General features: G+C 42.8%; 1 protein-coding gene and 1 long non-coding RNA gene across 5 annotated transcripts in view; both read right to left on the minus strand.

The window, feature by feature from the left end:
* Window positions 1-28832: 28832 nt before the first annotated feature.
* cdk8 (cyclin-dependent kinase 8) lies at window positions 28833-225108 on the minus strand. 4 transcript variants are annotated; one of them, XM_041199694.1, is made up of 13 exons: window positions 224696-225107; window positions 126649-126724; window positions 102046-102156; window positions 99857-99997; window positions 68624-68681; window positions 58512-58643; window positions 57545-57688; window positions 53282-53351; window positions 47778-47850; window positions 34049-34146; window positions 32573-32651; window positions 32020-32175; window positions 28833-30877 (listed from the first exon to the last, which is right to left on the minus strand). In XM_041199694.1, the coding sequence occupies exons 1-13, from the start codon at window positions 224821-224823 to the stop codon at window positions 30752-30754; spliced, it is 1392 nt and encodes a 463-aa protein (XP_041055628.1). In that variant the 5' UTR covers window positions 224824-225107; the 3' UTR covers window positions 28833-30751. The 4 variants fall into 4 exon arrangements, with proteins under 4 accessions (XP_041055628.1, XP_041055627.1, XP_041055630.1 ...); XM_041199693.1 differs by having other exon boundaries at window positions 32020-32178; window positions 224696-225106; XM_041199696.1 differs by having other exon boundaries at window positions 32020-32178; window positions 126687-126724; window positions 224696-225100.
* A 48787-nt stretch (window positions 225109-273895) lies between these two features.
* Window positions 273896-288358, minus strand: part of LOC121284340 — a 17247-nt gene continuing 2784 nt past the window's right edge. Inside the window, exon 3 of the long non-coding RNA XR_005944465.1 lies at window positions 273896-274016. This is a non-coding gene — a long non-coding RNA (uncharacterized LOC121284340). The remainder of the gene's footprint in view (window positions 274017-288358) is intronic.

Below are 288358 nucleotides of genomic sequence, written 5' to 3' on the forward strand. Positions count from 1 at the left end.
TGGCCTGCCCCTTATTCTGAGACTGTGTTCCCTGGCTCTAGACACAGAAATAAAATATATTTACATATGTGCATAGTATATACAGATTGTGAACACCAATGCCACCTTTGTGATCTCAAAATTTCTTAAATTTGCTAACCCTACCACTACATCAAGGTGTGTCCCCAACATCCGCAGCGAAGGTTGAAGCAGCCAGGTGACTGCTGCAAGCTGTTGCCTGTGTTGACTTTGGTGGGCAGCCTCTGGAGGGTAGAGGTCTGGAGCACCCCAGCCTGCTTTGGGTCTCCTACTGTGGGGCAAATATACCCCACAACCTGAACAGCTGGAGTTGGTGGGGGCTCAGGCAGAGGGAACTTGGAGCAGCTGGACAGCCCAGGAGAGTCCTGGGTGGATTGCCCCTGCTCCTCCACTGTGTAGGTGCCCAAGGGCCCCTCCCTGACTCCTGAGGGATAGGGGCTCCAGGAGGGTGTTTGAGGTGCCACATCCCCCTTCTGCCTAGCCACTTGCTGGAATGTTCTCATGGCTGAAGCAATGGTATGCTGGTCCTCACACATATCCAGCTGAAACTGCTGAACCCAAGTCTCCATGGCAGTTGTCACCCTTCCAACGGTGACTTTGTTGTGCTGGCATTTCAGAGCCAAGACATCAGACTGAACACAGATGGACTCTTCCATCCTCCGTTCTAATTTAGTGATGGTCTCTGACAATCCTGCTTGATGTGCCTCTGTCCATCTTTGGAACTCCAACATTTCTCTGAGGCCTGATTCCAGAGGCTCGTTATTGGATTCAGGCTCAGCAAGAGCCTGGCGTCCAGCAGTTCTATGAGTGTCAGTGATCTTGGCTGTCACTGCCTCCACCTGCTGTGGACCAGAATCTGTGTTGTGCTCACCAGATGGTAACCCAAAGCCTGCTCTAAAAATACGCCCCACCGAGGTTTATGTCTCTGTGTTGGTGGAGAGTGCAGGTGATCACAATGATGGTTCAACATCTAGTGGGCCCTCAGGATCCTCATCCAAGGTGGTCTGAGGGCTGAGGCTGATGGGCTGGCTGATGATGTACTTACTCCTTTTCTTGCTGGTGGCTGTAAAAGAGAGAAGAGATAATTAGCATTTGGCTGGATAATCACCCGCATTAAAGAGCAGCCACAATTTTCGTGGATGCGGCCTCACTGGTTTGTTAGGGGATGCTGAGTTCACCTTCGGCACAGGCACTTTCTGCTGCCTGCTCTTCAAATGGGATGAGTAGCCTGAGCTCTGGCATTACCCCATCTTGTCTGGGATCTCTCCCTGTTGTTGGGCAATCTTTTCCTGCATAAAGACAGATGGATAAAGACAGTGAGCAGGATGGATGGCAAAGTAGATGATAAGGATACCTACCTTCTGTATGTGTTGAGTGGACCTTTGTAAGGGTTGAAGATGTGACTTGTACAGTATGTGACAAGATATGAAGATGTCAAAGTGTGCGTGAGAGAATCAGTGATGATGTCCCTTGTGTTGGTAATGTTTGAGGATCCCAGTGGACTGTAACCCTGTGAATGCCTGATGGCCTTATGAGAGTGTGAGTTGAGATTGAGAAGAAGCTTGACTTACCCTGGCAGAACAGATGAGATCATTCATCCTCTTCCTGCACTGGATAGCAGTCCAATTCTGGAGACCGTTGGCATTGACCGCGCTGGTGACCCCGTCCTAAGTCTTGGTAGTGTGGTTGGTGGACCTCCAGGAGCAATAAAGGATCCCTGCCGTTCCTCGACTGCCTGGAGGAGTGTTGCCAGTGCCTTGTCATTAAACTTGGGCGCACAGTGTTTGTCTCTTTTAGGGGCGATCACTCACCATTGACAAGTCCTCGGCTGCAGACAGTGAATGTGTGCACAAGTGCAATTTCATCTGGCATCCAGAAATATAAGCCAATGAGGTAATGACAGGGTAGACAAATCCCAGCCCTCCCCGCAATGTGATATGGTGTGCTGCACATTTATGCATATATAATGAGCTAAAAAGTGGATGATCCAGCATGGCAGCCCCCCCACACCAGCAAGTGGGAACCTTTCCCACCCGCCTGATCCTGACATGGAAAATTCTGCCCTATGTGTCTGACCTCACATGGGAAAATACAAAAAAATCTCCCAGAAATACTAGGGAATCAAGGCTCTAGTGAAAATGAAGAGCTGAAAGAAATTAGTATTAATAAAGAGGTAAAATTAATTGGATTAAAGATTGATAAATCCCTTGAATCAGATGAGCTGTATCCAAAGAAGTGGCTACAGAGATAATGAATGCATTGTGGTTATCTTTCAAAATTTTATAAATTCTGGAAAGGTTCCTGTAGACTGTAACCCCACTATTTCAAAAGTGAGGGAGAGAGAGAAAACTAAGGACTAAAGCCCTGTTAGTTTGACATCAGTAGTAGGGAAAATCTTCCAATTTATTATAAAGGGTATGATAACTGGTCACTTGGAAAATAACATGATTGAGCAGAAATAACATGGATTGACAAACCTGTTGGAGTTTTTTGAGGATGTTGCAGCATAGATAAAGGGGAACCAGTGGATGTGGTGCATTTGGATTTTCAGAAGGCTTTCAAAAAAGTCCCACACAGGTTAGTAAACAAAATTAGAGCAGATGGGATTGGGACGAATATATTGCTATGGATTGAGAATTGGTTAACAGCCAGAAAACAAATAGTAGGAATAAACAGGTCATTCTCAGGATGGCAGGTTGATACTAGTGTGGTACTAAAAACAAAAAATTGCAGATGCTGGAAATCCAAAACAAAAACAGAATTACCTGGAGAAACTCAGCAGGTCTGGCAGCATCGGCAGAGAAGAAAAGACTTGACATTTCGAGTTCTCATGACCCTTCAACAGAACTGAGTGAATATTAGGAGAGGGGTGAAAGCCCAACACAAACTGGAGGAACAGCACCTCATCTTTTGACTAGGCACTTTACAGCCTTCCGGACTGAATATTGAATTCAACAACTTTAGATCTTGAACTCCCTCCTTCATCCCCACCCCCTTTCCGTTTCTTCCCCTTTCCTTTTGTTTTTTCCAATAACTTATATTGATTTTTCTTTTCCCACCTATTTCCATTTTTTAAAAATCTATATCTTTTACGCCCTGCTAGTCTTTCCACCCCATCCCCACTGGAGCTGTACCTTGAGTGTCCTGCCATCCATTCTTAATTAGCACATTCGTTTAGATAATATCACCACCTTCAACACCTCTTTGTTCTTCTGTCTGTGACATCTTTTGATTATGTGCTCCTATCACTGCTTGCTTGTCCCTACAACCACCCGCCCCCCCCCCCACTCCTCTCCCCCCACCTTAAACCAGCTTATATTTCACCCCTCTCAGAATATTCACTCAGTTCTGTTGAAGGGTCATGAGGACTCCAAACGTCAACTTTTCTTCTCCGCCGTTGCTGCCAGACCTGCTGAGTTTTTCCAGGTAATTCTATTGTTGCTAGTGTGGTACTACTTGGGCCTCAGCCAGTGGCAGATTTACCGTGAAACAAGCGGTGCCCTTGGCGTGGACCCCCCCACCCCCCCCCCCCCTCAACGACAGGGAGCCTCGAAAATGAAGCTGCGCACAAACATTGAGTTTAGCCCGATTAACAGATTGAAAAGATGACACACTGCAGACACTACCAAAAAATCCATTGCTTCACAAGCACCTTGAGTCCCACGATACAAAACGTGAAAAAAGTTGTCAAGTGTCAAGAGTGACTCATTCCTGGATTCTCAACTAGTGTAAAGCGTTAAAAACAAAAAAACTGCGGATGCTGGAAATCCAAAACAAAAACAGAATTACCTGGAAAAACTCAGCAGGTCTGGCAGCATCGGCGGAGAAGAAAAGAGTTGACGTTTCGAGTCCTCATGACCCTTCATCTTCAAGAGCGATGACCGCGGTTTTGTTTCAAAAAAAGAGACAACGCTTTACACTGGCAGCATCGGCGGAGAAGAAAAGAGTTGACGTCATGAGGACTCGAAACGTCAACTCTTTTCTTCTCCGCCGATGCTGCCAGTGTAAAGCGTTGTCTCTTTTTTTGAAACAAAACCGCGGTCATCGCTCTTGAAGATGAAGACTTATGTATGAAAAGCAATTCTTTCATATTCTAAAAGTTGTACCGAGTGGATGATTTGGGCGAAATTCGTTGTCACTTAATTCAATCTTTTTGCTTTAATTCTCCTTTTGCAAAAAACATCATATATCGATTTCCAGCGAAGGATTTCAAAGTATTTTAAATACGAGCGGTGCCAGTTCCGCTCGAAGATGAGTTTTAGTCTGATGCCTGTCTGCTCCCTGCGCCTGATCGTCTGGACAGACTGCCCGTCCACTCTTGAATCTGGAAACCGCCAGCTCTTCAGGTCCTATTCGTTTTCGTTTGTCATTGTAGTTAGTAATTAGCTTTATAATATAGAAGTTTGCCTTTATTTGTTTAACACGAATATTTTAAGACTTATCGCTTTTTGAAGTACTACCTAAACTTTGTATAAAGAATGAGCTTAAACTGGCAAGGATGGAGTGACTTGTTATTTGGTTGTTTAACCCTTTCAGATCCGTACAGCTTTTCCCAGCCAGTACAGTAGAAGTTAAAGTGAGCGGTGCTGGGTGGCACCATAATGAGGTGATGAAAAGAATTAACGATCGATTGACCTAAATCACACCTTAGTGTTAAAGGCGGCGGTACCAGACTGTAGGCTCATAATGCCAATATGTTTGCCGATTCATTTCCGCAATAGATCAACAATTATTTAATTGCATCTCTCGGTGTCTTAATAACGATCGATAACCCACATGTTCTATTTCAAACATTTCCCAAACTAGTACAAGAAACTATAACATTCTCATTGTTCAGGAAGAATTACGCTAGTCCCTACGTGTCGCCAGATGGTAATGGTGTTCATGGAGATTTTAACGAAATGATGTATCTGTTCAGAGGAGGAATTGAGGACGTCGCTACACATGGTGAGCTATTCGCTCCCCCCCCCCCCACCCCCCACCGCCCCCATTCCACTCGCGCCAACTAGTCAATAGGCTGGAACATTATGGGATGGACTTTAGTTTTATTCTCAGCCGGTGTAAATCTGACTGATGAGCTGAGTGTCCCTGTTTAAAATCCCGCAGGTCTCAGATTCGTGTATTTAACAGAAAGATATATTCCTGAGAACTTGACCTTGCTGTCAGTATGCGCCTGTCTTTTGTCAACCTACTGTTGAAGGGTCATGAGGACTGGAAACGTCAACGCTTTTCTTCTCCGCCGATGCTGCCAGACCTGCTGAGTTTTTCCAGGTAATTCTGTTTTTGTTACAGTGACCAAATCGAGTCAGAATATAAAACAGATATTCCCTGAGTGACTAACTAGCTGAATGCGAGCTTTCTTATCTATCTTGTTTCAAAGAGTTTCTGTTGGAGGAAGAGCACAGTGAGCGAACTCGAACCGAATACATGGCAGGAGTTGACATTAAAGTTTCAAATGGAAACATTATCTTAGACAGAGTGTCACTTCATAAAATTATTTCGCTTTGAAAAGTAGAACATTGTTGTGGGCACCAGGTCCAGGTGTTTTAATAGAACTTAAAATAATTCATTTTAATGTAACTACAATTTGTATTCTAAAAACAAACGTGTTTGAGTTCATTTAATAAATATATTTGACGCAAGGTACAGTTCAAGAACCCAATCTTTCGTTTTGCAGCGTGCTCAGTTTTATCGAAAACTTTGCTGAATCACATATGAATAGTCAGTAAATTAACGTAAATAACCCCTACACTTGAGATCGGAGCCAACTGTTGGGAAAGTCAACATCAGAGAGAAGAGAGCGTTTGTACCAACAGGTGTGCATGTCAACCTGTTCACAAAGTGCACACTCAGCCACCCAAAGCCCAAAAAGGGGCCAGAAAATGAAGCCGCGTAGAGGGCCCCGCTAACTCGAAATCTGCCACTGGCCCCACCTGTTCACAATCAATATCAGTGATTTGGATGTGGGGACCAAATGTAATATTTCCAAATTTGCTGATGATGCAAAACTAGCTGGGAATCAAGGGGATTTGGGCAAAAACATAGCAAATAGAATATAATGTGAATAAGTGTGAAGTTTTCCACTTTGGTAGAAAAACAGAAAGGCAGAGTATTTCTTAAATGTTGAGAAGCTGGGAAGTATTGATGTCCAAAGGGTGTCCTTGTTCATGAGTCACTAAAGGTTAGCGTGCACATGCAGCAAGCAATTATGAAGGTAAATGGTATGTTGACCTAAATAGCCAAGTGGTTATGGTACTGGGTTTATAACCCCAAGATCAAGAGTTCAAATCTCACAATGGCAAACTATGAAACAATGTAACTTCATCTGAAACAGATGGAAACAGGTTTACTCAAAAGAGTATCAAGAGTTCAAATCTCACAATGGCAAACTATGAAACAATGTAACTTCATCTGAAACAGATGGAAACAGGTTTAAAGCTTGGCCTAAATAGCCAAGTGGTTATGGTACTGGGTTTGTAACCCCCAGATCAAGAGTTCAAATCTCACAATGGCAAACTATGGAACAATGTGACTTCATCTGAAACAGATGGAAACAGGTTTGTACTCGAAAGAGTATCAAGAGTTCAAATCTCACAATGGCAAACTATGAAACAATGTAACTTCATCTGAAACAGAGGGAAACAGGTTTACTCAAAAGAGTATCAAGAGTTCAAATCTCACAATGGCAAACTATGAAATAATGTAAAACAAAAACAGAATTACCTGGAAAAACTCAGCAGGTCTGGCAGCATCGGCGGAGAAGAAAAGAGTTGACGTTTCAAGTCCTCATGACCCTTCGACAGAACTTGCGTTCGAGTCCAAGAAAGAGTTGAAATATAAGCTGGTTTAAGGTGTGTGTGTGTGGGGGGGGCGGAGAGATAGAGAGACAAAGAGGTGGGGGGGCGGGGGTGTGGTTGTAGGGACAAACAAGCAGTGATAGAAGCAGCTCATCAAAAGATGTCAACGACAATAGAACACATAGGTGTTAAAATTAAAGTTGGTGATATTATCTAAACGAATGTGCTAATTAAGAATGGATGGTAGGGCGCTCAAGGTATAGCTCTAGTGGGTTTTTTTTTTATTTATATAATGGAAATGGGTGGGAAAAGGAAAATCTTTATAATTTATTGGGAAAAAAAAAGGGAAGGGGGAAACAGAAAGGGGGTGGGGATGGGGGAGGGAGCTTACGACCTGAAGTTGTTGAATTCAATATTCAGTCCGGAAGGCTGTAAAGTCCCTAGTCGGAAGATGAGGTGTTGTTCCTCCAGTTTGCGTTGGGCTTCACTGGAACAATGCAGCAAGCCAAGGACAGACATGTGGGCAAGAGAGCAGGGTGGAGTGTTGAAATGGCAAGCGACAGGGAGGTTTGGGTCATTCTTGCGGACAGACCGCAGGTGTTCTGCAAAGCGGTCGCCCAGTTTACGTTTGGTCTCTCCAATGTAGAGGAGACCACATTGGGAGCAACGAATGCAGTAGACTAAGTTGGGGGAAATGCAAGTGAAATGCTGCTTCACTTGAAAGGAGTGTTTGGGTCCTTGGACGGTGAGGAGAGAGGAAGTGAAGGGGCAGGTGTTGCATCTTTTGCGTGGGCATGGAGTGGTGCCATAGGAGGGGGTTGAGGAGTAGGGGGTGATGGAGGAGTGGACCAGGGTGTCCCGGAGGGAGCGATCCCTATGGAATGCCGATAAGGGGGGTGAAGGGAAGATGTGTTTGGTGGTGGCATCATGCTGGAGTTGGCGGAAATGGCGGAGGATGATCCTTTGAATGCGGAGGCTGGTGGGGTGATAAGTGAGGACAAGGGGGACCCTATCATGTTTCTGGGAGGGAGGAGAAGGCGTGAGGGCGGATGCGCGGGAGATGGGCCGGACACGGTTGAGGGCCCTGTCAACGACCGTGGGTGGAAAACCTCGGTTAACGAAGAAGGAGGACATGTCAGAGGAACTGTTTTTGAATGTAGCATCATCGGAACAGATGCGACGGAGGCGAAGGAACTGAGAGAATGGGATGGAGTCCTTACAGGAAGCGGGGTGTGAGGAGCTGTAGTCGAGATAGCTGTGGGAGTCGGTGGGTTTGTAATGGATATTGGTGGACAGTCTATCACCAGAGATTGAGACAGAGAGGTCAAGGAAGGGAAGGGAAGTGTCAGAGATGGACCACGTGAAAATGATGGAGGGGTGGAGATTGGAAGCAAAATTAATAAATTTTTCCAAGTCCTGACAAGAGCATGAAGCGGCACCGAAGTAATCATCGATGTACCGGAGAAAGAGTTGTGGAAGGGGGCCGGACAAGGACTGCAACAAGGAATGTTCCACATACCCCATAAAGAGACAGGCATAGCTGGGGCCCATGCAGGTACCCATAGCCACACCTTTTATTTGGAGGAAGTGAGAGGAGTTGAAGGAGAAATTGTTCAGTGTGAGAACAAGTTCAGCCAGACGGAGGAGAGTAGTGGTGGATGGGGATTGTTCGGGCCTCTGTTCGAGGAAGAAGCTAAGGGCCCTCAGACCATCCTGGTGGGGGATGGAGGTGTAGAGGGATTGGACGTCCATGGTGAAGAGGAAGCGGTTGGGGCCAGGGAACTGGAAATCGTTGATGTGACGTAAGGTGTCAGAGGAATCACGGATGTAGGTGGGAAGGGACTGGACAAGGGGAGAGAGAAGGGAGTCAAGATAACGAGAAATGAGTTCTGTGGGGCAGGAACAAGCTGAGACGATCGGTCTACCGGGGCAGTTCTGTTTGTGGATTTTGAGTAGGAGATAGAAGCGGGCCGTCCGAGGTTGGGAGACTATCAGGTTGGAAGCTGTGGGAGGGAGATCCCCAGAGGAGATGAGGTCAGTGACAGTCCTGGAAACAATGGCTTGATGTTCAGTGGTGGGGTCATGGTCCAGGGAGAGGTAGGAGGAAGTGTCTGCGAGTTGACGCTCAGCCTCCGCGAGGTAGAGGTCAGTGCGCCAGACAACAACAGCACCACCCTTGTCAGCGGGTTTGATGACAATGTCAGGGTTGGACCTGAGAGAATGGAGTGCAGTAAGTTCAGAGAGAGACAGGTTAGAATGGGTGAGAGGAGCAGAGAAATTGAGACGACTAATGTCGCGCCGACAGTTCTCAATGAAAAGATCAAGAGAAGGTAAGAATCCAGAGGGAGGGGTCCAGGTGGAGGGAGAATATTGGAGATGGGTAAAAGGATCCGTTGAACTGGGAGAGGACTCCTGCCCAAAGAAGTGAGCCCGGAGACGAAGACGGCGGAAGAAGAGTTCAGCATCATGCCGAGCCCGAAATTCATTGAGGTGAGGGCGTAAGGGTATGAAACTAAGTCCTTTGCTGAGCACTGAACGTTCAGCATCGGAGAGGGGAAGGTCAAGGGGTATAGTGAATACACGGCTGGGGTTGGGATTGGAAGAAAGGGTGGGGACGGAGGAACAGGCAGGGGTGGAGGGTCCTAGATGGGTGTTGGTGTCAATGAGTTGTTGCAGCTTGCGTTCCTTAGCACTTGAGAGAAAGAGAAAAAGTTTCTTGTTGAGGCGTCGGATGAGCCGAAGGATAAAATGAAACTGGGGGCACGCGCAGCTTTGAAAAAGGGTACAGCGGTGCTGCGGGAGGGAGAGGTCGAGTGTGTTCATATGGCGGCGCATGGCACTGAGTGTGGATTTCAGAATGTGACGGGAACAGCAGTCCGAGAAACGTTTTATGTCCCGGAGATACCTGTAATCCTGGGTGGGTTCGAAATATGAGGGGTGGAATTTCAGTTGAAATCCACGTGGGGTAAGTCGGAGACGGAGACAGTCACTGAGAAAGGAGATATGGCTGTGAAAGCGGGTTTTAGTAAACACCTTGTCAAACACTAGGAGGGAAATGGAAAGCAAGGAAGGTGAGCAAGACAACAGAGAGATACGGAAATCTTGTCGCAGAGAGGAACAGAACTTCTTCAAGGAGGTAGGCATTTCTTGAAGAGCAGTGGCAGTCAATTAAACACAGAGATAAAAACAAAAAAACTGCGGATGCTGGAAATCCAAAACAAAAACAGAATTACCTGGAAAAACTCAGCAGGTCTGGCAGCATCGGCGGAGAAGAAAAGAGTTGACGTTTCGAGTCCTCATGACCCTTCGACAGAACTTGCGTTCGAGTCCAAGAAAGAGTTGAAATATAAGCTGGTTTAAGGTGTGTGTGTGGGGGGCGGAGAGATAGAGAGACAAAGAGGTGGAGCGGGGGGGCGGGGGTGTGGTTGTAGGGACAAACAAGCAGTGATAGAAGCAGCTCATCAAAAGATGTCAACGACAATAGTACAATAGAACACATAGGTGTTAAAATTAAAGTTGGTGATATTATCTAAACGAATGTGCTAATTAAGAATGGATGGTAGGGCGCTCAAGGTATAGCTCTAGTGGGGTTTTTTTTTCTTTTTTTTTATTTATATAATGGAAATAGGTGGGAAAAGGAAAATGTTTATAATTTATTGGGAAAAAAAAAGGGAAGGGGGAAACAGAAAGGGGGTGGGGATGGGGGAGGGAGCTTACGACCTAAAGTTGTTGAATTCAATATTCAGTCCGGAAGGCTGTAAAGTCCCTAGTCGGAAGATGAGGTGTTGTTCCTCCAGTTTGCGTTGGGCTTCACTGGAACAATGCAGCAAGCCAAGGACAGACATGTGGGCAAGAGAGCAGGGTGGAGTGTTGAAATGGCAAGCAACAGGGAGGTTTGGGTCATTCTTGCGGACAGACCGCAGGTGTTCTGCAAAGCGGTCGCCCAGTTTACGTTTGGTCTCTCCAATGTAGAGGAGACCACATTGGGAGCAACGAATGCAGTAGACTAAGTTGGGGGAAATGCAAGTGAAATGCTGCTTCACTTGAAAGGAGTGTTTGGGTCCTTGGACGGTGAGGAGAGAGGAAGTGAAGGGGCAGGTGTTGCATCTTTTGCGTGGGCATGGAGTGGTGCCATAGGAGGGGGTTGAGGATTAGGGGGTGATGGAGGAGTGGACCAGGGTGTCCCGGAGGGAGCGATCCCTACGGAATGCCGATAAGGGGGGTGAAGGGAAGATGTGTTTGGTGGTGGCATCATGCTGGAGTTGGCGGAAATGGCGGAGGATGATCCTTTGAATGCGGAGGCTGGTGGGGTGATAAGTGAGGACAAGGGGGACCCTATCATGTTTCTGGGAGGGAGGAGAAGGCGTGAGGGCGGATGCGCGGGAGATGGGCCGGACACGGTTGAGGGCCCTGTCAACGACCGTGGGTGGAAAACCTCGGTTAAGGAAGAAGGAGGACATGTCAGAGGAACTGTTTTTGAATGTAGAATCATCGGAACAGATGCGACGGAGGGCCCATCTCCCGCGCATCCGCCCTCACGCCTTCTCCTCCCTCCCAGAAACATGATAGGGTCCCCCTTGTCCTCACTTATCACCCCACCAGCCTCCGCATTCAAAGGATCATCCTCCGCCATTTCCGCCAACTCCAGCATGATGCCACCACCAAACACATCTTCCCTTCACCCCCCTTATCGGCATTCCGTAGGGATCGCTCCCTCCGGGACACCCTGGTCCACTCCTCCATCACCCCCTACTCCTCAACCCCCTCCTATGGCACCACTCCATGCCCACGCAAAAGATGCAACACCTGCCCCTTCACTTCCTCTCTCCTCACCGTCCAAGGACCCAAACACTCCTTTCAAGTGAAGCAGCATTTCACTTGCATTTCCCCCAACTTAGTCTACTGCATTCGTTGCTCCCAATGTGGTCTCCTCTACATTGGAGAGACCAAACGTAAACTGGGCGACCGCTTTGCAGAACACCTGCGGTCTGTCCGCAAGAATGATCCAAACCTCCCTGTCGCTTGCCATTTCAACACTCCACCCTGCTCTCTTGCCCACATGTCTGTCCTTGGCTTGCTGCATTGTTCCAGTGAAGCCCAACGCAAACTGGAGGAACAACACCTCATCTTCCGACTAGGGACTTTACAGCCTTCCGGACTGAATATTGAATTCAACAACTTTAGGTCGTAAGCTCCCTCCCCCATCCCCACCCCCTTTCTGTTTCCCCCTTCCCTTTTTTTTTCCCAATAAATTATAAAGATTTTCCTTTTCCCACCTATTTCCATTATATAAATAAAAAAAAAACCCCACTAGAGCTATACCTTGAGCGCCCTACCATCCATTCTTAATTAGCACATTCGTTTAGATAATATCACCAACTTTAATTTTAACACCTATGTGTTCTATTGTACTATTGTCGTTGACATCTTTTGATGAGCTGCTTCTATCACTGCTTGTTTGTCCCTACAACCACACCCCCGCCCCCCCGCTCCACCTCTTTGTCTCTCTATCTCTCCGCCCCCCACACACACACCTTAAACCAGCTTATATTTCAACTCTTTCTTGGACTCGAACGCAAGTTCTGTCGAAGGGTCATGAGGACTCGAAACGTCAACTCTTTTCTTCTCCGCCGATGCTGCCAGACCTGCTGAGTTTTTCCAGGTAATTCTGTTTTTGTTTTGGATTTCCAGCATCCGCAGTTTTTTTGTTTTTATCTCTATGAAATAATGTAACTTCATCTGAAACAGATGGAAACGTGTTTGTACTCAAAAGAGTTACATCACAAGGGGATTTGAATACAGAAGTAAAGATGTCTTGCTGTAATTGTATAGACCTTTGGTGAGACCGCATTTGGAATATTGTGTATAGTTTTGGTCTCCTTAACTAAGAAAGGATGTATTTGCCATAGGGGGAGTGCAACAGAGATTCACCCGACTAATCCCTGGGATGACGGGATTGTTTTATGAAGAGAGATTAAGGAAACTGGGCCTGTATTCTCTACGTTTCAAAGAATGAGAGGTGATCTCATTGAAACGTACAAAATTCTTATGGGGCTCGACAGAGTAGATCTGGGTAGGATGTTTCCCCTGGCTGGCAAGTCTAGAGCCAAGGAACACAGTCTCAGAATAAGGACAGGCCATTTAAGACTGATATGAGGAGGAATTTCTTCACTTAGAGGGTGGTGAATCTTTGGAATTCTGTACATCAGATGGCTGTGGAGGCTCAGTCATTGAACATGTTCAAAACAGAGATCGATAGATTTCTGGATACTAATGACATCAAGGGATATGGGGATAGTGGGAAAATGATGTAAGCGGTAGATGATCAACCAAGATCTGTTTGAATGGTGGAGTAGACTCAATGTGCTGAATCGCCTACTCCTGCTCCTATTTCCTATCTTCCTATGATTCCACCAGGCAATGTATTCCAGAAAATAACAGCTCACCAAATAAAATAAAAACTATCCTCATCACCTCTCCCTGGTATTTTTAGCAAACTCTAGTGTGTTTTATCTTGTTCATTCTCATGAATTTTGAAAACTTTTCTGAACAAAACTGAGGTCCATTATCAGGCACAATTTCCTCTGGGAACCCATAAGCCACAAACAAACTACTCAAAAAATTTAGAGTTTTGCTGGGTGTTGTTCGATTCATCAGAAACTCTTCAACCCACTTCGAATGGCTATCTATCACAATGATTAGCTTTTATCCTTCAAATTCTGCAAAATCCACGTGCAGTCTCTGCCACATTCTAGCTGGATATTTCCATGGCTGCAAATATATCAATGGCAGTTTCTTTTCTCCTGCTTGATGTACTCTATACTATTTCACTGTGTTGCCTATGTCCTTTTCTAACCCTGGCCGCCAAAGAAATCTCCTCACTAGACTCTTTGTCAACTCATCTTAAGTATTGATCATAAAGATCACATAGCAACTGCAATCTGTACCTTTCAGGAAATAAAGCTCTGGCTTCCCACAGAACTCAAGGTATATCAACTAGCAACTGATTATTATACATTTAAAAATAGCTTGATTTCTACATCTATGTTGGCCATCCATTTGCAATATAGCTGTACACCATTGCCAGTGTGGGGTCCTTACAAGTTGTTCAACTGTTGTGACTGGTAACTCATCTATGTGTGAAAAGAAAATTATATCTTCCCTGTTGGGCTCCAGCTCTTATGGGGATGATAATCTACACATCGCATCTGCATTACAATAATGTTGCACTTATAAAGCAGACAAAAATCAAAGCCCATCTCTGCATTCAGGCTGCAGCTAAAGTGGGCACTGGACACTTTGGATTCAAAATAGCCATAAGTGATGCATGATCAATTTTGATCATGAAACTATGACCATACAAGAATTTATGAAATATTCTTACTCCAAAAATCAGAGACAATGCTTCACGTTCTATGTGAGCATAATTTCGCTCACTGGTACGAGGGTGCATGAGGCAAATGGAATTGGTCTCTCCTTACCACTATCTAACACATGAGACATCACAGCACCTATTCCATTTGGAGAGGCATCATGTGCTAGTTTAATTTTTTTGGATACAGCATAATGTAGCAGAGCAACGTCTACCAGTTGATTTTTTACACAAGTTGGATGCTTTGTCGTACTCCTTTGTCTAATTCCACAGTACCCCCTGCACAAGAGTTCATTCAATGGGTACAGTCCTGTTGCCAAATTTGGTGTGAATTTACTGTAATAACTCACTAGACCCAAAAAAGATCTGAGCTGAGATATATTCTAAAGGTATGGCACATTTCTTATTGCTTGAACTTTACTCAAGGTAGGACGTAACTCATTTTTGTCTACTCTGTGACCTAAGTACTCTACTGAGTTTTGAAACATTTCACATTTGTGAAAATGCAACTTGTCTGTGGAGTTGGAAGATGTGGGCATGGTTTTTAATGAATACATGAGTCTGTATTCACAAAAAAGAGAGAACACAATTGTAATTGAGGAGGAGTGTGAAACATTGGACAGGACAAACCTTATTGGTGGAAATATTCCACTGTTTAGGATCCTTGAAAGTGGATAAATCACCAAGCCTGGATGAAATGTATCCCAGGCTGCTAAAGAGATAACATACTCTGATATTCATTTTTCAATCCTCTCTGGCTACAGCTGTGGTGCTGGAGGACTGCTAATGCTTTATCGTTGATAAAAAGGGAGAAAGAGATAGCCTGAGTCATTACAAGCCAGTCAGCTTAACCTCGGTGCTGAGCAAGATATTGGAAAAAAATTCTTAAAACATAAGTTGTCATTTAGAAAGGCACAGATTAATCAAGGATAGTAGTTGAGGGTAGTATATTTGATGAGGACTACCTGAATTTTAGCAAGACTCTTGACACATGTCAGACTGGCCAGGAAATTAAAAGTTCATGAGATCCAAAGGAAAGTGGCAAATTGGGTCCAAAATTGGTTCAATGGCAGGAAGTACAAGGCTTTGGCCAATATGTGTTTTTGTGAATAGGGTTCTCCACAGGTAGTACTGGGTCCCTTGCTATTCATGGTATATTTCAATGATTTAGAATTAAATGTGGGAGGCATGATTAGGAAACTTGCAGATGATACAACAATTTGCCATGCAGTTGATCGTGAGGAAGGAAGCTTTAGATTGCAGGAAGTTATCATTGGACTGGTCAGGTGGTTAGAAAAATTACAAATGGAATTCAACCTGGAGAAGTGCGAGGTATTGTATTTGGCTAGGACGAACAAGGCAAGGGAATGCACAATAAATGGTATGGTTCTGAGAAGAATAGAGGAAAAGAGAGACCTTGGAGTACATATCCACAGATCCCTGAAGGTAGCAGGACAGTTAGATAAGGTGTTCAAGAAGGGATATGGGATATTTTCCTTTGTTGGCAAAACCTATAGCATAAGAGCAGCAAGATATGCCACAAGTATATAAAACACTAGTTAGATCAAAGCTAGATTACTGCATACAGTTCTGGTCACTATTATAGGAAGAATGTGATTGGATTGGTGAGGATAAAAAGGAGATTTACAAGGATGTTGCCAGGAATGGAGAATTTTAGCTATGAGGAAAAATCAAATAGGCTGAAGTTCTGGGGCTTTCTTCTTTGGAACAGATGTGGCTGAGGGAAATTTTAATTGAGATGTGTAATATTATGAGGGGGCTAAATAAAGTGGATAGGAAGGATTTATTTCCATTAGCAGAGAGGTCAATGACCAGGGGCACAGATTTAAAGTAGGATTAAAGAAGGGTTAGAGGGGAGTTAATTCTTTCACCTAGATGGTGGTGGTGGTCTGGAACTCACTACCTGAAGAGGTGGTAGAGGCAGAAACCCTCATCACATTAAAAAATACTTGGGTATGTGCTTGAGGTGCCGTAACCCAAAGGGCTACAGACCAAGAACTGGAAGGTGGGAAGAATAGTTCCCAAGACTGGGAATGGAATATTCAAGGATATTCAACATTTAGGAAGGACAGGCAAAAAAGAAAAGGAAGTGGTGTTGCACTGATAATAGGGGATGGATCAGTACATTAGTAAGGGAAGATCATAGATCAGAAGAACAAAACGTGGACTCTGTTTAGGTGGAGCTAAGAAACAGCAAGGGACAGCAAACATTGGTAGTTGTTGTTTCTAGGCCACCAAACAGTCGTGGCAGTGTGCAGCATGGTATTAATCAAGAGATTAGAGAAGCCAGTAGCATTGGTAATACAGTAATCACGGGTGACTGCAATCTGCATATAGACCAAGTAAACCTAATGAGCACTAATGCTGTGGAGGACAAGTTTCTGAAGTGTGTTATGGGTGGGTTTTCTAGGGGAGCATGTTGAGGAACCAACTAGAGAGAACAGGCTATTTTAAATCTAGTATTATGAAATGAAAAGGGGCTAATTAATAATCACTTTGTTTAAAATAACCGTTAGGTTACTATAATATGATAGAATTTTACATTAGTTAGAAAGTGAGGTAGTTCAATCTGAAGCCAGGGTGTTAACTTTGAACAAAGGAAATTATGAAGACATGAGAGCCATGAGGTGGATTGGGAAATTCATTAAAAGGTATGATAGTAAATAGGCAATGGATGGTCTGTAAAGAATTATTACATAGTTTACAGCAACTATACATTCCTTCAAGACACAAAAACCCAAAAAGAAAAGTCAGTCAACTGTGGCTAACAAAGGAAGTTAAGGATTTTATAAGATTAAAAGGAAAGGCCTATAAAGTGCCAGAAATAGTAATAAATCTGAGGATTGCAACCATTTTAAAATTTTGCAAAGGAGGATCAAGAAACTGATTAAGGGAAATTAGAATATGAATGTTAACTAGCAAAAACAAAAATGGACTGTAAAAGCTTCTATTGGTATGTAAAAAGGAAACATTTGGCGAACACAAATGTGGGTCCATTAAAGGCAGAGTCAGAAGAATAAAGAAATGGCAGAGAAGCTAAGTGATTACTTGGTATCTGCCTTCACTGAGGAAGCTGCAAGAAATCTCCTAGAATTAGAGATCCAAGGGGCTAGGGAGGATGAGGAGTTGAAAGAAATTAGTATTAGTAAGAATGTTGTGTTGGAGAAATTAATGGGACTGAAGGTTGGTAAGTCCCTGGGACCTGATACTCTACATCCCAGAGTGTTGAAAGAGGTAGCTATGGAGATAGTAGATGATGTGGAAAAATGTGAGGTTACCCACTTTGGTAGGAGGAACAGATGTGTAGAGTATTTTTTAAATGGTAAGAGCTTAGAAGGTGTAGATGTACAAAGGGACCTGGGTGTCCCCATCAATAAGTCACTGAAAGCTAATAAACAAGTGCAGCAAGCAATTAGGAAGGCTAATGATATGTTAGCCTTTATCACAAGAGAATTTGAGTACAGGAGTAGCGAAGTCTTACTTTAATTATGTAGAACCTTGGTTAGACCGCACCTTGAGTACTGTGTGCAATTTTGGTTCCCTTACCTTTGGAAGGGTATTATTGCCAGAGAGCAAGCGCAGCAAAGGTTCACCAGACTTGTTCCAGGGATGGCAGGACTGTCCTATGAAGAGAGATTGGGAAACTGGGCCTTTATTCTCCAGAGTTTCGAAAACCGAGAGGCAGTCTTAATGAAACCTACAAAATAATTAAAGGGATAGACAGGGTAGACACAGGTAAGATGTTTCCCCTGGTTGGGGAATTCAGAACCAGGAGACACAACTTCAAACTAAGGGGGAAGCCACTTAAGACCAAGATGAGGAGGAACTTTTCCACTTAGAGGGTTGTAAATCTTTGGAATTCTCTACCGCAGAGGGTTGTGGAAGCTCAGTCATTGAGTATGTTTAATGCAGAGATTGACAGATTTCTAAACACCAATGACATAGGGATAGTGTGGGAAAAAGGCATTGATGTGGATGATCAGCCACGATCATATTGAATGGTGGAGCAGGATCGACAGGCTGAATGGCCTACTCCTGACCCTATGTTTCTAATTAGACTGGAAAACTTTTTCAGCTGTCATCGACACAGCCTCCTTTTGTGTCATAAATTTTTCTTTATTTCTATGTCAGATGTGGAAAAAGCTGCTACAACCAAGCTCAGATCGTTCAAAAAATAAATCACGGTCTGATGGTGGTTGTGAGCTTCTCCTTGAACTGTTGAAGTTCTTGCCATGATGAAGCTCCTCTAATGGTGTAATGTAGGGAATTCCAGCGATGATGCAGGACAATGGGATGAGTTTTGAATTGCTTTAACAAAGTGGCAGCATAAAACGCTGTCCTTTTATTCTATAAGATATTGTTGTTCCACCAAGACAGTTCCAACTTTGGAAAACATCTCAAAAACCTCAATTTCGAGTATAAACATCTCTATATTGTTCCTCAAACATTGATGTTCAGGTGCAGATAAATGAAGAGAGAATGTCAGCTGTAAAATGTTGGAGTTTTCTGTATCCCATCCGTCTCATTTTTCTTTGCATATTTTCCCTGATCCGGGAGACTATGCAATAAGCTATTGCCGCATCTTTGTTGGCCACTGCAAAGCGCATCACTTATGGAGAGCTGTCATTGCACCTTCTCACTTGGAAGAATTAGAATCTCCCCTCAGCACAATAATGAAAATTTGAAGATGTGAATCTGCATGTTACCATTCCAATGCATCATTTAGTGGAGTACATCTTTAAATAATAATCAATTTAAAATCAGTATAAATATACTTCAGTGCTCAAAAAAGCTCAGACAGACAATTTTGTACTGTATCATAAATCAATTTGAAGTTTAAAAAAATTGGCAGGTCATAAACAACTGCAGAGCTATAATGTTTTGCCTTCTTACTCCTTTTATCTTGTTTTCCTTCCTATCCAGAAAATCATGGCCATTGAAACAATAATGCAAAATTAATAAATTATTAATAAAATCACAAGTTTTGGTAATGCTCAGAAGGCTTTTCCAGGAAATTTGAAGCATTTCTTTTTGACAGACACTGTGTCAAAAGATCATACTGCTTGCTAACTACAAGAAAGTACAACACCAACAATTATTCTATTTGTTCATGGGAAATGGGCATCGCTGGCAAGGCCAGCATAGATTGTCCATCCCTAACTGCCATTGAGGAGCTGGTAGTGAATCACTTTCTTGAACTGCTGCAGTCCTTGTGACATAGGTACTTCCACAATGCTGTTATGGAGTTTGAGGATATTAGCCCAGTGACAGTGATATATTTCCAAGTCAGGATGGTGTGTGACTTGCAGGAGGTGGTGTTCCCATCTGTTGTATTTGTTCTTTTAGGTTAGTAGAGCTTGCAGTTTGGAAGGTGCTGTCAAAGGAGCCTTGGCAAGTGGAAAATAGTATGACTAAAATCAAATTGAATTTAAAAAGAAATCAGGGATCAATTTATTACAAACTGAAAGGTAGTCTAAGAGAAGATATAAATTCATTTCCAGGATTCAATGGGCCTCAGCACACAGTAGGCTAGTTCAAGAACACACAATCCTGAAATTGAAGTCAGAACCAGACACCTGAAACTCTTCAGAGGCTCCTAAAATTGAAGGTTTTTGGATATTAAGCTTTAACCTAATGAAAATGAAAAAATATCATGCTAATTTTTCTAAATGTTTGATTATTTCAGCAGCTTCTAGAAGTGATACTCTGCTGCAGGTAGGATTTTGGTCCATCATTACAAGTATGATTGGTCATTTTCCTCAAACAACAAAGTAACGCATTTTAACTGGATTGCTGTAGGGTTTCAAATGACATTTTAAAATAACAAAAACGTGAATACACTACCTATTATCTTGGCAAAAAAAACAACATAGCTAACTGGTTCTGTATTTTGGTTACAAGCAGCATGGGTTCACTCTATGACTACGGTACCTCTCAAGGAGAGGAACAGAAGCACAGATGCACACACGAAAGGTAACTTCTTCCCATAAATTTAATTGGCAGCTGTGAAGATTAGAGTTATCACTCTGATGAAAATACTAACCCTTTGATATCCCCATCGGCAGTGCTATCAAGTGGCACTCACTCAGCAATAACCTGCTCACTGATGCTCAGTTTGGGTTCTGCCAGGGTCACTCAGCTCCTGACCTCATTATAGTCTTGGTTCAAACTTGGACAAAAGATCTGAACTCCAAATGTGAGGCTAGAGTGACTGCCCTTGACATCAAGGAGCATTTAACAAAGTGTGGCTGAAAGGAGCCCGAGCAAAACTGGAGTTAATGTGAATCAGGGTGAAACCTCTCCACTGGTTGGAGTCATACTTTGCACAAAGGAAGGTGGTTGTGGTTGTTGGAGTTTGATCATCTCAGTCCTAGGCCCAACCATCTTCAGCTGCTTCACCAATGACCTTCCTTCCATCATAAAGTCAGAAGTGGGGATGTTCACTGATGATTGCACACATTTCAGCACTATTCACAACTCTTCAGATACTGAAGCAGTCCATGTCCATATGCAGAGACACCTGCATTTCACCCATTATCCAATGACACCCACATCCTGTGAACAAATAAACAAATGGGATCCTAGGGCTTTTCTTTTCTTCGTAGGATGTGAACATCGCTGGCAAGGACAACATTTGTTGCTCGTCCCTAACTGTCCTCAAGAAGATAACGCTGAGTCACTTTCTTGAACCACTGAAGTTCATCTGATATAGATACACCTACAGTGCTGTCAGGAAGAATGTTCCAGGATTTTGACCCAGCAAAGTGAATGAACAGCAATATAGTTCTAGGTCAGGATGGTGTGTGGCTTGGAGGGAACTTGCAAGTGGTGGTGTTCCCATATGTCTGCTGTCCGTGTTCTGGGTGTTAGAAGTTGTGGGTTTGGAAGGTGTTGTCGAAGGAGCCTTGGTGAGTTGCTGTAGAGCACCATGTATATAGTACACACTCCTGTCACTATGCGTCAGTGGTGGAGATAGCGAATGTTTAAGGTGATGGATGGGGTGCCAATCAAGCAGGCTGCTTTGTTCTGGACAGTGTCAAACTTCTTGAGTGTTGTTGGAGCTGCACTCATCCAGGCAAGTGGAGAGTATTCCAGCACACTCCTGACTTGTGCCTTCTAGATGGTGGACAGGCTTTGTGGAGTCAGTAGGTAAGTTAACCACCACAGGATTCCTAGCCTCTGACCTGCTCTTGTAGCCACAGTGTTTACATGGCTAGTCCAGTTCAGTTTCTGGTCAATGGTAACCCACAGGATGTTGATAATGGGGCATGGTTGGATTCTCCCTTGTTGAAGATGGTCATTGCCTGGCACTTGTATGATATGAATGTTACTTGCCACTTGTCAGTCCAAGCTGAATATTGTCCAGGTCTTGCCGCATGTGGACACTGACTGCTTCAGTATCTGAAGAGTTGCGAATGGTGCTGAACATTGTGCAATCATAAGCAGACATCCTCATCTCTGATCTTATGATGGAGGGAAGGTGATTGATGAAGCAGCTAAAGATTGTTCGACCCAGGACACAGCCCTAAGGAATCCTGCAGCAGTGTCCGAGGACTGGGATGACTGACCTCCAACAACCACAGCCTTTGTGCTAGGTATGACTCAAGCCAGTGGAGAGACCCGCCCCGCCCCCCAGATTCCCACTGACTCCAGTTTTGGTAGGGCTCCTTGATGCTACTCTCGGTTAAATGTTGCCTTGATGTCAAGGGCAGTCACTCCTACCTCACCAAGTTGAGCTCTTTTGTCCATGTTTCGATGAAGGCTGTAATGAGGTCAGGAGCTGAGTGGCCTTGGCAGAACCCAAACTGAGTATCAGTGAGCAGATTATTGCAGAGTAAATGCCACTTGATAACACTGTCACAGCACTTTCCATCACTCTGCTAATGATCGAGAATGGACTAATGGGGCAGTAATAGACCAGGTTGCATTTTTCCTGCTTCTTATGGACAGGACATACCTGGGCAATTTTCCACATTGCCGGTTAGATGCCAGTGTTGTAGCTGTAGTGGAATACCTTGGCTATGGGCGCGGCGAATTCTGGAGCACAAGTCTCCAGAACTATTGCTGGAATGTTGTCAGGGCTCATTGCCTTTGCAGTATCCAGTGCCTTTAGCTATTTCTTGATATCACATGAAGCAAATCAAAGTGGCTAAAGACTGCCATCCGTGATGCTTGGAACTGCAGGAGGTGGCCAAGATGGATCATCCACTCAGACATCAGGCTGAAGGTGGTTTCAAACGCTTTTGCCTTGACTTTTGCCCTGATGTGCTGGGCCCTCCCATGATTGAGGATGGAGATACTTGTGGAGCCTCCTCCTTCAATTAGTTATTTAATTGTCCACCACTATTCACAACTGGCTGTGGCAGGAATGCGGAGCTTAGATCTGATCCGTTGGTGATAGAATCATTTATCTCTATCTATTGCATGTTTCTTACATTGTTTGGCATGCAATTAATATTACAAGTCAGGATTCCATATTTGATGAGCTTTTAATTTTTAAGCCAAACTAATTATTACAGAAACACTGTAAAGTAATTTTTTAAAAAATCCATGTAGGCCAAACTGAAGGATCCTGAAAAACCAAAGATGGCTGGAGGTTAGACAGATAATAAACTGTGCCCACAGAACTAGAGTATACAAAGATTACACTGAATAATTGAATGCCATTTTCTCCAGATTATGAATTGTCCATCAAAGTTACTTAATGCCCTGAAGACCAGCTGTTTTGAATAGCACTAATTATTTGTGCCTCAGTAATCGTGATTACAATATCCAGTCCCTCTGCGTAGGAAATATTGGGCAGAAGGTGGAGCCTTGATAGCAGTACTATGCTGGTGATGTGACAATGGCATATTCAAGGTATATATTTGTTAGCAATGACAGGAAGACCTATGTATTTATAATCCACATTTCAAATAGTTAATTGTGATTGAACTTAGTCAGGGGGAGGGCACTCTGAGGTCAGCAAAGAAACAGTGCATAATTGAGAATAGAATTCTCAATAAAATTTAAAATTTGGAATAGCTAGTTCAAATAACTTCGTAATAAATGAGGTTTTATGAAAGATATCAGTTCTATAAGTAGTTATATTTAACAGGAATTATATCAAGTTCTAGTTCTGCAGTCAGAGAAGGTTTGATTAGAATGTAGGTCCGATATGTTGATGCTGCTTCAAACTCTGAAGATGTGGATTTGTCCAAATTTTACCTGTGCTATTATGAGGTGATCAGTGAGTGCCAACTATTCTCTGTAGTGAAGGAAAACTGGATAAGTTACACTGATTCCTCCAGTTGCTGGTTACAGTATTGGCAGATATGAGAGCAGTTGTGTATTTGCCTGTTCTGGCTTGGAATATGAACATCTCTTATTCAGGAGATGAAGTAGAGAAAAAAAACTCAAACATACAATCACAAAGTTTTAACATACCTGTATCTGAAAAATAATTTTGCCTATGGTTAGAACTGTTAGAGATGCTATGACATTTAATTCTCTTCCTAATTATAAGCAGACCAGTTTATCAACTATAGATATTATTAAAGTAGAGCCAAATACAAGTATGAAAGGCAGATGCCTATAAGAATAAATAAGTGAGATATAAAGGGTGATACCAGAAAATAGGATTGGCTTAAAGGCCAGGAATAGTCACAATCTAATGCATTTAAGCAGCTATTTATAAAGATGATCACGTGGATATCGCAGGTATGGTAGAATTGAAAAGTTTAGATACATTTGTCTGTTACATGTGGGTTATTGTGGCTAGCTGAAGTTCTTTAACGTAGCAAAATGTAAAACAAACTGCTTAAATTATATAAAATTGAGTTAATTAAAATATATTTCTGATTACTTTCTACGTAAAGTCCCAAATCAAACTTTTCCTAACCTATGGCAGAAGCCTATCCAGATATTTTAGTCAAATCCCATTTGTTAGGAAATTGAATGCCATTTCTGAAACGCGGTTTTTTTGATTTCCAAAGTTGGCTTCTTAAACTGCTGATGCAAATGAAGAAAAAATGTTCCATCTTAAATCACGATTCTGCTTTCTTACTGAAACCTTTTGTCCTATGACACATGAATCAAATCTGGAAATCGAGCCAACCACCTTGCTTATCTATGCATGGTGTACATCAATTAATTGGCTACACTAATTTCATCCATGCTTAAGGAAGGTATTTGTTTAATCTTAATCTGTACTCTATACTGTTCTTGCTGCACTTTCACTTGCTGATACATAGGAAAATTACCGAAAATCATCAGAAAAGGTTAATCATAAATTAGGACTCTTAACAGACCAGAGCTACACATTCAATGCACTACCACCAAAACTTGAATTTCTTTATTTGAATTATCTTAGATCCCAAAGATCCTTTGCATATAGCAACGATGCTATACATAACAACTCTGCAGTGTAAACCAGTCATGCTGGGAAAGCCTGATAATAAGATGATTCATTCTTATGCATCCATCAATACTAATATTATTTCATTCTCAGCCTCTTAACTTCTTTCTGCCTTTAAACAAGGAAAGAAGTATTTCAAGTTCTCAGAATGATACAGTATAAATCACTCAATAATAATACAAGCTATGTTACAAAGTAAGCCTTTGTGGTAATTGTTCATTTATTAATTTTCAACATTACCTAGCGTCATTTAGGTTAATAAATCCATGAAAAAAGTAAACAAAGCACTGGGGTTCATTTCTAGATGGATAGAATTGTAAAGCAGAGAAGGTCGGTCATAATTTGCACAGAATCTTGCAAAACTATGAGCACTGGTCTCTAAATTATAGAAAGGATATATAGGCACCGGAGAAGGTACAAAAGAGATTTACTAGAATATCAGAATTGAGAGGTTTAACCTATCAGGCAAGATTGAATAGGTTAGAGCTCTTTTCTCTAAGGACCGAGGGGTGATATGATAGAAGTAATGAAGTTTTCAATTGCGGGTGAGACCAGAACATGGTATATATAATATGCATATATACCAAATAAAAGTCTCTACACATGACAAGAGTAGTGATGCAAATAATATATATGCACTTAAAGGATAAATACACGAGGAAGGATATGTTGATGGGGTTAGATGAAAGGTAGGAGGAGTCTTCTGTGGAGCATAAACACTGTTTTTGTGCTGTAAATACTTTGGTCCAGATTTTGCCTCAATATTAATGGTTGGCTGAAAGCCAAGACTCTCATAAAAGGTTTTAATTTGTTGATACAGCTGAGGAGAAGGGGAACCTTGCCTGATTGACAGCTTTATGTTACAAAAAACAATTTTTGTGATTTTTTTTCTCAATGGCTCAATGTTTATTTGCACAAGATAAAGTGGTGTCAAGTGCTCATTACAGCATTACCTTAAAGATCTGGTTGATTTACACCTTTATAGAGTTGTAGCAACAGCAGCTCTTTTAGGAGAACTTTAAAAGGGATCAAATTTGTGGTAAATCAGAGTAGAGACAAGTAGAGACAAGGCAAGAGATAAAGGTATTAATATAAGGAAGGATAAACAGACTGACAGGAAAGGACAGAGAGTACAAATCCAAGAGTAAATCAGAAGATATGGCTCGAGGTTACAAAAATCATAAAAAGGTCAAAAGTAAAGGCTCTGTGTCTGAATTCAGGTAGCATTTGAAACAAAACAGATGAACTAATAGTACTTATTTATTTCTATTTGCGCTGATAGCCATTACAGAGACATGGCTGTAGGATGACATATATTGGGACCTGAATATTGAAGAGTATATGACATTTAGGAAGGACAGGAAGCTAGGAAAAAGGTGGATGGGTGGCTTTGTCAATTAATGATGGTATTAGCACAATAGAAAGGGCTGACCTAAGTTCAGGAAACCAGTATCAGTGCTGGGGCCTCAACTTTTAACAATTTTTATATCACAGAATCACACAGAAGTGGGCCTACGGCCCATCGAGTCTGCACCAACACATGAGAAACACCTGACCTTCCTATCTAACCCCATTTACCAGCATTTGGCCCATGGCCTTGTATGTTAAAAATAAGGGGCCCCACATTTGGGACAGCGATGAGGAGAAATTATTTCTCTCAGAGGCTCATTTTGTTGGAACTCTTTCTCGAAAGGCGGTAAAAGCAGAGTCTTTGAATATTTTTAAAGCAGAGTTAGATAGATTATTGATAAGCAAAGGGGTGAAAGGCTATTGGGGGTGGGTGGGAATGTGGAATTGAGGTTACATTCAGATCAGCCACGATCTTATCGAATGGCAGAGCAGACTCGAGGGGCCAAGTGGCTTACTCCTGCTCCTAATTCTATTGTTGATAAGAAAATTATGAATGGGTGGTTTAAGCAGCTTCACACATGCCATCGTTACTGTAGGATTCATTGGCTCTATGCAAAGTGTGTACTGAGTGAATGAGCATAGAAGTACCATGAATTGGCATGGAGGGTATGAGGGGCCACTGGGTAGGTGGGTGGCATGAAGGTGGAATACAGAGTGGGGTGGGGGTGGGGGGGGGTTGGTGTGAGGGGTGACAGCTAGAGAGCCCATAATATAAACAAACAACTGAGAAAATGTACCAGAGAACTGAGGCAGCTCTTAACAGCCTGCTTCAGCACTCGGCCACCCCTGTAGCCACCTCCAATCTGCTTCCCCCCCCCCCGCCCTTTCCCTGGCAGGGCATCTTCCACAGGGGTGGCTCTACCAATTTCCAGACCTGAAGGTGAGAATCCAGGCCTTTGTAATCCCAAGTGCTAAAGGATTGCTCCTTCAAAATCTGACAGTTCCAATTAAGAATCGAACATGCAACTTCAAACTAAATGCTCCAAAATATTAATGGAGAAGTTATAATTCAGGGCTGTATTGTGTGTTTGTATGTCAGAGTGGAGAGTGGCTGCCGTAGTACTTATTTATATAAAAAAAAGGACACAGATAATCTAGTTAATTACAGGTGAGTTAGCTGAGCAATTTCCAGAAAAGTAATCACATATTTAGATGAATACATTAATTCTTATAAACTGACCAATATCTCTTATCGGTAGAAAGTATTTATAAGATGGAAATGAATACTCATACCACTCAAATTCTGATTAATATAATTAAATCTCCAAGACTTTGACCCCTAAAAACTCTACTTGATTAAAGCATTTTCTTTTCCCTTTAATCAACTGAGGTTATAGGAGGCTGTTAATCAAATGGTACTTCTGAATGCATCCAAACAGCTTTCTTGCACTAACATAGCACCTACTCTATTGGATTTGTTTTAAGCCAGCATAGTATTTGTCCATAAGGATGAAAAAATATCCTGTCTTATAATAACCCTGCATATCCAAAATAGATATGCATCATTTGAGCCAAAAGAAAGGGAATAAAAGCCGAATTCAGGCTAGCAATTTTATAAATTTTCACCAGGCGTTTTTAGTCAAAGAGATTAAAGGAAAAATTGGGCCAATTTATTAAAAAAACTGGTATATTTCAGAGATGAAATCTTCCGTGAAAATTATTAGGGATGAGCAATAAATGCTGACCTAGCCAGCGCTGTCCACATCCTGTGAAAGAATGAAAAACATTATTGACTTCAAGCTACAATGGTGGCCTGATGCCATTTCAAAAAAAATTTGTAACATGTTCATCTTTATTTCCATAATTTAAGGTTAAAAATAATGATGATATTTATTTTTGTTTTAGTGCTGCCATATTTGAGGCTCACCACCACCTTCTCAAGGGCAATTAGGGATGGACAACAAATTCTGGCCTAGCCAACGATGCCCACATCTGTGAAAGAATAAATAAATCATGACAGCAGCTTTGTCTGATTGCTGTATTCCTTCTTGACGTTAACTTTTTCACAGAATTAATTAATTAGCCATGAAATATATCTGTGCACTTGTTCCCTTCAAAACATATTCAAATATGAAACTGCATTGACTTGTAATCAAGGAATCAGATAGCACAGAAGTAGGCCACTCATCCCCTCATGCCTGTGCCGGCTCTCTAAACAAGTTATCAAATGAGTCCCACTCCCCTACTTTTTTCCCATAGCTCTAAATGTTTCCTTTTCAAGCATACATCCAATTATCTTTCGAAAGTTACGAATGAATCTGCCTTCATCACCTTTCAGACAACACATTCAAGATCATAACAATGTGCTGCATAAATAAAATTCTCATCTCGCCCCGGTCCTTTGTTATTTATACACCAATTCAAATTGCAAACAGCATGAAATTATATAATGAAGTAGGTGAATTCAGTCTAGTACTCAAGTACAATTAAACTTTGAACTGACTTTGGAAACTCCTGCGACCAGACAAAACAATATCTCTTTCAGAATCCAATTAGTAGTGGCTACACACATTTTGCAGACAGAAGCCTTGAAAACCTCAGGTGACTAGAAACAACAATATTGATTCCAGAATCTTATTAGGTGGTGGCTATTAAAAGTTTCTGTCTCACACAGGCCTTCATTGAACTGATATTCAGAACGTTTTTGCGTCTGTATGTGTGAAATTTGACAAGCTTCAATGCCAGTCTTGAACTAGCTTCAATGGAGCATCTGATCCATTATCCCTGTCCAAAAACTGATGTGTGTATGTAAAGTTCACACTTTACAAGTGGGTGAGGTGGCAAGACGAGAGGAAAAAATGTAAACAAAAATGAAAAATGTAATTGATATTATTTTATTCTGTGCATTTTATTTTACAAATATTTAAAATATTGTTTTATTCCCACTTCCATGCTGTCTTCAGTCCACAGATACCATCAATGCTGCTCCTTGACTGACCCCTAAGAGGTATTCTAAGACTGAAACTTTAAGGTTTGTGATAAATGGGCTTTCTTTATTTCATCAATTACATTTCAATCAATATCCCTTCAAAATTTTTTTTGGTATTGTGGCATGAGTGAGTTACCAATGAATAAAATTGCAGAAAATGTGTATATTTTGCTTCAGATTTGGCACATAAAAGTTGCCTGGCTATATAATTATGCTGGAAATTTCAACTTAGAATAACAAAAGTAAAGCATGCTTAGACAAGTTACTTTTAAGCATTTGACAACAATTAATGCAGTGCCCAAGCAAGCTTTCCTTTGCTGTAGTTTCTTTACCGGCCAGAAGAGGGTGTCAGGAACCAGTCTGTGCATTGGAACCGAAGTTTAAAGATGACACTGCCCAACAAGTGAAAGCTTTAGGAAAACTATGACTGCAGAAATATTTGCTCTAGGCAAGCATGTGTTAAAGTGACCACTGCATAGATTGCAAGCTTTTATAGAATTAGGAAAACAATTAGGCATGGAAACTAAATAAAAGAGACTACACAGAACAATTAATTCAGAAAAGATTGCTTATGGCTCCAGCTATCCATGTAGCAAACTGGAATCCACTCAGCAAACTGGAATCAATGATATTTTCACTCAACACATCGTCATCCCAATACTTGATAAAATTTAACCGTAGTAAAGTTAATACTATAAGTTTTCAAAATTTATTGTCAGAATACTTGCTTCGTTCATGTAAAATGGTACAGTACACATGTTACATTTCTAAATGAATTCGAAGGCTCTCCTACATCTCACATTCATCTTAAGGGCACTCAATAAAAGCACATACATTTTCATTTAAAAAAAAACTCGATTCAACAAAAAGGAAAATCCACTACACAATGTCAACTTTGCAAATTCATGACAAAATATCTGAGCTGAAGCTGCAAACATGGAGACACATCACATGCTTTTTGTTTGCCACCCCCAAAGCATGCTCACAAAATCAGCTACACCAACAGAAAGAAATAAACACTGCCCAAAGTAAATGTCCTTTGAAAGGCTGGATAAAGATCATAGATACAATACTCAGTACAGTTCATCTACTGCTGGTAAAATTAAACGTAGCAGCTGTTATAAGTCAAGTCAATTGTAAAGAATGGGATGGGGTTGCCTTAAGGTGTTTGAACATAATGGATATAAAGTTCAAACTGCCCAGCTGGAGTCTTTGGGAGGTTACAATCAGTTGATAAATTATGAAGCTCACATACAATAAAATCTTGTGCTGCAAATACATTTGACATAAAACACTGAGACATTAAGTAACCTACCACAAAATGCACCTAAACTTGAAATTTGTACCAAATAATGTATAGTCCGCATCATGGATACCTTCACCATTAAACATAACTTCTTCAAGTACCAGATTAGAAGATATTTTCTTGCTATTAGTAAAACATTGTTACACAGCAAGAACATTCATCACCAAAAATTATAAATGGTTGCTCTAGCACATTCACAGCTTCAACTGCTACAATCTGTAACCATAAAGGGGGGGAAAAAAGAATAATTGGTCTGAAGAAGTAGGTCAAGTAAACTATGGAAGCAGCATGTCAATGAACACAAACTGTGCTAGAGCTTTCTTTTCAAGTCTAACCCAAGTACTTTACATTATGGAGACACTGCTCCATCTGTGGAAAGAGAAGAACTTGGCTAATGTGGTTATACAGTACATTCTTGGGAACTGAGCCAGACCCAGGCTGCCAGCCATATGCTCAGTCTGTAGTCTCAGCGAGTGCATTAAGCTTGGGAAATAGCTACAGGTCAGTACCGGTGTGCTTGGTGTGAGTACTGTGGAGGCTGCTGGGAGGTAGTTGAATATCCCATGCTGCTTTGTGGTTGTGATGTGCTTGGTCCAGGATTCTGATAGGCAGCATGTGGGTTGGAACGCTTTAAAAGAAAACAAAATGACAAAATATTTCCTTTCATTTCTTACTGAAAAGTAATTTAAAAATCTAGAATTATAGTTAACTATATTCTGTTTTGAAAGCCGTTTTAAGCTGTAATCTTAAATGAACATGAACATTATGGGCAGAATTTAATAGTGATGGCACAATGCCCATCTACCAGCTGAAGAGCTGGTGGCAACCTGCCGTGGCTATTTCGGGCCCACCGACTCAATTTAATGCCAATCAGGCAGTTACTTGGTTGGGGACAGGGTTCTCTGTGTCTTCAGGGCAGATATCCAGCCTTCAGGAGCTGCTGACCAAACAGAGTTTGGCAGCACTCCAGGACCAGCAGTGACACAGGGAGCTTTGGCCTCTGCCAGTACTGCAGTAGGGCCTCAGAGCAGGTTCATTGCTGGAGCTGTGGAGCAAAAGGTAGGTGAGACGGGATTGCCAGGGCCAGTGAGGAGGGTAAAGGGGGGGGGGGGGGGGTGTCAGTTTAAAGGACAGGAGAGGTCTTCTTACAGGAACAGCCCTTGCCATCAGCAGATCTCCCCCTTGTGCACAAGCAGTCCAAGTAAGAGGGATTTCTTCCCCACAGCACTCCCCCGCAATGCCACAGGCATGCTCACCAAGGTTTAGCTGGCAGCATGCCAACATGACGTGGCCTTTGCCCACTGGAGGTAGAGCTTAAGCGGTCATTAAATAGCCACTTAGGGCCTCACTTGGCCTATGGGTGGGAAGGCCAACCTCGACCCTTCCTGCCCTGGACTTAATTGGTGGGAAGTCAGGAAGGCAACAGGGTCTCTGCCCCGCACCTTTCGCCCCATTATATGCTCCCCCACTTTCAAGCCTGCTCCTGTAAGGAGCACTGAATTCTGCCCAATATCTCTTTCCTGAATTTCAGTGTTTCGTGCTCACTCCAGACTTGTTCGATACGAGAAGCCAATATAAACCATTTATAATATCAATGTATGTTTTACAATAAAATGTGGTTAATACAACATTCCTCTACAGTGATCAAGTTGCCTTTAAGAAAGTCAGTTTATCTACTGTTTAAGTAGAAAATAGATTTTAGGGGAAAAAATGACCCCAACCACCTCTAACTTCTAAAAAGCATGTTACCCTTAATGATGAGCTCTGTACCTGATAATCTGAGGTCATGATAAGTCCACCTGAGGTAGTGGTCGGGGGAACAACTCTGACTTTCTTGAGGGGTGGTCCTTGTGTGTGACTGTTGTCTTGGTTCCCTGGATGGCCACCTCCATTAGTGTGATTATTGCCTTGCTGTTGCTGTTGGTTCTTCTCAATTTATCAAAAAAGAAGACAGAGGGGAAAATCTGAACCAGCATATTCCAACATCTAGGATCATGACTGAACTTGGTGTACAAAAATTTACAATTTAAATAAATATTTTTATAGAAGCTTGTTTCTGCACCAAAAATAAGCTCTTTCTTGATGCAGCAATTAGCATAAGTGACAGACTACAGATGCAGTTGAATAAAAACAGAGCAGTCAACTAATTTAAGCACAATGTCTCATGCTAAAATACTATCTTGCCATCTGCTATCATGATGCAATTTTATCCAACACGTTGAACTACAAAACTGATTATATAACTGCCTAACTTTTGTTTAATTTCAGGCAGTCCATTATAATATACAGCAACTTTTCTACATGCTCTGTTCTTTACAATTACCTTGTCTCCTTTATCATCAGGCTCATCTTCTGTAAGAAATTCTCGTTTTGGATAAGGAATCTGACAACCGGCAAAAACACTGCAAAATTTAAAAAGAATATACTGAAAACTAAAATCCTACCCAGCTGCATATCTCATTCTCGATGATACTTTTGTAGTACAGAACTCAAGTATTGCTGAAAAAGAGAGACATGTCTAAGCTTTTTGCTTTGCACTCATTAGGACACTCGCAATAATACCAATATAGGGGGACAACAATAATTTATACTGTATGTGAAGATATTGCTGATTGGTTGGCAAGTGGCATTGCTATGGAGAAAGCACCACCAATGGTGACTGACAGTTAACTGTCAAACATTGTTTGAAATTTAAACCAGGCAGCTTGACACTGAGGAATGAGTCAGCAAATTGTTGTCACTTATTTTGTTTAGCTGAAACAGGCGCAATGTACGTACATGTTCTTTCTGTCTGCGAAGAACAAGGCCCATGAATTTTGAAATATCAGGATAATGAGGTACACCATACACTCTTCATGTCTGAAAGTGTCATCGTTTGGCCCATTTGCGAGTTCACACAATACACAGCGAATAATGATCTGATCAGGATAGCCACTGTCCCGCATGATAGATTTAAAACACTCGATTTTTGCATCAAGCTTCCAAGGTGAGTGATTTCATTCAATGACATTAGTATCACTGACTCCCCAATTATCAACAACCTGGGGTTTCCACTGACCTGAAAATGAACTGGACTAGTCATATAAATACTGTGGCTACAAGTTCAGGTCAGAGGAATCCTGCAGCAAGCAACTCATTTCCTGACTCCCCAAAGCTTGCCCACCATTTACAAGGCACGAGTCAGGAATGTGATGATACACTCTCCACTTGCTTGGATGTGTACAGCTTCAACAACACTCATAAAGCTTGACACAATCCAGGATAAGGCAGCCCACTTGTTTGGCACCCTATCCACAAACATTTACACCCTCCACCACTGATGTACAGCGGCAGCAATGTGTACCATCTAAACGATGCACTGCAGAAATTCATCGAGGCTTCTTAGACAGCACCACGACTGCTACCATCTAGAAGGACAAGGGCAACAGACACATGGGAACACCTCCAACTGGAAGTTCCCATCCAAGCCACTCACCATCCTGTCTTGGAAACATATTGCCGTTCCTTCACTGTCGCTGGGACAAAATCCTGGAACTCACTCCCAAACAGCACTGTGGGTGTACCTACACCACATGGACTGTAGTGGTTCAAGAAGGCAACTTATCACCACCCTCAAGGGCAGTTAGGGATGGGCAATAAATGCTTGCCAGCGATGCCCACATCCCATGAATGAATAAAAAAGATGGCTAGGACCCCATTGTTGATAAGGCCAAACTTATCAAATTTAGCTATACAAACCCCAAAATGTGCTGTTGAAAGCATTCTGGAATAGTCTTTGTAACAAAAGGAGTCAACATACTCTGATGTAGGGAGTGGGTCTTCAAGGAAGTAGGGATCCTGCATAGCCTGTTCGGAGGTAATTCTCTTGGTTGGGTCCATTGTGAGTAACTTCTGAAGCTGAAATTGAACGGGGATTGAAAAAGAAGATGGTTAATTGTGATGATAATCACCAATACTAACTGACGGCTATGGCACCAATTTGAATATAACGTCCCTCTATCAGTACAACAAGCCTAAACTGGGAATCATATAACCATGAAAACAGGTGTTATGCTCACAATCTTTTTCCAATATTCATGAGGAAATATGCGGCTGTAATGCAATAGAATCTAATAAAGGAATTGATAGCCAAAGACTTAATAATTACATGGGAACACTACACCATAAACAACTGAGATTAAACATGCCATGATTAATCCAAAAACACTAATTGTATAATGAGGCACTGACACATGCAGAAGAGGTAGAATTTTGTAGGAGTGCTTTCAAATAACCAATCAGATGTCAAACAGGGTTTGAATTTAAAGCCATGATGTTGGTACAGGCATAGGACACTGACAAGATTAACATCCATGTACTAGGTTATGTTTTGAAATGCATATCATATCCAAACATCATGAGGTTTTCATTGTTATGGGTGTTAAGTCAGAACTTTCGGGAATGGGAGAGCTTTGCAAAAACATTTTAATGTTTTTTTGCTCAATACTTCTTTTAATATAAAATTATTATTACAAATCTCAAGCGTCTCTGACTAGCAAACTATTTATTTACTAAGGTTGAAACTATTTAAAATCCAGATTTAAATAATTTTTGCAATAGGGAAAGGGATTTCAAATTAGAAATGGACATGTCCAGTTGCAAGAACTATTACCACTGAAAGGACTAAATGAGTCTTATGTACTTTAATTTCTACGATTCTATTCTGCTCATGAGTGCAAAATATATTTAAATATTTTCAACTCAAAAGTATCTAGAAATATTACAGATCCTGTCACATGCTGTGATATGATGTGATATTAGAGAGGAATGTGATATTACAGAGGGTGCACAAAATACTGTGAGGGACAGGTAACACTAGTATAGAGAATAGTAAGTTAATAGGTAGTGTTGGGTCAAGGGAGAAAGTAGCAACATTTAAATCAGGGTTACTATGCATGTATGTGAATGCACAAAATATAGTAAATAACATTGGGGAGTCACATGGCAAATTGCCATGTGGAAATATGATGATGTGGCGATAACAGAGCCCTGGCTCAAGGAAGGGCAGAACTGAGTGTTAAATATTCCCAGGTATCAGGTATTCAGAAGAGATAGGAAAGGAAGCGGGGTGGCGGCATTGGTTAAGGAGCGCGTTGCAGTGCTGGAGAAAGAGGATGTCCTAGGGGGTTCAAAGGCCCCTCAATCAATTTGGCTCGAACTAAGGAACAAAAAGGGTCCAATTACATTTCTCAGTGTAGTCTCTAGACCATCAAATAGCGAGAAGAACATAGAAGAACAAATCTGCAGGGAAATTACAGGGAGATGCAGACATCATAGAGTCTAATGGGGGACTTTAATTACCTGAATGTAGCCTGGGACGGTGGTAGCGTAAAGGGCAGAGAGGGGCAAAAGTTCTGAGGTTGTGTTCAGGAGAATTTTCTACAGCAGTATGGTCTCCAATCCAACAAGAAAAGATGCACTGTTAGACCTAAATCTTGGAAATGAGGTGGGCCAAGGAGATCAAGTGTCAGTGGGGGAACATTTAGGAGACAGTGATCATTATATTGTACATTTTAAGGTGATGATAGAAAAGGATGACAGGCAATCCAGAGAATAATTAACTGGACAAGGGCCGACTTTGAATGGAGTTAGGCCAGATAGAATGGAACGAAAGATTGGCAGGAGAAATGATAACTGAAGGACGGGTTACCTTCAAAAAAGAATTGGTTCAGGCACAATCAAGGTATATTCCATTGAAAGGGAAAGGTAGGGCAAACAAATCCAGACCTCCCTAGATGAAAAAGGAGATTGAAATTAAGATAAAGAAGAAAAAGTGCACTTATGACAGATGTCAGGTGGAAAATACAATTGAGAACCAAGAGGAATACAGAAGGTTCAGAGGGTAGGTGAAAAAGCATATTAGAGAAGCAAAGAGGGATTATAAGAAAAGACTGGCAGCCAAAATAAAGGGGAATCCCAAAATCTTCTATGGACATACAAATAGTAAAAGGGTGGTAAAAGAAGTAGGGCCAATTAGGGTCCAAAAGAGAATTTACACATGGACAAGGGGCCATGGCTGAGGTATTAAATGAATACTTTGCATCCGTCTTTACCAAAGAGGTAGATGCTACCCAGGCCATGGTGACAGACGAGGAAACTCTGTCACTAGAGGGGTTCAAAATTGATAAGGAGAAAGTGTTAAATAGACTGTAGGTACATAAAGTTGACAAGGCACCGGGACCAGATGAAATGCATCCAAGGATATTGGAGGAAGTGATAGTAAAAATTGCAGGGGCACCAGCCATAATCTTTCAGTCTTCCCTAGACTTGGGGGTAGTGCCAGAGGAGTGGAGAATTGCAAACATTATGCCCTTGTTCAAAAAAGGCAGTCAGGATAAGCCCAGCAATTACAGACCAGTCAATTTAACTTCGGTGGTGGGCAAGGTTCCAGAAACAATTAATTGGGATAGCATTAGTAGTCACATGGAAAACTATGAGTTTATGAGGAAGAGCCAGCATGGATTTCTAAAGAGGAAACCGTGTTTAACTAACTTGGAGTTTTTTGAAGAGGTAGTAGAAAAGGTCGATGAGGATAATGCTGTTGATGTGGTGTATATGGACTTTCAAAAGGCATTTGACACAGTGCCACACAACAGACCTGTGAGAAAAGTTATTGATCATGGAATAAAAGGGACAGTAGCAAAGTGGATACAATATTAGCTGAAAAGTAGGAAGCAGAGAATAATGGTCAATGGATATTTTTCAGGCTGGAGGAAGGTTTGTAGTGGAATTCCCCAGGGGTCAGTATTGGGACCCTTGCTTTCCCTGATATATGTTAATGATCTAGATCTTGGTGTGTAACAGACAATTTCAAAGTTTGCGGATGTTATGAAGCTTGGGAGTGTTGTGAACTGTAAGGACAGTGTGGAACTTCAAAAGGACATAGACAAGTTGGTGGAGTGGGCAGATAGGTGGCAGACAAAGTTCAATGTGGAGAAGTGTGAGGTGATGTATTTTGGTAGGAAGAACATGGATAGACAACATAAAATAAGGGGTAAAATTTTGAAGTGGATGCAGGAGCAGAAAGACTTGGGTGTATATGTGCATAGATCATTGAAGGCGGCAGGATAGGTGGAGAGAGCAATTAATAAAGCACATAGTATCCTGGGCATTATTAATAGGGACATAGACTACAAGAGTAGCGAGGTTAGCTGAATTTACAAAAGAGACCTGTTAGACCTCAGCTGGACTATTGTGTACAGTTCTGGGCACGTTATCGGAAGGATGTGAACACATTAGAGAGAGTGCAGAAGAGGTTTACAAGAATGGTTCCAGAATTGAGAAATTTCAGCTATGAGGATAGATTGGAGAGGTTGAGACTGTTCTCCTTGGAAAGGAGAAGGCTAAGAGGAGGTTTGATGGAGATGTTCAAAATCATGAATCACAGGATCACAGAATCACACAGTGCAGAAGAGGCCCTTCAACCCATCGAGTCTGCACCGACATGTGAGAAACACCTGACACCTGACCTGCCTACCTAATCCCATTTACCAGCACTTGGCCCATAGCCTTGAATGTTATGACGTGCAAAGTGCTCATCCAGGTACTTTTTAAAGGATGTGAGGCAACCAGCCTTCACCATCCTCCTAGGCAGCACATTCCAGATTGTCACCACCCTCTGGGTAAAAACGTTTTTCCTCTCATCCCCCCTAAACCTCCTGCCCCTCACCTTGAACTTATGACCCCTCGTGACTGACCCTTCAACTAAGGGGAACAGCTGCTCCGTATCCACCCTGTCCATGCCCCTCATAATCTTGTACACCTCGATCAGGTCGCCCCTCAGTCTTCTCTGCTCCAACGAAAACAACCCAAGTCTATCCAACCTCTCTTCGTAACTTAAATATTTCATCCCAGGCAACATCCTGGTGAGTCTCCTCTGCACCTCCTTAAGTGCAATCACATCCTTTCTATAATGTGGCGACCAGAAATGCACAGTACTCCAGCTGTGGCCTCACCAAGGTTCTATATAACTTCAACATGACCTCCCTACTTTGTAATCAATGCCTCGATTGATAAAGGCAAGTGTCCCATATGTCTTTTTCACCACCCCACGAACATGCCCCTCCGCCTTCAGAGATCTATGGACACACATGCCAAGGTCCCTTTGTTCCTCAGAACTTCCTCGTGTCATGCTGTTCATTGAATATTTCCTTGTCAAATTACTCCTTCTGAAGTGTAACACCTCACACTTTTCAGATTAAATTCCATCTGCCACTTATCTGCCCATTTGACCATCCCGTCTATATCTTCCTGTAGCCCAAAACACTCAACCCCACTCTTAACCACTCGGCCAATTTTTGTGTCATCCACAAACTTACTAATCCTACCTCCCACATAGTCATCTATATCGTTTATATAAATGACGAATAATAGGAGACCCAGGACAAATCCTGTGGTACACCACTGGACACTGGCTTCCAGGCACTAAAGCATCCTTCTGTCATCACTCTCTATCTCCGATTATTAAGCCAATTTTGAATCCACCTGATCAAATTACCCTGTATCTCAAGTGCATTTGCCTTCTTTATAAGTCTCCCATGTGGGACCTTGTCAAATTCTTTGCTGAAATCCATATAAGCTACATCAACTGCACTACCCTCATCCACACACCTGGTCACCTCCTCAAAAAATTCAATCAAATTTGTTAGGCATGACCTCCCTCTGACAAAGCCATACTGACTATCCCTGATCAAACCTTGCCTCTCCAAATGGAGATAGATTCTCTCCTTTAGAATTTTCTCCAATAGTTTCCCTACCACTGATGTGAGAGTCACTGGCCTGTAGTTCCCTGGCTTATCTCTACAGCCCTTCTTAAATAGCGGAACCACATTAGCTGTTCTCCAGTCCTCTGGCACCTCCCCCGTGGCCAAAGAGGAATTAAAAATTTGGGTCAGAGCCCCTGTGATCTCCTCCCTTGCCTCCCTCAGCAGTCTGGGACACAAATCATCCAGACCTGGAGATCTGTCCACTTTTAATCCTGCCAACACCTCCAATACCTTGTCACTCCCTATATCAATTTGCTCAAGAACCTCACAGTCTCTCTCCCCGAGTTCGATACCTTCATCCTCGTTCTCTTGGGTGAAGACGGATGTGAAGTATTCGTTCAATACTCTACCAATGTCCTCTGGCTCCATCCATAGATTGCGTCTTTGGTCCCCAATGGGCCCTACCTGGTTATCCTCTTCCCATTGATATATTTATAGAATATCTTGGGATTTTCCCTACTTTTACCAGCCAGAGCTTTTTCATATCCCCTCTTGCTCTCCTAACTGCTTTCTTAAGCTCCATCCTGCACTTTCTGTACTCCAATAACGTCTTCGCTGATTTGCTTCCCTTGTACCTGCTAAAAGCCTCTCCTTTCCTTCTCATCGTATCCTGAATATCTCTGGACATCCATGGTTCTCTGGGCTTGTTACTCCTTCCTATCACCCTGGAGGGAACATGTTGAGCCTGTAACCTCCTAATTTACTTTTTGAATGCCCCCTACTGCTCCTCTGTAGATTTCCCCACAAGTTGCTGTTCCCAGTCAACATTGGCCAAATCCTGCCTTATTTTACTAAAATCCACTCTCCCCCAATCCAAAACATTTTTTTGCAACTTGTCTATTTCTTTGTCCATAACAAGCTTAAATTGTACCATGTCGTGGTCGCTATCACTAAAATGCTTCCCCACCACCACCTCAGCCACCTGTCCGGCTTCATTCCCCAGAATTAGGTCCAGCACTGTGCCGTCCCTTGTTGGACCCTCTACATATTGATCTAAAAAGTTCTCCTGTACACATTTCAAGAAATCCACTCCATTAAAGCCCTTAACGCTATGTCTATCCCAATTAATGTTGGGAAAGTTGAAATCAACTAATATGATTACCTTGTTGTTATTGTTTTTACCTCTGCAAATTGTGCACATATTTGCTCCTCAATTTCCCACTGACTATCTGGGGGTCTATAATAAACACCAAACAATGTGGTTGCCCTTTTTATTCCTAAGCTCTACCCACAAAGCTTCATTCGATGCCCTCTCCAAGATATCATCTCTCCTTACTGCAGTAACTGACTCCTTAACTAATAAAGCAATGCCTCCTCCTCTTTTACCCCCTCCCCTGTCTCACCTGAAGATTATATATGCCGGAATGTTGAGCTGCCAATCCTGCCCCTCCCTCAACTACGTCTCAGTGATGGCTACTATATCACAATTCCACATGTCAATCCTCATCCTTAACTCATCCGTTTTACCTGTAATACTCCTGGCATTAAAGTAGAGGCCATCCAGCCTTGTATTACTTCCTTGAAGCTTATTGCAGCTGTACTCCCTCTGACTTGATTGTTTTACTGTATTATGTGTCCATATTCTGCTAACATTCTGTGTCCCCTCCCCCGCCGAATTAGTTTAAACTCCTCCCAACAGCACTAGCAAACCCACCGGCAAGGATGTTAGTCCCGCTCTGGTTCAGATATAGCTGTCCCACTTGTACAGGTTCCACCTTCCCCAGAAACGGTCCCAGTGATCCAGGAAACTAAAACCCTCCCTCCTGCACCAACTCTTAAACCACGTATTCATCTGCATTATGCTCCTATTACTGAGCTCGCTAGCACATGGCACTGGGAGTAATCCAGAGATTACAACCTGAGAGGTCTTACTTTTCAGTCTACTGCCCAACTCTCTGAATTCTTGATGCAAGTCCTCCTCTCTTTCTACTGAGGTCATTGGTACCAACATGTACCATGGCCTCTGCCTTATCACCCTCCCCCTTCAGGATGTCCTGCAGCCGTTCAGTGATATCCCGGATCCTGGCACCAGGGAGGAAACACACCATCCTGGATTCACAACGACGGCCACCTAGCTGTTTCCCTGACTACAGAAACCCCTATTACTATTGGTCTTCCTCCTCTCCTGTACAGACAGGCTGCTTGTGGTGCCAGAAGCTTGGCTCTGTCTGCACTCCCTGGAGGAACCAGCACCATCATCAGCCTCCAAAATGGAATACCGATTTGTGAGTGGGACCCCAGGGGACTCCTGAACTACCTGCCTGTTTCTCTTGGACTGTTTGGTGGTCACCCATTCCCTTCCTTCCTCAAGTCCCTTCAGGTGTGATTACCTCTCTAAACATGCTATCCACGATGCTGTCAGACTCGTGGATGCTCCACAATATCCCTAGCCGCCGTTCCAGCTCTGAAACCCGAGCTTCCAGGAGCTGCAGCTGGATGTACCTCCTGCACACATGCTGGTCCTGGGCACTAGAAATGTTCCCAGCTTCCCACATGGAGCACAAGGAGCACACCACGGCTTTGAGCTCTCCTGCCATGACTTATCCCTTTAAATTAAACCTTTTAAATCAATTACTCCAGGGCCCTTCTTTCCTGATCCTCGTTACTATAGAATATTCAAACTATAAGCCACAAAAAGACCTTAAAGTATAAGCAATAAAAGTAGTAAATACTTAACATAAAACCTACCCACTACTTACCAGTCATTCCTTTCCCCTGTAGCCTCTACTGCTGCAGCAGGGCAAGACAACTCTCTGAAGATTTAAGAAGTTGGATAGCAAAGAAAAAATGCAAATTGTGCCTCTTCCCCTATGCAACAAATTCCCACTGTGCATCAAATTGCCAATACCCACACTCACTCTGGCTGTGTCTCACTCAGGATGAGGTCTCTCCCCTGTTCATGTGCAAGCATGAAGGGGCTGGACAGAATAGACAGGGAGAAGCTGTTCCCACTCATAAAAGGATCAAGAATGAGACGGCACAGACTTAAAGTGATTTGCAAAAGAAGCAAATGTGATGTGAGAAAAAACTTTCTCACACAACGAGTGGTTCGGGTCTGGAATGCATTGCCTGGAAGTATGGTGGAGGTAAGTTCAATTGAGGCATTCAAGAGGGCATCAGATGATTATTTGAATAGAAACAATGTGCAAGGGTACAGGGAAAAGGCAGAGCAATGGGACTAGGTCATAATGCTCATTTGGAGAGCTGGTGTAGACACGATGGGCTGAATGGCCTCCTTTTATGCCATTAAAATGCTGTGATTCTGTGTCTCCTGTTCTTGCCTTCACAGATATACATTAATAAAAGTTTTTGTTTGAGTTCAGGCAGAACTACTTTTATCTTCAGCATCAAAAAATTTCTACACTAAACAGACAGCCAAATTGCACTGCAATGCTATGAAAACTAATCTTAAGTTCATTATGGCATTTATAGTACATTAAGAACATGGCTCAACATAAATTCAACCATGGGGAGTTATAAGATGTAATTTTAACCATTCGACTACACCACAATGCATGTTCAAGTGTCTGTGATTCTCTTCATTATTAGTACTGTATCTTAGAGTTTTTTTTCCTTTTCTATACATTAGATTTTGTTTTTGCTTTAGTCTAACAGATCTAGAGGATAAACATTTCCATTTCTATTAAATAGAGCCTGCAGAGTTCATTTTCTGACCTTGCTTTCCAATTTATTTCTATTCTTACTGATTTTCATCTTTTCCTTATCTCACATGGCACCTCTCCAAGTTTGTCTGAGGTTGTGCTGCATCTTGACTTATTCAACTCCTCTTTGATGTAGAATGTACACTCCTTTCCAATGTTTTGCAAGATTTTAGAAGCGCAAAACTGATGTTCTCCCTGGCTTGAGTAGACCTTCCATTCTTAATCACCATATTTACAGACTGACTGGGACAATAGCAAGCTTTTAACTTTGTACAGGATAGTTGTATATTGAATTAGTTATTTAATACTAGTTACGTTACTGGACCATTAATGAGTTCAAATTCTACCAAGACAGTTGTGGAATTGACATTGCTAACTTTTAATTCCAGAGTTATTTAATTATCAGTAATATGATCAACCTGCTAGATTGTCATAGAATCCAACTGGTTCTCCAACATCCTTTAGAGGAAGATATCTATCATCACAGTCTGGCCTGCATGTGACTCCAGGCCCACAGCAATGTGGTTGACTCTTAACTGTCCTCAGAAATGGCCAAGCGAGCCATTCAGTTGCATCAAAGCTGCTACAATAATGTTAATAAGAATAATACCAGACAGAACACTCAGCAGTGGAGATGACAAAGGCAGACCCAGCCAGTCAACCTTGCAAAGCCCTCTTCACTAATGCCTGGGGACCTGTGCCAAAAGTGGGAGAGCTGTCCCAAAGACTAGTCAAACCACAGCTTAACATATTCATACTCATCAAGTCATACCTTACAATCAATATCCCAGGCACCTCCATCACCACCCTTGGTCATGTCCTGTCCCACTGGCAGGACAAACCCAGCAGAGGTGGGAGCACAGTGGCATTCAGTCAGGCAGAATGACTCCATGAAGCCTTATGGCATCAGGTGACACATAAGTAAGGAAACCTCCTGCTGATTACCACCTACTGGCCTCCTCCAACTGATGAATGAGGACTCTTCCACGTTGGACATAAGTTGAAAGAAAAACTGAAGGTATCAAGGGCAGAGAATTTAATCTGGGTGGGGGACTTCAATGTCCATTACCAAGAGTGGCTTAGTATCATCCTTTCTGACTGAGTTAGCCAAGTCTTGAATGACATATCTGTAAAATTGGAGCTGCAGCAGATAATGAGAAACAATAGGGAAAAACCTACTTGACCTTGTCCACACCAATCCACCTGTCACTGATGTATCTATTCATGTTAGTGTTGGTAGAAGTGACCATCCTGTGTAGTCCCTGTGTAGTCAATGTCCTATCTTCACACTGAGGACGCCCTCCATCATGTTGTGGCACTATGAACGTGCTAAATGGGATAGATTCAGAACAGATCTAACAGCTCAAAACGGGACACCCTATGGGCTCTGTGGGCCAGCAGCAGCAGAACTTATTCCACCACAATCTGTAATTTCATGAACTGGCATATCCCTTACTCAACACAAAAATAGAATTACCTGGAAAAACTCAGCAGGTCTGGCAGCATGGTGGAGAAGAAAAGAATTGACGTTTCAAGTCCTCGTGACCCTTCAACAGAACTGAGTGAATATTAGGAGAGGGGTGAAATATAAGCTGGTTTAAGGTGAGGGGGCGGGGAAGGTGTGGTTGTAGGGACAAGCAAGCAGTGATAGGAACAGATAATCAAAAGATGTCACAGACAGAAGAACAAAGAGGTGTTGAAGGTGGTGATATTATCTAAACGAGTGTGCTAATTAAGAATGAATGGCAGGACACTCAAGGTACAGTTCTAGTGGGGGTGAGGTGGAAAGATTAACGGGGCATAAAAGATATAGATTTAAAAATAATGGAAATAGGTGGGAAAAGAAAAATTTATATGAATTATTGGAAAAAACAAAAGGAAGGGGGAAGAAACGGAAAGGGGGTGGGGATGGAGGAGGGAGTTCAAGATCTAAAGTTGTTGAATTCAATATTCAGTCTGGAAGGCTGTAAAGTGCCTAGTCAGAAGATGAGGTGCTGTTCCTCCAGTTCCTCCATCCCCACCCCCTTTCCATTTCTTCCCCCTTCCTTTTGTTTTTTCCAATAATTTATATAGATTTTTCTTTTCCCACCTATTTCCATTATTTTTAAATCTATATCTTTTATGCCCTGTTAATCTTTCCACCCCACCCCCACTAGAGCTGTACCTTGAGTGTCCTGCCAGCCATTCTTAATTAGCACATTCGTTTAGATAATATCACCACCTTCAACACCTCTTTGTTCTTCTGTCTGTGACATCTTTTGATTATGTGCTCCTATCACTGCTTGCTTGTCCCTACAACCACACGTCCTTCCCCCCCAAATTCTCTTCCCCCACCCCCACCACCACCTCCCCCCCAACCTCAAACCAGCTTATATTTCACTCCTCTCCTAACATTCACTCAGTTCTGTTGAAGGGTCATGAGGACTCGAAACGTCAACTCTTTTCTTCTCCGTCGATGCTGCCAGACCTGCTGAGTTTTTCCAGGTAATTCTGTTTTTGTTTTGGATTTCCAGATCCGCAGTTTTTTGTTTTTATCTTTATGTTTATATCCCTTACTCTACCATTACCATCAAGCCAAGGGACCAACCGTTATTCAGTGAGGGGTATAGAGGACAGCATGCTAGGAGTACCACCATGCATACCTAAAAATGAGATCCCAGCTTGTTGAATGAAGCTAGGGCTAAATGCATGCTAATCAACAGAAACAGCAGGGTACGGAGAGAGCTAAGCAATCCCACAACTAATGGATCCAATCAAAACTCTGCTGTCCTGCCACACACAGTTGTGTAAGGTAGTGGGCAATTGAGCAAATAAGAGGAGGAAAGTCCATCAGTGAAGATGGCGTAGGCACGGCAGTTGGTGCAGAAAGTGGTGACTGGCAGCCCCAAGCTCGCCCTGGTTGCTGTTAATTACTCTAAACCATGTCTGGCTACCTTCTGGAAATATGTTTGGGTGGAGCTGACTCCTCCAACTCCTGGAGAAATCCCAGTGGCTGTTGAAAGCTTCAAGGGTCTTGTGGCATCATTTAAGGCTGGGAGTTACAAACAAATAACTGTAAAGGATGCCCTGAGGCACACACTTGCAGCCATAGAAATTGTGACATGGTTTTACATTGGCGAAGCCATTGGCCGAAGAAGCCTGAAAAGGACATAACGTCTGAACTCTACCCTGTCAACACAGCATTCCATTGTAAATGAATGAATAATATTTCAAATTAAATTATTAGGACTTTAAAATAAATGCCTATCCTCAATGATAATGGATCCAAGCACGTCTGAAGGTTCAAGAGTTTGCAACCTCTTCAGCCAGAAGTGCCAAGTCGATGACCCATCATGGTCTCCTCCTAAGGTTCCACAGCTGAGCTTACTCAACTCAAAGGCTTTGGGCCCTGAAGACATCCATGCTATACTGAAGACTTGTGCATTGGAACTATCTGCATCCCAAGCCAAGTGTCCCAGTACAGCTACAACACTGGCATCTACCCAACAAAGTGCAAAATTGCCCAGGTATGTCCAGACCATGGAAAGCAGGGCAAACCCAATCTAGCCATCAGTTCACTGTCAATAGTCAGTGAAGTTATGAAAAGTGTCATCAACAGTGCTTTCAAAGTGGCATTTACTCAGCAATAACCAGGTCACCAGTGGGTTCTGCCAGGACCACTCTGCTCCAGTCCTCAAGACAGTGCTGGTTCAAACATGGATACAAGAGCTGAATTCCTAAGGCGAGGTGAGAATGTCAAATGTTGCCTTATGTCAAGGGCAGTCAGAGTGTGGTTCTAGTAAAGTTGATATCGGTGGGAAGCTCTCCACTGGTTGGAGTTATACCCACACAAAGGAAGACTAATATTGGCTATGGAGACCAATCATCTCAGTCCTTGGATATCACTGCACGAGTTCTTGAGGGTAATGTCCTAGGCCCAACCAACTTCAGCTGCTTCATCAATGACCTTCCCTACATATAATGTCAGAAATGAGGATGTTTGCTGTTGATTGCAGAGTCGTCAGTTCCATTTTCATCTCCTAGATACTGAATCAATTCATCTCCGCATGGAACAAGATCTAGACAACATTCAAGCTCAAGCAAGTGATAAGTGGCAAGTGACATTTGAGTCATACACATGCCTGGCAAAGACCATCTGCAAAAAGAGAGAATCTAGCCATCTTTTGATTACATTCAAAAGATTACCATCACTGAATCTTCCACATCAACATCCTGGGGATCATCACTGACCAGGAATTTAAATGTTGTGATTGCAAGAACAGGCCATAGACTGACTATACTGGCATCACCTCATTTCCCAAAGCCTTTCCACTTTCTACAAGGCACAAGTCATGAGTGTGATAGAATACTCTCCACCTACCTAGATGAGTGCAGCTCCAACAACACTCGAGAAGCTGGACACCACTGAGGATAAAGTAGGCCACTTAATTGGCACCCTATCCAGCACCTTAAATATCCACTCTCTCCACCACCAATGTACAGTGGCAGCATTGTATACTATTTACAAGATGCACCACAAGAACTCACCAAGGCTTCTTCAACAGCATCTTTCAAACCCTTGACCTCCACCATCTGGATGGATAAGGGTGAGAATATCAGAAAAGTATGGAAACACCACCGCCCTCAAGTTTCCCTCCAAGTCAAACATCATCCTGACTTGGAAATATATATCGCCATTCCTTCATCGTTGCTCCATCAAAATCCTGGAACTCCTTACCTTGCAGCACTGTGGGATGCACCTACACGTCACAAACTGTATGTAGCGATTCAAGAAGCGGTTCAACACCAGCTTCTCAAGGGCAACAAGGGTGAGAAATAAATGCTGGCCTTGCCAGTGATGCCCACATCCTATGATTTAAAAAATTTGGATGCACTATAAATGCTGTTTGGTAATGTTTGCTCATGGCAATTTTTACAAATATTTCCAAATTAATCAGGCATTTGAGTAACTTGATTGCTGGCAAGTGTTTTTTGATTTGTGAAGGTTTAATTAATAATTTGGATTTGCTTCTAAAGCTATGCATACAAACAACAGACAAATAATATCAAGGCTGAGACTTACCAAATGGAAAGCTTTGCTATCTGGTTTTACTTTATGTTTCTCCATATACTTGATAAGGCTGCAGTTGGTATAACTGGAAGAAATAAATTCCAAGCTGTTACCACTTTGAAATGCTCGGTTTCTTGTAAAAGGGGCAAAAATCTTCATTTCAACAAATTTTAATTCCAATTTACTATATATAGACAAATACAAGTGAAATACTGCTGACTGTTCAACCTATCTAATTAGCAAACAATTCCCCTCTGAACCATCTCTGACAACCTAGCTGGAATTAGTAAAGAAATTCATAAGCACTTCAATCAAGAAATTTGGTCACAAGCAATAATTTACCTACATAACGGGGAGTTTATTTTAACTTAATCTGAATATCAAAAAAACTGCAGTTTGTTCCATTTTTTTATGCATATATTCTATTCCCTAGTCAATGAGGCAGTAATGAGGGGGTATAATTTCAATTTTAGAGGGGGAGGGGATTAGAAAAAAATTTGAAAAATTATTCTTAAAAAGTGGACCGGAAAATCATTGCTGAAGTAGATTTCATAATTCTTTTTAAAAACAATAAGTTGTTTGAAAGAGAGAAACATTAAAACTGATGGAGAGTAGCAGGAAGTGGTATTAAGTTAGACCCTTATGTTAAAAAAATACTGTTGCAGACTTGATGGACTGAATGGTCTGTTTCGATGCTGTAACATTCTGTGATACGATCTTGCCGACAATGACTCTTCTGCTAGCAGTTACCGTGCCTTGAGACTGCAACCATGTCTCCCTTCAGACAATGATGTTTCTTAATACTTCCATCTCCATCAGTAGGAATAAATATCAATATATGGTCTCCCACACTCCATTTGCCCTGAGTGTACCCGTTCTTTTGATAGGTGGTAGTATCACAGGAGACAACATCACTTCTCAAAAGAATGGACATGCAACAAAGAAATTAACAGAGAAATTTCCAAGATTTGACCACATGAAATATTGTCTGCAGTAGCTGAATAACAAGGCAACTTTCAAGTACAAATGTATTAGGGATGGGCAATAACTGCTGGCCTATCCCATGAATGAATAAAAAAAAATTAAGCCAAAGAAACACAGAAGAATAGAAGTAGATGGCTCTCCTAAGGGATTGGCAAGTGTGTCCAGGAAGTAGCTGAGCCATATGAACTGTGAAGTATTAGACATGAATAATGTCCACTTGGCAAAGTACTGAACAGTGATCGGCACTGCTAAGATTGTATCCCAGCAAGCATTTAATGTCTTCAATGGAAAAGGTGGAAGTACAGAAAATTGGGAAGAAAAATTTGAGAAAGAGAAAAGGGGCTATATTACTTAATTAAGAGGTCAGCCTGGAACACAACAGTGCCAAGGTACTCATTATCTCAGATTAACAATGTAACATCTTACTCACTACCTTGTGAATGATGTCAAGAAATTGCAATGCATATCAGCCTTTTGGCCAATGCATATGACCATAGTAGAATCTACTTCAACTTTTCTCAGGAATTTCTAATTAAGAACATGATAATTTAAATAAAATCTAAAGACTGTCTGGTGACATTATACTTTATAATGAATTTACCAAATGAAGCCTTGAGTCCATTCACCTAACATGCAATGGCTTTGAACATCAGCTTAGTGGTAAAAATGGAGAGCTTTTCTCGGTTTATATGTCCTTTCTGTGTAATATATTAACAAGTATCAGGACACAAACATTAATACCAAAGATACCATCCTCAAAACAACTTCTGATATCACATGCTCAGAAGCTTGTTTTCTGGCTACACCTGAAGCTTATAAGATGCCAGTCAGGATTTGGTTACTAACAGTCATTGTATCTGAGGGAAAACAATGTTAGTAAAGTTTAACATGCATCACTAGACAATTAATCAACATCACAGTATATTCAGAACAAACTTAATTTAAACAGCACTCAAATGGTTTTCACCAGGCCTTTTGTGCGTGCATATATGTGTCTTTACAATCCACTATGTAAGCAGATTGACTTCTCAAAAGGCGAGCCTGCATTTCAAAGAATGCAACTAGTTTTGGACAAAATTCTCTAGTTAATTGCAAGGTTCAAATTCCATTGGCAAAAACACCTATATAATTGCAAGTATGGTGACACCGGTGAAGATTAAGGTGATTAACTACCTGAATAATCCACCCATTTGTTAACTAAAATATCTGCAAAGACTCAAAGAAACTCAAATAATTGGCTTGCCTTTATAATTATTAAACGACTGATGTAAAATTACTCTGCTGCATGATCTGACTTCAACAAACTGGGTGTATTTGCTGCTCTGAAAAGATTATGTAGAAAATTCCACAGAGAGCTCTCTTGATTTCCCACCGCAACTTGAATGGAACCCTCAAAAATTATATAAATGGCTAAAAACTGCTGTTAAAACATTTTTGTGGGGTTTTCACTGACCTCCTAATGGACTTATGCAAGAGACTGGCAGTAGCCCCAAGGACTTTCAGGACTGAATTCTTGAAAATTTCAATTACTACCTGTTATCAAATAAATCCCTCTCTGCAAAAACTACTAGCAATTCAACGTGCAGGTAGGAGGGAAAACCTGAAATTCTCAGCTAGGCAAACGTACAAAATAGTATTCCCTAGTTGCAGGCTGGGCCCCTTTCCCTCAGGTGCTAATGGAAGAATGTTAAAATAATTCAACAGTCTGTTTTCCAATGGCAAAACAGCTAGACCTGATAGCACACAATAGTGGGACAACTGTTAAACTGATTTCTGCTACTCATTTGTGAATACATCTGTTGAGATTTAATCCTAATTTTAAAAATGGCTTTGGCATACAGCCTTCAGAGATTCTTCTTCAGGCAATGATGATTTCCAGAATTTGTTCTCTACATAGAGTTCAAAGTGAGAATCCATGTTAGATGTTGCAAAGAGGGCCCCCTTTCTGTTGTTAGTAAGAAAATGTATAGCTTGTTGTACCTGTTGGGATTTGTACTGAGCTCACTAAATGCTTCTGTATGTTCAGAACAGCCATTTCCACATGTCAGGATTTCAGATTACACTATCATGGAGGATCCTGGCATAATATATAGGTCTCAGAGTTAAGTCACAAAATTGGTAGGTGTCAATTAGATTTCAGACTCAGCTTCTGGACCAGTATCCTGGAGACAATGAAAGGTAGTTTGATATTCCATAATTATTTACACACTTTCCTATCTGTTCATGTAAACTCAGCAGAAGTCATTGCCAAATTAGGCTGATGGAGTCTGCTCTTGAGGGTGGTGGTTACTTTTGACTAAAAGCTGAGATTGCCTATTAAGAAGTAGAGATAACTGTTAACATAGAAGACCACTGGAAGATTGGAATTGTTAAATTAACAATCTCTCTTAGAAAGGTCATTAAACTGATGTGAGAAATGGAAAAGGTTTACACTGCTACATTTTTGGCTTTGATTTAGAGAATTCAAGTTGATTTATATCAGGTATATATAATTTATTTACCAAACCTGCCCCATCAATCAGTGGGTTTACTGGGCTGTATATAAATTGGATACAGATGCGACCAATCTGATTGGTCAGCAGCACTGCAATTCCAACAGCACCAGAAGCAAGTAGAGGTCACTGGTAGGACTATAAGCAGTCCACGAGGAAGAGCAATGGACCCCCAATTTCAGATAGGTCAGGGATTTTGGCCAGCGCAGGGGGGAGAGATAAAGGTGGAGTCTGATCTTGATGGATGGGGGTATCCCTGCCCCCAATAGAAAGTCCTCAAAAGGAGATACCCTGCCTTCCTATCCAACAGCAGCCCGCAGAGTAAAGGCTGCCGGGCTGCTCATCTTGCCCCCGCCTTCACCAGCCAGATAAAAATTGTGACAGAGGTGGAATGAGGCCCTTAAGTGGCCATTACTTGGTCACCTAAGGGACTCAACAGGCCTCAGGGTGGGCAGACTGCCTGATGGCTTGTCCATCTATTGTAATACGGTAAACAGGTCAAGGGTTAGGGGGAAGGCAGCAGGTAAGCCACCCTTATTATTTTACAAGCCCGCTACCCCCAGCAGCCTTCAAATACGCTGGCCAGGGGCCATAAAATTCACCCCATTGTCATGGACAAGTGGAGATCAATAAAGGAAAACCAGCATGGATTTGGAGTTTTTTGATGAGGTAACAGAGTAGGTTGATGAGGGTAATGCAGTTCTCGTGGTGTACATGGACTTCCAAAAGGTGTTTGATAAAGTGCTACATAAAAAGGTATCAGAATGGTTCCAGGGATGAAGGATTTCAGTTGTGTAGGTTGACTAGAGAACCTGGGGCTGTTGCCCTTACAAGAGGCAATGGTAGGAGATTAGACAGAGGTGTTCAAAATCATGAGGAGGCAGCAAAGTCAAATCCCAAGGAATCAAAGGGACAGAGGTATAATGGATACAAAGTTGGCTGAGTGACAGGAAACAGAGTAGTGATGAACTGCTGCTTTTTGGACTAAAGGTATACAGTGGTGTTCCTGTAAGTTCAGTACCAGGATCACTACTTTTTAAAATTTATTTTAATGAGCTAGTATTGGTTGTGCATGGCACAATTTCAAAATTTGCGATTACACAAAACTTACTAGAATTGTGAAATGTGAGGATGATAGTGATAGACTTCAAGAGGACACAGGCAGATTGGTAGAATGGGTGGACATATGCAATTTAATGCACAGTAGCGTGAAGTGATATGTTTTGGTAGGAAGAACAAGGAGAGGCAATATAAAATAAAGGTTGCAATTCAAAAAAGGGGTGCAGGAGTAGAGAGACCTGGGGGTGTGTGTGTACAAATTGTTGAAGGTGGCAAGGTAGGTTGAGAAAGTGGTGAAAAAGGCATATGGGATCCTGGGCTTTATAAATAGAGGCATAGAGAACAAAAACAAGGAAATTATGGTGAACCTTTACAAAACACTGGTTTGGCCTCAACTGGAGTAATGTTTCAATTTCTGGGCACCACACTTTAGGAAGGACGTGAAGGCGTTAGAGCAGGTGCAGAAAAAAGATATGAGAATGGTTCCAGGGATGAGGGACTCAGTTGTGTAGACAGACGAGAGAACCTGTTGCCCTTACAGAAGGCAAGATTAGGTGTTCAAAATCATGAGGGGTCTAGACAGGCTAGACAGGGAGAAACTGTTCCTACTGATGAGAACCAGAGGACAGCAATTTAAAATAAATGGCAAAAGGACAAATGGCAACATAAGAAAAACATTTTTTTATGCAGTGTGTAGGATCTGGAATGCACTGCATGAGCTTGGCGAAGGCAGATTATATTGTGGCTTTCAAAAGGAAATTGGACAATTAACAAAACAAAACAAATTTAAAAGACTATGAAGATAGGACAGGGGAATGGGACTTGTCAAGTTGCTCTTGAGAATCAGCACGGATATGAAAGTCCAAATGGCCTCCTTCTGTGCTGTAACCATTCTAACTATTCTAAAACAGTACATTGCTTTGTAGTGACTGCTTTTTGCATATAAATTAACTATAGAAGGCAAATTAAGAATAAACTCACGTATTTCTTCTGAAATCTTTCATCAACGTTGAATGTTCTGGCATCTTTTTAATGTCTTCCCAATCTTTATCTGGCAACAAATAATTAAATAAAATGCATGTTCTTTAATGACCTCAATATGTTTTGAGTTTGTAATTCAATCCAACCAGCCCATTAGGTGTTTATGCTCCACTTGAGCCTCTCCCCATCTTTTCTCATCTAAAACCTACTATTGTAACCATCTATTCTCTTCTTCCCACATATGCTTGTCTAGCTTTCCCTTAAATGCACTGCTATTCACTTCAACCACTAACTGTGGTAGCCAGTTCCACATTTTTGCCATTCTAAGTGAAGCAGTTTCTCCTGAATTCTCTATTAGATTTCTTGGAGACTATCTTATATTGATGACCCCTGGTTATGCTGTTTCCTACAAGAGGAACTATTCCTCTCTGTATTCACTCTATCAAAACCTTTCTGAGGACCTCTATTAGGTACTTCTCAGCCTTTATTTTCAGAGAAAACCAAAAGAGACCCAAACCGCCAATCCTTTCCTGAAGCACATACCAACACATTTCTGACATCATCCTTATAAATCTCCTCATCACACCCTCTCCATTGCCTCTATATCCTTTCTATAATATAGCGACTAGAACTGGACACAGTATTTAAGTGTAGTCTAACAAAGGTTCATTACAGGTTTAGCGTAACTTCCCTACTTTTCAATTCCATCCTTCTAGAAACAAAGCCTTGTATATGGTTTGCTTTTTATACGGCCTTGCTAACCTGTGGTGCAACTGTTAAAGATTAATGTAATTGTACTCCGAGATCCCTTCGTTTCTGTGCCCCATGAAGTTGCATTTTCCACATAATAAACAACCTCCTACCAACAATTATAAACAACCTCCTTCTTCCAAAATAAGCATAGTCTCATATTTATCTCTGTTGAACTTCATTTGCCAATTATTAGTGCATTCTGTAAGTCATTAATGTCCTCCTTTAATTTGTTGCAGTCCCCCTCAATACTGACTATCCCCTTCAATTTGATGTCATCTTCAAACTGAGAAATTGTATTTTTGATTCCAAATTCACTTAGCAATTGTAGCCGAGGAACAGAAAATATTCAAATTCTTTTAATGTGACCTAAATATGAACTGTAATACCACTGTATTTACACACAGGAGTACACAGGAACCTCTTTTTAGCACATTCATCTTGCTTTTGTGTTCATTACAACCCTATTAAAAAATGAACTTCAAATTCAGTGTCTGTTAGTCCTGAAGGGCAACTTGAAATAACACCAAGTTTAAATATGGTGAATAAAATTTACTGGTCTCCTAATCAAAGTAACCCATACAATGCTACTGAAGCTAAAACAAAATGGATTTCTGTTGCCAGAGTTTGTTGGAACTTGGTCTCTATAATGGCACAAAAACAAGGCAATTCAAAACTTAGTGCAAAACCCAAACGAATGTCTTCTTGCTCTGAAGCAGTATTTCCTGCACCACATATGCGCTCCTTAGACTAAGGCATTAAATGCGCCCTATAAAATGCCTCTTTTTTTAAATGAAATCAACCAAAGGTCAAAATAATTTTGGCTAATTGACTAACAATGTGTGGAAAATTAGGAAATTAACATTAAGTTTACTAAACATGTGTTCTGAGCTCACTGTGTAATTCTTGCTACTACACAGCAATATACAGCGGGCATAAGAGGTTAAACTTTCCATATCTACAATCTGCCATGTTCTAAATATCAAGTGGGAAACAAGGTTCTTAACAATGAAGTACAGCACTTGAGTAATCTAGGTTGTACTTCTGCCTTAAACCAGTAACAGACAATATACAACCACATGCCTGATGTACACAGCACCATTTCAGGATAAACAGCAACCACAGATGTGTGAATCAAGCTGTTTCCAGAAACCTAATTCAAGTTGAGTTGCTGCAGACCAGTTTTAAAATCTGACATCAGCACCATTTATTGTGCACTTATATTGCAAGCCCGTTTTCATTCCACAATATGGAGAGTCTGCTGGCAATCTAGATTTGCCCTATTTAATTGCAAGGAGGAATTTAGAGTATAAGTGGCAGCAGCGAAGCAACTGTGAATATTCAAGATATTCTTTTGCAGCTCCTGTTCCTGGTTTTTGGCACTACTCAATATACAAGTCTGTACAGGTTTTGTGGGCCTATACAGGTAGACTGAGAGGTTAATTTGCCCACAACCGAAACAAAAAAGCTGCATCCAGTCCCACCAGCAGCAGCCATTCAGCTCTCCCACCCAAGATCTTTTGTCTCCAGCAGTACAGAAAGAAAACAGCTTTATGAGTAGATATCCATGCTACCAAAGGCGCAATCACTAGCCTTTTTAAGTATTAAGCTGCTGCAAAAGGCAGGGCATTATATAATAACAAGGAAGAAAGGCTTCAGCAGAACATATTCCTTCACATTTAAATTTTTTTTAAAAGAATTTTTCTCCGGCACAATAGGAGATCCTTCATTCAACTAACCCTTCAATCACCTAATTTTTATTCTACTTCTCAGATTAAACACAGCTATTTCAAATCTTCACTCACACCTGGTAACACTGCAGTAATGTGTGTTACTTCTTGCACATGTCCTGTTGCAATTTTGTGCAGAAGCAAGGGATTGGCATTCTGGACAAGTCTGGATGCCAATCAAAAGCCATTGAGGTGGTTTGGATGCTGCTACATTGCTATCCAACTGACCCAAGGCCAGAAGTCCCTCGATGACCCTCATGGGCTTTCCCAATACCCTTTTTCATTGTAACATTGAAAATTAGCCAATAAATTAAAGACATTCACATTCCAATATTTTAATATCGATGGGGAAAATACATTGCACTGAAAATATTGTCAGGGATTTCCGAATCTAAAAACTTCCTTACGATTCAAAATAGTTGCAAAATTCAGTTTCAAATATTTAGTAATGTGTAAGACTGCAGCTCTAAAGGAGTTAAATGTTGTTTATGCTACATTATATAATGAAGAGGTAAAACATTCTACAACTTTGAAGTATAGAGAATCAATTCCCTTGAGGCATCTGGGAGAGAAAGTAGTTAACCCACACCAGCTGTTCTCCTTCAAACACACGTTTGGCCTGTTTGTGGACAGTGCTCATTTCTAGTTGCATTGTCAAAAGCCAGGAATTTCCAAAGACAGATATCGCAGCACTATAACAAGTGTTTCTCTCGGTCTCCAGTAACTCCCTAAATCCCAGGATACTGTATACAATTTATCCACCTTGAAAGGTCCACCTTGAAAGGATAAAATATTAAATCCCCCATGCTGGGATTTGAGTCTCAGATCTCTATTCCCGAGCCCAGCAATTAATTAAATATCAAAAACTACCTAGTAGGCAACAGTAACCTACTATCCAACTCTTTCCACAAAAGTTCTCTATCTACCACCTTCAGTGCATTTATGTGAAGACTTTTGGACATGTTCTTCAGGTTCTTGTCCACCACTTAACTAAAGCAAGCAGAAGGTGGCCATTTATACTTAACAATTTAATGAAACATTTTATTACTTTTAAATGCCTTCATACTGAAAGAGAAATGTTCAGATTGTTAAAGCAAATTCATACTGTCTGACAGAGTTAAAACCAACTTCTGAGCCAGCTATTGAACTAAAGTAGGCCAGTTTAGAAAAATTGAAAAGCTGTTAAACATTGAATTTTTGAAGATATTCAGTGTAGGGAGCTATTTAATTCTTTGCTGCTGGGTTTAGCCAACAAAAATGCTCCAAAGCCTATATATTTATAGATTTTAATAAGCTACTACTTTTAAAATCTACAGCTAACATTCTATTATATCAAATATTCACGGTGGAGACAGTGGCATAATGGTAAGGTCACTGGGCTAGTAATCCAGAGACCCAGAATGCTCTGGGGACGTGGGTTCAAATCCCAGCATGATAGCTGGTGGAATTTAAATCCAATTAATAAACCTGGAATATAAAGCTTGCCACGATTGTTTTAAAAACCCATCTAATTCACTAATGTCCACAATCTACCTACATGTGGTTGATCTTAGCTGCCCTCTTAAATGGCCTAGCAAGCCATTCAATTTAAGAGCATTTACCAGAGGGGCAAACAAATGACGCTCACACCCCATGAAAGAAGGAAGAAAAAAAAGTATACAAAATTTCGAATATCCAACAATTCTGTATATGCAGCACTAATGTTGATGTGTAGAAATAAATAAATAACATGAAAACTGCTTAAATTCACCTGAGATCAGTTCGGTCAAGATTCCAAACTCACCTGCTGGAAATCCCATTACATTGAATATCCTATCCAGCTGGTCATGGTGATAAGGATTACTAGTCTTGATATCCTCTTGGCGACAATGAAAAATAGGCTCAGATGTTAGCAGCTCAGCAAATATGCAGCCAATAGCCCAAATATCTAATAAATTAGAAAAAGAGAAGACCAGTAAATCAAATGGACACAACAACTGGAGCTTTTCAACTTATCATTCCACTTTCCCTTTTTACTTGACCATTTAGAGACATTATCCTGACTTTCATATATATAACAACTGAATTTCACAGGCTGCTAAATAAATGAAACAAGCTTCATTCTGAAACAATATGGGTTATTCTGAATTTTAAACCAGACTTGCCTCATAGCTACAGTATTTATACAACTGAACTATGAAGTTGTAAATACAAACTGTGAAATACAAATTGTGAATTGTAACTTGGAAAATTTTCTTCGTAATTACAAAATTCAGAATTATTAGCCATCTATTTTTTTTTTAATACAAACAACTTTGCCTTAATTTAACTTGGATACACTTCAGCAGATTATTAAACTGTTGCTAAGGCTTAGTGGGCATTCCTTACAAATGAAAAAATAAAATAATTAAATTTTTTAAAAGTTCCATATTTTAAGATGCCATTATCAATATAAGTTAAATGAAAAAAGCTTAAGATTTCACTATGCAAATGAATGATGTACTTTTTTTGGTCATTCAACAAAGATAAGCTTTGCCACTTGAATTAAATTTCACAAGAAAACAGCACTCTGCTGTTCATTTTTGTTGCATTTAGAAATGTGTGTGCATATTTTCATTACAAATTGTGTTTCCTAATTTTCCAGTGTATATTACTTAGATAGCATTAAACCTTAAAACTGGATTCCTAATATCATAAATATTCATTTGCTTCTTCTCCTGAGCAAGGGGAATGCTGTCTATTAATGTTTTCCAATTTATTTCAGCACTCACCAATGGCTTTGGTATAATGCCTTGCCCCAAGTAGCAACTCTGGTGCTCGATACCAGAATGTTACTACTACTGGATCCAGGTCTGCTAAAGGCTTCAGAGGCGAATTAAACAATCGAGCAAAACCCATATCCGCTGTGTGAAAAGTATTGAAAAATATACACTGTTGAAACAGTTAAAATGAACAATGGTATAAAAGCACATAGCAAAAGTGTTTTTTTTTAATATGGTGATGAGTTTAACCTGAGGGTCACCACACCTCAGGCAAGGAGCAAGGTTGAGAAAGCAGGGCCTTCATGGATGACCTCATGGGGGATTGGTTAGCTCAGTTGGCTGGACGGCTGGTTTGTGATGCAGTGACACCAACAGCGTGAGTTCAATTCCCATACCAGCTGAGGTCATCCAATAATTATTCATAATCATAAAGAAAGGAAGCAGACACAGACTGAAAGGAGTCTTCCAATTCTAAGAACAGAGAACCAGTCAGCCAGCAACAGTTTGGACAATATATGATCCAACATGTATGGAGACAGCTAAAACAATAAATTGTTGGAGAGGGAACATTTGAAGACAGCTGGGAGGAAAAAAAGAATTAAGTGGAGAAAGTGTGGAAGCAGCTAGCAGGAGTACAGATGGAGATGGCCTGAAGAACAGAGCACCACAAATCTGGGGAACATTTCGTTTTACTGCACTGACGGTCTACATGAAAATGCGAGATTAATGAGATACTCAATACAATCACACAATCTGATAACACTCAGATGGACTATGGAATTTAAATTGCCATAATAACATATTGTAGTAACTAGTAAGTAAACAGCTTTAGTAGGCCACCCAGTCAACAAAATGCTGCTTCTTCAGCCACAAATATACAAATACAGTTATTTATAACTCAGGAGGAGAGCATTTGACCCAGGAACAGGAGAGTGAGCACATCCTGAGTGGGGCACAGCCAGAGTGGGTAGTCGGAATTTGGCGCAAAGTGGGAATTGAACTGGTAAGTCTTTCTCTTTAATTTTTGTAAGTTCAGTAGTCTAGTTAAAAGGTTGGTAAGGTAACTGACTCAGCTGACTGTGCGACAGCTAACTGTCAATTACCTGAAGCCTGATTAGGGCCTGAATAGGTGTTAATTACTATTTGAAGCTTAACTAGTGGTGAGTCAAGTCAGCTCTATTTAAGAAAGGGACTATCTAGAAGCATGCTGCAGTGTGCTGGCACAGGAACAGGAGAGTGGGGCACAGCCAGAGTGGGTATTCGGAATTTGGTGCAAAGCAGGAATTCGTTGCATAGGGGATGAGGTGCTCTTTGCATTTTTTCCTTGCTATCCAACTTTTGAATCTTCAGAGCGTGCTGCAGCAAGAAAGGCTACAAGGGAAAGGAATCACTGGTAAGTAGTGGGGAAGGTATTTACTACTTTAATCGCTTATAGTTTAAGGACTTTTTGTGGTTTACACTTCGTATACTCTACAGTAACGAGGATCAGGAAAGAAGGGCCCAAGAGTAATTGACTTAAAAGGTTTAATTTGTAGGGATAAGTCATGGCAGGAGAGCTCAAAACCATAGTGTGCTCCATGTGGGAAGACGGAGACATTTCCATGCCCGGAACCAGTACGTGTGCAGGAAGTGTGTCCAGCTGCAGCTCCTGGAAGTTCGGGTTTCAGAGCTGGACGGCAGCTAGGGACACTGTGGAGCATCCGCAAGTCTGAGAGCATCATGGATAATACATTTAGAGAGGTGGTCACACCGCAGATGAAGGGAATTAAGGAAGGAAGGGAATTGGTGACCACAGGCAGTCCAAGAGAAACATGCAGATAGTTCAGGAGTCCCCTGAGGTCCCGCTCTCAAATCGCTATTCCATTTTGGAGGCTGATGAGGGCACAGGTTCCTCCAGGGAGTGCACACAGAGCCAAGGTTCTGGCACCATAAGCAGCCTGTCTGGACAGGAAGGGAGGAAGAGCAATAGTAATATGGGATTCTATAGTCAGGGGAACAGCTAGGCGTTACTGTGGCTGTCAACATGACTCCAGGATGGTATGTTGCCTCCCTGGTGCCAGGGTCCAGGATGTCATTGAACAGCTGCGGGGCATCCTGAAGGGGGAGGATGATAAGGCAGAGGTCATGGTACATGTTGGTAACAATGACAAAGATAGAAAGAGGGCTGAGGTCTTGCATCAAGAATTCAGAGCATTAGGCAGTAGACTAAAAAGCAAGACCTCTCGGATTGTAATCTCTGGATTACTCCCAGTGCCACGTGCTAGCGAGCTCAGAAATAGGAGAATAGCACAGATGAACACGTGGTTTAAGAGTTGGTACAGGAGGGAGGGTTTTAGAATCCTGGATCATTGGGACCGTTACTGGGGAAGGTGGGACCTGTACAAGCGGGACGGTCTACATCTGAACGAGAGCGGGACTAACATCCTTGCGGGTGGATTTGCAAGTGCTGTTGGAAGGAGTTTAAACTAATTCGGCAGGGGGAGGGGACATAGAATGTTAGCAGAATAGGGACACATCAGAATACAGTAAAACAATCAAGTCAGAGGGAATACAGTTACAATAAGCTTCAAGGGAGTAAGGCAAGGCTGGATGTCCTCTACTTTAATGCCAGGAGTATTACAGGTAAAACAGATGAGTTAAGGGTGAGGACTGACATGTGGAATTGTGATATAGTAGCCATCACTGAGACGTAGTTGAGGGAATGGCAGGATTAGCAGCTCAACATTCCGGCATATAGAATCTTCAGATGAGACAGGGGAAGGGGTAGAAGAGGAGGAAGCATTGCATTATTAGTTAAGGAGTCAGTTACTGCAGTAAGGAGAAATAATATCTTGGAAGGGGCATTGAATGAAGCTTTGTGGTAGAGCTTAGGAATAAAAAAGGGGCAACCACATTATTAGGTGTTTATTTTAGACCGCCAGATAGTCAGTGGGAAATTGAGGAGCAAATATGTGCACAACTTGTGGAGGTGTGTAAAAACAATAACAATAGGGTAATTATATTAAGTGATTTCAACTTTCCCAACATTAACTGGGATAGCCATAATGTTAAGGACTTGGATGGAGTGGATTTATTGAAATGTGTACAGGAGAACTTTTTAGGTCAATATGTAGAGGGTCCAACAAGGGACGGTGCATTGCTGGACCTAATTCTGGGGAATGAAGCCTGACAGGTGGCTGAGGTGGTGGCGGGCGAGCATTTTAGCAATAGCAATCACAACATGGTACAGTTTAAGTCTGTTATGGACAAAGAAATAGACAAGTTGCAAAAAAATGTTTTGGATTGGAGGAGAGTGGATTTTAGTAAAATAAGGCAGGATCTGGCCAAGGTAGACTGGGAAATCTTGTGGGGGAAATCTACAGAGGAACAGTGGGGGATGTTCAGAAAGGAAATGAGGTGGGTATAGGCTCAACATGTTCCCTCTAGGGTGATAGGAAGGAGTAACAAGCCCAGAGAACCATGGATGGCCAGAGATATTCAGGCTACGATGAGAAGGAAAAGAGAGGCTTTTAGCAGGTACAAGGGAAGCAAATCAGCAGAGGCATTAGTGGAGTACAGACAGTGCAGGATGGAGCATAAGAAAGCAATTAGGAGAGCAAAAAGCAGAGAGAAAAAGCTCTGGCTGGCAAAAGTAGGGAAAATCCCAAGATATTCTATAAGTATATCAATGGGAAGAGGATAACCAGGTAGGGCCCACTGGGGACCATGGGGGCAATCTATGGATGGAGCCAGAGGACAGTGGTAGAGTGTTGAACGAATACTTCACATCCGTCTTCACCCAAGAGAACAAGGATGAAGGTATCGAACTCGGGGAGAGAGACTGCGAGGTTCTTAAGCAAATTGATAAAGGGATTGACAAGGTATTGGAGGTGTTGGCAGGCTTAAAAGTGGACAAATCTTCAGGTCCGGATGATTTGTGTCCCAGACAGCTGAGGGAGGCAAGGGAAGAGTTTGCAGGGGCTCTGACCCAAATTTTTAATTACTCTCTGGCCAGGGGGGAGGTGCCAGAGGACTGGAGAACAGCTAATGTGGTTCTGCTATTTAAGAAGGGTTGTAGAGATAAGCCAAGGAACTACAGGCCAGTGAGTCTGTCAGTGGAAGGGAAACTAGTGGAGAAATTTCTGAAGGAGAATATCTATCTCCACTTGAGGCAAAGTTCGATCAGGGATAGTCAGCATGGCTTTGTCAGAGGGAGGTCATGCCTAATAAATTTGATTGAATTTTTTGAGGAGGTGACCAGGTGTGTAGATGAGGGTAGTACAGTTGATGTTGTTCATATGGATTTCAGTAAAGCCTTTGACAAGGTCCCACATGGGAGACTTATAAAGAAGGCAAAGGCACATGGGATACAGGGTATTTGATAAGGTGGATTCAAAATTGGCTTAATTGTAGGAGGCAGAGGTGATGACAGAAGGATGCTTTTGTGACTGGAAGCCACTGTCCTGTGGAGTACCACAGGGATCTGTGCTGGGTCCCCTATTATTCGTCATTTATATAAACGACATAGGTGACTATGTGGGAGGTAGGATTAGTAAGTTTGCGGATGACACAAAGATTGGCCGGGTGGTTAAGAGTGAGGTTGAGTGTCTTGGGCTACAGGAAGATATGGACGGGATGGTCAAATGGGCAGATAAGTGGCAGATGGAATTTAACCCTGAAAAGTGTGAGGTGATACACTTTGGAAGGGGTAATTTGACAAGGAAGTATTCAATGAACGGCATGACACTAGGAAGTTCTGAGGAACAAAGGGACCTTTGCATGTGTGTTCATAGATCTCAGAAGGCAAAGGGGCATGTTAGTGGAGTGGTGAAAAAGGCATATGGGAAACTTGCCTTTATCAATTGAGGCATAGATTACAAAAGTAGGGAGGTCATGTTGGAGTTGTATAGAACCTTGGTGAGGCCACAGCTGGAGTACTGTGCGCAGTTCTGGTCGCCACATTATAGGAAGGATGTGATTGCACTGGAAAGGGTGCAGAGGAGATTCACCAGGATGTTGCCTGGGATGAAACATTTAAGTTATGAAGAGAGGTTGGATAGACTTGGGTTGTTTTCGTTGGAGCAGAGAAGACTGAGGGGTGACCTGATCACGGTGTACAAGATTATGAGGGACATGGACAGGGTGGATATAGGGCACAGATGTTCCCCTTAGTTGAAGGGCCAGTCACAAGGGGGTATAAGTTCAAGGTGAGGGGCAGGAGGTTTAGGGGGGATGTGAGGAAAAACATTTTTACCCAGAGGGTGGTGACGGTCTGGAATGCGCTGCCTGGGAAGGTAGTGGAGGCTGGTTGCCTCACATCTGGCCAAGTGCTGGTAAATGGGATTAGGAGGTAGGTCAGGTGTTTCTCACGTGTCTGTGCAGACTCGATGGGCTGAAGGGCCTCTTCTGCACTGTGATTCTGTGAAGATCATGCCAATTCTTTCTAGAGCAATCCAATCAATCCCATTTCCCTGCTCTACCCCATGTCCTGCAGGTTTATTTTCCTCAAGTGCCCTTCCAATTTATTTTCCAAATCATTTATTGCCTCCACTTCCATTCTCATAGTCAGCCTGTTCCAGGTAATTATCACCCACTGCATAGAAAACTTCTTCCTCATGTTATCCCCTGCATCTATTGCCCAAAACCTTAAATGTGTCCCCTAGTCCTTGTACCATCAGCTAATGGTAATAATTTTTCTTCGTCTACCTTATCTAAACCAGTCATAAACATGCATACCTCTATCAAACCCCCCCTCAAACTCCTCTGCTCCAAAGAGAGCAGCACCAGTTTATTCAATCCAAACTAAATATTGAATATTTAAGAAATTTCAGGTAAACTTTGAGTCCAAACGTTGTTCTAGCTTTGGGAAGAAAAATGGCTACTCGTCGATATGAATAAAATTTAAAAAGCAAAATTTAAGGAGCTGGCTGAAATTTTCTAGCATTCACACCACACAATTGCCAGGCAATGACCATCTCCAACAAGAGAGAACCTAACCATCACCCCTTGACAATCAATGGTATTACCATCATTGCATCCCTCACCATCAACATCCTAGGGGTTACGGTTACCATTGACCAGAAACCGAACTGGGTAAGCCTTTAAATAATGCTGCTACAAGAGCAGGTCAGAGGCTGGGAATTTTGAAGAAACACAAGTTAGGAACGTGATGTAACATTCTCCACTTGCCTGGATGAGTGCAGCTCCAACAATACTCAAGAAGCTTAACACCATTCAAGACAAAGCAGCCCATTTGATCTCCACTCAATCTACCACATTCATTTTTAAACATTCAATTTTCCCAGACCCAGTCCCAAAGTGATTCTTAGCTCCCAAGGGTTTACTTCCATTACTCCCCTTTCCTTTCCCAGCCTGCTAACTTTTAATCTAGTGCAAGCTAGTTTCTAGCCTCATTTCAAATCCTCACAAATTTGGTCCTTTCAATCCAAGCATGAGCTCAGATTCATGTAGCTTCTCCACATCAACCCTCTCACATGCCTTCATAATCATTTATTGCACGGTGAGCCATAGAGACTTACGGCCTCTAGCTACTCGGAAACATTCATTCCCTCTACTAGTGGCGCACAATGGCAGCAGTGTGTACAATCTACAAGATGCACTACAGCAACTCACGAAAACTCCTTCGAAAGCACTTTCCAAACCCTTAAGTCTGCCACCTAGAATAACGAGGGCAGTAGATGCATGGGGGCAACTCCGCCTGGAAGTTCCCCTCCAAGCCACTCACCATCCTGACATATATCACTGAGTTTAGCTATACCACATGGACTGCAGTGGTTCAAGGTGACAGCTCTCCACCACCTTCTCAAGGGTAATTAGGGACGGGCGACCAAAATGCTGGCCTAACCAGGAACACCCACGTCCCATGAAAATATTTTTAAAAAACCCTCGAGAGCTACAAATCACTTTGGGACTGGGTCCAGGAAAATCAAGTAACTCCTAAAGGGACAGTGTTAAATATACCTGTGAAGTGGGCTTTTTGGTTGTGTTAAAAGTAAAAGGGGAAAGTTCTGTTCGCTAGTTTAAAGATAAGTTGCTACAAAATAATGTTTAGTCAATGTTGCTTATTGTTTGTTTGTTACAGTAAAGGTCTTAACCCATGAAATCTTGTTGAGTCATCCTTTCAGCTATTCACCAACTTCAAAATTATTTTTAAAAGCCTCTATGGAGATCATAACAATAAACAGTATCAATCAGCAACAATCATTTTAAGATGTAATACTAAAACTACATTTTTCTTGAATCATGTTCTGATTATACAAATAGCAAGTAAGCACTTAGGATAAATATCTGAATTACGTGAGTGCCTGTGATTAAGAAATACTTATAATCTTGAGTCCTAATTTAGTTTAATGCAGAGTGAAAAAGTATGACTTTTCAAGTAGTTTCAGAAAAATGTTGTGCATAGATGTGTTATACAGTTGCATGCTGGTCCTATATGAACAGTGGATCAGAGTCTAAAAATACAGGTGTTAACTACAAAAATAACTTATTAACCTAACATAAAAAATGTTAGAACCCTACTTTTATGCTTTTCATTAGGACAACCATCAGTCTATCAGGATATGGTCCCATATCCAACAATAATTATGTACAACTATACCTTATACAAGTTGTAGTAATTATATGAGGCTATCCGCAATCAAGTTTACAAGGTTTGAAAATATCATAATTTATCCATTCTTGAACCTGTGCATCATAAATCCCTATGATTTCATTGCCTTTCAACTGAGGTTAGTTCTCAATTCGAAAAATGCTGCAAAGGGCATTTGTAAACAATAACATTTTGAAGATACCATCAACTACTTTTGGTAAGCCAGAGGCACATCAGATGATTTGTTTCTGTACTATGCTTTAGAATTGATGTACACGGACTGTCTGTTGAATTCCTCAGTCAGCTGCTGATTTCAGCCAGTCATGAAAGGGATACTAACTACAGGCAGTCAACCAATACTGTTCTTACCATTCCTAACACAAAGTTAGGGAAAGAAGAAAAAAAAAAAAACACCAAAAAGAAAGCAGAAGTAGCATTAAAGAGGAGAGTATCCAAGACAGGGTCATGAGAAAAGATCATCGCCCTGAAATGTTAACCCTACTTTCCTCCCTGCACAGATGCTGTCTGGATTTCTAGCACCTGCAGTATTTTGCTTTTAGTTTTACTGAAATCAGGGATTGAGTTCAGCTCACATGTACATAATATAATACCCCTTTCTGATGGCAAATAAATTTGCAGATAAAGCATATGTAGGAGGGTAGAGTTTATTGACTTGTATAATTTCAGAATTTTTGCCAATAAAGCACAGAAGCTCTAAAGATGGTTGAGAAATTGATACCAGGAAAACCAAGGACAAGAAAAGACCACTTAGCCCAATGAAAATTCCCGAAGTATCTCATTATGCTATCGAGTTTAGTCTCCAATGCTTGCCATATTATTTTGTGATAAATGTTGGAAATAAAGAAGTTTTTCCTTAATATCTGAAGATGAAAACTTCAGGCGCTAAAGGGGAAAAGCAGAGCATAGTAACTAATTAGATAATTCTTTCAAAGAACTGGCAAAGATAAGTGAACCGAATGATCTCCTTCTCTCCTGTATAATTCTATAATTCTTCCTATAGTATCGGTTTTAAAGTTACCTATGCCAATTTTAATGTGTTTCTATTCTGCTGTGGTATATTAACTATCACCATTGAACTTTAGATATCCTGAGGTGATGTTATCTTCTTTAAAGATTGCAGAGCTTCAACTTCTCAAATCTTTCCTCTTAGCTCATTCCCTTTAAACCTGCAATCAGTTTTGTTGCCCTTCTTGTTCTGACTCCAATGCATATCCATCATTTTTGGGTCGTGGTGACCAAAATTGAACATGGTATTTCATTAACTTAATTAAATCAATTCCTCACATTATCAAGATACGGCAAGTTATAGTTTTCTATCGCTCACTCTATCAATGCAATCCCATTCATTACTTCTGATGCACACACATCAACCTATATGTAATAATATGCCAATCAAACTTTGATTTGTCAACCCAATTGCAATGTGGATGTAAATCATTGTAATATTTTCCCCCAATTTTCCCTCTCTACGCTCTCACTACTTTAGTGTTGTTAACAAATTTCACAAGCTTACATTTGATTACAATATATAGGTCATTGAGATAGATTAGAAACAGCAAAGGTGAAAGCACTGACCCCCATTGGGCTCAGCACAACTCCCCAGTTTGACAGTACACATAACAAGTATGCTTTATTTTCTTTTTACGCCAACTTATCTGTTCACTGAAGATTAGCAAGAGTTTAAATTATAGTCTTGTGATTGAAACTCATATTCCATCCTAGGGGTGAAACTCTACAGCTGGAGCCACTGCACACTTCAAAAATGGCCATCTCAAACAACAATACTGAAATATTGTGTGTTTCAACTTTATCTAATCAATCATTTTGGTTTAAAATGGTATGTGTCTGCTCAGATGTGTGTTCTATGTATATGTGTGTGTGTGTGTGTGTGTGTGCATGTCCATGTGCATATTGTATTCATGGGGACAGAAGTAGTATCTCCAACAATAAAAGCTCCTTCTTCATGACTGAACCAATGCAAGATTAAAATGTCTGATTAAAACTCTTATATTGTAGGATATTTTTAATTTCATTCTGCAGTGAAGACTTGGCAATTTAGATACTTCCACTCAGCAGGGATCTTCTTAGCGAACAACAGTAATTAGCTCTAAACAAATCTCACTGATCAGCATTCTTTACTATTCTGGATGTGATAGTGAATCAATGTCAGGAAATTCCATAGCTTAGATGCCACTTGATTGGCATCCGGGACAGGAAAAGACACAAATGCATTTGATATTCCCATGGAGCTACCTATATCTACAGCTGATGTTGGCTGATCCTTGTCTGGAGACACAATGGCAGTTCTTTACACAGGAAGCAAAATAAGCAACAAAAATATCAAAAATATCCTGCAATTTAGAAGCTTTTTTTAAACTAAAATCTTGTATTTAGATACAATATTCAAAAGAACTATTTATGTATTTTAGCCTACAATGCAAACTTCCAGGTTAGTTTCCATAATCCATTTAGTAACTACCCAAAATAAAAAAATTATAGCATACTGTACCAATTTTGACTCTCCCTCGTTCTGGTCCTTCACCCATTACTAAAATGTTTGCAGGTTTCTGGAAGAATAAAAACAATGATAATTTATAGTCAATTCCCTGATTACGTCAAATAAATTAAACTTCCCAAAGCAAGATCAACAAAGTCATACTAATAAAAGTATAAAAATCCTTTTATAAGCTATGCAAAGTTACAAAAGCATACATTCACAACATGGCTAACATTCAGAGTTGACTGTTTTTGAGTATTTGTATTGGACAAAGGATGACTTTAGGAAGTGGCATATACTCCACCTTTCCTTCACCTATGACCCCAAGCAGAAATGCTGCTCCCTGAGCCCCTATTCACAGTTAATAAATTTCAGGATGTTACTGGAGCCAGATAACAGACAATAACAGAGTCACAAACAAAGAATGGTGGTTTGGATTGCAGTCCTGGTGAGCTAGCTTGAAGTTGTGTTTCAGGTTCCAACTACAATTAGAAATTCTTCCTTACAAAAGTTTTTGTTCATGGAGCATAAATGTTATCATTGTAAGCAAAGAACTCCACAGTAGGTATTATCCTGTTCATGTAACTGCACAAATACTTATAGGAATATCAAATAGCTTTTCTTACAGGCCTTGCCACTTAAAATTTGCTTGATTTTTTACAATTAAAATAAACATTCTTCATGTCATTCAAACTTCCAAATTTAAAGTTAAAACAGGAATGCTTTAATTATTCCAAAATATTGTGTCGTTCAGAAGCATAAAATTTACGAAAAATTGGACAACACTCAGTATACTAAGAGCTGAAAACAAGGTTAAAACTTTCAACGATAATATCAGTAGAAAATTATGCTCAAATTATTACCCCCCTCAAACTAAAAACCACAACAGAAATTAAGAAACCATGCCAATATCTTCACAAAAATCAGATGCAAAGGTCAAAATTATATCAACAAAAATTGGTAATAAACTGTTTTAAAAGAAGATTAATACCACAACATAAATCAGACACTACCACAGAACATTGAAAGGAATATTCAAAAAAAGGTCAAAATTCTAGCCCGGGTAACCAAGAGCCCATCCTTTTTTAACATCAACACGTTAAAATAATGGAATTAATCAGCAGTAGCAAAGAGGATTGCCTCTATTATGAGCAACACCCAACATGGCTTCAGAAAAGCAGTATCTTGCCTGACCAACCCCATCGACTTTTTTTTATCCAGGAGGTGGCATGCCAGGTGGACTGTAAAAAAAAAGGAAGGAAAGACTTTCTAAAGCGTCTTATCACCTTCTCAGGACATTACAAGTAACTTAATAATCAAAAAGTTTACTTTTAAAAGTATAGTCACTGCTATCATAAAAACAAATGCAACAAACAGTGTGTGTGCAACAAAGGCCCACAAACAGCAAATGCACAATTGATCAGATAGCTCAACTAATACTGTTAAGAGACTATCAATGGCCAGAATGCTCTTAAAATTCCCTGCTCTTGTCAAGTAGCATTGAATATTTCAAATGGCTTGGATCTGCACATGCAAAAGGGGCCTTAATTCAATGTGTCCTCAAAATACAGTATTTCTCACAATGCAGCATTGCTCAGAGTACATTAAAGTGTCAACTGAGATTGCATGCTTATGTATATGGTGGCTTCACTCAACTGTCCTCCGACGCAGTGGCAAGAGTACTATCAACTGAAACTTGGATCTTAGAATTCCAGAAAGCCTTCAACAAAATTTCCATGAAAGGGTGCTGCAAAACTTTAAAAGTCAAAATTCAAGGTGAAATCTAGAAATAGATAAGAAAGAGTGAAAAGTTGAAAGCATGAGTTAGGAGAGTGGTGGCAGTGTGGAGTGAATGCTGGCATCCCAATGGGCTCCCAGTTATATCGATGACCTTGATGCAGAAGTTCAATGCAAATTGGCCAAGTTTAAAAATGGTACCAAGCCGGGAGGGGAGGAGCGGATAAAGTTAAATCAAAGGAAGCATATGTTTCAAGTGAGTTTGACAAAATGTATAAATGGACAGAAAAGCATCGCATAAAATTTAATACAGCTAAGTGCAAAATATTGCACAATGGGAGAAAACTGGGAAGAAATAAAAGCAATACACCTGCTCCGTGAATTATGCTGAACAAGTTAAAAGTGAGGTTGAAAGCGATCTGGGCTTTAGTGGGCTCAGCATTTAACATATCAATATGATGCAGCAATCAACAAGCAACTAGAGGAATGCTGTTATATTGCTGATCTTACAGGCAATGTCAGAGGAAATCAGAATTAAACTGTGTTACAATCAGATCACATCTTAAATTCTGTATCTAATTCTGGTCAATTAGATAGCAGTAAATAACCAAAAAGGCAGTGAAGAGAGACATATCCCCAGCACTTATTCTGTGATAAAGGATATTGAGAGAGACTATAGGGAGGTGCATGACATATTAAATGGTATTTTGTTTGAAAAAGGTCAGAGCATGACTTCAAGTTAAGCCATAACAGGAGGGCATTGGTCTCTGCTGGCGAAAGGCAAACTGAAATACGATGCCGGGAAGCAGGAAGTATTATTTCATACAGGGGTGGATTTTACGGGGAAGGAATTGCCCTCCCCGCAACCTGGGGCAGCTTTAAATGGGTCAGAGTGGGGCTTGCGCCCTCATCAGTTTCTCACCAGTTTGGAAGAAAAGAGATAGAGCGGTGTATGATATTAGGGGTAGGGGAGGTGCCCCCAATGGGCATAGCCCCCTCTCACCATCAAGGAAGGGTCAAAACTGCCAGGCTGCTCACCTTGCCCCACCTTCCCTGTAAGATAAAAAACTACAGTACAGGCAGACTGAAGCCCTTAAGTGGAAGTTATTTGGCTACACAAGGACCTTAATAGCTCTAAAGGCAGGTTGGCTGCCTGGTACCTTATCTGCCTCCCGTAATATGGGGGACATGTAGGGGGTGGGCAGAAGACAGTGGGCTGGCCACCCCACTTATTTGATGAGCCTCCCTAGCCTTCAAATACACCAGCCAGGGGCAATAAAATTCAGCCCACAGCGAGTGATCAACACTTAGGACACGCTTCCTAGTAGAACAGTGAAAGTGAAAACCACGAGTCCCTTGAAAGTCAGTTGGATGCTTTGAAGTTGGGGGGGAACCATGTCCTGTTCTTTCTGAACAGATGGACTAAATGGTCTTTCTGATTTGCATTCATCTTGTAATCTCAGATTCCTCAGAGAGTAAAACTATGCATAGACAGGAACAGTGCAAAATGAATTACATTCTCAGAAATCTATTGCATTCATGGGATAAGGGTGTTGCTGATAAGGCCAGCAATTATCGTTCATCCCTAAATGCCCATAAGATGATGGCTCATCACCAGCTTCTTAACAACTGAGTAGTTTGCTCGTTAATTTGAGGGGACAGTTAAGAGCCGACCATATTGCTGTGTGTCTAGAATCACATATAGGCTAGACATTTATTAAATAATAAAAAAAGGATGATGGTGAAAAGTAATGGGACAATAAAGAAGCATAAAGGTGGGTGCAAAGGAAGTGGAAATGGTAACAGCAGAACTGTTACCAGAGTATGTTGTTCAAGAAAATGGGGGCATGAGTCAAGATTTTTTATAATTTATTCTTTCATGGGATGTGGGCATCGCTGGCTAGGTCAGCATTTATTGCTCATCCCTAATTGTGCTTGTTCAAAGGGCATTCAGGTGTCAACCACATCGCTGTGGATCTGGGGTCACATGTAGGCCAGACCAGGTGAGGACAGCAGATTTCCTTCCCTAAAGGACATTAGTGAACCAGATGGGTTTTTACGACAATCGAAGATGGTTTCATGGTCATCATCAGGCTTTTAATTCCTGATTTTTTTTTTTACATCGAATTCAAATTTCACCATCTGCCGTGGTGGGACTCAAACCCAGGAAAACGACAATACCACAATGTCACCACCTGCCTGAAATTAAATAAAGGTGACAGATTATTAAGTGACTAATCAAAAGCCGAGGGACAATGAAGCTCAAGGCACACCACCTTAGACTTGATTTTATGGACCCACCCCCCCTCCCCCCGCCACGAGCGTGTTTTCAGTTGGGGGGGGGGGGGGGCACAGAATATGTCAGGTGGCTAGCCCACCACCCTGCCACCCACCCCTGTGTTGATCCCCATAATACGGTAGGTGGGAGATGCTGAAATCAGCTGTCTACCCGCCATAGAGTACCATCTACAAGATGCACTGCAGGAATTCACCAGGGCTCCTTATACAGCACCCTCCAAACCCACGACCACTACCATCTATGGAGGACAAGGGCAGCAGATAGGTGGGAACACCACCACCTGGAAGTTCTCCTCCAAGTAATTCACCACCCTGACTTGAAATATATCACCGTTCCTTCACTGTCCCTGGGTCAAAATCCTGAAACTCCCTTCCTAACAGCACTGTGGGTATACGTACACCACATGGACTGCAGCAGTTCAAGAAGGCAGCTCCCCAGCAAACTCTTTTGGCAGATCATTTTTTTGTGGCCTAGGTGAAAAGTGGCAGAAAGGGGGGGGGGAACCTCATTCGAGAGTTGTCCATGTTCATCAGGGCCACAACTACCCTGTCTTTCCTTGCTGTCTGCTCTCCGAAACCTGACCCCTCATCCACCCCTCCCTCCCTGGGCTCTTGGATCCCTTCCCACTGTAAAAGTGCGGGACTTGCCTTTCTGAGGCAGCTATGACTCTCCTTCGTGCTTCTTTCTGCGATCCCAGCTGGCACTTTTGGGGCTGCTTGAAATATATTGGCCAATCAGATTGGATGGAAGCTCTCAAGGCTGAGACTTCCTCCTACTCAGGGGTGGAAGTCCCACTGCCAGCTAGTTCAGCCTGCCCCCAGCTTGTTATGGAAATGGATAAGAAACATGTGTCAGCTGCCTGCCTTCCTTCTGGGGTTGGTTTGGCAGGGGGGGGCACAGGAGACCAGTCCACTGCCGCCGCTCCCCTCTCCGACTCCAATAAAATGCATCGCTTCACCTTTCAATTAGACACAAACTTTCAGCTTCAAGGTTCAACCAATGCCCGTATTTCTGAGTATTTCCAGCTTTATCTGTTTTTATTTGAAAAATCCATGGGTGAAAATGCACCAAATTAACATCAGATGATGTAAAACTCATCTTTTTCCGAGAATGCAAGGCATCCAAGCAGTTAACAAAATCCATACAAGTTAAAACTGGTTAAACCAGTTGGAGTGAGGACTATTCTTGCAAATGTTACCAGTAGTGCCCCTCCGAATTATATGAAATGAAGTTCACCATGTTCTATTGCTCTAGGCATTTACAAGTCCAGTCAGGACTAAAGTTAACTGATAAACACTAACAAAATTCACTGATAAATCAAATATGGTGCAATATTACCAAATAACAAATACAAAAAATAAATGGACCATGAAACATGTAGCTGCAATAACAACTTTCTTTTATACAGACTTGTCATATTAAAAATCCTCTTAGCACATTACAAATAGAAATATGGCACCAAACAGGAAGTAAGGGGATAAAAACAAAAAAACTGCGGATGCTGGAAATCCAAAACAAAAACAGAATTACCTGGAAAAACTCAGCAGGTCTGGCAGCATCGGCGGAGAAGAAAAGAGTTGACGTTTCGAGTCCTCATGACCCTTCGAGTCAACTCAAGTTCTGTCGAAGGGTCATGAGGACTCGAAACGTCAACTCTTTTCTTCTCCGCCGATGCTGCCAGACCTGCTGAGTTTTTCCAGGTAATTCTGTTTTTGTTTAGGAAGTAAGGGGATTTGGAGATGGGGACAAAAAGGCAAAGGAATGGATGAAGAGATTTGTTTATTTGCATTGTTAGAATTTAGGGTTCTTTTGCATTAGTTTTCCTTGGAAAGGAATTGGATATAGAGTTTTTTTCAATCCAGGCTTTCTAAAACAAATGGAGGTATCAAGACAGCAGGTGATTATGATGCTAAAGTGGCTATCTTTTCCAGAGACTAGATGTTAAATGATTTGTTAGCTTCTTTAAACCTTTAATCTGTCGGTGAAATTGGGAACAAAAATAAATCAAGAAGGGAGTAATACAGCAAAGTGCAGCTACAAATATTTTTTTTTAAAGACAGCAGGAGACTACAAGGAAAGGACGCCCTAACCTGGGCCAAACCACAGCATTTGGAGGAGTTAATGCATTTAAGGTGCAGGACTGAATGAAATACAGTATACTATAATCATAATCAATGTAATTGCACAAAGAAGTTTTACTAAATGAACCAAGTGAATCTCATCATAACCAGTGCTTTGAACATTTACTTTACTGTGGAAGAAAGCAGCTCAACAATTCAAACCAAACCTCATTTAGCATCTTCACAATCTGCTGGAGTGATTTAAGAACTTAAGAAACAGGAGCAAGAGTAAGCCATTAGGCCCTTGAGCCTGCTCCACCATTCAATAAAATTATGACTACCTCAACTCAGACAGGCAGGGGGAGGGCCAGAATGGCAAATTGACACGGAAGAGGATTTAAAGAGATTAGGGATGTGATGGCCTAAAGATCAGCCTCCAACTAGAGCAAAGCGGGCGAGGGAAAAGCTATAATCAAAATCAGAGGAATGGAGGATTCACACTGGACCATATGGAGGCATTTGAAAGCAAAGATGATGAACTTGAAGTCAATTCACTGGGCCACAGGGAGCTGGCAGACCTAAGTTAGTGTTGGAGATTGTGGTGGTCTCTGGATTAGCTGAAGTTTGTGAAAAATGGAGAAGGTGACGTCAGTGCGAAGAGGAATTGAAAAATTGATTCTTGAAGAGATGGAATAGCTGAATGTTTCAGTAACAAAGTACATTAAGTTGGTGTTCATGGGGTAATAGTCCTGAGCTGGAAGGAGATATTCTTGGTGACAACCAAATGAAGAAGTAAAATGTTCAGCTGAACCTGAAAAAAGGTAAAAAGTTCAGCTCAGGACCAAAGAACAATAACAAGAATTGCTAAAATTTGCATATATTTTATGTTAATGAAAAGGCTCCAAAAGAGTCAAACAGAATGATAAAATAAGCAGATTGTTAAATTTTGGCAGCAGTTTTTCCTCATGTCTAATTAATCTTACGTAAGATTCTAGGCGAATTGTCAAAGTGGGTTCAGATAGCAAATTTAAATGTCAAAAAATATCATTTGAATCCACCACCACAGCATGAGTTCATTAATTCTGTAATTAAGAGGTTAAGAGTAAAAGAATGTAAATGTAACAACCTTAAAAAGACTTAAGATAACTAAAATGGTCTGTTCAGATTGGTAAAGCATGACCTTATGTAAAATAATAAAATCCTTGATAGGCCTTAGTGGTTATACAAGGGGAGGTGTGAAAGCAATATTAAAGATGTTAGTACAGCACTACAGTAAAAGAATTTAAATAGGAAAGTTACCCAAACATCATTCCATTGGTTTGTGGTGAAGACTAGCAAACGATCAGTCACATAACTGGGAGTATGTTATTGACTGTTGAAGAATGAAAAATAAATTGAGGACAAAATTAGTAGAATTACAGTATTCGAATGACAGGGATTACATACATATGAAACATGACCATGGAAGCTTCTGGATTAGCATAATAACCCATATGGCTCATCAATATCCTTCAGAGAAGAAAACCCTTTATTCAGTCTTATATGGTCTGGCCTACAAATAACTTAGGAGGTACAATGTATGGTTCACACTTCATACCCTCTGAAATGGCCTAGCGATGCTCCACGCTTTAAACCAACGGCCACAACACAGAACAAAAAACAAACTAGTGGACAAATTGATCAGCAACAACTCAGGCATCGACCCAGGAAAGACTCGAACAATGGCAATCCAGTTGGCCCTCCAAAACCCTCCTCGCCCTATTTAGGGAATGGTGCTCAAGTCTGGAGAGCTGTAACCAGTTTAGTGAAGAAAACACCTGCCATGTGTTTCCATTGTCACATTTTCAACCAGCAACTTCCTTGGAATAGAAACAGAAAATGCTGGAAACACTCAGGACGTCAGGCAGCATCTGCAGGATGGATACAGAGTTAATGTTTTAAGTTGATTACCTTTCATTAGAACAGTTCTGACAGAAGCTCAGACCTGAAATGTTAATTCTTTCTCTCTCTCTCCATAGATGCTGCCTGTCTTGGTGATTATTTCCAGCATTTTGTGCTTTTATTTCAGAATTCCAGCATGTGCAGTATTTTGCTTTTGTTTAATGATGCCGACTAGGTTCAGTCCAACTTGCAGGACAGACCAACAGGTGGAGTCACAGTGGTATACAGTTGGGTAGGAGTGTTCCTGGAAGTCCTCAATTTTGACTCCTGACTTCATGTTTAACACAGCCAAGGAAATCTTCTGCTGATCACAACTTGACAATTAATAAATTAGTACATTTCCTCATCAAATAAGACTTTTAGAAGGCATTGAGGGAAGAAAAACCTGCATCATTTGGTGAGAACACCAATGCGCAAGAGTAATCTATTTGATCTTGACCACACTCCAGTCTAGTGTTCAATTGTTGTGAATATAAAATTTCTTCATAGTAATAAACCTTCCATTGTATGACACAATTGCAGTGTTAAGTGGGACAGAACCACATGTGATGGGAATACAAGTAAAAGCTTGTGGGATACGTCAAGGACAACACTATCGTAATATATAATAAAAACTTTTAAAGAGGGTAGCTAAGAGTAATGTGGGCCCCTTAATGGCAGATATAGATGATATTGTCAGTGGAATACAAGAAATGTCAGTCTTGTTAGAACAGCTACTTCTTATCAGTCTTCACAGTAGAGGATAAGGATGATATACCAGAGATACAAGGAAAACAAAAAAGGAGAGAACTAACTACATTCAATACAAGTAAAACATGCTGATGGAGAAATTAATATTATTAAAGATAGACAAGTCTCCAAGACCAGATTGTTTCCACCCCAGGTATGGGTTGCACTCAAATCTTAAAAAAAAATACAACCAAACAAGTATCAGCTTTTAAGCTTCTGTGCTGTAGATAAATATAAAACTTTGAAACTTAGTACACAAAAAGTTTATTACTCAGAAACCTTGGCCACGTAGCAGGTCAGAGTACAAGATAGAAAGAAATATACAAAGAAAAATTAGAAAGACAGAAATAATTCACAGCCTCATGGCGTAACACAATAATATCAGTAAGTACTGTTGCAGTGTACTCTTGTAATGTAGGAAACGTAAATCAAACATTAGAGTCATCAGAAGTCAGATCAGAGCTTGCATGCTTCTTGTTGATATCCCTCTATTTACAGTGGTGGTGGTAGGGTGGGGTGGGGAAGGGAGAAAGCAAGATAAGAATATAACCAATTTTCTTGAATCTTGAAATGAAACTCAACTTGCAGAGGACAGAAAAGGTTTCATTTCTGCAGACAGCAACATGCATAAGAAGGGAAAGCACATATCATTCTAAAAACATGGCAAGAAGCAGCATAATATCATGATCTAAATTATACATTAAACAAAAAAATGCTTTCCACTGTAGCTTAATATAGCAAATTCACATCACAGTATGCAAAAGACCACGACCTGAAACATTCACTCTGCTTTTCCTTCTATAGATGCTACCTGAGTCTTTCGATTTCACATTCCTAACATTTACAGGATATAACTTTTGCTACACTTCCTTTAGGGATTATGATACCATACAGTATTGCATTCAGGGAAAGCCCCAGTAGTTCAGCTTATATGGAAAATTTATTTTGAATTATGTATCAAATTATGCTGCAATAACTACATTTAAAACACTAAAGTATTTTTCTTAATATAAATTTTTTACTTTAATTTTTTTTTTAAAATCTGTCTTTAAAAAAATTTGCAGTATTCAAATCCTTGTCATGCTGCTGATAATTCAATCTATCTGCCATATTCTTCACGGGTCACATATGCCACCAACTTGCAAATCTTAGGAAAAAGGAATTGGGGCATGAATCTGCAGATACTGCAGCATCAAATCATCAACAGCCAGTATCTCAATTTCCTGTGGATATAAAGCGATTTCATTTCATCTGATTTGAACCAATTTTCATTGTCTTTCATTGACAAAACATCTATAAAATTCTAACTTTATTAAGCTGCACTGTATGTTGGTATCAATATTTATCAAGAAGTTGTATCAAGCAGAAGTGAAATATTTAATAGTTGCATCAATAAAATCATTGCTTGCTGCTTATAGTATTCAAACAGCCATGCTGCTGCTTTTTTTGAAATTATTGCACTTTATTTATTTTAGGAATTTAAGTTTCCGCTACAGAAACATCTCTCGACAAAAAAGAAATGATCCAAACAAGATAAGCAACTTTATAGCCATTTCCACAGCAGCAGAGGCAAGTTATGGAGCATATATTAAATGCAGAATTAACTTTCAAGCTATTTTTTGGCCTGGTAATCAAGGAGAAACAGACTAAAATTGCGAAGGACTGTTTTACGTATGTGAACAGCAGAGTTTCCGATATTGATTCTGACCAGAAGTAAAGGAAATACACTCGAAATCAAGATCCCTTTTTTGGTGAGCATATTTCTTTAGTGAAATTTCATTCTGATACTCAAAAAAAATAGCCACTGATTAAATTCAATCATAGGATGTGGACAGTACTAGTAAGACCAATAGTTAATGCCCATCCCAAGATGCCAGAAGACCACAAGACATTGGAGCAGAAGTAGGCCACTCGGCTATTGAGTCTGCTCTACCATTCAATGAGATCATGGCTGTTCTGATAATCCTCAACTCCACTTTGCTCCCATAACCCTGGATTCCCTTACCGATTAAAAATCTGTCTATCTCAGCCTTGAAAATACTTAACATCCCAGTTTCTACAACCCTCTGTGGTAAAGAATTCCACAGATTCACTACCTCAGAGAAGAAATTCCTCCTCATCTCTGTTTTAAATGGGCAACCCCGTACTCTGAGATTATGCCCTCTGGTCCTAGACTCTCTCACAAGGGGAAACAACCTCTCAGCATCTACCCTGTCAAGCCTCCTCAGAATCTTATATATGTTTCAATAAAGTCACCTCTCATTCTTCTGAACTCCAACAAGTACAGGTCCAACCTACTCAACCTCTCCTCACAAGAAAATCCCTCCATAACCAGGATCAATCTAGTGAACCTTCTCTGGACTGCCTCCAATGCCAGTAAATCTTTCATTAGATTAGGGGACCAAAATTATTCAGTGTTCCAGGTGTGGTCTAAATAGTGACTTGTATAGTTTTAGCAAGGCTGCCCTATTTTATACTCCATTCCCTTTGAAATAAAGACCAACATTCCATTTGCCTTCCCTATTACCTGAACTTGTATGCTAGCTTTCTGTGATTCATGCACAAGCACCCCAAAATCCCTCAGTGCTGCAGCTTTCTGCAATCTTTCTCCATTTTAATCATATTCAGCTCCTCTATTCTTCCTGCCAAAGTGCATAATCTCACATTTTTCATAATCTCATAATTTTCACACATATTCTATCTGCCAAGTTTTTGCCCACTCACTTAACCTGAGTCTATCCCTCTGTAGACTCCTTGTGTCATCCTCGCCACTTGCCTTCCCACCTATTTTTGTGTCATCTGCAAACTTGGCGATTGTACATTCACTTCCCCCATCAAAGTCATTAATATATATTGTAAATAATTGTGGCCCCAGCACTGATCCCAGCACTCTACTATTTACAGGTTGCCATCCTGAAAATGCCCCCATTATCCTAATTCTCTATCTTCTATTAGTTAGCCAGTCCTCTGTCCATGCTAATGTGCTACCTTCAATACCATGGGCCTTATAAGTAGCCTTAAGTGTGGTACCTTATCGAATGCCTTTTGGAAATCCAAGTATATTACATCTACTGGTTTCCCTTTATCTATCCTGCTTGTTAACTCCTCAAAGAATTCTAATACATTTGTCAAGCATAGTTTCTCCTTCATGAAGGCATGCTGATTCTGATGATTATATTATGCAGTTCTAAATGCTCTGCTATTATATCCTTTATAATAGACTCCAACATTTTACCAATGATGGATGTTAAGCTAACTGGCCTACCTGTTTCTTGTCTCCTTCCCTTTCTGAATAAGGGTGTTACATTGGCAGTTTTCCAATCCTCTGGGACTTTTCCAGAATCTAAGCATTCTTGGAAGATTGCTACCAGTGCATCCACTATCTCTGTAGCTACTTCCTTTAATATCCTAGGATGCAATCCATCGGGTCCAGGGGACCAATCGGTCTTTAGCCCCATTAGTTTCCCTAGTACTTTTTCTCGAGTGATAGTTATTGTATTTATTTCCTTCCCCACTTTTGCCCCTTGATTATTTAGCATTTTTGGAATGCTATTAGTGTCTTCTACCGTGAAGACTGATGCCCTTGGAAGGTGATGGTGAGCCACCTTCTTGAATACAAACGAAGAGGCCTGCTTGGCCATTTTTAGAAAGCAGTTAAGTGTCAGTAAGGAAGCAAAGAATGTTGGACAATCATTTGAATCACAATTGAAAACACAGTTTTCCAAATATTACTGAATTATAAAGTGGGCAAACTGGGCGGTAAGTAAATAATGATTTTAAAGTTCTACAAAATGACTAATTTAGAAAACTATACCAAAATCACAAAAGTAATTTGAACAAATAAATTGTAGCGAAGTGATTTTTATGTATGTCCCCACTTCACTGCTTCCTTCTTCAGTCAGGATGGCACCACATTTGCAGTCGTCATTCTATGGCTGGCCAACAAAGGCATGCCTCTGTGTACTGCTGATTTTTCCACCTAAACCAGTGAGTGAATGTTCAACTACAACAGAGTGCTCCTCTAGCAGAAGCAAAATAGAAATTGAGTCCCTGATGTTAGGAGCTTGAAACAAATTATTCAGCCCACAATACTTTTTGGGAAGAAATTAGTACTACACAATGCATATGCACATCACATCCTGCAGGAATGATGTGAATTATATGAGGTTTTACATCAGTAGCTGAAATATTCTGACTTTTGAAATGCAGTAATATAGATTGCCAATGTCGTGAAATGATAGATTCGCATAAGCAAAGGTCTATCTCTGGCTTAGTTGAGCTCCTGGACTTATCTGCAAGAAGGGAAACTGTGCGCAGGTCAAGTTACTACTTAAACCTAGTTTAAAATAATTAAATAGATAATTACCATAAATTGCTGATGAGTAGATATGTTTCAGACCTAAGTTATCTATTCACTTCATTGGGGATAGCATATGTGGATATCTTCAATTTCGAACAGATCTAGCAACTCAGAATTGGGTATCCATGAGGTGCTGTGGCCATCAGCAGCAGCAGAATTGTACTCGAACACAAGCTGTAACCTCATGGCCCGGCATATCCCCCACTCTACCATTATCATCAAGCCAGGCGATCACCCTGGTTCAATGAAGAGTGCAGGAGAGTGTACCAGGCATACCTAAAAATGGTGGTGTCAACCTGGTGAAGTGATAACACAGGACTATTTGCATGCCAAACAGCATAACAGCAAGTGATAGGCAAGGCTAAGCAATCCCACAACCAACCAATCAGATCTAAGCTCTACAGTCCTGCCACATCCAGTCGTCAATGGTGGTGGACAATTAAACAACTCACTGGAGGAAGAGGCTCCACAAATATCCCCATCGTCGATGGTGGAGCACCCCAGCACATCAGTGAAAAAGCTAAGGCTGAAGCAATTGCTACAATCTTCAGACAGAAATGCTGAGTGGATGATCCATCTCAGCCTCCTCCGGAGGTCCCCAGTGTCACAGATGGCAGTCTTCAGCCAATTCAATTCAATCCACGTGATATCAAGAAATGGCTGAAGGCATTGGATACTGAGAAGGCTATAGGCCCTGGCAATATTCCAGCAATAGTACCGAAGACTTGTGCTCCAGAACTTGCCATGCCCCTAGCCAAGCTGTTCCAGTATAGCTACAACACAGGCATCTATCCAGCTATGTGGAAAATTGCCCAGGTATGTCCTATACACAAACAGCAGGACAAATCCAACCTGCCCAATTACCACCCTATCAGTCTACTTTTGATCATCAGTAAAGTAATGGAGGGGGTCATCAACAGTGGAATCAAGGGGCACTTGCTTAGCAATAACCTGTACACTGATGCCCAATTTGGGTTCTGCCAGGGCCACTCAGCTCCTGACCTCATTACAGCCTTGGTTCAAACCTGGACAAAAGAGCTGAACTCCCGAGGTGAGGTGAGAGTGACTACCCTTGACATCAAGGCAGCATTTGACTGAATGTGGTGTCAAGGAGCCCTAGCAAAGCTGGAGTTAACGGGAATTGGGGGGGGAAGCCCCCCGCTGGTTGGAGTCATACCTAGCACAAAGGAAGATTGTTGTGGTTATTGCAGGTTAGTCATCTCAGCTCCAGGACATCATTGCAGGAGTTCCTCGGGGTAATGTCCTCAGCCCAACTATCTTTAGCTGCTTCATCAATGAGCTTCATCATAAGGTCAGAAGTGGGGATGTTCGCTGATCATTGCACAATGTTCAGCACCATTTACTTCTCAAATACTAAAGCAGTCCATGTCCAAATGCAGCAAAACCTGGACAATATCCAAGCTTGGGCTGACAAGTGGCAAATAACATTTGCGCCACACAAATGTCAGGCAATGACCGTCTCTAACAAGAGAGATCCAACCATCGCCCCTTGATGTTCAATGGCATTACCATCACTGAATCCCCCATTATCAACATCCTGGGGGTTACCATTGACCAGATACTGAACTGGACTAGCCATATAAATATGTTGGCTACAAGAGCAGGTCAGAGGCTAGGAATCCTACAACAAGTAACTCACCTCCTGACTCCCCAAAGCCTGTCCATCATCTCCAAGGCACCAGTCAGGAATGTGATGGAATACTCCCCAGTTGCCTGCATGAGTGCAGCTCCCACAACACTCAAGAAGCTTGGTTGATTGGTATCACATGCACAAACATTCACTCCCTCCACCACCGATGCACAATGTGTACCATCTACAAGATGCACTGCAGGAATTCACCAAGGCTCCTTCAACAGCACCTTCCAAACCCATGACCACTACTACCTAGAAGGACAAGGGAAGCAGATAGATGAGAACACCACCACCTGGAAATTCCCCTCCAAGTCGCTCACCATCCTGACCTGGAAATATATCGCCATTCCTTCACTGTCACTGGGTCAAAATCCTGGAACTCCCTTCCTAACAGCTCTGTGCGTGTACCTACATCACTTGGACTGCAGCAAGAAGGCAGCTCATCACCACCTTCTCAAGGGCAACGAGGGATGGGTAATAATGCTGGCCCAGCCAGCGAAGCCCACACCCGTGAATGAAAGAAAGAAAACTGGAGAAAATAAATAAAATGACTATCCCCAACAGCTATCATTCATATGCCAACCGTAACAACTTGCATTTATATAGTGCCTTTGACATTGTAAAATTTCCCAGGGTGTTTCACAGGAGCATTGTCAAACATAAATTGGCACCAAGTCACAAATGGAGATATTAGGACTAAAGCTTGGTGAAGGAAGTTTTATGCAGCATCTCAAAGCAGAAGAGAAAAGCAGAGAGGTTAAGGTGGGAAATTCCAGAGCTTAGGGTCTACCCAGCTGAAAACACAGCCACCAGTGGTAGAGCAATGAAAATTGGGGATGCACAGAGGCCAGGAATTGGAGGACTGCAGAGATCTCAAAGGATTGGAGGGCCATTGTAGGTGCAGGAGGCAATAAAGTGATAGGTGAGACAATAGAAGAATTTGAAAACATGTTACCATCAGTAAGGTGTTTAACATGGGGAGGGGGGTAAATTACAGCAGGTCTAGATCTCGTGCTCATAACAATATTTAAACACATAGATTACTATCTAAGTGGAATGTAAGTAGTAAATAGTCTAATCACTGGCTGCTTGTCCCAACAAACTGTCCCCTCTCCCTCTTAAACCAGCTTACATTTCACCACTTTCCTATTTTTACTTAGTTCTGTTGAAGGGTCATGAGGACTCGAAACGTGCTCTTCTCTGCCGATGCTGCCAGATCTGCTGTTTTTCCAGGTATTTCTGTTTCTGTTTTTGTTCTGGATTTCCAGCATCCGCAGTTTTTTGTTTTTATCTCTGTGTTTAATTGACTGCCACTTCTCTTCAAGAAATGCCTACCTTGAAGAAGTTTTGGTCTACTCTCCATCAGGATTTTCGAATCTCTCTTTTACCTCGTTCACCTTCATTGCTTTCCATTTCTCTCCTGGTGGTTGACAAGGTGTTTACTAAAACCCGCTTTCACAGCCATATTTCCTTTCTCAGTGACTCTCCGTCTCCAGCTTAACCCACGTGGATTTCAACTGAAATTCCATCCCTAATGTTTCGAACCCACCCAAGATTACAGTTATCTCCGGGACATACAACGTTCCTCAGACTGCTGTTCCCTTCGCATTCTGAGATCCACACTCAGTGCCACGTGCCGCCATATGAACACACTCAACCTCTCTCTCCAGCAGCATCGCCGCATCCTTTTTCAAAGCTGCGCATACTCCCAGTTTCATGTTATTCTTCGTCTCATCCAACGCCTCAACAAGAAACTTTTTCTCTTTCTCTCAAGTGCTAAGGAACGCAAGCTCCAACAACTCATTGACACCAACACCCATCCAGGACCCTCCACCCCGGCCTGTCTCTCTGTCCCCATCCCGTCTTCCAATCCCAGCCCCGGCCGTGTATCTACTATACCCCCTGACCTTCCCCTCTCCGATGTTGAATGTTCAGTGCTCAGCAAAGGACTTAGTTTCATAGCCTCACGCCCTCATCTCAATGAATTTCTGGCTCAGCACAATGCTGAACTTTTCTTCCGCCGCCTTCGTCTCCGTGCCCACTTCTTTGGGCAGGAGTCCTCTCCCCGTTCAACGGATTCTTTTACCCACTTCCAATATTCTCCCTCCACCTGGACCCCTCCCTCTGGATTCTTACCTTCTCTTGATCTTTTTATTGAGAACTGTCGGCGTGACATTAGTCGTCTCAATTTCTCTGCTACACTCACCCATTCTAACCTGTCTCTCTCTGAACTTACTGCACTTCGTTCTCTCAGGTCCAACCCTGACATTGTCATCAAACCGGCTGACAAGGGTGGTGCTGTTGTTGTCTGGCGCACTGACCTCTACCTCGCGGAGGCTGAGCGTCAACTCGCAGACACTTCCTGCTACCTCTCCCTGGACTATGACCCCACCACTGAACATCAAGCCTTTGTTTCTAGGACTGTCACTGACCTCATCTCCTCTGGAGATCTTCCCTCCACAGCTTCCAACCTCATAGTCTCCCAACCTCGGACAGCCCGCTTCTACCTCCTACCCAAAATCCACAAACAGGACTGTCCAAGCAGAACGATTGTGTCAGCCTGTTCCTGCCCCACAGAACTCATTTCGCGTTATCTTGATTCCCTTCTCTCTCCCCTTGTCCAGTCCCTTCCCACCTACATCTGTGATTCCTCTGACACCTTACGTCACATCAACAAATTCCAGTTCCATGGCCCCAACCGCCTCCTCTTCATCATGGACGTCCAATCCCTCTACACATCCATCCCCCACCAGGATGGTCTGAGGGCTCTCTACTTCTTCCTCGAACAGAGGCCCGAACAATCCCCATCCACCACTACACGCCTCCGTCTGGCTGAACTTGTTCTCACACTGAACAATTTCTCCTTTAACTCCTCTCACTTCTTCCAAATAAAAGGTGTGGCTATGGGTACCCACATGGGCCCCAGCTATGCCTGTCTCTTTATGGGGTATGTGGAACATTCCTTGTTCCAATCCTACTCCGGCCCCCTCCCACAACTCTTTCGCCGGTACATCGATGATTACTTCGGTGCTGCTTCATGCTCTTATCGGGACCTGGAAGAATTTATTAATTTTGCTTCCAATTTCCGCCCCTCCATTATTTTCACATGGTCCATCTCTGACACTTCCCTTCCCTTCCTTGACCTCTCTGTCTCAATTTCTGGTGATAGACTGTCCACCAATGTTCATTACAAGCCTACCGACTCCCACAGCTACCTCGACTACAGCTCCTCACATCCCGCTTCCCATCCCATTCTCTCAGTTCCTTTGCCTCCGTCGCATCTGTTCTGGTGATGTTACTTTCAAAAACAAAGTTCCTCTGACGTGTCCTCCTTCTTCCTTAACCGAGGTTTTCCACCCATGGTGTTTGACAGGGCCCACAACCGTGTCCGGCCCATCTCCCGCGCATCTGCCCACATGCCTTCTCCTCCTGCCCAGTAACATGATAGGGTCCCCCTTGTCCTCACTTATCACCCCCCAGCCTCCGCATTCAAAGGATCATCCTCCGCCATTTCCGCCAACTCCAGCATGATGCCACCACCAAACACATCTTCCCATCACCCACCCCGGCAGCATTCCGGAGGGATCGTTCCCTCTGGGGCACCCTGGTCCACTGCTCCATCATCCCCTACTCCTCAACCCCTCCCACAGCACCTCCCCATGCAAACGTAGAAGATGCAACATCTGCCCCTTCACTTCCCCTCTCCTCACCGTCCAAGGGCCCAAACACTCCTTTCAAGTGAAGCAGCATTTCACTTGCACTTCCCTCAACTTAGTCTACTGCATTCGTTGCTCTCAATGCGGTTTCCTCTACATTGGAGAGACCAAACACAGACTGGGTGACCGCTTTGCAGAACATCTTCGGTCTGTCCGCAAGCATTTCCCAGACCTCCCTGTCACTTGCCATTTCAACACTCCACCCTGCTCTCATGCCCACATGTCTGTCTTTGGCTTGCTGCATTGTTCCAGTGAAGCTCAACGCAAACTGGAGGAACACCATCTTCCAGCACCTCATCTTCTGACCAGGCACTTTACAGCCTTCCGGACTGAATATTGAGTTCAACAATTTTAGATTTTGAACTCTCTCCTCCACCCCTTTCTGTTTCTTCCCCCTCCTTTTTGTTTTTTCCAATAATTTATATAGATTTTTCTTTTCCCACCTATTTCCATTATTTTTAAATGTATTTCCACCCATTGTTTATCAATACCTTTTAAGCTCTTTTAGTATTATTTCACCCCACCCCCACTAGAGCTATTTGTACCTTGCTTGTCCTGCTCTCTACTCTTAATTAGCACATTCCTTTAGATAATATCACCACCTTCAATACCTCTTTGTTCTGTTCTCTATTACATCTTTAGGTTATCCCCTTCTATCACTGGCTGCTTGTCCCAACAACCCCCCACCACCCCCAACACCCCCCAACCCCACAACTTAAACCAGCTTATATTTCACCGCTTTCCTATTTTTACTTAGTTCTGTTGAAGGGTCATGAGGACTCAAAAATGTCAACTGTGCTCTTCTCTGCCGATGCTGCCAGATCTGTTGAGTTTTTCCAGGTATTTCTGTTTCTGTTTTTGTTTTGCAGTCCCTGACTGATGTCCCCAGCCCTAGTTTAGAGGCACCAAGGCTAAGTTCAGTGACAATCCATCTAAAAACATCAATTCAGGAAAGGGGAGGAACCTTCCTCTGCCATTTAACTAATCTACCATTGCTGGCTGTGCCTTCAGCTGCCTGTATCCTTTGCTCTATGATTCTCTCCCTAAAAGGGAGAAAGGAAAGGGAAAGGTGGGACAAATAAATCCAGAGCGCCCTGGTTGACGAGAGAGATAGAGGTAAAGATGAAAAGGAAGAAATGTGTGTATGACAGATGTCAGGTAGAAAATAAAATGGAGAATCAGGCTGAATATAGAAGAAACTAATAAGTAAAGCAAGGAGAGAGCATGAAAAGAGGCTGACAGCTAACATAAAGGGGAATCCCAAGGTCTTCTATAACCATGTAAATAATAAAAGTGCAGTAAAAGAAAGAGTAGGGCCGATTAAGGACAAAAAAGGGGACTTGCAAGCGGAGGCTGGAGGAATAGTGGAGATGTTGAATGAGTATTTTGCATCTGTCTTTATAAAAGAAGAGCTTGCTACCCAGGAAGGCAAATGATACACTAGAAGAATTTACAATCAAGAGGAAGGAGGTATTGGAAAGGCTCTCTTTACTTAAAATAGATAAAGTACTTAAATAGTACCAAGGCCAGATGAGATGCATCCAAGGGTACTGAGGGAAGTGAGAGTGAAAATAGCAGAGGCACTTGTGATAATCTTCCAGTCTTCCTTAGACACAGAGGAGGTGCCAAAGGACTGGAGAACTACGAATGTTACACCCTTGTTCAAAAAGGGGTGCAAGGATAAAACTGGCAACTACAGGCCTGTCGGTTTGACCTCAGTAGTAAGGAAACCTTGGGAAACTACAGTGCGGGATAAAATCAATTACCATTTAGACAAGTGCAGGAAGGAAAGCCAGCATGGATTCATCAAGGGAAAATCATGTATAACTAACTTGCTAGAGCTTTTTTTGCGGAGTTAACAGAGAAGGTTGATAAAGGAAATGCTGTTGATGTGGTGTTATGGATTTTCAAAAGGCATTTGATACAGTGCCACACAACAGACTTGTGAGCAAAATTCAAGCTCATGGAATAAAAGGGATAGTAGACACTTGGATAAGAAACTGGCTGAGTGACAGGAAACAGACAGTAGAGATAAATAGTTGTTTTTCAGATTGGAGGAAGGGTTGAAGTGGAGTTCCTCAGGGGTCAGTGTTGGGGCTCTTGTCTTCCTGAAATATACTAATGACTTAGACTGTGGTGTACAGGGCATGATTTCAAAATTTGCAGATGATATGAAGAATGGAAATGTCAACTGTGATGAGGAAAGTCTTGAAGATGAAGCTCAATGCAGAGAAGTGTGAGGTGATTTATTTTTAAGGCAAGATATGGTGAGACAGTATTAAATATAGGGCAAATCTCTAAATGAGGTGCAGGAACAGACGGACCTCGGTGTATACATACATAGGTCACTGAAGATGGCAGGGTATGTTGAGAGCAGTTAATAAAACATGGGCATTATTAATAGGGGCATTGAGTACAGGAGTAAAGAGGTCATGTATAAGACACTAGCTAGGCCTCTTCTGGAGCGCTGCATCCAGTTCTGGGCACCATACTTGAGGTAGGATATGAAGGCATTGGAGAGAGTAAAGAGAAGATTCACAAGAATGATTCCCTGGATGAAGAACTGTAGCTATGAGGATAGTTTGGAGGGGTTGGGTTTGCTTTCCTTGGAAAAAAGGCTGATAGGAGACTTGATAGAGGTGTTCAAGATCTTGAACGGTATGGACAGAATAAATAGTGAGAAACTGTTCACACTCTAGAGAACATCAAGAACTAGAGGGCACAGATTCAAAATAGTTGGCAAAAGGAGTAAATGTGGTGTGAGGAAATATTTTTTCACCCAGAGGTGGTTGTAGTCTGGAACAAACTTCCTGAAAGGGTGGTGGAGGCAGGTTCAAATGAGGTATTCAAAAGGGAATTGGATTGCTACCTGAAAACACAATGTGCATGGTTACAGGGATAAGGCAGGGAAGTGGGACTAGATGGAATGCTCTTTCAGAGAGCCAATGCAGACTCGATGGGCCAAATGGCCTCCGTCTACACTGTAAAGATACTGTGATACTGTTAACCTCTCCATCTCACTCTTCCCTCTAAGATGCAGCTTATAATCTACCTTTTTTGACGAAGTTCTTATGTGGCTCAGTGCCAAATTTTTTTCAAGTTTGTTTGGATGTTTTATGACATTAAAGACACACTAGAAATATAAGCTGCTGCTGTTTCTGGTCATTACACCTCAGTAAAACTGTGTATTGTACATTTAACCATTGCTTAAAATTATGGCAATGAATCTAAGTGCCCCAATACAAATTTAAAAGCTTTGTCACATCTGTTAAACAAAACCGAAGTCTTGTTGATTATATGCCCTCTTTTGGTCATCATGCAATTTGGAAGCATGATCACAAAGGTCTCTCAATTATGACTTGTATTATTCCAAACATATATTGAATTAATGTGCATGATCTAATTCCATTTAACATGTACTCAGGCACTGGTATTTCAAATCGTAAGTACAGGTTTACAAGTTTCTCAAGTATTTCACTTTCAAAACAGCAAAACCTGGAGATTTATTCCTTCTGATTTTCTCAGGAGAATTTGGATGCAGAGGAAGCTATTTACTCAATTGTGCACATTTGCTGCCAATTTTTTCTCTTCCTGAAGATGCTAATTCCTTGTTGGTCACCCTTCAAGTGGCCATTCCTCTTTTATGAGCTTCTAGAGTCTGCCAGAATACTGTGCCATGTTGGAGAAAGTGGCCCTCACATTATGTGCACACATCTGCATTTTCAGCAGGACCCACGTTCACACCTTGGAGTGGACAACACAGGAGCTGTGGCCAATTTTACACTTCCTAATCAGAAAGCATAAAAACTAACCACTGAAACCAATAGTAGCATCCAGCTAAGATAAGGAAATTACCAGAGTGTGTAAGAAAATATAGAGCAACTGAACATCTAATTAAAGTTTAGCTCATCAGAGAGATCTAACATGGATTTATAAAGTTTAGATCATGCATGATAAGTCTGATTGAATTTTTAAAAAGAGATGACAAGTCTGATTGAATTTAAAAAGAGAGGTAACTGAAGTAGTGAATAGGGTAGTATCTATCCATGTTATTTATATGGGCTTCCAGAAGGGAGTTGATAAAGCCCCTCATAAGAGACTGAGTTAAAGTTGAAAATCATGGAACTGAAGCAAATAACTGACGTGGTTCAGAAGTTGCTTGAGTGGCAGGAGAGAGAGAGTAGAAATAATGGGTATGTACTCAAATTGACAGGACGTGGCCTGTTGTGTCCTACAGGGTTCTGCGTTGGGGATGCAACAGGTCGTCCTATTTATTAACTTAGAACAGGATAGATAGCCACATATCAAAATTTGTCAATGACACAAAGGTGGGCAGCAAAGCAGCATAGATGGAGCATAAATTTACAAAGGGACATTAATAGATTAAGTGAATGACAAACTGTTACAAATGGATTTGAATATGGGCAAGTCTGAAGTCATCCACTTCAGACCAAAGAAGAATAGATCAACAGTGGACATCCAAAGACACTTGGGGATCCATGTACAGGGATCAAAGTGTCATGGGCAAGTACAGAAAATAATCAAAAAGGCTAATAGAATGCTGGCCTTCATACCTTGAGGACTCGAGTATAAGGAGGTAGAAGTCATGCTACAGCTATACAAAACCTTGGTTAGACAACACCCAGAGTACAGCAAGCAGTTCGGGCATCACAACACAGAAGGGTTTATTGGCCTTGGGAGGAAGTACAGTATGGAGTTACTAGAATGATATCTAGGCTTCACAGATTAAATTACGAGAAGAAACTAGCTTGTAGTATCTGGATTTTAGAAAATTAAGGGTGATTTGATCGAAGTTTTCAAGATATTAAGGGAAACTGATAGACAGAAGGAAAGAAACTAGTTCTGCTGATTGATAAGTTTATGTCAAGGGGGCATAGCCTAAAATTAGAACCAGGCCTTTCAACAGTGAAGTTAGAAAACACATTTACGCACAAAAGGGTGGGAGAAGTTAAATTTGGAATTCTCTTCCACAAACGGTTGTTGATGCTAGGTCAATTTTAATTTTAAATTGAAGATTGATAGATTTTTGTTTACCAAAGGTATTAAGGGATGTAGGGAAAAGGTAGTAAATGGAGTTAGGTCACAGTCATGATCCCATTGAATGGCGGAACAGACTTGAAGGACTAAATGGCCTACTCATGTTCCTATGTTCCTGTATCAGCTAATGCAGCAAAAAGTGGTGTTAGGTTTTCAGTACTGTACATCAGATCATACTTAAGCTAAATAGCTGATTGGAATTTGAAACATTTACAATACTAAGCTCCATGGGCACAGATTGATGATGAATAAAAGATGACAAAGGATATCAAATATAATGTACAGCTTTCTAAATAGTGACCCAATGTTATACCACCATCAAGTTTTGGTTCTACCACTTCTGGGGTAGTGTGATGTTCATTGTTGAGAATATTACTTTTGATGTAATTTATTTCATTATTTCTAATTTCATGCAGCACCATTACCAATGCTGTACTGGCCACCAAGCTCAGACCAGCCAATAGATATCTTAGGGTAATAGTGAAGGATAAGCACCTACAGTAACATCAACCTGTTTTTCAGGTGGCAAAATGCATATGTATTACACGAGAAATGTGTGAATTTTAAATTTGTGGCCCTATATTTGAATGGCTGTATAACATGGGAACACTGTACTGTAACTTAAGACAGAAAAGAGAAGATAGAATTTACCACTGCACACATATGGATGTTCTTTCATATGTCCAAGAGCCAGAACTCAGAAGCACCAGACTGAGATTAGTTATGTAGGCTTTTCATTTAAATCCTCATAGTCAGCCTGTAATGGTGAGTTATATAGTTTACTTTTCACACTTATATTGATTAGATTTTTACATTTAAAAATAAGATCAAAGATGGAATTGTGGCCAAAAATAATTCACTAAAAATGTAGAGTATGTAATTTTCTCTCAGTATTGAAAATATTCCAACCCATTGAGTAAATTGTATCCTATTAATTTCATCAATTTATAGTACCATATTCAGAATAAACACATGATTTATGTTCAATGATGTGTGGAGTAATATGCTGAATAACTTGCAACATAAATCCAGTACTTCAAAAATTGTAAGCAATTCTGTTTTCAGGAACATGTCACTATTATTTAGCTTAATGTGGAGCCAGGCATTAGAATGACCCTCAACTATTTTTCTTACTTTTCTCTTAATTGCAATAGAATGGAGTTCCATTTTCTACAAATTAATTTTCTTCTTAGTAGCATAATAGCATGCAATTGCTGTAAAATATGTAATGCACATAAATATCCCAACATCTATAATATTTTGTAACTCAGTTACAGAATATTCAGGCAAAATCTTTAAATTAACTAATTCATAAATGTCAGCATTAAAATTACCTCTTCTGGACAGGTGATGATTTTGATCTCTTCCACACCAATAATAGATACCTTATGAATATTTAAACAAGGATGGTACATCATTCCTGTGTAAAATCCAGCAATGTTCCATGCTAGATGTGTTATTTGAAAAGAGCAGACAGATCAGGCTAGCATTTTAGATGGATAACATTACCTGTAAAAGAAGTGGCATCTTGATATTTCCGTTGAGGTTTTTCAGCTTCCTCAAATGAATAATTTTATCAATCCTGACTTAAAATTAGTAAAAATAATTGATTCCTAAGGTACAGAGAAGTCCAGGTCCAAAGTAATAATTAATTTTGATAGCCATTTCCATTAACTTGCTCTGCCCAAACTGCCATTCCTGCTGAGAATTGACTGAAACAGATTTACTCTTGCTAACACAATCATCATGCCTATATAAACCACATAAAGTTCTTTGCGAATTGTTTTCCTATTTATGTTTTATTTACTCCATTAAACTTTTTATGACCTGATTGAAAGGCTCAACAAAAAATCTATTTTCTCAAGGTTTATTACAACTCCATTCTTCTCAGGTTACAATTAAGAGTTTGGAAATAATGATACAGCTTCCGTATTTCTATTTTTGATGTTACAATGTTGGAACAGCATCCATGTGACTTTGTTTCTGTTCTATATAAAGGTTGAAGTATCTCTGGCAGTTCTCTGGTAGAGGAAATTGATGGATAACAGAATAAAATGTTAACTGATGTACAAATATATAAAGAAATCCTTCATGGGAGTGCACAGCATGGAAGATACTTTCAAAAAGTATCTAAATCCTAATGTAACAACAGGGTCACTGACTTATACTGGCTAAATAAGTGAAATATCATTTTTCAGGTATGGCGTTCTGAAGAAAGAAGAAACTTACATCAAACCCAGTACATGATTGTTGGGCATCTCAAGCTACTTTACAGCTAATAAAATACTTTTAAAAGAGTCACTGTTGTAATCTGGGAATACAGTTGTGCATAGCAAAGTCTCACAAATAGCAATGAAATAAATGACCAGATAAAATAAATGACCAGATAATCTGCCTTAACAATGTTGATTGAGGGATAAATGTTGGCCAAACCACAAGGAAAATCTCCCTGCTTTGTTTTGAATGCCGAAGCATCTTTTACTTGGGATCAAATTCCATGAATGTGTCCATTAGTCTGTGAAAAGCAGAAATGGGTGGCTTTTATTTTATATACCAGTCTTGAACTGCTGCACACTGGTAAGCAAGATCAAGTAATCTTCAGGTGAAGTGTTTGAGGGTAGCAAATGATTCATAGTTGAATAGCATAACTTAGGATACTTTGGTAAACGGAGAACAACAGTAAACCAGACTGTTTACTGTTTTTTTGCAGTTCAGTCTGGGAAGCTGGTATGCCCCCACAGTGAAATGATACATCATCACCATTGGTCCACATCCACACAAATTGGTTTCCATCAACTCAAACTTCCACAAAGAAATTCAACCACATTAAGGAAACAAGATCTTTTTCTCTAGCCCAGCTTCCAAAAATGGATGTGCAACTGTTTTCAGACAACACCCGTACTGTCCCTTAAGTATGCCTTTGCACATGCATTAACACTCCAAAATTAGGAAACTGACTGCATTGGAATTAAAAATTGGTGGTGAGCTTTGATCTCACCCAGACAGCAAATAATAGTACCCTGGACTTTATGGTACCCTGGGCTTTGCACATTATTTGTCTCTTCTTTTGGGAAGCAAGAGAAATTACTTCAAAAAGCTTCAAAAACAATATTCAAAACAGTGTAAATGTCTTCATTTCTATGCTGGAATAAATTCAGCTGAACATGAACTCTGTCGGAAGGACATTATATTTAGCCCATCAAACCTAGTCCATGATCTGTTGATTCTCCCCTAAGAACATTAAGTTCCTTTCTTTACTTTGAGAGGAACAGAAAATCAAGCAGCATTATTGATAGCTGTGTAAATATCCAATTTCATTCTCAACACTTTTGTTCAGCTGTGCCAAAAGACTTTTAACGAAGAAAGGGATAAACTATATAAAAATAAACATGGTATAACATGAGTACCAGGTTAGAAAATCTTCATAGAATTGTTAAAGTGGAGAATGAGGCCATTCGGCCTATTGTGTCTCACAGAATGAGCAATTCACTTAGTGCCATTCACCCTCCTTCTCCCTTCAACCTTGCACATTCTTCCTTTTCAGAGAACAGTCTAATTCCCTTTAGAATGCTTTGCTTGGACCTGCCTCCATCACACGCTCAGGCATTGCTTTCCAGACTTTAACCACTCGCATGTTTTTTTTCTCATAATCGCTTTTGCTTCTTTTGCCTGTGTTATTTAAGGGCAGCCAACACAGGTTTATAAAACTCAAGAGTTCACTAAGCAAATAAGTGTATTGATAAAGAAAATTCAGGAGGTGTTACATGCATTTTCCAAAAAACAGTTGATAAGGTGGACATTAGCAGCTTGTTAAGAAAAAATAAGGGCATGGAATTGGAATCAGCATTGATAAGAAAAAGGTGAAGGGCAGCATACAGTAATTGTTTGGAGTGAAGAAAAATAATGGAGTTCCCCAGTGAGGTATGATAACCATTGCTCTTCACACTATATGTATCCCATGTGCAGTTTTGATGAAGTAAACGGGGAAAACTATTTCTATTGGTCGGAGAGTTGGTAATTAGAGCACATACATTAATGATCATGAAAACAAGATCTTAGATCTTTTTATAACATAAAAACCGAAAGTTGCCAGCAAACGAATGCCTACCAGAAACAGTGGTGGAAGCAGAATCTTTGATAGCATTTAACATAGAGCCAAATTTTGAAAGACTGTGGGGAAAGAGCAATGGACTAAGAGGTCCAGCATAGACATGGTGGTCAACCGCACTCCTGTCCAGATGCTATGGTCCAGATTTTATAGAGCAACAACAATGCAACTGTCGGCACTCTCAATCATGACACCTCTGAAGCAGACAGCAAACTTCAAGAATCCACATGTGTGCAATTAAATGTGGAAATTCAAATGCTTGTTAGGTGATTCAATGCTTCCCAATAGAGTACACAGTTGAAGCCCCCTCTCCCACACACCCGCAGACTGTAACCTCTATACAGTAAAAGCATCTTTGGTAGAGAAAATTTGAAAAGAAAAAATTACACCTAGATGACAGATGCTTTCTGTTCTCTTGGTTTAAGAGCATGCATGCTGAAATAGTACCAAGGAAAATGTCATACGTAAAGTTAGATACCAATATTGATTTATTTGTAGACTTTAATGATGTTCATGTTTAAGAGTGTATGGTTTGGTGAACTTGCAAGTTTTCACTCCGCTAACGCAAGAAACAGCGCTTCTCCAAGGTTGGACTATATTAAGCGTCACTGATCAGCTATCGATGTACTTATAATTCCTTGAATTTACAGGTTTTATACAGTGACACTATTATACATAAATCTCATCTATCTCTCTCTCTCCCACCTAATACAGGTTTGGAAGGTTCGCAACTTGTATGCATTTCTAAACTGGCATCATTATGGAAGAGATATTAAAGCTAGTCATCTAAATTAGAGACTAATGCAGGAATCCCACCAACAATATGCATGTCAAGACAATAAGATGGTCAGATTCAAAACAGGCTTTTGAATTGATACAGAACAAACAAAATCTAGTATCAGCCTCAAGTCATTATTATATGCCACTAAGAGTGCCATGTTCCATCAAATTCAGAGGGTAAACAAACTGGTTAATCAATGAGGGACATATACAGGTCGAGCATCCTTTCAGCGTAAATCTGAAAACCGAAGTCATACAAAAACCACACTTTTTGTTGAGCCTCATCGACCTTTAGTGCAGGAAGTCTAGTTGCTTGCCTGCATTGTTTACATTGCGATTTTTGTGGTGAACATGCCAAAAAGAAACTGATTACAAGTACTCGGTATTTATTATTCGGTGATGCATCTTATTTTTCTAGCCATTTTACTTACTTTAGACAATAGCTAGCCCAGGCTGAAGACTATTGTAATGCAAATTTAAATGCGGAATCTGAAAACCAAAATTATCTGAAATCCAAAATGCAATCAGCCCTGAGGGTTAATGGATACTCGACCTGTATTTTTTTCCATTAGCTATCATTTTTTTTTAAACGTAATTTTTGTACTTTGCATTGGACAGGGAATACAGACATTTATCCACTTTTAGGACTCAATATCAGCATCTGGATCAAAGTTAATTTTACTCTTCCCCAACAAATCTACTTCAATTCTTGCCTCAGAAGAGCAACTATTTCAACACCAATGTGATGCTTTCTATTTTTGATACCACCAAACCTTGTAGCACAACCGAGGTTGAAACTCAATTCCGAATTTCAGGTAATTTTGTTATCCACCACACTTGAATCGAGTTGAAACAGCTTAAACGCATATATAATCCTTGCAGTCTGGAAAGAGAAATTTGTCATCGGCCTAGGTTACATTTGAGCCCAGGTTCCATTTGGATACAGACCACAAAAGGTGAAATGACAGTATACCAAACCACTGTCTCACCAAGTCCTCGAATAGACACTTGCAAAATAGAAAACTGAAAAAATATTCTGTAAATTCAGCAAGACACATGAAAATGATAGCAAGGAAACAGGGTGTCCAGTTTAACCAATCCATTTTGGATGCTTATCTTCCTGTGTCCCCCCCTAATTCCTTCTGTTCCAATTATGCATGAATAAGTGGAGCTTTATTCATCATTTGTGTAGCAAAAGTGTCCTTATCCTCTGGACTGGGCTATTATTGTTTTAATAAAATAGAAATGAAGGGAAGGCAAATGTCCAGAAATAGAAGAAAAACAATCAGATATCCAGTAATTCACAAAAATCTACTTTGAAGCTGAGATTCAAAAGGGACCACAAATTTAACTCTCACCAGTCAAGATTACTATTACAGTAGAAGATTAATTTTCTCCAGCTGTGCATTACTAAATCATTCACTTGGGCAAATCCTAAGTAAATTACACACGTTACTTAATCCACGAGCAGATTGTGACAATTGTTGTTTTATTGATAATGGTTCAAAGTCAAGGTGCCAATGGAATGACAAATGATAGCTGTACATTACTTTCATTAATATAAATAGATTTTCATATTATAGTTATATTGAAAGGGTACATGAACTGCCACAAGAAATTACTGAAATTAAGTAGGTTGTATTTAGTTATAGCATATACACAGGCCATGTTTTTTTCCTCTCTGCCCTATCAATCATGTTTCAACATATGGAAGAAAATTCAAGAATTAGCCTAGCAACAGATTAAATTAATTGCAGTAGAGAGGCTGGAAGTTGCTCATGATCAAAGGCAAGTCCAGGCATGATGGAAACTTACTGAAAGGGAATCACCAAATGAGATCATATGGCAAGAAGTCAACAGGGGAGAACAAAGAACATTCGCAAAACTCATTAGTGTGTAAATAGGCTGCGATGTTTTGTTTTTATTACATAGTACAATACCCAAAGAGGTGCATGGTGTAATACCCAAAGATTATCCAAATCTGATAAGTTTATATATTTATGGAAAACTGGGCTTCCTCCTAGCCACTCTACATGGCATGGAGGATCATTTATATTTTGCAATAAATTAATTCATTAATGTTAAACTGAGCAGCCAATCTTGTAAACCAAGAAACCAGAAAATCAGCTACAAACTCTGCACCTTGAACCATCGGAAATGTTGGCTTTCTTTGAGATTAATAAAACCTTTCAAAGATCCACATGGCAGCTCCCTCTAACTTATCAAGTTGCTGAGGAAGTGGGACAACCTAAAATGGTAGAACCAAAAATGGAAAAAAATGAATTGTATTTGTTTTTTTAAAGCTACAATGTTAAGTATTAAGATGGGATTGAGAAAAGCATGCCTTGAACAGAAAGTACTTCCCATAAACCTTCCTTCTTTTCTAGTGTGGTCTTATAAAATTAATTACACTTCAGGACAATACTTCCCCAACTCTTGTATATATTTCTACTTCTTTATGTAGTTGTATGTGTAGTAACATAATGAAATGTGCTCAAAAGGAAATGGTTAAAGTGAAATAAGAGAAAATAGCTAGGGGGGGTGGGAGTATAATTCACTTAGATTTTTTTGATAAAACTGTAAATATGTTATGAAGAAATCTACGTCAAGTCACAAAAAGAAACACTCTCCAAGATCTGTTATTCAGCATTTACTCCAGCTAAGTCCCTTTACTGTACCATTTTGATTAAGGTGCCTGTCACCCAAGCAACTAGTGATAAAATTATTTTCCCCAACCCCCCCATCTCAATAACTATTCAAGCATAGCTATTTAATTCATGTACCCTGTCAGTAAATCACTTACCAGATCCCTGTGTAACACCCAGTTAGCATGCAGGTAGTGAATGCCATCTAGAATCTGATATAATAGGGACTTCACCATCCCTCGAGGTAATTGAACTGGTTTCTTGTTTGCTTTAGAAGCTCTGTGAAATTTGATTATGTGCTGAAAAAAAAAAATAAAACATTTATTGGGGAAATTTTAAAAAGTGGAAAGTCAGAGATTTGGACCATATTACTAGTGAAGTGCATTCCAGAAAATATTTTCTTGGCTGTGTACTAGCACATTTAAAAATCACTTACCTTTTCCAGTCTCATCTCCAACTTCAAAATATGGATGTATTTTCCCTCAAAATATGCATACATAAAAAAGGATTCCCCATCTGTATTCTGCCCCAATGAAACCCCATCCAAAAATGCTTCTTGCATACAATGTGCAAACAGCTGAAGGAATATACTGAGCTCATTGGTCGAAGCTCAGCCAAGATTTAAATGACAAAGTTAACATTCAACCAATTTAAGAATGCTATAGTATAATCAAAAGACTTGAGCTTCTGAATTCCTGGTGCAGTGAGTCAATGCATAAGGCTTCCTGAAGAGCCTAATGAGGCATTCCTTCTGAACAAAAACACTCAAGGAAATTGCAACACTTGGGTTTTGAATTGTATTTTGTGTAAAAGAGACAAATTAAATAAGACTGAAAATATTAAATATGATGACAGATATTTAGAAAGTTACATAAGTAGCACAATATATAAATAGCTTCATTGACAAATAAGGGCAATTTGAATAGGTGTTTGTTGCTCCCAATGAACTTCATTGTTACAGATAACTGAACTCTTATCAACTCTCAGGTGACTACTGTATAAAATGCCACACAAAAAATGTTGGTTAATAAGTGGTTATTTTGACACAATGAAAGGAATAGATAAGTTGCATACAGACAACAAACTCAAGACAAGACAGGAAAAATGAGAGGGCTAGATTATAAACTTGAAATTACTTGATGAATATTAAAGGAATAACTTGACTCTGGCAATCAATGTAAAAGTAGGCTACCACATAATAGTACAGTTAAAGCTCTTTCTAAAGTTGGCAGAATTAAGTTGATTCAGCAAAGAGCAGAGGCATGGATTTTAACATGAAATTTGAATTACATACACACATACCTCTATTGCATCTGCACATCTCTACTGCTCATTCAATCTGTACAGTACATCCGAAGAAAGAACTCGGAAGACTGAGTGGGAAGAGTCAGATAGCCTTTCTTCAATTCTACAATCTCAATCTTAGCTCAGCTGAAAGGGGCTGTCTATTCCACGCACAATTTAGTTGGCATAAGAAATGCAATTTGTTTTATAAAGCATAGTTTTCAGTATTGAAATGCTTTCAAAGAAAATCAAAAGAGACTCTAAAAAAGAGTTGACCTTAATAAAAAAGATAGACCACTACCAGCATTTTTACTTCGGCTGATCTCAGGCTAGTTATTAACATTCCTCTTTGAAATATGCAACACTTTACCTAATGAATGTCTATTATAATGTAATTGATTAATACACCGAATGTTCATATTATGGGAAGTGTAGTACATTTTGTTTAAGTGCGACTATTGAACAATTACTGATTATGTGGTGTTGAGAATCATCTTTCCAACATTTGGAAATCTGTTGAAATGAGGATAAACTTTGTATGCTTACTGGCTAGTATGTTTTACACAAAGTTTCACTCAACTCAATGTTAAGAGGAGCAGGATAACATTTTTTGGGAAGGCATTCCCCTGCAAAACAGTGAAAGTGACTACATTAACAATTTGTAGTCATCTCACTGGTTCAATTTTACTGAGCAGGCAAAATTGAGGAACAGAAAATTGCAATTTGGCTCCTGCTAACAAACTATGCAAGCCTAAAGAAAAAAATTACTTCCATTTCTTTATTTTATTAAGTACTCACAGTGCCAGAGTCTGCATGAAATTATGTGTGGAAGCAACTTGTTCAAAATTTAGATACTCACTTTTCAGCTATTCAATCACTTACAACATGTCAGATTATGATTACTCAATTTGTTACAATTACTGTACCAAATAGACACGTGGCATAATTTTTGGAAATAGATGTTAAAACACAAACATTTCAGGTTAAATTAATTGGTGGCATAAGCAGTGAAATCAGGCAATGTTGCACAAAGTACTTAGTAGTCCAGAAAGGTAGACCTTACCCAGAGGTCATGTTCAGCATAGTCAAACAATAGCCACACTTTCCTGTCTGCATGTGACAGAAATACTTTCTGTAGAGCAATGACGTTTGGGTGTTTCAACTCCCGCAGCAACTGTGAAATAAAATATACTGCATTAGAGCTGCTACAACTGAAAATGTACATTCCCATTGTATCAGAGTTAATAAGTCTTGTAACTCAAGTTCATCCTCACAACCTAGAAGCTCATGAATTTTTGATTTGAGACACTACATGTAGTGACCAGCATATTTCTCTTGCACCCATCAAAATTATTATGGCAGAGCCCTTTAAAGTGTCCTTTAAACTTATTTTTTTTAAGGAAATTGAAGATGGGACGTTTTTAAATGGCCAGTGACCAAAATTACACAGGCTGTTTACAAGAGAATCAAAGAAAATATAGCCCATTTGCACCTTTAGTTCACCTAGAATTCTCCAAGGCAATTCGCTGGCCTTCTCCCCATAGTTTTTGTATTCTTCTTTCTTAACTTTAAAAGTTTATATTGATTTTGTTGAATCAAAACAACAGCAATGTTCCCAATTCAATATTAGTTTCCTTGGACGTCTGGTATGTGGACCTCGTCCTCATTGGGCTGGATAGCCCTGTCCTGTGCCATAATTGACTGAATTTATTTATTCTGTCATGAGTTGTGGGCATCACTAGCAAGGCCAGCACTTGTTGCCCATCCCTAACTGACCTTGAACCGAGGGGCTTGCTAGAGAGCAGTTGTGGGTCTGGAGTCACATGTTGGCCAGACCAGGTAAGGACAGCAGATTTCCTTCCCCAAAGGACATTAATGAACCAGCTGGGTTTTTATGACAATTGACAACGAGTTCATGGTCACTATTACTGAGCCTAGTTTTTAATTCCAGATTTTATTAATTGAATTCAAACTCCACCAGCTACAGTGGCAGAGCTTTAGTTTGGACCTTTGGATTACTAATCCAGTGACATTATCACTAAGACACATGTCTTCCCTTGACTCCATGATGGAAGGCAACTATTCAGTATATCTTCCCTTTCCTTATTTTCTTCGGCAACATCACTTATCAGTTTTCAAAGGGCCCATGTTGCTCCTAACTGCCTTCTTTTTCCTAATATAATTGTAAAAAAACCTTGTATTCATTTTGATATCTTTTGCAAGAAATTCAAAAGGACATTGCCACATTCGTGGGGTGGGCAGATAGGTGGCAGATGAAATTCAATGTGGAGAAGTGTAAAGTGATATAGTTTGGTACAAAGAACATGGAAAGACAGTATAAAATAAAGGATACTATTCTAAAGGGTGTTCAGAAGTAGACACCTGGGTGTATATGTATATAAGTTAATGAAGGTAGCAGGACAGGTAGAAAGAGCTGTTTCTAAAGCATACAGTGTTCAAGGCTTCATTAATAGGGGCACAGAGTACAAGGGCAGGGAGGTTATGTTGAACTTACATAAGACACTGGTTAGACCTCAGCTGGAGTATTGTGTACAGTTCTGAGCACCACACTAAGGATGTGAATGCATTGGAGTGAGCGAAGAAGAGATTTACAAAAATGGTTTCAGGGATGAGACACTTCAGTTATGAGGAAAGATTGGAGAAGTTGGGACTGTTTTCCTTGGAGAGGAGAAGGTGGAGAGGAAACTTGATAGAAGTTTTCTAAATCATGGGGGGTCTGGGCAGAATAGATGGGGGAAATTGTTACCGCACATAAACGGATTAAGAACCAGAGGGGACAGTTGAAATGTGTTTTGCAAAAGAAGCGAATGCGAGGTGAGAAAAAACTTCTTCACACAGCAAGTAGTTAGGGTTTGGATTGCATTGCCTGGCAGTGTGGTGGAGGCAGGTTCAACTGAGGCATTCAAGAGGCATTAGATGATTAGCTGAATAGAAACAACGTGCAGGGTTATGAGGAAAAGGCAGGAGATTGGCATTAAGTTAAAATACTCAGAGAGTCGATGCAGACACGATGGGCTGAATGACCTCCCTCTTCATCGTAACAATTCTGTGATTATGGGACATCTACCTGCAGAAAACTATCCTGAACATACTCAAGAAATTCACTGCCTTTCTGAAATGCGCTAGTGAGCTATCACAATCTATATGAAAGTAAAAACGCACTGTTAACACCACTCTCCTTTGCTTGTCTAATCTCCTCATTTATATAATCTCTCCCTTCACAGCAGCTACACAGGGAATCTATACACAAAACCCATTATACCTTTAAAGCCTTTTTTATTTCTTAGAACTAATATAAATCTTTCACTGCTTGTTTATATCTCATTGTTTCCACTCGTTTTTCATCCTTAATCACCAAGTCTACTCCTCCCAACTACCATTATTCCTAACTCTCCTCCAGACCTTATAACTTAGTTTATTTCATTCCCAGTCATGACTATCTTGCAGTCATGTCTTAATAATGGCTAACATGTCACACCCTCAAAGTTGAACACGTGTCTGGAATTCATTCAATTTGGTACTTATACTCTATAGTTTATAAAAAGAAAGCTTATCTGGGCCACATCCTAACCTATCTTTCTGCTCATGTTTTACTCACACACTTATTTCTCTCACCTGCTTTAATACTTCACGTCATTAAGTTTTCCCTTTACCTGTAATGCTAAAGCATAATTTCTGACAGTTAATCAAGTTTCTTCCTATCCTATTATTTATACAACCTTTTCCACCCTAGTCCCTCCTCTATTTACTATTTTAAAGTCCTTGTGGCCAATGTTCTCTCCACCTTATTTTGTTGTGCGTGGCCTGTTCATGTCAATATCCAGAACCTTTCAAATCTTTTTGCGCAGCATGTACATCTTAAAGGTCATGACTTGTGAGCTGCCTGCAGTGTAATTTCCAGATTGCTTCACTCCCTACAGAGCTTCAAGGGAACATTGCTTGTGACCAACCTATTTATCCTCTCCACTGGTAGCCTGAGGTTGATCTGCTTCAGGTGGAGCCTGTTTCAACGGTACAGTTCTATTCCACTTCTGGTACCAGTGTCCCATGAAATGGAACCCCTTTTTCCCCATACAACTCCTTCAGCCAGATGTTGACCTCCCTAATCTGCTGATTCTTATGCCAATTTGCACGTAGTTTTGGTAATAATCCAGAGATTATAAATCTTCAAGGCCTGTTCTTTAGTTGAGCTCCTAGTTCCTGGTACTTTCCAAACAGGACCTCCTGTCTACTTTTGCCTATTTTATCAGTTCCAACAACTATTACAAAAAAAACAGAAAACGCTGGAAATACTCAGCAGGTCTGACAGCATCTATGGAGAGAGAAACAAAGTTAACATTTCAGTTCTGTGACCTTTCATCAGAACTGGGAAAAATTAGAAATGTGACAGGTTTTTAGCAAGTGAAAAGGCTAAGTGGGAAGAAAAACAAAAGGGAAGGCCTGTTTTAGGGTGCGGGCAGGAGAGATTAGGTGACATAAGTTTCATGGTGCAAGGCTAAAAGGGGTGGTAATGGAACAAGAAATAAAACATGTGTCTGGAGGTGTAAATGGCAGGATTGCTGCCATATCTGAACATAAACTAAAGGAAGTAAGAAAGAAACAGGAGAAAAACCAAACTGGCAAAGAAACACAAAACAAAATGAGGGGCAGAGGTTATGATCTAAAATTGTTGAACTCAATGTTGAGTCCAGAAGACTGTGAAGTGCCCAATCGAAAAATATGGTGCTGTTCCTTGAACATCAGAACTTTGGTAAAAGGAGCAGGAACAGGCCAATCAATCCCTCAAGCCTGCTCCACCAGTCAATAAGATCATGGCGGATCTGATGTGGTCTTAACTCCACTGTCCTTCCTGTCCCCCAAAACCTTTGACTTCTTTGTCAATCAAATCAGCCTTGAATATATTCATGACCCAGCCTCCACTGTTCACTGGGGAAGAGAATTCCAAACACTAAACACCTAGTCCCACCCATTTCTCCTGTGCTCACTCACCTATATTTGTTCCCAGTCCAGCAAAGCTTCGAATGCAAAACCTTCATCCTGGATTCAAAGCCCTCTAAAACCTCACCGCTTTCCATTCTGTAACCTCCTCCGATCCGACAACGTTCCGAGATCTCTGCACTCCAATTTTAGCCTTTTGTGTTTTACCTTCAGTTGCTTAGGCTCCATGTTCCAGCATTTAACTTCTTCAGCTCTCTATCCTCTTTTAAGACGTTCCTTAAAACTACCTCTTTCTGACTAAAATTTTGGTTAACTAGCCTAATATCTCATTATGTTGATTCTTTGGACATTAAACATAAAGAAATGGAATATGAGTGCCTTATAGAGAAGTGAAAATACACTTAGACATAGCAAGTGTAGAATAATATCATTTGAAGCAAGATGAATTAAATAAATATTTGGAAATTACTGCTTATGGCACCATCAGACAGATACTTGTTGACATTTTTTTGAAATCATCGAAAATAATGAAGATAATAGTTGAAATAATCTCTCTCAAGCCCATTAATAATTCATCTGCTAATATCACCATCAGCAATGCTTAGGCTGTCATAATTCTTTTCTTTCCAAGATGTGTACATCCTTGCAAATTTGTACCCTCAAGACATTTGAGAACCTCAAATTGTTGATATATTAAAAAAAACTTTTGTTTCTGGTCTTTTAGGACTTCCTGTCATGCTTTGAATGAAATGAGGTAATTTTATCCACTAAAGTGCTTTAGTCATGGTGATATCAATTGAAATAAATCCAAACTTTTTGCAAATACATCAGATCATGTCAGATTGTCTGCTTAACATCGGCAATGACAGTGACCCTATGTGAGTGCTTTCCAAATGGAGAAAATGTACAGTAAAAGCTCTAAAATGTAAAATGTAGGGCAGAGATTATAGTATCAGGCACTGGAGTGGGCCAAGTAACCGCTGTGCACTTTACCTTCAGCTCTTCCTCTTTTTTACTGGAGGAAAGCAGAAAATTTCTGGTTTCAAGAAGTTTCAGAGACCCATTTTGGCATCTGATATGGCAATAAACAACTCACAGAAGTCATCTACAGAAATTTCTTGGGATGATTTTTAAGAGCCTGCTGGTTCGACATCTTAAAAAAAGCCAGAGCTTTTCCATGAAAGGTAAAGCTCTTGAACCATGTCCTTAGGGAAACATGAAATCTATAATCAGATTAAGCAGTGGATCAAGAGATCTTGCACAAATATCAAATGCAAATTCCTGATGCAATGTTGTGATCAGCATGAACTTCTGTGGTAATTCTTTCACACTTAAAACAAAGCTTGCCTGATGAATTTGAGGCATCATGAAGGAAGTGAGGGAAGAGCTGAAGGAAACCTTTTCTAAATTAGGTTTAAAATGAAGCAGCTGTGATTATTCCACTAAAGTGGCGATTTCATAAATAATTTTTAAGTTATTCATCCATATTTTCTCATCTACCCAGGTCAGGTAACAATGACAACTACATCAGAGTGAGCACCAGCTAGTACAAGACAGACAATAACAACTCTAACTTTCAATTCTCCTTACTCCATCTTGATTTGGCTAAATTTAGCAGCTGAGTAAACAGTCAAAATTCTATGATAAGATGTATTATTGTGGGATCAGCGCAACCAAAACAGGGCCAATGTTTGACAACTTTGAACATTCTTGAATCTCTAATTTTCTGCAGACAAGACACAGAAAAGAGAACTGATGCAACAAAGCACAAAAATACAAACTGAATTTCTATAAAACAATGATATAAAGAAATAAACATAGCTCAAAATTGAGATTCTTCACTTCAAGCATCATTGACATTCAGAAAATTTATATTAACTTAAAAATGCTCCTTTATGCAAAGGACACTTGTTTAACCAATGCAGGAAATACTTCTGTTTTGCAGGAACATTTTTTTTTAAATTAATAAATAATCCATTTACATCTCATTTACAACACACAGAATAAGGTGGGTGTCATTGCATAATGCATTCTTGGGTACACAATCCTAAGCAAGGAGTAACATGCAGTTGCAGCACCCAACCCTGTCAACACTGCAAAGTCCTCCTTACTAACAACTGGGCGTTTGTACCAAAATTAGGAAAGCTGTCCCAGAAGGGAGTCAGGCAATAGCTTGACATTATAGGGTATGATTCCATAAGTATGACTATGACTCTGACACCACCATCACCACCCAAGTAAGTCCTGTCCCATCAGCATGGCAGGCCCTACAGAGGTGGCAACACAGTGCTATGAAGTCAGGAGTGAGTCAGAGTCCTCAACATTGGCTTCAGACTCTATGAAGTCTCATGTCATCAGGTCAAACATGGGCAAGGAAACCCTCCTGCTGTTAGCCACCTACCACACACACACACCACCCCCCCCCACCCTCCCTCAGCTGGTGAATGAGTACTCCTCCATGTTGAACACACTCAGTGCTTCTTCTGAGGGTGGCAAAGGCACAGAATGGACCCTGGTTGTGGAACTTCAACGTCCATCACCAAGAGTGGCACGGTAGCACCATGACTGACTGAGCTGGCCAAGTCCTAAAGTACATAGCTGCTAGGCTGAATCTGCAGCAGGTGGTGAAGGAACCAATGTGGGAAAAACCTACTTGACCTCGTTCTCACCAATATACCTATCACAAATGCATTTGTCCATGACAATATCAGTAGGAGCAACCACCACATAGTTCCTGTAGAGACAACGTCCCATCTTCACATTGAGAATACTCCCTATCTTGTTGTGTGGCATTACCACAATGTTAAATGAAATAAGATTTCAAACAGATCTAGCATCTCAAAACTGAGGATCCATGAGGCACTGTGGGCCATCGGCCACAGCAGCCGAATTGTATACAACCACAATCTGTAACCTCACGGCCAGGCATAACCCCCACTCTACCATCTAGCCGGGGGATCAATCCTGATTCAATAAACACTGCACAAGGGCATGCCAGAAGCAGCACCAGGGATACCTAAAATGAGGCGTCAACTTAGTGAAGCCAAAACACAGGACTACTTGCATGCCAAACAGCATAAGCAGCATGCAATAGACAGAGCTAAGCGGTCCCACAACCAATAGATAAGATCTAAGCTCTATAGTCTTGTCACATCCAGTCGTGAATGGCGGTTGACAATTAAACAACTAATTATCCCTATCCTCAATGATGGGGGAGCCCAGCACATCAATGCAAATAACAAAGTTGGAGCATTTGCAACCACCTTCAGCCAGAAGTACCAAGTGGATGATCCATCTTGGCCTCCTCCTGAGGTCCCCAGCATCACATGTGCCAGGCTTCAGAAACTCCAACTCACTCCACGTGATATCAAGAAACAGCTAAGTCACTGGATACTAAGGCGGCTATGGGCCCTGACAATATTCTGGCAATAGTACTGAAGACGTGTGCTGCAGAACTAGCCACGCCCGAGCCAAGCTGTTCCAGTACAGCTACAACACTGGCATGTACCCAGCAATTGTGGAAAATTTCCGATATATGTCCTGAACACTAAAAGCAGGACAAATCCAACCAGTCCAATTACCGCCCCATAAACCTACACTTGATCATCAGCAGTGATGGAAGGTGGTGTCGACAGTGCTATCAAGTGGCATTTACTTAGCAATAGCCTGCTCACTGATGCTCAGTTCAGGTTCAGCCAGGGCCACTCTGTTCCTGACCTCATTACAGCCGTGTTCCAAACATAGACAAAAAGAGCTGAACCTCTGATGTAAGGTGAAAGTGACTGCCCTTGACATCAAGGCAGCATTTGACAGAGTGTGGCATCAAGGAGCCCTAGCAAAACTGGAGTCAATGGGAATCAGGGAAAAATCTCGATTGTTTGGAGTCATACCTAGTACAAAGGAAGATGGTTATGGTTGTTGGAGGTCAATTATCTCAGTCCCAGGACATCACTGCAGGAGTTCCTCAGCGTAGAGTCCTAGTCCCAACCATCTTCAGTTGTTTCATCAATGATCTTCCCTCAATCAAAAAAGGTCAGAAGTGGGGATGTTCACGGATGATTGAAAATGTCCAGCACCATTCATGACTTCTCTGATACTGAAGCAGTCAGTGTCCATATGCATCAAGACCTGCACTACATTCAGGCTTGGGTTGATAAGTGCCAGACAATGACAATCTCTAACAAGAGCGAATCTAACCATCTCCCCTTGCCTTCAAGGGCATTACCATCACTGAATTCCCCACTATCAAGATCCTGGGGGTTATCATTGGCCAGAAATTGGACTGGACTAGCCATATAAATACTTTAGCTACAAGAGCAGGTCAGAGTGGCAATTCTGTCACAGGTAACTTGCTTCCTGACTCCCCAAAGCCTGTCCATCATCTAGAAGGCACAAGCCAGGAGTGTGATGGAATATTCTCCACTTGCCTGAATGAGCACAGCTCCAACAACACTCAAGAAGCTTGACACCATCCAGGACAAAAAGGTCCACAAGAATGGCACCCTGTCATCTTCTTAAACATTTACTCCCTTCACCACTGGCACACAGTGACAGCAGTGCGTTCTATTTACAAGATGCATTGCACCAAGGCTCCTTTTTTAGCACCTCCCAAACCCGCAACCTCTACCACCTCGGAGGACAAGGGCAACAGATGCATGGGAGCACCACCACCTGCAAGCTCCCCTCCAAACCATACACCATCCTGACCTGGAACTATATCGCTGTTCCTTCACCGTCACTGGGTCAAAATCCTGGAACTCCCTTCCTAACAGCAATGTGGTGCACCTACACATCTTCACCAGATGGACTGCAGCGGTTCAAGGTGGCAGCTCACCACCACCTTCTAAAGGGCAATTAAGGGTGGGCAATAAATGCTGGCCTATGCAGTGACGCCCAGATCCCACAAAAGAATTTTAAAAAAGGTGCATGGAAAACTAGGCAAAATAAATTTGAAGGAAGCAGCAAATGCTAGAAATCAAAAATAAACACAAAATAGCCAAACATCTAGGGATGAATGTAAGGAAAAAAAGTAAGGTTAATGATTTAAGCACGGACTCTTAAAAAGATTCTGCTCTCGGACATTATTCTGCATCTTCACTTTACAGATGCTGGATGGTTCTATGCATATTTTCACCATTTTCTATTTTTATAGCACACGCACTTCTCAACTGCATAGCAAAATCTAATTGTAGCCTGATTTGCACACCTGTCTCTCCCCAAAATCCCCGAGGAGCAGTATAAACAAAATATACAACATTAAGCAATAACTGAGACACAATAGCATCACCAAAGCAGAACACACAAGCAAGCTGCAACAATGAAATTTTCAAAGCCTCTCAACAAAATTAGTCTAAATCTACCATCGAGAGGTGAAGAATGCATATTAAGCCACTGGAATGCCAAAAAGTGGAATCCTAAAAAGTTCCTCTCTAATCTAATTTTTTAAACACTCATAAAGCTTATGAACATCTGAGAAAGCAAATCAAAACATCCTTAAGACTACTGTAATATGAAGAATGATGAACTAGTTTATATTTTTAAGTACAGTGACACATTATATAAAAGCAAAAAATGCAAAGTCCACTGAACATTTTTCCTTTGCAACATGAAAAATGCACAGCGTAACAATAATTCGTAACCATTAAGCTTACTTTTTTTTTCTAGAATCTACGAAATAAACGTCAGAATGATCAATGGTCTTATAGAGCTGGCTAAACTGCAGTGCAGTGCAGCAAATATGGAAGATAATGGAACACTATGCTTTGCCTACAGCATTCTGATCAGCAGTATTTACATTTACTCTGTTTAATTTTGATTGTACATTAATGCACATAATTTCGACAAGTTAATATTACATTATGTATTTTTCCCTCTATATAAAAGCAAATAACTAAAGTTTGAGAATTCTACAAGGTTGTACAATGTTGACTGCAGAAAGTACTGCTACTTCGAGACAGACCTGAAATTAGCAAAACCCATGAGGAAAAACAAGCAAATCATATAAGTTAACCCTTGCAAGACCAACTTGAGCACGCTCTCATCCCTCCCCTTCTCTACATTCCTTAAACTGTTCTCATTATGTACATTTCACTAATACCAAGATATCCACAATTCTTTCAAGTATTATGCATCAAACAGCTGTTTCTTTTATTGTTTTAGTTTCATTGAGCATGTTTGTAAGCTTTGGTGCCTGGGTAAACCCCTAACTAAAAGGTCAGGACTTTTGGGTTTGTTTGTACATATGCATTTGGATGATGTTTTACAACTACTGAAGTTAAAGAGATGAGGTTAAAAGGACTTAAAAGTTTAGTGATTCGGGGAGGGGGGGGAGAAGGAACAAAACTATATTGTTGTCTGGCAACAGTGGTCCAGGGACAGACAGAAAAAGTACAGGAGTTGAAAGGGAAAAGAGTTCAGTGTGTGTCAGAGAGGACTGGAATCATAAGCTCTCTGATAAGAAATACTGCAAGGCTATTGGGAACAGTATTTGACTGAATAGTCAGTTATAGAACTCAGTAAAGTGATCAGTTTAGCAGAGGTGCTACCGAAAGATTGACGGTAGGGAACTCATTTGTTTGCTCTACAGTTGAGGAAATAGTGAGTTTAGAGTGCAGTTTTTGGGTGTCTCAGGAAGAGAGAGTTGTGTGAGAAGCATCAAGTGAATGCCCAGGAATTCACCAGAAGCAAACCATTTGTAACTGTGCCAGTCCCCAGCAAGAAGCATTTGTCGAGCTCGTGGTAACTCTACATTGGTTTGTCTCTGTAAAGATTTTGCTGCATTAAAGGGATAGTGAGAATTTGAATTGCCTGCATGTATTCCATTGAGATCTTTCCAACCTTTTATTGTCTTGTATAATATAGTTCATTTTTCTTGTTTTAATAAATATTTTACTGCAGGAAAAAGGGACATATCTAAGCTTTTTGTCTTGCACTCATCAGGACACTTCACAAGAATACCAATATAAGGGGAAAACAACAATTTATACTGTATGTGAAGAGGGTGCTGATTGGTTGGCAAATGGACTCTGATCAGTAGAGACATTGCCATGGAGAATGCACCAGTTATGGTGGCTTACAGTTAACTACCAAGCATTGTTTGAAATTTAAACCAAGCAGCTTGACCCTGATTGGTCACAACATTGCCCTGAGGAACGAATCAGCGAATGGCTATCACTTATTTTATTTAGCTGAAACAGGCGCAATGTGTGTACATGTTCTTTCTGTCTGCAAAGAACAGGGCCCTGTGTGTTTATATATGTAGTTTCCAATACATGCAAATGCCCCACACTGTGAGCCCAACAGACAGTCTTCAATTGGTTGGCAGTGTAATTCTTAGCATACTTAGGATTATTTAGCAAATGTTGTCCAATCACGGAATCACATCTAATATTGAACACTGTGCTTTCAGTTTTGCAAGCACAGGCTGGGTTGGTTACAGCAACTGGGACATGTTGTTTGATACGATCCACCAGTGGGATGTACAGCCTAAATACCTAGCATCACGCTGACACTAAAGTTCATATACCACATTACTCATTTGTGTGATAGGCAGAACGCCTTTCTGGCTTGATGGCAGCATCCTGTTAGTGGTGAATACCACTCATGTTGCTACTGCACGTTAGCAGCGTGAAACTGCCAGCTTCATCTGTTGCTCAAATTTTTGTTACACCTTGTCCTGCCAGAGTAATCCAAGGTAGACTGGGTACTTTTCAGAGCCGAAAGTGATGTCCTTGGGCCCAATCATGAGTTTGCATGAGATATAGCGCAAAATGATCTGATCAGAGTGGCTATTATGCTGCAGGATGTCTTTTAATGCGCCCTATTTCAGCATGTCCCAACCACTGTTCACAACCAGACAAGGTACAGGCCGTACCCAATCAGCCTGTGCTTGCAAAACTCAAAACACAGTGTCCAATATTAGATGTGATTCCACAATTTGCTAAATAATCCTCACTGTGCTAAGAATTATGCTGACAACAATTTAAGATAGTCAGTTGGACTCACAGTGTGGCACGTTTGTGTGCTGGAAGCTACATATATTAATAAACAGGGCCCTGTTCTTTGCAGACAGAAAAACACATACACACATTGCACCTGTTTCAGCTAAACAAAATAAGTGGCAGCCATTCGCTGACTCATTCCTCAGGCAATGCCTTGACCAATGAAGGTCAAGCTGCTTGGTTTAAATTTCAAACAATGCTTGCCAGTCGACTGTCAGTCACCATCACTGGTGCATTCTCTATGGCAATGCCTCTACCAGAGTCCACTTGCCAACCAATCGGCACTCTCTTCACATACAGTATAAGTTGTTGTTTTCCCCTTATATTGGTATTCTTGTAAATTGTCCTGATGAGTGGGAGGCGAAAAGCTTAGACACGTCCCTTTCTTCAGCAATAAAATATTTATTAAAACAAGAAAAATGAACTATATTGCACCAGACCAAAAAAAAGGTTGGAAAGATCACTTTTTTCATCAATACACAGGCTCTGTACTACCAAATGGGTATAAGTATTATCTTTGTATTAAAAAGTTCATCAGTAGACTCCTATGAATTTGTTCAGTACAGTTTCTAAAAGAAAAAGTTAGGATCTATCAAGCCAACTTTCACAACCAGCTTATATTTCAACTCTTTCTTGGACTCGAACTCAAGTTCTGTCGAAGGGTCATGAGGACTCGAAACGTCAACTCTTTTCTTCTCTGCCGATGCTGCCAGACCTGCTGAGTTTTTCCAGGTAATTCTGTTTTTGTTTTGGATTTCCAGCATCGTAGTTTTTTTGTTTTTAACTCTGGGATCTAACTTGTCCAATATTAATATCAGCTGGGATTGCATATTGGCCTTATATTCAATCAGAACAGTCATCATGCAGAATGAATTCCATACTTTACGATCCACAACCAATTTGGTGAGAGATGTGGCTCAGCTAGTAGCTTTCTTGCCAGAACCAAAAGTCCTGGGTTCAAGCCCTATTTAAGGCTTGTGCATAAAATTGAGGCTGACACTCCAGTGCGGTAGAGGGAATGCTGGACTGTTGTGGGTGCTCTCTTTCAAATGAGTCATGAAACCGAAGTCTAACCTACTGACTCAGGTGGACATGAAATAATCCCATGACACTAGCTTGAAGAGGATCAGGCAAGTTCATCCCTATGTCCAGACCGATAATTCTACCTTAACCAACTTCACTAAAACGGATTATCTGATCATTACCACACTGCTGTTTGTGGGAACTTGCTATGTACAAATTGCCTGCTGTATTTCGCTACATTAAAACAGTGACTAAGTATTCAAAAGTATTTAATTAGCCAAGGCTGCAAATGGTGCTATCTAAATGCAAGTTTTGTTTCTACCTTTTTATTTTACATCTTAACTACACAACAGCAACCATAAAAATTTATTAGTACCAAAATTAACCAGGGCACTTAGGAGACAATACAGAAAGTTAAGTGATTCATTTTCAAGTTTCACATGGTTAACAGAGCAATGAATTTCAGTTTCACTATGGTATCAATGAGCCTAAAATAGTCATATTGCTTTAAAATCCATTCCAATCCATCCACCCATCACTACTGATGCCATTAGGGATGCAAATAACATCCCCAAAAATAATTGTGCATCAAGTGGTGAAAGGGAGGGAGGAGCTTTTTTTTCTTTACTCTTTCCTGGGATGTGGACATTGCTGGCCAGGCCAACTTTTGTTGTCCATCTCTAATGCCCTTGAACTGAGTGGCTTGCAAAGCCATTTCAGAGAGCAGTTAAGAGTCAACCACAGTTGACAGTGGATCTAGAGTCGCATGTGAGCCTGGCCAGGTGAGAATCCCAGATTTCCTTGCTGACAGGGCTTCAGTGAACGAGATGGGTTTTTACAACAATCGATGATAGTATCATGGTCAGCATTACTAAGACTAGATTTAAATTCCATCAACTGTCATGGTGGGATTCTGGGTGTCCTGGTACATCAATCATAAAAAGTTAGTATGCAGGTACAGCAAGTGATTGGGAAGACAAATGGAATGTTGCCGTTTATTGCAAGGGGAATGGAATATAAAAGGAGGATGTTTTGCTACAGTTGTACAGGGCATTGGTGAGACCACATCTGGAGTACTGTGGACAATTTTGGTCTCCTTATTTAAGAAAAGACATGATTGCATTAGAAGCAGTTCAGAGAAGGTTTGTTCGACTGATTCCCAGGATGAAGGGGTTATCATACGAGCAAAGGTTGGACATGCATCCATTGGAATTTAGAAGAATGACAGGTAATCTTATTGAAACAAAGAAGATCCTGATGGGAATTGATAGGGTGGATGCTGAAAGGCTGCTTCCCCTTGTGGGAGAGACCAGAACCAGGGGACACAGTTTAAAAATAAAGGGTCTCCCATTTAAGATGGAGATGTGGAGAAATGTTTTCTCTCGGAGGGATAAGTCTTTGGAACTCTCTTCCCCAGACAGCAGTGGAGGCAGGTCATCAAAAATTTTTAAAGCAGATGCGGATTAACTACCTTGTTAGCCAAGAATCTAAGGTTATCAATGGGTAGGCGGAATGTGGAGTTGAAGGTGGAACAGGCTTGAGGGGCCAAATGACTTACTCCTGCTCCTAGTTCATATGTTTGTGATGGAAAATTATAGGTGAGAGAGGAAACAAGAAATATTAAAGAAATCATGGTTCAAAAGATTAACCTGGCTCACAGGAAGCACCCAAACATCAGAGCCAAATGCATAGGGATTCACAGAGGACTCGACAGATAATCTAGGTTGTGCTTCGTTATAGTGATGCAGGAATCCTGCATCCACTGTTGGTAGTGTTATATTTCAGATAAGACATTAAAGCAAAGGCTTGTCTGCCCACTTAGATGTGAGATTTCATAGGGCTGTATTTTACACTTCCCTGCCAGCAGATTTGAAGGTAGTGGCACACAAAATTCAGCAGGTAGCCTTCTCACCTCGTACCCCCGACCTGTCTGAAATTTTACAGGGGAGGCCACTTAAGGGCCGCATTCTACTGCTGCCAATATTTTACCTGTGGCGGGAATAGGCCCACGGAATGCAGCAAGCCCCACAGCTTTAGCTGTGCAGACTGCTGTTGGGCAAGCGGGTGAACCTCCACAGAATCAACACTCTCCTGCACCAAGGTCATCACCCACCCCCCACCTTTAACCCTCCCCTGGCCTCGAACCCAGCACCCCCATCTCCTTCATCGACACCCCAACCCAGGACTTACCTGGACTTCTCAGCATTGGAAGCTGCCCATTGTCCCAGCAGTGACCACCAGTAGTGGTGGTGCTGCTGGGACGACAGAGCTGCTGGCTATCTGATTGGTTGGCAGATCTCTAAGGTGGGACTTCTACCCAAGAAATGGACAGAAGTCTCGCCTTAACGCAATCAACACTGCTCCCAATGTTAAATTGCTGCAGGGCAACCATGGGGATCATGAGCAGGCTTTTTAGCTTGCGGGGGACAGGGCAGGGCTGCGTCCACAGCACCCTGTAAATTCCAGCTCACGGCATTATTTGGAAAGCAACACAGATTTATCCCTGTGTCCTGCCCTTCAACAACTAAAATAAAAAAATAACTGGACATTTATCTCATTTGCTGTTTGTGGGACCTTGCTATGCCCAATTGGCTTGCTGTATACCTACCAAATTGTGATCTCAGCTCAAAAAAATATTGAATTGGCTATGAGTAGCTTTAATGTACTCAGAGAACACAATGGCCCAGATTTTACACTCGCCACTGACCCTAAAGAAACCTGTCCACAAAGATCTAGCTATTTGTAGCATGGATTTCACCTTTCTCAACATTAATGTCAATCTGGCACCATTTCAAGGAAATCTCCAGGTGTCCAATAATAATAATATCAAGTAGTGTATGCAACCAATCATATTGAAGTATTTTCACAGACAATGGAAATCAGGAAGTGAAATGCACTAATCACCCTTAATTTTTTTAGTAGAGAGCAAAATAAATATTGGAACATGCACATTAGAAGCTGAAATACCAGATTATTAAAAATTGTGAAAATTATCATAATTTTAAAAATTGGCATTGCACGAATAAAAAAATTAGCTTTCTCAGGCCAGAGAGGTTTATCCTCATTAGTTATGGCAGTACAGCTTTAAAATCCCAGTTCCACCTCATTAACAAATTGTATCTTTTTCACAACTTTTTATAGCAATATTACAGCATAAAATCCAATCAGTTTAACATTGTTGGTGAGGAAGCTTTTGGAAACAATAATCCAGGAGAAATTTAACAGCCACTGGGCAATCAAGGGCTTATAAAGAAAAACCAGCACAAATTGCATTTGGTTAACTTGATTGAGCTTTTTGAGGAAGTAACAGAGGGGGTGGATGAGGGCAGTGCAGTTGATGTTGTGTATCAAAAGGTGTTTGATGAAGTACCACGTAGTAGGCTTGTTGGTAAAATTGAAGGCAATAGAATAAAAAGGACAGTAACAGCATTGGCTAAGGACTAGAGAAAAGAAAATTGCAGTGAATGGCCATTTCTTGGACTGAAAAGAAGTATACAGTGGAGTCCTCAAGGTTCCAAATGAAGCTCACTACTGTTCTTAATATACAATTAATCGTTTGGACTTGGGATTACAAGGCACAGTCTCAAAATTTGCAGATAACACAAAACTTTAAGTGTAGTAAACAGTGAGAAAGATAATGACTGGCTTCAAGTGAACATAGACAGCCTGCTGGAATTAGCAGACATTTGGCAGATGAAATCTAGCACTGAAAAGTGAGACATACTCATTGTGATAGAATGAATGAAAGAGAAATAATACATGCTAACTGGTACAACTTTAAAGGGGCTGTGAGAAGAGAGACACCTAAGCTTACTTAAAACACTAGTGTGTTCCTCACTGGCATAGTGTGTGTAAATCTGGGCCTTATACTTTAGGAAGGAATTGAAGGCTTTGGAGAGGGTACAGAAGAGGTTTAGTAGAATTGTCAAATCCCTTCCGAAATCTAAAAGCAGCATATCCACAGGTTTTCCCTTTATCCATGATGCTTGTTACTTCCTCACAGGGCTCAGGAACTGCAATTCCAGGGATTGCAGCTATGTGGCTAGACTGGAGAAGCTGGAGTTTTCCTTAGAGCAGAGAAGGCCAAGGAGAGATTTGATAGATGTTTAAAATCAGTAAGGGTTTGGATAGGGTAAATAGAGAGAAAATGTTTTCAAAGGTTGAAGAGTAAATAACCAGTAGGCACAGATTGAAGGTGATTGGTGAAAGAACCAGAGGCACCATGAGGAAAATCAAGTTTTATGCAAGCGTTCTGGATTTGGAGTGCACTACCTGATATTGAGGTGTAATCAGATTCAACTGTAGCCTTCAAGAGGGAATTGGATAAATACTGGGGAGAAAAAAAAATGATGGGATATGGAGACAGTGTGGGAGAATGAGTAACTGAAATGATCTTCAAGAGTTGGCAAAGTTTAGATGAGCCAAATAGGTGACTTCTGTGACATACTATTCTATGATTTCTATAAAGAGTGAGTGTTCTCATCAGTTCAGTGTTTTCTAAAGATTGCCTACTGCACTTAAACAAATACCAGAATTTGCTGTGATGTCGATGAACACTGATAGTTTCATTACAATCACAAAACCGAGGCCATTAAAATTCTATGAATACAAGCTCTTCCTTTTGAAGGGAAATTTCTTCCCAAGTGCACAGACTAGATTTTTTAGCTTCAATTGGTAGTTGAATACTTCTCTTCATTATTGGTAGGCATCAATGCCAAAAGCAGCAAGGAAAATAAATAGGTGATGACAAAGGTAGTTGTAACAACATAGGATACAATTTTTGATTGTACTATTGATGTGTCAAAATATTGAAGTATGTGGAGTAGAGATTGTTAAAAGAGCTAAGTGCATAGCTGTTTGGCAATGAGAAGCTCTTGGAAAGAAACAGCAGGCTGAAGGTGGGGCTGTAGCTAAAGAAATTAGACATAAGATCTTACAGGATGGTAGCTTTGTAAGTGGTAAGATTCATTGTACTCACTAGAAGTAATTGGAAGTCTTCGGGCAACGAAGGAAAAATTATCCCCTGGTTAGCTGACACTAGCTCAAAGGCCAAGGCCAATCAAGTTCCACAGACAACCCAGGGATGAAAGTGGTTCAAGACAATAAGGCCAGAAAAGTTTGTGGCAAGTAATCACATGTGCCATTGTTTCCCAAATTTTGTCCCCACTGTGACCCCATTTTGAAGCCTGAAATTTGCAAGACACTAGAGTGAGAGTGGTGATGGTGGCATGATAGAGCTGCAAGAGCCAGGGGAGGGGCAGTGCAGATCAGTTAGCCAGTATATATTTTTTTCTCACCTACTGTTTTTCAGGCTCTGTTGGAGCAACAATCGGGCCTCATAACTGATTTCATTAGGCCACACCCTACCAGACCAAAGCAAGAAAGAAAAATCATGCACACGCACGTCAGAGGGCATAACGGCCAATTCCAGGACTGTTCCATCCAAGTCTCCACTCTACAGTCACCATTGCTGCCACAGAGTAGGAGCTCATGGCTCTACTGGGGGTCATGAACCACAGTTTGAGAACACCTGATGTACATATTACAGCGCAAAGCGGCCAAGTCACTGCAGCACGAGGGGCCGGAAAATCTTAACACATTTTGTGATCTATAATGAAATGCAAATGCTTCTAGGCCACTTCAAATAGCTGGATTTATTAGGCTGCAAGTAGGTTGAAACATTAGTTTTCCACTTGTTTACTTTCTTTTACAGTCCAGATTGCAGACCAATGCTTTGTATCAAATCACCAGTGATCACAGCATTTCAGCCTTCATTGCAGTTAGTGCACTTAACACAGGATGAAGTCATAAGAACATAAGAAATAGGAGGAGTAGGCCATTCGGCCCCTCAAGCCAGCCCATCCATTCAATAAGATCATGGCTGATCTGCCCCAGGCCTCAACTCCTCTTTTGTGCCAGGGCCTCATAGCCCTCAACTCCCTGATATTTTAAAAGTCTATCTGCCTCCTCTTTAAATATTTTCAGTGATCTAGCCTCCACAACTCTCTGGGGTACAGAATTCCAGACATTCACTACCCTCAGAGAAGAAATTCCTTTGCACCTCAGTTTTAAATGGTGCCCCCTTATTCTGTAACTTTGTCCCCTAGTTCCAAATTCCCCCGCTAGTGGAAACATCTTCTCAACATCTAGACATCTGCCCTGTCAAGCCCCCTCACTGAATGTTTCAATAAGATCACCCCTCACTCTTCTAAACTCTAATGAGTAAAGGTCTAACCTGTTTAGCTGTTCTTGATAAGTCAACCCCTTCATCCCAGGAATCAGCCTAGTGAATCTTTTTTGAACAGCCCCCAATGTCAGTATATTCTTTCTTAAATACGGGGACCAAAACTGGACACAGTACTCCAGGTGCAGCCTCACCAACACCCTGTCCAGTTGTAATAAGACTTCCCTATTTTTAAACTCCAATCTCCTAACAAAACAGGCCAAATTTCTATTTGCCTTTTTAATTACTAGCTGCACCTGCATGCTACACTTTTGTGTTTCATGCACAAGAACACCCAGATCCCTTTGTGCTGCATTTTTTTGGAGTCTCTCTCCATTTAAATAACAGTTGGCCTTTTGATTTTTCCTACCAAAATGCATGACCTAACACTTTCCTACATTAAACTCCACCTGCCAAGTTTTTGCCCACTCACTCAACCTGTCTATATCCGCTTGCAGATTCCTTATGTCCTCAAAGCAACATGCCCTCCCACATATTTTTGTATTGTCAGGAAAATTGGATACATTACACTCTGCCCCATCCTCCAAGTCATTAATGTAGTTAGCAAATGATTGAGGCCCTAGGACTGATCCTTGTGGCACTCCACTAGTTACGTCTTTCCAACCTAAAAAAGACGCATTAATCCCGATTCTCTGTCTTCTGTGCGTTTACCAATTCTCAATCCATGCTAATACATTACCCCCAATACCATGAGCTCTTATCCTGTGCTTTTATGTGGTAACTTATCGAATGCCTTCTGGAAATCCAAATACACAACATCTACTGGTTCCCCTTTAACAACTCTGCTTGTTATGTCCTCAAAGAACTCTAGCAAATTTGTCAAACATGATTTCCCTTTCACAAAACAATGTTGGCTCTGATTGCGTTAATTTCTAAATGTCCTGCTATTTCTTCCTTAATAATGGACTCTAGCATTTTCCCAATGACAGATGTTAAGTTGACTGGCCTATAGTTACCTGCTTTTTGTCTTCCTCCCTTCTTGAACGAGGGCGTCACATTAGCGGTTTTCCAGTCTGCTGGGACCCTCCCGGAATCCAGAGAGTTCTGTAATATTTCAACCAATGCCTCTTCTATATCTGCAGTCACTTCCTTTAAAACCCTTGGATGCAGGCCATCAGGTCCTGGTGACTTTAGTCCCATTGTTTCTCAAATACTTTGTCCCTCGTGACAGAGACTGTTACAAGATCTTTCCTCCCATTAGCTCCTTGCTTATCTAATATCTTTGGAATGTTTAGTGTCCTCCACCGTGAAGACCGATGCAAAATACTGGTTTAAATTATCTGCCATTTCCCGGTTATCAATTCTCCAGTCGCATCCTCCAAGGGTCCCACGCACTTTAGCTACTAACAACAGAACATGACATTGTTGGATTATGTAGAGCTATCCTTTATTTAGCACTCCCAATATGTTCCTAAAAAGCGGCATGCTAAACAAATGTGAACAAAAATAACTTTCCCATAAGAAAACATGTATTAAGGGCGGGTTACATTTCTGATCTGTAATGTTTACATAAAACAATCTATTGGCTGCCTCAAACCTAACTGGACCAAAGATCCTATTACTAACTGAAGAATTCATCCTTTCAAGCAACTTAAGCACTCTGCTTACCTCCTGCTACCTGCTCTCACTTGCCAACCCTCCCACTTTCCATTTCCTTCTCTGATCCTCCCACTTGGCGCTTCCCTCTCCCCACCCAAACGTTTGCTACCTCTCTCCTGCACACGACACCTTCAACACCTCTTTGTCCTTTTGTCTGTCACATCTTTTGGTTATCTCCACCTATCACTGGCCCTCTATCCAGCTCTATCACCCCCCCCCCAAAAACCAGATTATATTTCATCTCTTTTCTATCTTTACTTAGTTCTGTTGAAGGGTCATTCGGACTCGAAACGTTAACTGTGTTCCTCTCCGCAGATGCTGCCAGGTCTGCTGAGATTCTCCAGGTATTTTTGTTTTTGTTTTGGATTTCCAGCATCCACAGTTTTTTGCTTTTATCTCCAGTTTCCCTCTCCTGAACCCTGACAGCAAGTCCTGTGAACAAAGGCTCAGGAGATGGGCGACAAATGGGAAGGTTGAGGAAGAGGTGGCAAAAAGGCAGTTCGTTTTCAGAATAGACTGAGCATAGTCAGTAACTTCACTGAAATGAGAAAGCACTATTAGAATGCACTTTAAAAGCGGGTTAAGTGTACACGCAAAGCAAAGCATTATGGGGGTGGGGGGATAGCGGTTGAAAAAAACAGTTCAAAGGACGAATTCCATAGTTGCAATTCCACCAAAAGGTGGACATTTCTCATCTCTGATAATGAAGTCAATCTTGTCTGCAATTAACATCATAATGGCTAGATAAGATAACTTCTTGTAACACACCACAGCTCAAAAGCAAAATTATGGGTATGCTTTTGTGATACCTATAGACGGTGACCTCCTGGAACTAAACTCTAAATCTTGCTCCTCCTTTTGTGATCCACAATTTTTGAATATATTGCTCAACATGGCTAAGTATCAGAGTTAAAAATCACTAAAATATGTGATCATGTTTAATTATTATTAAAATGGCCATTAACAGAGGAAATAGATTCTTGATCTGATCTTCCGATCAAGGTGAGATCTATTATTTTGGAATTTGTACTCCAAAAACCTTTTTAATTATATCATACCCAAGGTACTTCACTTCAATAACCCATTGTAGAGCAATCCAGTCTGTCCCATTCACGGTACTCTATCCCCATAGCCCAGGATGAACAATGGGCTGAATAACCTCCTTCTGTGCTATTATAACTCTATGACAAATGAAGAATTGTTTACTACGCTTGTTTCCGAGAAATATTTTAAATGACAAGTGAAGTAACTTGGATATGATACCTGAAGTGCATATCGAATTTCCTCATCATAATTTCCTCCAAATCATTGAACTTCCAACTTGGATGCCTTATAACTATCCATGTTATACACAAAGTTCCTGGGAAGTAGGATTACTCCATCTGTTTTTTGGTGGTGTTGATTTAAGGAGAGAGTGCTGGCTCCTTTGTCATTAACGCGTTAATGGGTTATTTAACATCCTCCTTAACCAACACAAGGCCTCAATGTAAATTCTCACCAGAAGAACCTGCACCTCCAACAATGAAAAAAATCTTTCATCAGTAATATAGAAAAAGTACTAGGGAAGCTAATGGGGCTAAAGACCGATAAGTCCCCTGGACCTGATGGGTTGCATCCTAGGGTATTAAAGGAAATAGCTTCACTGATAGTGGATGCACTGGTAGTAATCTTCCAAGAATCCTTAGATTTCGAAAAAGTCCCAGAGGATTGGACAACTGCCAATACAATGCCCTTATTCAAAAAGGGAGGGAGGTAGACAAAAAACAGGTAACTATATGCCATTTAGCTTAACATCAACACTGGGAAAATGTTGGAGTCTATTGTAAAGAATGTAATAGCAGAGCATTTAGAAATGCATATTATAATCAAGCAGAGTCAGCATGTCTTCATGAAGGGGAAACCATGCTTGACAAATGTATTAGAATTCTTTGAGGAGGTAACAAGTAGGATAGATAATGGGGAGCCAGAAGATGTAATTATTTAGATTTCCAAAAGGCATTTGATAAGGTACTGCACATAAGGCTACTTGATAAGATAGGAACCCATGGTTTTGGAGCTAGTATATTAGCATGGATAGAGGATTGGCTAACTAATAAAAGACAGAGTTGGAATAAGGGGAACATTTTCGGGATGGAGTGTTACAGGGATCAGTGCTGGGGACACAATTATTTATAATATGACTTGGATGAGGGAAGTGAATGTACAATCGCCAAGTTTTCAGATGGCACAATAGGTAGGAAGGCAAGTGGTGAGAACGACACAAAAAGTCTACAGAGGGCTATAAACAGGTTAAGTGAATGGGCAGAAACTTGACAGGAGGAATATATGTGTGAAAATGTGAGGTTATGCACTTTGGCAGGAAGAATAGCAGAGCTGAATATTATTTAAATTGAGAAAGACTGCCGAAAGCTGTGGCACAGTGGTATTTGGAAGTCCTCGTGCAGAAATCCTAAAAATCGAGCAGTTCACCAGGTAATAGGGAAGGCAAATGAAATGTTGGCCTTTATTTCAAAGGGAATGGAATATAAAAATAGGGAAGTCTTGCTAAAACTATACAAGGCACTAGTTAGACCACACCTGGAATACCGTGAACAGTTTTGGTCCCCTTAACTAAGGAAAAATATATTGGCATTGGAGGCAGTCCAGAGAATGTTCACTAGATTGATCCCGGTTATGGAGAGATTTTCTTATGAGGAGAGGTTGAATAGGTTGGGCCTGTACTTACTGGAGTTTAGAAGAATGAGAGGCGACCTTATTGAAACATATAGATTCTTATGGGGCTTGACAGGGTAGATGCTGAGAGGTTGTTTCCCCTTGTGGGAGAGTCTCAGAATAGAGGGCATAAGGTCGCCCAGAGATGAGGAGGAATTTTTCCTTTCAGAGGGTAGAGAATCTGTGGAATTCTTTACTGCAGAGGGCTGTAGAGGCTGGGTTGTTATGTATATTTGAAGCTGATGGACAGATTTTTAATCAGTAATGGAATCAAGGGTTATGGGGAAAAGGCAGGAAAGTGGTGTTGAGGATTATCAGATCAGCCATGATCTCATTGAACGGCAGAGCAGACTCGATGGGCCAAATGGCCTATTTCCGCTCCTACGTTTTATGGTCTGCATTTAGATGTCGCCCTAGATTTTGCCCACTTTTGACCCTGAAGCAAGAATGCAACCAAATGAATGGTGTCAAACTAAAAATCACATGGTAAAATTGGAGTTGGAAATTGCACAAATTCAGAAAATTCTTTATGATAAATATGCAAAAGATAAACCATTGGAAATTTTAAAAATACTAATAAAATGGCAGGTATAACAAACGTAGGTTAAAATAATCTGTTCACAGCGAACAGGACAAAAACTTGGAACCACTACCAGATACTTTTACCCAAAGCAATGAACAATTAGAATGTGAACACATTTTTGGAGCTGATCTTCTGTTTTTCAATTTGTGTCATCAATGGGCCATTAGAACAGATGTTGACTATATTACATGTCCCTGTTCACAAAAAGAGGACAAGCAGTTTAACAGGCTACTGGGGATTGATCTGTTAATAAACACCTGATAATTATCAGGAAACCTTTAAGGCCAGTATGTATTCTATAATGATAAGCCACTCCAGGTCTGTGAGTCAATTACTTGTTTGCATCCAGGTCATTCTGGCAGTGGACAATCTTGTATCTGGCCAATAACATCCCATCACTAACATTTCAAATTGACTATTTTATTCCCAATATCTCATAGAAACTTAAATTAATTTGTCAAGGGATGGTTTACCCTCAAGTAAAAGTGAAATTTTGTTTTGCTACAGATTTCCATTTAGAATATAAAAACTATTGTGTTTACTTACTGCTATTTCTCTGCAAGCAGACATAGAAATTCCAGTACCTTCTATTTGTTTTAAAGCGTAGTCTTTGTCATCTTTCCTATACAAAATAAAAATAAAAGCAAACAAATTATTGCAGAACAGGTTTACTGTTGGCAAGGACTCAAATGAACAGAAAACACTATATTTTGTGTCCTTATTAAAAGTTAATATTAGAGAGCTACAATTTACTGTACTTAGCATTATTTACAACAATGCTTTATACAAGTAACATTTAACTACAGCTCAAGCTTAGTTTGAGTCACATTTACAGCTGTTAGTTTCTGAATTTGAGTTTCACACTTAGTCATTAAGCCAAGATGAGCGAATAGCAAACGGCAAACTGTTCAATTTATATAGCAAACAGCATTTAGCTGACCTAATTTATTAAGCTACAGGGAATTATGTGGTATGAAACTGCAAACACAACACCTCATCGTATTCCTTTTCTTGATCATCTGTGCGTTCACATTAGGAATGAACCCTCTTCAACCCTGAGCTGGAGCAATGACAGAATAATTCTAAATAATATTGGATACAGAGCCTACAAGCATAGGAAAAATCTAGAGGGTCCAGAATTTTCTCCGACATCACATCACTTAGACAAGTGCAGCAGAATGGGCCTTCTGTCTGCTACCGAATTGCACCCAGACCTCGATTGAGATAGTTAAATAAACATTTTGGACAGGCACTCATTCTGGTTATGCTGCAGCTGGATCACCCAGCTTGGGAAGGAGGAAGTCATAGCCCTCCAACCCCACCAAAATTAATTGCAAAATTTCATGCAACCTACAGCTGCTCCATTAATTGCTATAGAGAAAACAGTTTTTATTTTAATTCTACCCCAGAACCTTAGCAACATTGGACACTCAGGTGAAAGTGATGGGAAATACATCACAGGGTATATTTCACTCATTCACATGGCACATAATACACCTAACCATATGCTTACCAACTAAAAACAAAAATTATGCAGCAAGTACAGTGCTATAACTTTATAAACATTAACCAGTCACATGTACTTTCTTACATCAGTGCTAAACAGATCTTGGTCCCGCAATTTTCCCCTGCTTTTGTGATAAAAATAGCATAATTTGGACAGGCAGGGCAAGACCTGGTTACACAAAAAATACATGGAAGTTTGGAACCATGATCTGCTTCCCATTGATGTAAGCAAGCTAATGCGGTAGGAAAATTCTTGTAGTGCAACTGGGCTGTTGACAATCTCCATGGAGATTTTCTCTAATTCTGTTGTAGCAAGCACATATGAAACATATAGCCTAATTCTAGGATACTTGCATCAAAACACCAAAATAACTTTCCAAAAGTTTTAAAAATACAGGTGGAAAGATCCTTTTGCAATGCCTGGGTTTCAACATTTTGCTGCATCATCCACAGGACTGTACTACGAAGCACGACATAACAATAGTTGTATCAAATTAGACATTAAACATTAGAATAAAAGACAAAAAGTACCAGCTTTAAGTAAAAATAAATCACAACTAATTAAAATGACTAATTTTCCCAATTATATTACCATTATGATTGCTCAACTGTGCGAATGAGTTACCTATGTACTTTTACAGGATATTTTTGCGTATGGATTTAAACTCCTTCCTTCCTCTCCATCCCTTTCCCAACCATATATTTTCTTCATTTCCTGGTATCCACAGGATAAAAAGGGCAAATTATCTGCTCCCAAGTATGGCAACGTTCATAAAAGGATTAATAATTCTCCTCCCAAATTCATTCTCTTCATGTAACCTGCATCATGGGAGAGCTACAACTGCAGAACCAAAAAAATAGACTTTTAATCATGTAACAGCAAGGAGAAATGGTCATATTAGTAGCTTACTTGTTCTATGTGTGCAGCAAAATTTCCAACATGAAGCAGGCAGGCAACCAGCTGGAAATTATGAATTCTTGCTGCAAATTTAAAGATTTCCCTTACAAAAACAAAGAATAGAATCCCCAGCAATTGTTCAAACATTGGATGATGAAACTAATACACAAACAAGAGCAACACTACAAATATGCATGTGTACCCAATAAAGACACAAGCCTCTGAGATACAAATTACCTCCCATAGTATGGTTTTCCTCATATTTTAAAAATTAAGCAAACAAACAAAGTCAATTAGGATGCACACTCTTTTAGAAATCTGCAAACTTATGTTGCTATTTTGGTTAGCTGATCTTATGCTAATCTGCTGCAATTCTGAATCACTGCCAGTTTCTTAACTGGAAGCACCAAGGCACCAAGAGAAAGCATAAGCAATCTAAGGCAAAAATTCACCATAATAATAGCCCCAGTCAGCACAACTGGTAGGATGAGTGTGCTGGTGCAGTGGTGTATTCTTATAACTATCAGTAATAACAAAAGAGATCTAGCCAGCGAGCACTTAAAGGGTAGCATTCATTTGTGTATATGGGATCACTATAATGTCTAAATTTGGTGTTATGTCCATGTGTCCGTCTCTCTAGCTTGAATGTAAGAAAATTTAAATATTCTAATAATAACCAATAAAACATGTGGAAATTTATGTCTTTTCATTTGCTTTCAAAATGTAATTTCTCAAACTCAAAATACTCAGGAGGTGTCTCCATTTATAAGCTATTAATAATTAAAATGTTTCCATTTTCAAATAGCACAAACACAGGTGCTGATGAGACTGTCAGATTTCAAAACTGAACTTTTGTGAAATGGACTCAAATTAGCATGACAAAAGACACTCACTTTTTCTCTGCCTCACAGGTGTCAGTGATATTTCTGTCAACAAAGCACAGATGATAATCAGAAGATTTCTCTTTGCTCCAAAATTCAACTATTTTTTTTTTAACCTTGAAAAATTAACTTAAGCTGAGGAAAGACAATACCTCTCAGTTTAATAAGCTAACTGAAGTTTACAAAGCAAAGGTTAGAAACAGGTGTACACTCAATCTTTCTTCTCTCTATCTTCCTCAACACACTCATAAATATATGCCTCTCCTTTGAAATAAAGCAAATTAGTATAAACTATCTGAAAAATATCTCTAATTTTCTTCAAGATATTTGAGAACTATGCAGAAACTGTGAGAAGCTAAAAAAAAATTCCTGCACTTGAGCAGACTAATTCTACTGATGCATTCACAGAAATTGGGTAAACTCAACTAGGCTGAGTTTGTTTAGCCAAGAGTTATAAAGAAAAATCAAGTTCAAGCTCAAGTTCCAGATTTTGGGAGAGGCAGGTCCAGGAAATATTCACAGAAGTTTTCAACTGATAAAGTCCCAATACTTACTTGGAATAATGATAAAAACCAAGACTGGCTTCTTCCAACAGAGTTTTATTTTTGGTGCATAAAACTCTCCAGAGAACTTATCTCACCTGTTTTCTCTTTTCTACATTGAAATGGGTACTTAGCTAGTTCACTGATAATTACCAATTGAACTTATAAGTTAACTGTTTCCTTCCCCAAAATCAAGAATTTTAATATTTTTGGACATACATTAAATATCTAAAAAATTATCACAGTCCAGGTGAACACTTTGCTCCAGATGCAAATGGCTTGAAAATGCTGGATACTACAGCAGCCCAAAATTGACAAGTACTTTTCAAACTCACTGACCAAACTGAATTCTGATTTAAGCTTCCAATTAATTAGATCATGCAGCCTCAAAACGACACAGTTCCATCTCAGTAGTGTTATACGTTACATCATGGTTAAAAAAATACATTCAGTTCCAAAAAAAATTGAATAATGACAAAGTGTACAGGTCTAGGTCTATTATTACAGATTCAGTGTGCCACACACTTCCTGCTCTTAAATCAAGGTTGAGTTGTGCTTTTATGTCAACATTCATTTGTAAACCTTCCTATATAAAATGTTGCTACATGTTAATGCTCTGGTCATTAAATAGCACTAACACACAAATCTCAGTTTCTTAAGTCTGTCTAATTTCATTAGTGATTCAGAAAAAAGTTTTAGAATTTTTTTTCTCCTATTTCTCAGATGATTATGGTTTTTTTTTGTTTTGTTTTAAAAACCAAATAAATAGGCACGTACCCTACCATTTTTAGTTGCCTCATTTGGAGCTAAGGCCTACTGATTCCCAGCCTACCAGTACCATGGCTGACCTAGTGCTCAATCCATACTGTGACCCCACTATAGTATTAAGGTACAATAATCTGTTTGTAGAGCATTTGAACTATAGGAGTACATATTGACTGCTTAAATATATCAACAAATGAAAAGGCTCTGTTAGTTTATGTGGCTTTTAATTTTTTTTAAACTTAGTGAGAGTTCAGAAGGCTAGTTGCCTGCCTGGTGCTGGGGCTCAGGACATCTGCTCAGGGCTGGAGAGGAACTTGCAGTGGGAGGGAGAGGATCCAGGTGTCGTGGTCCCTGTATGTGCCAATGATATAGGCAGGACAAAGAAGAAGGTTCTGCATAGGCAGTAGAGAAGCTAGGTACCAAATTAAGAAGCAGAACCTCAAAGGTAATAATCTCTGGATTATTATCCGAGCCATGTACAAAATGGCATAAGGCAAATAAGATTATAGAGATGAATATGTAGCTCAAAGACTGGTGTGGGGAAGTGGGTTCAGTTCATGGCACCAGTACTGGGGAAAGTGAGGGCTGTACTGTTGGCACAGTCTACACCTGATTCATGCTGCGATGAGTGCCCATGCAAATCGCATAACTAGAGAAATACGGTGGGCTTTAAACTAAATGGGGGCATTGAGGAACACGGTTGGGTAGCAAATCAAGGGGTAGATTCAAGGCAGGAGATAACAGTAATAGGGGAAATGAGGGTCATAGAATAGCAGGAAGACACAGAGAGATAATACCTAAGAATACACCAATAGTAAAGACTAGATGTTACAAAGATAACAAAAAGACAAACTAAAGGCTTTATATCTGAATGTGCATAGCATTCATTAAGTAAATTAACTGATAGCGCACATTGAAGTAAATAAATGTGATCTAATAGTGATTACAGAGATGTGGCTGCGGGATGACATTGATATTGAGGGACATATGACATTCAAGAAGGATAGGGAGCTAGATAAAGGTGGAGGGGTGGCACTGTTGATCAAGGATAGTAATGGTGCAATATAGAGATGACCTTGGTTCAGGAGATCAGGATGTAGAATTGGTTTGGGTGGAGATGAGGAATAGTAGGGGAAAGAAGTCACTTGTGGGAATGGTCTACAGGCCCCCTAACGGTAACCACAATGTAGGACAAAGTTTACAAAAAGAAATATTGAGTCTGTATGATAAGGGCACGGTAATAATCATGCATGATTTTAATCTACATATAAACTGGAAAAATCAAGATTGGCAGTAGTATCCTAGATGAGGAGTTCATAGTTTCTTTCAGCAACACATTCTGGAACCAACCAGAGAGCAGGTTATATTAAACTTGGTATTGTATAATGTGACAGGATTAATTAATGACCTCACTGCACCCTTAGGTAGCAGTGACCACAATATGATTGAACTTTACATCCAGTATGAAAGGGAGAAGAGTGGGTCTAAGGCTAGTATTTTAAACTTAAAGCAGGGCAACTATGTGGGCATGAAAGCTGAGGTAACTGCAGTAAACTGGGACACTAGGCTAGGGGATAGGTCAATAGAGAAGCAGTGGCAGACATTTAAGGGGATTCTCAGAATACTCAAAAAAAAAGTACTCCTACAATAAACAAAAATTATAAAAGAGGAAGGCCCGTCATCCGTGGTTTACTAAAGAAATTAAGGAAAGCATCAAACTTAAGGAAAAAGTATAACTGCATAAAGATCAGTGGCAGGTCAGATGATTGGTCAGAATATAAAGAATGGCAGAGAAAGACTAAAAGGTTAATCAGGAGAAAGAAATTAGAGTACGAGAGGAAGCTAGCTAGAAATATAAAAATGGATAACAAGAGTTTCCACAAGTATTTTGAAAGGAAAAGAGTAAGTAAAGTGAGTGGTAGTCCTGTAGATAGCGAGGATGGGGAGTTAATAGTAGATAAGGAAATGGCAAATGAAATGAACAAATATTTTGCTTCTGTCTTCACTATAGAGGATAAAAAAACATTCCAGTAATAGTTGTAAAATGAGATGTGGAAGGGAGGGGGGAGCTTGGTGAAATTACAAATCACTAGAGAAGCGGTGCTGAGCAAACTGATGGAGCTGTGGGCTGAAAAGTCTCAGGTCCTGATGGACTTCATCCGAGGGCATGAAAAGAGGTGGCTAATGAGGTAGTAGAGGCATTGGTGTTAATTTTCCAAAATCGCTAGATTCTGGAATGGGTCCATCAGACTGGAAAGTAATAAATATAACCCCTCTATTCAAGAAGGGAGGAAGGCAGAAACCAGGAAACTAGAGGCCAGTTAGTTTCACATCTGTGTGGGGAAGATGTCAACTCGTTCAATAAGGAAGTTATAGCTGGGCACTTAGAAAAACTCCAAGTAATTGCAAAGAATCAGCATGGTTTTGTGAAAGGGAAATCACATTTAACCAATTTATTGGAATTCTTTGAAGGAGTAACATGCACTGTGGGTAAAGGGGAGCCTGTAGACATACTGTACTTGGATTTCCTGAAGACATTTCAAAAGGTGTCACATCAAAGGTTATTGTGGAAAATAGAAGCTCATTGTGTAGGGGGCATTAGCATGGATAGAAGATTGACTGGCTGGCAGAAAACAGAGAATATGCACAAATGGGTCTTTTTCTGATTAGCAGGTGACGAGTGGGGTCCCGCAGGTGTCTGTGCTGGGGCGCCAACTTTTTACAATTTATAACAATTTATATCAGACTAAGATGAGATGTATGAAGGTAGTTAAATTTGCAGATGACACAAAGATAGGTAGGAAAGTATGTTGTGAAGAAGATATAAGGAGATTGCAGATGGATATGGATACGTGGAGTGAGTGGGCATATGGAGTAAAATGTGGGAAAATGTGAAGTTGTTCACTTTAGCGGAAAGAATAAAAAAGCACAGTATTACTTAAACGGAGAACGGCTACAGAGTTCCAAGGTGCAGAGGAATCTGTTCTAGTGCATGAAAGACAAAAGGTTAGTATGCAGGTACAGCAAGTACCTAAGAAGGCTAATGGATCCTTTATTATGAAAGGAATTGAACATAAAGGTAAGGATGTTGTGCTTCAATTATAAAGGGCATCGGCGAGACCGTATCACGAATACTGTGCGCAGTTTTGGTCTCCTTATTTAAGGAAGGATGTAAATGTGTTGGAGGTGGTTCAGAGGTGGTTTACTAAATTGATACCCGGAATGAGCAGGTTGTCTTATGAGGAAAGGTTAGACTGACTGGGCTTGTTGCCACTGGAGTTTAGAAGAGTGAGGGGTGACTTGATTGAAGTATATAAGATCCTGAACAATATTGACAAGGCGGACATGGAAAAGATGTTTACTCTTGTGGGTGAGTCCAGAACAAGGGGTTACCCTTTTAGGACAGAGATGAGGAGTAATTTTTTCTCCCAGAGAGTTGTGCAACTTTGGATCTCTCTGTCTCAGAAGGTGGTGGAGGTGGGGTCATTGAATGTTTTTAAGGTAGAGGTAGATAGATTCTTGATAGGCAAAGGAATCAAAGGTTATTGGGAGTAATGGTAATGTGGAATTCCAAACACAAACAGATCAGCCATGATCAGGCTCAAGGGGACGAATGGCCTATTTCTGCTCCTATTTCATATGTTTGTATATTTATATTCATCAATTGATAAACACTCATGGTGGATGGAATGTTAACTCCCAATAAAACTGGTAGCAAAGGGAGAAGGAAATATTTCTTTATGATACCAGCTACTTGGTTCATTTATTGATGTTTTTCAGTTTCCCTCTATTGCATCAATTTATTAAGTCACTCATGCCCGCTGCTACAGCAATTTATTGATTTGGACCCAATGATCCATTTGTTCTGTGATGTGGCCCTTAATCCATCATTCAATTATGCCTCTGACTTCACCTTGAACTTGTTACTGCCCCCCTTTATCTTTTTCTTTTTGCACCCACTGCCCCATTAATTTATTCATTTGTAGCACCAGGCACAAGTGAGTGTAGAAATTGGAAGATGAAGCAGATGAATGCATGGCTGGAAGGATGGTGCAGTATGGAGGGCTTTAGATTCTAGGGACATTGGGATTGGCTCTGGGGAAGATGGGACAAGTACAGGCCGGACAGGTTGCACCTAAATAGAGCCAAGACAGAGTTCTTTGCTAGGCATATTGCTAGTGCTATTGGGGAGGATTTAAACTAACGAAGCAGGGGTGTGGGAACAAAGAGATAATATCAGAAGAATACTAAGGTGCACAAAATATTGGGAGAGAAAGATAACACTTGAATAAGGAATAATAAGTTAATAGATGGGGTCAGAGTAAAGGAGAAACTAATAAAGTCTAAATTAGATAAAAGCAAAATACTGCAGATGTTGGAAATCTGAAACAAAAATAAAAATATCTGGAAAAACTCAGCAGGTCTGACAGCATCTGCAGAGAGGAATTCAGTTAACGTTTCAAGTCTGTATGACTCTTCATCATATCTGAGGAAATATAGAAATTAGGTGAAATATAAGCTGGTTGAGGGGGGTAGAACAGGTAGAGCTGGATAGAAGGCCAGTGATAGGTGGAGGCAAAGAAGAGATTGCCAAAGATGTCATAGACAAAAGGACAAAGGGGTGTTGACGGTGATTATATTAGCTAAGGAATGTGCTAATGGTAACATTTAAGATAGAAAGCAGGACGAGTAAGTGACAGATTGCCCTACTGGAGGTGGAGTGGGGGGAGGGATCGAAATAGGCTAAAAGGTGGAGATGAAACAATGAATGGAAATATATTTAAAAATAATGGAAATAGGTGGGAAAACAAAAAAATATTTTAAAAATTAGATATTATTGGAAAAAGGAGGATCGGAAAGGGGGTGGGGATGGAGGAGAGAGTTCATGACCTGAAGCTGTTGAACTCGATGTTAAGTCCGAAAGGCTGTAAAGTGCCTAGTCGGAAGATGAGGTGCTTTTCCTCCGGTTTGCATTGAACTTCACTGCAACATTGTAGCAGGCCAAGGACGGACAAGTGGGCATGAGAGCATGGTGGAGTGTTCAAATGGCAAGCGACAGGGAGGTCTGGGTCATGCTTGCGGACAGACCGAAGGTGTTCTGCAAAGCGGTCACCCAGTCTGCGTTTGGTCTCTCCAATGTAGAGGAGACCGCATTGGGAGCAGCGAATGCAATAGACTAAATTGAGGGAAGTGCAAGTGATGTGCTGCTTCACTTGAAAGGAGTGTTTGGGCGCTTGGACGGCGAGGAGGGGGGACGTAAAGGAGCAGGTGTTGCATCCTCTGCGGTTGCATGGGAAGGTGCCTTGGGAGGGGGTTGAGGTGTAGGGGGCGATGGAGGAGTGAACCAGGATGTCCCGGAAGGAACGATCCCTGCGGAATGCCGCCGGGTGGGTGAAGGGAAGATGTGTTTGGTGGTGGCATCATGCTGGTGTTGGTGGAAATGGCGGAGGATGATCCTTTGAATACGGAAGCTGGTGGGGTGATAAGTGAGGACAAAGGAGACCCTATCATAGTTCTGGGAGGGAGAGGAAGGTGTGAGGGCAGATGCGCGGGAGATGGGCCGGACACGGTTGAGGGCCCGGTCAACCACCATGGGTGGAAAACCTCAGTTAAAGAAGAAAGAAGACATGTCAGAGGAACTGTTTTTGAAAGTGGCGACGGAGGCGAAGGAAATGAGAGAATGGGATGGAATCCTTACAGGAAGCGGGGTGTGAGGAGCTGTAGTCAAGGTAGCTGTGGGAGTCGGTTGGCTTGTAATGAATATTGGTGGACAGTCTGTCACCAGAAATTGAGACAGAGAGGTCAAGGAAGGGAAGGGAAGTGTCAGAGATGGACCATGTGAAAATGATGATAGGGTAATAACTGGAAGCAAAATTAATAAATTTTTCCAGATCCAGATGAGAGCATGAAGTGGCACTGAAGCAGTCTTCGATGTACCGGAGAAAGAGTTGTGGGAGGGGGCCTGAGTAGGACTGGAACAAGGAATGTTCTACATACCCCATAAAGAGACAGGCATAATGGGGGCCTATGCGGGTACCCATAGCCACACCTTTTATTTGGAGGAAGTGAGACAACTATAAGGAGAAATTGTTCAGTGAGAGAACAAGTTCAGCCAGAAGGAGGAGAGTAGTGGTGGATGGGGATTGTTCGTGCCTCTGTTTGAGAAAGAAGCGGAGAGCCCTCAGACCATCCCAGTGGGGAATGGAGGTGTAGAGGGATTGGACATCCATGGTGAAGAGGAAGCGGTTGGGGCCAGGGAACTGGAAATTGTTGATATGATGTAGGGCATCAGAGGAATCGCGGATGTAGGTGGGAAGAGACTGGACAAGGGGAGAGAGAATGAAGTCAAGATAGCAAGAAATGAGTTCCGTGGGGCAGGAACAGGCTGACACAATCGGTCTGCCGGGACAGTTCTGTTTGTGGATTTTGGGGAGGAGGTAGAAGCGGGTTGTCCGAGGTTGGGAGACTATGAGGTTGGAAGCTGTGGAGGGAAGATCTCCAGAGGAGATGAGGTCAGTGACAGTCCTGGAAACAATGGCTTGATGTTCAGTGGTAGGGTCACAGTTCAGGGGGAGATAGGAGGAAGTGTCTGCAAGTCTAAATTAGGGTTACTGTGAATGAATGGAGTGCGGTAAATAAATTGGTGAGTTACAGGCACAGATTGTCGTATGGGAATATGATGCTGTGGCTATAACAGAGATCCAGCTCAAAGAAGGGGAGGGCTAGGTGTTAAATATTCCTGGATACAAGGCGTTCAGGAAAGATAGGAACGGGAGAAAGAGGGAAGGCTGCCAGAATTGATTTTTTTTTTATTCATTCACAGGAGGTGGGCTTCGCTGGCTGGGCCAGCATTATTGCCCAACCCTAGCTGCCCTTGATAAGGTGGTGGTGAGCTGCCCTCTTGAACTGCTGCAGTCCATGTGGTGTAGGTACACACACAATGCTGTTAGGAAGGGAGTTCCAGGATTTTGACCCAGTGACAGTGAAGGAACGGCAATATATTTCCAAGTTAGGATGGTGAGTGACTTTGAAGGAAACTTCCAGATGGTGGTGTTCCCATCTATCTGCTGTCTTTGTCCTTCTGGATGGTAGTGGTCATGGGTTTGGAAGATGCTGTCAAAGGAGCCTTGGTGAATTCCTGCAGCGTATCTTGTAGATGGTACACACTGCTGCTACTGTACGTCGGTGGTGGAGGGAGTGAATGTTTGTGGATGTGGTACCTATCAAGCAATCCGCTTTGTCCTGGATAGTGTTAAGCTTCTTGAGTGTTGTGGGAGCTGCACTCATCCAGGCATGTGCGGAGTGTTCCATCACACTCTTGACCTGTGCCTTGTTGATGGTGGACAAGCTTTGGGAAGTCAGGCGGTGAGTTACTCATCGCATGATTCCTAGCCTCTGACCTGCTCTTGTAGCCACAGTATTTATATGGCTAGTCCAGTTCAGTTTCTGGTCAATGGTAACCCCCAGGATGATGATAGCAAGGGAATTAATGAGAGCATTGCAGTGCTGGAGAAAGAGAAGTCCCTGGGCGGGGGTGGGTGGTGCCAAGGACAGAATCTAATTGGCTAGAGCTAAGGGACAAAAATGGTACAATTACACTGCTCGGTGTAGTCTAATTGGCCACCAATCAGTGGTAAGGATGTAGAGGAGCAAATTTGCAAGGAAATTACAGAGTTCAAAAAATTATCAAGTAGTTATAATGGGGGCCTTTCATTATCCAAATATACACTCGGCAATAGTAGTAGGGTAATGACAGAGAGGAGCAAGAGTTCCTAAAGCGTGTTCAGAAAATTTTTCTACAACACTGTTTCCAGTCCAATGATAAAGGAGACACAGCTAGACCTAGTTCTTTGGAATGAGGTGAGCCAAGTGGATCAAGTGTCAGTAGGAGAACATTTAGGGGACAGTGATCACTGTATCATAAGGTTTTGGCCGGCTATGGAAAAGGACAAAGAACAATCCAGGGTAAGAAAAATGAACTGGAGAAAAGGCAACTGCAATGGGCTAAGAACCAATCTGGGCCAAATAAATTGGAGTCTAAGGTTAGCAGGAAAAGCAGCAACTGAACAATGGGCTCCCATCAAAGAGAGAGAGAGAGAGTTCAGGCACAGTTAAGGTATATCCCCTTGAAAGGGAAAGGCAAGGCAAATCAAGCCAGAGCTCTCTGATGGACAAAAGAGACAGAAATAGAAATTAAGATGAAAAATAAAAAGTGTACTTATGACCAGACGTCAGGTCGAGAATACAGTTCATAACCAAGCTGACTATAGAAGGTTCAGAGGGAGGTGAAAAAATAAGCGAAGCAAAGAGCAAGTAAGGGAGTAGCAGCCAATATAAGAGGTAATCCCCACGTCTTCTATCAACATATAAATAGTAAAACAATTGGAAAGGGAGTAGTAGGGCTGATCAGAGATCATAAAGAGGATTTATGCATGGAGGCAAGGGGCATAGCTGAGGTATTAAATGAACGCTTCGCATCCATCTTTACCAAGGAAAAAGATGCTACACAGGCCATGGTGAAAGGAGGTATTTCAGACACGAAGAAAGTTTAAAATTGATAAGGAGGCGGTATTGGATAAGCTGCTTGTACTTAAAAGTTGAAAAGGCACCAGGACCCAATGAGATGCATCCAAGGATAATGAGTGAAGTAAGAGTGGAAATTGCAGCAGCCCCATCATTTTCCAGTCTTCCTTAAACTCGGGAGTGGTGCCAGTGGACTGGTGAATTATAAACGTTACACCTTTGTTCAAAAAAGGATATAAAGGTAAGCCCAGCAATGATAAGTCAGTCAGTTTAACTTCAGTTGTGGGGAAACCTCTATATTTTCTTTGCTTATAGAAAAGCATTTCTTCTCAGCTGGCAAGTCAATTCAAAGGTGATCAGACAATTTTTCAGTTTGCTTTTTAGTGATTTGAATTGAAATAAAGATTAAATTGAAAACAAATGTAAAAGGAACAAATAACAGACAGGTGATTTACAAAAATCACAGAATCCAATCCCTGAAATACTATTAAAAATTCAAGAACACCATGCAGTAAATTAATTGATTCAGTCACTTTAGATCAGTAAGAACATAAGATATAAGAATAGGACATTCAGTCCTTCAAGCTAGCTCCACCATTAAATACCATCCTGGCTGATCTTCTATCTCAATCCACCTTCCCACACTACATCCATATCCCTTAATCTCAAGTATTCAAAAATACTATTGAGCCCTTTCTTGAATATACTCAATGACTTAGTACCCAGAATGGCAATACTGTATATTGTACACAACATGGTATAACATTCTTTTTACAATAAAGAATGAAAAGTGTTTAAAATGTTCAAATGCTTAAAGGAATATTTCCTACTTAGTGGGGACAAGTTTTCTTGTTAGCACAGGGGCAGGATTCTGTGGTCTTTGGAAAGCCACATCTCATCTGGACACGAGTGCTTTCTGTTAAATAAAACAGGGCTTCTCTTCCCAGTGTAACTTGAAAAGATTTTAAAACCCACAAGACGATGGAGGATATATAACCATAAAATGATGAGCGCAGGAGGTGGCCATTCAGCCTATCATGCCTATGGCAACTCCTCGAAAGAGCTATCCAATTGGTTCCACTTCCCTGCTCTTTCCCATAGCCCTGTAATTATTTCCCCTTCAAATATTTATGCAATTCTCTTTTGAATGTCACTTTTGAAACTGCTTTCACCATCATTTCAGGCAGTGCCTTCCAGGTCACTACAACTCACTGTATGAAACAAAGTTTTCTCAGGTTGTCTCTGGTTCTTCTACCAATCACATCTCCTCTGGTACTGACCCGCTGCCCTGGTAATAATTTTTCCTTATTTACTCTTTTTCAGGAGATTTCTTCTGCACCTTCTCAAAGCTCTCGATATCCTTCCTAGAGGGCGGTGCCCAGAATTGAACATAATACTCAAGATGAGGCCTAACCGATGTTTTTAAAAAAACCTTGTAACTTGCTTGTTTTTGTATTCTATGCCTCATTTAATAAAGCCAAGGACCCCAACTGCTTTTCTTAAACAGCTTCTCAACTTGTCCTGCCACCTTCAAAAATCTGTGAACAATACAACCCCAGGGCTCTCAATTCTTGTGCCCCTTTTAGAATTGTACCATTTACTTCATAGTGTCTTCTCCACATTTTTTCAACCAAACTACAATCACTTCGAGCTTCTGAGTTAAACATCACCTACAGTAAGGCCGCGCTTTGCATTCCTGAAAATCACGATTTTAAGTGAAACAATTTTAAGTGAATCATGGGTAGGAATCAATGTTAAAGCTGGAGTTTGTTTTTTCCAGGCAAGGAATGTCTGAACAACTACAAGTTGTAACACTGTACCATACATGTGCAGCACCGTACATTCCCAGCTTAAATAATTTGCAAAATAAAATAAAATAGAAAATAGAAAATATTGTACAAATTCGCACCAGTGTCTCTTTCTTCTTAGGCAGTCCCTTGGGTTTGGGGATGACTTGCTTCCACTTCAGCTCAATGGGTTCTGAGATGACTGAAAAGTCCCATGCGCAATCTCCAGACTGCCACTTGTGGGCAGGTGTTGCTTGGAAGGTCAGTTAGATGAGTTGCTTGGAGGTTTTTGCACTCTCTCCACCACCTTGTCTTAGCCTCTGCATGTTCCTGACAAAGTTACTGTGCGTTCCCAAATGAACCTTTTCCCATTTTGGTCGGTCACCATAAGTTGGTGGAGATATGTGACCTCTTCAGAGGTGCTTTGAGGACATCCCAAGCATTTCAGTGGAAGTGGCTTTCAAGGATTTTGAACCTCGATGCTGGTCCTCACCTGCTGCAAATAGTTCTCTCACTAGTTTTAAAATGACTTCTGCCTCACCTGCTGCAGACTTGAACAAGGGCCAGATTTGGGGGAGCTCCAAAATTAACCAGACAGATTGCAGAGTCAACCTCTGGAAGGGAAGAGCCTGCATTTTTCACCCAATCAAGCACTGAGACAAAGAAAGCAATTTTACTGTAACTATAGCAAGTACCTCTCTCTCTCTTTCAGGCTTCAATGACTTCTGTTCCTCACCCACAGCAGGCACTCCTGAAGCTTCAAAATTGAAATCAGCTTGCAGAATCAAGAAATGGGTCTTTTTCAGAGAGATAAGCAGCCCAGGCTTCAAATTTTTGCTTGCAAAGAAAATCTTGCTTTGGATATTCTTTCTTCAGAACTTTACCACCAGGATTTATTTTAAAAAATGATATTCCCTCAAGTGCAAACACCTTTCTTCACAATGGCGCCAATCGGGTCAAAGGACCCAAATGTCAGATGAACATTAAACAAGCCTACGTACAATAACACACTATGCATGTAATGAGGACACCAATAGCAGTGACAAGCAATAATGTAAAAACGGAAATTACAACATAATTCGGAGAAACAGGCCCTGAAAATGTAACTGCTTTAAAACGAAACAACGTTAAGCAGGGCGACTTAAAGCGAGGACTTACTGTACCGTGTGTTTGCCCTTTTACCAATTTGTCTACGTACTCCTAAAGTCTGTTACTGTCCTCCTCATTGTTTACTACATTTTTTTAAGTTTTATATCATCTGCAAACTTTGTTCCACAAGGCCATTAATCTTATATAATACTGCACAGTCTCTATCTGTCCCTATTTTTACTGGTTGGTCAGTAGGTTGAGACTGAGCCAGCTCTTGGCACAAGCGAGAGACCAGGTCTACAGTGGAAATATTCAAGGTTTTCACACGTATAGTGAGGGGTAAGTTTAGTACATATCCACAAGACTAATGTAAAATTTAATCTGTGTAATATCAAATAGACAGAGAGAGGCTAAGGTTATATAATGTAAATGAGAAAGCAATAGAGGTAAAGTATATAAAATATGAGCAAGACTTAGGTAAAGTGTAATCAATGTAGGACTGCAGAGGGAGATCCACCATTCAACTAGAGCATAGCTGATCTTCTAACTCAATGCCATTTTCCCACATTATCCCCAAAGACCTTGATATCTGTAATATATGGAAAAAATAGCACAGATTTGGAGACAGATTGGGATAAAAGCAGCTTGACATTGAAGAATTTGAAGAATAAGAAAAATAGACTGTGGTAAAATATAATCCATGTAATATAAACGAGAAACTACATTAAAATCTTCTGTAATACTTTGGCTGCCTGCAGGTCACTGGGTTGAATTGGTGGATGGAACCTGGCGCATGCACCTCCATCGTAAGCCCCCAGCTCTTCAGGATTCCCAGCCCTGTTACTGGGCTAATGATTCAAGAAAGTTGAAGGACTGAGCCACAAAGGCATATAAAGTATAAAGGGCCATAGGAAATGGGGGCCAAGAAAGCTACTCTAATGGTAGTCATGTAGAAGATGAGTATGTGAATTTTGGCCTTGGTTACTGGGCTCCGGAACCCAGCCCCCATCGCTCACCAGCCACCCTGACTGGGCTCCAGCCCCTGGCTCCCGCCACTCTGCTCATGAATCCAGCCCCCAGCTCTGCCCACTCCCCTGCCTCAGCTACTGGGCTCTTGATGATGGATGGAGAGAGGATCTGATGGGATAGCTTGGGTGTGGAAGGCAGCATGAGGGGAGAGAAGACAGCATGGGTGAGGGAGTGGGGACGGCATGAGGGGAGAGATGGAGGGGAGACAGCTTATGAGGGAAGGGCAAGATGGACAGCACAGGAGGTGTGGAATGTGGAATGGGGATGATAAAGGAATAGGCTGGGTTTGACATGAGGGGGCTAGCATGGGAAGGGTGGAATGGCATGTGATGAGCACTTTGAAAAGTACTGTTGCAATAAAGTAATACTAATTTCACCACATATGTTTTGCGCTTCTGCTATATTAAAAAGAGAAGTGGTCCTTATACCAACCCATGAGGAACAGTTTATACTTTCCACCTGTCTGAAAGACAACAAATATTCACCACTACTCTTGGCTTTCTATCCCTTAGCCAATTTTATATCCATGCTGCCACTGTCCCTTTACTTCCATGCTAACAAGTTTAAGGTGTTACTTTGTCAAACTCCTTTAGCAAGTTCATATATACATCATCAACTGCACGAACTTCATCAACCCTCTTCCTTACTTCATCAAAAAATCCAATCAAGTTAATCAAACACGACTTGCCTTTAACAAATACATACAGAATTTCATTTATCAACTAATTAATTTTTTTCTGGGTATTGTCCCAAAGTTTCCCACCAGTGGCATTTGGCTGACTGACTCATATTTGCTGGATTTATCCCTCTCTCCTGTTTTAAACAGGGATGTAATATTCACAATCTCCCAATCCTTTGGTGTCACTCCAAGGAGGACTGTGGCCATAGACTCTACAACTTCCACCTTTACTTCCCTCAGAAACCTAAAATGCATCCAGTCTAGACCAGGTGACTTCTGCTTTGAGGACCGAGTACCACCTCTATTTTTATCCTATTCAACATTGCCAGTGTCTCCTCCTTTTAATGCTACATTGTATCTGCCTTCACTGAAGAGGATGTGGCCGAAGTACTCACATAGTACCTCAGGCATGCCATTTGCCTCCAGAAGAATCTCCTTTTCAATCCTGAAGTGGCCCTACCTTTCCTTTAACAATCTTTTACTATATATATGCGAGGATTCTCTTTCACCCCTGTTGTCGCCCACACTCATCCATAAACCTGCGCCTTCCAACTCTCAACCACATTTCGCCATCTTTACCTGTTAATGTCCTAGCACCTTTCTTCTCTGACTTCCCCCCACTATGCTCACTACCCCTTCCACTCCCAGTTCCTTTGAATTCAAATATGGTGTTAACTGTTTGATCACAAATAGTGACACAAACCCCTGAAGTTCAATGAGTTTCGCCTGCTTCACCAATCAAACTTTGCTCCTGCCACCTCTCATCGGTCACTGAGCCAGGCTCCTATTGTTATCTCCTTTCACTTTTTCAGCCCCTACCCATATCTTGTCCAAATTGCTAATCTTCCCAACAAACTTTCTTCAGCCCCAATACCCAAGAACCATGCTTTCTATATAGGAAAGGTCAAGGCCCATGATCTTCCGAAGTACTGAAACATCATGCAAAATCCCAGTTGTTCTCAGTGGACCCCTCACACCCAGTACAACAATCAGACTCCATCCTAGGCCAGCTTCCCAACTCTGGGGCCCATAACCTGTATTCTGAATCACATCTAAGATCCATCTGCCCAATACTGAAATTTTTGGTGCTCCAAGCATTGCCACACTCGAACATTTCTCCCACTGCTCACAGACCCTGATTATCCCTCTTTTATATCATACATGCCAATGCACAATCCTATCATGACCCAGAAACATCTTCCCCAGTTCTCCTAGATCCTTAAATCCCTGTTCCAAATTCTCATGTATCCTGAAGCTTATCTTCCAACCCAAACCCAAACATACCCTTCCCCAAAGCATGTGGTATATGTGTGTGTCATACTTATTGTTATTATAAATACACAGGACTATTTGGAAATAGAGTGAGGCAAAGTATAAAATGAACAACAATTCCTAATGCTTCAGTTGAAAGTGCCATGTTATCCAGCGGCCTCTCAAGCAGGAAATTTTCAATGCCACACTGGGGAGCTGCGCAGAGAACAAAACTGATTCTTTCCTTTTTCAATGGCTTAGTAGGACACCAGGCATTGCTATCAACCATCAGGACAATTCTGGATAAAAACAAAAAAACTGCGGATGCTGGAAATTCAAAACAAAAACAGAATTACCTGGAAAAACTCAGCAGGTCTGGCAGCATCGGCGGAGAAGAAAAGAGTTGACGTTTCGAGTCCTCATGACCCTTCGACAGAACTTGAGTTCGAGTCCAAGAAAGAGTTGAAATATAAGCTGGTTTAAGGTGTGTGTGTGGGGGGCGGAGAGATAGAGAGAGAGAGAGGTGGAGGGGGGGGTGTGGTTGTAGGGACAAACAAGCAGTGATAGAAGCAGATCATCAAAAGATGTCAACGACAATAGTACAATAGAACACATAGGTGTTAAAGTTAAAGTTGGTGATATTATCTAAACGAATGTGCTAATTAAGAATGGATGGTAGGAGGTACCATCCATTCTTAATTAGCACATTCGTTTAGATAATATCACCAACTTTAACTTTAACACCTATGTGTTCTATTGTACTATTGTCGTTGACATCTTTTGATGATCTGCTTCTATCACTGCTTGTTTGTCCCTACAACCACACCCCCCCCCTCCACCTCTCTCTCTCTCTATCTCTCCGCCCCCCACACACACACCTTAAACCAGCTTATATTTCAACTCTTTCTTGGACTCGAACTCAAGTTCTGTCGAAGGGTCATGAGGACTCGAAACGTCAACTCTTTTCTTCTCCGCCGATGCTGCCAGACCTGCTGAGTTTTTCCAGGTAATTCTGTTTTTGTTTAGGACAATTCTGGAGTTGTTAAAGATTACATCTTTAGGCGTCAAGCAGACCCACTAATTAGTTCCTTGTATCCCTGCAAATGTAACAAATATTCAAAACCACAAAGATAATTAGTCTACCACATTATACTACAATGGAATCATTGAACCCGAACAGGTGGTTTGGGGGGGAGGATGCCCCTTTCAATTCTCACTTTTTCAGAACATAAAAGCAATGTGAAGACAATGTGAAAACAAAGCTTGAAAAGAACCAAATTGCTTTTGAAGTTCACTTACTTTGCAAGAAAAAATTGGAGAATCTTTGTACAAATGGAGCAGACAACCTGAATTATAGACAATATTCAGCAAGCAAAGAGTTTAAATAGCAATAAAGTACCCAGTTCAACCTAGGGTGTATGCCCCAGCAACTTAAACACCTTTTAAGTTCTGTCAACTTCCTTAAAACCAATTGCTCTGTGACGATTATCTCTAATTTTGTTCCATATCACTTCTACTATCATTTGTAAAAATAATGGATTGGTACTATCCATTTTGTCAATATTGAAGGACACATTCTCCATAAATCAAAAATATTAAAACCAAATCTACAGAGAAGCAGGCAAGCAAATATTATTGTTGTCAATTTACACACATTTGAGAACTTAGCCATCAAGAAATGTATACAGGTAAGCATATAGAAAAAAGCCAAATCAAATCAACAGAGGTACCAAGTGATTAATGCATTTGGCTATGCATCACCAGGTAAACATTACTCAGTACACCCCAACTGTTATAAACAATAATCAAGCTTCAGCAGGCTTTTTATTCATTGCATAATCTAATCACCATCGCCCAAACGGACAGGACTTGGCAACCACGACAGATAGTCAATGTACGCATTATATAAATAATGGACAGCAAGTTTCATAAAGTACTGTTCTGCAGGCTGCCCTTATGAATAAAGACTGGATTTCAAACAGTCTGATGAATAGAAAATATTCATGTACCAGTTAATACTGGTCATGCAGGGACAAAGCTCCATAGGCAGATACCACAATTCCAAAAAAAAGACTATTACCAATTGAAGGGGATTAGCCATCTGCTTCCTTTCAGAAAATTCTGCAACAAAGTCAGAGCAATTTTACTGCTGGATTTGTTAACCTTGCTCTTCCATAAACTGATTCAATGCTGCTGCTGCTGCAATTGAATTCAGAAGCACTTTTTTCAAATCAAATCAAATTCAAAATCCCTTGATGACATTATCCAAAAACATATCAGATTCCACAGATCTAACTCACATTTTTGCTCCTGAACCCTCAATTACATTGAATTCATTTTGCTGTATATCAGACACTCAGTTTGCAGAAAAAACATCCTCCAATTAAATACTGGGGGGATCCAAGCGATTTGAATCACAGAATCACAATGATTACAGCACAGAAGAAAGCTATTTGGCCCATTGTGACTATGCTGGCTCTCAGAAGAAGCAATTCACCAAATACCACTCCCCTGCCTTCTCCCCATAGCCCTGCACATTCTTCCTTTTCGGATAAAAATTCAATTGCCCCTTGAATGCCTCGATTGAACCTGCCTCCACCACACTCTCAGGCAACACATTCCAGATCCTAACTGCACACTGCATGAAAAAGTTTCTCCTCATGACTCCATTGCTTCTTTTGCCAACTACTTTAAATCTGGGCCCTCTTGTTCTCGATCCTTCCAATTGAAACAACTTTTCCCCATCTATTCTGCCCAGGCCCCTCATGATTTTGAATACCTCCATCAAATCTCCTCTCAACCTTCTCTCCTCCAAGGAAAAGAGTCCCAACTGTTTCAATCAATCAATCTACATAACTGAAGTTCCTCATCTCTGAAACCATTCTTGTGAAACTTTTCTGTACTCTCTCCAATGCCTTCACATCTTTTCTAAGCTCTGGTGCCCAGAACTTGACACAATACTCCAGTTGAGGATGAACCAGTGCTCTATACAAGTTTAACAAAACTTTCTTATTTTTGTACTCTATGCCCCTATTATTAAAATGTAGGATGTGGTATGTTTTATTGGCCACTCTCTCAACCTGTTATGATATGGCAGATGGTATTTGCCAGGCTGACCAAATCCCAAAGGGAAACTTGGCCACGCTATCACAACAATTTTGCAATTTGTATTTATTACTGAAGTCAGAAGGTTACCACTGGACAAGCCTGATCCCAGAGTGGGAACCCAGCTTGATAGATCCTAACTTTTAATTTGTTTGTTTAGATACGTGGATAGTGGCCACTGAAGAAAGTCACTAGAGTCAGCTAATGAACTTTTAACAAAAGAATGAAACATTTATTTAACATGAACTATATTACAATACTCCTTCATCCACTATACCTTTACAGATATATACAGATTTGTAAGGATAACACAAGTTACAAAAGCTATCTTATATTCTTATATCCACAGTAAGTATACAGTTCATGTAAACCAATAGGCAACCTGTGGTCAGGCACACCACACGCTGAAACTAAATGACAGAGGCCCCCCAAACAGATGCTATGGATCTCTCAACTCACCCCCCCAGGCGCTTGTCACACCGTGAGCTAATCAGTCTGAATGAACGCCGTCTTTCACATGAGGGTTCCCAATCTTCACTTTTCAAGAACTCATCTTGGAATCTTCTTCCAAACCGATGCTTTCTCACAAGATACCTTCCGCAAGGGTTTACCTCCAGAGTTTTGAATTCTCCTTCCAATGTTCCTCTCCCCTGGGTCACCACATGCATTCAAACTGTCTTCCACGCACTCTCTCTCACTGACTCAGCCATCAGCAGTACACCATTGCTTCACATGCCCAGAGCAAAGAGTTACAGACCTTTAGCCACCTCTTTGGACCTTCTTGCCTCTTGCAGCTTTTCTCGCTTTAAATCTGCTTTCTGCAGCTTTTGCCTCTTTAAATCTGAAGCTTAGTGCCTTTCTCTCTGCCCTTACTCTTAACTTCATTTAACAGGACCTTTTCCAGGTTCCTGTTCTTCCGTTGACTAGAAGGTCTTTTTAGGACATTCTCCTGTTCCACTCCTCTGGATTTTGGGGTCTTTTCTTTAACTTGGGACTGGCTATCTATCCCCTTTGTTCCAGTCTCTCCTGACAGCTGTCTTCAAAACCAACTGATCTCAAACAGCTTCTAAATCAAACTGCTCTTTCTAGTTTCTTCAATGTGTCTGTGGGAGAGACCTACCTCTCTGGACCCTGATTGCTGGGCAACAGCCCAATTTCTCCACTCATTTGTTTAACTTAGCTGCAACAGTCATAAAACTCATTAGAAATGCAGGCACCTTTTAATGCGAAACTAAAACTCAACTTGACCTTTTCTTAACACACAGATACAGAAATACAAATCAAACTTAAACATTAAAGCTAAGCTCATTCCTAACACCCACAAATATAACTAACTTAGGCTATCTCTATTACCTAAGACTTTCCATCTTTCTTTAAATATATTTCCTTCCTTTTGATCAATATATCCCATTATTTCAACCTGTTTTTGGAAGTTACTTTTCCCAGAATATAAAAATCTTTCATATTGTCATTATGGTCAGCACTTTTGGGAAAAAATAAACGTAATAACTTTGCCTTTTCTATCTTGCCAATTGTAAACATCTTATCATGTCCCTTTGAAAATCAAATAACCTCTCAGCTTAGCTAAAAATGCAAATTCCATTTACATAGCATCTGCTGAAACTTCATTCTAGCTTACCTATCTGCATTTCAAATGCCTGTTTTACACCCAACCCCTTTCAATGATTCAAACCTATTTGCAGTTTAATTAAACTAGACACAAACACAAACATACATACACACAGTCCCCATAAGCCTGTTTCAATATCCCACAATAATATTAAGAAAAGTAACATTATTTCCTTTACAACCGTCCTGCCACCTTTAATGATTTATGGATATATATGCCCAGGTCCCTCTGCTTCTTTGGAATTGTACGGTCTTTCCATGTTTTTCCTGCCAAAATGAATCTGCATTTCTCTGCATTAAATTTCATCGACCACTTGTCTACCTACTCGACCAACCTGTGTGATGTCCTTTTGAAGTTCTAGACTATCCTCATCACAGGTCACAATGCTTCCAAGTTTTGCATCGTCCACAAATCTTGAATCATGCCCTGCACACCAGTCTAGGTCATTAATGTATATCAGGAAGAGCAGGGGTCTTAACGCCGACCCCTGGGGAACTCCACTACAAATCTTCTTCTAGCCTGAAAACTACTCGTGTTTCTCATTACTTAGCCAATTTTGTACCTATGTTGTTCTCTCACCGAACTATTTTTCCTTAAACTTGTCTCACTTTCTCCAAATATAAGGTGTGGCTATGGGTACCTGCATGGGCCCCAGTTATGCCTGTCCCTTTATGGGGTCTGTGGAACATTCCTTGTTCCAGTCCTACTCAGGCCCCCTCTCATAGCTCTTTTCTCGGTACACCGATGACTGTATCTGTGGCGCTTCATGCTCTCGTCTGGACCTGAAAAGATTTATCAATTTTGCTTCCAATTTCCACCCTTCTATCACCTTCACATGGTCCATCTCCCCTTACCTTCCTTGACCTCTCTGTCTCCATCTCTAGTGATAGACTGTTCACCAATACACATTACAAGCCCACCGACTCCCACAGCCAGCTCAACTACACCCCGATTCCTGTAAGGACTCCATCCCATACTCTCAGTCTCTTCGCCTCCGTCACAGCTGTTGCAATGATGCCACCTTCCAAAACAGCGCTTCTGACATGTCTTCCTTCTTTCTTAACCGAGGTTTCCCACCCACTGTAGTTGACAGGGCCCTCAGCCGTGTCCAACCTATTTCCCATGCCTCAGCCCTCACACCTTCCTCTCCCTCCCAGAACCATGATAGGGTCTCCTTTGTCCTCACGTATCACCCCACCAACCACCACATTCAAAGGATCATCCTCTGCCATTTCTGCCAACTCCAGCGTAATGCCATCACCAAACACATCTTCCCCTCAACCCCCCCACTCCTTCAGCATTCCATAGGGACCATTCCCTCCAGGACACCCTGGTCTACGCCTCGATCACCCCCAACACCTCATTCCCTTCCCATGGCACCTTCTCTTGCAATCGCAGAAGATGCAACACCTGCCCCTTTATGTCCTCCCTCCTCGCCGTTCATGGGCCAAAACACTCCTTTCAGATGAAGCAGTGCTTAACTTGCATCTCCTTCAATTTGGTCTACTGCATTCGCTGCTCCCAATGCGGCCACCTATACATTGGGGAGAACAAACGCAGGCTCGTTGACCGCTTTGCGGAACACCTTCGGTCTGTCCACAAGCATGACCCAGACCCTCCTGTCGCTTGCCATTTCAATATATCATCCTGCTCTCATGCCCACATGTCCATCCTTAGCCTGCTACGGTGTTCCAGTGAAGCCCAACACAAAGTGGAGGAATAGCACCTCATCTTCCGATTAGGTACTTTACAGCCTTCTGGGCTTAACATCGAGTCCAACAACTTCAGACCATGAACTCCCTCCTCTATCTTCACCCCTTTTAATCCCTTGTTTTAAATTTATTTTTATTTTTCACTTACTTATTTTTATTTATTTATTCATTGTTTTATCCTCTTTTGTATCTCTTTTTCTATCCTTTTTCCCTCAACCATTACCACCTCCCCCATCCCATCCCCAAAAGGGCCATCTATTACTTGTTCCATGTTGTTCTTTCACAGAGTGCTGACATTTGTTCTGCTATTCATACATTCTGCTTTCTTACCTTTGTGCCACTATCAGCACCTTCTTCAGCCCTTATCACTACCATTAACACTCCCTTTATCTTGTGTCCATGACATCTTTGTCAGTCCCCACCTATCTGACCTCCTATCTAGCTTCATCTTCTCTAACTCCCTTAAACAGTATAAATTTCATCACATTTCTACTCTTTAGCTCTGAAAAAGTCATACGGACTCAAAATGTTAACTCTGTTTCTCTCTGCAGATGCTGTCGGACCTGCTGAGTTTTTTCCAGCATTTTCTGGTTTTAATTCAGATTTCCAGCATCCGCAGTATTTTGCTTTTATTTTGCTTGTATCTATGTTGCTACTTTCCCTTTCTAACTCTAACTTTGTTCACAAGTCTGTTGTGCAGCGCTTCAAATTCCTTTTGGAAGTCAATGTACACAACATCAACAACATTACCCTCATCAACCCTTTCTGAAGGGTTCATCAAAAAACTCCAGCAAGTTAGTTAAACATAACTTGCCCTGAAAAAAATCCATGCTGGCTTTCCTTAATTGGCCCGCATTTGCCCAAGTGACAATTAATTTCGTCCTGAATGATTGTTTCCAAAAGCTTCCCCACCACAGAGACTAAACTGACTAGCCTGTAGTTCCTGAATAAAGGGTAACATTTATAATTTTCCGGTTCTCTGGCTCCACCCTCAAGTGTAAGGAAGACTGGAAATTTCTGCCAGTGCCTCTGCAATCTCCACTCTCACTTCTCTCAGTATCCTTGGTCATCTGGTCCTGGTTCCTTATCAACCTTATGTACTAACAACATATCCAATACCTCATCAATTTTAAATCCTTCTACTGTCTAACTGCCTTCTCTTGTACCAGGACTTGCGCAGCATCATCTTCCTTGGTAAAGACAGACCAAAGTATTCATTTAATGCCTCAACCATGCCCCCTCAAATGTGTAAATTTCCTTTTTGATCCCTAATCAGCTCCACTCCTCCTTTTACCACCCATTTAAAATTTATATGTCTACAGAAAACTTTTAGATTCCCTTTTATGTTGGCTGTCAGTCTCTTTTCATACTTTCTCTCTATTTCTCTTACTTGTTTTTTCAACAGCCCTCTGAACCTTCTATTTCTTTGTTGTATTATCCACCTGACATCTTTCATAGACAATTATTATTCTTCATCTTAATTTCTATCTCTTTTGTCAACCAGGGAGCTCTGTATTGATTTGTCCTGGCTTTCAACTTCATAGGAATGTACCTTGATTGTGCCCAAACTCTTTTCTTTAAAGGTAGTCCATTGTTTAGCCACTATTTTGCCTGCCAACCTCTGGCTCCAATTTATCTTGGTCAGATCTGCTCTTACCCCATTGAAGTTGGCTTTTCTGCAGTTAATTATTACTCTGGATTGCTCCTTGTCCTTTACCATAGCCAATCTAAACCTTATGATACAATGATCACTGTCCCCCAAATGTACCCTGACTGACATTAATCCATTTAGCCCACCTCATTCCCAAGAACTAGGTTAGAAGTGCCTCTTTCCTCGTTGGAGTGGAAACGTACTGAAGAAAATTTTCTTGAACACACTCTAGGAACTCTTGCCCCTCTCTGCCCTTTACACGGCTATTATTCTAGTCTACACCTGGATAATTACAGTCCTCCATTATAACTTCTCAATAATTCTTGCACCTTTCTGAAATTTCCTTGCTAATTTGATCCTCTACATCTTTCCCACTAGTTGGTAGCCTCTAAACTACACCAAGCAATGTAATTATACCTCTTTTATTACTTAGCTCTAGCCAAATAGATTCTGTCTTTATCCCCTCTGGGGCATGCTCTCTCTCTCCAGCACTGCAATGTTCTCCTTAATCAATATGGCTGGCCCTTCCCCTTTCCTTCCTATCCCAAACACCTCGTAGCCAGGACTTACCCACTACTAAATGACAAAAGCAAAATACTGCAGGTGCTGGAAATCTGAAGTAAAAACAGAAAATACTGGAAAAACTCTGCAGGTCTGGCAGCATCTGTAGAGAGAAAAACAAGAGTTACCATTTCAAGTATAGTATGGCTCTTCAATGGTTCCAAAGAAGAGTCATATTGGACTCGAAATGTTAACTATTTCTCTTTCCACTGATGCTGCCAGACCTGCTGAGTTTTTCCAGTATTTTCGGTTTTCATTTCAGATTTACTGCCTAGCCCTGCAGTTCTTTGAGCCAGGTCTCGGTTATAGCCACAGCACTGTATTTCCAAATGACAATGTAACTCAGCAGCTTATTTACCACACTCCATTCATTCAGATACATGCACAGTAAACCTAATTTAGGTGTTATAACTTTCTCCCTTACACTGAACCCACCTATTAATTGACTATTTCCTATTCTAGTGCTCTCTGTCTCTCCCAGTATTCTTTGCACCTTGGTATTCCTCTCTGATATTATCTCCTGGTTCCCATACCACTGCCAAGTTAGTTTAAACCCTCCCCAAAAGTGCTAGCAAAATGTCCCAAAAGGAACCCAGACCCAGCTCTGATTAGGTGCAACCCATCCGGCTTGTACAGGTCCCATCTCTCCCAAAGCCAGTTCCAATATCCCAGAAATCTAAAGGCCTCCCTCCTGCACCATCTTTCCAGCCACACATTCATCTGCTTTATCCTCCAATTTCTATACCCACTTGTGCATGGTTTTGGGAGTAATCAAGATTACTACTTTTGAGGTCCTGCTTGAAAATTTCTTATCTAGCTTACCAAATTCTGACTGCATGACCACATCCATCCCAATGTAGACCACAGTTGCTGGCTGTTCACCACCCACGCCTCATGGTGTTCTGCAACCACTCTGTGGCATCCTTGACTCTAGCACCAGGGAGGCAACATACTAACCTGGATTCACGTCTGTAGCCACAGGAACACCAGTCTATTCTCCCAACTATCAAATCTCTCAGCACTATTGCACCTGCCACCAGTACAGCTGAGCCACCCATGGTGCCATATATTTGGCCCTGGCTGCACTTGCCAGATGAGCCTTTTACATCAGTATTCATAATTGAATACTAGCTGGAGAGTACGATGCACTCAGGGGACTCCCATCTGGTGGTCACCTCTCTCCCTACAAACTCTTAAGCTGCAGGGTGGCCACATCTATAAATATGCTATCCATGAAGAGCTCAACCTCAAGGATGCAGTATGGTGACACCAGTTGTTGCCCAAATTCTGAAACCCAGAACTTGAGTTGGTGCAGCTGACATCACTTCCTACATATATGGTTATCCAGGACACAGAAAGCACCGGCATGTGCATTTTATGAGGTCGGAACAGCCCTGCCACTCCTCTATGTATCAGATAATAAACCTTGCTGAATCTAATAAACCTTGCTACTTAAAAAAGTCAAAAGAGAATCAATTCCTTTTTTTTTTATTCTTTCATGGGCAGGCAAAGCCAGCATTTCTTGCCTATTCCTAGCTGCCCTTGTGCTGAAGGGCTTGCCAGACCATTTCAGAGGGCAGTTAAGAGTCAACCACATTGCTGTGGATCTCGAGACACATATAAGCCAGAGTAGGTAAGGATGGCAGATTTCCTGGTTATTATTACTGAGACTAGCTTTATATTCCAGATTTTAATTAATTGAATTTAAATTCTACCATCTGCCCTGGTGGGATTTGAACCCATATCCCTAAAGCGTTAACCTGAGCCTCTGGATTAATAATCCAGTGTCATTTCCATTAGGCCACCATTTTCCACGTTGATGCCACATAAGTATAGGGAAGCTAATGGAATGCTTTACTTAAAATTTTGAACATTCTTAATCGCTCAGCTATCTGACTCAGTTCCTAACTTTGGAGAAAGGGAAACACAGCAGCAATATTTACTCAGAGATTCTATGACGTCACTAATTTTTTTTCCCCCACTTTTTTCAAATTTGAGGGCACCCAGTTCTGCTGCTGTTGCCTCCTCAGCTAAGTGATAGGCCCTGATCCTAGGCCTCAAATTATCCTCTTCTCCGTGTTCCCAATTCCTCCCAGGTCCGTGCTTCTGACTCCTCGGGTAAGTGCCTTCGGCTCCCACCCCAAACTCTGTTCCCTCCCACAGATTCCATTCCCCTCCTGGGCCACTGTCTCAAGCTGAACCAGATTGTTCAGTTTCACCAATCTGACAAGAGCTTTCAGCCCCATATCCTCTCCTGCACCAAAACTGTGTACTACCTAGCCTATGATAAATCACCAGACTTCACCACAGTCCATCTGCTCCTGAAACTCATACATGGGATTGTTGCCTCCAGACTTACCTCCAGCTCATCATCCACCCTTCATATACCAGTTTGTCCAAAATGTTGTTGTTCCTATGCTAACTCACACCAAGTCTTGGTTTGTGTGTTCACTAATCTACATTCGCTCTAGTTCCATCATTGTTTCCAATGTAAAATTCTCAGCCGAATTTAAATCCCCTCCCTAACTCTGCAATTCCACTAGCCCTACAATGCTCAGATTCCTGCACTCCAATTCTGGCTGCTTAAGCATCCCCAGTTTTAAGCATTCCAGTGCTCCATCACTGGCAAGGGTGTCTTTAAATGCCTGGGCCTTAAGTTGTGGAATTTCTTTCCATAGCCTCTTGACCGTTCTCTCCTCTTCAAGAGTGCATCCCACCTCAGTTCAACTCATCTGCTGCTGAAACCCTACTCCATTCCTTTTTAACTCCCAGATTTAATTATTCCAACTCACTTCTGGCCGGTCTCCTACATTCTATTCGTCACAAATTTGAAGTCAGCCAAAACACTGCCACCTATGCACTAACTCATACCAAATCCAGTTCACCCATCACACATGGGCTCCCTGATCTACAATGACTCCAAGTCAAGGAATGCCTTGATTTTAAAATTATCCTGGTTTTGAAATTCCTCCATGACCTCTCCCTCCCAATCTCTTATCTCCTCAAACCGTACAACCCTCCCAAATATGTGTGCTCCTCCAAATCTGGGTTTTTGAGCATTCCCCATTTTAATTGCTCCACCGTTGACGGCCATGCCTTCAGTTGCCAAGGCCCTTAGTTCTGGAATTCCAAACCTAAACTTCTCTGCATCTCTCCTTCCTCCTTTAATATGCTCCATAAAACATAATTTTTGCCCAAATTTTTGGTCACCTGCTCTGATATCTCCTTTAATGACTTGGCATCAAATTTTCTTTGATAAAGTCCCTGTGAAGTGTCTTGGGAGGTTTTACGGTGTTGAAGACGTGATGTAGATGCAAGTTGTATTTATTGTTAAAACCAACCCCTTTAACCTGTTCAAAGATCTCCCTCATTGACATGGTGCCATTTCTTTGATTGTGCTCCCATGAAATGACTAAGGATGTTTACTATGGCATTATAAAAATGCAAGTTTTTATTGTTGTTGTTAATTAATAGGATAGTTTCAAGCACTGCACATTATCGGGACTGGCGGCTTACAGTATTACAGATAAAAGTGCAGTTTTATTGCAGACCCTAATAAGAGTGTTCGGTGTATTTGTGGCTTGAACTTTACAATTTTGTGCTTACTAACGTAAAAACCATAGATCAATGGCTGATTAGTATAAGAATTTATTAAATTATGTAATTAATTTATTCCATACCTGCTTTTTTCAAGTGCAGGATGAAAATGTCAATGGCAGATAAACTTGGTGAAATTGTGAAAGGATTGTATCATAATTCAAGTAAGGAGGGGTTGTCTGTATACCATATTGCCACGGTCATCACCTTTGGGAACAGACTTAAAATGCACCATCAAACACAAACACAGCCATTAATCACAGGAAATTTATTCAAAAACAGCAGGCAAGCAAATAAGCAGTAACTTGGTTTCCCTAATGATACAGCCTTGGTTCAAACATAGGCATAGGAGCTGAACTCCCAAGGTGGGGTCAGAGTGGCTGCCCTTGACATCAAAGCCACATTTGACTGAGTGTGGCACCAAGGAACCCTAGCAAAACTGGAGTCAATGGGAGTTGGGGGAAAATTCTCCACTGGTTGGAGTCATACCTAGCACAAAGGAGAATGGTTGTGGTTGTTGGAGGTCAGCCATCTCAGCTCCAGGACATCACTGCAGGAGTTCCTCAGGGTAGTGTCCAACTATCTTCAGCTGCTTCATCAATGACCTTCCTTCCAGGTCAGAAGTGGGCACGTTGGCTAATGATTGCACAATGTTCAGCACCATTTGCAACTCCTCAGATGCTGAAGCAGTCCATGTCCAAATGCAGCAAGACCTGGATAATATCTAGGCTTGGGCTGACAAGTGGCAAGTAACATTCGTGCCACAGAAGTGCCAGGCAATGACCATCTCCAACAAGAGAGAATCTAACTATCGCCTCTTGACATTCAATGGCATTACCATCACTGAATCTCCCACTATCAACATCTTGGGGGTTACCATTGACCAGAAACTGAATTGGGCTAGCCATATAAATACTGTGGCTACAAGAGCAGGTCAGAGGCTAGGAATCCTGCGACAAGTAATTCACCTCCCAATTCCCCAAAGCCTGTCCACCATGTACAAGGCACAAGTCAAGAGTGTGATGGAGTAGTCCCCACTTGATTGGATGAGTGCAGCTCTCACAACACTCGCTTGACACATCCAGGATAAAGCAGCCTGCTTGACTGGCACCACATCGACAAACATACACTCCCTCCACCACCGATGCACAGTAGCAGCAATGTGTACCATCTACAAGATGCACTGCAGGAATTTACCAAGGCTCCTTAGACAGCACCTTCCATACCGATGACTACAACCATCTAGAAGGACATTGCCAGCAGGTAGATGGGAACACCACCACCTGGAAGTTCACCTCCAATTCACTCACCATCCTGACTTGGAAATATATCACTGTTCTTTCACTGTCGCTGGGTCAAAATCCTGGAACTCCCGTCCTAGCAGCACTGTGGGTGTACCCACACCACATGGGCTGCAGTGGTTCAAGAAGGCAGCTCACCACCACCTGCTCAATGGCAACTAAGGATGGGCAATAATGCTGGCCCAGCCAGCGAAGCCCACATCCCATGAATGAATTTAAAAAACCTCAAAAAATTGAAAGTCCAGAATAATGTCAAATTAGGAGTACCACCTTAATTAGTTTAATAAAATATCCAGCAATTTGGGGCAGGGAAGAAATGGGTCATGGATCCAGATGGTCTTCAAATAGCTGGGTGATTATTCTCACCAAACCCAAAAAACTGCAACCTCTCTGTAAGCCTCTTCAAAGAAATTAATTCCTTGTCATGAAATTGCTGGATTTGCATTCATAAATGCAAATTAATCTCATTGCTGCTATTTGCAGATGATAATTCATGTCATAAGGACCCTAATAATGATGTAATATATGGTCCGGACACAGAGCGCAATCTTGGAAGCCCAAAACGAAGCTATGAAGTTTCACTCCAACAGGTAGTGAAATAGAGGTTTTCAAAACTTGTTTTAAAAATCTTTTTTGTCCTATTTTGTGCCAGTCTGCCCGAAACACTCCTGTTTGTGTTGATAAGCAATGATTTTCAGATGTAAGGTTGTTTTTGACACTCAGTAATGAAATTTAGATTGTATCCCAAAATGATTTTCTGAAATAAATCGATATACGAGTCAAAACGTTAATACGTTCTGCACACCTTAATACCTTCTGCACACCTACCCTGCCATTCACATATTATTCACCCAAGGGCCATTACAACAATACACAACGAGTTTTCCACATCTTCTATTTGTCCTCTTCAATCCTCATGCTTTTCCTTTCTAACTCTTCTCTCAATCCACTCACTTTATGTTTCTTTCTTTAGCTAGTTTGATTCCAATTCATGCCATTTCCTTTGCCTGCTTCTTTCTGCATCCTTAAGTTTCATTGGCTAAGAAGATGAGCCATTGGTCATAATGTTGATGAGGTCCCAAATCCAATGTTGACATTGTTGCACTGTTTGTCTGTATTTCCATCATACTGCAGCGCAAACCTGGAGAATAAGGAAACAAGTCCAATTCATATCACCTCCTGCAAATTGCGCCATTCCAGCAATTTCTAGGCCAATGTTGCGGAAGTTTAATTTACATTAAGAGACCCAAAATTTCAATCCTCCATTGAAGCAAAATAAAGTTAAATATTACAAGTATTCAGAAATAAAATATTGTCTTTTATTAGCTATGAATCAGTCCATTAGCAACTGGCGATTTAAAGATTTTCAGTTTTTGCTGGATCCTGTTAACACGTTTTATAAAATAACTAAAGTCTATGGAATCTATTACCAGTTACATGTGGCAGATTGACAAAAATAGCCATTTTGAACAACTTGGTTCCATTAAAAGAGAATGTAACTGATACTAAGTTTCAAATATGGACAAAGAAAATACTGCCAGCACAGGGGAAAGAATGTTGAGATCTTTAACCACTTTCATAACAAAGTATACCTTTCACAAGCACAATGAACTCATTTTGAGTTTGCAATAGCATTCTCTGACACAAATAGAGCATTTTTGAAAAAGCACCACCAGTAACAAGTAACAAATGAAACTGTAGAAAATCTCTTAGTTAAGCCTACAATGGGGAAAAACTAAATTTGCAAAATAGACTTGTCAAATTTTATGAACTGCTTGCAAGAAAAAAAACATTAGTTGTACAAGTTTATTAAAGTATCAAAATCTTCAGTTAATCATTTATGTAAAGGTACTATTTTCTAAGTTTAGCAATTACTTTACTAGTTTAAATCTCTTTTGTCACAAAACTACCATAAGTTTCATAATATTGTGGGGTATTATAAAGTAGGCTTATGTTTGTGTCAGTGTATGTGTGTGGATGGTTCTGCCTGTGTGGCTGATTTAATTAGAGTCGGTTAGACTGCAAGGTTGAAGTTATCAAAAGAGTTAGGTGTAAAAAGGGTTTGTGAAATGCTGATGAGTGAGCGAGTGTAAAAGTCTCAGCAGATAGAGTGTGAATGAAATTTGCGAAGTGGAGGAGGGGTGTTTGGTTTTCAGAGAAACATGATAAACTTTTACAACTGACAGGATAAATGGGGTGAGGTTAGTACGTTTATTTTTCCCAAAAGGAAAAGTCCGTATTGACAATATGAAAGATTTTTATAGTAAGAAAAAAGTAAATTCCAAAGACTTATGGGAACAATGGGATGTACACGTTAAAGAAAGAAATATATTTAAAAGGAGGACGGAAGGCTGTGAGGGGATGGCCATGTAAGGTCTAAAAGATACACCGTGTGAAACAAATTTGGGGAAACAGCCTCTAGCCACTTTGCAGAAGTCTGCTGTTCTAGTAACCAAAGTTGTATTAAAACACTTTGGAATTCCACTGCCAAGTGAGTGCCTGTGGTAACCTTGCTGGATTGCCTATCTAAATTTAAAATCTATTTTGGACTGCTGCCTTGGGTGTGTAGTTAGGAGTCAGGTTAATTAGGAATTTTGGGATTTGTTATAATATTAAGTAACAGCGTAACTGTAATCTTGTGCATGTGTTCTATTCCTCTTTTGATAATAAATGTTTTAATTTAATTTTTAAAATCTCTGAAGGTGTTAGTGGATTCAGTGCACAAATCTTCTCATAATAAATAAAAGTTGCATAATCATTGTGATTGCATGGCCAAGTTTCCCATGTGGATTTAGTCAGCCTGGCAAATACCACCTACCGGTTCAAAACACTTTCAAGTAAATTGTTCATATGGTTATTTCCAGAAATAGATGTATTGATTTTTATCTCATTAAATTATATGTTGTAACGCATATTTTATAACTTCTGCATTATTAGAATTTAAACAATTGTGAAATCAGTCCATTTAATTACTCTTTTTGCCTTTGGATCTCCACAAGCTTAAACTCATCCAAAACTCTGTTACCCATATCCTAATTTGCACCAAGTTCTACTCACCCTATTACTAGCTTACCTATAGTGACTCCTGGTCAAGTCACAACTCTATTTTAAAATTCTCATCCTCATTTTCAAATATCTCAATGGCCTCGCACCTCATTTCCATAACCATTTCCATTGCTAGATTTTCAGAAATCTCCACGGCCCTCCAATTCTGATCTTTTCTGCATCCTAATTTTAATTGCGCCCACTGGCAGCTATGCTTTCAGCTGCCTAGGCCCGGACTTCTGGATTTTCCTCCCGAAATCTGTCCCTATTCCTTAGGGCAGCTCCTTAAAACCGATGTCTTTGACCAAGTCATCTCCTTAAGCAGCTCAGTCAAATTTGTCAGAATACACTCCTGTTGTGCACCTTGGGACATTCTACTATATTAAAATTTTTTTTAAAATTCACTCATGGGATGTGGGTGTGACTGGCTAAGCCAGCATTTATTGTCCAGCCTAATTGCCCTTGAGGAGGTGGTGATGAACTGCCTTCTTGAACTGCTCCAGTCTATGTGGTGTTGGTACACCCACAGTGCTGTTAGGAAGGGAGTTCCAGGATTTTGACCCAGTGACAGTGAAGGAATGACGATATATTTTCAAGTCAGGTTAGTGAGTGGCTTGGAACGGAACTTCCAGGTGGTGATGCTCCCATGTGTCTGCTGAATTGGCCCTTTTAGATAGTAGCGATTGAGGGTTTGGAAGGTACTGCCTAAGGGGCCTTGGCGAGTTCCTGCAGTGCATCACACTTCTGCTCCTCTGTATCTGCGGTGGAGGGAGTGAATGCTTGTGGATGGGGTGCCAATCAAGCAGGCTGCTTTGTCCTGGATAATGTCAAGCTTCTTGAGTGTCGTGGGAGCTGCACTCATCCCGGCAAGTGAAGACATTACATCACACTTCTGATCTGTGCCTTGTAGATGATGGACAGGCTTTGGGAAGTCAGGAGGTGAATTACTCGCCACAGGATTTCTAGCCTTTGACTTGAAAATATATCGTCATTCCTTCACTGTCACTGGGTCAAAATCCTGGAACTCCCTTCTTAACAGCACTGTGGGTATACCAACACCACATAGACTGGAGCAGTTCAAGAAGGCAGTTCATCACCACCTCCTCAAGGGAAATTAGGCTAGACAATAAATGCTGACTTGTTTTTGTAGCCACAGTGTTTACATGACTGAGTCCAGTTCAGTTTCTGGTCAATGGTAACCCCCAGGATGTTGACAGTGGGGGATTCAGTGACGGTATTGTCATTGAATGTCATGGGGTGATGGTTAGATTCTTTCTTTCTTGTTGGAGATGGTCAATACCTGGCACTTGTGTGGCGTGAATGTTATTTGCCACTTGTCAGCCCAAGCCTGGATATTGTCCAGATCTTGCTGCATTTGGACATGGGCTGCTTCAGTATCTGAAGAATCGCGAATGGTGAACAGATGCCACATTAACACTAATTGTTGGTGTTGTCTTCATTGTACACAGTTGACAGAAATATTCCACTGAAGTACAACATTTGAAAACTTACATCCAAGTCCAAGAAGAATTAGTAAAAAAATGCAAAATACTATGTATGGTGGAAATCAAAAATAAAAACTCAAAATTCTGGACATAAATCAGGCGGGATCTGTGGAGAGGGAAATAAAATTCATGTTTCAGATCAAGGACCTTTCATCTGAAACGGAAAGAATTAGAGATGCAAGCACAGAGGCAGAGAAAGCTGAATGCTAGAGAAAAAATACTAGGGAAGATATTTGTTGAGTGGAAGGCAGAAGAGATCAATGACAAATGGAATGATTGGCCTGCACTAAGGAGATAAGAACGGGACAAGTTTAAAAAAAGATGGGCCCAGTGGAGGTATAAATGGGATTAGCAGAATCATTACCAACAGCTGCTGTCGAAAAACATGGGACACAAATGAACTCAATTTTCTTTGAGTCCAGAAGGCTGTGAGCCATACCTAAAGATTAGTATTCACCATACCCCCTGACCTTCCCCTCTCCGACGCTGAACATTCAGTGCTCAGCAAAGGACTTAGTTTCATACCCTTATGCCCTCATCTCAATGAATTTCGGGCTCGGCACGATGCTGAGCTCTTCTTCCGCAGCCTTCATCTCTGTGCTCAAACCAGCTGACAAGGGTGGTGCTGTTGTTGTCTGGCGCACTGACCTCTAACTCACGGAGGCTGAGCGTCAACTCGCAGACACTTCCTCCTACCTCTCCCTGAACCATGACCCCACCACTGAACATCAAACCATTGTTTCCAGGAATGTCACTGACCACATCTCTACAGGAGATCTTCCTTCCATAGCTTCCAACCTGACAGTCGACCAACCTCAGACGGCCCGCTTCTACCTCCTACCCAAAATCGACAAACAGGACTGTCCAGGTAGAACAATCGTGACAGCCTGTTCCTGCCCCACGGAACTCATTTCTTGCTATTTTGACTCCATTCTCTCGCCCCTTGTCCAGTTCCTTCCCACCTACATCCGTGAATCCTCTGACACCCTACATCATATCAACAATTTCCAGTTCCCTGGCACCAACCGCCTCCTCTTCAACATGGACGTCCAATCCCTGCACACCTGCAGCCCCCACCGGGATGGTCTGAGGGCTCTCTGCTTCTTCCTCGAACAGAGGCCCGAACAATCCCCATCCACCACTACTCTCCTCTGTCTGGCTGAACTCTTTCTCACACTGAACAATTTCTCCTTAAACTCCTCTCACTTCCTCCAAATAAAAGGTGTGGCTATGCGTACCCACATGGGCCCCAGCTATGCGTGTCTCTTTATGGGGTGTGTGGAACATTCCTTGTTCCAGTCCTACTCAGGCCCCCTCCCTCAACTCTTTCTCCGGTACATCGATGATTACTTCGGTGCTGCTTCATGCTCTCATCTGGACATGGAAAAATTTATTAATTTTGCTTCCAATTTCCACCCCTCCATCATTTTCACATGGTCCATCTCTGACACTTCCCTTCCTTGACTTTTCTGTCTCAATTTCTGGTGACAGACTGTCCACCAATATTCATTACAAACCTACCAACTCCCACAGCTACCTCGACTACAGCTCCTCACACCCCGCTTCCTGTAAGGACTCCATCCCATTCTCTCAGTTCCTTCACCTCCGTCACATCTGTTCTGATGATGCCACTTTCAAAAACAGTTCCTCTGACATGTCGTCCTTCTTCTTTAACCGAGGTTTTCCACCCATGGTGGTTGACAGGGCCCTCAACCGTGTCCGGCCCATCTCTCGCGCATCCCCCCTCACACCTTCTCCTCCCTCCCAGAAACATGATAGAGTCCCCCTTGTCCTCACTTATCACCCCATCAGCCTCCACATTCAAAGGATCATCCTCCACAATTTCTGCCAACTCCAGCATGATGCCACCACCAAACACATCTTCCCTTCAGCCCCATGGCGGCATTCCGCAGGGATCGTTCCCTCTGGGACACCCTGGTCTACTCCTCCATCACCCCTACACCTCAACCCCCTCCCACGGCACCTTCCCATGCAACCGCAGAAGGTGCAACATCTGCCCCTTTACTTCCCCTCTCCTCACTGTCCAAGGGCCCAAACACTCCTTTCAAGTGAAGCAGCATCACTTGCACTTCCTTCAATTTAGTCTACTGCATTCGCTGCTCCCAATGCGGTTTCCTCTACATTGGAGAGACCAAATGCAGACTGGGTGACCACTTTGCAGAACACCTTCGGTCTGTCCGCAAGCATTACCCAGACCTCCCTGTCATTTGCCATTTCAACACTCCACCCTGCTCTCATGCTCACATGTCCGACCTTGGCTTGCTGCATTGTCCCAGTGAAGTTCAACGCAAACTGGAGGAACAGCACCTCATCTTCCAACTAGGCACTTTACAGCCTTCCACACTGAATATTAAGTTCAACAATTTTAGATCATGAACTCTCTCCTCCATCCCCACCCGCTTTCCGATTCCCCCCCGCGCCTTTATTTCCAATAATTTATATAGATTTTTCTTTTCCCACCTATTTCCATTATTTTTAAATATATTTCCATCCATTGTTTTATCTCTACCTTTTAGCCTTTTTTGATTCCTTCACCCCACCCCCCACTAGGACTATCTGTACCTTGCTTGTCCTGCTTTCTACCCTTAATTAGCACATTCCTTAGATAATATTACCACCTCCAACACCTCTATGTCCTTTTGTGTGTGACATCTTTTGGTTATCTCCACCTATCACTGGCCCTCTATCCAGCTCTACTTGTCCCAACAACCCCCACCCGCCCCCCCCCCCCCCCCAACCGCCAAACCAGTTTATATTTCACCTCTCTTCTATTCTTACTTAGTTCTGTTGAAGGGTCATTCGGACTCGAAACGTTAATTGTGCTGCTCTCCGCAGATGCTGCCAGACCTGCTGAGTTTTTCCAGGTATTTTTGTTTTTGTTTTGGATTTCCAGCATCTGCAGTTTTTTGCTTTTATCTAAAGATTCAGTGCTGTTCTTCAAGCTTACTTTGAGCTTCGTGGGACAAGCATAGGAGACCAAGGAGAGGGAGGCTGTAGTGGGAGAGAATTAAAGTGACAGCTGTCCAGAAGCTCAGGGTCACACTTGGAGATGGAACAGAGATATTCCATAAAGCAATCAGCCAATCTGAATTTGGTCTCCCTAACGTAGCAGAGACCACAAAGCAAGCAGTGAATACAGCAGACTAAACCGAAAATGTTAAATGTAAATCACTGTTTCACCTGGAAGGAGTGTTTGGGACCTGGATAATGGTAAGGTAGAAACTAAAAGAGCAAGTATGGTATCTCTACTGTGCTTGCACAAAATGGTTAAGGGAGTGAGTGAATAGTGAACCAGGATGCTGTGGAGTAAATGGTCCCTTTGGAGTACAGAAAGTGGAGAGGAAGATGTGTTTGGTTATAGCATCAGGCTGGAGGTGGCAGAAATGGCAGAGGATGATCCACTGAACATGGCGACTAATGTGGTGGAAGGCGAGGACAAGGGGAGCAGGTGAGAGCAGACATACAAGAAATGGAATGGACACAGGGAAATCCCTGGTTGAGGACAAGGAAGACATGTTAAAGCACTGGTATGGAAGGTGGCATTGGCAGAACTGACACAAAGACAATGAAAAACCAAGAGAACGGAATAGAGCTCTTAAGGAAGCAGGATGGCAGTCAAGGTAGCTGTTCAAGTCAGTGGTTTTATTGTGGATATTGGTAGATAGTCTATCCCTAGAAATGGAGACAGAAAAAACCAAAGAAAGGAAGAGTCAGAGGTGGACCATGTGAAGGTGAGGGAAGTGGAGATTTTGAAAGCTAAATTGACAGTTTTCCAATCGGGATCGAGCAAGAAACAGCAGTGTACGAGAAAAAGGGTGTGGAAGGGGATCAGAATAGGGCTGGAACAAATCTGGTCCACGTAACCCACAAAAAGGCTGGCATAGTTGGGAATCGTACAGATTTCCACAGCAACACCTTTCATTTGGAGAAAGTAAGTGCAGTCAAAGAAGACATTGTTCAATGTGAGGGCAGTTCAGCCAGGCAGAGGGGTGTGGTGGTGGAAGGAGAGGGTTAGGACTTGAAGGAACAAGCAGAGGACCCTCACAGCACCCTGGCAGGGGAGGAAGGTGTAAAGGGATTGAATGTCCATGGTGAATAGAACAAGCTTAGAGCCAGGAAAATGAAAACTGTTAAAATGGTGAAAGGTCATGGACCTAAGTGGGAAGAGGCTGGACAAAGTTGAGAAAGAGAAAGTTTAGATAATAAGGAATCAGCTCTGTGGTGTAACCACAGGATGAAACAATGAGTCTACCAGGGCAATCCTGTACGGATCTTGCTAAGGTGGTAGAAGTGGACGGTGTAAGGTACGGGGACTATGAGGATAGAGGGAAGATTTCCAGACGAGATGAGATCAGTGACCAGCTTGAAAATTAGGGCTTGACGTTTGGGGGAAAGGTCATGGTTCAAGGGAGGTATTAACATTCAGCCTCCAAAAGGTAGAGGTCATTTCGCCAACCAACAACAGCACCAACCTTGTCAGCAATGTTAATGATATGGTTAGGATTACACCTGAGGGAATGGAGGAGTGCTGGAAGTTCAGAATAAGGTAGTTAAGAGCGAAGAAGGGGAACAAAGAAATTGAGATAGCTGAAGTTACCTCAGCAGTTCCAAGTGAAAAGATCTAAGGTGATTAGAGGTCAGGGAGGGGGAAAGGGAACAGGTGAATAAGAATTCTGAAGATAGGAGAAGGGTCTCTTGCATGGGGGCAGGTAGCAGGGGGTGCAAGACTGCTGGCCAAAGACAGAGTGGAAGAGAATGCAATGGGAGGAAGAGCTCAGTGATGTGCGAAGTTCCAAATTCATTGAGGTGGGGGCATAAAAGACTGAGTAAGCCTCTCTTTGGGTTATAGTAGGATATCAAATGGGTAAATGATGGATCAAGAAGATGGTTGTTCAGCCTAACTGAATCCACAAAACTTCTACATTTCACCAACACCAGCCCCGAAACTAGCTAACAAATTATTAAAAGTCAATTGTAAGGTGTTGACCACTGTATGTTGAGAAAGCACTTGCTGACATTGTCTTCAATTTAGTTGTGAAACAATTAAAAAAGGTAAATAAAATGATACTGATAAATTCAGGAGGGTAAATACAGGAGTGAATTATAGATAGAAATACTACAATTTTGGGAAATAAAGATCTGAAAGAGTAACCAGGCAACCTGTTCCTAAACTCTGCCCACACAACACAGGAACACTGCACACACTGACAAATATAATTATAATAAATGAACAGCCCATCCTCATTGGATCTGTCCTATTAGCACTGGCAAAAGGAACAGTAGCATAGCAGTAATGTTACTAAACTGGTGATCCAGAGGCCTGGACTAATGCTCTGGATACAAGAGTTTAAATTCCATCATGGCAGCTGGGAGAATTTAAATTCAATTCAGGCATAAATCTGGAATAAAAAGCTAGTATCAGTAACAATGATCGTGAAACTACCAGATTGTCATGAAAAAGTCCATATGGTTCACTAATGGCATTGAAGGAAGAAAATCAGGCATCATTATGTAGTCTGGCATAAAAATGTGATGCCAAACACAATGCGATGTGGTTAACTATTAACTGCCTTCTGAAATGGCCCAGCTAGCCACTCAGTTGTATTAAATTACCACAGAAAAGCTGAAGAAGAATGAAACCAGATGGACCACCCAACATTGACCTAGGCACCAGAAACAACACACCTAGCCCTGTCAACCCTGCAAAGGCCCTACCACTAATATCTGTCAAGACTCGTCAAGCAATGGCCTGACAGTCATACTCAATGAAACATACTTTACAGCCAATGTCCCCAGACCCCTCCATCACTGGCCCTGGGTATGTCCTGTCCTTTCCAACCGGCAGAATGAACCAACCAGAGGAGAGAGCACAGTGGTATATGGTTGGGAGGTGAGCTGATCAACCCTGGGAACCGTCCACAATGACTCCAGACCCCATGAAGTCTCAAGGCATTCAGAAAAACAAGAGCGAGGAAACCTTCCACTGTTTTCACCTACCACCCTCACTCAATTGATGAATCAGCACTCCTTCATGTTGAACACCACTAAGAAACACTGATAGCAAGGATGCAGAATGTACTCTGGGTGGGGCACTTCAATGTCCATCAGTACTGACCAACCTGGCCAAGTCCAGTCTGGACCTGCCACCGGTGGCGAGAGAATCAACAAAAGGACAAAATCTACCTGATCTCATCTTTCGAGGAGACTAAGTCCCACATTCATATTGCGGGTAGGTACCATGCCATTGTGTAGCACGACCATCATGCTGAATGGGACAGATTCAGAACAGATCTAGCAGCTCAAAACTGGGCATCCATGAGGCGCTGGGGTATTAAAGGAGGTGGCCATGGAAGTAGTGGATGCTTTGGTTGTCATCTTCCAAAATTCTCTAAATTTTGGAACAGTCCTGGCAGATTGAAGCGTGACAAATGTAACCCCACTATTTAGAAAAGAAGGGAGGGGAAAAAATAGGGATTTACAGACCAGTCAATAAATTATTTAAATTTCCCAATAAATTATAAAGATTTTCCTTTTCCCACCTATTTCCATTATATAAAATAAAAAAAAAACCCACTAGAGCTATACCTTGAGTGCCCTACCATCCATTCTTAATTAGCACATTCGTTTAGATAATATCACCAACTTTAACTTTAACACCTATGTGTTCTATTGTACTATTGTTGTTGACATCTTTTGATGATCTGCTTCTATCACTGCTTGTTTGTCGCTACAACCACACCAACCCCCTCCACCTCTCTGTCTCTCTATCTCTCCGCCCCCCACACACACACCTTAAACCAGCTTATATTTCAGCTCTTTCCTGGACTCGAACTCAAGTTCTGTCGAAGGGTCATGAGGACTCGAAACGTCAACTCTTTTCTTCTCCGCCGATGCTGCCAGACCTGCTGAGTTTTTCCAGGTAATTCTGTTTTTGTTTTGGATTTCCAGCATCCGCAGTTTTTTTGTTTTTTTTTAGCCTAATATCTGTGGTAGGGAAAATGCTTAAGTCTATAATAAAGGATGTGACTTAGAAAATATCAATGGGATTAGACAAAGTCAAAGTCAACATGGGTTTATGAAAGGGAAATCATGTTTACAAACCTACTGGAGTTTTTTTTGAGGGCGCAACTAGCAGAATAGATAAGGGAGAACCAGTGGAAGTGATGTTTTTGGATTTTCAGAAAGCTTTTGACAAAGTCCCACATAAGAGGTTAATGTGCAAAATTAAAGCAAGTGGGATTGGGGATAATATATTCCCATGGATTGAGAATTGGTTAGCAGACAGGAAACAAGGTAAGAATAAATGTGTCTTTTTCGGAATGGCAGCAGTAACTAGTGGGGTACTGCAGGGATCAGTGCTTGGTCTCCAGCTATTCAGAATACATATCAATGATTTGGATAAGGAAACCAAACGTAATGTTTCCGAGTTTGATGACGACACAAAACTAGGTGGAAATGAGGGAGGTGGGGAGGATGCTAAGAAGCTTCAAGGCAATTTAGACGAGTTGAGTGAGTGGGCAAATACATGGCAGATGCAGTATAAAGTGGATAAGTGTGAAGTTAACCACTTTGGTAGGAAAAACAGAATGGCAGAGTATTATTTAAATGGTGATAGATTGGGAAATGTTGACGCACAAAGGGATCTGGGTATCCTTGTATATCAATCACTGAAAGCAAGCATGCAGGTGCAACAAGCAGTTAAGAAGGCAAATGGTATGCTGGCCTTCATTGCAAGAGGACTTGAATACAGCAGCAAGGATGTCTTACTGCAGCTATACAGGGCCCTGGTGAGACCACACCTGGAGTATCGTGTGCAGTTTTTGTCTCCTTACATAAGCAAGGATATACTTGCCATACAGGGAGTGCAGCCAGTGCAGGCTGATTCCTGGGATGGTAGGATTGTCATATGAGGAAGATTGGACCAACATTCACTGGGGTTTAGAAGAATGAGAGGGGATCTCATTGAAATGTATAAAATTCTGACAGGGCTGGACAGACTGGATGCAGGTTTGATGTTTCCTCTGGCTGGGGGGTCTAGAGCAAGGGGTCACAATCTCAGGATATGGGGTAGGCAATTTAGGACTGAGATGAGGAGAAACATCAGAGGGTGGTGAATCTGTGGAGACCAAGTCACTGAATACATTTAAGAAAGAAACAGATAGATTTCCAGACTCTAAAGGCATCATGGGGTATTGGGAGAGAGCGGGAGTATTACGTTGAGATAGAAGATCAGCCATGATCAAATTGAATGACAGGACAGGCTCAAAAGGGCCGTATAACCTACTCCTGCTTCTATTTTTCTGCTTCAATGTGGGCCATCAGCAGCAGCAGAATTGTATGTAACCATAATCTGTAACCTCATGGCTCAGCATATCCCTCTACCATTAAGCCAGGGGCCTAGCGAAGCTACAACACAGAACTACATACATGCTAATCAGCAAAAGCAGCATGCTATATACAGAACTAAGTGATCCCACAACCAAAACAAAAACAAAAACAAAAATACCTGGAAAAACTCAGCAGGTCTGGCAGCATTGGTAGAGAAGAGCACAGTTGACGTTTCAAGTCCTCATGACCCTTAACAGAACCACAACTAGATCCCACAACCAACTGATCAGACCAAAGTTCTGTAGTCCTGCCATATCCAGTCGTGAATGTGGTGGACATTTAAATACGTGACTAACTAAAGGAAGTGGTTCCACAAACAGCCACATCCTTCACAATTTGGGAGCTCAGTATGTCAGTTCAAAAGCGATGGCTGAAGAATTGCAACCAGATTCAGCCAGAAGTGCTGAGTGGATGATACATCTCAACTGTCTTCTAAGGTCCCCAGCATCATAGATGCCAATCTTCAGCAAATTTAATCCACCCCACATGATATCAAGAAACAGTTGAAAGCACTGGGTGCAGCAAAGGCTACGGGCCCTGACGACATCCCAATTGTACGACTGAAGACATGTGCTCCGGAGTCCAGGCAACAATGACTGCCTTTGATATCAGGGCAGCGTTTGACAAAGTGTGGCCAATCATCTCAGCTCTAGGACATCATTGCAGGAGTTCCACAGGGTTGTGTCCGAGGCCCAACCACTGCTGCTTCATCAATGCCCTTCCCTCCAACATAAGGTCAGGCAGAGGGATTTTTGCTGATGACTGCAGTGTCCAATACCATTTGCAACTCCTCAGGTACTGAAGCAGTCCATACCTACATGTAGCAAGACCTGGACTGCATTCAGGCTTAAGCTAATAAATGGCAAGTAACATTCACACCACACAAGCGCCAGACAATGGCCATCACCAAAAAGAGGGAATCTAACTATTTTCATTGACAATCAATAGCATTAATATCACTGAATTCCCCACTATCAACATCGCAGAGGTCATCACTGGCCAAAAACTTGGGAGTATTCTATCACACTCCTGGTTTGTGCCTTGTTTATGGTGGACAGGCTTTGGGGAGTCGGGAGATAAACTACTTGCTGCAGAATTCCCATTTGATGTTAGTTGTCACCTTATGTCTATCCAAAAAAGCAGAGGCATATATATATAAAAATGGAAAATGGGATTAGAATAGTTAGGTACTTGTTTGACCAGTGCAGGCACGATGGGCCGAAGGGCATTTTTCTGTGCTGTAGACGTCCATGACTCGATGACTCTATAAAAATGTATGTGGTAAAGTGAATAGTGACAGAGGACTTACAACAACTGACTGATTCATATCTTCAAAAATGGACAGAGAATAAGTCCAGGGAACTGTAGATCAATTAAGTTAATGTCAATAGCAGGGTTAAATAATAAAATCCTCACTCAAAGTTGTAATTGAAAAGTTCCTAGAAACCGAAAATATAATACTGCACTGATTTCAAGAGGAGAGAATCAATCTTACTGAATGTTTTGAAGTAAGGCAAGGGAAAGACTTGGGTAATGCAGTACACATATTATATTTCAATTTTCAATAGTCATGAGCCTTATCAATGGTTAAAAGTCACAGCATGTGGAGTCAGCAGATAAGTGGCAGACTGATCGCAAATGGCTGCAAACAGTAAACAACAAATAGGCTAGTTACTCAGACTGAGAAAAGGTGGAAAGTGATGTTCCGCAAAGATCAATGCTGGGGCCACCATTGTTCACCATTTACCTAAATAATCTGGGCTTGGGAATCAGAAGTAGAATTTTAAAATTTCCAAACAACAACAAATCTAAAGGATAAAAACAAAAAAACTGCGGATGCTGGAAATCCAAAACAAAAACAGAATTACCTGGAAAAACTCAGCAGGTCTGGCAGCATCGGCGGAGAAGAAAAGAGTTGACGTTTCGTCGAAGGGTCATGAGGACTCGAAATGTCAACTCTTTTCTTCTCCGCCGATGCTGCCAGACCTGCTGAGTTTTTCCAGGTAATTCTGTTTTTGTTTAACAAATCTAAAGGTATTGTTAATAGAAAGGAGAATTGTGACAAAATAGAGGAAGGCATTAATGACCTTGCAAAATGGGAGTGTAAATGGCAAAGTAAATTCAATACAGGTAAGTGTGATCTGGTACATTTTAATTGGAAGAATAAGGAGGCCATATACCCCTGGGAAATCGTGTGTGTTAATGGGGTAGAGAAAAGGGATCTGGAATTACAGACACACAAACCATAAAAAGTAGCAATGAATGTTTATAAGGCCATTAAAAAAAGTAAGCAAAGTACAGGGGCTCATTTCTAGAGAAATAGAATTGAAAAGTATAGAAGTTATGTTAAATTTTAATAGAACTTTGTTTATACCACGCTTGGGATACTGTGAACAGGGGTAGGGTAGATGGTGTTTCTACTTATGGGAAAAACCAGACCTAGAGGTCATAAATATAAGATAGTCACTAGTAACCACAATATGAAATTCAGGAGAAACTTTTTTACCCAGAGAGTGATTCAGATGTGGAACTCATTACCACAATGGGTAGTTGAGACATTAGCATTTTGGCATTTAAGGGAAAGCCAGATAAACACAGAAGGGGACAAAAAATTGAATGATGATGATGATGATGATGATAGGTGGGGTTAGGTGCAGGAGGAGGATTTTCTGCAGCTACTTCTCTGCTGTAAACATGATATTTAGCAGAGACCTGTAAAAAATGTGGTGAAATTAGTATCTTTATTGCAACAGTACTTTTTAAATCCCCTGCCCATTCCATCTTTTTCATCCCATCCCTCATGCCATACCCATCCCACTCCAGTCACCCCTTCATATTATCCTCATTTCACCCTTCCTATGCCATTCCCATCCCCCTCATCACATCCCATCCCTCAATCAATACCTCCCATGCATTCCCGCATGCTGTCCACCCCCCCCAATGTCATTTGCCCCATCCGTCCGTCCCACCCACCACCACCCACCCCCCATCCCACCACCTTTCCACAATCTCTCAACACACTTCTTGAAAGTTGGCCAGAAACTTGGAGAAGAAAAGATATCTCGTGAATTGCAAACACAATTTTTATTCGTCTTTGGCTTCACAAAAGAAGCATTTCATCCTCAACTTTCCCAAGAGTTTCACGACGTTGCTGCAACTGCACATTAATCTCACCACAGAAAGCTAAGTCTAGTAACTAACAGATTAAGTACCTATTTAACAACGTACTGAATTGGTAATGACTGAAAATCAACTTCTGACCCAGAAGGTGAAAAATTAAACGCATGCAATCTCATGTCGACAGGTCATGAATTATAGAAGATTTTATAACTGTCAAATTTTAAACTTATAGTATTTTTCTTACTTTTCCCCCGACTCTCTTTCAGTCCAATTTTTCTTCTTTCTCTTTCTGTACCTGATTTAGCATTGTATTCACATCTTCCTTCTCAACCCTCCTTCTGTTTCTTTCGGAATCCTTCTACCGCATTGGTGAAGGAGATACACTATTGGTCATGTTGCTCACCAATGACCCAGATGCCCTATTGCCCTTGTCACACTTATCAGCTTACACTTAAAGCAACTGAAAGGGCAAAAAGATTTTGAGCTGAAAGGTGCTGGAATAAAATCTAGGATACAAGATTCCACCACTCATATTCCAATCAAATCATATCATGGAACAAATTGTCATATGTATCTTAATGCCTTCATTGAAGTTTTTAATTAAAAGCCTCAGCTTTTCACTTATGTCTGTACTTGGGACTTGATATGTATGTGCTGAATCAAAACACTGTGAGCTGAAGTTGGATTGTGTAGTAGCTAAATTCATAAGATACATCAGTGCTGCTTAATAATTTATACCGACTGAATGATTTTCTTCACCTCTTGCATATGCTACCTAAATAACTTTATTTTCTTATAATCAGATTGAAAATAGGATAAAATTCAAAACATTTGAGGCAAAAATTGTAGTGTGTTAGAAAAAGGCAGAGATGGATAGACAACCAGTGAGCTAGGTATAAAGGGCAGGGGGAAGAGGTGATGCGACCACAGCGGCAAGAGTGGGGAGTGCACAAGAGCAAGATAGTATACTCAGAAGAAATAGAATCCGAAAATACGAGTAATATTTGGATCTATTGCATTTAGGAAAAAGTAGTGCGCACAAAGAAAGGATGACGTCTTAGCTCTGTTCAAATGAATACAAAGGCCAAAGCAATGTATGTCAGTATTCATCCTCCAAAATAGCAAATAGTCCAAATCCATTTACTCATCCTGTTCCTATATACCCCTTCATCCATTCTTTCTTCATCCAACTATCCAATTTAATTTTGAATGCTGACACTGTTTCTGCCTCAAACCCTAGAAGTGAACTGCCCAATCCCATTTCAGTGGAAGGGAGTTTTGCTTGCTCTTTCTTCTCAATCTCTTACTTTTAATCTTGCACTTCTGACTTCTTATTCAATTCCTCAACGACTGGAAATGAAGAATTTGCATTTATACAACAGCAGCTTTTATAAATTCTGGGCACCCCAAAGCACTCCACTGCCAATTAAGTACTTCTAAAGTGCAATTACTATCGGAACGTATGGAAATACTAACCAATTTGCACACAGCACCCAATGAGATAATGACCATATAATCTATTTTAGCGACGGCAGTTGAGGGATAAATAACCTCTTCTCTTATTCAAATAGTGTAATAGGATCCTTTGCATCCACCTGAGGGAGAATAAAATCCAAATGATGGCACCTCTGACCGTGTAGCATTCCTTCATTACAACACTGAAGCATCAGCCTAAATTATGTTAAATTTTCTGGAGTGAAACTTGAACCAACAACCTCAGCAGTGAGGGTGCAATTTTCCAGAAGCTCAGCTGCTGTGTTGCTGGGCTCGCAATCTTGAGGCCTGCATTAATGAACAGAGATATTAGTTCAAATTCCTTGACAACATCCAGGGAACTTAAATTCAGTTTATTAAATAATTATTCAATTAAAATTTGGTATCAGTAATGGCAACCATCATAATACTGGATTGCCATAAAAACCAATTAGGTTTGTTTACGCCTTTGAGAGAAGAAAATCTGCCATTCTTACCCAACATGTCTATATGTGACTTCAGATCCAGAGTCATAGAATCAGAGTCATTATGGCACAAAAAGAGGTCAATCAGCCCAGCAAGTCCATGCCAGTTCTCTGTAGAGCAATCCAGTCAGTCCTATTCCTGCCACTCCATCCCCATAACCCTGCAAGTTTATTTCCCTCAAGTGCCCATCTAATTCCTTTTCAAATCATTGTCTCCACCACTCTCATAGGCAGCAAGTTCCAGGTCACCACTGTTTGCTGCGTAAAAAGTTGTTCCTCACATCCACTATATCTCCTGCCCAAAACCTTAAATGTGTGTTCCCTAGTCCTGTACAGTCAGTTAATGGGAACAGTATTTCATTGTCGACCATAATCTAAACCTGCCATAATCTTCTACAGGAGGAAGATGGTGGGGTAGTGGTAATGTCACTGGATGAGCAATCCAGAGGCCCAGGCTAATGCACTGGGAATATGGGTTCAAATCTCACCATGGCAGCTAGTGGAATTTAAATTTTGTTAATAAATCTGGAATTGAAAAATTAGTCTCAGTAATGGTGACCATGACAACCATCACAGATTGTCATAAAAAGCCATCTGGTTCACTATTGTCCCTTAGGGAAGAAAATCTGCTGTTCTTACTCAGTCTGGCCTACATCTGACTCCAGACTCTCAGCAATGTGGTTGACTCTTCACTGCCCTCTGAAATGGCCCAGCAAGCCACTCTTTTCAAGGTCAATCAGGAACGGGCAACAAATGCTGGCCTTGCCAGCGACACCCACATCTGCCAAGAAAGAGTTTTTTTTACTTTATTTTATCGTTCCCCATGATCCATGGAGAAAAATCTCTGCTTCTCCAATCTCATTTGTAGCTAAAATCTCCCATCCCTGGGACTATTCTGATAAATCTCAAGGGGCCCCATATCCTTTCAAAGGTGTCATGACCAGAAGTGGATGTCTAGTTGTGATGTAACTAGAGATGTTTAAAGGTTCAGAATAACTTCCCTACTTTTGTACTCAGTACCTCTATTTCTGAAATCCAAGATTCCATATGTTTTGCTAATTACTCTCTTAATGTATCCTGCCATCTTCAAGGTCTATACACATGAACACCCAGGTCCCTCTGTTCAATCACACACTTTAGAACTGTGAGATTAAGTCTATATTGCCTTTCTATATTCTTTCTGCCAAAATGCTTCACCTCACATTTCTCTGTATTAAATTCTGCCACTTGTTTTCCCATTCTACAAGCCTATGTCCTATTGCAACCAATTGGTGCCATCCTCACTGTTTGTCAGATCTCCAAGTTTGGCATCCATGAGACCATAAGACATAGGAGCAGAAATTAGGCCCTTCGGCCCATCGAGTCTGCTCCACCATTCAATCACGGCTGATAAGTTTCTCAACCCCATTCTCCTGCCTTCTCCCCGTAACCTTTGATCCCCTTACCCATCAAGAACCTATCTATCTCGGTCTTAAATAGACTCAATGACCTGGCCTCCACAGCCTTCTGTGACAATGAATTCCATAGATTCACCACTCTCTGGCTAAAGAAATTTCTCCTCATCTCTGTTCTAAAAGGTCTTCCCTTTGCTCTGAGGTTGTTCCCCCGGGTCCTAGTCTCTCCTACTAATGGAAACATCTTCCCCACGTCCACTCTATCCAGGCCTTTCAGTATACTGTAAGTTTCAATCAGATCCCCCCTCATCCTTCTAAATTCCATCGAGTATAGACCCAGAGTCCTCAAACGTTCCTCATTTATTAAGCCTTTCATTCCTGGGATTGTTCTCGTGAAACTCCTCTGGACCCTCTCCAGGGCCAGCACATCCTTCCTGAGATACGGGGCCCAAAATTGCTCACAATATTCTAAATGTGGTCTGAACAGAGCCTTATAAAGCCTCAGCAGCACCTCCCTGCTTTTATATTCTAGTCCTCTCGAAATAAATGCCAACATTGCATTTGCCTTCCTAACTACCAACTCAATCTACAAGTTAACCTTAAGAGAATCCTGGACTAGGACTCCCAAGTCCCTTTGCACTCCAGATTTCTGAATTCTCTCCCCATTTAGAAAATAGTCTATGCCTCTATTCTTCCTACCAAAGTGCATGGCCTCACACTTCCCCACGTTATATTCCATCTGCCACTTCTTTGCATCACCAGCAAATTTTGAAATTTTACCATGTATTCCAATACCAAGTAATTTACATAGCAAAAAGAGCAGTGCTCGTAGCTCTGACACAGGTGGTGGGGTGGTGGCTGAGGGGTGTGTGTACCACTGTTGACCATCCTCCAGTCTGAAAGAAAAGCCATGATTTGCTGCTTTCTATCCTTAAAAAAATTATCAATCCAAGTTGATGGTGACCCTCCTATTCCATGAGCTGCAAAGTTTGTTAACAAGCCTTTTATGTGGTACTTTGTCAACCACTTTCATAAAATCTATACAGAATATATCCATTGCACTCCCTTCATCAATCTTTACAGTTGTTTCATTAAAAAATGTAATTAGATTAGTCAAGCATAATCTGCATTTCACAAATCCATACTGGTTTACTTAACTCAATCCTCTCCAACTGCCTGTTGAGTTTTTCTGCTAATTTTTGTTTCCAAAGCCCTACCTTCCACTGATATTAAACTGGCCAGCCTGTAGTTACTAGGAACATCCTTACACCTTTTCTTGAACAAGGGTGTCAAATTTGATATCTCCAATCCTCTGGTACTTCCCCCATATATGGGGAAGATTGGAAGATTATGGTAAATTACTCTTAATATTTCCACCCGAATTTCCTTTAGCAACCTAGGATACAAGACACTTACACATCCGAAGCATAACCAGCCTTTGCAGTATATGCTGCCTATCGATTTTTATCCCATCCATTACCTCTAACATGTCCGCTTCAACAAATGTTTTGTCAGCATCCTCTTCCTTCATAAGCACTCATACGAAGTACTCATTAAGAATTCTCACCTCCTTGCTCTGCACGCCTAAGGTATATCAACCTCCTTAACATGCAAATGAGGAACAGTAGGTCTCTCGGCACCTCAAGCCTGGACCACCATTCAAAAAAATCATGGCTAATCTGATTGTAGCCTCCACCCAACATTCTTTCTTGATAAGCCTCTTACTTATCAACTATCTATCCACTTCAGTCTTAAAACTGTTCAAAGACTCTGCTTCCACTGCCTTGAGGAAGAAACCGCCACAAAGACACAAAAAAGGAATGAAGCCGGACAGACCACCCGGCATCGGCCTAGGCACCGGAAACGACATAGGCAATCACAGCCCTGTCGACCCAGCAAAGTCCTCCTAACATCTGGGGGCTAGTGCCAAAATTGAGGGAGCTGTCTCATAGACTAGTCAAGCAACAGCCTAACATAGTCATCCTCACGGAATTATACCTTACAAATAATGTCCCAAACTCCACCATCATCATCCTGGGTATGTCCTGTCCCACTGGCAGGATAGACCCAGCAGAACAAAAACAAAAATACCTGGAAAAACTCAACAGGTCTGGCAGCATCTGTGGAGAGGAACACAGTTAACGTTTCGAGTCCGTATGACTCTTCAATTTACTTAGTTCTGTTGAAGAGTCATACGGACTCGAAACGTTAACTGTGTTCCTCTCCGCAGATGCTGCCAGACCTGCTGAGTTTTTCCAGGTATTTTTGTTTTTGATTTCCAGCATCCGCAGTTTTTTGCTTTTATCTTAGACCCAGCAGAGGTGGTAGCACAGTGGTATATAGTTGGGAGGGAGTTGCCCTGGGAGTCCTCAACATTGACTTTGGGCCCCATGAAGTCTCATGGCATCAGATCAAACATGGGCAAGAAAATCTCCTGCTGATTACCACATACCGGCCTCCATCAACTGATGAATCAGTGCTCCTCCATGTTGAGCATCACTTGGAGGAAGCTCTGAAGGTGGCAAGGGTACAGAATGTTCTCTGGGTGGGGGACTTCAAACGTCCATCACCAAGGGTAGCAGCACTACTGACCGAACTGGCCGAGTTCTAAATGACATAGCTACGAGACTGGGTCTGCGGCAGGTAGTGAGGGAACCAAGAGGGAAAAGCATACTTGACCTCATCCTCACCAAACTGCCTACCACAGATGCATCTGTCCACGATAGTATCAGTAGGAGTGACCACCGCATACAGTCACTGTGGAGAAGAAGTCCCGCCTTCACACTGAGGATACCCTCCAGCGTTGTTGTGTGGCACTGCCAGTGCTAAATGGGATAGATTTTGAACAGATCTAGCAACTCAAGACTGGGCAGCCATGAGGTGCTGTGGGCCATCAGCAGCAGAATTGTACTCGAACACAGTCTGTAACCTCATGGCCCGGCATATGCCCCATTCTTCCATTACCATCAAGCCAGGGGATCAACCTTGGTTCAATGAAGAGGGCAGGAGGACATGCCAGGAGCAGCACCAGGCATACCTTTAAATGAGGTGTCAACCTGGTGAAGCTATATAAAAAAAAACAGGACTACTTGCGAGCCAAACAGCATAAGTAGCAAGTGAAAGAGCTAAGCGATCCCACAACCAACGGATCAGATCTAAGCTCTGCAGTCCTGCCACATACAGTTGTCAATGGTGGTGGACAATTAAACAACTCACTGGAGGAGGTGGCTCCACAAATATTCCCATCCTCAATGATGGGGGAGCCCAGCACAGCAGTGCAAAAGATATGGTTGAAGCATTCACAACAATCTTCAGTCAGAAGTGCCAAGTGGACGATCCATCTTGGCCACCTCCGGAGGTCCCCAGCATCACAGATGCCAGTCTTTAGCCAAGTTGATTCACTCCACGTGATATCAAGAAACGGCTGAAGGCTCTGGATACTGCAAAGGCTATGGGACTGACAACATTCCGTCAACAGTACTGAAGACTTGTACTCCAGAACTTGCTGCGCCCCTAGCCAAGCTGTTCCAGTACTGCTACAACACTGGCAGTTACCTGGCTATGTGGAAAATTGCCCAGATATGTCCTGCACACAAAAAGCAGGACAAATCCAACCCACCCAATTACTGCCCCATCAGTCCAATTTCCATCATCAGTAAAGTAATGGAAGGGGTCATCAACAGTGCTATCAAGCAGCCCTTGCTTAACAATAACCTGCTCACTGATGCCCAGTTTGGTTTCCGCCAGGGCCACTCAGCTCCTGACCTCATTACAGCCTTGGTTCAAACATGGACAAAAGAGCTGAGCTCCCAAGGTGAGGCGAGAGTGACTGCCCTTGACATCAAGGCAGATTTCGACCGAGTGTGGCATCAAGGAGCCCAAGCAAAACTGGAGCCAATGGGAATCAGGGGGAAAACTCTTCGTTGGTTAGAGTCATACTTAGCACAAAGGAAGATGGTTGTGATTGTTGGAGATCAGTCACCTCAGCTCCAGGACATTACTGCAGGAGTTTCTCAGGGTAGTGTCCTAGGCCCAACCATCTTCAGCTGCTTCATCAATGACCTTCCTTCCATCATAAGATCAGAAGTGGGGATGTTAACTGATGATTGCACAATGTTCAGCACCATTCGCGACTCCTCAGATACTGAAGCAGTCCATGTCCAAATGCAGCTAGACCTGGACAATATCCAGGCTTGGACTGACAAGTAGCAAGTAACATTTGCGCCACACAAGTGTCAAGCAATGACTATCTCTAACAAGAGAGAATAAAACCATCACCCCTTGATGTTCAATGGCATTACCATCACTGAATCCCCACACTGTCAACATCCTCAGGGTTACCATTGACCAGAAACTGAACTGGACTAGCCATATAAATACTGTGGCTACAAGACCAGGTCAGAGGCTAGGAATTGTGCAACGAGTAACTCGCCTCCTGACTCCCCAAAGCCTATCCACCATCTATAAGGCATAAGTCAGGAGTGTGATGGAATTCTCCCCGCTTGCCTGGATGACTGCAGCTCCCACAACACTGAAGAAGCTGCAAAGCATCCAGGACAAAGCAGTCCACTTGATCGGCACCACATCCACAAACTTTCACTCCCTCCACCACCGACGCATAGTAGCAGCAATGTGTACCATCTAAAAGATGCACTGCAGGAATTCACCAATGTTTCTTAGACAGCACCTTCCAAACCCATGACCACTACTACCTAGAAGGACAAGGCAGTAGATAGATGGGAACACCACCACCTGGAAGATCCCCTCCAAGTCACTCACCATCCTGACTTGGAAATATATCGCCGTTCCTTCACTGTCGCTGGGTCAAAATCCTGGAACTCTCTTCCTAACAGTACTGTGGGTGTACCTACACCACTTGGACTTCAGCGTTTCAACGGGGCAGCTCACCACCACCTTATCAAGGGCAACTAGGGATGGACAACAAATGCTAGCCCAGCCAGCGAAGCCCACATCCCATGAATGAATAAAAAGAGTTCCAAAGGCTCAGCAACCTCACAGAAAATTCTCGTCTCTGCCTTAAATGGGCAAACCCTTATTATTAAACCATGATCCCTGCTTCTAGATTCTCCCACAAGAGGAAGCATCCTCTCCACATCAACTTTGTCAAGACCCCACAGGATCTTAAATGTTTCAATCAAGTTGCCTCTTGCTCTTCTAAATTCTGGCAAATACGAGCCCAGCCTGTCCAACCTTCCCTCATAAGACAATCTGCCGATTCCAGGTATTAGTATGGTAAACCTTCTCTGAACCGCTTCCAATGCACTTATATCCTTCCTTAAATAAGGAGACCAAGGGTGGAATCTTCCCAGGTTTCCACTAAGTGTGTTAGTGGAATGGGAGCTTCTCAGCCATATTATCCCAAACTCGCCGCGTTAAATATGCATTCCTGGGAAACATGGCAAGCATGGTCTCATTTGCCTACCGCGCCATCACCTCGCCGCTTCATCATGCTGGGTGCCATATTTAAAGTGCAGCCGCACGTACACCTCTCAGTACTTCCAGCCCTCGACTGCTGCACGGAAGACACGGCCCCGATAGTCAAGAAGACTGCAGCCCCCAAGTTCGATGTGTCCTTCGAGCGCCTTTTGAACCTAGTGGAGGCCCGCCGTGATGTCCTCTATCCCCGCTCTGGCCACAGGATGGGCAGCAACATCAATAATCCAGCTTGGGAGACGGTGGCAGCAGTGGTCAGCGCCAATGCCCTGCAAAAGAGGACAGCCACCCAGTACAGCAAGAGGTTGAATTATGTCCTCCATTCCACTAGGGTAAGTCACTCTTCTCATCACTCTCAACTCACAAACTCACAAACCCACAAACCCATCACACATTCAGAAGGGCCTCACTCTGTCAGTTCAAGGGGCACCACCATTCACTCTCTCACAAATACCTTCATTGTCCTCCTTCCGGCCATGGGACCACTCACCACCCAAACACGCCAAGTATACTTATCATCTGGCCTGGCAGGCATCCTGCTTACACTCTATCCATCACTACTCATGCAGGACAAGCTGGCACATGACAAGGGGGAGAGGTCATAGACTGGTGGAGGAATGCCTAAAATCAAGGTCCTCATGGACTTTGAAAATAGAGCAATTCAGCTGGCCAGCGATGATCTAGAACATTCCTTTGCTGACAGGGTGGTCTGTACTGCTCTACCAAGTAACAATCCAGCAGTGTAACATCCATCAGACAATCATGCTCTGAGTGATGGGTCTTGTTTCACGGGCCACTGCCATGCACAAATTATCTCTCCTTGCTTTTGCAGGAACATCTGGGAAACAAGACAGTCCAATCAAGCCCCAACGGAATCTCAGAAGAGGAACCGGCTGAAACCCTCCCTGAAGGCCCGTCACAGTGCTCACCCACACCCTCCACCAACGCAGAGACACACACCTCGGTGGGACCTAGCTTTAGAGTAGCCTCGGGATCACAATCTGGCAAGCACGTCATACTTTCTGATCCAGAGCTGGCGGCAAGGATTTCCCAGGTCCCCAATACTCGGAGGACTGCTGGAGACCAGAAATTTGCTGAGTCATAGTCAGATGATGAGCCTCTGCATTTGATCATGTCACAGTTGCTGGAGCTGCAAAGGCAAGTTCAGGAAGAAATGTCCACTGCACTCCTCAGGTTGCAAGGCATGATGGAGATGTGCGTCTGCCTTCAGGCTGAGGTGGTAGCATTGGCATGCCAATGCAATGCGCTCAACATTGGTAGGATGGCAGCCGCCATGGAGACGTTGGTCCAGGACGTTGCTCCTACACTGCTGCACCGGATGAACTCCATCACCAATGCGATAGTTGGCCTCCAAAAGTGTGTACATGAGAGGGGTTTGGGGCAGCCCGATCTCACCCCAGCTACCCATTCTCCTCAAGGAATCAGCCAAGGGTCCTTGGGCACCCTTAGGGAGGAGGATCAGCAGGTGTACTCCCCACCCCAACCCCCACCCCAGGGTCATCCATTCAGGTGACTCTGGGAGTGTCCAGCCAATCCAAATCCCCTCTTCTTGTGGCCTCAGCAACCCCTGATCCACAGGTCGAGGAGGGTGCCACTGCCACACAGCAGGACCCTGAAAGCAGGCCAGAGCCCTCCAGGTCTCAGCCCTCCACAGGGCAGCCGTCAGGGTCATCAGAGACAGGGTGCAGCAGTCAGCAGGCTGCCTCTACCTCCGCTGTAGATGTCCGAGGAACACAAAGACATAGCAGCAGGGTTAGGAAAGTTATGAAGATGTAACTCTTCTGAGTCAAAACAATTAAACTAAATTAACAAAATCAGGAACAAAGTAAAAGCAACCCCTTAAAGGGAAACTGCAAAAGCAAAAGACAAAATGCGAAGGAAACTTACCAACATCAAATCAAAGTGTGATTAAAAGGGTCTATAAAGCACCCCAGTTCCCGTGCCAACTGAGCACGGAAGACCTTGACGGTGCCCATGGACACTGCGTGCTCCCTTCTCCAGGGACACCAGCCACGAACGGAAGAGAGGCAGACAGACCGGTTGGACAACCCCCTCAATCGCCTGCTGCCAGGACCTGTTAATGGCCAACTTGGCCAGACCTAGGAGCAGGTTCATGAGGAGGTCCTCCTCCCTCCCGGCCACCCTCCACACCAGGTGCCCGTAGATCAGGAGTGTGGGGCTGAAGTGTAAACAAAACATCAGCAAAAGGTTTTTCAAGAAACTAAAAAAGGGGGTGCTGACTACAAAAATTAACAAATACATGGTCCACGGATTCCACAAGGCTGCAAAAGACGCACGTATCTTGGGAGTCTGTGAACCGACACAACCGATGTATGGGGCTGCTGCGTGCAACACCCTCCGCCCCAGGCTCCTGATAGAAAGTGAGAGGGCACCCCCATAAAGGGCCATCCACTGGGCACCTATGCCAACGGACAGCAACAAGGCACGCCAGGGTGTGTCCAGGTGGCAATCGAGGGCAAGGAAGTGAAGGGTGTGCAGCAACAGCCAATACAGGAAGATCCGCCATGCCGTGCTAAAGGCCACTGAGGGCATTTCTGCAAGGTGGCACCGGTTCCCAAGGGAGGGCTCAGGGCTTGGAATTCTGTCCGAACAGGGGTACGCTCAGACGGAAGAGCACCGCACAGTGCACCACCTCAAGACCCAGAATGACGTCTGGACCGAGCAGGACCGTCCTACGGTCTTGAATAGCACTGGCCGTCCACAGACGCATGATGCGCCAACTCCTGTGGTAGCATCCAGCCCTCTCCTCTGCCATCCAGCATGTCCCCAATCCTGGTCACCCGAGCAGCCACATCCTCTTCTCCGCCAGCCACGGAAAAGGGCGGAGAGGCAGATTCCTGAGCAGTGGCCCTCTGACAATAGCTGCTACTCCTGACAGCAGAGAGCTGAGTCATGAGGTGACCATGTTTGAGCCTTTGATCAGGTCCTTGTAAAAGATGGGCAACGCCTGGAAGGAGCCACAAAGGCCCCTCCAGTCTACAAACAGGAGCTGCACGTCGTAATTCAGGCCATGCACATAGCAGAAGAAATACATCACCAAGGCACACCACCTCAGAGGTGCTCGACGTAGAGGTATCGCTGCAGGGCCTGAAGGCGCAAAGTTGCCACCTGCATATGAACGCACACCAGCGCCTGACCACCCTCCCTAAGTGGGAGACTCAGAATCTCAGCAGCGACCCAGTGCAGCTTTTTGTCCCAGAAAAAGTCAATGAGCATTCTCTGGATTTTTGTGACAAAATTCGGGGGAGGGGTTAAAGTGACCAGTCGGTACCACAACATGGCGGCAATCAGCTGATTTATGTCTGAACTCGGCCCTGGTAAGACAGCACTCGGAGCAGTCCTGTCTAGCGCCATAGGCAAGTGGTGGCTTTGGCCTGCAGCTCCTGCCAGTTCAATGGCCAGGATTCCTCAGCAGGGCAGAGGTTGACCCCCCAAGGTAGAGGAGGCTGGTCCTGCTCCAGGTGATAGGCCTGAGCTCCTCAGGTAGGGGATCCATCTGCCACTGACCATCCAGGAGTCCAGAACACCTGTCCCAATTGATCCTGGCAGAGGATGCAGTAGAGTAAACCTCCTGGGATTCACACATCCTCTGCAGGTCAGCCAGGTCGGTGACATGAGGAGCGCGTCATCGGCGTAAGCTGAGAGGGCCACCCCGATGCCTGGCCCGCGCAGAACCAATCCCGACAACCTCCTCTGCAAGAGGCCCAGGAAAGGCTCCACGTAGATAGAATACAATTGGCCAGACAGGGGCAGCCCAGACGCGTTCCTCTCCCAAAGCGAAAGGGCGCCATCGGGAACTCGTTAACCTTAACTAGATACTCTGCGGCAGGGTACAGAAGTCAGATCCGGGCAACAAAGTGCATCCCGAACCCGAATGCTTGCATAGTCCCGAATAAACATTTGTGATCCACCCTTTCGAATGCCTTTTCCTGGTCAAGAGACAGGAAGGCACTCAACAGGCCAGTCCTCTGGGAAAAGTGGATGACGTCCTGGGCCAGATGGATATTGTCGAAGATGGTAGGCCCAGGACCGTACGACTGGTCAGGGTGGATCATGTGGTCCAGCACGATGCCAAGGCGAGAAGACATTGCCCTGGCAAAGATCTTGTAATCTGGGCTGAGGAGGGAGACCAAGCGCCAGTTCTTAAGGTGGCGGAGATCCCCCTTCTTTGGCAGCAGGGCAATCACAGCCCTGCGCCATGAGAGAAGCATCTTCCCGGTCGCGATACTCTTCCCCAGGACCCCCAGGTAGTCGTTCCGCACAATATGCCAAAATGCCCGGAAGGACTCCATGGTCAGCCTGTCTAGCCCTGGGGATTTGCCCCTGGAGAGGCTGTCGAGGGCGCCAGTCAGCTCCCCCAGACTTATCGGGGAGTCAGGCTTTCCAGCACCCTCCAGGTCGACCTGTGGCAGATCCTCCCACAAAACTCTATGAGCATCCTCGCTAGGTGGATCCAGAGAGAACAGGGCAGTGTAATGGTCTCGGGTAATGGCCCTGATGCCCTCCGGATCTGAGACAAGGGATCCGTCGTTGGCCAGCAGTGTAAGGAGCTGCTGATGGACCCTGTGCCATTTTTCCAGCGAATAGAAGGGGGAGCCATGGTCCAGATCCCAGAGGAACTGGATCTGCAACCTCACGTATGCGCCATGGGACCCGATAAGTTGCAGGTCCCACAGTGCGCCTTTCTTCTCTGTACGCCAGCCGCTGGGCTGGATCCGCCGCATCGGGTTGATGGAGATGTGCCTCCAGGCTGAGCATCTCCTTCTCCAACCCCTTAACCCTGGATTTCCATCTCTTTGTCGACCCCCTTGCGTACTCCTGACAGAAGACATGGACATGAGCCTTGCCCACTTCCCACCATAGCCTCAAGGTGGGGAAGCCTCCCTGCTTCCTTCTCCAGCCGGCCCAGAAAGGGCTGAGTCCAGGAACAGCTCGTCCTCCAGCAGCAGGTTGTTGAAGTGTCAGTACGTGGACCCTGTCCGAGCGCAGAACAGAACGAGTTTCACCCACACCAGACGATGGTCAGTACACGGCACCTGCTTCACAGAAGCCGAAGGAACACAGGACACAAGCACCTTGGAAACATAAAGGTGGTCGAATCTGGAGGCTCTGACTCCAGGTGACACAAAACTGAAAACGCTGGAGTCAGGATGAAGATGTCGCCAGACGTCCGCCACGTTGAAGGACCCAACCAGGTCCCTCAACTTACTCACACCTAGTGAGGGGTGCTGGGCACCGTGATGGTCCCAAGGGTTCAGTTGAAGATCCCCCCCCTTCGCCACTCCAGGAGTCACGTAGCTTTGTCTCCTGGAGCGGGATAGGCTTCTTGCAGGAAGCACACTGCATACTACCAGTCCCTGAGGGCTGAGAAGTGCTGGAACCTGCGCTGAGCATCCTTGCTGCCGTTGATGTTGAGGCTAGCTATGGTAGTCTTCACTGTCAGAAGTACGTGGCACCATCACCATGCCTAGTGTAAGGAGGTGAGGACTATTTTAATCCTTCCTCTGAATCAGGAGCGCAGTGAGAAATGTGTGGACCCTCCTCTTCACGTTCTGGTCCAGCCCGGGGGCTTTTATGGACTCGCGGGCAGACCAGAATACAAGAGGAAAAGAATGGGGAGAGAATCAGTGGGGAGCACTAGGGGATCCAGCACCTTACCCGACAATGACTATAAGTCGTCCCCAGTATTCACCACTGAAACCCCATCCTCCTCCATGTCATCGCCTCCAGCTTCCAACCCCTTCCCTGGATTGAGTATGGAGGCTGTCTCGGAGCTGCCAGTCGGCTGCACCTCCACCTCGATCCCACCCCCCAGGATCAAGGGCAGAGGGGTCTTCTCTGGTCTTCTCTTGGGGATATGGGCCAAAGGGCAAAGGGTAGCCGTGGCTCTGCGCCTCACACCCCCAAAGTCCCGGGTCGCCTGGCAAGTCTGAAAAAAGCTCCGGACCTAGCAAAGAGGCGCCTGGCGCTGAAGGCTGAGAGGGAGCCAGGAGGCCTTCCTCGCCACCACCACCCAATGACCCAGCAATCAGGGACATGAAGAGCAGATGGCACTTAGCGGGTACAAGGTAGTCAGGGTGGGGAACCACCGCAAAGACAATACCCTCAGCAACCCACAAGGGGCCCTGCTCAGGGGACTGCGGCCAAGGGAACGGGTGTTTGGGCTCTCCTCAGAGCAGAGAAGGGACTTAGAGGGCAGAGATGCTGCCACTACTTCACTGGGAGAGGGAGCACATCCAACCTCACGAGTTGAGAGATCCTCCCCCTCCAAGGGGTGGTGCCTCTTCCGGGGTAGGCTGGGAAGACCTCCATTTGCAAGGCCCCCGCCACCTCAACCAGCCCCTCCGGATGCTCTGCCCTCTGGAGTTTGGGCAGGTCCACCCTCTTTAATAGGACCACCAGCTCAGGGTCGTGTGCTCCTCCACCACCAGACCCGGGAACCCGTTCAGGGACAACGCCAGGCCCAGCACATGACACTGAGGCACACATGGGCCTGGAAGCACGCGCATTCACGACGCCGGGGCGGGATGCTTTTTGTCCCCCCGAGCCGGTGTCTTCAGGGGTCTGGAGATCAGGGTGGGTTTCAGGGACCGCCACCAGGTGGCAGGACTTCCTCTGCACTTTCTAAAACTGCGGGGTCTCTCCCACTGCTTCGCTGGCAGCCGAGATGGTGGTGGCTGCCAGCGGTACCTCACCTTGCAGGGAGGAAGGTGGAGTGGTGGCGGGGGAGGAGCGGCGGTGCCAGCCACAGCTGCTTGGGTGGTATTGGCGGCCATGGAGGCGGGGCAGTCCTTCCTCACATGCCCCACCCCCTTGCAAGCATGCCATCACACACCATCCGTCAACCAAAAAATGCAGTAGGCGGCCCGGTCAAAGACGACATCAAAACCCCCCCTCGGTGCATTCTTCCCAGGCCAGGTGCCAGAAGGAGTACACGTGGATGGAGGCTGGCATCCTTCAGGCCGAGCGGGATCGGTGCCACCCATGAGCTCACCTGCCCCAGGTAACAGAGGTGGGGGAGGAGGAGGCCATCAGGGAAGAAAGGTGGACGTTTGATAATATTAGCCTCTGGGCAGTGGCCTCCAGAGGGTCCACACAGGAATGTCCCACCCACCCTGAGCCCCTTTTCAAGGGCGAGGTGCATCGCCCACTCAGCCTTAAGAAAGGAAACGAACTTCCCATACATTTTTGAGGCTGCGACGATGGCCGAGGGGCTGACAACCCCAAGCACAGGCTTTATGCAGGCATCAATGGTCATTGTGGGGTGGGTGTAGCATTTCACGCCAAGCTGACATGTCAGCAATTTAAATGGTGATGGGGCCACAGGAGCCGAAGAGGCCACCACCCCTGCACAGGTGACCCAAGCAGGGGCCCGCCACTGTGAAGATGTTGTTGCCGCCATCGGGAGTGCTACACCCACCCCAATACAGATAAAATATACACAACAAACAGAGCAAAAGGGAGTGGATGTAGGGGAGAGTGAGGGGACGGAGGGGAAGACAGAAAGGACAAAGGTGGGGGAGGTTTGAGGTGGGTGGGGGGGGGTGGGGGGTTTGAGGTGGGGGCTTCCAATGTTCCACTGCAGGGGGAGGAGCCTTCACCTGTGCAGCTAGCACCGCCCAGGCACAGTTCAAGAATGGTGGTAAATGTCTAGATGCAGCTGGCCCTAGGCAATGCTAGCCAACCCAGGCGAGGCAAGGGAGGGCAGAGTAGGGTACAGGTCTTCTTCCCCTCAAAGTTCAGTCTCTCGCAGCCCTCCCTGCTTGGACGTTCTATTCCTTCCCTTGCAGACAACCAGACAGACAAAAGGCAGTCCTTCTCCCCACCAGGAACCCACCTCTTGCAGCAAAAGTCCTCCCCCTCCGACTGGAGTCGGGTCTTCTCCCCTCCGGCCCTCCTCAAACTCCCAGTCCCAGGCTCTTCAGGCCTTGCAAGGCCCAGCCCTACAGTAGCACATTGTAACAGCAGCAGCAGCCTTGTTGGCAGCAGTCTTCTTGCTCTAGTTCAGAACTAGAAGGAAATCCCATGACAGCAGGAACAGCCTCCAGAAAATCCCACAACAGCAGCAGCAGGAGGAACAGTCACAGCAACAGCACACAGCTCAGGCAGCAGCGAGATGCAGCTGAGACAAATCAGAGTTTTGTGAAAGAGCAGGCTGTTAGTAACTCTTTCGAGTACAAACCCGTTTCCATCTGTTCCTATTCAGATAAAGTTACATTGTTTCATAGTTTGCCATTGTGAGATTTGAACTCTTGATAATCTTTTAAATGAAAACCAAATCAACAAAATTGGGATAAATCAGGCACAGCCCCTAATTCAGGTCAGCTGTAAAACCAAGAACAAAGTTTAAAGGAAACTTACAAACTTTAAATCAAAATGTGATTAAAGGGGTCAACAAAACACCCCAGTCCCCGCGGTGCCCACCGAGCACGGAAGGCCTCGAGAGTGCCAGCAGACACCGCGTGCTCCTTCTCCAGGGACATCCGGCAGCGAACGTAGCCGCGGAAGAGGGACAAACAATCGGGCGGGACTCCCCCGATCGCCCGCTGCCTGGACCTGTTAATGGCCAACTTGGCCAGGCCCAGGAGCAGGTTCACGAGGAGGTCCTCCTCCTTCCCGACCCACTTCCACACCGGGTGCCCATAGATCAGGAGCGTGGGGCTGAAGTGCAAACAAAACATCAATAAAAGGTTTTTCAAATAACTAAAAAGGGAGTGCAGCCTACAACACCCTATACATGGTCCACGGACTCCACAAGACCGCAAAAAGGGCATGTGTCCTGAGAGTCCGTGAACCTATGCATCCTCTTATTATAAGGGACTGCTGCATGCAACACCCTCCAACCCAGGTCCCCGATAGAAAGGGGGAGGACACCTCCGTAGAGGGCCTCCCATCGAGGGCCTCCGCCGCCGGACGGCAACAAGGCACGCCAGGGCGTGTCCGGTCGACGGACAAGGGCGAGAAAATGGAAGGTGTGCAGCAGCAGTCCATACAAAAAGCCCCTCTTTGCTGTGCCAAAAGGCACAGAGGGCATGTCCCCGAGGCGGCTCATATTGCGGGGCACCAGCACCCGAGGGAGGGTTCGGGGCTTGGGGCCAATGTGGAATTCCGTCCGAACAGGGGAACGCTCAGACGGAAGACCACCGCGCACCTGGGCCACCTCAAGACCCAAAATAACGTCGGGTCCGAGCACGACCGTTCTCAGGTCTTGGATGGCATCGGCTGCGACCTGGACACTCACAGACGCGCGTCGCGCCAACTCCTGCGGGAGCATCCAGCCCAGTCCTCCGCCACCCAGCACGTCCCCGATCCTGGTCACCCCTGCGGCCACAGCCCTCCTCTCCGCCAACCACTGAAAAGGACGGAGGGGCGGATTCCTGAGCAGCGGCTCTCTGACGATAGCCGCTACTCCTGACGGGGGAGAGCTGCGTCGCGAGGCGACCACTTTCCAGACTTTGATCAGGTCCTGGTAAAAGACGGGCAACGCCTGCAAGGAGCCACCGAGGCCCAGCTGTTCTATAAACAGGAGCTGCACGTCATAATTCAGGCCGTGCACCTGACGGAAGAAATACGTCATCAGGGCACACCATCTAGGAGGAGGCTCAACGTAGAGGTATCGCTGCAGGGTCTGAAGGCGGAAAGTCGCCACCTGTGTGCGTAGGCACACTAGCGCCTGACCACCCTCCATAAGCGGGAGACTCAGAACCTCGGCAGCAACCCAGTGCAATCTTTTGTCCCAGAAGAAGTCGACTAACAATCTCTGGATTCTTGTGACAAAGTCCGGGGGAGGGGTCAAAGTGACCAGCCGATACCACAACATGGCGGCGATCAGCTGGTTTATGACCAGAACTCGACCCCGGTAAGATAGCACTCGGAGCAGTCCTGTCCAGCGCCGCAGGCGAGCGGTGACTTTCGTCTCCAGTTCCTGCCAGTTTGCCGGCCAGGATTCCTCAGCGGGGCAGAGATGGACACCCAGGTAGAGGAGGCTGGTCCTGCTCCAGGTGAAAGGCCTGAGCTCCTCGGGTAGGGGATCCATCTGCCACTGACCGACCAGGAGTCCAGAACACTTACCCCAGTTGATCCTGGCAGAAGAAGCGGCAGAGTAGACCTCCTGGCACTCGCGCATCCTCCGCAGGTCAGCCGGGTCACTAAACATAAGGAGCACGTCATCGGCGTAAGCCGAAAGGACCACCCCGATGCCCGGCCCGCGCAGAACCAATCCCGACAACCTCCTCCGCAAGAGGCGCAGGAAAGGCTCCACGCAAATAGAATACAACTGGCCAGACAGGGGGCAGCCCTGACGTACCCCTCTCCCAAAGCGAAGGGGCGCCGTCAGGGACCCGTTAACCTTCACTAGACACTCCGCGGCAGTGTACAGAAGTCGGATCCGGGCGACAAAATGCGTCCCGAACCCGAAAGCTCGCAGAGTTCCGAGTAAGTATTCGTGATCCACCCTGTCGAACGCCTTCTCCTGATCGAGAGACAGGAAGGCGCTCGACAGACCAGCCCTCTGGGAATGGTGGATGATGTCCCGGACCAGATGGATGTTATCATAAATGGTTCGGTCCGGGACGGTGTAGGACTGGTCAGGGTGGATCATGTGGTCCAGCACGTAATTGACAGTAATGGATAAGTTACCCCTGTAACTCTTTTGAGTACAAACCTGTTTCCATCTGTTTCAGATGAAGTTACATTGTTTCATAGTTTGCCATTGTGAGATTTGAACTCTTGATCTTGGGGTTACAAACCCAGTACCATAACCACTTGGCTATTTAGGCAAATCAGGAAGCACAGCCTGGACATGGGTGTTAATCACTTGTACATACCGTTCACTATTGTCAATAAACTCTCAAGAATGTCTCCCTGCCTATGGTGCCTTGTTCTAATGAGCAGTGTTTGTGTCACTCAGATGTGAGACCTTTCTGCACAAGATAAAGGCAGGTGTCTCAATCCAGGGCCTCTTCCCTGTGCTTTGTGCAGCCTTCAGACCAAAGTGATGGTCCAGCCTCACAGTCACAGGACACATTAGTGATGCCTGCATATCGATGGTGCTTGTCATTGCTGCTAGAATGTCGTGGGCAGGCATCACAGAGTTCCGTCGTTCTCTCTGTGTGCTCTCTGCACCGTAGATGTCTGGCTCGCAGCCAATGCCATTCAAGAACTTAGGATAGTCGTGCTCAGCCCCAATGTTATACTGGACCTCGAGGTGGCACAAGTGCGCGGTGGTCTTCCGTCTGAGCGTACCCGTCCCACATTGGCCCCAAGCCCTGAATCCTCCCTTGGGAGCTGGTGCCCCGCAACCTGAGCCACCTCGCGGAAATGCCCTCCATGTCCTTTAGCACGGCCCGGAGAGGTTTCCTGTATGGGCTGCTGCTGCACACCCTTCACTTCCTGGCCCTCGCCCGTCGTCCAGACACGCCCTGGCATGCCTTGTTGCCGTCCGGTGGCAGAGGTCCCTGTTGGGGGGCCCTCTACGGAGGTGTCCTCCCGCTGCTTTCCATCGGGGACCTGGGGAGGAGGGTGTTGCGTACAGTTCCCTATAATCGTAGGATGTGTCGGTTCACGTACTCCCAAGATACCTGCCCTTTTTGCGGTCTTGTGGAGTCTGTGGACCACATTTACATAGGGTGTTGTAGGCTGCAATCCCTTTTCAGTTATTTAAAGAACCTTTTATTACTGTTTTGTTTGCACTTCAATCCCACGCTCCTGATTTACGGGCACCCGGTGTGGAGGGGGGCCGGGAGGGAGGATGACCTCCTCATGAACCTGCTCCTGGGCCTAGTCAAGTTAGCCATTAACAGGTCCAGGCAGCAATCGAGGGGGTCGTTCGACCCGACTGCCTGCCCCTCTTCCGTGGCTACGTTTGTGCCTGGGTGTCCCTGGAGAGGGAGCAAGCAGTGTTTGCCAGCATCGTTGAGGCCTTCCATGCCTGGTGGGCACCGCAGCGACTGGGGTGCTTTATCGACCCTCTTAATCACATTTTGATTTGATGTTTGTAAGTTTCCTTTAAACTTTGTCTTGGTTTTACAGCTAACCTAAGTTAGGGCTGTGTTTACTTTATCCCTCATTTTGTTAATTTAATTTATTTGGTTGACTCTAAAAGAGCTTTTTAAGGTGGGGCTGGCCCCATCTCTTCAGCATTTGTGACCAGTGACGCTATACTCCTGAAGGGGGTCAGGTGCTGAAGACGGACAAAGGATCAAGTGCTTTTAAAGTTTCATGGCTGCATCGTTATGATATGCCCCAATCACAGAGCACAAGCGAACTGCCTTCGGCCAGACAGGAGTCAGACATTCTCAGAGGCTGTGAAGATCTATGGAGTATCCTCATTGCACAATGTCATCATCCTCATGCACCCGAGCAACTATTAGAGCCTCCATTGCATCTTCAAGGCAGAAACATTATCACAGAGGGTACATGCACTGCCATAAGCCAGACTGGAGTCAAACGTTAACAGATGCAATATGGGCATCTATGGTGTCTCCTCACTACCTGTCGTCACCATCCTCCACAAATCTAGCAGTTATGAGGGCCTGCTGAAGGCACCTTGGCCAGTCTAGCCATCTGGCCAGTGCAAGGGCCTCATCCCCTTCATCATCACTTTTGAGGGCCTCCTTATCCTCATCACCATTCTCCTCATTGGAGGAGACCTCCAGCTCCTGCATCTCCTCCTCTGCCAGCTCCTCTCCCTGTTGCAGCACCAGGTTGTAAAGGATACAGCAGATGACGAAAAAGTGTGACACCCTCTGTGGACTGTATTGCAGGTCCAGGCACCGAAACCTCATTTTCAGCATCCCGATGGCTTACTCCACCAAGTTGTGGGTTGCAGCATGAACCTCATTCTATCTTTGTTCTGCTGCAGACTGAGGCTGCTGCACAGGCGTCATTGGCCAAGTCCTCTGCAGGTAGCTCTTGTCGCCAAGGAACCAAACCTGCAGCCTCTGTGGACCTTGGAAGACATCAAGGATCTGTGACCAACTGAGAGCGTAGGAGTCGTGAACACTCACTGGAAACCATGCGCCAACCTGCAGGATGCGCTTGTGGTGGTCGCACACCAGCTGCACATTCAGCAAACTGAAGCCATTGCTGTTGACACAGTTGCAACAGAGATGTGAGTGCAGTCGATTGTACCCTGTACTTGTGAGAAACCAGAGATCTGGACATATCCAATCGCTCTTGCATCCGGCTCTTGTGGTTCTGGCAAAATGCACAAAGTTGTGTGCCCTCGCAAAAACGGCATCCATGATTTCATGGATGCATTTATGGGTGGAAGCTTGTGATATCCCACAAAGGTCACCTGTGGGGTCCTGAAAGATCCTGAAAGGTGCCACTGGGGTAAAAATCGAGCACCAGGGTCACTTTCACAGCCACTAGCAGTGAATGCCCTCCATGACCTCATGGCCCCAAATCCTGCAGCAGCTGGCAGATGTGATCGACCAGTTCCGTAGATGTGCGCAGTCTTTGGCGAGATTGGTTCTCGGTAATCTCCAGGAATGAAAGGCAGCGTCCATAGATCCTGGGTCTAGCAGGGCGCCAACCAATGATGGCTCGCTATGGGTCTTCAGCAGCGTGTCCGAGAGTCCCCAGCTGCTCCTCGTTCCCAATGGTGCTGCCCCTCCCTCTGCACAGCCAGGTGCCTCTGTCACTTACTTCTCCATCATCTCCACTCGGTGTATGCCACAAGGCATACAGCCAGTTCACCAGGTTCTAGCTCCTGATGTACACCTCCTGCAGGACAAGAAAGAGAGACACATAGGTTAGCATGGGTGTACAAAGAACCTCTCTTGCTTAAGTCTGAAGGCCCTTTAACACATCCCAAAGAATGCTGGTCACCACATGGATGGCCAGAGTTCAGTGTTCTGCATGGCTGCCCGAAACTCGAACCACCTCCGCCCCACTCCACCTGACCAATTGGTGGCAGCCTTGCCCATTGACCTGCAGGCTGTGCTGTCAGCTCAGGCATTCTCCTAATCCACAATGCATGGCTGCACCGTTAGCTTGAACCATGAGGGAGACTGGTTCACACTAGGATGATGATATTGCAAGGGGCTGGGAGTACCTCCACCAGTGACTGCTCCATGGCCAAATTCAACAAGGAGATTGTACAACGTGCCTATTCTTCCAAACATTCTGCAGTCCACTAAAATGCTCATTAGTTTGCAGTCTGTGCCCAAGGGGTGAAAAGCACTGGAGCGCTTGGTGGCACTTTCGTGCCTCTGCATTGCTCAAGTAAGCAGATAAGCTAGAGGCTGGACTCCACACATGTCAATGTGGCTGCATTTGAACTGTCTCAGCTGCAGAGGAGTGGTCACCTTATACAAGTTTCCCTAATGCGTGGCCGCTTCCTTCCTCCTGAACCCCGCACGTCCTTGTGCGCTACCTTCAACCACAGGGCAGCCCTTGCCCCGCCCCAATACACCTCAACCGCAGGGCAGTGTTTGCCCCCACCCCCAAGTTGCCTCAACCACAGGGCAGCCCTTGCCTCACAACTCAAGCTTGAAGACCAACAACCTATGCTAGCGCTGTGCAACATTACTGTGTACTCACCTCAGCGTTCACCTCAAAGAGCAGCCTGCCAAGTGCATGCCTTACATATGCTGTTGTGAAACACGTCGGTGTGATAATGGGCAGATGATCCAGCGGGAGGGAATGATTCTGGTGGACTGGCATTATAATGATATGCAGATGTATTACAATGACTTTCCCGACGTCCGATAGCGGGAAACGCGGCCCGCCATTGACCCAGGCTAAGCGAACAGACAATCACTAACTGCTTTCACAATGTCATGAAGCCGATTTTTGGCCTTCTCGCCATATTGTCCACTCACACCGCCAAGCACACCCGACACCAGTGGGCACAGACGATTCTGCTCCAATACTGTACACAGTTGTCTGGATGTGATCTCACCAATGCCCCATATAACTGAATTATAACCTTACTTTTGAATTCAATTCCCTTTGCATTAAACCATAACATTGTTAGCTTTCCTGATTTCTTGCTGTATCTGCACATTAGCCTTTTGTGATTCATGCACTAGGACACACAGGTCCCTCTGCAGCTCAGAGCTCTGCAATCTCTCACCAATTTAGATAATATGCTTCTTATTTATGTTTCCTGCCAACTGGAGAATTTCACATTTTCCCACATTATACTCCATTTGCTAGATCTTTGCCCACTCACTTAACCTATCTATATCCCTCGTAACCTCATGTCCTCTTCACAACTTCCTTTCCTATCTATCTTTGTTTCATCAGCAAATTTAGCAACCAAACCTTCGATCCCTTCATCCAGATCAATTTTATAAATTTTAAGAAGTTGAGGCCCCAGCACTGATCCCTGTGGCATATAACTCATTACATTCTGCCAACCAGATAGACCCATTTATGCCTACTCTCTGTCCCCCGTTTGATAGCCAATCTCTTATCCATGCTAATATGTTACCCCCTTCACTATAAGCTTTTATTTTCCGCAATAACCTTTGATATGGCACCTTATCAAATGCTTTCTGGAAATCTAAGTACAATATATCCACCGGTTCTCCTTTATCCACAGCACATGTTGCTTCTTCAAAGAACTCCAATAAATTGGTTAAATATAATTTCCCTTTCACAAAACCATGTTGACTCTGCCTGATTACCTTGAATCTTTCCAAATGCCCTGCTATAATGTCTTTAATAACTTTGAACATGTTCCCTATGGCAGATATTAAGCTAACTGGCCTATAGTTTCCTGTCCTCACTTTGTTTCAAATAGGACCCACCCTGCCTCTTAACTACCCACTTATTATTTTTATGATTTTTGAATCCCTTTTTATGTTGACTACCATTCTCATTCTCTCTTTGACAGTTTTATTTTCCTCTCCACTTCACTTCTCAACTCTTTTTTTTTTACATTTATTCATTCATGGGATGGAAACATCGCTGGCTAGGCCAGCATTTACTGCCCATCCCTAATTGCCCTTACTCAGGGGGCATTTTTAAGGGGCAACCATATTGCTGTGGGTCTGGAGTCACATGTAGGCCAGACCAAGTAAGGACAGCAGATTTCCTTCCCTAAATGACATTACTGAACCAGATGGGTTTTTACAATCAGCAATGGTTTCGTAATTCCAGATTTTTATTGAATTCAGATTTCACCAACTGCCATGAACCCAGGTCACCAAAGCATTACCCTGGGTCTCTGGAATACTAATTCAGTGACAGTACCATGATGCCACCCCTCTCCCTGGCCTGATTCTCAACAGCTTGTATTTATATGGCACCTTTAACATAATGAAACATCCTGAGGCACTTCATAGGAGTGAATTCACCTGATAATTGTCATATGCCTTCATTTGCTTTCATCATATTCTCTACCTCCCTCTCATCCAAGGGACCCTGGTTTTGGCCTCCCTATCTTTTGCTCTTGTTGTAATGTACCTATCCTTCACCCAAAATAACTCCTTAAAGTTAATCCATTGTTCCTTGACAATTTTTACTGTCAAACTTTGGTTTCATTTTAACACTGGCTAAATCCCTCAACATCACTCTGAAATTAGCCCTCTCCCAATTTATACGTTCTACTTTAGATTGTCCCTTGCTTTTTTACATTATTAGTGTAAACTTTATGATACAATGATGATCACTCTTATACAAGTGTTCTCCCCCTGATTAATGGTCCAATTGGCACATCTCGTTCCCCAGCACTAGACTGAGCAAGGCCACCTTTCTGGTTGGAACGAGAACAAACTGACTAAGGAAGTTTTCTTAAAAATATTTCAGAAATTCCTCTCCCTGCTTTCGCTTTACTGTAACATTATCCCAATCAACAGTTGGGTGATCAAAGTCCCCCAGTATCACCAGTCTTGCACATCTGATTTCCTTGAAGGGTGCACCCCTTTCTCTCACTATTTGGAGCCTATAGAATACCCCTTATAGCATGATCATACCTTCCTGGCTTGTCAAGTCTAACCAGATAGAAAAGTGTAATCCTGAAGATGCTGTGAATCTTAAATAAAAACAGAAAATGCTTGCATATTCTGCCCACAGGTGCTCCCTGATCTGCTGAGAAAGAGAGTTAACGTTTCAGGTTGAAAAAAAAGGCCATCACACTCACTCTTGTCCACTCTCTGCTCTTTAAGTCTCTGCTCACATTTTTGTTGGATCTGAGAAATAACGTTGATTCTTAACTGCCTTCTGAAATGGCAGAGGAAACCATTCAGCTACAACAAAGCGCAAGGCAAATAAGACATGTCGGAAGACCCCAGCATTGATGTAGCCATCAGAAGATTGGACATGCCAAAGGCAGATCCAGCCAAGTCAGTTAACATCTGGGAACACCTGCCAAAATTTGGAGAGATATCCCACAAACCAGTCAAGAAACAACCTGACACAGTAATACTCTCAGAATCTTGGCCAATGTTCCAGACTCCACCATTACCATCCTTGCAGTATGGCCTATTCCAACAGACCCCCCCCCAAAGATGGTGGCACATTTATATACAGTTGGGAGTAAGTGACCTGAGCATCTTTAAAATTGACTCTGGACCCTATAAGTTTCATGGCATCAGGTCAAACATGGGCAATGAAGCCTCCTGCTGATTACCACCTACTGCACCACCACCCACCTTATCCGAATACTTCTCCATGTTTAACATCACTTAGAAGAAGCACTGAGGGAAGCAAGGGCACAGCATGTATCCTAGTTGGTAGGCTTCAATGCCCATTACCAAGAGTTGCTCAGCAGCACCACTACTGACCAAGCCCTGCAGGTGATAAGAATACCAATCTACTTGTCACGGATGCATTTGTCCATGACAGTGATGATATGAGTAACTATCATACACCCTTGGGGAGGCAAAGTCCTGTCTTCACACTAGAGGACACCATCCATTATGTTGTTTGGCACCTAAATGGGACAGATTCTGAACAAATTTAACAGCTCAACAAAACTGACCATCCACAAGGCACTGTGGGTCATCAGCAGCAGCACTGTATTCAACCCCAATCTATAACCTTAGGGCCAAGCATATGCCTCACTCTAACATTAGCATCACCATCAAGCCAGGGGACCAACTCTGGTTCAATTAGATGTATTGGAGAGCATGCCAGGAACAGCACAAGGTGTACCTAAAAATGAGGTGCCAACCAGCTGAAGCTACAACAATGTTCGACATTCATGCTAAACAGCAGGGCCAGTACACTATAGACATTGCTAAGCAATCCCACAATCAACAGATCAAATCATAGCTCCGCAGCCCTGCCTCAACCAGCATCATTCAATTATGAGTGGTGATGACTGATTAAACATTGAAAGGAGAAAACTCCATCAACATCCTCATCCTTAATGATGGTGGGACCCAGCAGGTGAGTGCAACAAACAAGGCTGAAGCCTCAGAAACCATGCTCAGCCAGAAGTGCCTTGTGGATGATCCAACGTGACTGCAACCCAAAGTCCTCAACATCACAGATGCCAGACCTCAGCCAATTCAATTCACTCCATGTGATATGAAGAACTGCTGAAGACAGTGAATAAAGCAAAGTCTATAGGCCCTGATAGATCTAGGCTGTAGCACTGAATCCTTGTGCTCCAGAATCAGTTACACCAACCTGTTCCAGTACAGCTACATCAATGGCATCTACAAAGTGCAAAATTGCTCAAGTACATCCTACCCACAAAAAGAAACCAAATCCAATCCAACCAATTAACGTCCCATTCGTCCACTCTCAAATCATCTGTAAAGTGATGGAAAGTGTCATCAACAGTGCTATCAAGAAGCACTGACTCACCAATAGCCTGCTCAATGCTCAGTTTGGGTTCCACCAGGGCCACCTGGCACCAAACTTTACTATACTTTTGATCCAAACATGGACAAAAGAGCTGAATTCCAGAAGTCAGCCAAGTGCTCTTGGCCACAAGGACTTTTAGTAAAATTGAAGGCAATGGAATTCTGGGGGAAAGGGGTGGGGAGAGAAAGGGAAAGAGGGAAATGCGCCATTGACTGCAGTCGTACCCATCACACTTTGGGTATGACTTTTGGTTATTGGAGGCCAATCATCTAAGCTCCAGGACATCACTGCATGATTTTGTGAGGGCAATGTCCTAGGTTCAACCATCTTCAGCTGCTTCATCAATGGCCTTTCCTCCATCACAAGATCAGAACTGGGGACCTTCACTAAGACTGTACAGCGTTCCACTCCAAACACAACTCCTTAGATAGTTAAGCAGTTTGTTCCCGTATTTCGCAAGACCTGGGCATCATCCAGGCTTGGACTGATTAGTGGAATGTAAACATTTATACCACACAAGTGCTTGGCAATGACCATCTCCAATAACAGAGTCTAATTTACTCTCCCTGACTTTCAATAGCATTACCATAATCAACTTCCCCACCATCAACATCCTGACTATCACCATTTAGCAGAAACTTAATTGGATTAGCCATATAAATGCTGTAACTAGTGGAAAAAAAAAGAGGTCAGACCCTGGGTATTTTGTGATGAGTGACTCACCTCAAATCTCCAAAGCCATACCACTGTCTGCAAGGCATAAATCAGGACTGTGATAGAATACTCTCCATTTGCCTGGATCAGTGCAGCACCAACAGAGCTTTAGAAGCTCCACAATACCACCATATTAAGCATTTACTGGAGCACCATGGCTGCAGCGTTTATCATCTATGGATGCACCACAGCAACCCATCAAGGTTTCTCCAACAGTTCTTTCTAAACTCACAATCTATGTCACCTAGAATGACAAACTCAGCAGGTGCAGGGGAACATTACCAATCCTAAACCTAAACTGGAAATACATGGCCACTCCATCATTGCTGGGTCAAATTCCTGGCACTTACCGTCTAACAGCATGCAGGGGGTACATTCAACACACGGGCTGCATCATTCAATTCGGCTCACCACCACCTTCAAACCAATTTGGGACGCTAATAAATCCTTGCCTTGCCAGTGAAGCTGCGCATCTGTCTTAACCAAATGTCATGACCCAGTTAGGGACTGCTAACATTTGAATACCTCATTTTAACCAACAGAACTGTGCCACAACATTTCACGTTCTGAAACAGAAACATTGTTGTACATAAAAGACTTAACCAAAACAAGCACTATTAACTTAACAACTTATGTTATGTTATGCACTCACTTTTATTTCTTACTTCCCCCAAGAATTCTCTTATACTTCATGATATTTTAGAGTTCTTTACTTCTGTCAGGACCACCCAAAAGTATGTCATAGTCCTCTGGAAACAATTTTTGATTCTCCTCAGTTGCAGATATTCTCAAGAGGCAAGACTTTCATTTACTACCGCTTGTCTGTTTGATGTCTTTGCTACTTGTTCTAGTTACCTTCTCAATACTTCCAAGATAATTTGCTAGGTGCTTTCTTCCCTACAAGACTCTGGAGGACCACAACAAATTCTTCTACTGGCTTCAATTAGGCAATCTTCCAGCTTCCTTTCCTCTCACAAAATTCAAACTGAGATTAAGCCCTACCCACATTCCACATAATGAATGATAAAGATATCACTCTGCTTTCAGTGCAGGCCTAGTTAATTATAAATTTACTTGGGCTATTTTTTCTTAGTGAGCTACCAACACAAAATCCAAGTTGCGAATAAAAAACTCTCAGCAAACACCCATATAACCTCCCTAAGCTCCACCCATCTCCATGACAATTTACCATGCACTGGATGTCCTCGAACTGACCTTTAGGTTAAGAATCCCTCATTTAAAATTCCTCCTTTGACCTGATGGAAGAAATGGGTTTACCGAGTGTTTTTAAGTTACTTTAGTTCTAACTTCCAAAAACAAAAACATCTCTTTGGACTGTCCTTACTGAAATGATTGCAGATGTCATCTCTCCAGCCTAAGGCCCACAGGTGAGTGATGCATTATTTAAGTTTCTCCACCTACTGTTTTATGATGTACCTTTCTATCTGTTAACCTCTTAAGTCAACATGGCCCCAACCTTTTAAGTGCAATAGACTCCAAACTTGTTTTAATTATATTAACTTTATTTTCTACAGTTAAGGATGATTCCACAGAGATGAGGAGAAACTTCTTTGGCCAGAGTGTGGTAAATCTATGGAATTCATTGCCACAGAAGGCTGTGGAGGTCAGGTCATTGAGTGTATTTAAGACCGAGATAGATAGGTTCTTGATTGGTAAAGGGATCAAAGGTTACGGGGAGAAGGCGGGAGAATGGGGTTGAGAAACTTATCAGCCATGATTGAATGGCGGAGCAGACTCAATGGGCCAAATGGCCTAATTTCTGCTCCTATGTCTTATGGTCTTATGGTTATGGTCTTAACACTTTAATTTCTAAAACTAAAAGTTTATCCTAAAACACATGAACCATGAACTAGATATGCACAACACAAGGAAGAAGCTGCTGTCGATATCATAATGAAAGAGGAGGTAGTTGAGACCCTAAATAAAAGTTGATAACATGGAGATATTAGAAAGGCTGGCTTCACTTAGAAGTTGATAAACCACCAGGACCAGTTCAGGTGCATCCAAAAATACAGAGGGAAGGATGGAAATTGAGGCAGCAGTCGCCATAATTTTCCAATACACCCTAGATACAGGGGTAGCGCCAAAGGACTTAAGAACTATAAATTTTATACCCTTATTCAAAAAGGAGTGTAAGGATAACCCCACAATTACAAACCTTCTTAGTGGGCAACCTTTTAGAAGCAATAATCCAGGACAAAATCAACAATCACATGGGCATGGATAAATATAGATTACTTAAGGAAAGTCAGCATGGAATTAAGGGCACATGGTGTTTAACTAATTGAAGCTTTTTAGTTGAGGTAACAGATGAGGTTAATGAGCGTACTGTGTTTGATGTGGTCCACGTGGACTGTCAAAAAGCTCGTCAGCATACTTTAAGCCCTTGGAACAAAAGGGATAGTGGCAACATGGATACAAAGTTAGTTGAGTCACAGGAAAGAGAATAGTGGTGAATAGTTCTTCTTTGGACTTGTGGAAGGTATTAAATGGAGTCAATATTAGGTCCACAATGCAGCAAAAACCATGAGTTAGGAGAGAGCATTAGAGGGAGTGTGGGGTCATGTGATGCAAACAGTCATGCGATGAGAATGGATTAAGAGGTGGCTGAAGACAGCTTCCAATATTTCTCTGGTTTATCCCTGTGGAAACTGCTGATGTTGGGCTGAAAGATTCAGCTTTTTGACTGTCAGTGTTTTGGGGTTTGCTCTGACGCTCAGCATACATTTGAAATGTCTAAACCCAGAGGCAAGCACAATTAGAATGAAACCGGATCTGATGCTTTATTGACTGTGGTGTCCAATATTACAGCTGGTAACAACACGGCAGTTTCCCACACTGAATTTAATTGTCAGCACACTTCCTGGCTTACAGAGCATTATTCTTGCTGAATTTGCTGGACTTCATTCAGAATCACAGGCCTCTTTTGCTACTCTACAAGCCTCTGTCACCTGCTTCAATCAAAGGCTGTGGGATGCGATGCTGAACAATCAGTTACTGACATGAGTGACGGAATTGCAGCTCTGGAAACCTGCTGCACCCAGATGGGAGCCCTGAATACTAAATTGTTGACAAAGATGGATGGCCTGGAGAAATTTAAGGATTCTCTCAGCGCCCGAAGGTGCAGAACAGGGAAACCCTACAACTTTTACTGAGGCATTTCTCTTGAAGGTTTCTGGCAAGCAGAGTTTCGACTCACTTCCGGTAGTAGATCGAGCCTATCACTCTTTGGTGTCGCGGCCACAGCATGGGGAGCCCCCAAGGCTATTAATACTAAGACTACAGGATGAAGGAGCAAATTTTGCATCTGTCTAGAGAAAAGGGTCAACTATACTTTCATGGAAGCAAGATATTCATCTACCCGGACCTCAGCATGGATCTAGCCCGACATCGTGGAGACTACAAATTTGTCAAGGCCCAACTTCGTGAAGCCGGGCTTAAATATGGCCTTCTCCAGCATGTTCACCTGCATGTAACTCTCAACAAAGTGAATAAAATTTTCAACTCGCCGCAAGAAGCTTCAGCCTTTTTCAAGAACACAATTGTACTTTCTCGAAGTTACATCGTGACTTCACCCAGGACAAAACGGTACTCAATGCTTAATTAGGTAACTGTGCGTGATGTTCTGGTACACAATCAATTTTGTTGGTTATACCAAACTCTTTGTATCTTATATCCAAACTGCATGAGTCACAGGAAGTTTTACAGAAAGCCTATCGGTGTTTTTTTTTACCTTTTACCACATTGAATTGCAATTGAATTATTTGAGTTGAATCTCTCTTCATATTCTCCGTCTCTTGTTGAGTACTATATTACAAAACTTGCTTCGGACAGATTATGCAACTGTTTAGCATATGATGAGCTTTACAATACTTTACATAAACAGTTTTGTGATCTCTGATCATGCCCCCCTAATTCTAGCAATACCATTCCACGACCAATCTGTTTCTCGTCCACCATGGCATCTTGATTCTCTTCTTCTGGTGGACCCAGATTTTACTTTCCTCGCAAATGGATACTTTTATACTTCAGATATTTCCTTTGCTACTGTCTGGGAGAATATGAAGGCTTATCTGCATAGACAAATAATTTCATATGCTGCTCCACTTAAACGTAATACCTCAAAATTGTCCCAACTAATTGACCAAGTTCTCTTAGTGGACCAGCAGTATGCTTTTGCACCTAATCCAGTATTACACAGTGTCTTGCTCTACAGACTGAATTTGATCATCTTTTCACTAAACAAACAGAAATGCTTATACTTAGATCATGTGGTACATTTTATGAGCATGGTGAAAAAACCGATAGGCTCCTGGCTCACCAGCTTCACCAGTCTGCTTCTTTTCAACTCATAGCTGAAATTACCACTCCAACAGGGTCAACCACCACTGATAATCAGGTCATCAATGATCAATTCAAACTTTTTTATTCCATTCTTTATACCTCAGACTCCTTTTCAGACCGTGGCTTATTTCACTATTTTTATAATAATATGGACATCCAATCTTTAACGTCTGATTCTATGAACGCGTTAGAAGTATCCCTTTCCCAACTGAAATACTAAAGGCAATTAAATCCATGCAAAATAACAAGGCACCAGGGCCTGATGGATTTCCAATAGAATTTTATTTTAAAAAATTTTTATCACAACTTTCTCCATTATTATTGTCTGTTTTCAGAATGCTTTCTCTCTGAAGCGCTCCCTCCTATGCTGCGCGATGCATCCTTTGTCTATTCTTTTAAAGAGGGATAAAGATCCTCTGCATTGTAGTTCATATCGGCCTATTCCCATTTTAAATGCATAGGTCAAGATACTAGCTAAAGCCTTAGCCCACTGTCTTGAACCTGTCCTTCCATCTATTATCTCTCGTGACTAGACAGGTTTTATACAGGGCAGGCAATCCTTCTCTAATTTAAGGCGTCCTTTCAATATTATTTATACACATTCAACTACTCCTCTCCACGAGGTTCTTATAATAATAGATGCAGAAAACACTCTGATAGAGTGGAATGGGACCACCTTTTCTTCGCTCTGCAAAAATCTGGATTTGGACTCTTTTTTTATAAAATGGATAAAACTATTGTATTCCTTACCGGTTACTTCAGTACGTACAAATAATATCCACTCTAAACTCATTGACCTCCATCGAGGTACTAGACATGGCCATCCCCTTCCCCTCCTACTTTTTGCTATTGCTGTTGAGCCCCTGGCAATTTCACTGCGGAGCTGTGGAGATATACAGGGTGCTATATTGTTTGGCAGGGGTTGAGCAGAAACTCTCCCTATATGCTGGTGACCTGCTTCTTTACATCTTTGATCCGGCTTCATCTCTCCCACATATTTTTTCAATTACTGAGTGATTTGGTCATATTTCAGGTTTTAAAATTAATTTCCAAAAAAAAGTGAAATTTTTCCCATTAACTATATTGCAAAGAGATACCGTCTTTCTTTCCTCCCCTTCAAGGTCTCGGTAAAGTTTTAAATATTTAGGAATTTTGGTTACCCGATCCCTTGAAGACTTTTTAAGCTCAATTTTAACCCTATATTGGAACATACAAAGCAGGGCTTCGCACTTTGGTATAGCTCAGCCCTTTCATCAGTTGGTCATATAAATTCTGTAAAGATTATAAAAATTTTGGCAACATTTTCTATACTTATTTCAGTGCATTCCATTGTTTATTCCCAAGCGTTTTTTGTTGCAATAGACCAATTAATTTCTTCCTTTGTTAGGAATAAGAAAACACCCAGAATTCATAAAGCTTTTTTACAAATTTGGCACTGCCAAATTTTCAGTTTTATTATTGATCTGCTAATATTCGTAATATTTCTTTTTGGCTTCATTCGGACTTGGCTAGTTCAGCGTGGGTGCAACTGGGGGCAGCCTCCTGTCAATCCACATCTCTGCCTGCTCTGTTGTGCTCCTCCATTCCTTTCTCAACCAGTTAGTTTTCTTCAAACCCTATTGTTAGGCAGTCACTTAAAATTTGGACCCAGTTCGGAACACACTTTGGGCTGCAATCTCTCTCTTTATGCAGCCCTATTAATGCGAACCATTTATTTCCACCTTCATTAGGAGATTCTGCCTTTCAAGTCTGGCATGCGAGAGGCAACAAAATCCTTGCTAACTTATACATTGATAATTTTTTTGCTTCTTTTGACCATCTCTCAGAAATATGATCTGCCCCACACACACATCTTTTGCTATTAACAGATTTTGCGTGCAAATAAATTTAAAAATCACCCCATTTCCCTTATTGCCCCCTAATATCCATTGGTGATTTATTTTAGAATGAAATCCTTTTATTAGGGAGTTCATTTCCAAATTGAATTCTCTAATTTTTTTCACTACACTGCCCTTCGCTTTCTATCTTAAAAACTCTTTGGGAGCAAGATTTTGACTCAGACTTGTCAGAAGGTAACTGGAAGTCCATTCTCTCTTATGTACATTCCTCATCTGTATGTGCAAGACATGGGTTGTTACAATTTAGTCTTACATCTTATCCATCTATCCAAGATGAAATTATCTAAGGTTTATCAAAATTTTGATCCAACCTGTGATAAATGTCATACTGCCCTGGTCTCTTCAATTCATACATACTGGCTGTATCCTAAATTGGCTGTGTTTTGGGCAAAAATCTTTAGATCACTATCACATATCTTAAGTAGCAACATTGAACCCTCTCCTATTACAGCATTCTTTGGAGTGGAACCAAATGGCATCCCTCTTACAGAAATTCAGACTGATGCACTTGCCTTTTGAGTGTTATTGGCTAGACGCATTATTCTATTAAATTGGAAACAGTCTGCCCCACCTTTTTTTACTAATTGGATACGTGATCTTATGCAGAATCTTAAACTTGAGAAAATAAAGTACACTATAAGAGGCTCCAATGATGGATTTTGCAGCTTGGCAACAGTTCTTAGATTACTTTGAGGAACTAAAGCTCTCTACTTTCATACAACTGACCCTAATTAGGTTGTATGTACTATATCAGGTGAAACTATACCTGGCCTATGGTTGTTGTTGATTTTATTATTTATATTTGGGGGGGGGGGTTGGGGAGGGTTTTTTTTTCTCTTTCTTTTTTCTTCTTCCTACTTCTCTTTTCCTTTCTTTCTCTTCCAAATGTAAGTGTATTGAATTATCACTAACTGTAAGCTTTTTTTGTATGGTTACTTATGACTGTTAAATTTTTTATTTTTAAAAATAAAGAATTATTATTTTTTTAAATTAGGTACACTGCTTTTCTTGATCTACATTAATGACTTCTAATTTGGGTGCACAGGATACAATTTCAAAATTTGCAGACGACACATAACTTGGAAGTATTGTAAACTGTGCAGAAGACAATGATAAACTTCAAGACAACAGTTAGGTTGGTGGAATGGGCAGACAAAGGGCAGATAAAATTTAATGGAGATAAATGTGAAGTGATGCATTTTGGGAAGAACTACAAGGAAAGGCAAGTAAAATAGGTTACAATTCTAAAGCGGGTGCAGAAGCAGAGGGGCCTACAGGTACAAGTCCACAAATCATTGAAGGTGGCATTTTGGCAGGTTGAAAAAGCAGTTATAAGACAGAGGGTCCTGGGTTTTGATTCACAAGGAACTAGGACCTATACTGGAAAGAGGAGTTGTACTGTTGAGACAATCTTCACCTGAAACACACTAGGACCAGTGTCTTGGTGAATTGTGTAACTAGGGCTGAGGGGGTTTTAAAATAAATAGCTGGGGGGGGGGGTAAAGGGTTCACATTAAGGGGGATTTAGAAAGATAAAGGACAAGGAAATAGTGCATTTTAATGATACAGCTTATGATAACCAGAGTCTGAACCAACCAATAAAGTTAGAGCAGGGGAAAAAAAGTAAAATGACAGAATTAAAGGCACTTTATCTGAATGCTGCAGCATTCGTAACAAGATAAATGAATTGATCGCACAAATGGAAATATAGGCTAGCCATTACAAGGACATGATTACAAGCTGATCAAGGTTGGGACTTGAATATTCAAGGGCACTTGACATTCTGGAAGGGTGGGAAGAAAGGAAGAGGAGGTGGAATAACTCTTAATAAAGGATTAGACCAGTAGAGTAGTGAGAAATGATCTTGGTTCAGAAGATCAAGACATAGAATTGGTTTGAGTGGAGATAAGAAATAGCAAAATGTCACTGATGGGGGTGGTTTATAGGTCCCAAACAATAGCTACACTGTAGGATAGATACATGAAGAAATAGTGGGGGCTTGGAAGAAGAGGCATTGTAATGATCATGAGCAATTTTAATCTTCATATAGTTTGGATGAATCAAATTGGCAAAGGTATCCCGGAGGGTCATTTCACAGAGTGTATTCTGAGAAATTTCTTCAAACAATATGTTCTGGAACTAACCAGGGAGCAGTCTATTTTATACCTCAATGCGTAATGAGGCAGGATTTTTAGTGACATCATGGTAAACGGTCCTTGGAGCAGGAGTGATCATAACAGGCTAGAGAAGTTGAGAAATGAGAGTCTAAAGCTAGTGTCTTAAACTTAAATGAAGGCAATTACAAGTTTATGAAGACAGCCTGTAGTTCCAGCAACACTCAAGAAGCTGGACACCATCCAGGACAATGCTGCCCACTTGACTGGCACCCCACTGACCACACTCAACATTCACTCCTTCCACCATAGTCACACAGCGGTAGCAGTGTGTATCATCGACATGATGCACTGCAGCAATTCACCAAGACTCCTGAGACAGCACCTTCCAAACCTGCAACCTCTACCACATAGAGGGTCAAGGGCACCAGATACATGGGAACGCCACCAACTGCAAATTCCCCTCCAAGCCACTCACCATCCTGACTTGGAATTGGATCACCATTCCTTCATTGCCGCTGGATCAAAAACCTAGAACTCCCTTCCTAATGACACTGAGGGTGCTCCTACACTACATGGACTGCAGCAGTTCAAGAAAGCAGCTCACCACCATCCCCTCAAGGGCAATTACTGATGGGCAATAAATGCTGGTCTAGCCAACAACTTCCAATTCCCATGAACAAATAAACAAAAAGACGAAGTTGGCTAATTTGGACTGGGGGAATAGGTTAAAAGGTCAAACAGTAGAGAAGCAGCAGCAGATATTTAAGGAGATATTTCTAGTTCACAACAAAGATAGAGAGAATTGAGAGAGAGAAAGACTCTGAAAAGGATGCACTGCATATGGCAAAGGAAGTTCAGGATTGTATCAAATTGAAAGAAAAGACATACAATGCTGCAAAGGTTAGTGGTAGGCCAGAAGATTGGGAAAATGTTAGAAAACAGCCAAGGTTGACTAAAAAAAGGGAGAAATTAGAGTATGAGGGAAAACTAGAAAGAAATGTAAAAAACATAGAGTAGAATCTTCTACAAGTATTAGCTAAAATGACCATTGGTGCCCTAAGAGAGAAAGATTGGGGAATTAGTAATGGGAAACAAGGAAATGGCAAACTTTGAACAAGTATTTTCTATCTGTTTTTACAGTGAAAAGCATCCCAAGAATACTAGAAAAATCAAGAGACAAAAAAGAGAGAGGAACTTAAAACAAACAATCAGGATCACTAATGCCATCAGTTTTGCCAGTACTTTTTCTCCAAAGGCTGACAAGTCCCCTAGACCTGATGGCCTTCTTCCCGGGGTCTTTAAAGAGTGGCTGCAGAGATAGTGAATGCACTGGTTGTAATCTTCCATAATTCCCTTGATTCTGGAAGGGTCCCAGCAGTTTGAAAAGCTGCAAAATGTGACAACTCTATTCGAGAAAAAAGGGGGACAGAATGCAGAAAACTCTAGGTCAGTTGGTCTACCATCTGTCATTGGAAAAATACAAGAATCCATTAAGGAGGTTATAGCAGAACATTTAAAAAAATCATAACACAATCAGGCAGAGTCAACATGGTTTTGGGAAAGGGAAATAGTGTTCGACAAATTTATTTGAGCTCTATGAGGATGCAACAAGCAGGGTGGGTAAAGGTGTACCAGTAGGTGTAGTTTATTTGGATCTCCAAAAGATATTCAATGAGGTGCTACATCAAAAGGTTATAAGCTCAGAGCTCATGGTGTTGGGGATGGTATATTAACTGGATAGAAGATTAACTAACTAACAGGAAACAGAGGGTAAGTGAGTCATTTTCTAACTAATGGAGTGCCACAGGGATCTGAGCTGGAGCTTCAGTTATTTACAATATATATTAATGATGAACAGAGATTTATTGTAGCCAAATTTGCTGATGATACAAGATAGGTAGGAAAGCAAGTTGTGAGGAGGATACAGAGTCTGCAAAGGGAGATAGATAAGTTAAGTGAATGGGCAAAAAATTGGCAGATGGAGTATAATGTGGGAAAATTTGAGGCTGTCCATTTGGCAGGAAGAATAGAAAAGCAGCAAAAAAGCCAGAGAAAGGCTGCAGAATGCTGTGGTACAAAGGAATCTGGATGCCTTTGTACACAAATTGCAAAACATTACCATGCATATACAGCAAGTAAATTCAGAAGGCAAACTGAAAGTTCACCTTTATTGCAAGGGGGGTGAAGTATAAAAATAGGTAAGTCTTGCTACAACTGGACATGCCATTGGCAAGAACGCACTTCAAGTACTCTTTACAATTTTGTTCTCCTTACTGGAGGAGGGATATATTTGCATTGTAGTCAGTTAAGAGAAAGCTCACTAGGCTAAATGCTGGGATGAAGGGATTGCCTTATGAGGAAAAGTTGAGCAGATTGGGCTTAAAGTCAATGGAGTTTAGAAGAATGAGGGGCAATCTTATTTAAAACATAAATTTCTGAGGGGGCTTGACAGGATGAATGTTGAGAATATGATTCCCCTTGTGGACGAATCTAGAACTTGGGGAGCACAGTTTAAAAATAAAGGATTTCCCATTTAAGGCAGATGAGTAGGAATTTCTTCTCTCACAGGTCATTGGTCTTTGGAATTTTCGTCCCCAGAGAGCAATGTAGGCTAGATCATTGAATATATTCAAGGTGGAATTGGACAGAATTTTGATCTACAAGGGAGTCAAGGGTTATGGGGTGGCAGGCAGGAAAAGGGGGAATTATGGTCACAATCAGATCAACCATGATCTTACTGAATGGCGAAGCAGACTCAAGGGGCCAAATGGCCAACTCCTGGTTTTATTTCTTTTGATCTGAGCTTTATAAATAGAAGCATAGAATACAAAAGCAAGCAATTTTTGGTGAGCATTAACATAGCAGTGGTTGACCTCAACTGGAGTACCATGTCCAGTTCTGGACACCACACTTTAGAAAGGACGTGAAGGCGAGGGTGCAGAAAAGGTTCACGAGAATGGTTCCAGGGGTGTGGGGCTTCAATTAGGTAAATAAATTGGACAAGCTGGGATTGCTCTCCTTAAAAAATAAAGGAAGGGAACTATTATGAAGGTGTTCAAAATCATGAGGGATCTGGACAGAGCAGGTAGGAAGAAACTTTCTTTTGGAGGAAGAGTTGAGAAGCAGAGGACACTGCCTTAAGATGATTGGCAAAAGAACCAGAAGCGACAGGAGCAAATGGTTAAGGATGTAGAATGCAATTCCGAAGAGCTGCTTTCAGAATCGTGGCTTTCTGAAAGGAATTAGATGATTAACTGAAAAGAAAAAAAAATGCAGGACAACAGGGGAAAAGCAGGGGAGTGGGACTAGTTGATTGCTCTTGCAGAGAGCCAGCACAGACAACATGGGCCAAATGATTTCCTTCTGTGCTGTAACCATTCTATGATTCTAACTTGCATTAGGACTGCACCTTTAATGTGCAAGATGCCCCAAGACACTTCACAGAAACCAAAAGCGGAGATACTATGAGGCGTGACTGAAAGGTTACCAACTCAAGAGGTCTTGGAACATGCTAATTCCATCAGTATACACTGATCACTAAGCCAACAGCATCTGCACTGGCTCGGTTATGTGGCCATACACCCTAAAACCTGCATGGTGAACCTGTGTCACAACCTCTGGATATCCATACCTCCACTTGGAGACCACCTGCAAGCGAGATATGAAGATGGTGGACATTGACACAACAACTGGGAGACAGTCACCGACAGCCATGACCTGTGAAGGTCGACTGTCTGAAGGGACATTGGCAGAGGCAAGGTGCGACAGAAAGCTCAGTTGGCTGAGAGAGAGGCCAGCAGAACCTGCACCTTCTCAGCCAAGTGACTTCATCTGCAGCAGAGATTGCCATGTCAGAGTGGAGCTCTTAAGCCAGGTGATGTTTAAGACAGAGTTGACCACCAAGGTGCAAACCATTGGAAGCCTTCTGTCTTGAGAGGCAAAGACAAGCCCAAAGAGCTGAGAAAGATTAGAGAAGATTTGTGACTCATTGATAATAAGGGAGAAATTGAAGATGACAAACAAGACAAGGTGGTGCAGATTTTCAAAGAGCTTACAAAAAACAAGTGGCATCTAGTCTTACTTCAATCTTGTGTAAAGTAATCAAATTAATCAGCAGTAAGCTTCATTTTCTTTACAATAACAACCTTGTTTACAACAATCGACCTGCAATAAAAAAGGGTTTTTTAGTCAAAATAATGACATTGACTTCATGAGGGAGTAACATGTCAAGTTTACTGTGGAAAGTCTCATGGCACACTGAATCTAGATATCTAAAAGGAATAGCAAACTTTGAAATGAGACGTAATTAGTTAAGCTCAAAATAATAGGGATGTGTGGAAAATCTTTGGAACAAATAGGAAAGTAGCTGAAGTGTAAAAAACAACAGGTAGTAATTAGAGGAGCTGTATCAGGATGGGAATGAATGTTCAAGCAGATCAGTACTGGAATCACGATTGTTTCTAATTTGCATCAATGGTATAGATTCAGAAATTCAAAGCAAAGTTGGTCATGTTTACAGATGATACCAGGTAAGAATAATCAGTGGGGTCAAAGGAGTCCATTCAGAGCACCTGTCAACCTAGCCAATAAAACATTGAAAAAGAGTATAATTCAAATCAGAGAAAGCCGTAATCAAAGCACGCACTGTTTTAGTCAGACCACACTTTTAATAATGCCGGATACTAGTCACCAAGAGGCATTCAAGGATTGGGTACGGAGAAGTCTGAATGATGAAAAAAGATTGGAAGAGATTAGGTTTTTCAGACTTGAAAGGAGGCATCACATAAATTGAGATAAAGAACTCATGATCAACTAAACAAGGAATGAAAAGGTTAAAAAAAAAAGTGTACACACAAAGCAGTTAGGCCATTGGGCATGGAATGTCAAATCAGAAACACTGGTAGAAATTGAATCTACAGTAGCTTTTCAAAGGAAAGTGGATAAATACTGAATTGGATATTTAAGGTCATGTGAAAAGGGAATGAACCTAAGTGGATAGCTGTTCTATAGAGCTGGCACAAATTCAACTGACTCAGCTAACTGGCCTCCGCTCTGCTGTAAAACTCTTGGTGATATAGAGATGGTGAAACGGTCAACACTCATTGTCATCACTGTGTAGAACTGGCAGCAGCTTCTGGTGTCCGCACATACACAGTTGGACAGGGAAATCTGGTATTTCTTGTTTTAAAACCCTCCTCCTCCACTGGTGCACAGTTGCGGTCTTTGCAGGTGCAATCAACACCGAGATTTTAAATGAATTTTGAACATTTTACGTACTATTCCTGCTGTAAAAACCAATGTTAAGCTTCATTTAATCAGGTGTAACAAATTCTAACAGTATACTATATCATAGCTATTGCTGAACACCCTCTTTGACCTTGATAAATTAATTTTACAAATATGGAACATCGTTCCTTCAGCAGAATATTTGCAAATTAAAGGCTTTTTTAAAATCATGCAAGTTTGTTTATGTAAATATACAGAGTAACTTCAATCTTGACAACATAAATCAGCTGAGAAATGAAAGTGAAATTACCTTAACAAAACAGGTGACTTGAAACAATTAAAAAGACTCAATTCTAGATGAGTACAGACAACATCAACTATTGAATATGAACACTCAACTTGCTTGCACTGACTAGGCAGAGTATCAACACTTGCTATATATGTGGCCTGTGTTGATCTTAAGTCAGTGTTTGACTATGTGTACAGGCCTGACCTCTGACAAATATTCCCCCTCCTTGGCAAGTTTACATAACCTTATACTTCTTACACTCAGACACTAACAGCTCCAGGATTGGATGGGATAGGGCTCTGCCCTTTTCAATCAATTCAAGTTAGACCAGGGCATCTCATAGCTCCAAATGCCTTCAATACGGTCACGGATTGGATTTTGAAGTGGAGCACTCATCACATAATGGAGCTCCATTGGTGGTAATTCCTTCACAGGCCTAGGTTTTGCAGTCAATGTTGCCCTGTTTGCAGAAAATGATCGTTATTCTAGTCTTGACTCTTGAAACCTTCAGAGAAGTTGGCCCCTTGGGCTTTCAAGTCAGCTAGGAGAAAACAAAAATCCAGTCACTCAGCAACTATCTCCTGCACCCACCTAATCTATACATTGCAGGTGAAACTGTGAAAAGCATGGAACTGTTGACATATCTGGGATCCTATGATCCAGGAATCATGGTGAAACATCACACAAATACAATGCAAAATTGCTTTCGTTTGCCAGGCAATGATAGACCCAGGCAAGTACATATGGTAATCACAATTTCTGTTTCCATCAAAACTTCATATGTCTGCAATGCTCTAATGCCCCCACAAGCCTTGAAAACTTGGGACTTCCTGTAAGAAAACAGGCAAAGATTGGCAAAGCAAACCAGAAATCTCCGCTGGAATTGCTGTATTTGTTAGTGTGACAATGTCATTAATGGTCATTTAGGAAAAATGACTCTCCAGCACTCCTAAATTCTACTTTGCCAAAAGGCAGTAATTGCAATCTTATTAACTGGATAGACGTAACTGGTCTCATGGCTTCTCAAAGACACTCAGAGCCTGTCCTTCAAAGACATCTGAAAAGCAAAATGCACCTAGCTTTCGACCATTACAGTTGACTTCAAGTCTGCATATAAAGGAATTTTCTTAATTATGGGAAGAACCAAGGACCAGCAGAATTCAAAACCAAGAAGCCAATGTTGTACAAAACTTTAATGCAGTTGGAGTACTGATGACAGTTTGAGCATCTGTTTATAGCATGAATATAAAAGCAGTGGAAAAGATGTAATACATATTCACTTGGAAATTAACAAGAGAGAGACCCCCCCCCCACCCCCCCCAGCCAAAACACCCCCCACCCCCACACCCACCCCACCCCCCCACTCGGAAGAGAACGGGTAAATAGTGAAATGTTGGTTCCAATGACCAGTGAAACTATAATGACAGGGCACAAAGGTAAGAATCACACAAAAAAGAACTTGCATTTATATTGCATCAATCACACCCATACTCCAAATACTTCCTCAGCCAATTATTTACTTTTTAAGTCTAGTCCTTGTTATTTTGTAGGCAAATGCAGTGTCTAATTTGTACACAGTAAGGTCTTACAAAGTACTGTGAAATGAATGAGAAGTTGTTGAATCTTGGCTCGGGCACCTTGAGAACTTCTTGCTCTTCATCAAACAAGTGTTACAAGATCTTTTTACGTCCACTTAAGTAGGCAGTTGGGGCCTCAGTTTAATGTTTCATTTGAAAAAACAGTTCAAATAACTCCCTCAGCAATGCACTTAGTGACAGCCTACATTATGCACCAGAGTTCTAGAGCAGGGCCTGAACCCACAGCTTTCCGATTCATGTAAAATATTTTCACCAGAGACAATTTGACTTCAAATAAACATTGTGCAAATCTGTAGACATTTCACATAATATAGTGCATATATTCTTAACACAAATCATATCCACAAGTAGGATCAAATGTAACCAACAGTTAAATATTTGGAGTTGACGTGAAGATTAGGACAATTACAGTTACTAAAAAAGAGGGCTTATTTTTAAGATCAATGATGCTGAAAATTTACATTAGAGGGTGGCAACCATTGTAAATTGCTTTCAAATGACCGTGAAGAAAATAGGGTCAAAAAAATCCGATGGATATATAGAATTATTTGTTACCTAACTTTTACATTCAGCAAGTTGCATTTTTTAATTGTTTGCATAAATTAGATCCTCTATATAGGAGAAAAATGCTTTCAAAGATATTCATGGTCTGCTAAGATATTAAAACAGGTCTTGTAGAGTTTGTACTTCCCTGTTTTACTTTTTGTCATTACAGTTTATAAGAACATAAGAAATAGAAGCAGGGGTAGACCATACAACACATCAAACTGACTCTGCCATTCAATATAATCATGGCCGATCTTGTGCTTCAGTCGCTTGAGACACCTCAGCCTTAAACATATTCAACGATGAAGCATACACAAGTCTCTGGGATGGAGAATTCCAAAGATTCACAATCCTTTGAGTGAAGAAATATCTCCTCATCTCAGTCCTTAATAATCAACCTCTTATCCTGAGGCTGTTCTAGATTTCTCAAGCAGGGTAAACAACCTCTCAGTTTCTACCCTGTCAAGCCCCTTCAGAATTTTGTATGTTTCAATGAAATTGCCTCTCATTCTTCTACACTCCAGAAAATATAGGCCCAACTTATTCATCGTTGGCCTCTAGGATGAGAGGTTTGTCCTATCTAGTAAACTTTCTCTACTGCAAGTATATCCTTTCCTTTAATCTGGACACCAAAATTCACACAGTATTCCAGATGTGGTCTCACCAAAGCCCTATACAATTGTTGCAAGAATACTTTCTTCCTGTATTCCAAATCTTTTGCTTGAAAGGCCAACATGCCATTTGCCTTCCTAATTGCTTGCAAGCAGTGTTCCTTATACAAGCACACCCAAGTCTCTCTGAACAACAGCATTTACAAGTTTCACAGCTTTTCTATTCTTGTTACCAAAAAGTGAATAGCCCACGTTATCAATGTTGACACACTCTTACATGAAAATATGCAAGTGGGAAATGAATATATTCATTCACAAGTTAGTAATTTGACCAATTCAACTTTATCACGATAATAGCTGCAAATACAAAAGATGCAATTTCGTTTGAGGTACAGCTAGAATAAAAGAAACTTGTTAAATAAAAAGGTAATGAAGCTCCCTCAATAATTCAGGAGTATAAACTCATGTATGCTGTAAGATCAAACTTAGCAGGCCTGAAGGTCACAGGTTCAAACCTCACTTTATGCTGTGTTAGCAAGTTTCAGCTGGAGTACCAAGTAAAACAACATACGAACATCCCAAATGGAAGGCCTAAACTAAGCTAAGCTTCTCTATCCTGATGGCAAAATAATGACTCCATCTGTAAATCCAAGTGAACGATCAAGCATTGCTGTAATACCCACCATGATTGAATCGTCATTTGGGCAGGCAACCAGAAGGTTTTGTTATTAATTCAAATAGACACTAGAAAAAGTCAGCATCTACAGGGCAGAAGAAAACTGAAAACAGGCACTAATCCTGAAAAATATCTGACCAACACAAAGACATGGTTAGCTGAACACTGAAAGGTAATGTAAATCATACTAAAAACAAAATCACCAAAATGATACTACAATGCATGTAAAGTCGAAACAACCAAACTGTTAAAGAATTACAGTCCAATTTTCCTATGACAGATGTCAGGCTAAGTGCTGGAATTTATTATTAAGGAGCTTTAGCAGGCCATTTAAAAAATCTTAATGCAACATGGTTTTGTGAAAGGAAAATCATTTTTGATTAATTTATAAGAGTTCTTTGAGGAAGTAACAATCAAGGTGGATAAAGAGGAACCTGTGAATGTGTTGTACTTGGATTTCCAGAATGCATTTGATAAGGTGCTACACCAAAAGGTTACTATGCAAAATAAGAACTCACAGTGTATGGGGTAACATATTAGCATGGATAGCTAACAGGAAACAGAGCGGAGGCATAAATGGGTCATATTCGGGTTGGGAGATGTAAATGAGTGGAGTGCCACAAGGATCAGTGCTGGGTCTCAATTATTTATAATCTATATCAATGACTTGGATGAAGGGACTGATGGTATAGTTGCTAAATTTGCTGATGACACAAAGATAGGTAGGACAGTAAGTTGCAAAGGGGACATAGGGGTCTGCAAAGGGATATAGATAGGTTAAGTGAGTGGGGTAAAAATTGGAAAATGGAGTATAATGTGGCAAAACGTGAACTTATCCACTTCAGCAGGAAGAATAGAAAAGCAGCATATTATTTAAAAATGGAGAGAGACTACAGAACCCTGTGATACAGAGGGAGCTCGATGCCCTGGTATATGAATCAGAAAAATTAGTATGCAGGTACTGCAAGTGATCGGGAAGGCAAATGGAATGTTGTCGTTCATTGCAAGGGGAATGGAATATAAAAAGTAGGGATGCTTTGCTACAGTTATATATGGAATTGGCGAAGCAACATCTGTGGTACTGTGTATAGTTCTGGTCTCCTATTTAAGAAATAATATAAAGGATATAATTGCATTGGAGGCAGTGTCATAGAGGTCTACAGCACAGACCCATCAAGTCTGCACCAGTCAAACAAGTACCTAACTATTCTAGTACAATTTTCCAGCATTAGGCCCTCAGCCTAATGTATGACATGGCATCGCAAGTGCACATCCAGATACTTCTTAAATGTTATGAGGGTTTCTGCCTCTACCACCCTTTCAGGCAGTGAGTTCCAGGTTCCCACCACCCTTTATATGAAAAAATTCTTCCTCACATTCTCTCTAAATCTCCTGACCCTTACCTTAAATCTATGCCCCCTAGTTATTGATCCCTCCACCAAGGGGAAAAGTTCCTTCCTGTCTACCCTATCTATGCCCTCATAATTTTATACACCTCAATCATGTCCCCCCTCAATCTCCTCTGCTCCAGGGAAAATAACCCCAGTCTATCCAATCTCTCCTCATAACTAAAACTCTCCAGCCCAGGCAACATCCTGGTAAATCTCCTCTGCACTCTCTCTAGTGCAATCACATCCTTCCTATAATGCGGATTCCAGAACTGCACGCAATACTCTAGTTGTGGCCTAACCAGTGTTTTATAGAGTTCCAGCATAACCTCCCTGCTCTTATATTCTATGCCTCGGCTAATAAAGGCAAGTATCCCATATGCCTTCTTAACCACCTTATCTACCTGTTTGTTTGTCCTGCCCAAGTGCATCACCTCACACTGATCCAGATTAAGTTCCATTTGCCACTGATCAGCCTGTCTATATCCTCCTGTAATCTAAGGCTATCCTCCTCACTATTTACCACCCCACCAATTTTCATGTCATCCCCAAACTTACTGATCAAACCTCCTACATTCAAGTCTAGGTCATTTATATATACCACAAACAGCAAGGGACCCAACACCGATCCCTGTGGAACCCTGCTGGAAACAAGCATCCAGTCACAAAAACACCCCTTAACCATCACCCTCTGCTTCCTGACACTCAGCCAATTCTGGATCCAATTTGCCAAATTGCCTTGGATCCCATGGGCTCTTACCTTTGTTATCAGTCTCCCATGAGGGGCCTTATCAAAAACCTTGCTGAAGTCCAAGTAGACAATGTCAAATGCATTGCCCTCATCTACACACCTGGTCCACCTCTTTGAAAAATTCAATCAAATTGGTCAGACATGACCTTCCTTTAACAAAACCATGCTGACTGTTCTTGAGTAATCCCTGCCTCTCCAAGTATGGATTAATCATGCCCCTCAGAATTGCTTCCAATAGTTTCCCCACCACTGAGGTTAGACTGACTGGCCTGTAGTTCCCTGGTTTATCCTTTCCTCTCTTCTTGAAATAACGGTACCACATTGGCTATCCTCCAATCCTCTGGCACCTCTCTTGTGGTCAGAGAGGTATTGAAAATTATTGCCAGTACCCTTGCTATCTCCTCCCTTGCCTCACTCAACACCCTGGGATACATTTCATTCGGGCCTGGAGATTTATCTACTTTTAAGCCTACCAGACCACTTAGAACCTCCTCCATTTCAGTGCAGAGAAGGTTCACTTGACTAATTCCTGGGATAAGGGATGATCTTATGAACAAAAGTTAAACAGGTTGGGCCTGTAGCCACTGGAGCTTAGAAGAATGAAAAGTAATCTTATTGAAACATATAAAGATCCTGAGGGGACTTGATAGGGTGGATGCTGAAAGTTAGTTTCTCCTTGTGGGAGAGACTAGAACAGTTTAAAAATAAGGGGTCTCCAATTCAAGACAAAGGTGAACATTTTTTTCATTAATCTATGGGACGCTCTTTCCCAAAGAGCAACAGAGGCATGGTCATTGAGTTGGATAGATTCTTGATTGACGAGGGAGCAAATAGAGTATAGGGGGTAGACACAGAAGTAGAGACAATAATCATACGAGCCATGATCTTATCAAATTACAGAGCAGGCTCAAGGGGATGAATAAGCCTACTCTGCTCCTAATTCATCTGTTCGTATTCCCACACTCAAAGACAGTGAAGGCAAATACTTCCTCCCACAGGTAGTTGCCAAGGTCATGGTATTAACTTCACAGTAATCATGTGAAACTAGACTGATTGTCACTGTAAAAATTACTAATTCTGCTGGAGAAAATTTGTGAAGTGTTTCTTTTATTTCTTTGGATCACTTAAGATTTGGAAAGGGAGTTTTTTTGCACTGCACACATCATTCCAGGAATGGGTGGGTTGTCTTATGAGGAAAGGTTAGGCTTGTATCCACTGGCGTTTAGAAGAGTAAGAGGCAACTTGATTGAAACACAGGATCCTGAGGGGTCTTGACAAGGTGGATGTGGAGAGGATGTTTCCTTCTGCTGGAGAATATAGAACGAGGGGTCACTGCTTAAAAATAAGGGGTCACCCATTTAAGACAGAGAAGAGGACATTTTTTCTCCGAGAGGATCGTGAGTCTTTGGAACTTTCTTCCTCAAAAGGTAATGAAAGCAGGGTCTTTGAATATTTTTAAGGCAGAGCTAAATAGATTCTTGATAACCTTTCAACCCTTGTTTATCAGGGTGGGCAGGTATGTGGAGTGGAGGTTACAATCAGATCAGCCATGATCTTATTGAATGGCAGAGCAGCCTCACAGGGCCGAGTGGCCTACTCCTGCTCCTAATTCATATGTTTGTATGTACGAATACCAATAACCTTATGAAAATAGTATTTATGATTATATCATTAAAATAACTGAAAGGTCTTAAAACATTCAATAAACATCCAAATCTAATAAAGCACATTTTACTTGTATTTAAATGGATCTATTAATCTTCAAAAGTTTCCAGCTGAACAGAAACATTGATCAGTATTAATCTTATATTTGGTCTACTAGACGGATTAATTTAGTTTACTTACTTTAAAAACCAGTAAATTCGAAAGAAATATTTATAAATATGAAGGGAGCGTATAAGTTCATAGATTTAATTCTCGTTTGGTGTATCTAACACCTTTCCAAACAAAGGTAATTATACAAATCTTTCTGTATGAACATTAATACAAAAATGTTATTTAACTCAATTGCCTCTTCACTTACATAACCGCAAAGACTCGACAAGCTGCACCAACTAAGCAACAGACTTTACTTCAAAACAGCAGGTTATGTACAATAAAGTAATTGGCAAAAAGAAAGCACAGTTTCGCTCCTTCGCCAATTAAAAACCATACAATAACCAATATGATGAATGACCAGCGTGGCCTACATATTCTCAGGACCTGTACCTACCCGTCTTTCCGTTTGGCTTTGTATACATGGCCATAAGTGCCTCTTCCAACTTTACAGCCTTCGTATTCAAACAGGTCCTCCACACGCTCCCTCTCTGTCGTCAGCTTCATCTTGAAATCATAGTCCATTTTCAAATCTTTCCGATTAGATTCTTATATCCTTATTAAGTGTATTATCTAACTGGAGCCAGCTGCTCTTCTCCTTCGGTTACACGATGTCGCTGGGTGACACTCCGAGGCACCATATAAGCCGCTGGTTGGCCTGTAAACGTGGGATGCTTGCACAAGTTGTCGCTGTTGTCGCCCTGCCGCTCACTCGCTCGCTGCCTCCACACAACACCGGTATCACACTTCAATCCCACATATGGCAATGCCGCACGTTGTCGTAAATAAAGCACACGCCGCCAGTCAGCATATGCCATTTCCACGCCGATCTCGCGCACAGGTGCGCGCTGCCTGTTGAAGAACGCGCCGCCGTTGAACCGTGCGCGCGCAGGCGCGCGGCGCGTTCAAGAACTGTTGAGCGCTTTTGAACCGTGCGGGCGTGAGTGTTTGGAGCGGATTGAAATGAGTCGCAGGAACAGAAGGAAGATGATGTTTCGTCTTTTAATTGAACCTTTAAGCAAACACTGGGTTACCCAAACTGTCATCATAAAGTTCTAACAGAAGTAACCTCCATTTTAGAGGGGCATACTTAATAAAACCCAAATCATTAAAAAAGGACTAAGGAAACAATGTAAATGACAAACTTTCTAGTACACTGCTCCCTCCCTCAGGTTCCCATTGGTCGCAGAAGACCTCAAATTTACGAACAAGCACGGTGTACTTTTGCTCCGGGGCATGGAGTGTGCATTCTGTACCTGTAGCTAGCAACCTTGGTCAGGCCCAGGAGCAGACCCATGAGGCGGATCCCTAACTTGCCCATCCTCCAACACAGCTAGAGGAAAGACGTTGATGCATTTTATAATAAAAACAAAGTGCTGGAAAACTCAGCAGGTCTAGCAGCATCTGTGAAGAGAGAAGTCCTGCTTGCTAATTTCCTATCTGGCTCCCTAAAGTCTGACTGCAGGACCACATCCCTCTTTCTACGTATGTCGCTCGTACTGATGTGGATCATGGTTGCTGGCTGTTCACCTTATCCCCTCATGCTGCTCTTCAGGCACTCAGTGACATCCTTCACCTTGGCACCAGGGAGGCAACACACCATCCTGGATTCACATCTGTGGCTGCAGAAATGCCTATTTCACTAACTATGGAATCACCATCACTCTTGGTCTTCCAGACTTCTTTGCACCCACATCCCCCCTCTCAATACAGCTGAACCACCCGTGGTGCCATGAACTTGGCTCTGGATGCATTCTTCAGATGAACCTTTACTCTCATCAGTATTCAATACTGGTTAGAGAGTGGGATGCACTCAGGTCACTCCTGAATTACCTGCCTGTTCCTTTTTCACCGACTGGTGGCCACCCATTCCCTCATTCCCTGCATACTCTTAAGCTGCGGGGCGACCACATCTATAAACATGCTATCCACAAAGCTCTCAGCCTCATGGATGCACCATAGTGAGGCCAGCTTTTTTCTTCCTTTTATTCATTCATGGGATGTGGGCATTGCTGGCTAAGCCAGCATTTATTGCTCAACACTAATTGCCCTTGAGAAGGTGGTGGTGAGCTGCCTTCTTGAATCGCTGAAGTCCATGTGGTGTAGGTACATCCATAGTGCTGTTAGGGAGAGAGTTCCAGGATTTTAACCCAGTGACAGTGAAGGAATGGCAATATATTTCCAAGTCAAGATGGTGTGTGGCTTGGAGGGGAAATTCCAGGCTGTGGTGTTCCCATGTATCTGCTGCCCTTGTCCTTCTAGGTGGTAGTGGACATGGGTTTGGAAAATGCTGTCTAAGGAACCTTGGTGAGTTCCTGCAGTACATCTTGTAGATGGTACACACAAGCAGGTTGCTTTGTCCTGGATGGTGTCAAACTTCTTGAATGTTGTTGGAGTTGCACTTATACAGGCAAGTGGAGAGTGTTCTATCACAGTCCTGTCTTGTGCCTAATAGATAGTGGACAAGCTTTGGGGAGTCAAGAGGTGAGTTATTCAGTGCAGGATTCCTAGCCTCTGACCTGCTCTTGTAGCCACAGTATTTATACGGCTAGTTTTTGGTTCAGTTTCTTGTCAATGGTAGCCCTCAGGATGTTGATAGCGGGGAATTCGGCGATGTAATGCCATTGAATGTCAAGGGCAATGGTTAGATTCTCTTGTGTTGAAGATCATTGCCTGGCACTTGTGTGATGTGAATGTTGCTTGCCACTTGTCAAACTAAGCCTGGATATTGGCCAGGTCTTGCAGCACTTGGACATGGATTGCTTCAGCATCTGAGGAGTCGTGAATGGTGCTGAACATTGTGCAATCATCAGCAAACTTCCCCACTTCTGATCTCATGATGGAAGGAAACTCATTGATGAAGCAGCTGAAGATGGTTGGCCTAGGACAAAACTCTGAGGAACTCCTGCAATCATGTCCTGAAACTGAGATGACTGGCCTCCAACAACCACAAACATCTTCCTTTGTACTAGGTATGATTACAACCAGAGGAAAGTTTTCCCCCTGGTTCCCATTGACTCCAGTTTTGCTAGGACTCCTTGATGCACACATGGTCAAATGCTGCCTTGATGTCAAGGGCAGTCACTCTCACCTTACCTCTGGAGTTCAGCTCTTTTGTCCATGTTTGAACCAAGGTTGTAATGAGATCAGGAGCTGAATGATCCTGGCAGAATCCAAACTGAGTGCCAGTGAGCAGGTTGTTTCTATGCAAGTGCCGCTTGATAGCACAGTTGATGATTCCTTCCATCACTTTACAGATGATGGAGAGTAGACTGATGGTGCGGTAACTGACCGGGCTGGATTTGTCCTGGTTTTTGTGGATGGGACACACCTGGGCAATTTTCCACATTGCCGGATAGATGCCAGTAGCTGTACTAGAATAACTTGGCTAGGGGCGTGGCAAGTACTGGAGCATAAGTCTTCAGCACTATTCAGCCGGAATATTGTCAGGGTGAATAGCCTTTGCAGCATCCAGTGCCTTCAGCAATTTTTTGATATCACATGGAGTGAATCGAATTGGCTGAAGACTGGCATCTGTGATGCTAGGGACCTTTGGAGGGGCCAAGATGAATAATCCAGTTGGCACTTCTGGCTGAAGATTGTTGTGAATGCTTCAGCCTTCTCCTTTGCACTGATGTGCTGGGCTCTCCCATCATTGAGGATGGGGATATTTGTGGAGCGTCCTCCTCCAGTGAGTTGTTTAATTGCCCACCACCATTCACGACTGTATGTGGCAGGTCTGCAGAGCTTAGATCTGATTCGTTGCTTGTGGAATTGTTTAGCTCTGTCTCTCACTTGCCACTTATGTTGTTTGGCATGCAAGCAGTCCTGTGTCGTAGCTTCACCAGGTTGACACCTCATTTTTAGGTCTACCTGGTGCTGCTCCTTGCATGCTGTCCTGCACTCTTCATTGTACCGGGGTTGATCCTCTGCTTGGTGGTAATGGTAGAGTGGAGGATATGCCGGGCCATGTATTTACAGATTGTGGTTTGAGTACAATTCTGCTGCTGCTGATGGCCCACAGCACCTCACAGATGCCCAGTCTTGAGTTGCTAGATCAGTTCAAAATCTATCCTATTTAGCATGGTGGTAGTGCCATACAACACTGCTGCTCAAGTTCTAGAACCTGGAGCTCAAGCTGCCGCAGCTGATGACACTTCCTGCAAGAATGGTTATCCAGAACACAGGAAGTGTCCTGGAGTTCCAACATAGCACAGGTGTGCATTCTAGAGACTACAGCACTCCTGCCATTCCTGTATTTATTTGTTAAGATTGCTACTACTAATAAACCTTACCAATACTAATAAATCTTACTGATTTTCATAAACCTTATTACTATTAATAAATCATATTAATACTTAATATAACTTATTAATAGTAAGAAACATCACTTCAAATTGAAGATAACACTCACCAGCTACTCACTTGTTACTTATTAATGCTTAATGTTTGTAACATTTTTAAACTCACTATTGTTTAGCCTCTGACCCTACCAGCAATACTCACCAACCCATCAACTCAATCCATTCCCACTTACTGCTGATAATAAACGTTTACTGATACAAATAAACCTTACAACTATTACTAAACCTTACCAATACTAATACAACTTAATAATACTGATAAACCTTACCAATACTTAATACAGCTTCCTAGTAGTAATAAACCTTACTTTAAAATAGAGAAAAATAAGAGTCAGCAGCTACTCACTTGTTCCTTATTATTACTTAATATTTTTAACATTTCTCGATCTGCCAGTTGTATAGACTCTGGCCCTCGCAGCAATACTCACCAGCCAATCAACTCATGACTTTTTGTGCTTTAAATACCTAATTAATTATTTTCCTAATCCACTAGTAATTAATGCCTCTAGTTATTTTTCTTTCTTGCTTATGTTTATGTACTTAGTATTTTAAAATGTCATTCTCGTCCCAATTGAAATACCCTAGTTTAGGTAAGTTAATTGGAAATACTCACAAATTAATCACTTACCTGTTTCCCTGCACTGACACACCTTGGTTTTTGTATCCGAACACAACTCTGAACCTACAGACTGTGTAATAACCAATGCTGCTCTGCTCTACGAATTCCTGTCCCACTCTGCTCCATGAAGTCATGTCCCATTCCGCTCCATCAATTCACGTCCTGTTCTGCTCCTCTGAATTCACGGCCCATTCTGCTCCACAAATTCATGTCCCGCTCTGCTCCTCCGAATTCATATCCCTCTCTGATCGCTGAATTCATGTCTCGCTCTGCTCCACAAATTCACGTCCCACTCTGCTCCTCTGAATTCACATCCCACTCTGCTCCTCCAAATTCATGTCCCGCTCTGATCCCTGAATTCACATCCCGCTCTGCTCCACAAATTCACCTCCCACTCTGCTCCTCCAAATTCACATCCCTCTCTGCTCCTCAGAATTCACGCTCTGCTCTGCTCCATGAATTCATATCCTGCTCTACTCCATGAATTCATGCCCCGCTCTGCTCCTCTGAATTCACACCCCGCTCTGCTCCATGAATTCATATCCCGCTCTACTCTGTGAAATCACACCCCATCTGGTCCACAAATTCACATCTTGCTCTGCTCTTCAAATTCACGTCCCACTTTGCTCCATGAATTCACGTCCCATTCAGCTCCTCTGAATTCACGTCCCACTTTGGTCCTCTGAATTCATGTCCCATTCTGCTCCTCTGAATTCATATCCCACTCTGCCCCTCTGAATTCACGTCCAACTCTGCTTGTGCGCATTCATGTCTTGCTCTGCTCCATGAATTCATGTCCCGCTCTGCTCCTCCAAATGCATGCTGACTCCCACTGATTTATAGCCCCGTTCTGTTCCACATGTCATACATTAGAACAGTGACTGCACTTCAAAGTACTTAATCAGTTATAAAGTGTTTTGGGATATCCTGAGATTGTGAAAGGCACTTTATATTTATATCTTTACACCAGGGCCGAAAACACAATGGGTTTGATCTTCCTGACATTAAACAGAAATAAAGTACAGATCCTTCATTGCTGAATGTTACACAAGTAGTCTGATAACATAGAGGCAAAGAAGAGAGGTCAAAAAAGGTGGCTGAGAGACAGAGTCAGGTGTCAGAAGCACCCATGTGGTTGACCCCATGTGAGTTGTTGAAATCACTCAGAGGTGGCAAGTAGATGATGGTGAGATTCCTTGTGCTACTCTACAGATAAAAGTTCAGGGGAGATAATCATTGGTAGAGATGGTCCAAGAAAAGGTTATTGCACCAAGTTGGACCACAGAGAAGGTGATTTTGAGGACAATGGTGTGAAAGACTTTGTAAAATGCTGCAGAGAATTCAATTAACACAGGAAGAGATAATGCACCAAGGTGTAATCATAATCATTTATAGTTCTGGTTCCAGCGATTTTGCACTCAGAAGGGTTGAAAGCTAATTGGATGGATGTAAACAGAAGTTGCAGAAGTGATTGTTATGGATCTCTGACAAAAATACTTTTAAAGATCTTGGAGAGGAAAGGGAGAGCAGAGTTGGAGAGAGTAGTTGCAAAGACAGAGGGGTTCAGGGTGGATTTTTTGAGGAAGGGGGTTGATAACTGCAATTTTGAAATAGAGGTTGCCAAAAACTATAGAGAGAGAACCATTTACAATGTCAGCTAGCATTATGGTCAGGAGCAGAGTTTGGTGTCCAGACATTTAACATGAGTGAAGCTGAAGAAGCTGGAGGTGGGTCTCATGGATGGAATGAGATTGGACAAAGAATGCAGTTTTGGAGGAGGAGCTAGAGAGAAAGAGGTACAGACTGAGGGCAGGGGACATTTAGCTTGGTAGACAATGGAAGGGGGAACTCAGCAGGAGCAACAGAATGGATGGTCTCTATCTTGCTGATGAAGAAATCCTTGAGCTCCTTGAAATTGTTAGAAGTGAGGGTGCAAGTCACAGGAGGAGGGCATTGAAGATGAGGCGTGGTTGAGAAAATCAACAGTTGTGGACAGGAGGGCCAAAAACATGAGGGAGTTTGAGAGTGCACTTTAATATGTTACCGTCTCAAATCTATTTGATGTTGCTACTGTGGATGTTTCATCTTGGAAAACAAATAGAATTGTCCGCAGGACTGCTTTCTCGTACCTGGTTTAGTCATCCTAATTGGATAAACCTTTTGTTGCATCACCACCTAATTGGTTCACCACCTCTGAAAGAAATGCACTGTCCAAAGCTCAGACATTATTTGGGTTTCTGTCACATCTCCATAACATTTACAACCCTGACAATTAAATAAGTTGGACCAATCAGGAAGCTCATAAATAATTCTGCATATTATAAATATATATAAATTGTGCTGCACAGCAAATCTTCTGTGGCACTGGAAAATTCTGCCTTGTAAAATAGAAGGTAGCTAGGAGATATAATTATTCTGCATTCTTGAAATTAATGGTAGGTTCACTTAGGGATTAGGTTCCAGAAGCTCAGAACACTGACTTTGTTTGGTTGGCATGTCACCTTAGAATTTGTAGACCAGCATGTTGTATTAAATGAAGTGTATTAAATGAAGCACATAGGTATTTTAAGATTGTTTTATATCCATGAAAAAGAGAGCTTGGGTGGAGCATATAGAAAGGTGCAGTTCCTGACAACAGCCAGGAAAATAGTTTTCAGCAGTCCGGGAGTGTCTTATGGCTCAAGTGTCATGGTGAGGACGTGGTCAGCTCAGTCATAGAGGGGACTTCAGTTCAGATTTGGGGTTATACAGGCCATGAAGTGAGAGAGACCATCTCAGGGAAGGAACAGAGAGCAGGGCAATTGTCAACTAATGTCACATTACTCGGAGACACAGCCAGGAGGCCCCACTGGTAAGTGTGTAACTGTACCATCTAACCTGGAGGCCAAATTTTGGAGATTCAATCAGAGGTAAATAAAATGAAGTACTTACATGATCATGACGTAATCATGACAGAAAAGCGTGAAATACAGATACAACAGAAAAAGCATGACAGAAATAGTATGCAGGAAATTAACAGAAAAGGAAAGTATTACAGGAAATAAGTATTCCTTGTTAGGAAATGCATACATAAGCAAGTCTAATATATTACAGCTGGACAACTGTATGTCTTTGGATTAGCCACAATAATATCTTCAATTATTTCTTTCAGAAGAATAAAATTGAAATACTGAGTTTTGATAGAATAAAGTATAACCCACATTAAGGTTGAGCAATAAATTATTTGACAATATAATCTCAATATGCTTTTGGCAACAATTACATTCCAGATTATCCGACCTTTTATTCTAAAATGAGCGTGATGAGTTAAATTCATGTTTTTACTCATTTATATCATCCCACTCTTGTTTTTTAACCACTATGAAACCCTCATTGAGTTAGTCTGCAGCTGTAGTTCTGTGACAGAAATTTTCAAGATTTGATTCTTTGGCCTACTGTTTGAATGCATAATGAATGAAGGCTGGAAACACAGCTAATATGGAGGGAGGGAAAGGAAGCCCTGTTGTCATCTGCAATTTGCAAGTGTGTTCAACTCATAACATTTGAAACTATCATAAATATTATAATAAATAAAAATAGAAAATGCTGGAAATACTCAGCAGGCCAGGCAGAACCGATGGTTAGAGAAACAAAAGGCTGGATTTTATGCTCCCCGACTGGTGGGTTTGAAGTCAGGGGACCATGTAAAATCCAACTGGAGGCCTGCCTGCTGCCTTCCCGCCCACCCCTGCCAAAATGCAATTTTACCAGTGGCAGGAGTGGCATCAAGTAGCACACCCACCAATGGGCAATTCATCCACTGCCGTTGAGATTTACCCGGCGGCGGGAGATGCCCATGCCAAGTGGCCAGCCAAGCAGGTTTCCTTGCATATGCTTGTTGCAAGTGGCGGTGGTCCCACGCTAAGGAGCCCCATGGTCCCATTGGAGGGTCCCCCTGAGGTATTACTCCCCTCAGATTCCTTCCCCCCCCCCCCCATGGTTTCTCAAACCCTATCCCTACCTCCCTCATTGGGGTGCCAGTGAGACCTCAAACACTTACAAAGTCACAGTCTGGAGCAGCTCATCTCCTTAAACCCTGTGTATAGTACCAGCAGTGGCCACCGTTCACAGTGGCGCTGCCAGTACTGGGGTCTACCAGTCTCTGGCCAGCAGCTCTCTGAGGCAGGACTTCCTGTCCCTGAAAGAATGGCAGTACAGCCTCCAGTCTATTAATGGCAGCAGCTCTTTCCCTTTAGTGAAGGGACAGCAGACTTTGTGGCACCCAGTGAAGTTTCTGATTGATGATCTTTCATCAGAACTAGAAAAAGTTAGAGATGTTATAGGGTTTTAAGCAGAAAATGAGGTAGGGAAAGGGAAAAGGGGAGGAAAGGAGAAAAGGGAAAGTCTGTGATAGGATGGAAGGCAATAACATTGGAGACAGGAACTGAGCAGACCATACAGTCAGTCGAGCCTACTTCATTATTCAATTTGATCATGGATGATCTTGGCCTTCAACTCATCTTTCCCACCCACTCCTCAAGCCCCTTGATTCTCTGAGAGACCAACAATCTATCCATCCCAGCCTTAAATATATTCAACAATGAAACATCCACAACTCTCTGGGATAAATTCCAAAGATTTACAACCCTTTCAGTGAAGAAATTTCACTTCATCTCAGTCCTTAATGATCGCCCCCTCAACCTGAGACTCTCAAGTTTTAGATTCCTTTCAGCACCTACACTGTCAAGTCACTTCTGAATCATGTATGTTTCAATGAAATCATCTCTCATTCTTCTAAACTCCAGAAAATATAGGCCTAATTTACTCAGCGTCTCATCTCAGCTCCCTCACCCCAGGAACCAATATAGTGAACCTTTGTTGTACTGCCACCAATGCAAGTATTTACTCCCTTAAATATGGAGACCAAGGCTGCACACAGTACTCCAGATGCAGTCTCACCAAAGCCCTGTACAATTTGTAGCAAAACTTCTTTGACGCTGTACTCCAATCACCTTGCAATAAAGGCCAACATGCCATTTGCCTTCCTAATTCCTTGCTGTACCCACATGCTAACTTTCTGTGCTCCATGTATGAGCATACCCAAGATTGTCTGAACATCAACACTTACAAGTTCCATGCCTTCTTAAAAAAAAATTCTGCTTTTCTATTCTTACAACCAAAGTGAACAACCTCACACTTTGCCCACATTATACTTCATCTCTTTGCCCACTCATTTATATCTTAATATCTTTGCAGCCTTTCTGTGTCCTCCTCACAGCATTGTATTGTCGGAGAGATTACAGTAAATGACAAAAAGTGTGCAAGGCAAAATGGTAATGGGACAAGTAAAGAAACAAAAAATGGGTTTAGAAGAGGTGTAAACAGTGATAGCAGAAACATGGCAAACAGTTACTGCCCAATAAAATGGGAGCAGTGATTATGATCTGAAATGGTTGAACGCAAAGTTCAGTCTGAAAGGCTGCAAAATGTGCAATCGAAAATTGCGGTGTTTTTCCTCTATGTACCTCTTTTAGATTAGTGTTCCCTATTAGCTGCACAGCTGTGTTGCCATGAGCACCCCAAAAGTTCATGCGTAGGCAAGTCAGCCGCTTTGTTACCACACATACACTCTCACTTAAAAAAAATTAAAGGGCCCATGCACCTAAATAAATTGACCATGTACCACAAAAAAAGTTGCTCGAGACTCAGCTTTTGTTTCTTTACTTATTTCATTACCACTCCCTTTTGTCTTAAACCATCAGGCCTTTTGTTATTTAATTTATCCTGCCTTCAAACCTATCACATACCTCCCCACTTGTTCTTTCCTTCCCTCCCCCATTTCCCTTCCTCTGCACTTGATTAAAACCTATTACATAGCTAATGATTTCCAGTTCTTGAAAGTTGAGAGTGTTGAAAGTTCATTGATTTGAAATGTTAGCTTTATTTCTCTCTCCACAGATGCTACATGACCTGCTGAGTATTTCTAGCATTTTCTATTTTTATTTCACATTTCCAGCATCCACAGTATTTTGTTTTTATATAAACAGTATAAATTGGCTTTGCCTAAATAGCCAAGTGGTTATGGTACTGGGTTTGTAACCCCAAGATCAAGAGTTCAAATCTCATAATGGCAAGCTATAAAACAAAATGTAACTTCATCTGAAACAGATGGAAATGGGTTTGTACTCGAAAGAGTTACAGCACCCTTGTTGCACTAAGTGCACACCACAGTCACACTAAAAGCACCAGTTAATTAGTGCAAAAGATCCCAAAGGGAGCATTGCAAAGCTAAATAGGATTGCAAATCTTTTTGAAAGCAATTATTTAAATTATATTTAGATTTACATTATACTTGTCACATTAAATGTTTCAAAGTGCCGTGGTAGTTCCTTAATAGCCAAGGTGTGCCATTCATGTTCCACAAATAGCAATGGAATAATGCTTTGGGACATTTAAGGAGCACCCGAACTACCAGGGTAACTAAGTAAGATCTAAGTGCAATGTCTTCTCCAAAGAATTGCACCTCTGACAATGCTGCACCCCCTCTTTACTGTATTAGATTATGTGCCTAGATTATAAATTGAAAGCTTGGTTAGGGCTTCAATCCACAGCCCTCTGATTTACAGGCAAATGTGCTACCAACTGAGCGAATCTAGTGTTACTTATCATAATGTGTCCCATTCTGTTACCTTGTATAATGTATCTCACTTGGAATCATTTTTACTTGTCACTTAATGCATAATTAAGAGATTTGGCAAGCAAAAAACACACAGTTGCCTACAGTTACTCAGCAGAAGAATTGGAAGGGGTTGTGAGTAAACAGCTAATATTTATCATTGTGAAACACTTTAACCTTTATTTAAAACATAACATTTCACAACTGAGTGGGTAAACTAATGTTTTAAGTCTCCATTCAAAACTATACAATTTGGGATTATCAGAAAATTACTGTTTATAATGAGGTTTAAAACAAAATCAACTTCTGCTTAACATCCATTAAGAGTATATTCTACAGCTGGAATGGAGAAGCTGATTTCTATTTGTTATTATTATAACCTTTAAGATAAATTATTTCTGTTTTCCTTGAATAAAATCTAAATTTCACAGATTATAATTGGCTAACAGATCTCAAGAAGTTAAAAGAACAATTTCTCCATGAGACACTATTTAGAAAACCTTTTCCTATTTGATTGCAGTGATGTTAGGGAGAGAGTTCCAAGATTTTGATCCAGTGACAATGAAGGAATGGTGATATAGTTCCAAGTGTGGCTTGAAGAGGAACTTGCAGGTGGTGATGTTGTCATGCATCTGCAGCCCTTGTCCTTCTATGCGGTAGAGATCGTGAGGTTGGAAGGTGCTGTCAAAGGAGCCTTGGTGAGTTCTGCAGTGCATCTTGCAGATGGTATAAACTGCTGCCACTATCTGTCAGTGGTGGATGGAGTTTAAGGTGGTGGATGGGGTGCCAATCAAGCAGGGTGCTTTGTCCTGAATGGTGTTGAGCCTCTTGAATGTTGTTGGAGCTGCACTCATCCAGGCAGGTGACAGTATTCCATCTCACTCCTGACTTGTGCTTTGTAGATGATGAATAGGCTTTGGGGAGTCAGGAGGCGAGTTGCTGGTCCCAGAGTTCCAGCCTCTGACCTGCTTTTGTAGCCACAGTATTTATATGGCTGATTCATTTAGTTTCTGATCATTGATCACCCCCAGAATGTTGATAGTGGGAGATTCAGCAATGATAATTCCATTGATTGTCAAGGGGAGATGATTAGTTTGTGTCTTGTTGGAAATGGTCATTGCCTGGCACTTGTGTGGCACGAATGTTATTTGTCACTTATCAGCCCAAGCCTGAATGTTATCAAGGCCTTGCTGCATATGGACATGGATTGCTTCTGTATTTGAGGATTTGTGAATGGTGCTGAATATTGTTCAATCATCAGTGATCATCCCCACTTCTGACCTTATGATGGAGGGAAAATTATTGATGAAGAAGCTGAAGATGGTTGGGCCTAGGACCTTGAGGAATCGTGCAGTGATATCCTGGAATTGAGATGATTGACCTCCACTATCTTCCTTTGTGCTAGGTATGTCTCCAACAGTAGAGAATTTTCCCCTTGATTCCCATTGACTTCAGTTTTACTATAGCTCCTTGATGCCACACTCAGTCATATGCTCCCTTGATGCCAAGGGCTATCACTCTCACCTCACCTCTTAAGTTCAGCTCTTTTGTCCATGTTTGGACCAAGGCTGTAATGAAGTCAGGACTTGAGTGGCCCTGCTGGAACCCAAACTAAGCGTTAGTGAGCAGGTTATTGCTGAGTAAGTGCCACTTGATAGCATTGTTGACAATAGCTTTCATCACTTTGCTGATGATCAGAAGTAAACTTATGGGGTGATAATTGGCCGGGTTGGGCTTGTCCTGCTTTTTGTGCATGGGACATACGTGGGAAATTTTTCACGTTGCCGGGTAGATTCCAGTATTGTAGTTGTACTGGAACAGCCTGGCTTGTAGTGTGGCTGGTTCTGGAGCAGAAGTTTTCAGTACTTTTGCCGGAATGTTGTCAGGGCCCATAACCTTTGCAATACCCAGTGCCTTCAGCCTCTTCTTGATATCACATGGAGTCAAACGAATTGCCTGAAGACTGGCATCTGTGATGCTGGGGATCTCAGGAGGAGGCTGAGATGGATCATCCACTCGCCATTTTTGGCTGAAGATGGTTGCAAATGCTTCAGCCTTGCCTTCCCCCATTATTGAGGATGGGAATATCTGTGGAGCCTCTTCCTCCAGTTGTTTGTTTAATTGTCCACCACTCTTTACGACTGATTGTGACAGTACTACAGAGTTTAGATCTGATCTGTTGGTTGTGCCAAAGTGCTTACAGCCAATGAAAAACTTCTGAAATGTCCTTCTCAACTTATCTGTAGCCTTTGACATGGTTGACCAGACAATCCTTCTCCAACGCCTCTCCACTGTTACCCAGCTGTCTGCACCTGTTCTCATGTGGTTCCATTCTTATCTATTTACTCGTAGCCAGAGAATCACTAGGAAAGGCTTCTCCTGCTGCTCCCACACTGTTACCTCTGGTGTGCCCCAGAATCTATCCTTGACCTGCACCATTTCTTATTGACATGCTGCCCCTTAGCAACATTATCCGAAAGCACAGCATTAGCTTTCACATCTATGCTGAAGATACCCAGTTCTATCACACCACCATCTCTCTCAACGTCTTCCCCAGCCTTGATGGTGTGAAGATCAATGTCATATTTTAAAAATATTTTTTGGGAATATGGTGGTATTCTGTAAAGAAGGTTGTGTTTGGTGTGTGTCCATGGGTAATTAAACTGGGGAGAGTTAGTAAAGACAGCTTGTCTGTGGGAACTGAGAGATGAAAGGTAAAAATGCTAGATACATGCATTTGCAATGAAAGGCTATGGAGAAGTTGAACGTACGAGTAAAGTTGGGTTTTAAAATTTGCAGTAGGTGATAGGTGGGGTCTTGACTTTTCAGCTGTTAAATTTGAAAGGGGAATTTAGAAGTGGCAAAGCACTTTTACAACTTAGAAAGGTTTTGTAAGTAAACAAGGGAGGGTTATTAGATTTTATTTGGCCCGAAAGTGGAGGCAATGAGAAAACACGGAAGATTTTTATATTTGAAAAAGTTGAGTTAAAAGAGCTGTTTGAGAAAAATAGAGCCTAAGATGGAAGGGAAAAAAGATATTTGAAGAAAGATGTTTAGTTGAGTTGGGTTGGCTATGTGGGGGTGGATGTCCTGAGACCAGCTCTGTGCTGAGAAAAGGTGTGAAATCTGAAACAGCCATCAAGTCAAACCAGAAAAGTCTTTGTCTCAGAAGGCAGTGTGTTTTCTGAACTTTCTTGATTTCCACAGCAGAGTGGAAGAGTGAGAAGTCATGTGGTATATGTCGACTAAAATGAAAGCAGTTTTTGCCTTCAGTGATATTACTGGATTTTTATGATTAAAATCCATAAGTAGTTTACTTGTATTTTCTGACCAAGTGTTTTTTTTGGGGGTTGGGAGGGTGGATGTTTTGTAAAACTGTTTTAACTGTGTAACTTTAATCTTGTGTGCTTTTGTGTTTTTTTTTCTCCTTAATAAATCTTTTAGTTTTAAAATCTTAAGTGTTACTGGGATTCTATGCTTCTGGGATCTGTAGTTCTTTTCCTTATTTTCAAACACAAAAAAAAAGGTTATGATCAGTAAGACAAGTTTCTCTCTGGGATTTGGCTTGCTCAACAAATAACATCTGTCGTCGTAACAATGACCAGAGATTCCCTCCAATTAAATATTGGGGAGACTGAAGCCATTGTTTCCAGTCCCAACTCCAAACCCTCTTCCCAGCTACTGACTTCATCCCTCTCCCTGGCAACAGTCTGAGATTAAGCCAATCTGTTTGGAAGCTTGGTGTCACATTTGACCCCAAGAAGAGCTTCTGACCTCATATCCGTGCCATCACTAACACTGCCATTTTTCACCTCCATAACCTTGCCTGACTTCACCTCTATCTCATCTGCTGCTGAAACCCTCATTCATGCCTTAATTACATCTAGATTTGACTATACCTGGCACTCCTGGCTGGTCTCCTGCATTCAATCTCTGTAGACTTGAGGTCATCCAAAACTCTGCTGCCTATGTCATAATTTGTAGTAAATTCTGTTCCTGTATCATTCCTGTGCCCCCACTGACTTACATTGGCTACTAGTCAAACAACGTCTTGATTTTAAAACTCCCATCCTGTTTTCAAATCCTCCCTATCTCTGCAAACTCTGACAGCCCCAAAATCCTCCAAGATATCTACAGTCCACTAATTCTGGCTTCTTGTGCATCCCAGATTTTAAGCACTCCACCAATGATGCCCATGCCATCAGTTGCCTAGGCCCCAAGTTCTGGAATTCTCCCCCTATACCTCACTGCCTCTCTATCTTGCTTGCCTCCTTTAAGACACTGGATGGAATTTTCTGCTCCTGGCAGAGGTGGGAACTGTGATGGGTGGGGCACAAAAATTTGACACGATGGTAAAATTTAGGTTTCCGTTGGCAGGAAATTAGTTTAGAATTTTGTTCTCCTGGCTTTGATGGCGGATGAAACGTGGATCGAGTTTCCCGCTGATCTATGCCAGGAACCAGATTTGCATCTCATGAATGCTCATTAAAGGGCCAACTCGCCAGAATCACGATCGCCCTCCAAATTAAGTGCCCCATCAGCAGATAATTAGTGGACTGTTTCCCAACTGTATATAAGCGGCTTGCATCTGGTGAATTTCAGTTCATCAATGACTTTGAAGTGGACGTGGTTTTGCCTACCTTTAAGAGTGATGCTGCGAGATTTTAGGTGTTTGTATCACAAGCTGCACCAAGGCTGGGCACGGAGGCAAGAACAGAGAGGAAGAAGATAGAGGCAGGACTTGGGGGGCAGTGGGGGGGGGGGGGTGGTTGTGGAACACAGCAGCAAAGAGCTCAGATGGAGGCAGGATTCGGGGATGGTGGGACACAGGAGGGAAGAGGAAAGATGGAGACAGAATTAGGAGAGGTCAAGGAACAGAGTGGAGTAGTGAAAGACTATCCTAGGTCAAGAGTTCTAAGACTGTGCAAGGAGTCAGAGACAGTCCTGGGGCTGAGGCCAAGCTGTAGGAGGCATATTGAACAGACTTGTCCTGGGGCTGAGGCCAGGCTGTTGGGGGCATATTGAACAGACTGTCCTGGGGCTGTGTAGGCCATGTTAGAGGGCTTTGCATCTCAAGCACATCTTGGTCCTAGTATTGGGCAGGGAAGGCCTCTCTGGGCAGTGACAGTCATGCAGAGTGTGTTGTGCAGGGCGTGATCAGTCACCTAAGGAATTTGGTCCTGGAGGTGTGAGGTATGATACTGTGAGGCAGATGGCACAGTCACATCCAGAGGAGGCATCTGCACCCTGTGAGTGAAGGGCTGAAAAGTCATGGGAGAATTATTGGATGGTCCCATGGGGGGGTCTCAGAAAGTCAAGGTGCATGTGGCCTCGAGAAGGGGAGGGGACAGGTCGACAAAGGACATGGGGACATCAATATTAAAGGGTTCACGGTGGAGGACAGGAATATCAATATGAATAATGATGGGTTCAAGGGTAACAGGATAGTGACAGGAGGAAGGGGAATTAGGATACGGTGAGGATGGAGGAATGAGAGGGGCTTGGTGGAGGTTGGAAGCTGGTCTCCCACACAAACATTAGCAGCACTATTTTCAACATTACCTTCCAAAGAGCTAGTTCAAAAATCAAGTGAGAAAAAAAATTATCAGAGAAGGGTAACAAGGTGTATGGGAGGAATTCAGCACAGCAAATCTTGGTCAATTGAAGGGACACCAAATAACTGTCTTGCTCAAACCATGGAGAGCATGGCTCAGCTAAATGCTGGACTTGAGGGTCTCATGCACAGTAAATAAGCTTGGCTCCTTTTCAAATGGTGCACATTCAGGTGACAATCCATTAAGATTAGTTACTGCATTGCGTAATTTCTTAATTGACATATGTTTCTCACAGAGTTATGTCAGAACAGATGTAGACTCTGCTGTGCAGAGATAGCATGGGCCCTACAAGCCTCCTTCTTCCCAGTGCATTTGTCATGGCATTCAAGGTACCACACTTTCAGTCAGGACATAAGTGCAAGGACTGGATATCCATTATTCTTGTAAAGGCCACTAGAGGACAACCAGCACAAGGCTGACTGTGGCTCCCAGGGCTTGGGTCTTTTGACCTTAATGAACACACTTGCTGTGAATGCGCATTAACATCTGAGGGGAAAGATCAGCCACCTGTCGTCCTCCAGGATGATATCATCCTGCAAGGGATGGCCTTGGTATGCGATGTGAAGACTAAAGGGAAGTCAAGGGCTGGAGAATGCATATGAAAAAAGACAAATCAATGGAAAATAGCATTGATTGCTCAATTGTATCAGTTCACAGAAACAAGGACGAGTTGAGAATGCGGGCTGCAGGCAACACTGCCTTCTTGATAGCTTTCACGTGAATGAGGAGAAGAAGGGCCCTCGCCGTTTGGCACAGCTCAGGGGAAGACTGTCGCCCTGAGACGTAAGCCAGTGGAGCCCCAGGAAGAGCCAGATACTGACGAGGAGAGACAAAATCAATGAAGACATTTGGCACGACCAAGGGTCTGCAGTTGACATAGCTCAAACATGGAGATGAGCAAAAGACAGTGCCACAGATGTCTTTGCTTGTCTAGGGATGTGGTTGCTCATATCTGCCATATTCTCCATGAGGTACTCACACCGCACGGACTTGGAGGGCATCCAATGTCAGTTGCTCTTAAGGTTATCAATGCACTGAATTTTTTTGCCAGTGAATTCTTCCGGGGCTCCACTGTAGACTCCTGCGGAATTTCACAATCAGTAACATATAGATGCATAAGGGAGGTGACTGATGCCCTTTTCAATAAAACTCACCGTTACAGGAAGTTCAGCATGGATGAAGCAAGCCAGATTACCAGAGCTGTGGGATTTGCTGCAATCTCAGGCTTTCCACAAGTGCAGGGTGCCATCGACTACACACATGGCCTTGGGAGCTCCCTGGCAGCAGCCTGAGATTCATTAATAGAAAAGGATTTCACCCTCTAAACGTCCAGTTAATCTGTGATCACAGAAAACAGATCATGCATGTTTGTGCTAGCTATCCAAGGAGCTCTCACAACCCTTACTCGCAGTAAGTCACTCGCAGGTTGCCAGAGAGGTCAGTGCCCATGGGAAACAAAAAAGCTCTGCCCTGTAGTGCAGGAAAAGGATGAAGGATCTGATGTGCTCCTCTCATAAGGGCATCTGGCAATCTAAGGGTTAGAGTCCACAGGAATGTCACACACCACCAACAGATGGGACATCAGCATGTCTGCCAGCCACTTTAAGATCATCATCTCGGGTTCGATCCTGCACAAGTGGCATCTTCATCCCTTACTGGGGAGGGCTCAGCACACATAGCAGGCTTGCATGCTTCTGAACTGCTCTTTGATCTGCAGTGCTCACAGTCAATCAATCTGTCTTTATCCAAGACAAGCTTGCCCATACTTGGCATGCCACGGCCAAATCTGGAGGGGTCACCCAGTCTGCGTTTAGTCTCCCCAGTGTAGGGGAGACCACACTGGGAGCAACGAATACAGTAGACGAAATTGAAGGAGGTGCAAGTGGAGTGCTGCTTCACCTGAGGAGCGCCAGCCAGACACCCCAGGGGCATCCACCCAGGAGTGTAAGCAAAGTACTGCGGAAGCTGGAAATCTGAAATAAAAACAAAAGATGCCGGAAAAACTCAGCAGCTCTGGCAGCATCTGTGGAGAGAGAAACAGTTAATGTTTCAAGTCCGTATAACTCTTCTTCAGAGCTAAACAGAAGTCAGAATGTGATGGATTTTATACTGTTTAAGAGGGGGTGGAGCAGGTGGAGCAAGATAGAAGGTCCGGGATAGGTGGGAGCTAAGGAGAGATTGACAAAGATGTCATGGACACAAGACAAAGGGAATGTTAATGATAGTGGTAAAGACTAAAGAAGGTGCTGAGAATGGCATAAAGGTAAGAGCAGAATGTGTTAATAGCAGAGCACAACATAGAAACCAGTGACAGGTGGCCCTGTTGCGGAGGGGGGAGGGGGGAAATTGGGGAAAAAGGATTTAAAAAATGAATGAACATAGATTAATAAATAAATAAATAAATAAAATTGAAATCTAAAAAGATGATTTGAAAAGGGGTAAAGATGGAGGAGAGAGTTATTGTCTGAAGTTGTTGAGTCCGGAAGGCTGTAAAGTGCCTAATCAGGAGATGAGGTGCTGTTCCTCCAGTTTGAATTGGACTTCACTGGAACATTGCAGCAGGCCAAGGATGGACATGTGGGCATGAGAGCAAGATGGTGTGTTGAAATGGCAAGCGACAGGAAGGTCTGGGTCATGCTTGCGGAGTGAACAAATGTGGCCCTCAAAGCCGGCACCCAGACTGCGTTTAGTTTCCCCAGTGTAGGGGAGACCATATTGGGACCAGCGAATGCAGTAGACCAAATTGAAGGAGGTGCAAGTGGACCATTGCTTCACGTGAAAGGAGTGTTTGGGGCCTTGGATGGTGAGGAGGGAGGAGGAAAAGAGGCAGGTTATGTGGGAAAGGGATGAGGAGTTAGGGGTGATGGAGGAGTGGACCAGGGTGTCACACAGGGAACAGTCCCTACGGAATGCTGAAGGGAAGATGCATTTGGTTGTGGCATCATGATGGAAGTTAGCCTGCTTGTCATGTCAGTACATTAATCATAAAAAACCTTTTTGTGATAGTCCATTGAGAAGATATTAAAAATGCAACAGATCTCTCCTGTGGATTTAACAGCTACAGAAACTAATGCACAATAACCCACAGACATAGTGGCAGCAGAATGAAATTCCACTAGATAGGTGTGAGGAAAAGGAGAGTCTGAGAAGAGTGTCCTGCAGTCAGCATTGCTGTGAAGCAGTCTAGGAAGAGTGTCATGCAGTCAGCATCATGTGAAGCAGTCCAGGAAGAGGGTCCTGCAGTCAGCATCGCAGTGAAGCAGTCTGGGAAGAGTGTCCTGCAGTCAGCATTGCGGTGAAACAGTCTGGGAAGAGTGTTTTGCATTCAGCATCACTGTGAAGCAGTCTGGGAAGAGTGTCCTGCCATCAGCATCACGGTGAAGCAGTCTTGGAAGAGTGGCCTGCAGCCAGTTCTTGTTGAAAATAACGAGTGACATCACATAGGGAAAGGTCGCTGTCTAAGACCTTTCTGCCATAGTGCACCGGGGGATTGAGAAAGGTATAGACCCCTTGGGCTGTATGGCTCAGAATAAATGTATGCATTGAATACTAATTGCATTATAATTGTATTGAAGCACCTCAAAGTGCAACGTGATGTATGTTGATAACTCCAATACCATTGCACTGACTGTCTGTAATGACCATCTTGAAATGACTGTAATATTCATTGTATTGAAGCACCTCATGATCCATGTGTAAAAGTTGAGTCTGATTGCACTTTTTGTGATGGCGATTTAGAAATACTTTGTAATGTTCTTTCAGATACTTTATGAATAAAGTATACTTTTCAATAAAAAACAAGAGTGACATCACAAGACAGTGCGAGAGAGTGGTGGAGAGATCAGAACCAGTGCGAGGAAGCTTCAAAAAGTGACGTCAGCACAAAGGTGAGAGCTGATTGGTGAGTAGTGAGGTAAGTGTTTTTTTCCAGTTTAAAATAGATTAAGCTAAGGAAAGGTAAGGGTTCTAGTTTTTATTTAAAGTACATAAATAATTTAACTTTTTTACAGTATTTCACTTAAAGTAAGGGTTTTTTTTCAACTAGAGGCATGGCAGGACAGCTCAGTCCCATGTTATGTACCGCCTGCAACGTTAGAAGCCCTAACGCTCCTTGCACTCTGACTGACCACTTGTGCAGGAAGTGCCACCAGCTGCAGCTGCTTAAACTCCATGTTTCAGGAACTTGAGCGGCACCTGGAGGCACTGAGGTGCATCCGCAAGGCTGAGAGTTTCGTGGATAGCATGTTTTTAGACATGGTCACACCACAGCTTATGGAAGTGCAGACAGAGAGGGAATGGGTGACCATCAGTCAGAAGAAAGGCGTCAGGTCGGTGATCAGGAAATCCCCAGGGTGCATCTCGCTCAAGAACCGTTTTTCTGTGTTGGAAAACGGTGAGAGTGATGGTTCCTCTGGGGAGTACAGCCACGCTCATGGCACTGTGAGTGGCTCAACTGTACAGGGGATGTGGGGAGGAAAAAGGGAGGAAGAGCAATAGTGGTAGGAGACTCGATATTATGGGGAACAGACAGATGTTTCTGCGATTGTAGATGTCACTCCAGGATGCCAGGGTCAAGGAAGTCACTGAATGGCTGCAGGGCATTCTAAAGGGGGAGGGCAAACAGGCAGAGATCATGATACATTTTGGTACCAACAACATAGGTAGAAGGAGTGATGAGGTCCTGCAAGCAGAATTTAGGGAGCTAGGAGACTGATTAAAAAACAGAACCTCAAAGGTAGTAATCTCTGGATTACTTCTGGTGCCACGCGCTAGTGAGTATAGAAATAGGAGGTTAATCTAGATGAATGCATGGCTGAAGGGATGGTGCAGGAGGGAGGGGTTTAGATTTGTAGGACATTGGGACTGTTTCTGGGCGTGTACAAGGCGGATGGGTTGCACCTGAACTGGAATGGGACCTTGTGGGGAGGTTTCCTTGTGCTGTTGGGGAGGGTTTAAACTAACTTGGCAGGGGGATGGGATACTGACAGGAGGTTCAGCAAGGGGAGGTGCACAGCCAAAATTATAAGAGAGAGCAAGTAAGTCTGGAAGGCATAGAAATTATAGGTCAGTTAAGGCACAAGGGAGTTTGGCAAGATTGGATGGTATTTATTTGAATGCAAGGAGTCTGACGAATAAGGCAGATGAGTTGAGGGCACAAATTAACACATGGAAGTATGATGTCTTTGTTGTCACAAAGACATGGTTGAGAGAGGGGCAGGATTGGCAGCTCAATATTCCAGGACATAGGGTCTTCAGGTGAGACAGGGAAGGAGGTAAAAGAGGAGGGTGTATCGCAATATTGATGAAGCAATCAATTACAGCAGCAAGGAGAGATGACATCTTAGAAGGCTCCTCAAATGAAGCCATATAGGTAGTACTGAAAAACAAAATGGAGCAATCACGTTGCTGGGAGTGTACGATAGGCCCCCAGTCAGAGAGAAATAGAAGAGCAGATATGTAGGCAAATTTCAGAGAAGTGTAAAAATAATAAGGTAGTAATAGTGGTGGATTTCAACTTCCCCAACATTAACTGGGTTAGTCATAATGTGATAGGTTTAGAGGGAGCGGAATTCTTAAAATGCATCCAGGAGAGCTTTTTAAGCAAGTACGTAGAAGGTCCTACAAGAGAGGGGGCAGTCCGGGACTTAATTTTAGGGAATGAAGCCGGGCAAGTGGCAGAGGTATCAGTGTGGAGCATTTTGCAGATGGTGATCATAACTCTGTTAGATTCAAGATTGTTATGGAAAAGGACAAGGATGGGACAGAAATCAGAGTTCTAAATTGGGAGAAGGCCGATTTTAATGAGATCAGATATGAATTGGCCAGAATGGACTGGGAGCAGCTACTTTTAGGTAAATCTGCGTCAGAGCAGTCAGACTCATTCAAGGAGGATATAGGGAGAGTACAGGGCCAACATATTCCAGTAGAGACAAAGGGTTGGAAAAACAAATCCAGGGAACACTGGATGCCGATGGATATACAGGATTGGATAAAGAGAAAAAGGGAGGCTTATGGCACATACTGAGGGCTCAAAACAGCAGAGGCCCTAGAGGAATATAGAATGTGTAGGGGAGAACTTAAAAAGGAAACTAGGAGAGCAAAAGGGGGGCATGAAAAAACATTGGCAGGTAAAATAAAGGGAAACCCAAAGTTATTTTACAAGTACATTAAGAGTAAGAGGACAACTAGGGAAAGAGTAAGGCCCATTAAGGACCACAGTGGTAATTTATGTCTGGAGCCGGAAGACGTAGGCAAGGTTCTAAATGAATACTTTGTGTCAGTGTTCACAAGGTGAGAGGGACAACATGGGTATGGAAATCAGGCAGAAGAACTGTGGTATAATTAAAGAAATTAGCATAGAAAGGGAGGAGGTTCTAAGTGGTCTGGCAGGCTTATAAGTGATAAATCTCCAGGCCCGGATGAAATGTATCCCAGGTTGTTGAGTGACGCAAGGGAGGAGATAGCAGGGGCACTGGCAATAATTTTCAATACCTCTCTGGCCACAGGAGAGGTGCCAGAGGACTGGAGGACAGCCAATGTGGTACTGTTATTCAAGAAGGAAGGAAGGAATAAACCAGGGAACTACAGGCCAGTCAGTCTAACCTCAGTGGTGGGGAAACTATTGGAAGCGATTCTGAGGGACAGGATTAATCTACACTTGGAGAGGCATGGAGTAATCAAGAACAATCAGCATGGTTTTGTTAAGGGGAGGTCATGTCTGACCAATTTGATTGAACTTTTCACACATCCCAGGTGTGTAGACGAGGGCAATGCATTTGACACAGTATACTTGGACTTCAGCAAGGCTTTTGATAAGGTCCCTCATGGGAGACTGATAATGAAGGTAACAGCCCTTGGGATCCAAGGCAATTTGGCAAATTGAATCCAGAATTGGCTGAGTGGCAGGAAGCAGGAGGTGATGGTCGAGGGATGTTTTTGTGATTGGATGCCTGTGTCCAGTGGGGTTCTACAGGGATCGGCATTGGATCCCTTGCTGTTTGTGGTATATATAAACGATTTAGACTTGAATGTAGGAGAGTCGATCAGTAAGTTGGTGAATGACACGAAAATTGGTGGGATGGTAAATAGTGAGGAGGATAGCCTTAGATTACAGGAGGATATAGACAGGCTGGTCAGATGGGCTGATCAGTGGCAAATGGTGCAGAGGTGATGCACTGAGGCAGGACAAACAAGCAACAGGAATACACAATGAATGGTAGGAAGTACCGAGGATCAGAGGGACCTTGGTGTGCATGTCCACTGGTCCCTTAAGGTGGCGGGACAGGTAGATAAGGTGGTTAAGAAGGCATATGGGATACTTGCCTTTATTAGCCGAGGAATAGAATATAACAGCAGGGAGGTTATGCTGGAACAGCATAAAATACTGGTTAGGCCACAGCTAGAGTATTGCATGCAGTTCTGGAATCCGCATTACAGGAACGATGTGATTGCACTAGAGAGAGTGCAGAGGAGTTTACCAGGATGTTTTAGTTATGAGGAGAGATTGGATAGACTGGGGTTATTTTCCCTGCAGCAGAGGAGATTGAGGGGGGACATGATTGAGGTGTGTAAAATTATGAGGAGCAAAGATAGGGTAGACAGGAAAAACTTTTCCCTTTGGTGGAGGGATCAATAACCTGGGGGCATAGATTTAAGGTAAGGGGCAGTTGGTTTAGAGGGGATGTGAAGAAGAGTTTTTTCACAAAGAGGGTGGTGGGAACCTGGAACTCACTGCCTGAAAGGGTATTAGAGACAGAAACCCTCATAACATTTAAGAAGTATTTGGATGTGCACTTGTCATGCCATGGGTTATGGGCCTAGTGCTGGAAAATGGTATTAGAATAGTTAGGTACTTGTTTGACTGGTGCAGACTCAATGGGCTGAAGGGACTTTTTCTGTGTTGTAGACCTCTATGAGTCTATGCAAATGGCCAAGATTCAAACCCCATGTCAATGCTCAAGTCATCAGGAACCATTTGTGTGGACAAGGGGATCCACAATACAATGGTCACCTGGCAGAAGCCAGCTTGTGAAAAGAAATATTTATTAAGACACTTGTTCACAGAACCTGCAAGTCAATCAGTCTAGGAGACATAGAAACTCAGAAGGAAGGACCCTGCCTACAATCCACTAATAGGCAGGGAAGTGGGGCTAGCCTTTTACCCATCAATTTAAGGAACCAAGCCAGATCTTTGTTACAGTGGCTCGACTGCAACTTCAACTGGAACAAAGCCAGAAACTTGCTGTGGCAAGTAGTAAGCCACAGTGAATTCATCACCAGGAGCTTCCAACCTCCATTTCCTCAGCGAGCCAAAGGAGATAATCAGGCCTACATTTCATGCTTCCATCTTGAAAGACAGAAGTATTATGGTGACTTTTTGGACTTCTTAAATGACCTAAGTGCATGCTACCTTTCTTTCTGTAATCACCTTTTCTTTTGTGTGTATGTCTTGTGTGCATCTGTGAGTGGGTGCTTTTGAGAAAACATTTCTGGTGTTGAGAAATAAACATTTATTCTTCCTTTTTCAAAAAACTTATATGAGAAAACCTGTCCTGTGTTTGTTTTTGTGTCACAGCACTCAAGGGGTTAAAACACCCTTTCCCTTTAAAACACATCTTTCTGCAGTCAATCAAGAGGTGGAAAAGGTGGGAGAGACCTTTCCAGCATCTCTCCCCCGTCCATAACACAGGTAATATCAAGAATTGGTTGAAGGCACTGGATACAGCAAACGTTATGGGTCCTGACAACATTCCAGCTGTAGTGCTAAAGACTTGAACAGCACTTTACAGCCTTTCAGACTGAATATTGAGTTCAACAATTTTAGATCATGAACTCTCTCCTCCATTCCCACCCCCTTTCCGATCCCCTTTTTTCCCAAAAATTTATATAGATTTTTCTTTTCCCACCTATTTCCATTATTTTTAAATGTATTTCCATCCATTGTTTTATCTCTGCCTTTTAGCCTATTTTGATCCCTTCCCCCTACCCCACCCCCACTAGGGCTATCTGTACCTTTATGATCACATTTCTTAGATAATATCACCAGCTTCAACACCTCTTTGTCCTTTTGTCTATGACATCTTTTGATTATCTCCACCTATCACTGGCCCTCTATCCAGCTCTACCTGTCCCACCACTGCCCCCCGCCCCCTTAAACCAGCTTATATTTCACCTCTTTTCTATTTTTCCTTAGTTCTGTTGAAGAGTCATACGGACTCAAAACGTTAACTGTGTTCCTCTCCGCAGATGCTGTCAGACCTGCTGAGTTTTTCCAGGTATTTTTGTTTTTGTTTTGTGATCCAGAACTAGCCACACCCATAATCAAGCTGGTCCAGTACAGCTACAACCCTGGTGTCCACCTGACAATACGGAAAATTGCCCAGCAGAGTTTAAAATAAATGCGGTCAGTGGGTAAAGTCTCCCAAATGCCACCAGTAGCACGCGAAAAGGTAAATACGGGCAACAAATTCATGAGAGGTCATCCCAGTTCCATACATCATGGCTCTTTCAGTTCAGGTATGAAGGATTGAAGGTGCAGGCACAGGGAGCTGGTAAACAACATGCAGTTTAGTTGGAATAGCAGCAAGCTGAGGGACAAAATCTATGAGAAGCTGCTCCTCCAATCACAGATTTTGACTCTCTCACACTCCTGCTCCACCTCCTTTGATGACAGGCTCTCTTCTTCCTGCTCTTGCTATTCCTCCAGAACAGAAGCTATGATTGGAAGAGTAGCAAGGATGGGAGGGAAGAGCCTGTCTTTGGAGGAGCTGGAGCAATTATTTTAGAGAATGACCAGTTCGACTCGAAGAATCCACATTCTCCGGAACCGCAACAACCAGTTCAAGTTGAACTTTCAACCTTCAGAACCAGAACAAGGTACAGGGAAAAAAAAACAGAAAAGAAAAAGGATGGAGGTGACTGGAAAACCAGAAAGCAGGCCAGGAGTAGGCCCAGAGGACCCATCTGGACTGAAAGAAGGCCAGCGGTCAGTGAAGAGAAGATCCATCATATTTTAATTCCATGTGGTGGTGGTGGTGTGTGTTGAGTATGCTTGAGAACAGAGAGGCAAAGAGAAACGAGAGAAGAACTGTGCAGATTCATTTGGTCTTTTACTAACTTCTAAACTCCATATGTCTCTCTGATTTCTGTTTCATTGCATCAAATAGTTGGAATTTTAGATAAATCTGATCTTAGTCTACCATTATAAATTGGGAATTGTATTTAGGCAATGAACAAAAACTTGCCACATGGCAAGGCAGGCACCCTTAGCTTATTGGTGATGACACCTTGCCTCCTTTGACTGAAGCATGATGTACATAATCCATTAAGGTTGTTGTTCGTATTGTATGGACTTCATCCAGTATTACTTAAAGCTAGTTTCAGTAATGGTGACCATGAAACTATCTTTGATTGACACCAAACTCATCTGGTTCACTAATGTCCTTTACAGAAGGATATCTGCCATCCTTACCTGATCTGACCTACATGTGACTCCAGACCCACAGCAAGGTGGTTGACTCTTAACTGTTCTCTGAAATGACTGAACAAGGTCAATTCAACGGCAATTAGGGATGGGCAACAAATGCTGGCCTTGAAGCAACACCCACATCCCATGAAAGAATAAAGATGCATGAAAAGCTAAAATGTTGAAATGGAGAGGTCGCTTTTGGTTATAATGGAAACTTACATTTCAATCAAAACTGCTGTTACTCACTTGCCCTATGTTTTCCCTGTTCTGGTCTTATTTGAATCACTTTTGCAAAAGCCATGTGTTGCAACATAAAGTCGACACTTTGCAAAATAAGTTTTTAATCTAACATTGACAGATGGTTAGCACACTGTTTTGACTTGATTAATCCTTGACTTGAGATTGGATGAGCTGCTATATATCATACAGTCTTCCTATTTGGTATCTGTGGTATCTTCATTATGTAAAGAAGGAAATCCTGAAAAAATTTCAACACAATACAGAAGACAATGTTACTATGTGACTGCACTACCTAATAAAGGAGTTAATAAGAATGAAAAAGGAACCCCTGAAAATCAAAAATTAACACTTGAGAAAATCTCAAAAGGAGCCATTGGGAAAAAAATATCTTGACTCTTGTTGCCCAGATATGTCCTGTCCAGAAAAATCAGGACAAATCCAGTCCAGCCAATTGCCATCTCATCAGTTTACTCTCAATCATCAGCAAAGTGATGGAAGGTGTCCTTGTCAGTGCTATCAATCAACCCTTACTCAGCAACAACCTGCCCACTGATGCTCAGTTTGGGTTCAGCCAGTGCCACTCAGCTAAAGACCTCATTACAGCCTTGATCCAGAAGTGAAGTGAAAGTGGCTGCCTTTGACATCATAGCAGCAGTTAACCAAATGTAGTGCCAGGGAGTCCTGGCAAAATTAAAGTCAATGGGAATCAGGGCAAAACTTTCCATGGTGGGAGTCATAACCAGCACAAAGGAAGATGGCGGTGGTTGTTGGAAGTCAATCACCTCACCCCAGGACATCACTGCAAGAGTTCCTCAGTTGAGTTCTAGGCCCAACCATCTTCAGCAGCTTCATCAATGACCTTGATCAATGTAAGAAGTGAGGATGTTTGCTGCTGATTGCACAATGTTCAGTACCATTTGTGACTCCTAGATACTGAAGCAGTCCATGTCCATATACAGCAAGACCCACACAATATTTAGACTAGAGCCATTAATTGAAGTGGCCATGCAGCAGGGGCACCTGTATAAACTGACCATTCCTCTGCAACGAGTATGGTCGGGGTCGGGCTCCTAGACTGCCTGCCCACGCAAGCAACGTGGAAGCATGAAAGTACCACTAAGCACTCCAGACTTTACCCCACACTGCACCCCACTCCACAGCACAGACTGGACCGTGGAGCAGTTGGACTGCTCAAATTGTACAATCTTCTTGCCAATGCTGGCCATGTAGCAGTCATTGCTAGAGACGCTCACAGCCCCTTGCAATCTCAGCATCCCAGTTAGGAGCAGTCTCCTCCATGTTGCAGGCTAAAAGAGCAGCCATGCAGCCCACTCATCTGTGGCCATTAAAGGGGTGGCCACCACCCTCTGGGAAGCATTAAGGAGCCACCACACAGGGCCAGGAAAGGTGCTAAGTACACCCATGCTAACCATGCCTCTCTCTCTTTCATGCTGCAGGAGGACCACATCAGGAGCATGGAGCCTGGTGAACCAGCTGTAAGCCTGACGGCCTACAGAGAGCAGAGAAGATGGAGGAGAGAGCAACTGAGGCTCCTGGCCGTGCAAAAGCAGAAGCATCAACCTCAGGAAGAAGGGGCTGCTGTGGCTCCCGCAAACGCTGCCCAGGAGTGACAGCGAGCCGTGGCTGGTCAGCCTCTAGGTTTATTGATGCTGCCTGTCATTCCTGCAGATGTCCGAGAACCAGTGTCGCTGACGACTCTGCACGTCAAAGGACCTGGTTACTCACATCTGCCACTTACTGCGGGACTTGGCGCCAAGGGGACATGGAGGGCATCCACTGCCAGTGGCTGTGAAAGTGACCGTGACGCTCAATTTCTATGCCAGTGGCTCCTTTCAGGGCTCCACAAGTGACCTCTGTGGGATATCACAAGACACCAGCCACAAATGTATCCTTGAGGTTATGGATGCCATCTTCTCAAGGGCACACAACTTTGTGCATTTCACCTGGGACCAGGATGGTTTGGATGCAAGGACTATTGGATTCTCCCAGATCTCGGGATTCCCACAGTGCAGGTTGCGATTGATTGCACCCATGAGGCACTCAGGTCTCCGTCGTGACACAAAGTGGACTGCATCATCCGCAAGGGATTCCATTCTCTGAATGTGCGACTGGTTTGCGACCACCAGAAATGCAACCTGCAGATGTGAGAACGGTTTCCAGGCAGTGTGCATGATGCTACATCCTCAGTCGGCACAGATCCCTGGAGTCTTCCAGGGTCCACAGAAGCTGCAGAGATGGCTCCTTGGGGACAAGGACTACCTGCAGAGGCCGTAGCTGATGACACCCATGCTGCGGCCTCAGACTGCAGCAGAGTGACGGTATAATGAAGCTCATGCTGCAGCTCGCAACTTGGTGGAGCAGACTGTCGGGGTGCTGAAGATGAGGTTTGGTGCCTAGTCTGGTCTGGTGGAGCCCTGCAATAGAGTCCACAGGGGGTGTCAAGCATTGTTGTCATCTGCTGTGCCCTTTACAACCTGGCGCTGCAACGGGGAGAGGAGCTGGCTGAGGAGGAGATGGAGAAGCTGCACGTCTCCTCCGATGAGGAGAACGTTGACAGGGATGAGGGTGAGGGGATCCTCGGAGGTGAAGATGGCGGGGATGAGGCCCTCGCACTGGCTAGCCAAGGCAAGTGCGCTCAGGAAGCCCTCATAACTGCTAGATCTGTGGAGGATGATGACAACATGCAGTGAGGTGACCCCCATACATCCTCACATCGCATTTGTGAACATTAGACTCCAGTCTGACTTGTGGCAGCATGAATACCCTCTGTGAGAATGCGCCTGTCATGGAAATGCAGTGGAGGCCGTAAAAGTCTCTCGAATGCAGGAGGATGATGACAACATGCGGTGAGGACACTTCATAAATCTTCACACAGCCTCTGAGAATGTCTCACTCCAGTCTGGCTGAGGGCTGCCCGATTGCACTCTGTGATCAGGATCATATCATAGAGATGCAGCCATGATGCTTTGTCCGCCTTCAGCACCTGAGCTCTTCAGGAGCTGGAGCACAGCATCAGTGGTCACAGATGCTGAAGAGATGGGGCCAGCCCCTCCTCAAAGGCACTGAGAGCATATCAAGAAAATGAGAGAACTCTGTGGCCCCTGCCCTCTACATTCTGGCAGCAATGACAGGCACCGCCCAGGTGCAGGCTTCAGTAACATTTCCAGGGAGTGTGAAGCCGGACCATCGGTTTGGTCGAAAGGCTGCATAAAGCACAGGGAAGAGGCCCTGGACTGAGACACCTGCCTTTATCTTGTGCAGAAAGGTTTCACATCTGAGTGCCACAAACACTGCTAATCAGAACAAGGAGCCATAGGCAGGGAGACATTCTTGGGAGTTAATTGACAACAGTGAACAATATGTACAAGTGCTTAACACCCGTGCCCAGGCTGTGCTTTCTGATTTGTCTCAGCTGCAGCTTGTTACTGCTCGAGCTGTGTGTTATTGCTGTGGTTGTGCTTGGTGCTGGCTGTGGCTATTCCTGCTGCTGCCGTATTCCTGTGGCTGTTCCAGCTGCTGTGGGATTTCCAGTGGCTGTTCCTGCTGCTGTTTTCCTGTGGCTGTTCCTGCTGCTGCAATATTTCTATGACTGTTCCTGCTGCTGTGGGAATTCCTGTGGCTGTTCCAGCTGCTGTGGGATTTCCTGTGGCTGTTCCTGATACTGTTTTCCTGTGGCTGTTCCTGCTGCTGTGGAATTTCCTTCTAGTCCTCAACTGGAGCAAGAAGACTGCTGCCAACAAGGCTGCTGCTGCTATTACAACCTGCTACTGCAGGGCGGGGCCTTGTAGGGCCTAGCAAAGCCTGAAGAGCCTGGGAGTGGGAGTTTGGGGAGAGCCGGAGGAGAGAGGACCCGACTCCAGTCGGAGGGGGAGGACTTTTGCTGCAGGAGGTGGTTGGCTGGGGGTGTAAAGGACTGTCTTTTGTCTGTCTGGTTGTCTGCAAGGGGAGGAATAGAACATCCAAGCAGGGAGGGCTGCGAGAGACTGAACTTTGAGGGGAAGAAGAACTGTACCCTACTCTGCCCTCCCTTGCCTCGCTTGGGTTAGTTAGCACTGCCCAGAACCAGCATCTACAGACATTTACCATCATTCCTGAACTGTGCCTGGTGAAGGCTCCTCCCCCTGCAGCGGATCATTGGAACCCCCCCACCTCAAAACCCCCCCCCCCCAACACCTTTGTCTTCTCTGTCTTCCCCTCGCTCTCCTCTACTCCCACTTTGCTCTTTGTAGTGTATATTTTATCTGAATCGGAGTGGGTGTAGCACTCCCCGATGGTGGCAACCACATCTCCGCCGATGGCAGGGCTCGCTTGGGCCACCTAGGCAAGGGCCTTTTTGGCCCCTGCATCTCCTGCGGCCCCAGCACCATTTAAATTGCTGCCATGTCAGCTTGGGGCGAAATACTACACCCATCCCACAATGACATTCCTGTGTGGACCCTCTGGAGGCCACTGCCCAGAGGCTAATATTATCAAACGTCCACCCTTCTTACCTGATGGCCTCTTCCTCACCCACCTCTGTTACCTGGGGCAGGTGAGGTCGTGGGTGGCGCCGATCCTGCTCGGCCTGAAGGATGCCAGCCTCCATCCACGTGTACTCCTTCCGGCGCCAGGTTTTTGTACACCTGGCCTGGGACGACTGCACCGAGGAGGGTTTTGATGTCGTCTTTGACCGGGCCGCCTACTGCATTTTTTTGGTCGGCGGATGGTGTGTGGTGGCATGCCTGCAAGGGGATGGGGCATGTGAGGAAGGACTGCCCTGTCTCCAAGGCCACTATTACCATCCAGGCAGTCGCAGCTGGCACCGCCACACCTCCGCCCCCCCACCCCAACTCCACCTTCTTCCCTGCAAGAGGAGGTGCTGCTGACAGCCACCGCCATCTCGGCTGCCGGCAAGGCAGGGAGAGAGACCCAGGGCCATAAGAAGGTGAGGAGAAAGACCCACCCACCGGGAGGCAGCCCCCCAGACCCACCCTGATCTCCAGAACCCTGAAGACACTGGCTCAGGGGAACAAAAATCATTCAGCCTTGGTGTTGTGAACGTGCGTGTGCTGGCGCAGCATCATACCCGTGCAGGTTCCCGGCTCTGGCGGTATTGGGGTGCGCAACCCCAAGCCGGTGGTCCTATTAAGAGAAGGTGGACCTGCCCAAACCCCAGATAGCGGAGCATCTGGAGGGGCTGGATGAGGCAGCGGGGGGGGAAGAGATGCCACCCCTCGGAGGGGCAGGACCTCAATATTCACAAGGTCGGATGTGTCCCCTCCCCCAATGAAGTTGTGGTGGCGTCTCTGCCCCGGAAGTCCTCACTCTGTCCTCTGGGGGGGGACCCAAGCCCCTGTTCCCTCGCTGCAGTCCCCTGAGCAGGGCCCCTTGGGGGTCGGTGAGTGTACTGACCTTGTGGTGGTGCCCCATCCTGACCCACCTGGTACTCCCAAAGTGCCATCTGGCCCACCAAGGGACTGCAGCAGTCCTTCCACAGCCCCAACTGCTGGGTCATTGGGCGGCGGTGGCGAGGAAGACCTCGTGGCTCCCTCCCAACCTTCAGCGCCGGGCGCCTCCTGTTAGGTCTGGAGCCTGGAGGTAAGCAGGGGTCTGAGCCGCAGCTGTCCTTTGGCCCATATCCCCAAGGGGAGACCAGAGAGGACCGCTTTGCCCTTGGTCCTGGGGGTGGGATCGTGGTGGAGGTGTAGCCGATTGGCAGCTCCAAACCAGCCCCTGTACTCAATACTGGGGACGGGTTGGAACCTGGAGGCGACGACCTGGAGGACGACGGGGTTTCGGTGGTGAGCTCCAGGGATGACTTAGAGTTGTTGCCAGGTAAGGTGGTGGATCCGTTGGTGCCCTCCACTGATTCTCCCCTCACCCCTTTACGTGAACTCCAGGATTTTTTAGCAAGTAATAGCGGTTGCCAGGACAGTGTCCAGTCAGCCTTGGGCTGGTGGCATTCTTTTCCTCTTGTGTTCTGGTCTGCCCACGAAGCCATAAAAGCCCCTGGGTTGGACCAGAATGCGAAGAAGAGGGTCCACACATTTCTCATTGGGCTCCTAAAGGAGAGGAAGGATTAAAATAGTCCTCTCCTTACACTAGGCACGGTAATGGTGGCATATACTTCTGACAATGAAGACTACCATAGCTAGCCTCAACATCAACAGCAGCAGGGATGCACAGTGCGGTTCCAGAACTTCTCAGTCCTCAGAGACGGGAAGTATGCGATGTGCTTCCTGCAGGGAACCGATACTGTTCTGGGAGACAAAGCTACATGGCTCCTGCAGTGGCGAGGGGTGGGGGTGTCTACATGAGATACCTAGCCTCCAATTGTGGCGGGGTGGCTATCATGTTGGCCCTACATTTTCAGCCGGAGATCTTGGGAGGTCAAGGAGCTGGTGCCAGGCTAGTTGCTACACCTTACTGTGTGGCTAAGGGGTGCAGAGCTTCACTTTGTGAATGTGCATGCTCCCCTGAGCACGCAGCAGCAAGCGAGCTTTTTTGAGGAAGTGTCCACTCATCTCGGCTCCATCGACTCAGGCAAGTGCATCGTCCTCGGGGGGGGGGATTTCAATTGTACCGTCGGGGCCAGGGACCGTCATGGTGCCCAGCACCACTCGATAGATGTGAGTAAATTGAGGGACCTGGGCAGGTACTGTGACTTGGTGGACATCTGGCGACAACTCCATCCTGACTCCATCATTTTTACTTTTGTGTCACCTGGAGTTGGAGCATCTAGACTCAACTGCCTTTACATTTCCAAGGCATTCATGTCCTGCGTTCCGTTGGCTTCTGTGCGGCAGGTGCTGTGTATGGACCATCATCTGGTGTGGGTGAAACCCGTTCTGTTCCACGTTTGGACAGGAGTCTGTGTACTGGCACTATAACAACCTGCTGCTGGAGGAAGAGCAGTGCCTGGGCTTGTTCCATCGTTTCTGGGCTGGCTTCCCCTCCTTGAGGCTATGGTGGGATGTGGGCAAGGCTCATGTCCACGTCTTCTGCCAGGAGTACGCAACGGGGTTGAAAAAGAGGCGGAAATCCAGGGTTGAGGAGTTGGAGAAGGAGGTGCTTGACCTGGAGGCACATCTCCATCAGCCCGATGTGGACCTGGCCCACCAGCTGGTGTACGAAGAGAAGAACAGTGCACTGCTGGACCTGCAACTTGTCGGGGCCTGCGGCAGGTACGTGAGGTCACGGATCCAGTTCCTCTGGGACCTGGACCGCAGCTCCCCCTTCTTCTACTCGCTGGAAAAAAGACACGGGGTCCATCAGCAGCTCCTTACGCTGGTGGCTGACGATGGATCCCTTTACTCGGATCCGGAGGGCATCAGGGCCATTACCCGACACTATTACACTGCCCTATTCTCTCCAGATCTGTCCAGCAAGGATGCTCGCAGAGTTTTGTGGGAGGACCTGCCACAGGCCAGCCTGGAAGGCGTCGGAAAGCTTGACTCCCCTATAAGTCCAGGGGAGATAACCAGCGTCCTCGACAGCCTCTCCAGGGGCAAGTGCCTGGGGCTGGACAGGTTGCCTGTGGAGTTCTTCATGGCATTTGGGACGTCCTGGGGAACGACTATGCAGGGGTCCTGGGGGAGAGGATCGCGACCGGGGAGATGCTTCTCTCATGGCACAGGGCTGTGATTACCCTGCTGCCAAAGAAGGGGGATCTCTGCCACCTTAAGAACTGGCGCTCGGTCTCCCTCCTCAGCCTCGATTACAAGATCTTTGCCAGGGCAATGTCTTCTCGCCTTGGCAATGTCTTCTCGCCTTGGCACTGTGCTGGACCACATGATCCACCCTGACCAGTCCTACACCATACCAGAATAATATCCATCTGGTCAGGGACATCATCCACTTTTCCCAGAGGACTGGTCTGTCTGGAACATGGTTGCCTTGTGACACAGCTCTCCATCACCAGGAGTAGCGGCTATCGTCAGAGAGCCACTGCTCAGGAATCCACCCCGCCACCCTTTTCAGTGGCTGGTGGAGAGGAGGGCTGTGGCTGCCAGGGTGACCAGGATCAGGGACATGATGCTGGCGGAGGAGTGGGTGCATCATGCGTCCGTGGACGTCTGGCTCGCGGCCAATGCCATTCATGACCTTAGGACGGTCATGCTTGGCCCCGATACCATCCTGGGTCTCGAGGTGGCGCAGGTGCGCGGTAGTCTTCTGTCTGAGCGTACCCCTGTTCGGACAGAATTCCACATTGGCCCCGCAACTCGAGCCGCTGTTGTACACCCTTCACTTCCTTGCCCTCGCCCACTGCCCGAAGATGCCCTGGCATGCCTTGTTGCAGTCTGGCAGTGGAGGTCCCCAGCAGGGGGCCCTCTATGGGGGTGTCCTCCCACTTTCCATCGGGGACCTGGGGTGGAGGGTGGAGCATGCAGCAGTCTCATACAGCCATAGGTTGTGACGGTTCGTGGACTCCCAAGATACCTGCATCTTTTGCGGCCTTGTGGAGTCCGTGGACCATGTCTATGTTAATTGTTGTAGGCTGCACCCCCTTTTCAGTTTCCTGACAAACCTTTTACTGATGTTTTGTTTGCACTTTAGTCCCACGTTCCTGATCTATGGGCACCCAGTGTGGAGGGAGGAGGACCTCCTTGTGAACCTGCTCCTCGGCCTGGCCAAGTTGGCCATTAACAGATCCAGGCAGCAGGCAATCGAGGGGGTCGTCTGAGCCAACTACCTGCCCCTCTTTCATGGCTATGTTCGCGGCCGGATGTCCCTGGAGAGGAAGCATGTGGTGTCTGCTGGCACTGTCGAGGCCTTCCGTGCTCGGTGGGCACCACGGGGACTGGGGTGTTTTATTGACCCTCTTAATCACATTTTGGTTTAACGTTTGTAAGTTTCCTTTAAATTTTGTCCTTGTTTTTTCAGTCTCCCTAATTTAGGGGCTGCATTTATTTTGTCCCTTATTTTGTTAATTTTGTTAATTTGGTTGACTCCGAAAGAGTTAATTCTCCCTGATTGGTCTCAGCTGCATCTTGTTGCCACTGCAGTTGGGAGTTGGGTGTGTTGCTGGCTGCTATGGGATTTCCAGTGGCTGTTCCTGTGGATTGCTGCTGTTACTTTCAGCTTTTGCTGTTGCTGCTTTCTTGCTGCCTGAAGAGCTGTTAGTGGCCTGCAAGCTGGGCCTGAAGGCTCACTGAAGACCTAGGTTGCATATTGTGGTGTTGCTGCCTGCTCCAACACCTGTGGATGGGAGGCCTGTAGCTCAAGGCCTAAGGCTTTCAGGCGTATAACAAAGAGAGAAGGGGTCATCCAATCCAACTGTCTACCCCTCTTGCACAACTATGTTCGCGGCTGGGTGTCCCTGGAGATGGAGCACGTGGTGTCCGCCAGCACTGTCAAGGCCTTCTGTGCTCGGTGGGCAACGGGGGGACTGGGGTGCTTTATAGAATCCTTTAATCACATTTTGATTTGATGTTGGTAAGTTTTCTTTGCATTTTGTCTTTTGTTTTTGCAGTTTCCCCTTAAGGGGCTGCTTTTACTTTGTCACTGATTTTGTTAATTTGGTTTAATTGTTTTGACTCAAAAGAGTTAATTCTCCTTAACTTTCCTAACCCCGTTGCTACGTCTTGTTGCTCCCCGGACATCCACAGTGGAGGTGGAGGCAGCCTGCTGACTGTGATGCCCTGTCTCTGATGACTTTGGCGGGAGGGCCAAGACTTGGAGGGCCCCAGCCTGCTTTTGGAGTCATGCAGTGGCACCCTCCTTGACCTGTGGAGCTGGAGCTGCTGGCGTCACAGGAAGATGGGAGTCGGATTGGCTGGACTGTCTCGGAGTCACCTGGATGGATGGGCCCAGAGTGTGCACCTGCTGATCCTCCTCCCTATGGGCGCACAGGAGTAGCTGGAATGAGACTGGGCTGCCCCGCACCCCTCTCAAGTACACATTGTTGAGGCCAACTACGGCATCAGTGATGGGAGTTGAGCCAGCAGTGAAGTCCTGGATCAAGGTCTCCATGGTGGCCACGGTGACCTCGGTGCGTTGCCATGCCGGCGCTATCACCTCACCTGAAGGCAGATGAACTCCTCCATTGTGCCTTGCAATCTGAGGAACAGAGCTGACATGCCTTCCTGATGTTCCCGAGCTTGCCTTTGCAGCTCCAGGAACTGTGACATGACCGAGCCCAGAGGCTCGTCATCTGACTAGGTCTCAACAATGTTCTGGCATCCAGCAATCCTCCAAGTGCCGGATACCTGGGAAGTCCTTGCCGCCGCCTGCTGTGGATCAGACAGTGCAACGTGCTCACCAGATTGTGATCCCAGGACTACTGTAAAGCTAGGTCCCATGGAGGTGTGTGTCTCTGCATTGGTGGAGGGTGTGGGTGAGTGCTGTATTGGGACTTCAGGGAGGGTTCCTTAAGATTCCGCTCCAGATGTTTCTTCGGGGCTGTTTGGCAGATGTGCCTATGAAAGCAAGGAGAGATAATTAGTCCATGGCGGTGGCCTGTGAAAGAGGACATATCACTCACGGCATGGTTGTCTGATGGATGTTGCACTGCTGGATCCTCACTTGGTAGAGCAGCACCGGCCTCACCATCAGGACAGGACAGGTCCAGATCGTGGCTGGCCAGCTGGATTGTCCCGTTTTCGAAGTCCGTGAGGACCTTGATTTCGTACGTTCTACCACCGGCCTGCGACCTCTCTCTCTTGTTGCGTGTCAGCTTGTCCAGCATGGATAGATATGGAGAAAGTGTAAGCAGGATGCCTGCCATGCCTGATGATAAGTTTGCCTGGCCTGTGTCAGTGGTGAGTGGTCCCATGGACGGGATGAGGACAATGATGGTTACTGTGAGAGAGTGAATGATTATGTCCCTTTAACTGGCAGTGAGTAAGGGCCCTGTGGATGTATGATGGATTTGCAAGTGTGTGAATTCAGTGTGATGTGAAGAGTGGCTTATCCTGGCGGAATGGAGATGATCATTCATCCTCTTGTGGCACTGAGTGGCTGTCCTTTTCTGAAGGGAGATGGCACTGCCCACTGCCTCCCAAGCTGGATTGGTCACATTGCTGCCCATCCTGTGGCCAGAGCTAGGGTACAGGACATCCCAGTGGGCCTCCACGGCATGCAGCAATTGCTCCAGGGACCCGTCATTGAAGCAGGGAGCAGCGGTCTTTTTTCCTTTGCTGGTTATGTCTTCCATGCAGCAGTGGTGAGCTGGAAGCAATGAGCACTGTGTTTGTGGCTGGACTTTAAACATAGTGCCTGGCGTGATACAGTGATAGGGTGATGGCCAGAAGGCGAATGAGAGCCCGCCCACCATGGAAACAGCATGTTTCCTGGGAATACATAAATAATGAGACAGGTTTGGGACGATACAACGTGAAAACTCACCATCATGGCTGGCGGGTACAACATGCAAGTTTGGGAAAATTCCACTCACAGAGCTGCCTTACGGGGATGAAGATATTAAAAATTAAAAATAAAGAATTTTAAAATGTTAACATGTCACATGAGCAGGGACATGTTATGAATGACATTTAACCATGTTTATTTAATTTTTATTTGCTGTTGGAAACCTCATCCTGCCTGTGGATGAGGTCACCTAAAAAATCCAAAGGCCGCTTGGCCTTTTCGCCTGCCCACCAACAATAAGGTTGGATGGGCAGAGAAAAATTGAACTTAATTATTACTTTAATGGCCACAATAGGCCTTTTAATCGTCAGCGGGCACGCTGCTGACTCCCACATGTGCCTGTTGACTGGAATTTCACAGGAGTGTGCAATGATGTTGGGACTCTCGCGCGTCATTTTATGCTCCTTTGGGTTGGGGACACACCCGCCCAACAATTGAAAAATTCTGGCCAGAGAGGTTGCAAAGAAAAAAAGACAGGTTAAGTTAGTGCACAACAAGATGGCAGATGAAGTATAATTGCAGGGAAGTGTGAATTTATTCAAAAATACAGAAAATGCTGTTTCTCTCTCCACTGAAGCTGCCAGATCCGCTGCGTATTGTCAGCCATCCCTGTTTTTATTTCACATTTCCAGCATGTGCAGTATTTGGTTTTGTATTGTGTTGTGTGAGGTTATTCCACAACTAGGGATGGGCAATAAATGTTGGCCCAGCCAGCGAAGCCAACATCCCACGAATGAATAAAAAAAATGAACAGAATTGTCACATTAATATGCATCTGCAATATGTTTACCCATTTCACCAGTCTAAGTGTTAAGTGATGTATCCTTATAAATAGAAAAGCAGAATATTTTTCAAAAAGTGTGAACTTATAAATGTTGGTGTTCAGATAGACTTTAGTGCACTCATTTAAGGAACACAAAGTTGGCAAACAGGTACAGCAAATAATAAGGAAGGCAAATGGCATGTGGGCCTTTATTACAAGGGGATTGGAGTACAGGAAAATAGAAGTCTTATTACAATTGTACAGGGCTTTGGTGATACCACACCTGCAATACTGTGTGCAATTTTGATGTGCATATTCAAGGAGGGATTTGGTTGTATTGGGGGCAGTACAGCAAAGATTCACTTGATTGGTCTCTAGGATGAGAGGGTTGTCTATGATGAGAGGCTGAGTGAATTGGGCCTATATTCTCTGGAGTTTAGAAGAATGAGAGATGATTTCATTGAAAAGATTCTGAAGGGGCTTGACAGGGTAGATATTGAGAGATAAAAACAAAAAAACTGTGGATGCTGGAAATCCAAAACAAAAACAGAATTACCTGGAAAAACTCAGCAGGTCTGGCAGCATCGGCAGAGAAGAAAAGAGTTGACGTTTCGAGTCCTCATGACCCTTCAACAGAACTAGGTGAATCCAAGGAAGGGGTGAAATATAAGCTGGTTTAAGGTGTGTGTGTGTGTGTGTGTGTGTCAACAATTTTAGATCATGAACTCCCTCCTCCATCCCCACCCCCTTTCCGATCCCCCCCTTTTCCCCCCAATAATTTATATAGATTTTTCTTTTCCCACCTATTTCCAATATTTTTAAATGTATTTCCATCCATTGTTTTATCTCTACCTTTTAGCCTTTTTTGATTCCTTCACCCCACCCCACCCCCACTAGGGCTATCTGTACCTTGGTTGTCCTGCTTTCTACCCTTAATTAGCATATTCCTTAGATAATATCACCATCTCCAACACCTCTTTGTCCTTTTGTCTGTGACATATTTTGGTTATCTCCACCTATCACTGGCCCTCTATCCAGCTCTACTTGTCCACCGACCCCCCCCGACCCCCCACTTAAACCAGCTTATATTTCACCTCTCTTCTATTTTTACTTAGTTCTGTTGAAGTGTCATTCGAACTCAAAACGTTAATTGAGTTCCTCTCCGCAGATGCTGCCAGACCTGCTGAGTTTTTCCAGGTATTTTTGTTTTTGTTTTGGATTTCCAGCATCCGCAGTTTTTTGCTTTTATCTTAGTGTTCACCACTACTCTCTGTTTCCTGTCACTCGGCCAACTTTGTATCCTTCTGCCACTGTCCCTTTTATTCCATGGTCTTCAACTTTGCTGGCAAGGCTATTACTAAACAAGGCTCATAGATGTATCAGTCATTTTGTAAAAACATTTTTCCAATATAATCTTTCACCAAACCTTAAGGTAAAACCTAACTTAATTTAAACATAAAATAGAACATGATTACATATGTGAGTTCCACTGGTGATCTTGTTACCTATATTGTAAACATCTGGAACTGCTCTGGAAGACAATATCCACTTTGAAACAGCCTAACAATATATATTCTCCCCAAAGCTTTGTTTGTACATATCTAGTTTCCTTTCAAGAGCCCATCTGTCCTATAGATGGCATCTCATCCATGGCATTTTTTCCATTAACTCAGAAGTTCACAAGGGCTACGACTTCTTTCAACGTCTGGTCCTATGATCTCCGTTATTTATAACCCAGTCCCATCCAGTCTTCTTTTGAAACTTCAGTCTACATTCTTCAAACTCCTTCAGATTTCATGCCTTCAGTGTACACAACCTAGTTGAACAGTCATTGAATCAGTACAGCTTAATTCTAGGTAGAAGAATGAAAATTTTGTTTTCCTTCACTCTTCAAAGGCATAATGCTTTCATGTCAATTCAAGCTAAATTATCCTGTTGATGGATTTTCTTAAAAACAATGTAGAAAGTCTCAAAGAATATGACTGACCTTACAATCCCAACAAATCTATTCCTATATGCCTGTGGTATTTATCACCCATTGTCACTGCTATTTGCAGGATGATGCTCCCTTCAGTTTGGCGCAGCAATAGCTTCTTCACAACAAGGGATATATCTCAGTCAGAAAGGGTGATGAATGGGATCTGCTTGGTGCTCAGGAATACTAGACAGTCTGGGCCCAATTTTTGGAAACTCACAGGACCTAAGCCATTCCCAAATAGACTAAGACTTCCTGTCAAGATCGTCAAAAAGTGCCACAGGCTAGCTTCTCATCCTCAGTGCTCCACGAAGAACAAGTCTTACCAATAAATCTGCAAGCTGTTAGATACCTCCTTTCATGGCCTCTTGATAAATCATCCCAAGATCCCCAAATAGCATGTCGCTCCCAATGTGTATGCAACTTACTGACTGTCCTATCTCTGTAAGTCCTGTGTGATAACTGAACAGCAACTTCTTATATAATTATAGTTCAGTGTAATACTTGGGAAGTGCAGCACTGTCAGAAGTATTGTTTTTCGGATGTGCTGCTAAACCCACCCTCTGTGGAAGATCCATACAACCTGTCAAACCTGCCTCACCATTCAATACGATCATGGCTGATCTTGGACTTTAATTCCAGTTTTGCACCCACTTCCCATATCCCTTGATTCCCTGAAAGATCAAAAATGCATCTATCTTGGCCTTAAATATGTCCAACAATGGAGCGTCTAAAACTCTCTGGGACAGAGAATTCCAAAGAATTACAACCCATTGAGTGAAGAAATTTCTCCTCATCTCAGTCCAAAATCATCATCTCCAAATCCTGAGACTGTGCCTCTGCATTTTTGATTTCCCAGCGAGCAGAAACAACCTCTCAATATCTGAAACAAAAACAGAATTACCTGGAAAAACTCAGTAGGTCTGGCAGCATCGGCGGAGAAGAAAAGAGTTGATGTTTCGAGTCCTCATGACCCTTCAACAGAACTAGGTGAATCCAAGGAAGGGGTGAAATATAAGCTGGTTTATGGTGTGTGTGTGTGTGTGTGTGTGTGTGTGTGGGGGGGGGGGGGGGGGGGGGGGGTAGAAGAAGTGGAGGGGGTTGGTGTGGCTGTAGGGACAAACATTTTTTAGCTCACCAAGTCCCTGGAAGAATTGTGGGAATTCTTGACAGAATTCCGTCCTGTTATCCGATTGAAGGATCTCATCTGCTTTTTGTAGGATGTATGCACACATTCCTGCTGAGTAAAGAGATGCTTTGATTATGCAGAATATAGAGGATTTCTGTAATCTGTCACCCTTTGTGGCATACAGTGGCTGTGATCTGACCTTTCACCTGCAGATTAGTTCCTCCTGGACCCTGAAGTTTAATGTTTGATGCCTGGTCAGGAACTGTGCTGAGCTATGCTAAGTGATCAACCAAAATGGAAATCCCGCATCAGTATCAAACTTAAAGTGGATTTTACACCCTTTGACTTCTAAAGTGAACCACTGTAAGTCTGGTGGTGGTCTTGAACTTCTCCAGGAAGTCTGAAGAAGCATTTGCTTGTTTGTGGTCTATATTCTGGATGAGCTGTAGGCTGCACTTTTCTGTTCGTTTTCTCTGCTTATTGGAGGTTTTGAACAAACAGAACCGCTGGAAGTGCCCTGTCCTCCCACATCCGAAGCACTCTGTGCCTCCTGCTGGGCAGTCACACCATCTGTGCTGTTACTTTGCCCCACAGTGAAAGTACTTCAAGATGGCTGCTATATGGTTTCCTGGCCTTTTGGCCAGTTTGGCAGGCTTCTGTGTGGGTGGGGCTATCATGTTTGCACCTAAATGGTAGGGTTTTTTTATTATTCGTTCATGGATGTGGGCGTCATTCGCCAGGCCAGCATTTATTACCCATCCCCTAATTGCTTTTGAGAAGGTGGTAGTGAGCTGCCTTCTTGAACCACAGCAGACCATGTGGTGTAGAAACACCCACAATGCTGTTAGGGAGTTCCAGGATTTTGACCCAGCCACAGTGAAGGAACAGTAATATAGTTCCAAGTCAGGATGGTGAGAGGCTTGGAGGGGAACTTCCAGGTGCTGGTGCTTCCATGTGTCTGTTGTCCTTGTGGATGGTAGTGGTCATGGGTTTGGACGGTGCTGTCTAAGGAAGCTTGGTGAGTTCCTATAGCGCATCTTGTAGATGTTACACACTGCTGCCACCGTGTGTTGGTGGTGGAGGGAGTGAAGGTTTGTGGATGGGATGCCATCGAGCAGGCTGCTTTGTTCTGGATGGTGTCAAGTTCTTTGAGTGTTGTTGGAGCTGCACTCATCCAGGTAAGTGGAAAATATTCCATCACATTCCTGACTTGTGCCTTGTAGATGGTGAACAGGTTTTGGGGAGTCAGGAGGTGAGTTACTCGCCACAGATTCCTAGTCTCTGACCTGCCCTTGTAGCCACAGCATTTAAATGGGTGGATATCCCCAACACTTCGTGTGTCGGTGAGTGAAAGCCCGATTTCACCTTCTTGTTTGGGTTTGACGAGCACCGTCAAACAGACGACTGAGTACGCGATCATCAGTTAAGGGGACTCCTGTTTGCAAGAACTAGCTACTGTGAACAAGTGGGTTAGAAGCGATTTAACCGATTTCCTTGATTTGTGGGAACTATGGTTGAAGCGCTTTCGCCCCAGCACCAATGGCTCGTTTTGAAGTAAAAAAAATGTGTTGAAGGCTTTTAAAACAAAGTCAAAGGGCTGTAACTTCCAACTAGTGTCAGAAAGTGCTGGCCCACAGGAATTAGGTGAAATAAATGCACACTTACCTGGTCTTGAAAATTACGCTGACCCTTCTGTTCGCCGTAGCTGCTTGGGGCTTGCATCGAAAAACTCCTTGCAGGCTCAGCCAAGTGTATCTCCAGCATATTCAAGGAGACCGTGCCCCCTTTTTTTTAACAGCACTTGCTGCCGTAAAGTCTGGGCGGCGGGGGTGGTTTCGGAGGTCTAGGAGGGGTGAGGGGAGAATCCAAGATGTGGGCGGGGTTAAATGGGAGGTCTGTGGGGGGCAGTGGTAGGGGGAGTCGGAGGTCTAGGGTAGGGGGGCTCGGGGGGGGCAAGGAAAGCCGGAGGTCCAGAAGAGGTTGGGGATGTGGGAGGTCTGGGGAGGGGTCCAAGGTCCGGGGGAGGGCGGGTCCTGAGATCTGGGGTAAGTGGGCGGGGCTGAGGTTGGGGGTGGGGTTCTCAGAGGTCAGGGGTGTGGGGAATCAGAGGTCAGGTAATGGGGGTGGGAGTTGGGCAGGGTTGGGGGGGTTCGTGTGTGTGGGGCGAGTCCCCTGGGGTCAGCCTAGGTCTTTACAATAGTTACCCAGAAGTTAGAAGAGGTTTTAATTCTGCTCATTTTTCTGAGTAACTAACTATTGGTGTAACCCTGTCAAAAGCATCCAAAGTTTGTAACTTAAACCATATTTTCTGATGGTTCCCAGCGCAGTGCAATTGTCCATAGGAAGCGTGTACTTCTGGGCAATTGCCATGCAAACCCTTACCTGGGAACTTCTGAGAGACTCCCCAGCACATCTTTGTGGTACCCCCCAAACCGACACGGAGTAGCGTGGAAGTTATGGCCCAGTATACAGATATCTCTTTAACCCCTTGGCTGGTAAGGATCTCGTCGCCGTTAAGCCCTAAGGTGTAAAGGAATGAACTAACCTGGTGCTTCTGCTCTTTGGTAAGGAGACCCATGACTGCTCTACACCACAAGAAATTATCTTGTCAGATGTTCCAACATCGGCCTCTGTGTGGGCCCTTGAGACTTTCAAAGGAACCGGGTAGGGGCAGTGGCTGCTTTTTCCAAGTGCTGTCATCGCTATTCCTTTCTGTTGGCTTCCTGCATAGGTATGCTTGCGGTTCGTCGTTCTGACCAGTGTTCGTTCCAGTTGTGGATGTTCCGTCAATGGTACCAACTCTTGGTTAGATTGGTGTCACCATCACTGCTACCATGTTTCATAGACTTGCGGTGTGGTATATCTTATCTTATTAGAATGACAGTAGCCTGACTCAAGTAGTTAATTCAAACTGGTTTATTTACACACTGTACAATATATACAAGGTGGGCGAATGAGTCGGCATTTCTCTCGAGTGCTGCCTGCTGGTCTGCTGTACAGAGTCTCTAGCACATGACTGCTGCTGTCACTGACACATCGTAGTCTATATTATTTATTAGCATGCCTATTCTATTAACCCATTACACTACAGACACCACTATCAGTGGATAGCAAAAAAACCAATAATGAGACAATGAAAATGTTTTTACACAGTGAGTGGTTAGGATCTGGAATGCACCACCAACTGAGAGTGAGATGGAGGCAGATTCAATCCTGATTTTCAAAAGAGAATTGGATAAATTCCTAAAGTGAAGACATTTGCAAGCTACAAGGAAAGGGCCGGGGGTGGAATTAGCAGAGTTGCTCTTGCAGTGACTGAACTGACACAGTCAAGATGGGCCAAAAATGCTTTTGCGTAATCATGTTATGATTCAATGTTAGCAATAGCCATATATCTCTAAAGTAAAGCCTGTCTCTAAAACTCTTAAGTACTGATCTGAGGTCATCCTTATAGACACCAAAAACAAAAATATTGGACATGGAATTCGGACACTGAATGGGGTGCACTACACCTCCAGCCACTTTCAGCGCAGTTTGCATGGCAACCCATGCTGGAAAGGGTGCCCTCCTGCATGTGTCGCAAGCTTCTGAACTGGTCCTGACATGAGGTCACTCAAGCCTACCAGCTAATTTGATGCTCCATTTACGAACTTTGGCTGTACAGGATCAATTAACATACTTGCTTGCCACTCACCAAAAAAGATACACTCAGCTGCAAGAGGGGTTCAATATGCTCATTATTTAAAAGGCCAGGTGCCCAATTCGCAGGTGAGGTAATCTAGAATAACATCTGCTTTATAAAGTCTCTGGACATACTATGGAGTATTTTTGAAGGTGTCATGGCAAGTTCCTGAATATGTTAGGAAGTGTTGCTGCATCCTCAGGGAGGGCAGATGACTTGGTAACCTATCCACACACAGGATGCAAGAGGTAGGAGGGTAGCAGTTGCAGTATTTCTAGGTCAGCAGGACAACAGGCTGATGAAGCAAAGGTTATGGGAAGGGCAAGCTGTGCGCGATGCCCTTACCAAGTTAGATCTGGACTGCTCCATGCTTCTTGACAGTGACAGGAAACAGTCTGGTAGGCTAATACACTCAGCATCTTGGTATGCATCCTCATCAATGCCCTTCTGTATATTCCCCAGTTGAGATCCTCATCCGAGGCCCTTGTAACAGAACTTGTTTGTGATCTTGCTTCCAGTGAGCTGACCCGCTAGTTATCCTTTCCCCCTGGCCTGACTGCAGCCCACTCAGGCCTGGTGATTTACCATCTGCAGATCCCAACTCTATACTTGCCTCTAAGGCTATGCAGTACTATTACCTCAGTTGGTTGCTGCGAGAATCAGGTCAACTGATGGTTCACCTTCCTAAATACTGTGCTGTTGCTCTCTCTGTTCTCCTGGTTGTGATTTGGCCCAGCAGGCAGCAGTTCTTGAATACCTGAGATCAAGAAATCAGAAAGGGAAGAGGAAGCAGGGAGGAAAGCAAAAGGTCTATGGCCACACCATCAGCAGCTTACTCAATATGCCAGATAACAGGACGAGGGTGAGCTGGAAGTTGAGAAAGGGGCGTAAGGCACAAATGTACCATCACACTTAATGGTCTCAATGACACTAGATGCCACAGTCTCTGTCGCATTTGGACCCATGTTCTCCATGCCCTCTCCCCCACATCTCCTTCATCTGCCTGTTGTCCTGCTGCCCCACTGGCAATGCAGCTGCAACCATCATAACTGCTGTACCCTTTGTGTGGACAGATCACCAAATCCTCTGCACTCCCTGTGAGGATGCAGCAACACTTCCTGCTAGATCCCAGGAACTCACCACGACACCTCCTCCATCACTGGACTCGAAGAACCATATCCTCCATAGTTCTCAGAAGATGCAGACGCTTTGCCCTCACCAGTTCTGCTCTGCTTCCTTTGTGCACCACCTTGTCCTGCAAGAAGGCAGAATTTCAGTGATTGTGTTGCACTGTTTGGTTGATATGCCTGCCATAACTGAATAGTTGGAGGTACGTGGAGGAAGCAGGAAGCGGGTGTGTATAATTGGAAAGTATGAGAGAGTGAGATGGAGTATTTTCATGTTATGCGTGAGTGCTAAACATCAGGGAGTTCTGCTGGGTAATTGAAGAGGGTGTGGCACATTGAGGTTTGTGGTGTGGTGGGTTAGCAATGTCATGTGAACATACATTCACTGAACTTGACCACGTTCATGAGGTCATTAGATTTCTTATGGCACTGCTTTCAGGTCTTCAGGACCACACTCTGGGAATTAACCTCCCTGGCCACCTGCTCCCAAACTTTTTTGACAGTGGAATTTGAGGGCCTCCTGGCACCCCACAGAACCATGGCATCTCTCCACCTGTACACTTCTGTGACCACTGCCTGTAGTGCCTCATCTGTGAACCTGGGAGCCCTCTCCAAACCTTGCTGTTCCATTTTCCATCTTTAGAATTGCAGCAATAGCAGTCTCCTGTGATTCAGTGCAATTTTCCTTTAAGGAGGACAAGCCAATTAAAGGAGCAAGCTGTCTGTTCCTGTGAACCCTGCTCAACCCTAGCTGAGCACTCGGGCAGCCAGAAATCAAGCCCTGCTTGGACCAATACGACAATCAGGTAAATGAAGAGGCAGCACCAAATTTGCAAGTTGCTCATCTCCACAACAATGGTGTGACCAGGTTGTAAATCACGATCCCTGTGCCCAAGAAACAGTGTAGATCAATTTCTGGCCAATTGTCTTTAAACCAATTTAATAATTTATGGTTGGGTTTGATGTTCACTCGTTAGTATAATCACTGTCCACATGGATATTATTTTAAAGGTGTCTTTGTAGACTCTGGAGTCACATCCCAACTTGACGCTAGAGGAAGTGTTGTGAATTACCTGAAGGATGCAATCTTATATAATAAAATCCCAGGAAGCCTCGCAAACGGCGAAATCGCAAACGACAAACGTACTTTACAATCAGGGTCAATTAAATAGGTTTCAGCCTATTTCTGGTTTTTATAGCCATATTCTCCTGTTAGTTAATTCATGACCTTTTGTTCTTTTTGTGTATTTTCTTATCTTTACACAACCTTCTCTACTTCTCATTTTTGTTCTAGCTTTTGATTAAAACTTCTCTGCTTCACCCATTATCTCCCTTGCACCCAATGTGTGTTTAAGAGTGATGGAATAATCTCCACTTGCTTGGGTGAGTACATCTTCTACAACACCCAAGAAGCTTGACACTATGCAGGGCAAAGCAGCCTGCTTGATTGGCACCCTATCCACCACCTTAAACATTCACTCCATCCACCCAATTCCATTAAATAGCTTGCTCTACCTTCTAATTCTAGTCCACAAAGTACCCATAGCAAAACTATTACTTGTCTTTCTCTTTAAAAAAAAGACTTGCTGTGTATTTCCAGAATAATCTGTTTTAATTTCAGATTTCCAGCATTTACATTTTCTTCTCATTTGCATTCGACTTGTTCCTGGTACATTTCGACGTTGTTTGATGTTTACTGCACCTCTGCTGCCACCTGTTGGTCAAACAAATATCCCAGTGACAAATGGGAAAAATTTATTTGCCTTGGCGCCACTTCTGCATACTACGCCAATTCTCCAGGGGCAGGTAGCAAAGATAACAATGAGGAAACCCGGGTAGGTCACACAGTACTGTCTTCCCTGGGGAATCAACATAAATCTGCAAAATGAATTTCTTCCCCCAATGGCGCAAAATTCGTTTACATACAAAAACCTTTTCCCAGAGGCAGGCTACACCACTGGACATTACTCAAGGCCAGTGTGGCCTTCTCCAAGTATATGGGCGCATACAGGTACATCCCCTCTATGTGTCTCAAGTTCTGAATACATTGACCCAAATCCTCTGGTCTTTGGATTGTCGGAGACCAGATGTATGATGAATGGTGTGCATCAGCACTGTGTGGAAATCCTGACGCATGGACCTACGTGGGAATTGCCTGGGAAGTTTAAACTTCCAATGGACAATTTCCTGCTGCCCGGACCCTGAGATCAAGACAAAGACTTGGGACAAATCTGCAGGACGTACCATGATAGTTACCCAGGAAATGTTATAGACAGTTTAAAACTTGGTTTAACTCCTGAGTAGCTCCACAACTAACTCCCCAAATCACCCCTCTCCCAACCCTCTGACTAGCCATCAACCACCTAAATACCTCCTGACCTGACTACCCACTTACACACCTATGCACCTCACCGACTTACCCATGTACCCACATAACCCACTTACCCAGTCACCCACCTATGCACCTCACCCATGTACCTACATCACCCACTTATGCACCTTCCCACTCACTCACCTATCCATCACCAACCTACCCACCTCACCCATCTACCGCCTACCCAAGTATCCACTCCAATCACCCACCTACCTATTTACTCATTCATCCACTCGTCCATTCACTAACCACGTTCAAAGACTGGACCTTTAAACTTACCTGAGCATGGCAGCAGATGTCCTAAAAAGGACGTATCCTCTCTTTCTCCAACTCTACTCTGGTCTGATGGATTCCACAGGGGACGCTGCGCTGTGCGTTTCTTCCTCAGCTCGGATTGGAAAATTCTGGAAGAAATGTGCAGGAAATTCTTCACGGGCAGTGGCAATGCACAGAGTATTGCCACTGATTGGAAGATTCAGGCCATTAATTTGGCACTATCCTGATGTCTTACTATATAGCAGCATTTCATTCATGGCTTGAATATGTTATGACATGGCAGATGATGTGTGCCTGGTGGACCAAGTTCACAAGGGAAACTTGGTTGCACTGTCACAATGGTTTTGCAATTTGTATTTATAACGATATGTGTGAACTGAATTCAAAGGTAATGAGTCCACTAAGACCTTTAGAGATTTTTAAAAATGTAATTAAGATACTTATGAACAAAATAAAAGATTTCAAGTACAGACATAAGACTACAATTACTTATTATAACATCTCTTAAAATTCCTAACTGACCTGACGCCCAGTTACATACCCCCTTTAAGGCACCAGTCCAAAATATATTTTAGATTTAAAAGGAAACCAGCAAGTTAGCACAATACCCACTTGACAGTGGAATTCCCAATGGCTTCCCCAACTTCAGTCACTTTACAGAGCAGACTTATGCACAAATGGCTGGAGGCTTCTTGAAGGCTGTTTCACACACTCCTGTTAGATCTTAAACAAAAACAAAAACAGAATTACCTGGAAAAACTCAGCAGGTCTGGCAGCATCGGCGGAGAAGAAAAGAGTTGACGTTTCGAGTCCTCATGACCCTTCGACAGAACTTGAGTTCGAGTCCAAGAAAGAGTTGAAATATAAGCTGGTTTAAGGTGTGTGTGTGGGGGGCGGAGAGAGAGGGAGAGGTGGAGGGGAGGGGGTGTGGTTGTAGGGACAAACAAGCAGTGATAGAAGCAGATCATCAAAAGATGTCAACAACAATAGTACAAAAGAACACATAGGTGTTAAAGTTAAAGTTGGTGATATTATCTAAACGAATGTGCTAATTAAGAATGGATGGTAGGGCACTCAAGGTATAGCTCTAGTGGGGTTTTTTTTATTTTTTATTTATTTTTTTTTAAAATAATGGAAATAGGTGGGAAAAGGAAAATCTTTATAATTTATTGGAAAAAAAAGGGAAGGGGGAAACAGAAAGGGGGTGGGGATGGGGGAGGGAGCTCACGACCTAAAGTTGTTGAATTCAATATTCAGTCCGGAAGGCTGTAAAGTGCCTAATCGGAAGATGAGGTGTTGTTCCTCCAGTTTGCATTGGGCTTCACTGGAACAATGCAGCAAGCCAAGAACAGACATGTGGGCAAGAGAGCAGGGTGGAGTGTTAAAATGGCAAGCGACAGGGAGGTTTGGGTCATTCTTGTGGACAGACCGCAAAAAAATACACCCCCACTAGAGCTATACCTTGAGTGGCCTACCATCCATTCTTAATTAGCACATTCGTTTAGATAATATCACCAACTTTAACACCTGTGTTCTTTTGTACTATTGTTGTTGACATCTTTTGATGATCTGCTTCTATCACTGCTTGTTTGTCCCTACAACCACACCCCCCCTCCACCTCTCTCTCTCTCTCCGCCCCCCACACACACACCTTAAACCAGCTTATATTTCAACTCTTTCTTGGACTCGAACTCAAGTTCTGTCGAAGGGTCATAAGGACTCGAAACATCAACTCTTTTCTTCTCCACCGATGCTGCCAGACCTGCTGAGTTTTTCCAGGTAATTCTGTTTTTGTTTTTGATTTCCAGCATCCGCAGTTTTTTTGTTTTTATCCCTATTAGATCTTACTTGGCTCTCTCCTTTCATTCTCCTTTATATATGTTTCTCTCTTTAATATGTAAATTATATTGTTCCATTTGTCTCTGAGACTGTATTTTCCTCATAACATAAAAACTTTCATTTTGCCAGTTTTGTCAGTAGCCTTGGGTAAAAATAAACACACTCCTTATAGCCTTGCTTATCTGGCTAGTTGCTTTTAAATCCAAACAATCCCGTCATTTATCTAAAAAAATGCAAATTCCCTTCACAACTTACATGCTAAGCCAGCATCCATGTTTACTCATTAGCATCTCAAGCACATTCCTACACCTAGCTTCTTTTGATGATTTCAAGCTTGCAGTCTACTTGACTCCAAAAGTAATTAAGTCACACAGACAGTACCACCTATAGTAACACCCATAAACCTACTTTATAATAACCAAAAAAAATTACAAAAATTAGCACACTTTTGTCACAAATATTAACAACCTGAGTAGTGCTGCAATGTACACTATCTGGCATGCACCAGAGTTTGTTTCATTCATTTATGCTGCGCCGAACTGGTTATTGATAAAATAGGGCTTAATGGGACATCACATGTGTGTGTCTTCGGCAGCCTATACATGCATGGACATAGTGAGCCATGAAGACAAATCCTATCATATAACGTTGCAAGACAGCTAGCTGAATTGGCCAAATGGTTGAGCGAATTACTAAAGTCAGTTCTTAGTGAATTTTACATATACAGAGTAGGATTCCTTCACCTTTGCAAAGATTATACATTATACTAGCAATGGCTTGTCTTTGTGCTCATTTGATATTGCAAGTTTATTTACAAACACGCCGCTGAAGGAAGCCATCGACATTTGTGATGTGTCTCTATATCATGGCAATAAAGATGCGCCACCATTTTCTGAATCTGTATTCACTAAATTTAAGAACTTTGCAAATCGTGCAGTCGACTTCAGTTTTAGTGACACCATGTATGCCCAAATAGATGATGTATTTAGGGGATCCCTAGGTCCAGTGCTCACTAACATTTTCGTTAATTTCCACGAGAAACACGTTTTTCATGAAATGAGCCCTAACCTCCTACCCCAGGGATATTTCTGATATGTAGATGATATGGTCATGATCTTTGAATCTTCAGCTGTATGTAAGGATTTCCTTACAGACCTTAATACATTCCACCCCATGTTCAAATTCAGTTTTGAGATGGAGCAATATAACACACCCCCTTTCCTCGACATGCTGGTTGATAAATCCACTAATGGGTTCTCCACTACTGTCTATCGCAAGCCTATTTTCACCAGTCAAAACACATGTTGGGATTTGTACAGCTCACATAAGATTGGCCTTATCGGCAATCTTCTAAATAGGGCCCAAGCAATTTGCTCACCTTGCAAGCTTGATGCAGAAATAAAGCACATCAAAGCAATCTGATAAGATCATTGTTCACTGTTTATTGCACAAACTCACAAATGTGCCAAAGACCACCACTGACAGACCTGAAAAATGCCTGGTGCACCTCAAATTACCCTGGAAGGGCAAAGTATCTCAAAAATTTGAACAGGGTAATCAAACAATTTCATGCTGGTACTATGCAGTGGCTGCGCAAGTGATATTTTCCACTAACAGGATGCTGCTGTCAGTCCAAGAGGACATTCTGCCTACCACACAATTGAGTATGAACATTGTGTATGAATTTCATTGCCACTGCAATGCCAGGTAGATAGGTTGTATGTCCCAATGATTGGCTAATTGAACTAAACAGCATGTTCCTTCAGTTGTTCATAATAGGCAGGGTACCGAACCAGCCGCATTAGTAAAACCGAAAAAACAGCTATTAAATGTGATTCCACAATTTGGGAAGCACTTCCTGAACAATCCTGAGTGCACTAATAGCTACACTAACAACCAATTTAAGATAATCAGTAAAGTCCATAATGTGGCTCATTTACACTTGCTAGAAATAACATACATTCATATACAAGTACCCATTCCCTGCAAACATAAAAGGCAAAAAGCAAAACAAGTGTTCAGTGTTTGTGGTGATGGTGCACCCACAATGGTGTTCAGTAGGGAATACCAAGATGCTGACAAATGGCAATGAAGGAATCTCAATATATATCCAAATTGGAGTAGCATGTAACTATACCACTCCCATTACATTGCTGCTCTTTTTCTTAATGGTAAAGATTGCAAGGGATGGAGGTGCATGGGACGTGAGTTGCTTCAGTGCATTCTGTAGTTAATAAACAGTCCAGTCACAGTGTGCTAGTAATGGAGGGGATAGATAATGAATTCAGTGACAGGAGTACTGATCATGTGAAGTACTTTGCCCCAGAAGATAACAATCTTTTCAGATGAGCACCGAAAATTCCATCACACTCCTGACTTAAGCCTTGTAGTTGGTGGAAATGCTTTGAGAGGTCAGGTGGTGAGCAATATATTGAGGAGTAGCCCGCTCTTGTAACCATTGTTGATAGGCTGGTCCAGTCTTACTTTAGCCCAATGGTCATCCTGAAGATGTTGATGGTGGGGTTTCGGAATTATTGGAACTGTTGAAGTGCAAGGGGAAATGGTTTGGTTTTCTCTTGTCATTACTTGGTATTTATGTTACTTGCCATTTGTTAGCTCAAGCCTGGATATTATCCAGATCCTGTTGTTTTAAGACATATGGTGGTTCACTGTCTGACATGTTGTGAATTAAAACGAATATGGTGGAATTGACAGCAAACAGCTCCACTTCTGACACTGCAGGTAATGTTAATGTCACAAACCTGTCAAAATGAATTGTATGCTCTAGTTGTAAGTGAGATCAGCTGTTAAGAATGGGGGAAAGATGAGGGCATTATTCTTAAGTTTATATAAGAACCAGTTTTCACCTGTGTGGAGAAAGGAAAAGGAAGTCTGTGCTTGTGTTTTCTGAATAAACCTATGTTAAGGAAAGACTGGCTCAATTCCTTCTTTATTCAGTGAATGAGCAGTGAATTTATAGCAGGTAATGATCATTGATGAAGCTGCTGAAGAAAGTTTGACCAAGGATATTTCTCTGAAGAACTCCTGCAGTGATGTTCTGGGACAATAAAGAACTGTATTCCAAAAACCACACCCATTTTCCTTTCCATCAAGTGCAGATCCAGCTCTTGAGGGTGGGTATTAAAAACTCCAATGTTGTTTTTCTATGAACAAGTGTTGATGAAAGAAAATCATGTGCAGGTATTGATAGATTAAGTAAATGAGCAAAACTGGCAACTAGATATCAATGTGGACAAATGTAAGTTCCACTTTGGACCTAAGAAGGATAGAAGAGGTTAATTTCTAAATGGTGAAAAGCTAGAAACCGTGGAAGTCAAAACAGAATTGAGGGTCAGGGTACATAGATAATCAAAATGTCATGGACAGATACAGAAAATAAAGCTAGTGGGATGTTGGTCTTTATTTCTGTAGGACTAGAGTAACAAGGGGGTTGGAGATTTTCTTCAACTATACAAAGCCCGGGTTAGACCAAAACTGGAATAGTGGACAGTTCTGGGCAACGTGCCTCTGAAAGGAAGGAGGGAATGCAGCATAGATTTACTAGATTTACCTGGGCTCTAAGGGTTAAATTATAAGGATTGATTACATAAACCAGTGCGTATTCCCTGGAATTTAGAAGGTTAAAGATGATTTAATCTAACTTTTTACATATCCCACCCAGGAGACAGGAAAAACTAGATATATGTATATATATCTATGTCAGCCTAGCTACTTTATAACATTATTTCTTCTGTTTTTCAAAATGGATAATTGCTGGGCTGATAAAATCGCTGGAGCTGAGCACGTGCTCATGGTTCTGGAATATTCTAAGCCGTTCCAATTGACAAAGGTTACCTCATCAACCTCCTGGAATGTAACTTGTATTGTAGAAACATTCCAGCCAAGCCAGCACACAGGATTTGTAGATAAGTCTGCACCAGCCAACTATGGATAAAGGTAAGGCTATTTGTGACTCCTGATCTCCAAGATTGTGCTCATGGCCCATCATTACCTGCTCCAGAACACAATGGGTTTCAAACCAGCACCTCATTGGCTGAAGAGCTCAACCTGAAACCACCCTGTCACATGACTGAGACTTGAGCTGTCTGAATTCCTTTAATTATACAGCTCTTGAATTTTCTCCTCAGTTGCAGTTTAACCTGACAAGAACTGGGCTCCAGGCGAGCATCCTGCCTTTGACCTCCACTTTTCTCCAAGTCTGATTTCCAGAAAGAACCCTGTATATTGCCTACTTTGAGCTAATACCCAGGATACTGCTGCATCTTCAAAAGACTCAACCTGCAACTGAGTTCCTAGGACCAAGACCAGGAATTCTGCTAGACAAAGCCACCTAAAAGAACCTTCCTTGGATATTGACTCCAGACTCACATGAAACCATAATTCTTATTTTTTTTTATTGTGGTCTCTGCCCTGAACCCCTTTTTTCCCCTTATCCCTCTTTTATTTCACGAATGCAAAAAGGGGTGGACGTTGCAAAACCCTTTTCAGCATTGTGTGTGTGTAAAATAAACCAACCCCTCTTATTTTACTTTATCTCAAGTTTGTTGTAGGATTATTAATAGAGGATTGGATAATTCCAAAACTGAAGGGTTGGGGAAACTACGCCACCACTTATAGGGGGGGGGGGGAGAGAAATCAAAAAAACGTTTTGAGTTTACAGATGGGTAGTGAGAGGAGAAATCGGGGCTGTTCAAATTACTCCCCCCACCCCAGTCTGTAACATAATATATTAAGGGGAGTAGATAGTTTAGATAGAGAGAAACTTTGTCCACTAGTTGGTCAGTGTAGTACTATGAACATTATCTAAATATTAGAGCCAGACCTTTCAGGAGTGAAATTTGGAAACACTTCAATGTGTAAAAGGTAGTAGAAGTTTGGAACTCTCGCGCAAATGGTTATTTAAATATATTGTTAAATTTAAAACTGATAGATTTGTTAATTCAAGTTACTAAGGGATATGGGGGCAAAGGCAGGTGTTAGGCTACAGGTCAGCCACGATCTCATTGGATGGTTGAAGAGGCTCAAGGGTTCAAAAGGCCTACTCTTGCTCCTATGGAGCAGCTATCACCTCTGCTCACCATATCTCTCTGCTTGTGAAGAAAGCCTTTGTCATTCAAAGAAACTAGGGTGAAGGGTGATGACACCTCCTCACCTAGCTATACTTTCCAGAAACTTGCCACACCCATGGAGTGGCCCTTATCAAATAACACCATGGTCAGTCCCCTTGCTGCTCTGGCTTGTTTTCCTTCTTTGAGAATCACACGCGTTTAATCCCTCTTGCCTCCCTTTTGAAATCCTCATTCCCCGCTACCCACCCAATTGCCACACCAAGTCTCTCACTGACGTCTTGCCACTTTCCTCAGCCTTTGTAGAGAGACTTCTCTTTGTAATGATTTCAACCTCCATCACTCCTGACTTCACTGCCCTCCCATTCTCTCTTAATCTCACCTTCCAAATAAACTCAGCTGCCTATATTCATGGATACCTCTTTGATCTTGCAACCTTATGTGGCCTCTGCTCCCATCATATCAATCACAGGTATGACCATCTCTGACCATTTCTTTGTATCCCTCTCCACTCACATCTCCCTTACTCCTCCCAATACTGTCTCCTCTGTAACAAAAACAGAATTACCTGGAAAAACTCAGCAGGTCTGGCAGCATCGGCGGAGAAGAAGAGTTGACGTTTCGAGTCCTCATGACCCTTCAACAGAAGGTTGACAAAAGGCAGGCGCATACTGACAGCAAGGTCAAGTTCTCAGGAATATATCTTTCTGTTAAATACTGTCTCCTCTGCGTCCATCCGTGGGGTTAAAAAAAACTTTCCAAGTCACTAACAACAACACTTGCAAATTCCCAACTGTCTAGCCTTGGCAGTCCATTCATGAATACATTTCTTCAGCTACTAATCTGCTCAATGACACCTTCATCATCAGGACTGGTTAGTACTTGGATGGGAGACCGCCTGGGAATACCAGGTGCAGTAGGCTTGCCTACGGCCATACTAGACTGAAAAAAAAACGCCCGATCTCATCTGATCTCGGAAGCTAAGCAGACTCAGGACTGGTTAGTACTTGGTTGGGACACCTTCACCATAATCTTTAATGCCCTTGTTACCATTAAAAGCACTACACTTTCTCACTCTGGTCGGGTTCTTGACCCTGTTCCCTTAGCCCTAAGAATATGATTTGAATGTTTATGGCAGACAACGGTCTAAATATTAGACCTGGCTGGACTACATAACTCACTCTTGGATCCTGCTCTCCTCTGCCAAAACTGCATTTTAAATTTCATCCACCATCTGCCTGCCTATTTCACCAGTCAGTCAAAGTACTCCTGAAGTTTAAAGGCAAAAGCAAAATATTGCAGATGCTTGAAATCTGAAATAATAACAGAATGCTGGTAAGACTCAGCAGGTCTGGTGGCATCTGAGGAGAGAGAAACAGTTAATGTTGAGAGTCCATATGACTTCTTCAGAGCTAGAGGCCATCTTGTCTTGAGCTCTGAAGAATCATTTGGATTTAAAACATTAACTCTTGTCTCTCTCCTCAGATACTGCCAGACCTGCTGAGTTCTACCAGCATTTTGTTTTTATTTCCTCCTGAAGTTTGTTGCTATCCTCCTTATTGGTTACTATGTTTGACTCTCATGTCACCCATAAGCTTTGAAATTATGCCCTATATTACCAAGTCCAGGTTATTGATATATGTCAAAAAAACATGGTCGTAACACTGACCCCTTGAGAACAAAATTATACATTGCCCAGTCTGAAAACAACTGTTCACCACTACTCTGCTTTCTGACCCTTAGCCAATTTTATATTCATGTTTCCACCATTCCTTTAGTTCTATGGGCTTCAATTCTAATGTCTGATATGTAGTACTTTATCAAATACTCTTTGAAAGTCCACATGTAAACTGTTACCCTCATCAATCCTCTTCCTTACTTCAAAGAACTCATTCAAATTAGGCATGCACCATTTTCCGTTAACAAATTTATACTGACTTTCATTTATTAGCCCATACTTTTCCAAAAGCCGATTAATTTTGTTGCAGGTGATCTCTGTTTCCCCACCATTGACATTAGGCTAACTGTCCTGTAATCTTTGGCTTTATCCCTCTCTCCTTTATTGAGCAGGTTGTAACATTTGCAGTCCTCCAGACCCCTGGCTCCACCCCAACAGCTAGGGAAGACTGTGGCCACAACCTCTGCAATTTTTACTTTTACTTCCCTCGGTAAGCTAGGATGCATCCCATCTGGACAAGGTGATTTTTCTACTTTGAGTACTGCCAACCTTCAAGAACATCTTTAACTATTTTTATCCTATCCAATATCATTATTACCTTCTCCTTTACTCTGACATAGGCAGCAACCTCGTCTCCAGTGAAAGCAAAGCGTTAATTTAATACCTCATCAATGCCCTGTGCCTCCATTAACAATCTTTTTGTCATTGATTGGCTCCACCCTTCCTTTGACTACCCTTGTACTATTTTTATGCTAATAAAAGACTTTTGGGTTCCCTTTTACGTTAGTTACAAAACTATTTTCATACACTCTTTTTGCCACGTTCATTTTAAGATTTCTTCTCTACCGTGAACCTTCCTTTTGTCCTAAGTCTCCTTTGCTGTTTCATTTTAATCTTGATATCTTTCATCGTCCAGGGAACACTAAGATGTGCTTCCTTCACCCTCATTGCAATATGTCTACTCTGTATTCAAACCATCTCCTTGAAGCCCCACCATTGTTCAGTAATGTTCTGCCTGCCAATTTTGGATTCTAATCCACCTGGGCCATGTCTCTTCTCAACCCACTGAAATTAACTCTCCTACAGTGAAATATATTTAAGCTTGTTTGTTCCTTATTCTATTCTAAACCTGATATTATGATCACTATTCTCGAAACACTTCCCCACTGAAACATGTTCTCAGGCCTCACCTGATGTCCCAGAACTAGATGCAGCACTGCTTTTTTCCTCATTGGATGGACATAGACAGGGTGATTGTGGGGTACTAGTTATATCATTGGACTAGTAATTCAGAGACCCAGGCCAATGCTCTGAGCAAGTGGATTCAAATCCTACCATGGCAGCTGGTGGAATATCGATTCAATTAATAAATCAGGAATATAAAGCTAGTCTCAAAAATAGCGACCATGACAACTATCATAGATTGTTGTAAAAATCCATATGGTTCACCACTGACCTTCATGGAAGGAAATTTACCATTCTTACCCAGTAAAGGGTTGCTCTTAACTGGCTTTGCAAGCCACTGTTCAAAGATAATTAAAGATATGCAGCAAATGCTAGCCTTGCCGGTGGCACCCATGTCCCATTAAAATTATAAAAAACCACAGTGGTTGAAAGTTCCCTTGTGTCCATTTCAGGAATTCCTCCTCCACTTTGCTTTACGCTGATGCTATATTAGTATAATTGGAAGTTCTTCAGTTTGTCGTTGCACCTTCTATAATTTCCCCACAAATTTGCTTCTCTATCTTTTCCGTTATTTGGTTGGCTATAGTACACACAGCAATATAATAACTGCCACTATTGTTCCTTAATTCTAACCAAACAGATTTTATATTTGACCCCTCAACTATATCATCCCTTTTCAGTCATAATTTCTTTGAAAACTGCTGCCACCCCTTCCTCTTCCTTTTTTCTTGAATAAATTGCAACCAGGAATGTTGTTTTTAATTCATTCCCAGGATGTGGGCTTCACAGGCTAGGCCAGCATTTACTGCCCATCCCTAAATGCCCTTGTGGTGGTGAGCTGCCTTCTTGAACCGCTGCAGTCCACGTGGAGTAGGTACACCAACAGCGCTGTTAGGAAGGCAGTTCCAGGATTCTGACCCAGTGGCAGTGAAGGAGCAGTGATATATTTCCAAGTTGGGATGGTGAGTGGCTTGGACGGGAACTTCCAGGTGGTGGCGTTCCTATCTGCTGCCCTTGTCCTTCTCGATGGTAGTGGTCGTGGGTTTGGAAGGTGCTGTCTAAGGAGCCTTGATAAATTCCTGCAGTGCACCTTGTAGATGGTACACACTGCTGCTACTGTGCGTTGGTGGTGGAGGGAGTGTATATTTGTGGATGTGGTGCCAATCAAGCGAGCTGCTTTGTCTTGGACAGTGTCAAGCTTCTTGAGTGTTGTGGGAGCTACACTCATCCAGAGAAGTGGGGAGCATTCCATCACACTCCTGACTCGTGCCTTGTAGATGGTGGACTTTGGGGAGTCAGGAGGTGAGTTATTTGCCCCATGATTCCTAGCCTCTGACCTGCTCTTGTAGCCACAGTGGCTAGTCAAGCCACAGTGGCTAGTCCAGTTCAGTTTCTGGTCAATGGTAACCCTGAAGATGTTGATCGTGAGGGATTCAGTGATGGTAATGCCACTGAACATCAAGGGGCGATGGATGGATTCTCTCTTGTTGAAGATGGTCATTGCCTAATACTTGTGTGGCGCAAATGTTACTTGCCACTTGGCAGCCCAAGTGGATATTATCCAGGTCTTGCAGCATTTGTACATGGACTGCTTCAGTATCTGAGAAGTCGTGAATGGTGCTGAACATTGAGATGTTCGTTGATGATTGCACAACTTCTGACCTAATGATGGAAAGGTCATTGATGAAGCAGCTGAAGATAGTTGGGCCAAGGACACTACCCTGAGGAACTCCTGCAGTGATGTTGTCGAGCTGAGATGACTGACCTCCAACAACCACAACCATCTTCCATTGTGCTAGGTATGACTCCAACCAGCAGAGAGATTTCCCTGATTCCCAATGAATCCAGTTTTGCTTGGGCTCCTTGATGCCACACTCGGTCAAATGCAGCCTTGATGTCAAGAGCAGTCACACTCACCTCACGTCGGGAATTCAGCTCTTTTGTCCATGTTTGAAGCAAGGCTGTAATGAGGTAAGGAGCTGAGTGGCATTGGCGCAACCCAAACTGGGCTCAGTGAGCAGATTATTGCTAAGCAAATGCTGCTTGATAGCACTGTTGATGACCCCTTCCATCACTTTACTGATGATTGAGAGTGAACTGATGGGGCGGTGGTTGGCCGGGTTGGATTTGTCCTTTTTGTGTACAGGACATACCTGGAAATTTTCCACATAGCCGGGTAGATGCCAGTGTTGTAGCTGTACTGGAATAGCTTGGCTAGGGGCGCAACAAGTTCTGAAGCACAAGTCTTCAGTGCTATTGCTGGAATACTGTCAGGGCCCATAGCCTTTGCACTATCCAGTGCCTTCAGCCATTTCTTGATATCACGTGGAGTGAATCGAATTGGCTGGAGAATGGCATTAATGATGCTGGGAACCTCTGGAGGCAGAGATGGATCATCCACTCTGCACTTCTGGCTGAAGATTGTAGTAAATGCTTTAGCCTTATCTTTTCCACTGATATACTGGGCTCCTCCACCATTAAGGATGGGGATTTTTGTTGAGCGTCCTCCTCCAGTGAGTTGTTTGTTTGCCCACCACCATTCATGACTGGTGGTCGTGAGCTCAGTTCTGATCCGATGATTGTGGGATCGCTTAGCTCTATCGCTTGCTGTTTCTGCTGTTTGGCATGCAAGTGGTCCTGTGTTATAGCTTCACCAGACTGACACCTCATTTTTAGGTATGCCTGGTGCTGCTACTGGCATGCCCTCCTGCACTCTTCATTAAACCAGGGTTGATTCCCTGGCTTGATGGTAGAGTGGAGGATATGCTGGGCCATGAGCTTACAGTTTGTGTTTGAATACAATTCTGCTGCTGCTGGTGGCTCACAGTGCCTCATGGATGCCCAGGCTCAAGTTGCTAGACCTGTTCGAAATCTATCCCATTTAGCACGGGTGGTAGTGCCAGATAACATGATGGAGGATATCTTCAATGTGAAGACGGGATTTCGTCTCCAAAAGGACTGTGCGGTGGTCATCCCTACCGATGCTGTCATGGATAAATGCATCTGTGGCAGGCAGGTTGGTGAGGATGAGGTCAAGTATGTATTTCTCCTGTTGGTTCCCTCACCATCTGCCGTAGATCTAGTCTAGCAGCTATGTTATTTAGGACTTGGCCAAATGTGTCAGTAGTGGTGCTACCATGCCACTCTTGGTGATGAACACTGAAGTCCTCCACCCAGAATATATTTTGTCTCAGTGCTTCCTCCAAGCGAAGTTCAACATGGAGGAGCACTGATTCATCAGCTGAGGGAGGGCAGTACATGGTAGTCAGCAGGAGGTTTCCTTGTCCATGTTCAACCTGATGCCAAGAGACTTCACGGGGTCCGGAGTCGATGTTGAAGACTCCCAGGACAACTCCCTCCCGACTGTATACAACTGTGTGACCACCTCTGCTGTGTCTGTCCTGCTAGTGGAACAGGACATACCTAGGGATGGTGATGGTGGTGTCTGGGACATTATCTGTAAAATATGATTCCATGAGGATGACTATGTCAGGCTGTTGCACGACTAGTTTGTGAGAGAGTTCACCCAATTTTGGTACTAGCCCCCAGATTTTAATAAAGGAGGACTTTGCAGGATCGACAGGGCTGTGAATATCGTTGTTGTTTCTGGTGCATAG

This window comes from Carcharodon carcharias, chromosome 11 (assembly GCF_017639515.1).
Source record: "Carcharodon carcharias isolate sCarCar2 chromosome 11, sCarCar2.pri, whole genome shotgun sequence".
NCBI classification, from domain to species: Eukaryota; Metazoa; Chordata; class Chondrichthyes; order Lamniformes; family Lamnidae; genus Carcharodon; species Carcharodon carcharias.

Bases quoted from the DNA above. Each gene is read 5' to 3' on its own strand.
- cdk8 (XM_041199693.1), bottom strand. From the start codon at position 224,823: ATGGACTATGATTTCAAGATGAAGCTGACGACAGAGAGGGAGCGTGTG. The intron at 57,689-58,511 runs GTGAGTGCTGAA...CTAATTTATTAG, and splicing joins GCATTATACCAAAGCCATTG to ATATTTGGGCTATTGGCTGC. The intron at 34,147-47,777 runs GTAAGTCTCAGC...GTTCAATTTCAG, and splicing joins ATAGCAAAGCTTTCCATTTG to CTTCAGAAGTTACTCACAAT.